At 47.6% G+C, this 286,000-nt stretch overlaps 4 protein-coding genes, 1 long non-coding RNA gene and 1 pseudogene across 9 annotated transcripts; 2 read left to right on the top strand and 4 right to left on the bottom strand.

Moving 5' to 3' along the window:
• Nucleotides 1-585: 585 nt before the first annotated feature.
• LOC140710598 (putative oncomodulin-2) lies at nt 586-6,560 on the bottom strand. Of its 2 annotated transcripts, none has more exons than XM_073012628.1 (4): nt 6,410-6,560; nt 4,707-4,839; nt 2,967-3,076; nt 586-880 (listed from the first exon to the last, which is right to left on the bottom strand). In XM_073012628.1, the coding sequence occupies exons 1-4, from the start codon at nt 6,468-6,470 to the stop codon at nt 855-857; spliced, it is 330 nt and encodes a 109-aa protein (XP_072868729.1). In that variant the 5' UTR covers nt 6,471-6,560; the 3' UTR covers nt 586-854. The 2 variants fall into 2 exon arrangements, with proteins under 2 accessions (XP_072868729.1, XP_072868730.1); XM_073012629.1 differs by having other exon boundaries at nt 4,707-4,804; nt 6,410-6,539.
• A 114,485-nt stretch (nt 6,561-121,045) lies between these two features.
• Nucleotides 121,046-229,702, top strand: LMTK2 (lemur tyrosine kinase 2). Of its 2 annotated transcripts, none has more exons than XM_008018705.3 (14): nt 121,046-121,454; nt 155,768-155,895; nt 159,720-159,864; nt 170,001-170,074; nt 173,385-173,503; nt 177,697-177,784; nt 190,440-190,573; nt 204,246-204,330; nt 206,676-206,797; nt 211,261-211,410; nt 212,145-215,103; nt 223,632-223,764; nt 224,003-224,245; nt 225,521-229,702. In XM_008018705.3, the coding sequence occupies exons 1-14, from the start codon at nt 121,361-121,363 to the stop codon at nt 225,547-225,549; spliced, it is 4,503 nt and encodes a 1,500-aa protein (XP_008016896.1). In that variant the 5' UTR covers nt 121,046-121,360; the 3' UTR covers nt 225,550-229,702. The 2 variants fall into 2 exon arrangements, with proteins under 2 accessions (XP_008016896.1, XP_008016895.1); XM_008018704.3 differs by having other exon boundaries at nt 121,046-121,460.
• On the bottom strand, nt 131,184-135,504 carry LOC140710618 (uncharacterized). The gene is made up of 2 exons (XR_012091721.1): nt 135,416-135,504; nt 131,184-132,369 (listed from the first exon to the last, which is right to left on the bottom strand). It is a non-coding gene; the product is annotated as an uncharacterized lncRNA (long non-coding RNA).
• LOC103246922 (heparan-sulfate 6-O-sulfotransferase 1 pseudogene) lies at nt 147,665-148,527 on the bottom strand (annotated as a pseudogene).
• Nucleotides 229,703-231,425: 1,723 nt separating the features above from the next.
• Nucleotides 231,426-234,012, top strand: BHLHA15 (basic helix-loop-helix family member a15). The gene is made up of 2 exons (XM_008018700.3): nt 231,426-231,518; nt 232,242-234,012. Exon 2 carries the CDS (start codon nt 232,296-232,298, stop codon nt 232,875-232,877), a length of 582 nt encoding a protein of 193 aa, XP_008016891.2. The 5' UTR covers nt 231,426-231,518; nt 232,242-232,295; the 3' UTR covers nt 232,878-234,012.
• Nucleotides 234,013-235,546: 1,534 nt separating this feature from the next.
• TECPR1 (tectonin beta-propeller repeat containing 1) lies at nt 235,547-276,864 on the bottom strand. 3 transcript variants are annotated; one of them, XM_008018702.3, is made up of 26 exons: nt 276,753-276,850; nt 275,806-275,916; nt 269,381-269,624; nt 268,374-268,556; nt 268,057-268,179; nt 266,456-266,581; nt 262,547-262,721; nt 262,334-262,434; nt 260,046-260,147; nt 257,284-257,429; nt 253,778-254,268; nt 253,184-253,329; nt 252,144-252,299; nt 251,740-251,889; nt 251,482-251,639; nt 249,562-249,689; nt 248,543-248,645; nt 245,537-245,633; nt 245,332-245,411; nt 244,200-244,256; nt 243,555-243,735; nt 242,956-243,091; nt 242,253-242,345; nt 237,929-238,035; nt 237,685-237,804; nt 235,547-237,525 (listed from the first exon to the last, which is right to left on the bottom strand). In XM_008018702.3, exons 3-26 carry the CDS (start codon nt 269,603-269,605, stop codon nt 237,412-237,414), a joined length of 3,498 nt encoding a protein of 1,165 aa, XP_008016893.3. In that variant the 5' UTR covers nt 269,606-269,624; nt 275,806-275,916; nt 276,753-276,850; the 3' UTR covers nt 235,547-237,411. The 3 variants fall into 3 exon arrangements, with proteins under 3 accessions (XP_008016893.3, XP_008016892.3, XP_008016894.3); XM_008018701.3 differs by lacking the exon at nt 275,806-275,916 and having other exon boundaries at nt 276,753-276,864; XM_008018703.3 differs by lacking the exons at nt 268,057-268,179; nt 268,374-268,556; nt 275,806-275,916 and having other exon boundaries at nt 276,753-276,864.
• Between the last annotated feature and the right edge of the window lie 9,136 nt (nt 276,865-286,000).

The following is a 286,000-nucleotide window of genomic DNA, read 5'->3' as shown; positions in this document are numbered from 1 at the left end:
ACACACTGGTAAGAGTGATTGGCTGGGCGCAGTGACTTGCCTGTAATCCCAGCACTTTGGGAGGCCAAGGTGGGCGGATCACTTGAGGTCAGGAGTTTGAGACCAGCATGGCCAACATGGTGAAACCCCATCTCTACTAAAAATACAAAAATTAGCCGGGCGTGGTGGTGTGCACCTGTAATCCCAGCTACTTGGGAGGCTGAGGCAGGACAACAGCTTGAACTCGGAAGGCAGAGGTTGCAGTGAGCCAAGATTGAACCACTGCACTCCAGCCTGGGTGACAGAGTAAGACTCTGTCTCAAAAAAAAAAAAAAGAGTGATTTTATGCTGGCTAAAATCCCTTTCTATTAATTTCAGTGTCAGAAGATTTGCTGAGAAAAATCCTAGCATGACAATGGCATTTATTTGTAACTTTGAAGAAACAACCAAAAAAATCCTCCAAAACCTGATTTCCTTGTTTGCTCAAGCGTAACACCAGCGTGGCCCGCTTCAGGCTTGATGGGACCAGAAATCTGACGAAACGCCCTTGGTCCCAGCTTGCTTGAGTGTCGTGCTGAGAAAAAAACACGCCCACACATCGGCAGATGATGAGAAGCCTGTCTTTATTGGGTGATTTTTAGAGGCATTGCCTGTTGGGGGAAGGGGGCTTACAGCAGTCGTCAGGGCATATCCACCACCGAGAACGTCGTGAGCGACTCTCTCATGACCTGGCTGAAACAATGAGCAAACTGCAGAAGGTTTCCGGGAAATTAACAAATTAGGTAGGGGTAGGATGTGGGGTTCCCCATTCCCAGGGCTTTGGAATCCTTCCAGGTGATCATTCCTTTCTCTCTTTTCTCCAGACACTGGGGCTTTTAAGAGTGCACCATTTCCTGGAATTCTAGAACAGAAGAGGTGAGAACAGGGTCAGTGGAGGTGGCTTGGTTCTTTACAGACATGCCGTGGCCAATGAGAATTCCAAAGAGGGAAGGAAGTGAAGAAAATTGTCAGATGATGGGCATGGCCCCCTTGGAGGGGACAAAAGAAAGGAAAACCAGCTGGGCGCAGTGGCTCACGCCTGTAATCCCAGCACTTTGGGAGGCCGAGGCAGGTGGATCATGAGGTCATGAGATTGAAACCATCCTGGCCAAGATGGAGAAATCCTGTCTCCACTAAAAATACAAAACTTAGCTGGGCGTGGTGGCACGCGCCTGTAATCCGAGCTGCTCGGGAGGCTGAGGCAGGAGAATCGCTTGAACCCGGGAGACGGAGGTTGCAGTGAACTGAGATCATGCCATTGCACTCCAGCCTGGACGACAGAGCCAGACTCCATCTCAAAAAAAGGAGAGGGGAGGGGAGGAGACCTGGGTATCAATGACTATATCTCCAGGGAGTCCACAGGGTTCCCTTTCTCTGAATAATGTTATTTAACAAACATCTTCAGCTTTGCAATAGAGGCCTTTGAATTAGAACTTGTCAAGCCCATCACTTCTGTTCGTTCATTTTGAATGAATGAATGAATGAATTCAGTGTAATTACCTGTGGCCATCTGTGAACATTTAACTTATCGTCTGGTCAATTTCAGACAGCAAGGGGAGGTTTCCTTTCTCTATTCTGTAGCTGGGTATTGCATTTTTAGGATATATTTGATAGGGTGGGACTTTGAACTGACTCTCCTCCATTGAACCTACCTCCAAAAGTTTCTGTTACTAAAAGAAGGATAATAGTAATAATAACAAGGTATGGATGTTACAGATTGATATAAAAACCTGGAGATTTTGCTTTATATTTATTGATAAGCTTTGTTTATTTGGAAATCTTTCATGGTTATGTTTATCTTTTTTTTTTTTTTTTTTTTTTTTGAGACAGAGTTTCACTCTTGTTGCCCAGGCTGGAGTGCAATGGTATGATCTTGGCTCACTGCAACCTCCGTCTCTTGGGTTCAAGTGATTCTCCTGCCTCAGCCTCCTGAGTAGCTAGGATTACAGACGCGCACCACCATGCACAGCTAATTTTTAATATTTTTAATAGAGATGGAGTTTCACCATGTTGGTCTGTCTGGTCTTGAACTCCTGACTTCAGGGGATCTGCCCGCCTTGGCCTCCCAAAGTGCTGGGATTACAGGCTTGAGCCACCACGCCCAGCCCGTGGTTATGTTTAAATAAGTCAATCCCCCCCTTACCTAATCTGTTTTTATGAGCTATCTATCTGCATTAACTCCCATGTAGTAAGTGATAGTGGTGTAATTTTGAACAGGTTTTTTGTTTTTTTTTTAAATAAGCATCTAATGTGGCAATTTTAAATTTCAAATTGGCACCACCAGAAGGACCACCATACGTTCTGCTGAGTTGGCAGGCACAAAGTAGCTAAAAAGCACGCTAGCAATGTGACAAAAGCAAGTGAAAATGGTCCTACAGCTGTGCTAGTGTATACTAAAGCTCAAACCTAGGATTCTGCCTACGGAAGATGCAGTAAATGAGGTTAGCTTATTTGTTCTTTGTTTAATATTATCCACTTGGCGGGCTAATGTCCAATAAAACATATTTGTCTAAACCCTTGAAAACGAAGAGGCCTTCCCACGCACGCCAATGGACTCTGGTCTGAAGATGTAAATTTTCCCCTTATTTTGAGGGGTTCAAACCCCACTGGAGGAAATTCCTTGTGCTATATGCAGGTGCATTACGGCATCTTGCAAATAACTGGCCAGGTGGCTACGTAGTCCCCTAGTCAGGTGAAGGATATTTTGCAGCTCCTAGACAATGACCAGTGTGACCAGCTTCTATAGCACCTGCCGAGCATTATGCCAGGGTTTTTATACACATCATTTGCATCCTTACTTTAGCCCCATTTTACAGATGAGAAGACTGAGGCTCGGTAAGGTTAAGAAAGGGAGATTTTAAGCCACATCGGTTGGATCTCACAGCCCAAGCTCTCACGGATGCTTCCTGAGCTAGAATGTTTTATGCTACGTACAGGCGCGGACGTACCCTCTGCTCCAATTTTTCCATCTCCATCATTATCCGCAGCAGCCATCAAGGACTTGGTTTCTGACTCGGTCAGTTCTCTGGCACCACTCTCAAACTTCTGGAGGAAAAACCTACAGGAGAATAAAGATCCATGGGGATTTTCTGAAAGATCATGCATCTCTGTGTTTATACTTTTGTTCTTCCTTTAAGCAAATCATCTGTTTCCAGCACTTGCAATAATTAGCCAAGGTCTTAGCAAGCAGAAGTTTCCTTAAGCTGTAGAAACCAATGGTGGGCATTTCATTTTTAAGGGTTTTTTTTTGGTTTGGTTTGGTTTTTGGGTTTTTCTTGAGACAGGGTCTTGCTCTGTCACCCAGGCTGGAAGGCAGTGACACCATCATGGCTCACTGCAGCCTCCACTTCCTGGGCTCAATGAATCCTTCTGCCTCAACCTCCCAAGGAGCTGGGATGACAGGTGCTCCCCACCATGCCCCACTAACATTTGTTTTTTTGTTTTTTTTTTTTTGAGACGGAGTCTCGCTCTGTTATCCTGTTATCCAGGCTGGAGTGCAGTGGCCTGATCTCAGCTCACTGCAAGCTCCACCTCCTGGGCTTACGCCATTCTCCTGCCTCAGCCTCCCGAGTAGCTGGGACTACAGGCGCCCGCCACCACGTCTGGCTAGTTTTTTTGTGTGTGGTTTTTTTTTTTTTTTTTTGGTATTTTTTAGTAGAGACGGGGTTTCACCGTGTTAGCCAGGATGGTCTCGATCTCCTAACCTCGTGATCCGCCTGTCTCGGCCTCCCAAAGTGCTGGGATTACAGGCTTGAGCCACCACGCCCGGCCAACATTTGTAATTTTTTGTAGAGACAAGGTTTTGTCATGTTGCCCAGACTGGTCTTGAACTCCTGGGCTCACTCAAGTAATTCCGCCCACCTCAGCCTCCCAAAGGGCTGGGATTGTAAGTGTGAGCCACAGTGCTTGGCCCATTTTTAAGCTTTTAGTGTTTTTAATTTTTATTTATTTATTTATTTGAGACAGAGTCTCTCTCTGTCACCCAGGCTGGAGTGCAGCTGCACGATCTCGGCTCACTGTAACCTCTTCCTCCTGATTTCAAGCGATTCTTGTGCTTCAGTCTTCTGAGTAGCTGGAATTACAGGCGTGAGCCACCAAGTTTAGCCAAAGTTTTAGTTTTTAAAAGTCCATTTGCCAAGGGAAATCCCTTACACCAAAGAATTTTTGCGGTGGGGTGTGGTGGCTCACACCTGTAATCCCAGCACTTTGGGAGGCCAAGGCAGGAGGATCACCTGAAGCCAGGAGTTTGAGACCAGCCTGGGCAACATGGTGAAACCCCATCTCTACTCAAAATACGAAAATTAGCTGGACGTGGTGACATGCTCCTGTAATCCCAGCTACTTGAGAGACTGAGGCATGAGAATCACTTGAACTTGGAAGGCAGAGGCTGCAGGGAGCTGAGATCATCCCACTGCACTCCAGCCTGGGTGACAGAGCGAGACCCTGTCTCAAAAAAAAAAAAAAAAAAAAAAAGAATCTTTGCACCTGCAGTCTTCACTGCCCATGTTGAGGGCTTTGCCTGGGTAGATGTGTGGTCAACTGACTCATGTCCTTTGCTTTAATGATGCTTGGTTGAATGACCAACACTGAGGCTGGCCATTGAAGAAATACCGAGCATCCTGGCCCCCATTGCACCCCAGGGCCACCCAGCAGTGCCGGGTACCAGACAGACTCAGGACAAAGCTTACTTAAGCTCTTCTTCATCCAGGTACCCGCTCTGGTCGTTGTCTATGAACCGGAAAACGTCCTTCACCTGACTGGCTGACATCTTGGAGAGGCCTGACGTCTGGAAGAATTTTTGGGGTTCAAAAGTGTCTGGGTCTGAAGAACAGAGAATGAGTTATTCTGACACTCATTGGATCACATTCTATATTGGGGCCAAGGTACTGAAAACACAGATGATTAAAAATACTTCAACAATATCCCTGAGCTACGGGGATGCTCAACTGGTCCAAGATTTTGGGACAGCTGAGACTTGATGGCTCTGTGATGGCATCCCATGTCCCCTCTGCCCCAGCCTTCCCTCCTCCACTTGGTTTTGTCCATTTCCCTTTTCCCTTGTCCTCTCCTCTGTGCCTCCCCCTCCCCCTGGCCCACTTTACAGGCTGTGTAGCTGAGCCCCCAACATCCCTGGTCTAATTGGTAGGGGGAAATGCAATCACTGGATTTCAACAGGCTAAACGGCCTTTGGCGATTTCTTTCTCTTTTTTTTTTCTTTTCTTTCTTTCTTTTTTTATTTTTGAGACAGTCTCACTCTGTCACCCAGGCTGGAGTGCAGTGGCATGATCTCGGCTCACTGCAATCTCTGCCTCCCAAGTTCAAGTGATTCTCCTGCCTCAGCCTCCCGAGTAGCTGGGATTACAGGCGTGCACCCCCGTGCCCAGATCATTTTTGTATTTTTAATAGAGACAGGGTTTTGCCATGCTGGCCAGGTTGGTCTTGAACTCCTGACCTCAAGTGATCCACTGGCCTTGGCCTCTGGAAGTGCTGGGATTACAGGCGTGAGCACCACACCTGGCCCTTCAGTGATTTCTTGCTTTCATGTTTTGTAGGTTTCTTTTGTCTTACAGAAGTGTACTTGTGTGCTCAGATCCCAGATCTCTATAATTTTAGTTATCTGATAAATAGTAGTTTTCTTCTCCAATTCCACGAACTTTCCAGCCAAGCTCTTATTTATTTATTTATTTATTTATTTATTTATTTAGAGACAGAGTTTCACTCTGTCGTCCAGGCTAGAGTGCAGTGTAGTGATCATAGCTCACCACAGCCTCAACCTCCTGGGCTTGAGTGATCCTCCTACCTCAGTCTCCCTAGCAGCTGGGACCACGGGCGTATGCCACAATGCCATGCTAGTTTTTGTTTTTATTTTTATTTTGTAGAGATGGAGCCTTGCTGTGTTGCCCAGGCTGGTCTCAAACTCCTGGGCCCAAACAGTCCTCTCACCTTGGCCTCCAAAATGTGTTGGGATTACAGATGTGAGCCACCATGCCTGGTCTACATTTTTTTTTTTTTTTTTTTTTTTTTTGGAGACAGAGTCTTGCTCTGTCTCCCAGGCTGGAGGGCAGTGGTGTAATCTCAGCTCACTGCAACCTCCGCCTCCCGGGTTCAAGCAATTCTCTGCCTCAGCCTTCCAAGTAGCTGGGATTACAGGTACCCACCACCATGCCCAGCTAATTTTTTTGTATTTTTAGTAGAGATGGGGTTTCACCATCTTGGCCAGGCTGGTCTCGAACTCCTGACTTGTGATCCACCCGCCTCGGCATCCCAAAGTGCTGGGATTACGGGTGTGAGCCACTGCATCTGGCTGCGTGGCCTACATTTTGATTTTGTGTTGCTTCGCTGAAGGTGCAAAGCTGTGAAGAAATCCCATCCCGCCCCACGTCCCCTCTACCTTGGCATTCCTGGAGGGCTGCTGCAATGTCGTCAGCACTGAGCACGTCCGTGATGCTCATTTTCTACCTACTCACACAGAACAAACGAGATGTGATAAGCCAGAAGCAGGGACGTGCACATCCAGGGGAAACACATCTCAGGCCCACTGAAACTGCCTGTGTGTCTAGATTTTTTTTTTCAATTGAAATGGAGTCTGACTCTGTTGCCCAGGCTGGAGTGCAGTGGCACCATCTCGGCTCACTGCAAACTCCGCCTCCTGGGCTCAAGTGATTCTCCTGCCTCAGCCTTCCGAGTAGCTGGGATGACAGGTGTGCACTATCACGCCTGGCTAATTTTTGTGTTTTTAGTAGAGACGGGGTTCCGCCATGTTTGCCAGGCTGGTCTCGAGCTCCTGACCTCAGGTGATCTGCCTACCTTGGCCTCACAAGTTGCTGGGATTACAAGCGTAAGCCACCGAGCCAGGCCTGTCTAGAATTTTTAAAATGTGATAAGCATGGTTTTGTATTAAGTGACGGGACAAAATATCCAAATTAAAACCAGATACCAAAAAGACCCCAGCCCTTTTTATCTCAGAGACTTCTTTTGAATATATGCCAGAAATGAAAAAAAAAAAAAATACATGACCTAAAGAAGGATTCAGTTGTTTTCTTATAAAAATTATACTGACATAATCAGTCATTTCCACAGGCAGCTACAAACCATGCTACAAATGCACTGGCATTTTCCTACACCAGCCCGAGAGATGCAATGTTGCAATTTCTACGGGGGAAGGATACAGTTTGGCCGCTTGCAGACATTCTGTGGAAGAAGGCCTGCTATCTGTCCTGAAAGGCAGAAGCAGATGGAGGAAAAGCCCATCTCCCAGAGACTAAAATCCTTCCAGGTGTCAAAGCCATGGGAAAAGAGGAGTCTAAGCACCTAAGCCTAATACGAATGCACGCAGTGAAGAAGAGTCTGGGGTCTGGTGGGCCCACCAGTTACTCACCGCACGCAGTGAAGAAGAGTCTGGGGTCTGGTGGGCCCACCAGTTACTCACCGCACGCAGTGAAGAAGAGTCTGGGGTCTGGTGGGCCCACCAGTTACTCACCGCACGCAGTGAAGAAGAGTCTGGGGTCTCGTGGGCCCACCAGTTACTCACCGCACGCAGTGAAGAAGACTCTGGGGTCTGGTGGGCCCACAGGTTACTCACCGTTTTAGGTTCCCCCCAAGAAGAATCAGGAAAAAGAGCTGAAGGAGCAAAACAACAGATGGGCTTTTGCTACCTTGCTGACCTACCTTATATAGGCTAGAAAAAGTGATAGTTACAACCTCTTAGATTTCCTTTTCAAGGATCAAGTGGATGTAGCTCAAATGTCTTGTCTTACTCATGAAACCTCCTTTTTTTTTTTTTCTATTTATATCTCAAGGGAATGTGGGTGGGAACAAACAACAAACCTCAACAAACCTTAACTAAGGCCTCAATTCTGCAAACGAACTCTGTTGGCAAAGTGTGGAGAAGGTTCTGGATGCCTGATAAGGTGGAGATGGTGGCCTGAACTAAGACAAACACATACAGGGGTGCTCCGTAAGCTGAAAAGGCTCCCCAGATGTTAGCGGGTACCATTTGAGGCAGGCCTGTTTTCAGCTTTGGGAGCTATGGGTGTGTAAGGCTGACCTCAATCTAGAGTTGACAGACTCAAAGCCATTGTCACCAAGCGCACACACAGGACTCGTCCGGCACAGGAGATGGGGCTAAGTGATGTGATTTTCCTACAAATGTCTTGACTTGGACATTTCCCAGCTATACCATAAATTGCACACACTCAAAAGGCAAAAAGGAGGAAATCAAGCCAGCATTCCCAACCCACAAAACTAACATGTTCGGAAAAGAAAATTCTGAGGCTGAGGCCAGGACTAGACAACTCAAGATTTTGTTTCTGTTGTGACAGGGTCTTGCTCTGTTGCCGAGGCTGGAGTGCAGTGGCACGATCTCAGCTCACTGCAGCCTTGACCTCCCAGGCTCAAGCGATCCTCCCACCTCAGTCTCCCAACTAGCTGGTACTACAGGCACACACCACCATGCCAGGCTAATTTTTTTAATATACTTTTTTTTTGAGAGACAGGGTTTTGCCACATTGCCCAGGCTGGTCTCGAACTCCTGGGCTCAAGTAATTCTCCCACCTCAGCCCTGCAAAGTGCTGGGGTTACAGGTACCTGTGAACCACCGCGCCTGGCCTTTTTTTTTTCTTTTTAAATTTTCAGCAAACATTTATTGAGCCTTTATATGGCCAGCACTGTGCTAGGCTCTTCTTTTTCATTATTGTGGTAAAAAATTCCATAAAATATATAATCTTAACCATTTGTAAGTGTATGTATAGTACAATAGTGTTAACTCTTGGTGCATTATTGAACGAGAGATCTCTATAATTTATTCAGCCAGAAAAACGGAAACTCTGTATCCACTGAGCTTCCACCACTCCCCTGTTCCCCCACCTCCCAGCTCCTGGTAAGCATCATTGTATTTTCTACTTCTAAGAGTTTGACTACTGGCCCACACCTGTAATCCCAGCAGTTTGAGAGGCTGAGGCAGGCAAATCACGAGGTCAAGAGTTCGAGACCAGTCTGACCAATATGGTGAAACCCCCATCTCTACTAAAAATACAAAAATTAGCTGAGTGCGGTAGCCTGTCATCCCAGCTACTCAGGAGGCTGAGGCAGGAGAAGCACTTGAATCTGGGAGGCGGAGGTTGCAGTGAGCTGAGATCGCGCCACTGCACTCCAGCCTGGGTGACAAAGCGAGACTTTGCCTCAAAAAAAAAAAAAAAAAAAAAAAAAAAAAAGAGTTTGACTGCTTTACCTAGGGACATCATGTAAGTGGAATCATATAGTATTTGTCTTTTTCAGACTGGCTTATTTCGCTGAGTATAATGTCCTCAAGGTTCATCCATGTTGTGGCATGTGTCAGGATCTCCTTTTTTTTTTGAGACGGAGTCTTCCTCTGTCACCCAGGCTGGAGTGCAGAGGCGTGATCTCGGCTCACTACAACCTCCACCTCCCGGGTTCAAGCGATTCTCCTGCCTCAGCCTCCCGAGTAGCTGGGATTAGAGGCACATGCTACCACATCCGGCTAAATGTATTTTTAGTAGAGATGGGGGTTTCACCACTTTGACCAGGCTGATGTCGAACTCCTGACCTCAAGTGATCCACCTGCCTCGGCCTCCCAAAGTGCTGGGATTACAGGTGTGAGCCGTCACGCCTGGCCTAGGATCTCCTTTTTAAAAGCTGATTCATGTTTTTTGTTTGTTTGTTTTTCATTTTTATTTTTATTTGTTTTTGAGACGGAGTTTCGCTCTTCGGGCTGGAGTGCAGTAGTGTGATCTCAGCTCACTGCATCCTTGACCTCCTGGGCTCAGGCAATCCTCCCAGCTCAGCCTCCCGGGAGGCTGGGACTACAGGCACACACCACCACACCTGGCTAATTTTTTGTATTTTTTTTGGTAGAAATGGGGGCCTCACGATGTTGCCCAGGCTGGTCTCAAACTCCTCGACTCAAGCGATCCGCCCTGCTCAGCTTCTCAAAGTGCTGGGATTACAGGCGTGAGCCACTGTGCCCAGCCTCAAGTTTTTAAAAAGTGCAAAAATAGATCCCATGTCGCAATCAGAAACATACAGTGGCTTAGAAGCAGACAATTGAGGCCAGGTGCGGTGGCTCACGCCTGTAATCCCAGCACTTTGGGAGGCCAAGGCAGGTGGATCACCTGAGGTTGGGAGTTTGAGACCAGCCTGACCAACATGGAGAAACCCCGTCTCTACTAAAAATATAAAATTAGCCAAGTGTGGTGGCGCATGCCTGTAATCTCGGCTACTCGAGAGGCTGAGGCAGGAGAATGGCTTGAACCGGGGAGGTGGAGGTTGCAGCGAGCCGAGATCGTGCCACTGCACTCCAGCCTGGGCAACAAGAGTGAAACTCCATATCAAAAAAAAAAAAAGAAGTAGACAGTTCAGGATACCTAGATCAGGACCTCAGACTGTTTCCTGGGTAAAACAGTGGGCATCTTCACTTTGCCCCAAATACATCCTCCTACCAGGACGGTGTGCACCCTAGTGTCATCAGTGAACAGCTTCTCTCAGGGATAGCTGCAGCCTCTCTTAAATGACCAAACCTCCAGCCGGCACCCTATCTCTCTTGTCCACATTTTATTCCCCAGTGCCTAGCCCAGGACTGACCTAGATTTAGGCGCTCAGCAGTTATTTGATGAATGAATACATAAAAATAGCAAAAATAAGTTGAAAATATGATTTCCAACCAGCATCACCTCGCCCAGACCCTTAAAGAAGTTTCTGAAGATTGGGTGGTGGCTCATGCCTGTAATCTCAGCCCTTTGGGAGATCAAGGTGGGAGGATTGCTTGAGCCCAGGAGTTCAAGACTAGCCTGGACAACATGACAAGGCCCTGTCTCTACAATAAAATAATAATCATAAACCAGCCCTGGCTGGGTGTGGTGGCTCACGCCTGTAATCCTAGCACTTTGGGAGGCCAAGGCTGCTGGATTACCTGGGGTCAGGAGTTCGAGACCAGCCTGGCCAACATGGTGAAACCCCGTCTCTACTAAAAATACAAAATTAGCCGGGCATGGTGGTGCACGCCTGTAATACCAGCTACTCCAGAGGCTGAGGCAGGAGGACCGCTTAGAACCCGGGAGGCGGAGGTTGCACTGAGCTGAGATCATGCCACTGCCCTCCAGCCTGGGTGACAGAGTGAGACTCTGTCTCAGAAAAAAAAAAAAAAAAAAAATCAGCTAGGCATGGTGGCGCATGCCTGTGGTGCCGGCTGCTCAGGAGGCTGAGGTGGGAAGGTGGATTGAGGCCGGGAAGTAAAGGCTGCTGCAAGTTACAATTGCACCACTGCACGCCAGCCTGGGCGACACAGCGAGAACTTGTCTCAAAAATAAATAAATAAATAAAAAGAAAGTTTCTGAAAATAAGTCTTCAGAGTTTTGAATTAGGTTTCTGACATTAAGTTGCCATAGAAACTAGCTAAGCCCTTTCTTTTTCTTGGGAGTGTTTACAATTGTCCACAGAGATACAACATTTTTTAAAAATCTCCTCGTTTAAATCAAAGTAGCATATGGGTTAAAACAAGATACTTTTTCTGTTCATGCTATTTTTCTGATAGAAAATAAAGATACCAGAGACCAGGCCAGGAGTGGTGGCTCACGCCTGTAATCCCAGCACTCTGGGAGGTCGAGATGGGAAGATTGCTCGGGCCCAGGAATTCGAGACCAGCCAGGGTGATGTATTGAGACTCCCATCTCTATAGAAAAATACTGTATTTATTTAAATTTTAAAAAGATAACATATTCAGTGAATGTTTTCTGAATCAATGAGGCACTTAAGATGATAACTTGAATTCTAGTATGTGCAATCTGAGCATCAAATATTGATTCAGGCCAGGCACAGTGGCTCACGCCTGTAATCCCAGCACTTTGGGAGGCTGAGGTGGGCGGATCACCTTAGGTCAGGAGTTCAAGCCCAGTCTGGCCAACACGGCAAAACCCCGTTTCTACTAAAAATACAAAAAAATTATCTGGGAATGGAAGCAGGCAATCCAAACTACTTGGGAGGCTGGGGCAGGAGAATCGCTTGAACCCGGGAGGTGGAGGTTGCAGTGAGCCAAGATCGCACCACTACATTCCAGCCTGGGTGACAGAGCGAGACTCCATCTCAAAAAAAAAAAAAAAAAAAAAAATTTATTCACACAAACAGACAATATTGTACAATTCCACTAATACAAGGTACCTAGAATATTCAAATTGACACAGACAGACAGAACGGTGGTTAGCTGGGCTGGGGGGAGGGGTAATGGGAGTGAGTGTTTAATGGGGACAGAGTCTCAGACTGGGAAGATGAGAAAGTTCTGGAGACTGATGGTGGTGACGGTTGCACAATGTGAATATATTTAATGCCACAGAACTTCAAAAGGGTTAAGATGGGTCGGGTGCGGTGGCGCACGTCTGCAATCCCAGCGCTTTGGAAGGCCGAGGCGGGAGAATTGTTTGAAGCCAGGAGTTTGAAACCAGCCTGGGTTACAAAGCAAGACCCCATCTCTACAAAAAAATAATAAAAAAATTAGCCAGGCACTGTTGTGTGCACCTATGGTCCCAGCTACTTGGGAGGCTGAGGTGAGAGGATCGCTTAAGCCCAGGAGTTTGAGGCTGCAGTGAGCTGTGATCACACCACTGCACTCCAGCCTGGTTAACAGAGTGAAACCCTATCTCTCCAAAGAGAAAAAAGGAAAATGATTAAGAAGGTAAATTTCATATTATGTATTTTATGTTGCGTCATGTGATGTATATGTATATCGTATACATATATATAAACAATTTTTAAACGTTGATTCAGTAGTCTTCATTATTTTGGCCACCAATTCCTCATTGCTCCCAGGAAAGAATAGGAGGAAGATGTGGAAATAGATCGGTTTTTTCTTTTGAGACAGAGTCTCACTCTGTCACCCAGGCTGGAATGCAGTGACATGATCTCAGCTCACTGCAACCTCCACCTCCCAGGTTCAAGAGATGCTCTTGCCTCAGCCTCCTGAGTAGCTGGGATTACAGGTGCCTGCCACCATGCCCGGCTAATATATATATATATATATTTTTTTAGTAGAGGTGGGGTTTCGCTGTGTTGGCCAGGTTGTTCTCCAGCTCCTGACCTCAAGTAATCCGCCCCCCTCAGCCTCACAAAGTGTTGTGATTACAGGCGTGAGCCACCATGCCCAGCTTGGCTGCCACTGTGGGGATGAAACTGTTGAATGCATGGGAGACCCTCCTTCCATCATGTATGATGGGCTGGTTGAGAGCACAGTGGACCCACTTCCATGTTCTCCCAACAGATGTCACTTCCCAAATATCTCTCAACTTCATCTTCTCTTCACGGACCACTGTCACTACCCGAGCCCAAGCCTCCAGCATCTCTTTTGGGAAAGGAAACAACAATGGTGGACTCCTAACCTTTATCCACTCAGGGTCACCTCCAACCTAGCCAGGTGGGTTTTCAAAAAACCCAAGCATGGCTGGACTCGGTGGCTCATGCCTGAAATCCCAACATTTTGGGAGGCCGAGGCAGGAGCATTGCTTGAGCCCAGAAGTTTGAGACCAGCCTGCGTTACACAGCAAGAACCCATCTCTACAAAAAATGGAAATAACTAAATAATTATCCAGGCTCCCGGGCTTGAGCGGTCCTCCTGCCTCAATCTCCTGAGTAGCTGGGACTAGAGGCACCTGCCACCACGCCAGGCTAATTTCTAAATTAAATTAAATTTAATTTAATTAAAAAAAATTTTTTTTTGAGATGGAGTTTTTGCTTTCCATCTGGAGTGCAATGGCAAGATTTTGTTTCTCTTCGCAATCGGAAATCACCTCAATGTCCAATGTGCGGGGATTTGTTAATTGATGGGCCATTAAAAAGGATAGTCTACAAGTCTGTTTAATGATATGAAAAAATATCCACCATATATAGTAAAGTGAAACAGGCACTATGTTCAATGTATTTTGTAAATTGGAAAATATATATTTATATATTTTCAATTTATATATTTGCAATTATGAATCGTTAGTAAAAGCTCAACTTTTTTAAGAAGCAAAACCAGCAAGAAAATTCAGCATGTCCCGGTTTTCTAGACAGCATGCTCGAAGACCACACCCATGCGCTTAATAATTTAGCCTTTTGGGCAAGGTTCTCATTAGCATAGATCAAAAACATGAATAATGCAGGCATTTGTGAATCACACTGCTCGGCGGTGACCCTACCGGCCAGGAAACACCTGAAGCAGTTGCAGAGGGGCTCAGGGTGACCAGATCCGGTGACTGGGTCATGATGACACCAAATTTGGTTAATGGGAATCCCAGGTCATGTCCGATGGTATCAAACCACAGCCGCTGCCTGCTGCCTTCTGCAGGTCTTTCAAGTCAAATGTCTCATGCCAGTCAAAATGCCTGCCAGGAAATCAGACTCTATTTCCCTAGTTCTCTCTCTCTCTCTTTTTTTTTTTGAGAGGGAGTTTCGCTCTTGTTACCCAGGCTGGAATGCAACGGCACGATGTCGGCTCACCACAACCTCCGCCTCCCGGGTTCAAGCGATTCTCCTGCCTCAGCCTCTCGAGTAGCTGGGATCACAGTCATGCGCCACCACGCCTGGCTAATTTTGTATTTTTAGTGGAGATGGGGTTTCTCCATGTTGGTCAGGCTGGTCTCAAACTCCTGACCTCAGGTGATCCGCCTGGCTCGGCCTCCCAAAGTGCTGGGATTACAGGCGTGAGCCACCGTGCCCAGCCTATTTCCTTAGTTCATTTTTCCTCCTTTTTCTTTTTTTTTCTTTTTTTTCTTTTCTTTTTTGTTGAGACAAGGTCTCCCTCTGTCACCCAGGCTGGAGTGCAGTGGTGTAATCACAGCTCACTGCAGCCTCAGCCTCCTGGGCTCAAGTGATTTCCCCCACCATAGCATCCCCCGTCACCAGTAGCTGGGACCGCAGGTGCACACCACCATGCCTGGCTAATGTTTTATTTTTTGTAGAGATGGGGATCTCATCATGTTGCCCAGGCTGGTCTTGAACTCACGGGCTCAAGTGACCCTCCTGCCTCGGCCTCCCAAAGTGCTGGGATTTCAGGCGTAAGCCACAGCACCTGGCCCCCTCTTTTCCCCCCTTGTTCCCCAGATCATTCTTGCATTCCTAATCTCCTCAAACCCCAACACGTCTTCATCCTCAGCCGATGACCTTGCCTTCTTCTTAACTAAGAAACTAGTAATGACCGGAGGAGAGTGTCCCCAAGTTCCCTAGATGACATCGTCCCTCTCCCAGCCTCTGCATCCACTCACTCTGCCTTCCTGCCTTAGCTATAAAATGAATCAGCAGGTCGGGTGTGGTGGCTTATGCCTGTAATTCCAGCACTTTGGGAGGATGAGGCAGGCAGATCATGAGGTCAGGAGTTTGAGACCAGCATGGCCAACATGGTGAAACCCCGTCTCACTAAAAATACAAAAAATTAGCTGGGCATGGTGGTGCATGCCTGCAATCCCAGCTACTCAAAAGGCTGATGCAGGAGAATAGCTTGAACCCAGGAGGTGGAGGTTGCAGTGAGCTGAGATTGTGCCATTGCACTCCAGCGTGGGTGACAGAGTGAGACTCCGTCACGAGGAAAAAAAAAAAAAAGAACCATCCACATCCTATCTAAAGCCAGCCCCTCCACCATCTAAACTGGATGCCGTTCCTGCCACCCTCTCAAGCACATCTCTCCATGTACTCTCCCCTCCCTCTCCCGTGCCATCAATTTCTCTCTCCCTAATAGGTCTTTCCCATTAACATAATATAACCGAAAAAGGGACTAAGGCAGGAGTCCCCATTGACTGAGGTTGATGCAGCAGTTTGAGGACACGCCAGGGAGGAACACCAGCCACAGAAGCATCTGTGACCTGTGCGTTTTCAAAGAGGGTTTGGGAACTTCACCCTATTTAAAGGGGAAAGAGCAAGCAGGAGGGATAAAGGAAGGGAGGGTAGGCAGAGAGGCAAATGGTCACATTCTCTCAAGGCTCTGATTGGCAATCAATAAATCTACATTGTACATGTCAACAAGGCATTCGTCTCCAGCTCAGGAAATCTACATTTTACATAAAGTAAAGTAAACACGTGAAAAAAAGGAGTAAAAAGTCAATGACACATTCATCTTGAGGTCAGTAAATCTACCTTTTACATAAGGTAAACAAGTGAAAAGAGGGAGTGAGGAGTCCATGGTGCTTTCATCTCAAGCCCAGTAAATCTACATTTTACATAAGATAAAGTAAACATGAAAAGAGGGAGTGAGGAGTCCATGATGCATTCATCTTAAGCTCAGTAAATCTACGTAGGATAAACATGGGAAAAGAGGGAGTAGAAGAGTCCATGATACACTCATCTTGAGCTCAGTAAATCTACATTTTATGCAAGATAAAGTAAACTTGAAAAGAAGGAATAAAGAGTCTGTGATGCCTTCATTGTAAGCCCAGTGAGTCTACATTTTACGTAAGATAAACATGTGAAAAGAGGGAGTAAAGCGTTTATGCTGCATTCATCTTCAGCTCAGTAAATGTGCATTTTATGTAAGATAAAGTAAACATGTGCAAAGGGGGAGTAGGGGAAAGGGGCCATGCTGCATTTATCTCAGGGTAGGTGGAAGGATGATTTCTGGTCCTGTCTTTGTCCTATCTATGTGAAAATAAGCTGGTAATCGACATCGTCCGTGTAAGATTTAACAGAACTTGCTTTCAGGGCTAGTTTATAGGGGCAGATGTATCCTGAAAGAATTAGGGGCTCACTTTGTGAGCAACTTGTAAGGGAGAACATCTGGGAAGATACGTAACCTTCTATCATGGTGGGCACCTGGCTTACGCATGAGGCTAGAACATGGGGTTATGAAAATATAGCTCTCTGCTTGGGAACAAAAGGGAAGGCAGTATTGCATGACTGTTTCCAAGCTTGACTTTCTCTTTGGCAGAGTGAGTTTGGGGTCCTGAGACTTTATCTTCTTTCATAATACAAACATGCTGGCGTATGGATCCTATCTTTAAAACAAATTTTCAATATGGGTGGCAAACACAGGAAAAGATGCTTAACGTTATTCATCATTAGAGAACGCAGATTCAAGCCACCGTGAGGGCCCAGTGGCACATGCCTGTAGTTCCACCCACTCAGGAGGCTGAGGCAGGAGGATCACGTGAGCTCAGGAGTTTGAGGCTGTAGTGTGCAATGTTCGTGCTTGTGAATAGCCACTGTACTCTAATCTAGCCTGGGCAACATAGCAAGACCCTGCCTCTAAAATTTTCTTTTAATTAAAAAAATAGGCCGAGTGTGGTGGCTGATTCTTGCAACTTCAATGCTTTGGGAGGCCGAAGCAGGACGATCACTTGAGCCCAGGAGTTTGAGACCAGCCTGGGCAACATAGTAAGACCCCAACAACAATAAATTACAAATAAATAAATAAAACCACAATGAGATGCCAATACCCATTAATGAAAATGCCCAGAATGAGGAAGGCTGACCCATGCCAGGCATTGGCGAGGGCATGGGAGGAACTGGAACCCTCCTTCCCCGCTAAACGCACTTTCCTCGGAATAACAAATGCATTGCTCAAGTACTGAGCAACTCTCTTGGCTCTCCTTCCACTCTTCAACATGTTTTCCTTCCTGAATGTAAATTTCCTTTGGAAAACACAGTGGAAGTGTCGATCACATGACCCAGATGGTTCTATGCCAACCTCCTCCCCAAGAACTTGGGTTTTTTTTTCCTTCTTTTTTTTGAGACAGAGTTTCGTTCTTGTTGCCCAGGCTGGAGGGCAATGGTGCAATCTTGGCTCACTGCAACCTCTGCCTCCTGGGTTCAAGCCATTCTCCCACCTCAGCCTCCCGAGTAGCTGGGATTACAGTTATGCGGCACCAAGCCTGGCTAATTTTGTGTTTTTAGTAGAGACGGGGTTTCACCACGTTGGTCAGGCTGGTCTTGAACTCCTGACCTCAGGTGATCCGCCCTCCTCGGCCTCCCAAAGTGCTGGGATTACAGGCGTGAGCCACCATGCCCAGCCAGAACAGGGATTCTTAAAGCCCACCTGCGTCCCATCCTACTAAAAACCAGCCACAACTATAACCACCACCACCTGTGGCGCACACATTTGGTGTCTCCATTAGTGAGCCACCTCCAGGCTACCACATTTGAGGACTTCTTGCCAAGAAGTTCTCCAGCAGTTTTCACTCAAAACCTGTTCTTGCTGTTTTTGCTATCTGGCCAACCCTGTGGTCACTAAATCAATGTTTCAGTTTTTGAGCAGGGACAAAAAAAACAAAAAACAAAAACAAAATCGGGAGAGCCCCAAACTGCTTAGGCACATGTGAAATGCTATAGCAGAAAAGAAACAAAATGCTGTAGGACGCTGATTTTTTCATGAACAAGAAATGTGAGCGGCTCCGTCTCAACTTACGGATGAGCTGGAGGCAACATTTAATGAAGACTTAAGTGAGTTAATTAAGGAGAAACTGCAACTAAACTGCACATAATAGGAGAACCAGCATCTCTGGCTCCAGGGCCCCGTATTTTTCTCTGTCTGCACTTGTCCATGATGTGGGTTCTCTGGTGGGGTGGGGGTCTCCCTGTATTGGTCAGACGTCCCCATGAGATTCAGACCCCAGGAAAAACCATCCAATAAAAAAAAACACTGGCCGGGCGCTGTGGCTCAGACTGTAATCCCAGCACTTTGGGAGGCCGAGGCGGGCGGATCATGAGGTCAGAGACCATCCTGGCTAACACGGTGAAACCCCGTCTCTACTAAAAAATACAAAAAATTAGCCGGGCGTGGTGGCGGGCGCCTGTAGTCCCAGCTACTCGGGAGGCTGAGGCAGGAGAATGGCGTGAACCCGGGAGGCGAAGCTTGCAGTGAGCCAATATTGCGCCACTGCACTCCAGCCTGGGAGACAGAGCGAGAACCTGTCTCTAAAAAATAATAATTAAAAAAAACCCTCATGTTCTTATCTCGATATGACCTTGAATGGACAGAAAGAAGCTCAAGAGACAGGAGATCCCGTTCTATCTTTGGCTTTTCTAGCTGTCTGCCCTTGGGATATTTGCTTAATCTCTTAGAACATCAGTTTTCTTATTTTTATTTTATTATTTTTTGAGAGACAGAGAGTCTGGCTTTGTGCCCCAGGCTGGAGTACAGTGGTGCAATCTTGGCTCACTGCAACCTCCACCTCCTGGGTTCAAGCAATTCTCGTGCCTCAGCCCCCCGAGTAGGTGGGATTACAGGCCCATACCACCATGCCCAGCTAATTTTTGTATTTTTAGTAGTGATGGGGTTACACCATCGCTACATTTCACCTGGCCATCGTTAGCCAGGCTGGTCTTGAACTGCTGACCTCAAGGGATCCACCCACCTTGGCCTCTCCAAGTGCTGGGATTACAGATGTGAGCCACCATGCCCAGCCTGATGTCAGTAAATTCTTTTTACCAACCCTGCAATCGACCACTTCCTGGTGCTGGGGCTCTGAGACCTTGCTCACCTCAAGTGATCCACCTGCCTCGGCCTCAGGAAGTGCTGAGATTACAGGTGTGAGCCACCATACCCAGCGAGTTTTCTTTTTCCTTTCTTTATTTTTTTTCTTTTGAGACAGAGTTTCGCTCTTGTTGCCCAGGCTGGAGTGCCATTGGCTCACTGCAACCTCCGCCCTCCAGGTTCAAGTGATTCTCCTGCCTCAGCCTCCTGAGTAGCTGGGATTACAGGCATGTGCCACCATGCCTGGCTAATTTTTGTATTTTTAGTAGATATGGGGTTTTACCTTGTTGGTCAGGATGGTCTCGAACTCCTGACCTCGTGATTCACCTGCCTCAGCCTCCCGAAGTGCTGGGATGACAGGTGTGAGCTATCATACTTACCCGTAACGTGCTCATATTTTCATTTACCTTCTTGAACATATCAAACAGTTCTAGTAGCTGTTTTAATCTCTTTATTAATTCTATCTTTGTCATTTCATTTCATTGGTTTTTCTCCTCTTCCTGGGGTACAATCCTTGCTTCTTGGCATACCTGGTGATTATTGTTTTTTAGAGACAGGATCTTGCTGTGTTGCCCAGGCTGGAGTGCAGTGGCATCACCATAGCTCCCTGCAGCCTCAACCTCCCGGGCTTCAGCGATCCTCCCACCTCAGCCTCTCAACTGGCTGGGCCTATACGTGTGCACCACCACCCCTGGCTAATTTTGTAGTTTTACTTTTGTAGAGGTGATGTTGTCCAGTCTGGTCTTGAACTCCTGGCCTCAAGCTGTCCTCATGCCTCAGCCTCCCAAAGTGCTGGGATTATAAGTATGAGCCAATACTTCCTGCCACGCCTGGTAGTATTTTACTGGACACCAGATATTGTGAATTTTACCTGGTTGGGCGCTGAATATTCTTCTGTTTAAAAAATATATTCTTGAGCTTTGTTCTGGGACATGGTTAAGTGACTTGGAAATAGCATAATCCTTTTTCTTTCCTTTTTATTTTTGAGAGGGAGTCTCGGTCTGTCACCCAGGCTGGACTGCAGTGGCACAATCTCGACTCACTGCAACCTCTGCCTCGCGGGTTCAAGCGATGCACCCACCTCAGCCTCCCGAGTAGCTTGGACTACAGGTGCGCACAACCACGCCTTACTAATTTCTGTATTTACAGTAGAGAGGGGGTTTCACCATGTTGGCCAAGCTGGTCTCAAACTCCTGACCTCAGGTGATCCACCCACCTCAGCCTCTCAAAGTGCTGGGATTCCAGGCATGAGCTGCCGTGCCCAGACGCGTGACCCTTTTGAGACTTGCAAAACTAGAGCAACCCTTAGTCTGGGGCCAATTCTGCCGCCCCACGAAGGCAATGCCCCTCTGAACGCGTGACTCAATGCCCCAGGTATTATGAGGTTTTTCACTTTGCCTGCTGGGAACACAAACGGTTCCCAGCTTTTTGTGGACTTTGGAATTATTCTGCCTATTTCTATTTTTTGATTCTTTCCCCTGGTCTTGCTTGGGTAATTTCCTCCTGTGCGTGAGCTGATCCAACTCAGCTCCAGAGTCAAGAGGTATCCTTCGCAAAGCGCCAGACTTTGTTTTTTTGCACATCTCTCCCGCGGGATTCCATCCTGCAAATTCCAGCTGCTTTGGCCTGCTCCAACTTTTTCATTTTTTTTGGAGACGGAGTCTCGCTTTGTGGCCCAGGCTGGAGGGCCGTGGCGCAATCTCAGCTCACTGCAACCTCCACCTCCCAGGTTCAAGTGATTCTCGTGCTTCAGCCTCCTGAGTATCTGGGATTACAGGCATGCACCACCATGCCCAGCTAAATTTTCTATATTTTTAGTAGAGACAGGGTTTCACCATGTTGGCCAGGCTGGTCTCGAACTCCTGACCTCTAATGATCCACCCACCTCAGCCTCCCAAAGTGCTGGGATGACAGGTGTGAGCCACCGTACCTGGCCAGGCCTGCTCACACTTTCAGCTCTGTCTCCTGCACTCAGGGAGACCACTGGGCTCTGCCCGGCTGCCCTCCTCCTGCGGCACCTGGAAAATTTGCCTCATTGGTTTCTCCTGTGCCAGAGATCACGGTCTTTAGTGCTGTCTATTGACTGGTGTCTAAAAACTCCTTTTCGTATGTATTGTACAGTTTTGTAGGTATTTAAAGCCAGAGGGTTAATCCATCTTGGCCATAAGTTGGGGAAGTCTCCACAATTTTTAAAACAGTTTGGGAGGCTGAGGTGGGAAGATTGCTTGAGGCCAGGAGTTTGAGACCAGCTTGAGCAACTCAGCAAGACCACCCCCGCCCCCCGCCATCTCTACAAGGAAATAAAAATACTAAAATTAGCCGGGCGTGACAATGTACGCCTATAGTCTCAGCTACTTGGGAGGCTGAGGTGGGAGGATTATAGTCTCAGCTTCTTGGGAGGCTGAGGTGGGAGGATCACTTGAGCCCAGGAGATCAAGGCTGCAGTGAGCCATGTTCACACCCCTGCACTCCAGCCTGGGTGACAGACTGAGACCTTGTCTCAAGAAAAAAGTAAAACATTTTAAATTCCTGGAAGGGTGAGTTAAAGTCTATATAAAGAATTAAAGCTTTTTAAAAGTCATATTCCCAAATTATTGGTCAAAAGGGAGCAGTGGGCCGGGTGTGGTGGCTCACGCCTGTAATCCCAGCACTTTGGGAGGCCGAGGCGGGCAGATCACCTGAGGTCAGGAGTTTGAGACCAGCCTGGCCAACATGGCAAAACCCCATCTCTACTAAAAATACAAAAATTAGCCGGGCGTGGTGGTGCACACCTGCAGTACCAGCTACTTGGGAGGCTGAAGCAGGAGAATCACTTGAACTGGGGAGGCAGAGGTTGCAGTGAGCCGAGACGGTGCCTCTGCACTCCAGCCTGGGTGACAGAGCAAGACTCCATCTCAAAAAAAAAATAATAAAATAATAATAATAATAATAATTAAATCTTTTGGTGGCTCACGCCTGTAATCCCAGCACTTTGGGAGGCTGAGGTGGGCAGATTGCTTGAACTCAGAAGTTCAAGACCATCCTGGGCAATGTGGTGAAACCCCATCTCTACAAAAAATATAAAAATTAGCCAACCATGGTGGCTCACACCTGTAATCCCAGCTACTCAGGAGGCCGAGGAGGGAGGATTGTGTAAGCCTGGAAGGTTGAGGCTGCAAAGAGCCCTGATTGTGCCACAGTACTCCAGCCTATACAGCAGAGCAAGACCCTTCCCAAAAACGAAAACAAACTGCTGTTTCACGTGTTTTGTACAGTTGTAGGTATTTAAGGCAAGAAGGGGAGATGTCCACAATTTCTGTAAACGTTTCAAGTTCCTGGAAGGGGAAGTGTGGGTGAGAGGCTGTACAAAGTATTAGGGACCGGGTGCGGTGGCTCAAGCCTGTAATCCCAGCACTTTGGGAGGCCAAGACGGGAGGATCACAAGGTCAGGAGATCGAGACCATCCTGGCTAACACGGTGAAACCCCGTCTCTACTAAAAAAAAAATACAAAAAACTAGCTGGGCGAGGTGGCGGGCGCCTGTAGTCCCAGCTACTCGGGAGGCTGAGGCAGGAGAATGGCGTAAACCCGGAAGGCGGAGCTTGCAGTGAGCTGAGATCCGGCTCACTGGAGGATCTGCACTCCAGCCTGGGCGACAGAGCGAGACTCCGTCTCAAAAAAAAAAAAAAAGTATTAGGGTTTTTGATAACAAGAAAATATGGGCTAAGCATCGTGGCTGTAATCCCAGCCCTTTGGGAGGCTGAGGTGGATGCATCACTTGAGGTCAGGAGTTTGAGATCAGCCTGGCCAACATGATGAAACCCCATCTCTACTAAAAATACAAAAGAAATTAGCCAGGCGTGGTAGTGGGTGCCTGTAATCCCAGCTACTCAGTAGACTGAGGCAGGAGAATCGCTTGAACCCAGGAGGAGGGGGTTACAGTGAGCCAAGATCATGCCATTGCACTCCAGCCTGGGCAACAAGAGCAAAACTCCATCTCAAAAAAAAAAAAAAAAAAAATGTGCATATATGTGTGCATGCAACAGAATACAGAATATTTATTTCCAGAGGAACCCTGGCTGCTCCAGGCTCCTCGGTTTGTCCTGTTTTGTGGGCATGAATTACGCAGCTGCCTATAGATGTCACCAGAGGAAGGCACGTTGGAGGGAATAAAAATCCCAGAATGAGAACCACAGCACCACGGCAGAGGGCCAGAGCATGAGTGAAAAGCCCCGTGTCAAACGCAGAAGCGGGTTTTGTTTTAAATCACGACATCTAATGGCTCACACCTGCAATCCCAGCATTTTGGGAGTCTGAGGTGGGAAGATGGTTTGAGTCCAGGAGTTGGAGACCAGCCTAGGCAACATAGCGAGACCCTGTCTCTACCAAAAAAAAAAAAAAAAAGTCGGGTGTGTGGCATGCATCCACGGTTCCAGCTACTCGGGAGGCTGAGGCAAGAGGATCGCTTGATCCCAGGAGTTTGAGGCTCCAGTGAGCTCTGATCACACCACTGCACTCCAGCCTGGGTAACAGAGACCCTGTCTCAAGTAAAAAATAAAATATAATAAAAAATAAAATTAAAATAAATAAATAAAATGAAATAATAAAATAAAATTACATCAACCCACAGAACCCAAATCTTCCCCCAGGGTAGAGTGACACCGTCACTGAAACAAACATGACCATCAGCAGCCAAATTAAACGTGGGCCAAGGGACGAGTGTATGAGGAAAGATTCGGTTATGCTCGGGGATTTGGACCCATTTAGTTGAGGTCAATTTTTTCAGATTTTTCTTTTCCAAAGCTGGTTCTGGAGCGGAGTTCAGGAGCACGCTCTTCACAAAGAGGCTCTCTGTGGGTCAGCCCTGCTGGGTGGGATTTCATTAACGTCACCAACCTCATTCTCCAAGATGCTGAATGTGCAGAGTCCATCAGTGAACGAGATCCAAGGTCTCGTGAAGTCAGCTTTCTGGTGAAGGAGAAAAGAAACACAAATAAACAAATAAACGCCTGAGGCGGAAACAAGATGGCGTGAGGGTCCGGTTCCTTGAACTCACGTTTTTTTTTTTTCCTTTTATTTTCTGAGACAGAGTGTCATGCTGTCGCCCAGACTGGAGTACAATGGCACGATCTCAGCTCACTGCAAGCTCCGTCCCCCAGGTTCAAGCGATTCTCCTGCCTCAGCCTCCTGAGTAGCTGGGATTACAGGCACCTGCCACCATGCCTGGCTAATTTTTATATTTTTAGTAGAGATGGGGTTTTACCATGTTGGTCAGGTTGGTCTCGAACTCCTGACCTCAAGTGACCCACCCGCCTTGGCCTCCCAAAGTGCTGAGATTAGAGGCGTGAGCCACCACACCCGGCCAAGTTCACATTCTTGAGTCACCGTCTGTCCTTTATAGAGAAGCAGTTTGGAGATTTCATCATATGTGTCTGAGGCCGGGTGCTATGGCTCACGCCTGTAATCCCAGTAATCCCAGCACTTTGGGAGGCTGAGACGGGAGCATTGCTTGAGCCCAATAGTTCGAGACCAGCCTGGGCAACATAGTGAGGCTCTATCTTCTCAAAAAATAAAAATTAGCCAGGTGTGGTGGTGCATGCCTGTGGTCCCAGCTACTTGGGAGTCTGAGGCAGGAGGATCACTTGAGCCCAGGAGGTCGAGGCTGCAGTGAGCCATGATTGCATCGCTGCATTCAGCCTGGGTGACAGAGCAAGAACTTGTCTCAAAATAAAATAAAATAAAGTAAATTATCTGAATCTCTTTTTGGCAAAGCAATCTGACAATGTTCCTTGTTTCAGAGAATCAAGAATATTCTCTGAAAGAATCAAGCTTATTTTCAACCTAAAAGCCAACTAACTCTCTCTCACAGGGGAATACTGTGTGTGGTGATTCCTGCAGTGTGTGTGTGTGTGTGTGTGTGTGTATGTGTATATGTGTGTGTGTGTGTGTGTGTTAAAGACTGCTTTGTCATGCAGACTACAGCTCCAGCCTCACCTCACTGTAATTTACTGTGGATATTTTGCATTATGTAGGCAGCACCTTGTACAAAACAGGAGATTTGCAGCGGGGGGGGGGGGGGGGGGGGGGGGGGGAAATTCCAGTCCCAACTCAGGTGTGCTATAAACTGGCTGACCTCAGATGAACCTTGTTATCTTGCTGACCTCAGGTTTTCTCAACTACAACCATAATAATAAGACTTTGCCTCTAAGTTCAGCATGGGGAATAATGACCGTATGAAAATACAGACTCAGCCTGGGCAACATCGTGCGACACCTGTCTCTGCCACAAATTTAAAGATTAGCCAGGCACAGCGGCTCACGCCTGTAATCCCACTGCTTTGGGAGGTAGAGGCAGGAGGAATGCTGGAGGCAAGGAGTTTGAGACTAGCCTGGGTAACACAGCGAGACCCCATCTCTGCGAAAAAGTCAAAAAGTTAGTGGGGCGTGATAGCGTGCGCCCGTAGTCCCAGCTACTTGGGAGGCTAAGGCAGGAGGATCACTGGAGCCCAGAAGTTCGAGCCTGCAGTGAGCTATAATTGCACCACTGCACTCCAGCCTGGGTGACAGAGCACGACTATGTTGCCTCTGCTGGTCTCGAGACACCCTTGTAGTCTGCTGTCCACTCCATGTAGGATGCAGTTACATTGATAATCTTCATCGTTTTACAGATGGGGAAACTGAGGCTTGAATGATTTACCCAAAGTTAGCAAATGTAGAGCTGAGACTTGAAGCAAGCTGACTCTGGCATGTTCATCTTAACTCCCTGGAGACAAGGAGCTCAGAACCCAGTGGCCTGGCTGCCGCCAGGAGTGAGGAATGGGGAGAAAAAAAAATTGCAACCTGGCTTACTCTTTTGTCTCCAGTGGGAAGAAAGAGGCAGAAATGGATATTTCAAGATGTTGTTGTTGTTATTATTATTACTGAGGCAGCGTCTCACTCTGTCTCCCAGGCTGGAGTGCTGTGGTGCAATCTTGGCTCACTGCAACCTCCACTTCCCAGGCTCAAGCAACCCTCGCACCTCAGCCTCCCGAGTAGCTGGGACTGCAGGCACGTGCCAGCATGTCCGGCTAATTTGTTTTGTAGAGATGGGGTTTCCCCATGTTGCCCAGGCTGGTCTCGAACTCCTGAGCTCAAGTGATCTGCCTGTCTCGGCCTCCCAAAGTGCTGGGATTATAGGCATGAACCACTGTGCCCAGCCAAGACATTACTCTTTTGTAAAGTAAACATAGTTAGTTGCTCTTAGCATATGGTTCTCAATTGATGGGCCTGTGTGTGTGTGAAGTTCCCTCTGGAAAACTTATCTCTGGGAGAAAATTCTAGATTTCACTGTTTTACATTTCAAAGTTGCCAGTTCGTTAAAAAATCAGGCTGAGAAGGAACACATTAGGACAAAAATGTGACAGACTGTCATTAAAGCAAGCAAGACCAAGGATGGAATTTTACAGACTTTGCAGAGAATTCTTGGATCAACCTATGGACGCGGCGGCTGATTTTAACAGGAGCTGCAAAAAGAGTCTAATCCTTTTTGTCACAAATGCATCTGGGGCCAGAGCCCGATTTCCTGCTGCCCTTGGGGGACTTTTTAATCATTTTTTTTTCTCCAAGCTTAGAGTATGCATCAAATCCCAGGTCCACGCTGACCCCCACTCTGGGCTGGAAGGGCCTGACCTCTCCCAAGAGAGTGGGGGTGGAAGAGAAGCTGAGAAATACAACGTCATTTGATGGGTGTGACACTGGGCACATCAAGCCAGGGAGGAGGCCTTTATGCCTGAAAGTCCCCGAGCCTGTTCCAGGGATGGGGTGAACCACTCCTGTACCCACCCAGGCTTGCCTAGGTGTGCTGTGTGCCGAGGAAGCTTCAGGGAAGAGAGAGGGAGGACAGAGGGAGCTTGGATGCCCAGGAGTTGTTCAGTAAAGCGAACGGAAAGCGAATATTCCAGTCTGGGACAGTCAAATCACATGAGAGAGGAAAGCCGATTGTCACGGAAGGTTGAGGGCCAGGGCTAGGGAACGGAAAACCACACGCTCAAAATCCTGGTCAGTGCGTGTCCACCTTAATGGGTGCATGTCCACCTTCCTCCACTGTGGGGCCAGCGCAGGGCCAGAGCCCCGGCTGGGAGGGGATCCTACACTTGCTTTTTTTTTAAATTGTGGTAAAATATGCGTAACCTGAAATTTGCCATTTTAGCTATTTTTGAGGGTACAATTCAGTGGCATTTACTACAGCAAAAATATTGTACAACCGGGCTGGGCATGGTGGCTCATGCCTGTAACACCAGCACTTGCCTCGACCTCCCAAATTGCTAGGATTATGGTGTGAGCCACCACACCCGGCCATATTTGCCTCTTTGTGACAGACTTGTTTCCTTCCCTCCCCTCCCTCCCTTCCTTCCCTTACTTTCTTTTCTTCTTCTTTTTTTTTTTTCTTTTTTTTTGTTCTTTTTTTTGAGACAGGGTTACCTTTGTCCCCCAGGCTGGAGTGCAGTGGCATGATCTCTGCTCACTGCAACCTCCGCCTCCCTGACTCAAGCAGTCCTCCCACCTCTGCCTCTCTAGTAGCTGGGACTACAGGAACACACCACCACACTTGGCTTTTAAATTTTTTGGTAGAGACGAGGTCTCACTTTATTGCTCAGGCTGGTCTTGAATTCTTGGGCTCAAGTGATCCTCCTACCTCAGCCTCCCAAAGTGCTGGGATTACAGGTGTGAGCCACTGCGCCCAGCTGTGACTGTCTGATTTCACTGAGCATGATGTCCTCAAGGCTCATCCACACAGCAGCAGGTGTCAGCATTTATTTCCTTTTTAGGGCTGCATAATATTTCACTGTGTGGATAGACCACATTTTGTTTATCTATTCATTGGTAGGTGGACTCCCGGGTTACTTCTACCTCTTGGCTATTGTGAATAATGCTGCTATGAACATGGGTGTACAAATATCTGTTAAGGACGGGTACAGTGGCTCATGCCTGTAATCCCAGCACTTTAGGAGGGCGAGGTGGGAGGATTGCTGGAAGCCAGGAGTTTGAGACCAGCCTGGCCAACATAGCAAGACCCCATCTCTATAAAAAATAAAAAAACTTAGCTGGGCATGGTGAGGAATGCCTGTAGTCCCAGCTACTTCAGAGGCTGAGGTAAGAGGATTGCTTTAGCCTGGGAGGTTGAGGCTGCAGTGAGCTATGATCTAGCCACTGCACTCCAGCCTGGGGGACACAGTGAGATCCCATCTCAAAAACAAACAAAAAAAAAGGTTAAAAAAAATCCCACAAATATCAGCTGGAATCCCTGCTTTCAATTCTTCAGAGCGTCTACCCAGAAGTGAAACTGCTGGATCTACTTTTTTTTTTTGAGACAGTCTTGCTCTGTCACCCAGGCTGGAGTGCAGTGGTATGATCTCAGCTCACTGCAACCTCCGTCTCCCAGGTTCAAGCAATTCTCATGCCTCAGCCTCCCGAATAGCTGGGGCTACAGGCGCTCACCACCACGCTTGGCTCATTTTTGTATTTTTAGTAGAGACAGGGTTTCACCATGTTGGCCAGGCTGGTCTCGAACTCCTCATCTCAAGTGATCCACCCAGTTCAGCCTCCCAAAGCGCTGGGATTACAGGCATGAGCCACTGCGCCCGGCCTACTTTTGTTTTTGAAGTGGGTTGGGCTGGGTCTGGGTTGCTCAAATCCCAGTATAGCACTGGCATAGGATATATCACTGTCCTCAGTTCCCAGCACTTGAGTCTCCTCAGCTGTGAAGAGGGATAGTGATAATAGTGGCAATCACAGGGTTGTTGTGAGAGATACGATTTTGTAGAAACACCCACGCAGGCTGGGCGTGGCGGCTCACATCTGTAATCCCAGCACTTTGGGAGGCCGAGGCGGGAGGATCACTTGAGCACAGGAGTTCAAGACCAGATAGGCCAACACAGTGAGATCTCGTCACTGCAAAAAAGTATAAATTGGGCCGACATGGTGGTGTGCACCTGTAGTCCAAGCTACTCGGGAGGCTGAGGTGGGAGGACTGCTTGAGCCTGGGAGGCAGGAGGTTGAGGCTGCAGTGAGCTGTGATTGCGCCACTGCCTTCTAGCCTGGGCGACAGAATGAGACTCTGTCTCAGAAAACAAGAAAAAAAGAAAAAGAAATTATGATTTCAAGACCCAAGGAAATTGCCTGTTAATTTTTTAAAATAATCTTTTAAATAAACAATTAAAAAATGAAACACCCACCTATTATGTACATTGAACGGTGCCTGGCACCTGCTCAGCTTTGAATTATTTCTGCCATGATGGTGCCATCAAATCCCCAGGGAAGGGGAAGCAGGCACCCTCATGGCCACCAGGGGGCGCCGCTACCACGGCTCTGAGTCCCGACTGGGCCAGGCTGGCATCTCCACTGCCCATCACCTCCCACCATTGTCCCCCTCCGTCTTCAGGCCGGGCCTCCACTTTCTCCTCTCTGCTGTTACTTCACCACTCTGCTGTTACTTCATGCTCTCATCCTTCCTATGTCCTTACTTTCACCCAGGATCAGAAAGTGCCCCACAGTGTCCAGGCCACATCACCTTGTCCCATGACCTATGTCCCTTCCCTCCCAAGGGAAGCTTCAGCCCATACCTTGCGCCATTTATCCGGCCCAAGGGCTCTCCCTCTGCAGGTAATGACCTTGTCCCTTCTATCTCTGGATGGTTTCTCTGAGGGTCAGGTGAGGTCATGTGTGGGGAAGTCACTCATAGAGACACACCAGGGTCTGGTGCAACGGCTCACACCTGTAATCCCAACACTTTAGGAGGCCAAGGCAGGAGGATCACTGGAGGCCAGGAGTTCAAGACCACCCTGGGAACAATGGCAAGATCCCATCTCTACAAATAACTTAAAAATGAGCCAGGTGTTGAGGCATGAACTTGTAATCCCAGCCACTCAGGAGGCTGAAGTGGGAGGGTCGTTTGAGGCCAGGAGTTTGAGGCTGCAGTGAGCTATGCTTGTGCCACTGCACTCCAGCCTGGGTGACGGAATGAGACCCTGTCTCAAAAATAAATAAATAAATAGGCAAATAAAAATTAGCCAGGTGGGGTGACACAAGCCTATAATTCCAGCACTTTGGGAGGCTGAGGCAGGAGGATTGCTCGGGGTCAGGAGTTCGAGACCAGCCTGGGCAACATCTCTATAAAAAAATTTAAAACTGAACCAGATGTGGTGGGGGGCACCTATAGTCCCAGCTACTCAGGAAGCTGAGGCGGGAGGATCACTTGAGGCCAGGAGTTCAAGGCTGCAGTGAGCTATGATTGCACCACTGCACTCCAGCCTGGATCACAGAGTGTAACTGTGTCTCTAAAACAAAACAAAACAAAACAGAACAAAACAAAACAAAACCACAGCCCGGAGGTGGTGGCAGGGTTGGGGCAGCTGCAGTGAGCCTCAGGCCAGAGGTCCATGCCTTCCTCAGGAGCTCTGAGGAGTCCTTCCTGGTCAGAACGCACTCCGGGAATTGCACTTTTCCAGCAGGGCTGGTGAGGTGTCCACAGGCCTGAGCAGACCTGGCCCCTGGGAGAGAGGCCTGTGGGCATCGAGGCCAACTCTAAAGGGGTAGCTGCATTTGTAGCCCAGCTCCTGGGCACTTACTAGGCCCGAATGTGGGCTCCGCGTGGCCAGAGAATTGGAAAATGCAGATTGTTTTTTCACAGGAAATCTCCAAATGTTTGAATATTGGCAGTTAGTTACAATTATTTTCAAACTCTTCATGGGCCAATCGAGGCAATCTACAGCCGAGCTTGGCCTGTGGGTACCATTTTGCAGCCTCTGATGGAAGCTTCTTGAAGACACTGGTCAATGCTAATGGTCAATGCCTTGCAGCACTGGCTACAGAGATAACCTGAGTTTTAAGCTGCCCAGTGATATTTATTTTTATTATTAATGTTTTAATTTTTTTTTTAGGGGCAGGGTCTTGCTCTGTTGCCCAGGCTGCAGTGCAGTGATGTTATCATAGCTCACTGCAGCCTTGACCTCCTGGGCTCAAGCAATCCTCCCGACTCAGCCTTCTGAGTAGCTGGGACCACAGGAACTTGCAAACATGCTAGGCTAATTTTTTAATTTTTGGGGGGTGTGGGGGGGGGTTGGTTCTCACTGTGTTGCTCAGGCTAGCCTCAAACTCCTGGCCTCAAGCAATCCTCCCTCCTCTGCCTCCCAAAGTGCTGGGATTATAGAGCTGAGCCACTGTGCCTGGCTGAGCCTCACTCCTTCTCATGGAAGACTTTTTGTCCGAGCACTGATAGACACTTGGTAACCCCACTATAGCGTGGGCACTGGGCTCTTGTAAACAGGGGGCATCACATTCTCCCCTTGGTCACCAGGATGACATTTCTGGGTGCACACAAGAAATGTCAACTGTGCTGGGTGTGGTGGCTCATGCCTGTAGTCCCAGCTCCTTGGGAGGCTGAGGTGAGGGGACCGCTCGATCCCAGGAGTTTGGCATTCATTGGTGACCTCCCAGGAGCAGGGGACCACCAGATTGCCTAAGGAGAGGTGAACCGGCCCAGGCCAGACACGGAGCAGGTCAAAACTCGAGAGCTGATCAGCAGTGGGATGACACCTGTGAAGAGCCACCGCCCTCCAGCCTGAGCCACACAGTCTCTATTGAAATTCAATTAATACAATTATGCTTTAATATAATCTAATAATGTCAACTCGCACAGATTCTTCAGCCACCCAGGAAAGGCTGACCTCACACTGCACGTGGATGGCGTGACATCTCCTGAATGCGGGGAGAGCGAGCTTGTCCTCGCAGCCACATCAACAGAAGCCAGAGACTGGGGCCAAGAAGAAAGACCCTGCGGGGCTGGGCTGGAAAGCCCTGGACGCCCAGCTCTTCACACCCACTCAGTGCGTGTGATCACAGCTGTAGGATCTCGAACAGATGCGCTTGGCAGATGGCCTCTGAAGGTGGTGAAATGGGGCTTCACGTGGCCAGCTGGTATCTGCATGCAATAAGAAGCCGGGTGCTGCCACCGCCCTCCCTCTGTTTGTATCCAGGGGACGGGACTTCTTGTGGAGGTCCCAGTTAATCTTTACTTCTGACCCCAAGCAGGCAGCTGGATCAAGTTGTCCTGAGCAGGTGATCCATTTCCCTAGTTGGGGGTGTGCAGTGCTGAATGCAGCTCTCCCAGACACATTTATTCCATATACACCCCCTTCCCAAATTCCATGGAATGAATGAAGTCAGATTCCAACAAGGATGACTACAGCCAGGGCGAAATAACTCTGGTATCCCCTCTCTGTAGCTTCCCAAAGTCTTTCTTTTATTTTCTTTTTTCTTTCTTTTCTTGTTTTAGATGGAGTCTTGCTCTGTTGCCCAGGCTGGAGTGCAGTGGTGTGATCTCGGCTCACTGCAAACTCTGCCACCTGGGTTCAAGCGATTCTCCTGCTCAGCCTCCCAAGTAGCTGGGATGACGGGCGTGCATCACTATGCCCGGCTAATTTTTTGTATTTTTAGTATAGATGGGGTTTGACCATGCTGGCCAGGCTGGTCTCAAATTTCCGACCTCAAGTGATCCACTTGCCTCAGCCTCACGAAGTGCTGGGATTACAGGTGTCAGTCACTGTGTCTGGCTGCCAAACTCAATCTCTCTCTCTCTCTTTCTCACACACACACACACACACACACCCCCCCATGATATACACACAACCCTCCTTTTTCACCATTTGGAAGTTCGATGTCCAATGGAGAGCAGTGACTCCCCTTGCCAATTCCAGGAAATAAAGCTAAGCACGGATTGCCAGCTCACTGCCTGTCAATGGCCTCATATCTTTTTGGGAAGTGGCCTCTGTCTCTGGAGCAGGGAGAGCATATTAAGTGCTTTGCTTCACTGGGCATGGTGGCTCGTGCCTGTTATCCCAGCCCGTTGGGAGGCCAAGGTGGGTGGACTGCTTAAGGCCAAGAGTCTGCGATCCACCTGGGCAACATAGTGAGACCCCCATCTCTACAAAAAAAAAAAAAAAAAAATTAGCTGATCATGGTGGCACATGCTTGTTGTCCCAGCTACTCGGGAGGCTGAGGCGGGAGGACTGCTTGAGGTTGCAGTGGGCTATGATGGCACCGCTGCACTCCAGCCTGGGCAACAGAGAAAGACTCTGTTTCAAAACACAGACAAAAACAACCCCAAAGTACAAAAGGACATCCATACTGGGAAAAAGATATAATAAAGACGCTTGGATTGGGAAAAGCCCATACCCCTCAGCTTCACCGGAATATCAAGTGAGTGCAAACTTCACGGAGTGTAGACTTGAAAGTGCTTAAATGTTTGAGGCTGGGAGTGGTGGCTGACGCCTGTAATCCTAGCACTTTGGGAGGCCGAGGCGGGTGGATCACTTGAGGTCAGGAGTTTGAGACCAGCCTGGCCAACATGGTGAAACCCCATCTCTTACCAAAAACACAAAAATTGGGCCGGGCGCCGTGGCTCACACCTGTGATCCCAGCTCTTTGGGAGGCCGAGGTGGGCGGATCACAAGGTCAAGAGATGAGATCATCCTGGCTAACACGGTGAAACCCCGTCTCTACTAAAAATACAAAAAATTAGACGGGCGCGGTGGCGGGCGCCTGTAGTCCCAGCTACTGGGGAGGCTGAGGCAGGAGAATGGTGTGAACCCGGGAGGCGGAGCTTGCAGTGAGCTGAGATGGCACCACTGCACTCCAGCCTGGGCGACAGAGCGAGACTCCATCTCAAAAAAAAAAAAAAAAAAAAAAAAAAAAAAAAAAAAATTCAGCCAGGTGTGGTGGTACATGTCTGCAGTCCCAGCTGCTCGGGAGGTTGAGGTGGGAGAATCACTTGAACCTTAGGAGGCAGAGGTTGCAGTGAGCTGAGATTGTGCCACTGCACTCCAGCCCGGGCAACAGAGCAAGACTCTATCTCAAAAAAAAAAAAAAAAAAAATTCCATAAATAAAAATGCTTAAACATTTGAGAAGAATCAAGCCCTGAAGGGACCATAAGGACTCCCTACACAGGAGGACATGTGCCTCAGGGCACTGCAGAATCAGTACTGCAGTGACGTCTGAATCTGTGGTCAGGAAGCAAGTCCGTCCGAACACCAGAACAGCTTCGGGTTAAAAAGTACAAATCAAATGAGCGTGGTGGCTCACATTTGTAATCCCAGCACTTTGGGAGGCAGAGGTGAGATGGCTGCTTGAGCTCAGGAGTTTGACACCAGCCTGGGCATCATAGTGAGCCTCCATCTCTCTGAAAAGAAAAAAATAAAATAAAATAAAAGAACCAAATGTGGTCCCAGCCACTCAGGAGGCTGAAGTGGGAGGATCACTTGTGCCCAGAAGTTGGAGACTGCAGAGAGCTATGATTGCGCCACTGCACTCCAGCCTGGGTGACCGAGCAAGACCCTGTCTCTAAAAAAGTAAGAAAGAATAGGGTGGGCACGGTGGCTCACACCTGTAACCCCAGCACTTTGGAAGGCCGAGGTGGGCAGATCATAAGGTCAGGAGTTCGAGACCAACCTAGCCAATATGGTGAAACCCCGTCTCTACCAAAAATATAAAAAAATCAGCCAGGCATGGTGTCGGGTGCCTGTAGTCCCAGCTATGCAGGAGGCTGAGGCAGGAGAATTGTTGGAACCCGGGAGGCAGAGGTTGCAGTGAGCTGAGATCGCGCCACTTCACTCCAGCCTGGGTGACAGCGAGACTCTGTCTCCAAAAAAAAAAAAAAAAAAAAAAAAATCTTTCTTGTGGAAATGCAGAAGCATTCGAAGAAATCATAAGAAAACATAAAAAGAAAAATAATTATCCATAATTCCTTCAACTGGGTAAAACCACTATAAATATTTTCCTAGCGCCTTCCAGTGTTTTTCTGTACACACACAAATATGCACAGACCAAAAAATGGTATACTTTTAAAATGTAAAGACTTTGACTATATTTGCCAGGTAGGGTTTTAGAAAGTTGATACTAATTCATTCTCGAACCGTGTATGAGAGAATGTTCCTCCTGCACCTTCAAATATTCTTGTTCCTTTTGTTAAATTATGCATATATTTTCCTAGTGCAATTTCCCTTTTCTAGCATTAAGTGGCAGTTCTCTAACACTTTTTTTTTTTAAGAGACAGGGTCTTGCTGTGTCACCCAGGCTGAAATGCAGTGGTGAGATCATAGCTCACTGCAGCCTTGAACTCCCCGGCTCAAGCCATCCTCTAGCGGCAGTCTCCTGAGTAGCTGTAGTGTGTGTCACCAGGCCTGGCTTCCTGATGCTTTCTCTGCTTTCCTGCCCCAGATTTGCCATCCAGGCAGAAAGAAAATCTCCACTGGATCCCACGGATAAAGACGCTCCATCGTGGGGAGCTGGAGTCATAAACATCAGCATACACACACACACACACACACACATACACACACAGAGAGAGAAAGCAAGAAAGAGAGAGAAGTAAGGAAGGAAGGAGAGAGCCAGAAAGAGGAGAAAGACAAAAGAGAGAAAGAGACAAAAGAAAAAGGAAGAGAAAGGGACAGAAAGGAAGAAAGGAAAGAAAAAAGAAAAGAGGGGGCAGAAGGAAGAAAGGGGAAAGAAGAAAGAAAGGAAGAGAAAGAGAAAGAAAGAAAGAGAGAGAGAGAAAGAAAGAAAGAAAGAAAGAAAGAAAGAAAGAAAGAAAGAAAGAAAGAAAGAAAAAGAAAGAAAGAAAGAAAGAAAGAAAGAAAGAAAGAAAGAAAGAAAGAAAGAAAGAAAGAAAGAAAGAAAGAAAGAAAGAAGAAAGGAAGGAAGGAAGGAAGGAAGGAAGGAAGGAAGGAAGGAAGGAAGGAAGGAAGGAAGGAAGGAAGGAAAGAAGGCAAGTAAGCAAGGCGTGGTGGTTCATGCCTGTAATCCCAGCACTTTGAGAGGCCGAGGCAGGCAGATCACAAGGTTAGGAGATTGAGACCATCCTGGCTAACACAGTAAAACCCCATCTCTACTAAAAATACAAAAAATTAGCCAGGCGTGGTGGTGGGCGCCTGTAGTCCCAGCTTCTCGGGAGCCTGAGGCAGGAGAATCACTTGAACCTGGTAGGCAGAGGTTGCAGTGAGCTATCATGCCACTGCACTCCAGCCTGGGTGACAGAGCAAGACTCTGTCTCAAAAACAAAACAAAACGAAACAAAACAAAACAAAAAACAAAACAAAAAAACCGAGTCTCAGAGGGATTAGATTGCCTGCCCTGGGCCACAGAACTAGCTGTAACCATGGTCCCTTGTCTTTGTGTTGGGAGAAATATTGCTTTGGAAGTTCAGTTCCCCCTCTGCTCCCCAGGTGGACCTGACCTGGCTCAAGTGTGCAAATGAAGGCATCTCCCTGGGTGCCCACATTTGTCTGGCCCTTTCGTTCCCTCCCCCTTCCTTTTAAAGATGTTTTTTCTTGGGCTGGGTGCAGTGGCTCACGCCTGTAATCTCAGCACTTTGGGAGGCCGAGGCGGGTGGATCACTTGAGGTCAGGAGTTCGAGACCAGCCTGGCCAAAAGGGTGAAACCCCATTTCTACTAAAAATACAAAAATTAGCCAGGCATGATGGCGCATGCCTGTTATTTCATCTACTCAAGAGACTGAGACAAGAGAATCACTTGAACCCAGCAGGTGGAGATTGCAGTGAGCTGAGATCACGTCACTGCACCCCAGCCTGGACAACAGAGCAAGACTCCATCTCAAAAAAAAAAAAAAAGCTATTTTTGAGGAAATGCAGAAGCCTTGGAAGAAATTATAAGCAAACATAAAAAGAAAAATAATTATCCATAATTTCTTCAACTGGGTAAAACCACTACAAATGTTTGCCTAGTGCCTTCCAGTGTTTTTCTGTACACACACAAATAGGCACAGACTAAAAACAATATACTTTTAAAATGTAAAGACTTTGACTATATTTGCCAGGTAGGGTTTTAGAAAGTTGATACTAATTCATTCTCCAACCATGTATGAGAGAATATTCCTTCTGCACCTTCATCAAATATTCTTGTTCCTTTTGTTAAATTATGCATATGTTTTCCTAGTGCAATTTCCCTTTTCTAGCATTAAGTGGCAGTTCTCTAATCCTTTTTTTTTTTTTTTTTAACAGACAGGATCTTGCTGTGTCACCCAGGCTGAAATGCAGTGGTGAGATCATAGCTCACTGCAGCCTTGAACTCCCCGGCTCAAGCCATCCTCTAGCGGCAGTCTCCTGAGTAGCTGTAGTGTGTGTCACCAGGCCTGGCTTCCTGATGCTTTCTCTGCTTTCCTGCCCCAGATTTGCCATCCAGGCAGGAAGAAAATCTCCACTGAATCTCACAGTCAAAGATGCTGCATCGTGGGGAGCTGGAGTCACGAATGTCAGCACGCGCGCGCACACACACACACACACACACACACACACAGAAAGCAAGAAAGAGGGAGAAGGAAGGAAGGAGAGAGAAAGAAAGAGGAGAAAGACAAAAGAGAGAAAGAGACAAAAGAAAAAGAAAGAGAAAGAAAGGAAAGAAAAAAGGAAAGAGAGGGGGCAGAAGGAAAGAAGGGGAAAGAAAGAAAAAGAAAGAGGAAGAAACGAAGAAAGGAAAAAAGGAAGAAAAGAAAGAAGGAAGAAAAGAAAGAAGGAAAGAAAAGAAAGAAAAGGAAAGGAAAGAAAAGAAAAGGAAAGAAAAGGAAAAGAAAAGAAAAGAAAAGAAAGAAAAGCAAGAAAGCAAGCCAGGTACAGTGGCTCACGCTTGTGATACCTGAAATCCCAGCACTTTGGGAGGCTGAGGTGGGCGGATCACGAGGTCAGGAGATCGAGACCATCCTGGCTAACACGGTGAAACCCCGTCTCTACTAAAAATACAAACAATTAGCCAGGCGTGGTGGCAGGCGCCTGTAGTCCCAGCTACTCAGGAGGCTGAGACAGGAGAATGGCGTGAACCCAGGAGGCGGAGCTTGCAGTGAGCGGAGATGGCACCACTGCACTCCAGCCTGAGAGACAGAGCAAGACTCTGTGTAAAAAAAACAAAAAGAGAGAATGAAAGGAGGGAATGAGGGAGGCAGGGAGGCAAGCATCTTCTTGTGGACTGTTTTTTTACTTGGTTTTTTTCCACCAGAATACTACATTGTGAGTTGCCACAGTTACTCACCTTTGGCTCTGCCTCAGTGGCGACCCCATGGCGTGATGTCCCAGATGCCTACTTGGCAAGCAGTCCTGATTGTGCAGTGAGCAGCACTACAACAACATCAGTGTCGTTGATTGACGGATGTCGTTTAAAGACAAACGTTTGCAGAGGTGAGTGCAGAGGGGTGAAAAGGACTTCCAGGGACAAAACCTTGAGATCCATCCTAATCTTTGACCAAGGCCTCGAATTTTTTTGTTTTTTTATTTTTGTGAGTGCATAGTAGGTGTATACATTTATGGGGCATATAAGATATTTTGATACAGGCATGCAATGTATAATAATCATATCAGGGGACCAGGTGTGGTGGTTCACACCTGTAATCCCAGCACTTTGGGAGGCCGAGGCGGGTGGATCATGAGGTCAGGGGTTAGAGACCAGCCTGACCAACATGGTGAAACCCTGTCTCTACTAAAAATACAAAAATGAACCGAGTGTGGTGGCACATGCCTGTAATCCCAGCTACTCGGGAGGCTGAGGCAGGAGAATTCCTTGAACCTGGGAGGTGGAAGTTGCAGTGAGCTGAGATAGTGGCACTGCACTCCAGCCTGGGCGACAGAGCGAGACTGTCTCAAAAAGAAACCACGTCAGGATAAATGGGGTATCCATCTCCTCAAGCATTTATCCTTTGTGTTATAAACAATCAATTTATACTCTTTTCGTTATTTTAAAATGCACAATTAAATTCCTATTGCCTATAGTCACCCTGTGGTACTATCAAATACAAGGCCTTTTTTTTTTTTTTTTTTTTTTTTTTTTTTGAGACAGAGTCTCACTCTGTCGCCCAGGCTGGGGTGCAGTGGCCACATCTCAGCTCACTGCAAGCTCCACCTCCTGGGTTTACGCCATTCTCCTGCCTCAGCCTCCCGAGTAGCTGGGACTACAGGCGCCCGCCACCTTGCCCGGCTAGTTTTTTGTATTTTTTTAGTAGAGATGTGGTTTCACCGTGTTAGCCAGGATGGTCTCGATCTCCTGACCTCGCAATCCGCCCGTCTCGGCCTCCCAAAGTGCTGGGATTACAGGCATGAGCCACCGCGCCCGGCCTACAAGGTCTTATTCATTCTTTCTAACTATCTTTTGTACCCGTTAACCATCCCCTTTCTCCCACCCCCTGCCACCTACCCTTCCCAGCCTCTGGTAATTATCCTTTTATTCTCTGTCTCTATGAGTTCAATTATTTTATTTTGTTTTAATTAATTAATTAATTATTTAGATGGAGACTTGCTCTGTCACCCAGGCTGGAGTGCAGTGGCATGATCTCGGCTCACTGCATCCTTCACCTCCCAGGCTCAGGCCATTCTCCTGCCTCAGCCTCCCAAGTAGCTGGGATTACAGGCTCCAGCTACCATGGTCGGCTAATTTTTGTATTTTTAGGAGAGATGGGGTTTCACCATGTTGGCCAGGCTGGTCTTGAACTCCTGACCTTAAGCGATCCACCTGCCTCAGCCTCCCAAAGTGCTGGGATTACAGGTTTGAGCCAACACATGTGGCCTGAGTTCAATTATTTTAATTTTTAGCTCCCACAAATAAGGAAGAACATGCAAACTTTGTCTTCCTGTGCCTGGGTTATTTCACTTAACAGAAAGAACTTCGGTTCCATCCATGTTGTTGCCAACGACAGAATCTCATTCTTTTTTATGGCTGAATAGTACTCCATTGTGTATAACTACCACATATCCTTTATCCGTTCATCTGTCGATGGACACTTAAGTTGCTTCCAAATCTTGGCTACTGTGAACAGTGGTGCAATAAACATGAAATGCAGAGATTTCTTTGATAGACTGATTTCCTTTCTTTTGGGGATAAATCTAGCAGTGGGATTGCTGGATCGTGTCATAGCTCTATTTTTAGTTTTTTGAGGAACCTCCAAACTGTTCTCTATAGTAGATGTACTAATTTACATTCCTACCAAGAGTGTATGAGGGTTCCCCCTTCACATCCTTGCCAGCATTTGTTATATTGCCTGTTTTTTGGATAGAGCTGGAATTTTTTTTTTTTTTTTTTTTTTTTTTTTTTTTTTTTTTTTTTTTGAGGTGGAGTCTCACTCTGTTGCCCAGGCTGGAGTGCAGCGACACGATCTCGGCTTACTGCAACCGCCACCTCCCGGGTTCAAGCAATTCTCATGCCTCAGCCTCCTAAGTAGCTGGGATTACAGGCGTGTTCCACCACGCCTGGCTAATTTTTGTATTTTTAGTAGAGACAGGGTTTCACAATTTTGGTCAGGCTGGTCTCGAACTACTGACCTCGTGATCCACCTGCCTTGGCCTCCCAAAGTGCTGGGATTACAAGCGTAAGATACTGCACCTGGCTGGGATTAGGGCGGGCTGGCTGGCTTTCTTTCTTTCTTTCTTTCTTTCTTTCTTTCTTTCTCCTTCTTTCTTTCTTTCTTTTTTTCTGAGACAGAGTCTCACTCTGTTGCCCAGGCTGGAGTGCAGTGGCACAATCTTGGCTCACTGCAAGCTCCACCTCCCGGGTTCACACCATTCTCCTGCCTCAGCCTCCTGAGTAGCTGGGACTACAGCTACCCACCACCATACCCGGCTAACTTTTTTGTATTTTTAATAGAGACCGGGTTTCACTGTGTTAGCCAGGATGGTCTCGATCTCCTGACCTCATGATCCGCCTGCTTCACCCACCCAAAGTGCTGGGATTACAGGCGTGAACCACAGCACCTGGCCGGGTTTTTTTTTTTTTTTTTTCCATAGGATAGTTTATGTATATTTATTCAGGAAGATATAATATCAAATATCCTCTTCCATTGAAGTAAAGTATGTCTAGAATAGTCATCACAAACAGGCTTTTTTAAAAAGAAAGAAAGAAGAAAAGAAAAGAAAAAGAAAGAAAGAAGGAAAGAAGGAAAGAAAGAAAGAAAGAAAGAAAGAAAGAAAGAAAGAAAGAAAGAAAGAAAGAAAGAAAGAAGGAAGGAAGGAAGGAGGGAGAATTAAAGAAAAGAAAGAGAGAAAGAAAGAAAAGAAAAAGAAACAGGGTCTCACTATGTTGTCCAGGCTGGTCTCAAACTCCTGGACTCAAGTTGTCTTCCCACCTCGGCCTCCTAAAATGTTGAAATTACAGGCATAAGCCACGACACCTGGCATAAACAGGCTTTTAAAAATTTATGCAGTATCTCTAGGAGCAACTGAATGCTGATAGCAAACCAAAGCAACCCTTCAGATTTACAAGCCTGGCCACAAAGAGCAAAGAAGTGCTCTCAATTTCTCCCCCAGCCTAGAAGCTTGCTGTAATTCACAAAGAGAATCCAATGAAAGATGTCAACATTAATAACAATAATATCTAGAATTTATTGAGTGCTTCACTGCATGTCAGATATCGGGCATCTATTGTATGAAACAGCTTCTATTTTTATCTATTTTATGAATGGACTCTCTGAAGCTCAATAGCTGTTAAAGAGGAGTTAAATGTATTTTTAGTAGACACTGTATTTGGTGTCCTGGGGTTGGTAAGTGGCTGAGCAGAGGCTGAGCCTGGGCAGTGTGAGCCCCGGGCCTGCGCTTTTAACCACGTCCCTGTGCTGTCTGTTGAGGTCATCCGTTCCCAGGTATCCTGTGGTCTTTGCACCAGGGAGGAGGACGTGGGAGTGTGGAAGCCCCGCTGTGGCCCCGGATAGGCTTACCTGCCTTCTCAGCCTCAGTTTCCTCATCTGAAAGGAAGAGGGTGGGTCAGAGTGACCTTAGAACACATCAGCCCTGACCCCCCAGGACCCTCCAATTTTTTGCCCTTTTTTTTTTTTTTTTAAAGATGTGGGGTCTGACTGTATTGCCCAGGATGGCCTCAAACTCTTGGCCTCAAGCGATCCTCCTGCTTTGGCCTCCCAAAGTGCTGGGATTACAGGAATGAGCCACTGCGTCCAGCCAACCCTCCACATTTTGGGGTGAGAACCAGCCCCTCACTTTGCAGCTGGGTAGCCTTCATACATTTTGGGGAGACAACAGGGGTCATGGCCATGGCTGGGCTGAAATGTAACTAAGGAAGAGGGAGTCTCTGTCCTGGAGTCCCCACTCTGCCTCTGGTGACACTTAAAACTCAAACCAGGCTGGGCGTGGTGGCTCACGCCTGTAATCTCAGCACATTGGGAGGTTGAGGTGGGCAGATCATCTGAGGTCAGGAGTTCGAGACCAGCCTGGCCAACATGGTGAAACCTCGTCTCTACTAAAAATACAAAATTTAGCTGGGCGTGGTGGCGTGAGCCTGTAATCCCAGCTACTCAGGAGGTTGAGGCAGGAGAATCGCTTGAACCTGGGAGGTAGAGGTTGCAGTGAGCTGAGATCACACTACTGCACTCCTGCCTGGGCAACAGGGCGAGACTCTGTCTCAAAAAACAAACAAACAAACAAACAAAAAACCCAAAACACCAAAAACCCAAACCCAGCTGGAGAGGCATCCTTGGGGTCTGGGGATGAGGGAAGCATCCTTAGAAACAAGCCAGGGAAAGAGGGAAGGAAGCCCCGCAGTCACGGTGTGGAACGATTTGCCAGCCTGTGTATCCATGCACTGGACCTGGGGACGGGAAATGTAATCTTGGCCCCACACCAGGTGCTGACTTGCACTGCTGCCCTGCCCTGCCCAGGAGGCCCCCCAAGCCTGAATCGAGCCCACACCCCGTCTGGAATTGTACCTTCTGGAAGGCAAAGACATTCTTGGTTTAATCAAGAAAAGTGGATACCTGGACCTCACTGCCACCTCATTGAGCTAATGCTTTAAAAATAGGAGTGAGGTTCATGGCCAGCCCTTGGGGAGGGTTGGGCAAAGGCTTCTTGCCTCATCATTATAGCTCTTTTCAAATGAAGCTTGGGATATTCACTCCAGGAAGGAGTCCTGCCTGGAAATAGGAGGAGTGCTCCAGAAAGCAGTTCTCAGGGTCAACGGGGGCCCCTTCTGTGGAACTCAGAAAGAATGCATCTGGTTGGGCGTGGTGGCTCATGCCACCTGTAATTTCAGCACTTTGTGAGGCCGAGGCAGGTGGATCTCTTGAGGCCAGGCGTTTGAGAGCAGCCTGGGTAACATGGTGAAACCCCGTCTCTACTAAAATACAAAAATTAGCTGGGCGTGGTGGTGCGTACCTGTAATCCTGGGTTCTTGGAAGGTTGTGGCACAAGAATCACTTGAACCAGGGAGGTGGAGGTTGCAGTGAGCCAAGACCATGCCACTACACTCCAGCCTGGGTGACAGAGTGAGACCCTGTCCTGAAAAAAAAAAAATGCTTCTAATCATCTAATCAATAGGACGGAGAACTTACAGAGAACCCTCATTTCTGATGTTTCACATTTTGTTCAAAAATTTTTAATCAATTATATGTTTTTTTGAGATGGGGTCTCACCATGTTGCCTAGTATGGCCTCAAACTCCTGGGCTCAAGTGATCCTCCTGCCTCAGCCTCCCAAAGTGCTGGGATTACAGGCATAAGCCAGTGTGCCTGGCCACATGTATCATTTCTTCATGTTACAAACATTCCAGTTATACTCTTTTAGTTATTTTTATTTTTATTTTTTTGATGGAGTCTTGTTCTGTCATCCAGGCTGGAGTGTAGTGGCGCAATCCTGGCTCACTGCCACCTCCACCTCCTGGGTTCAAGCGATTCTCCTGACTCAGCCTCCCCAGTGGCCGGGATGACAGGCACACACCACCACACCTGGCTCATTTTTGTATTTTTAGTAGAGATGGGGTTTTGCCATGTTGGTCAGGCTGGTCTTGAACTCCTGACCTCAGGTGATCCACCCACCTCGGCCTCCCAAAGTGCTGGGATTACAGGAGTGAACCACCGTGCCCAGCCTCTTTTAGTTATTTTAAAATGTATAGTAATTAATGTTGACTGTAGTTACCCTGTTGTGTTACCAAATAGTAGATCTTATTCATCCTACCTAGCTATATTTTTGTACCCATGTTGCTTAAAGAAATCATTGTCTCCCCCTCCATGTTTCTGGAACACTTGAACTTCAGTCTCCCTTTTAATTTTTTTTTTTTTAAATTTTTTTTTTTAAGAGAGACAAGGTCTTGCTCTGTTGCCCAGGCTGGAGTGCAGTGGTGTGATCATGGCTCACTGCAGCCTCGAACTCCTGGGCTCAAGCGATTCTCCTACCTCAGCCTCCTGAGTAGCTGGGACTACAGGCATGTGCCACCATACTCAGCTAATTTTCAAACTTTTTTTGTAGAGATGGGGTCTCACTATGTTGCCCAGGCTGGTCTTGAACTCTTGGGCTCAAGCAATCCTTCCACCTCAGCCTCTCAAAGTGTTGGAATTACAAGCGTGAGCCACTGCACTCGGCCTAGGCTCCCTCTTGAGATAGGCAGTTGGAGCTCCAAGCTTAGCTTTGGGAGCCAAGTGGGTCCCTGAGGGTGGCCAGGAAGTAAGTACTGCCTCCTGGGGGACATGCCCGCTTTTATCTACCCCATGTTTTGTCCACACACAGCACCCCAGACTCAGCATCTCAATGGATCTGTTGTCAGATGAACCCACCAAATCATCCCTTCGTGCTGTTTATATCTCGAGAGAATAGATAAGATATTTGCAATCGAAACAAGAAAAGTGGCTAAATCTGGGGAAAGTGCTTGGCCAGATCCAGTTTCTTAGGATTTAAGCAGAAAGTGTAAACGTTTCCTGGAGCCCAGGGCCAAGGGCAAAGACAAGCGCTGGGCTCTGCCGAGGACGCAGGATGAGCCAAGCCGACACACGGGCAGCGCCGGGGAGCAGCATTTGCATGTGCTAACTCGTTCCTGCTGTGTGCAGACAGCACCCGCAGACAGACCAGGCCCATCCAGCCAGCATGTTGGCGAGAGATGAATCCTGCAGAATGAAGATGATGTTTCGAACGAATAGGAACAGTGTATTGTGTCAGGGTTCTTTAGAGAAATCGAATCAACAGGAGATTAGATAGACAGACAGATGATAGATAGATGATAGCTAGCTAGATAGATGATAGATAGAAGATAGATAGATAGATAGATAGATAGATAGATAGATAGATAGATAGACAGACAGATGATAGATAGATGACAGATAGATAGATGATAGATGACAGATAGATAGATAGGCAGATAGATAAATAGATGATAGATAGATAGATGATAGATAGATGATAGATGATAGATAGATAGGTGATAGATGATAGATAGGTGATAGATAGATGATAGATAGATAGGTGATAGATGATAGCTAGATAGGTGATAGATGATAGATGATAGATAGATAGATAGGTGATAAATGATAGATAGATAGATAGATGATAGATAGATAGGTGATAGATGACAGATAGGTGATAGATAGATAGAGGATGAATAGATAGATGATAGATAGATAGATAGGTGATAGATGATAGATAATAGATAGATGATAGATAGGTGATAGATGATAGATAGATGATAGATAATAGATAGATGATAGACATAGATAGATGATAGATAATAGATGATAGATATAGATAGATGATAGATAGATGATAGATGGATAGATGATAGGTGACAGATAGATGATGGATAGATAGATGATAGATATAGATAGATGATAGATAGATGATAGATAATAGATAGATGACAGATATGGATAGATGATAGATAGGTGATAGATGATGGACAGATAGATGATAGATATAGATAGATGATAGATAGGTGATAGATGATAGATAGATAATAGATAGATGATAGATATAGATAGATGATAGATAGATAGGTGATAGATAAATGATAGATAGATGATAGATAGATAGATGATAAATGATAGATAGGTGATAGATAGATGATGGATAGATAGATGATATAGATAGATGACAGATAGATACATGATAGATAGATAATGATATAGATAAATGAGAAGAGGATTACGATAGAAATTGGCTCACGAGATTATCAAGGCTGACACTCTCACCCACCCTGTGCCATCTATAAGCTGGAGAACTGGTGAAGCCAGCAGCATGGCTCAGTCCAAGTCCGAAAGACCAGACAGCCTGGAATTCTGATGTCCTAGGGCGGGAGAAGATGGGTGTCCTAGGGCGGGAGAAGATGGGTGTCCTAGGTCCAGGAGAGAGAGAGAATTCACCTTTTCTCTGCTCTTTTACCCTCTCCAGCCCCACTGACAATTGGATGGTGCCTGCCCAGATTGGGAGAGGGCAGGACTCCCTTACACAATTAACTGATTCAAATGCCAGTGTCGGCTGGGTGCGGTGGCACACACCTGTAATCCCAGCACTTTGGGAGGCTGGGGTGGGCAGATTGCTTAAACCCAAGAGTTCGAGACCAGCCTGCGCAACATGTCGATACCCTGTCACGACAAAAAATCCAAATTAGACAGGTGTGGTGGCGTGTGTCTGTAACCCCAGCTATTGAGAGGGCTGAGGTGGGAGGATCACTGGAGCCCAGGAGGTCGAGGCTAAAGTGAGCCCTGTTCATTCACACCACTGCACTCCAGCCTGGGTGTCAGAGTGAGACCCGGTCTCAAAAAACAACAAAAACAAAACCCACAAATGCCAGTCTCTTCTGAGATGACTCTCACAAGCACACCCAGAAATAATGCCTTCACAGCTATCTGGACATCTCTTAACCTCAAATCAACACCTGAAACAGGCTGACTCCGATGTGTAAAAGAGAAGGGAGCCTGGTGCGGTGGCTCACACCTGTGGATCACCTGAGGTCAGGAGTTCGAGACCAGCCTGGCTAACATGGTGAAACCCTGCCTGTACTAAAAATACAAAAAAGTAGCCGGGCATGGTGGCACGCGCCTGTAATCCCAGCTACTTGGGAAGCTGAGGCAGGAGAATTGCTGGAACCTGGGAGGCGGAGGTTGCAATGAACCGAGATCGCACCACTGTACTCCAGCCTGGGCAACAAGAGCAAAACTCCGTCTCAAAAAAAAGAAAAGAAAGAAAGAGAAGGGGGCTGGATTGGATTTCCATTGTTTGTTCCTCCTTATGAGCTCAGGGAGCCTGGATTCTGGGCAATTGGGGATGACTTGTGGATGTCTGACCCTGAAGTTGCTCACTCAACCATAGATTGGCAGATTTCTAGATGTTTCCTGAATTATGGAAGGGAATCTTGTGCTTTTAAAAAAATTTTTAGTTCAGTAGTTATTAAAACATGTTTATTTTATTTATTTAGCAATTATTTATTTTACTTATTTGTTTTTTTGAGACGGAGTTTCACTCTGTCACCCAGGCTGGAGTGCAGTGGCATGATCTTGGCTCACCGCAACGTCTGCCTCCTGGTTCAAGCGATTCTCCTGCCTCAGCCTCCCCTGTAGCTGGGATTACAGATGTGTGCCATAATGCCTGGCTAATTTTTGTAATTTTAGTACAGACAGGGTTTCACCATATTGACCAGATTGGTTTTGAACTCCTGACCTCAGTTGATCCATCCCCCTCAGCCTCCCAAAGTGCTGGGATTAGAGGCGTGAGCCACCGCACCCAGCCTTAAAACCTTTTCAAAAATAGTTTTAAAATGTCCATAACATAAACCATGCCATGTTAACCATGTTGAGGCGTACGGTTCAATGACATTCAATACTTTCACACTGTGACATAACCGTCATCCACCTCCATCTTCAGAACTTTTTCATCTTTCCATACTGAAGCTCTGTCCCCGTTAAACACTCACTCTCCATCCGCCTCCCCCCACCTCCTGGCACCCGCTGTTCTACTTTCTGCCTTTATAATTTTGAGACTTTGGGTAACTCATATCAGTGGAGTCAGGCAGTATTTGCCCTTTTGTGATTGACTTATTTCACTTAACGCAATGTCCTCAAGGTTGATCCATGTTGTAGCGTGTGCCAGGTTGATTTGTTTCCTCTGTAAGCTGAATCATCTTCCGTTGTAATGGATAGACCACATTTGGTTTACCCATCCATCTGCTGGTGGACAGTTGGGCTGCATTTGTCTTTTTTTTTTTTTTCCGAAACAGAGCATCGCTCTGTCGCCCAGGCTGGAGTGCAGTGGCACGATCTCAGCTCACTGCAACCTCCGCCTCCTAAGTTCAAGTGCTTCTCCTGCCTCAGCCTCCTGAGTAGCTGGGACTACAGGCGCCGGCCACCATGCCCAGCTAATTTTTTTGTATTTTTAGTAGAGACGGGATGTTTCACCGTGTTAGCCAGCATCTCTTGATCTCGTGATCCGCCCGCCTCGGCCTCCCAAAGTGCTGAGATTACAGGCATGAGCCACTGTACCCGGCCAGGTTGTATTTATCTTTTAGCTATTGTGAATAATGCTGCTGTGAATGTGGGTGTGCAAATATGTTTGAGTTCCTGCTTTCAGTTCTTTGGAATGCTAGCTCATAAGGTAATTCTGTGTCACCCAGGCTGGAGTGCAATGGCACAATCTTGGCTCACTGCAAACTCCACCTCTGGGTTCAAGTGATCCCCCTGTCTCAGCCTCCTGAGTAGCTGGGATTACAGGCACGTGCCACCAGGCTCGACTAATTTTGTATTTTTAGTAGAGATGGGGGTTTCACCATGTTGGCAAGGCTGGTCTTGAACTCCTGACCTCAGGTGATCCACCTGCCTCAGTCTCGCAAAGTGCTGGGATTACAGGTGTGAACCACCACACCCGGCCCAAAAAGTTGTTTTTTAGAGACAGGACCTCGCTATGTTGCCTAGGCTTGAGTGCAGCTCCCTGCAGCCTCCAGCTCCTGGGCGCTAACGATCCTTCTGCTGCAGCCTCCCAGTAGCTGAGACTACAGGTACACACAACCAATTTTTGTATGTTTGTATTTTTTTTTTGTAGAGATGGGGTCTCACTATGTTGCCCAAGCTTGTCTCAAACTCCTCGGCTCAAGCGATCCTCCTGCCTCAGCCTCCCAATGCGTTGGCATTATAGGCATGAGCCACTACACCTGGCCCTATGTTTTACTTAATTTTTTGAGGAGCCGTCAAACTGTTTTTAACAATAGCTGTGCTATTTCCCATTCCCACCAGCAGTGGGAAGAGTTCCAATTTCTCCACATCCTCACCAACACTCATTTTCAATTTTTTCTTGAGTGACCATCCTAAAGGGTAGAGTGCTATCTTATTGTGGTTTTGATTTGCATTTTCTTAATGATCATTGAAGGTGAACATAGTTTCATGTGCTTATTGGCCATTTGTATACTTTTGGACAAATGTCTGCTCAAATCCATTTTTATCAGATTTCAGAAAAATTATTGAATTGTAGGTGTTCTTTATGTACAATATGGATATTAACCTCTTATCAGACATATGACTTGCAGGCCAGGCTCGGTGGCTCACACCTGTAATTGCAGCACTTTGGGATCACTTGAGGTCAGGAGTTCAAGGTCAGCCTGGCCAACATGGTGAAACCCCTCTCTCTATTAAAAATACAAAAATTAGCTGAGGATGGTGATGGGTGCCTGTCATTCCAGCTACTTGGGAGGCTGAGGCATGAGAATCACTTGAACCCTGGTGGCAGAGGTTGCAGTGAGCCGAGATCTCACCACTGCACTCCAGCCTGGGTGACAGAGCGAGACCCTGTCTCAAAGAAAGAAAAGAATATATATATATATGACTTATAAATATTGTCTCCCGTTCTCCTGGGTTGCCTTTTCGCTGTGACAATAGTATCCTTTGATGCACAAAAGTTTTAAATTTTGATGTAATCCAATTTATCTATTTTTTGCTTCTGTTGTCTGTAGCTGTGCTTAATTTGTAAAAAGCCGTTTACTTGGAAACCACCATGGCTTTGCTCCCACGAGCCTTAGAAACATCCTGCTATGCAGATCACTGTGTTTCTGCAGTCAGATCTTCCTTCCAAGTAATTGCTCTGGCTTCTGCCTCCAGTTCATCCCAGGAGATGGGTTTTTTTTTAAAAAGCCAGGCCATAGCAGTGGGCTTCTGAATGAAGGGGGAGGTTCGTCTGCATCCCCCAAGGGGCCCACACGATCCTGAAGTCCTCCAGGTACCCCCTGTTGCAGATCGAATGCTGGTGTGCACCCTAGAAAGCTTCGAAACTGGCTCGTTTTGGCCACTTTTCTCCATTCTGGCACCAGGTCATTTTCTGCTGTAGACAGAATCTATTTTGAGCTCCTTTTTTTTTTTTTTTTTGGTCTCCTGCTTCATACGTGTGGGTCTCCCGTGGGCTTCACATCTGAGAAGCTTCTTTCTCTTGCCGAAATAGAGCCAGCCACGTGGAGAGAGCGGTTCTTGGGCACAGATGGTACCGTGGGGGAGAGGAGCCTGCTCTGGTTCTCCCACCCGTGCCCGAGGAATGAAGCCAGCTTCTTGCCCACCCTTTGGAATCAGAAAGATCTGGCTACAGAGTCCCTTTTATTTTATTTATTTATTTATTTTTGAGATGGAGTCTTGCTCTGTCGCCCAGACTGGAGTGAAATGGTGTGATCTCGGCTCACTGCAACCTCCGCCTCCTGGGTTCAAGCAATTCTCCTGCTTCAGCCTCTGGAGTAGATGGGATTACAGGCGCCTGCCACCATGCCTGCCTAATTTTTGTATTTTTAGTAGAGATAGGGTTTCACCATGTTGGCCAGGCTGGTCTCTGACTCCTGACCTCAAGTGATCCACCTGCCTTGGCCTCCCAAAGTGCTAGGATTACAGGCCACTGCACCTGGCCCCTTTTATTTTTTTAATTAAATTTTTTTCTTTTTTCTTTTTTTTTTGAGACAGAGTCTAACTCTGTCGTCCAGTGGTGTAATCACAGCTCACTGTAGCCTCGACCTCCTGGGCTCAAGCAATCCTCTTCCTCAGCCTCCCAAATAGCTGGGACTATAGGAGCACACCACATGCCCTGCTATTTTTTTTTTTTTTTTTTTTGAGACAGAGTCTTGCTCTGTTCCCTAGGCTAGAGTGCAGTGATGTGATCTCAGCTCACCACAACCTCCGCCTCCTGGGTTCAAGTGATTCTCCTGCCTCAGCCTCCCAGGTAGCTGGGACTACAGGCGCATGCCACCATGCCTAGCTAATCTTTATATTTTTAGTAGAGATGGAGTTTCAGTATGTTGGCCAGGCTTGTCTCGATCTCCTGACCTCGTGATCTGCCTGCCTTGGCCTCCCAAAGTGCTGGGATTACAGGCGTGAGCCACCACATCTGGCCCAATTTTTAATTATTATTATTATTATTTTTTTTTTTGTAGAGATTGGGTCTTGCTATGTTGGTCTTGAATCCCTGGGCTCAAGCAATCCTCCTGCCTCAGCCTCCCAGAGTATTGGGATTACAGGTGTGAGTCACTGTGTCTGGCCCCAAAGTTCCTTTTAATGCCCATTGCTGGGAGCCCTGCACCTTGTCAATATGTCATACACTTGCTGTCTGTTCCCTGGGCTGAGATTTTGATTGTTTATGGACAGAAGGCTCTATAAATTTGGATTTCTACAGATGTACGTTCTTCTTAACTAGTATCACTTAGTGATCCTGCTCAGTGGTCAATTGACTTGGCGGGAGTTTCAGAAGCAAAAGTAATTTGCTCTGTCTGGGGTGAGGATTTGGGGGAAGTCAAGGGGTAGTTGAGCTCGAGATTGTCGGGCACTCATGTGAATTTACCATGGCTCTCTTTAAGGGGCTACCACCCTCCCAGGGACCTTGGGGCTCCATGACTCCTCCTCACTCTGCAGTCATTGTTTTATTTTATTTTATTCTACTGTTTGTTTGTTTGTTTGTTTGTTTGTTTTGAGACAGGGTCTCACTCTTGGCCCAGGCTGGAGTGCAGTGGGGCTGTCATGGCTCTCTGCCACCTCAACCTCCTGAGCTCAAGCCATCCTCCCACCTCCGCCTCCCGAGTAGCTGGGACTACAGGTGTGCGCCACCATGCCCAGCTAATTTTTGTATTTTTTTATAGAGTTAGGGGCTTGCCAGGTTGCCCAGGCTGGTCTCGAACTCCTGGGCTCAAGTGATCCACCTGCCTCGGCCTCCCAAAGTGCCGGAATTACAGGCTTGAGCCACTGCACCTGGCTTATAGTAACTGTTTTAAACTCCCTTCCCTTCTCTCTTCACACCTGTGATCCCTGACCCTTCCCTTTCCTCTCAGTCAGATGGTGGCCTCACCTCCCCCTCACGAGGGTCCTCAAAGCTAGAAACTCCAATACCCATTGGCCAGGGACAGTGGCTCATGCCTGTAATCCCAGCACTTTGCGAGGTTGAAGTAGGAGGATCACTTGAGGTCAGGGGTTCGCGACCAGCCTGGCCAACATGGTGAAACCCTGTTTCTACTAAAAATACAAAAATTAGCCAGGTGTGGTGGCACACAACTACAATCCCAGCTGCTCCGGAGGCTAGGGCAGGAGAATCACTTGAACCTGGGAGGCGGCGGAGGCTGCAGTGAGCTGAGATTCCGAGATTGCACCACTGCACTCCAGCCTGGGCGACAGAGCAGACTCTGTCTCAAAAAACAAAAAACAACAAGAAAGAAACTCCAAACCCCTCTTCCAAACACACAGACCTGACCTCCCCATCATCCCTTCCTCTCTGCAAGCCTGCTCCCCATCCGGGACACGGAACCCTCCCCACCTCCCTCCCACCACCTCTCCTAGTCCACTGGGCTCTCCCCATCACTTTTCAACAGGCTTTTAAGGCCTCTTGTTAGAAACAGAACAAAACACTCAAAAGCCTTCAGGATGCCTCACCCCCCTCCAGCTATCCTCCCTCTTTCTCTCTTCTCCTTTTACAGCCAAACCTCCTCCAGTGATTTCTGTAAACTCACTGCCTCCCGTCTGATCCTCTCTCTGGAACCCTGTTCTCTCTCCACCCCCAATTCAGGTTACGGATTCAGGGGGCTTGTCAGTCTTCTTCTCATCTGTCCTCTTGGCAGGAGAGGTGCTGGAAGGTTCTTTTCTTTTCTTTTCTTTTCTTTTTTTTTTTTTTTTTTTTTTGAGATAGTGTCTCATTCTGTTGCCTAGGCGGGAGTGCAGCGATCACAGTTCACTTCAGCTTTGACCACCTGGGCTCAAGCGGTCCTCCCACCTCAGCCTCCCGAGTAGCTGGGACTGCAGGTGCACAGCACCACACCCAGCTAATTTTGGTATTTTTTGTAGAGTCAAGGTCTTGTCATGTTGCCCAGGCTGACCTCGAACTCCTGGCCTCAAGCGATCCTCCTGCCTTGGCCTCCCAAAGTGCTGGGATTAAGACATGCACCCAGCCTCTTCTCTCTCTCTCTCTTTTTTTTTTTTTTTTGAGACAGAATCTTACTCTGTTGCCCAGGCTGGAGTGCAGTGGCATGATCTTGGCTCACTGCAACCTCCACTTCCTGGGTTCAAGCAATTCTCCTGCCTCAGCCTCCTGAGTAGCTAGGGTTACAGGCACGTGCCACCACACCCAGCTAACTTTTATATTTGTAGTAGAGACAGGGTTTCACCATGTTGGTCAGGCTGGTCTCGAACTCCTGACCTCATGATCCACCCACCTCGGCCTCCCAAAATGCTGGGATGACAGGCGTGAACCACTGCGCCTGGCCCTCTTCTCTTCTTATAAAGGACATCAGTCACTTGATTTAGGGCCCTCCCTTGTCCAGTCTGACTTCATCTTAACTTACATCTTAATGACAGCTAACAAGACTGTTTCCAAATAAGGTCACACTCACGGTACCAGGGTTGGGTCTTCACCTTATCTTTTTGCGGACACGCAACTCAACTCACAGCAGATAAAGAGCACCCATCTCCCCTAAGAAATCCCCACTGGCACAAACCCATCTTTCCACGTCTTGTGACGCCAAGCTATCCTACGACCACGTCCTCATAATTTCTCTATAGGTCAAGCGTGTGTTCCTGTGCACAATCACGACAACAGCTTCCGTTGGTGAGGACCCCTTGACTGCCAGGCACTGGGCTCTAGGTACAGTGGTCTGTCTCCAAAAGAACCTTTATCAGCCAGGTGTGGTGGTGCACATATGTGGTCCCAGCTACGTGGAAGGCTCAGGCGGGAGGATCACTTGAGCCTAGGAGGTTGAGGCTGCAGTGAGCTGTGATCCCACCACTGCATTCCAGCCTGGGCCACAGAGCGAGACTCTGGAGACCCTGTGTAAAAAGAACCTTTATCCATGTTGGATGGTTGAGAAAGCAGAGTGAGTCACAGGTGACAGGCGCTGCCTTACCTGAGGCTACCTGGCCGCCAAGGGGCAGGACTGCAGGCTACAGAGTCCTGTTATTCTGTTATGGGGGGTCTGCTTGTTGGGCATTGAGGGAGCAGAGAGAGAGAGAGAGAAGGCAAGTGGTAGTGAGTGTAGCCATGTGCAAGGGACTCCTTGCCTGATCAAAGGCAGATCCAGGTTGGGTGACTTCTGATACCCACTTCCTTGAGTCCATCCCAAGATTCGAACCCCAGATCTCCCAGGGAAAGGAGGATGGTGGAGGAGGGAGGACTGCCTGGTCAGATGATGTCCTGGGAGGACTTAGTCTTTCCCTGTACCTACTCTCCCAAGGAGTGCAGCCCAATGGCAGCCATAGTAACCCTATGATGGCAACCCCGAGACTCCCGATAGGAGGGAAGGATTGACTCCTGTCACTGCTGGGAGCCCCACCCTCCCCCACTGGCCCTCTGCAGGTGTTACCTTGACTGCAGAGAGTCCTCAGGTTACACAGAGCCCTGTCCTTTTCCAGGGCAACTGCATTCAACGCTTGATAGCAAAGGGGTCTGAAGACCCAGTTTCCTGTCTCAACTCAAGCCTACTTGGAAGGGCCCTCCCAGTTCCGGCGCCCCCTATGGAGTCGGCTGAGGCCTTCGCCGAGACTGCATCGCAGTTCAGCTTTCCCCGCTGTTCATTCCTGATTCCTTCCCAGTCCACCTTCCTCAGCCTCTTCCCCTGATCACTGCTCTGCAGACTCATCCCCATCTGCCACGCATCCTCGACTGGAACAATCTGCAGAGCATCTTCTCCTGGCGGGGACGGGCATAGAGGAGGGCAGCTGTGAACACCTCCCTGTCAGCACCGGGTGCTCACTCAGAAGGATGTACATTTTCACTCTGCACCCCTCGCTTTGGGTGCTGCTAACATGCCATCCCCGTCTAACGTGATGCATTTTATCTTATTTTTGAGACGGAGTCTTGCTCTGTCGCCCAGGCTGGAGTGCAGTGGCCTGATCTCAGCTCGCTGCAACCTCCATCTCCAGAGTTCACGCGATTCTCCAGCCTCAGCCTCCCGAGTAGCTGGGACTACAGGTGTGCGCCACCACATCTGGCTAATTTTTGTATTTTTAGTAGAGAAGGGGTTTCACCATGTTGGCCAGGCTGGTCTTGAACTCCTCACCTCTGGTGATCCGCCTGCCTTGGCCTCCCAAAGTGCTGGGATTACAGGTGTGAGCCACTGTGCCTGGCCTGAAATTGTGCACTTTCAATGAGTGAATTATATGTTATGTGAATTATATTTCAATAAAGATATTCTTTAAAAAAAAAATTGAAATCTTATCTCAGGTCAGTGACCTCCAGGGCTGAAATCTTAACCTGACTAGGCCTTCAGGGATCTGCCACCCCCCATACCTCGGTGAGCTCCTCCCCCTACTCGTCACTCACTCCTTAAACCACTCGGGCCACTTTGCTATTCCTCCAGTGTGCCAAGGACACCCTGACCTCAGGGCCTTTGTATGAGCTGTTCCCTCTGCCTGGAACTCTTTTCCTGATACGCGCATTTCAGTTCCTTCAGCTTTCTCCCCATATGTGCTCTGAGACCCCTTGCTTGACCCATAGAATTGCACACACTCAGTCCCAGTGCTTTTTCTTCCTTACCCAGACTTATTTTTCTATCTAGTGCATTTCACCACTTGACTATTACAAACAGTTAGAACAATTTTCTGTTTTCTCCAACTGGAATCTTAGCATGGTGAGAGGAGAGACTGTTTTAGTTCTCGGCCCCTCAAATAATGCCTAGTTATGGTAGGCTTAAGTCATATTTGTTGAGAGGATGCAGAGCTGCATGTTTTTTTGTTATTGTTTTTGTTTTTGTTTTTGTTTTTTTGAGTGCATCTTGCTCTGTGGCCCAGGCTAGAGTGCAGTGGCAACATCTCGGCTGACTGCAACCTCCGCTTCCTGAGTTCAAGCGATTCTTGTGCCTCAGCCTCTCGAGTAGCTGGGATTACAGGCACGTGATATCACGCCTTGCTCATTTTTGTATTTTTAGTAGAGACAGGGTTTCACCATGTTGGCCAGGGTGGTCTTGAACTCCTGACCTCAAGTGATCTGTTCGCCTCAGCCTTCCTAAGTGCTGGGATTATAGGCGTGAGCCACTGCCCCTGGCCCTGTCATATAATATATTTAACCAGCCTTAAATATATTAGTTAGTAGTAACTAATGTATTAATAACTTACTACTATGTAACTTACTACTTAGTAACTTACTGCTAAGTAACTTACTACTTACTGTATTAGTAACTGATTACTTAGTAACTACTACTAAAGCGTGTGGCAATTAATATCTTTGTATTTAGATCTTTCAGTCTATGCTAGAGCATATACAGATTCTCAGTAATGGAACTGATGTATCAAAGAGCTTATGCATTTGGTGGTTAATAGACGTTGCCAAATTGTCCTGCAAATATAGGATCAACTACCCTATAGTTGACCGTCCATCAGCTACATAAACTTTCCCCAACACCCTAAGTAATAATTTGCTACCTTCTTTATCTTTGCCAGTCTGAGATGTGAAACCTACTATTTCCTTATGGTTTTAATTTATATTTCTTATTTTGAGTGAGGTTGATCATGTTGTACAGTGATTTGTATGATCTGTAGATTCAACACAATCCCAATGAACTATTGAACCAATCCCTTTCCTATTAATGAACATGCCTGTTGTTACCAGCATTTCAATATTTAAAATTAAACAAGTAAACTTTTTTCTTTTTTTCTTTTTTTTTTTTTTGAGATGGAGTCTTGCTCTGTCGTCCGGGCTGGAGTGCAGTGGCATGATCTCAGCTCACTGCAACCTCTACCTCCCGGGTTCAAGCGATTCTCCTGCCTCAGCCTCCCGAGTAGTTGGGATTACAGGCGCCTGCCACGACGCTTAGCTAATTTTTTGTATTTTTAGTACAGGTAGGATTTCACCATGTTGGCCAGGCTGGCCTCGAACTCCTGACCTCAGATGATCTACCCGCCTTGGCCTCCTAAAGTGCTGGGATTACAGGTGTGAGCCGCTGCGCCCAGCCGAAATTAAACTTCAATGCGCAAATCGTATGGCTTTGCACTCTTGTCTAATGATCTCCTTCAGGAAAAGTGGAAATGCTGTTTCAAAGAATACTCTCATTTACATTGTGGGTGGTTAAATAAGCCTTCCAAGTAGTCTTCCAAAGTCTGTTCCAGTTTATTCCCACCAATGAAGTATGAGAACATCGATCTGCCTTCTGGAAAGATGATAATCATTGACACCCCCAAAACAGAGCATGAGAAGTCCTGTCTCCTTGTTCTCTCACTACTCTGGATTTTGTTAGTCTTTTTGGTTTCCCAGAAGTATAATTCATTGTGCAGTAAAGAATTTTATCTCAGGCTGGGAGCAGTGTCTCACGCCTGTAATCCCAGCACTTTGGGAGGCCAAGGCAGGAGGATCGCTTGAGCCCAGGAGGTTGAGACCACCCTGGGCAACATGGCGAAACTTTGTCTCTACAAAAAATACAAAAATTAGCCAGGTGAGGCCAGGCACAGTGGCTCAAGCCTGTAATCCCAGCACTTTGGGAGGCCGAGACAGGCGGATCACGAGGTCAGGAGATCGAGACCATCCTGGCGAACACGGTGAAACCCCGTCTCTACTGAAAAATACAAAAAACTAGCTGGGCGAGGTGGCGGGCGCCTTTAGTCCCAGCTACTCGGGAGGCTGAGGCAGGAGAATGGTGTAAACCCGGGAGGCGGAGCTTGCAGTGAGGGGAGATCCAGCCACTGCATTCTAGCCTGGGCGACAGAGCGAGACTCTGTCTCAAAAAAAAAAAAAAAAAAAAAATTAGCCAGATGTGATAGTGCATGCCTGTAGTTCCAGCTACTTAGGAGACTGAGGCCAGAAGATCGCTTGAGCCTGGAACTTGGAGGTTGCAGTGAGCCGTGATTGTACCAGTGCACTCCAGCCTGGGAGACAGAGCAAGACCCTGTCTCAAAAACAAACAAACAAAAAATTATGGTACATCTTCTAGGCAGAATGTTATACAGTTCTTCAAAGTAACAACCAGGCCGGGTGCAATGGCTCACACCTGTAATCCCAGCACTTTGGGAGGCCAAGGTGGGATAATTGCTTGAGTCTAGGAGTTTGAAACCAGCCTGGGCAACATGGTGAAATCCCGTTTCTAAAAAAAAAACCCCACAAAAATTAGCTGGGTATGGTGGCGTGTGCCTGTGGTCCCAGTCACTTGGGAGGCTGAGGTGGGAGAATCACTGTAGCCTGGGATTTGGAGGCTGCAGTGAGCCGTGATTGCATCACTGTACTCCAGCCTGACAACTGAGCAAGACCCTGTCTCCCCTGAACCCCTAACACACACACACACACACACACACACACACACACACACACACACACGACTACAAAGACTGCAGACTACAAAGACTGTAGCAATACAGAAAAACTGTCCACATAATTTTCTTTTTTTCTTTTTTTTTTGAGACGGAGTCTTGCTCTGTTGACAGACTGGAGTGCAGTGGTGCGATCACAACTCACTGCAACCTCCACCTCCCGGGTTCAAGCGATTCTCCTCTCTCAGCCTCCCAAGTAGCCGGGACAACAGGCATGCACCACCATGCCCAGCTAATTTTTGTATTTTTAGTAGAGATAGGGTTTCACCTTGTTGGCCAGGATGGTCTCGATCTCCTGACCTCGTGATCTGCCCGCCTTGGCCTCCCAAAGTGCTGGGATTACAGGCGTGAGAAACTGCGCCTGGCCAATGTCCACATAATTTTAAGCAAAACAAGCAGAATCCAAAATCGTATCTGTGCTGACTAGAACTGTGTGAAAATATATCTGCAGGTGAACGGAGACTGGACAGAAGGTAGAAAAGTGTGAAGACGGCCGGGCGCGGTGGCTCACGCCTGTAATCCCAGCACTCTGGGAGGCCGAGGCGGGTGGATCACAAGGTCAGGAGATCGAGACCATCCTGGCTAACAGGGTGAAACCCCGTCTCTACTAAAAATACAAAAAAGCCAGGCGTGGTGGCGGGCACCTGTAGTCCCAGCTACTCGGGAGGCTGAGGCAGGAGAATGGCGTGAACCCGGAAGGCGGAGCTTGCAGTGAGCCAAGATCCGGCCTCTGCACTCCAGCCTGGGCGACACAGCGAGACTCCGTCTCAAAAAAAAAAAATTAAAAAAAAAAAAAGTGTGAAGATTGCTATGAATGGTTTTTCTTGGTTTTGTCCTTGGCATGTGGTGGATTGATGGGTATAGATTGGGAGGGGGAATGAGCTAGAAGCCTCACAATGAGAGAGACAGGCATACACCTCTTGCCTCTGCATTGAAGCGTGGTATGGTCAGGGAAGATATGCCTGTCCTTCCTGCAGCACTCCGCACACAAGGGCTGCGGGGCAGTTTGCAGGCGGTCATCTCAAGGTGCTCGCAGGACCACAGACACTCAGGGCTGCCGTGTGGACCTGCTAGCTCCCAGAGCTGTGAGAGCAAAGAGAATGCCTGTTGTTTGAAGCCAGGCTTTGGAGAAAAGTTTGTGGCACCTTTTCTTTGTTTGTTTGGAGATGGAGTCTCGCTCTGTTTCGCAGGCTGTAGTGGTGTGATCTTGGCTCACTACAACCTCTGCCTCCTGCGTTCAAGCGATTCTCCTGCCTCAGCCTCCCAAGCAGCTGAGTTACAGGCGCGCACCATCACATGCAGCTAATTTTTGTATTTTTAGTAGAGACGGGGTTTTGCCACGTTGGCCAGGCTGGTCTCGAACTCCTGACCTCAGGTGATCCACCTGCCTCAGCCTCCCAAAGTGCTGGGATTACAGGTGTGAGCCACCATGCCCCGGCCAGCACTTCGTTATAGCAGCTGCAGTGTTACGGGCTGAACTGTTACCTCCCACATTCCTACATTGAAGTCCTATTTATTTATTTACTTTCTTATTTAAAGATAGAGTCTCACTCTGTTGCCCAGGCTGGAGTTCAGTGGCACCATCTCGGCTCACTGCAACCTCCGCCTCTTGGGTTCAAGCAATTCTCTTGCCTCAGCCTCCCAAGTCACTGGGATAACAGGCATGCACCACCATGCCTGGGTAATTTTTGAATTTTTAGTGGAGATGGGATTTGTCCATGTTGCCCAGGCTGATCTCGAACTCCTGGCCTCAAGAAATGTGGCTAGCTCAGTGTCTCAAAGTGATGGGATCACAGGCATGAGCCACTGTGCCTGGCCCATATGTTGAAGTCCTAACCTCCAGTACCTCAGAATGGGACTGTGCTTGGAAACAGGACCTTTAAAAGGATAATTAAGTTAAAAAATGAAGTCATGAGGGTGGGCCCTGATCCCATCTGCCTCGTGCCCTTATAAGAAGAGGAACGAGGGACCAGGTACGGTGGCTCACACCTGTAATCCCAGCACTTTGGGAGGCTGAGGTGGGCAGATCACAAGTTCAGGAGTTCGAGATGAGCCTGGCCAACATAGTGAAACCCCATCTTTACTAAAAATACAAAAAATTAGCTGGGTGTGGTGGTGCGTGCCTGTAATCCCAGCTTTTTGGGAGGCTGAGGCTGGAGAATTGCTTGAACCCGGGAGGTAGAGGTTGCAGTGAGCCAAGATCGCACCACTGTACTCCAGCCCCAGTGACAGCATGAGACTCTGTTTCAAAAAAAAAAAAAAAAAAAAAAAAGAGGAGCGAGGGACACACGGGGCACACCATGATGTTTGTGTACAGAGGCAATGTCATTTGAAGACACAGTGACGAGATGACCATCTGTAAGCCAGGGAGAGAGGCCTCGGGAGAAACCAAGCCTGTCTATAGCTTGCTCTTGCTCTTCCAGCCTCCAGAGCTGTGAGAAAGTCCATTTCTTTTGTTTAAGCCGCCCGGTCTGTGGTATTGAGAGATGGTCGCCCTCTAATACACAGGAGAAAACCAATACCGGAAGAACCTTTTGTTACTAGTGACGGAAAACATCATCGAATTTCTGCAGAAAGAAAATGTTTCACAGAAAGAGAAACTATAGTGACTCACATTTCAAACGTACATGTATTTATTTTAAAAATAAACTGTCTATCACTACCATAAATAGAATCCCGGAACCATATCCGTGAAATCCCGTGAACACACAGCAGTCATTTGGCTTCAGGTGGGGCGTGGTGAAACATACACCCAACTTTACCACCATCATGTCGCAGCTCTGCATCCCAGGATTCTGGCCAAAGAAAAAAATGCTTTTTTTTTTTTTTTTTGTGATCACAGACAAATGCAGCAAGCAGTTCATGAAGCTACACTCTCCTGGGTCTTCAGTCAGCAAGAAGGAGAGTGCCCTTGACCGCCAAACAAATCCAAGGCTTTGCTCCAGTTGCACCCTCTGAGGTCACAGGCTGTCTCTGAACCAATTCCTGTTGCCAGAAAACGTGACGTCCCAATGAGCTTAGTCCGTAATCACATGTTCCTCCCCTGGTATGGAGGGGTCATGAGAATGAGAAGGAGGTTGTTTTCCTTGAACACATTGGCCTGATACCTCTGGGTAAATATCTTCGGAAAAGTTTGGGTATTTGTTTTTTAAAAAAATTTATATATACGGCCAGGCACGGTGGCTCACGCCTGTAATCCCAGCACTTTGGGAAGCCGAGGTAGGTGGATCATCTGAGGTCAGGAGTTCAAGACCAGCCTGACCAACATGGAGAAAGCCCATCTCCACTAAAAATACAAAATTAACCGGGTGTGGTGGTGCGTGCCTGCAATCCCAGCTACTTGGGTGACTGAGGCGGGAGAATCGCTTGAACCCGGGAGGCGGAGGTTGCGGTGAGCTGAGATCGTGCCATTGCACTCCAGCCTGGGCAACAAGAGTGAAAGAAACTCCGTCTCAAAAAAAAAATTTGTACACACACATATTATATATATTAGACATATATGTTATATATATTAGACATATATACACATATGTATTTATATATACACATATTTAAATAGACATACACATATATGTATATATATCATATATGTATATAAATATATATGTGTATATACATAATATATCTCATACATATATTGGACAGGGTCTTGCTCTGTTACCCAGGCTCTGGAGTACAGTGGCGTGAGCATAGTTTTTAAATCTTTTGCAGAGATGGGGTCTTGCTATGCTGTCCAAGCTGGTCTTGAATTCCTGGCCTCCAGCAGTCCTCCCACCTCAGCTTCCTAGAGTGCTGGGACTACAGGCATGAATCACTGCACCCAGCCAGGATAGTGTTAAGAAGAAGAAATTGATATGAGGTGGTCAATTGCCAACTGCTATTGCAACTGCCCCAAATTTCATCCCCATAGAGATCCAACAAAGTAGACATTGTTAGTGTCCCTGTTTTCTTTTTGAGACAGAGTCTCGCTTTGTCACCCAGGCTGGAGTGCAGTGGTGCAATCTTGGCTCACTGCAGCCTCCGCCTCCCACATTCAAGCGATTCTCCTGCCTCAGCCTTCTGAGTAGCTGGGATTACAGGTGCCCGCCAACACACCCGGCTAATTTTTGTGTTATTAGTAGAGATGGGGTTTCACCATGTTGGCCAGGCTGGTCTCAAACTCCCGGCCTCAAGTAATCCGCCCGCCTCAGCCTCCCAAATTGCTGAGATTGCAGGTGTGAGTCACCAAGCCCAGCTAATTTTTGTATTATCAGTAGAGATGGAATTTTGCCATGTTGGCCAGGCTGCTCTTGAGCTCCTGAACTGAAGTGATCTGCCCGCCTTGGCCTCTCAAAGTGCTGGGATGACAGGTGTGAGCCACTGTGCCTGGCCAAGTGCCCCTGTTTTCTGTAGGAGAAAGCTGAACCTTTGGAGGAAGAAATGAGTTGTCTGAGCTGGCAAGTGGGAGAGTTCGGATGCAAACTTGAGTCTCTGGGTCTGTCCCCAAAGTCTCTCTCTTTTCCCCCACGTTCACTCTCTTCCCCTCCAACTTCTCACAAAGAACCTGTGCCTGATTCCTGTCCGACTGGTTATCTACTTGAAATTGGCCACCGTGAGAGTATTTACACTGTGGAAATTAGCAACTGCTACAGATCAGGGCTTTTCCCCACAAAGAGCCAGTGAGCCTCAAGACACAACAGCTCTCACTGCTACTCCAATAGGGTTCACCACTGGGAACCCCCATCTCAAATCTCACAAGCGGATCCCTGATGCTTTCATTTGGTCTGAAGAGATTTCAGTGTAGTGTGAGATAGAGAGGCCTAGAAAATCCCCTGGCTGTGGCAGAGTTAGTGTGAAAACAGCAGCCACTTCCTGAGACGGTGGAAATTCACATCCGCAAGAAAGATTTTGGCATCTCACAGCAGCTGAGTCCTCTGGCAACCTGCATTCCTGGCCAGTTACTCACTTCTGAGGCTGGGCAGGTGTTGATGGGGCTCTGCCCCTCCTAGCGTGGCTAGGACTGCCCTGGCCTGCCCGTTCCCTTCCTTGGCACATCACCTACTTGCTAAGTTACTCTCCTCTATCCGTATCCTGCACTTGCAAGACGGGAATAGACAGGATGGGATGGGGTGCTGAGCCGCAGCCTAGATTTGGGCAGGAGCTGAGGATCAAACCTATTCCTGGGGCCATGCAGTGGCTCACACCTGTAATCCCAGCACTTTGGGAGGCCGAGGCGGGCGGATCACTTGAGGTTAGGAGTTCAGGACCAGCCTGGCCAACATGGCAAAACCCCGTCTCTACTAAAAATACAACCCAAAATTGTCTGGGTCCTTGCCTGGCCTGTTTGTTTGTTTTTAATTAAAGATGGGACCTCCAGATTCCACAGAGACAGGTCACTTGGAGACTCCAAGAGAGGAGAGAGCTTCATAAGCTGCCCATGTGTCTCACTCTGTCACCCAGGCTGAAGTCCAGTGGCATTATCTCTGCTCACTGCAACCTCTGCCTCCCGGGTTCAAGCGATTCTCCTGCCTCAGCCTCCCAAGTAGCTGGGATTACAGGTGTGCGCCACCATGCCCGGCTAATTTTTGTATTTTTGGTAGAGACGGGATTTTTCCATGTTGCTCAGGCTGCTGTCAAACTCCTGTGCTCAAGTGATCCACCTGCCTCAGCCTCCTAAAGCGCCCGGCCCACAACTAACATTTAGATCTCCGTATCCTTCCAGTATCCCCTTTCCTTCCCCATTCACTTTGAGAGTTGGCGTCTTGCAACATTGGAAATTCATAGCCTCAAAGGGATCTTTTCCCAGGGCTCTGGAAACTAGTAGACATGAGTTACAATCACAGCTGCTTTGCTTACCTGATACATTTGGCAAATGAATTAATTTTTCTATACCTCAGTCTTCTGACCTATAATATGGGAATAATAGTAACACTATCTACCGCATATTCTTTTTTTTTTTTTTTTTGACACAAGGCCTTGCTGTCACCCAGGTAGTGGTGCAAACACGACTCACTGCGCCTTGACCTCCTAGGCTCAAGAGATCCTTCTACCTCAGCCTCCTGAGTACCTTTGGTGTGCACCACCCCCAATTTTTTTTTTTTAATTTTTTGTAGAGACTGGGTCTCTTTTTTTTCTTTCTTTTTTTTTTTTTTGTGATACGGAGTCTCGCTCTGTCGCCCAGGCTGGAGTGCAGTGGCCGGATCTCAGCTCACTGCAAGCTCTGCCTCCTGGGTTTACGCCATTCCCCTGCCTCAGTCTCCCGAGTAGCTGGGACTACAGGCGCCCGCCACCTCACCCAGCTAGTTTTTTGTATCTTTTTAGTAGAGACGGGGTTTCACCGCGTTGGCTAGGATGGTCTCGATCTCCTGACCTCATGATCCGCCCGTCTCGGCCTCCCAAAGTCCTGGGATTACAGGCTTGAGCCACCGCGCCCGGCCGAGACTGGGTGTCTCTCTGTTGCCCAGGCTGGTCTTGAACTCCTGAGCTCAAGTAATCTTCCAGCCTTGCTCTCTCAAAGTGCTGGGATTACAGGTGTGAGCCACCTCACCTGGCCAGGGAAATGGTCAAAGGCATGTAAAATGCTTAGCACGGTCCTAAATACCCAGTAAGCAGTCAGTAGAATCACACCCCTTTCTTCAATTACAGCAGCAAAGTATAGTGTGGTATAATTATAACATTCTGCAACATAATTAAAAAAAAAATGTAACATAGCACAAGCATTTTCCTTATATCCTTAAATATTACCTAAGTATGATTCTTAATTATCACACGACTATTCAACATACAGATGTATCCAATAATTTATTTAGCCAATTCTCCATCGTTGGACCCAGGGAAGGCGAGGTTTCCCTTTTCTTTTCCTTTTATAGACAATATTGCAGAGGAAATCCCTTACTGAATGTATAATGCTACTTTAATGTCTTTATGTTCAAGAAAGCCTTCCTCTGTCTAGGATCAGATCAACATTCTCCTAAATATGATTAGTTCTTTTATGGCCTCGTTAAATTTTTAAAAAATTTTTATTTTGTTTTTTCAAGAAACAAGGTCTTGCTCTATTGCCCAGACTGGAGTGTAGTGGTGCAATCATGGTCCACTGTAGCCTCCAGCTCCCTGGGCTCAAGTAATCCTCCTGCTTCAGCCTCCTGAGTAACTGATACTACAGACACACATCGCCATGCCTGGGTAATTTTTAACTTTCTTGTAGACACAGAGTCTTGCTACGTTGCCCAGGCTGGTCTTGGACTCCCGGCCTCAATATGTTCTCCCACTTAGGCCTTCCAAAGCACTAGGATTACAGGCATGAGTCACTGCGCCTAGCCTGGAACTTATTTCGATACCATAAAGTGAGAGTTAAGAAGTCTAATTTGGCCGGGTGCGGTGGCTCAAGCCTGTAATCCCAGCACTTTAGGAGGCTAAGACGGGTGGATCACGAGGTCAAGAGATCGAGACCATCCTGGCGAACACGGTGAAACCCTGTCTCTACTAAAAAATACAAAAAACTAGCTGGGTGAGGTGGCAGGCGCCTGTAGTCCCAGTTACTCGGGAGGCTGAGGCAGGAGAATGGCATAAACCCAGGAGGCGGAGCTTGCAGTGAGCTGAGATCTGGCCACTGCACTCCAGCCTGGGCGACAGAGCGAGACTCCGTCTCAAAAAAAAAAAAAAAAAGAAGTCAAATTTTATTTGTGTTCATAATAAGCTAACCAATTGTCCCAGCATCATTTATTGAAGCCACCAATCTTTCCTCCTTGGTTTTCTTTTTCTTTCTTTCTTTTTTTGAGACAGTTTCGCTCTTATTGCCCAAGCTGGAGTGCAACAGCACGATCTCAATTCACTGCAACCTCTGCCTCCCGGGTTCAAGCAATTCTCCTGCCTCAGCCTCCCAAGCAGCTGGCATTATAGACGTGTGTGACTACGCCTGGCTAATTTTTGCATTTTTAGTAGAGATGGTGTTTCACCATGTTGGCCAGGCTGGTCTCGAACTGCTGGCCTCAAGTGAGCCTCGGGGCTCAGCCTTCCAAAGAGCTGGGATTAGAGGGAAGAGCTACTAGGCTGCCTTTATTGGATTCTAAACTCGTCTGTGTAACTGGTTCTTTGTTGGGCTCTTGGCTCTGGCTCCCAAAGACATGTGCTGGATGTATATGCGGCAGTGTTGGTCACAAGCCGTCAGTTTGTAGAGTCCCATGGAAACTCAGCCTCGCAGCGCTGGCCACACGTGTCAAAAAGGAGTTGCCAAGTCTTAGGCTTTTCTCCAGCCGGTGTTGGCTGTCTTCGCTTCCTTTTTCCCACCATGTAAAATCCTATATTCTTGCCAAACCCCAATTCACGTCGTCCATGATCAACCACCTCTACCCTTGGCCATTGCTATGACTGGGAAATGTCTCAGCACTTATGTACTCAGCCTCCTCATCTGTAGCAGATTGTATTTTTCAAAGATGTCCTCATCAATACATTTATCTATCCTATGTGCTCTTTTGACAAATGGACTGATAGACCTCTCCTGAAAAGTGGAGTCTGTGTGCCCTCCGAACCCTTAATGGGCCCAGACTTCTTATTTGGGATGATGAAAGAGTTATGGAATTGGATCACGGCGATGGCTACACAAATTATTTTTCTTATTTTTTAAATTTTTGTTGACAGATAGGATCTTGCTCTGTTGCCCGGGCTGGAGTGCAGTGGTGCCATCAGAGCTCACTGTAGCCTCCAACTCCTGGGCTCAAGCAATCCTCCTGCCTCAGCCTCCCAGAATGCTGGGATTATAGGCACAAGCCACCACACCTGGCTGGTTGCACAAATTGTGAAGGTACTGAATGTCACTGAACACTATACACTTAAAATGGTTAAAATTTTGTGTTAGGTACATTTTACCACAATAAGAAATACTAAAAAAAAAAGTAAACAAAAAGCAAGTTATCTCTGCTTTATTCTCTCTAAATGCCTGAGCCACAGACATCACCCCTACTGTTTTTGGCAAATTTCTTTTTTTTTTTTTTGAGATGGAGTCTCGCTCTGCCACCCAGGCTGGAGTGCAGTGGCACGATCTCGGCTCACTGCAAGCTCCGCCTCCCAGGTTCATGCCATTCTCCTGCCTCAGCCTCCTGAGTAGCTGGGACTACAGGCGCCTGCCACCACACCTGGCTCATTTTTTGTGTTTTTAGTAGAGACGGAGTTTCACCATGGTAGCCAGGATGCTCTCGATCTCCTGATCTCGTGATCTGCCTGCCTTGGCCTCCCAAAGTGCTGGGATTACAGGCGTGAGCCACTGCGCCCGGCCTGTTTTTGGGAAATTTCTTATGCAGCAATAGCTAATTTATAGGACATGCTCCCCTGTCTTGCAAGAAACTCTAGGGAATAATACGTGTATCTTCCAGAAATAAATGATAAATTTTAAGGAGAGGCATAACCTCTCCTTAAAGCACCTAAAATACTGCTAAAAATACAGTAGGTGCTCAATAAATGTTTATAGGCTTAAATTGAGGATGTTCTAAGCTACAGATGTGATTTTCACTTTTTAAGTTATTTATTTACTTATTTATTTTTAGAGACAGAGGTTTGCTCTGTTGCACAGGCTGGAGTGCAGTGGCGCTATCATAGCTCACTGCAGCCTCGACCTCCTAGGCTCAAGTGATCCTCCCCCCTCAGCCTCCTGAGTAGCTGGGACCACAGGCATGCGCCACCATGCCTGGCTAATTTTTAAAAATCTTTAGTAGAGATAGGATCCCACGCTGGTCTTGTACTCCTGCCCTCAAGCAATTCCCTTATCTCAGCCTCTCAAAGTGTTGGGATTATAGGTGTGAGCCACTGTGCCTGGCTTTCAATTTTTTTTTTTTAGTGGTGAATGGTAACATACTAGTGTATGGTAAATAACAGAACTAATAAGCGCAGGACTCTCCTGTACATCAGAGCACCGTATGCCTACCTTGTGGTTAAAGACCTGGGTTTTGGAGTTAGGCACACTTGCATTCACATTCAGTGCCGTACCTATGCTGGTCTTGGTGTGCTCTTGAGCAAGTTCCTAGATCTCTCTGGGCCTTAGTTTGCTGAACTGTAAAATGGATAAAACAGAACCCCTTGCCAAGAGTTGCTGGAGAATTGAACAAGAGAGGTGCGTACTAGCATACTCAATCACGCACAAAAGCTCGGGGCATATTTGGTGCTCTCAAGAAGGGTTGGCTCAGCTGGGCATGGTGGCTCATGCCTATAATCCCAGCGCTTTGGGAGGCTGAGGCAGGAGGATTGCTTGAGCTCAGGAGTCCAGGACCAGCCTGGGCAACATAGCGAGACCTCGTCTCTACAAAAACAAAAAACAAAAAACAAAAAAACAACAAAAAAACTTTTTAAGTTATCCAGGTGTAGTGGCATGCACCTATAGTCCTAACTACTCAGGAGGCTGATGTGGGAGGATTGCTTGAGCCCAGGAATTTGAGGCTGCAGTGAGCCAGGATTGCATCCCTGCAATCCAGCCTGGATGACAGAGCAAGACTCTGTGGAAAGAAGGAAAGAAAGGAAAGAAAGGAAGAAAGGAAAAAAGGAAGAAAGAAAGAAGGCAAGAAAGGAAGGAAGGAAGGAAGGAGAAAGAAAGAAAAAAAGAAAGAAAAGAAAGAAAGAAAGAAAGAAAAAAAGAGGGAGGGAGGGAGGAGAAAGAAAGAAAGAAAGAAAGAAAGAAAGAAAGAAAGAAAGAAAGAAAGAAAGAAAGAAAGAAAGGAGGGAGGGAGGGAGGGAGGAAGGAGAGAGAGTGAGAGAGACAGAAAGAAAGAAAGAAAGAAAGAAAGAAAGAAAGAAAGAAAGAAAGAAAGAAAGAAAGGAGGAGGAAAGAAAGAGGAGGAGGAAAGAGGAGGAGGAAAGAAAGAGGAGGAGGAAAGAAAGGAAAGGAAAAAGAAAGAAAAGAAGGAATGAAGGAAGGAGAGAAAGAGAAGGAAACAAACAAACATCAGATCTATCTCATTTGCTCTTCATAGCAGCTCAATAAAGTAGAAGCATCTTACCATCTCCTTGTTACAAAGGGAGAATAGTACTCTGGGGAGATGAGGCTGCCTTCCTAACAGTGCTTGAGGAGTGAGGGGTTAGAACCTAGGCTGGCCCCTGTGTTAGTTCTCTGGGGCCACCATCACAATATACCACAGCCCGGGTGGCTTCAGCAACAGAAATGTGTTGTCTCACAATTGTTGAGGCCAGAAGCCCACAATCAAGGTGTTGGCAAGGTTGGCGCCCTTTGGAGCTCTCTCCCCTTGGCTTGTAGATGGCTGTCTTCCTCCTGGGTCTTCCTATGTCATCCCTCTGTGTGTATGCTTGTGTGCTAATCACTTCTCCTTCTCCTTCTCCTTCTCCTTCTCCTCCTCCTCCTCCTCCTCCTCTTCCTCCTCCTCCTCCTCCTCCTCCTCCTTTTTTGAGACAGGATCTCTCTCTGTCATCCAGGCTGGAGTGCAGTAGCGCCATCTCAGCTCACTGCAACCTCCATTTCTCAGGTTCAAGCAATCCTCCTGCCCTGGCCTCCCAAGTAGCTGTGACTACAGGTGTGCGCCACCATGCTTGGCTAATTTTTGTATTTTTAGTAGAGACAGGGTTTCATCAAGTTGGCCAGGCTCATCTTGAACTCCTGGGCTCAAGTGATCCTCCCGCCTTGGCCTCCCAAATTGCTGGGATTATAGGTGTGAGCTACCGTGCCTGGCCACTAATTTATTCTCATAAGGACACCGGTCGTATTGGACTAAAGCCCACCCTGACTGGCTCATTTTTACCTAAAGACCCTGTCTCCAGATAGAGTCCCATTCTGAGGTACGGGGGTTAGGGCTTCAACGTATGAATTTTGGAGGAACACGATCAGCCCATAACAGCTCCCCTTCTCCTGTTATCTTGGGGTTCTAATTCTGAAATAAGTGGAGGTTTAGATTTACTGAGACCTTGGCCTCAGTTCTGGTTCCAGGGCTATGTCTAGACCACAGGGAAACACCCAGTCAATGAGGCGTGTTCAGAAGGAACGGCACAGCCTCAATAGCTTGTTCCAACGCAAAGCTAGGCCGACCGTCTTTACAGCCACCCTCACAGCCTTGGCAAGACTAGAAAGCGCCAGTAAAACTGCATAAAGTGATGCTTGCTCAGACAGCTCCAAGCCAGCAGCGCTCACCTTCAGAAGGAGATCTAGGAGAAGGGGAAAAATAGCTGTTGGCTACAAGGAAAGAACAAACCTTCAATTAATGACTCCCTGGGGGTGGTGGGGGTGATGATGGGGGCGGGGATGGCTAGACAGCAATAATTTCCACCCACAGAGGCTGTGAAAATCTGCTGGGATGTCTTGGGGAGGGCTGGGAGCGGGGAGACAGACAAAAACAACAAAAAATAAATAAGCAGGATGGCTTCAAATGATGATGAGGTCATGAAGAAAATGAAGTCAGGCCGGGCGTTGTGGTTCACACCTGGAATCCCAGCACTTTGGGAGGCCGAGGTGGGAAGATTACTTGAGCCCAGGAACTTGAGACCAGCCTGGGCAACATAGTGAGATCCTGTCTCTTAAAACAATAATAGTAATGATAGATGAAAATGAAGCTTGGCTGGGCATGGTGGCTCACACCTATAATCCTAGCACTTTGGGAGGCAGAGGCAGTAGGATTGCTTGAGTCCAAGAGTTCAAGACCAGCCTGGGCAACATAGTGAGACCCCTCCATCTCTTAATAATAATAATAATAATAATAATAATGGTAGATGAAAATGAAGCTTGGCTGGGCATGGTGGCACCTGCTTATAATCCCAGCACTTAGGGAGGCAGAGGTGGGAGGATCTCCTGAGCCCAGGAGCTTGAGACCAACCTGGGCAACCTAGTGAGACCTCATCTCTTAAAATAACAATAGTAATAATGGTAGGTGAAAATGAAGCTTCACTGGGCATGGTGGCTCCTGCTTATAATCCCAGCACTTAGGGAGGCCGAGGTGGGAGGATCGCCTAAGCCCAGGAGTTCTAACCAGCCTGGGCAACATAGTGAGACCCCATTCTCACAAAACAAGAAAATGAAGGCAGGTGATGGGGACGAGTGCTGCTTTACAATGGATAGTGAGAGAGTGTCTCTTGGAGAAAGAGATGGCTTTTTTTTTTTTTTTTTTTTTTTGAGACGGAGTCTCGCTCTGTTGCCAGGCTGGAGTGCAGTGGTGCCATCTCGGCTCACTGCAACCTCTGCCTCCCAAGTTCAAGCAATTCTCCTGCCTTGGCCTCCCAAGTAGCTGGGATTACAGGCATGCACCACCACGCGCAGCTAATTTTTGCATTTTTAGTAGAGACGGGGTTTCACCATATTGGCCAGGATGGTGTCGATCTCTTGACCTCATGATCCTCCCGCCTCGGCCTCCCGAAGTGTTGGGATTTAGAGGTGTGAGCCACTGCGAAAGGTGGTTTTGGAGCTGAATCCTGAAAGACAAAAAGGACTGAGTTAAGGAATGAGTTATGGAAAAATGTGAAACTGGATTTCTCCACCTGGGCACTATGGATGTTTTGAGCCAGATAGTTCTTTGAAGTTGGGGGAACTGGGCTATCCTGTGCTCCCTGTGCTCAATAGGATGTTGAGTGGCATTCATGGCCTCTGCCCACTGGATGCCAGTAGCCCCCTTTTCATCCCCTGGGCCCGAAGTCTCCACAACCAAAATGTCGCCAGACCACGTGTCCCAGAGGATGTCCCGCAACAGAGAACAATAACCGCGTAGGACCCAATGTGGGAACGAGCTCAGCAGGTTTTCTTGGAACTGAAGTTTCCAGAAACAAAAGACTTCAGGCAGATGACAGCTGATGGGTGGAGTCCAGTGTGGGAGGAGAGGAGGGGAATGGGAAGAGATGTATGGCCGGGGTGCTGGCGGGGAGCCTGGTGCTGTGGGAGGGAGGTGGATTTCATTCTGCATGACAGGGGAGAACGCTGGAGGGACGTGACCTAAAAGATCCCTCCAGCTGCTGGGGTAGGAGCCGGGGGACAGATTGGGGTTTACAAGAGCGTTAGTTTCCTGTGGCTGCGGTAGCCAGTTACCACAGAGGTGGTGGTTTAAAACAGTAGAAATGCAGCCGGGCGCGGTGGCTCACCCTTGTCATCCCAGCACTTTGGGAGGCCGAGGCGGGCGGATCACCTGAGGTCAGCAGGTCGAGACCAGCCTGGCCAACATGGCGAAACCCAGACTTTACTAAAAATACAAAAATTAGCTGGGCGTGGTAGTGGGCACCTGTAATTCCAGCTACTCTGGAGGCTGAGGCAGGAGAATCACTTGAACCAGGGAGGCAGAGGTTGTGGTGAGCCAAGATCTCGCCACTGCACTCCAGCCTGGGCGACAGAGGGAGACTCTGCCTCAGAAAAGGAAGGAAGGAAAGAAGGAAGGAAGGAAGGAAGGAAGGAAGGAAGGAAGGAAGGAAGGAAGGAAGGAAGGAAGGAAGGTTGGTTTGTGGCACCTCCCCTTCTCTTTCTTGCTCCCGCTCCTGCTGTGTAAGATTGCCTGCTCCCGCTTTGCCTTGCACCATGATTGGAAGCTTCTTGAGGCCTCCCCCAAAAGCAGAAGCCTCCATGCTTCCTGTACAGCCTGCAGAAGAACTTGAGCCAATTAAAACCTCTTTTCTTTCTCAATTATCCAGTCTCAGGTATTTCTTTACAGCAGGGCAAGAACAGACTCATACAGGGATAGAGCAGGGATTGTGTGTGTTTAACCAGCCCGGGCTCTGCCTTATCGCAGCCCAGATGATGGAATAACAAGGCTGAGATGAAGAGTGTTCCATCCGAGCTGGCAGCCTCTCCATGGCTTGTGGAAATCTGAGCAGCAGAAATCAAAAGGGAAACGGTGGGCACTGCTTGCCTGTGAGTGAACGAGTGCAGAGCCGTATGTTCAAAATGCCTAAAACATCCTTTCCAACACATCCACGACCCTGCCCTGGGTTACACTGTGAATGCAGTGAAAGTTGTCTTTTTCTTTTTCTTTTTCTTTTTTTTTTTTTTTGAGATGGAGTCTCACTCTGTCCCCCAGGCTGGAGTGCAATGACTGATCTCGGCTCACTGCAAGCTCCGCCTCCCGAGTTCATGCCATTCTCCTGCCTCAGCCTCCTGAGTAGCTGGGACTACAGGCGCCCGCCACCACGTCCAGCTAATTTTTTGCATTTTTAGGAGAGACGGGGTTTCACCATGTTAGGATGGTCTTGTTCTCCTGACCTCGTGATCCGCCCACCTTGGCCTCCCAAAATGCTGGGATTACAGGCGTGAGCCACAGCACCCTGCCAAGTTGTTGTTTTCTTTGTTTTTTTGAGACGGAGTCTCGCTCTGTTGCCCAGGCTGGAGTGCAGTGGCGCGATCTCAGCTCACTGCAACCTCCGCCTCTCCAGGTTTAAGCAATTCTGTGCCTCAGCCTCTGGAGTAGCTGGGATTACAGGCGCATGCCACCATGCCCAGCTAATTTTTTTGTATTTTTAGTAGAGACAGGGTTTCACCATCTTGGCCAGGCTGGTCTTGAACTCCTGACCTCGTGATCTACCTGCCTCGGTCTCCCAAAGTGTAGGGATTACAGGCGTGAGCCACCGCGCCTGGCCTAAGTTGTCTTTTTTTTTTTTTTTTTTTTTTTTTTTGAGACGGAGTCTCACTCTGTCGCCCAGGCTGGAGTGCAGTGGCACGATCTCAGCTCACTGCAAGCTCCCCCTCCCGGGTTCATGCCATTCTCCTGCCTCAGCCTCCCGAGTACCTGGGACTAAAGGCGCCCACCACCTCGCCCGGCTAATTTTTTTTGTATTTTTAGTAGAGACGGGGTTTCACCGAGTTAGCCAGGATGGTCTCGATCCCCTGACCTTGTGATCCGCCCACCTCGGCCTCCCAAAGTGCTGGGATTACAGGCGTGAGCCACTGCGCCCGGCCCTAAGTTGTCTTTTTTTAAGAGTCCCTGAACAAGGTGCGTTGTTGCCTCTTCTGCAGAGCTCTGGCCCACTCCCAAGCCACAGCCAACCTTGAAGCACTAAAGGAGAATCCCGCAGGAGACACATCAAACCCTCGTAATGTGGAACATAAAACTTCCAAATACTGCCTGTTTCCGCTGCTTTAAAATCCCAGGCCTTTTCCTTTTTTCTTTCTTTTTTTTTTTTTTGAGACAGAGTCTTGCTCTGTTGCCCAGGCTAGAGTGCAGTGGCGCAATCATAGTTCACTGCAGCCTCCAACTCCTGGGTGCAATCGATCCTCCCATCTCAGCCTCCCGGGTAGCTGGGACCACTAGTGCACACCACCATGCCCACTTAACTTTTTGTATTTTTTGTAGAGATGGATTCCACTATGTTGCCCAGGTTGGTCTCGAAACTCCTGGATTCAAGCGATCTGTGAGCCGAGCCACTGCACCCAGTCAGTTTTTTTTGGGGTTTTTTTTGCATTTGTTATTGCTTTTTTTTTTTTAACTGACAGCTAAACTTGTATATGTTTATTGTTTACAACATGATGTTCTGAAACACATATTCACTGCAGAATGGCCAAACCACGCCAACCAACAGGCATACGCATCACCTCACATTTGTAATTTTTGCAGTTATAATTTTTGCAGTGGAAACATTTAAAACCTACTGTCTTAGCATTTTTCGAGAAAACAACATATTGCTATTTTATTTTTATTTTTGTTTTTGCTTTTTTGAGACAGGGTATCTCTCTGTCACCCAGGCCAGAGTGCAATGGCACAATCACAGCTCACTTCAGCCTCAGACTCCTGGGCTCAAGTGATCCTCTCTCCTCAGCCTCCCGAGTAGCTGAGATTACAGGTGTGCACCACCATGCCTGGCTGATTTTTAAAGTTTTTGTAGAGATGGGGTCTCGTTATTTTGCCCTGGCTGGTCTTGAACTCCTGGGCTCAAGCAATCCTCTGGCTGCGGCCTGCCAAAGTGCTGGGATTACAGGCTTGAGCTACCTTGCCCAGCCAATATATTGGTCACCATGTTGTACAATCAATCTCTTGAACTTATTTCTCTTATCTAACTGAAATTTTGTAACCTTTGACCAACATCTCCCCAGCTTCCTCCCCCATCACCCCCCCAAGCCCCCTGGTAACCTGGACTTTGCCATATCACAGAGCAGACGATGGAGTAACAGGCCATTCTACTCTCTACCTCTCTGAGATGAACTTTTTTAGATGCCCTTTGTAAGTGAGATCACACAGTATTTGTCCTTATGTGCCTGGCTTATTTCAGTTAACATAACTTCCTCCAGGTTCACTCATGTTGCTGCGAATGACAGGATTTCCTCCTTTTGCGGCTGAACAGTATTCCACATTTCCTTTATCCATTCGTCCATTGATGGATAGTTAGGTCGATTTCACAACTTGGTGACTGTGAATAACGCTGTCAATCAGGAGCGCAAAAGACTTATAAAAGGAAAAATTTGGCCCGGGGTGGTGGCTCATGTCTGTAATCCCAGCACTTTGGGAGGCCAAGACGGGCAGATCATGAGGTCAAGAGATCAAGACCATCCTGGCTAACATGGTGAAATCCCCTCTCTACTAAAAATACAAAAAATTAATCAGGCATGGTGGCACGTGCCTGTAGTCCTCCCCAAAAAAAATTTTTTTTAAAGATAATGCTATCATTAACATGAGTGTGCAGATATTTATTTGATGTACTAATTCTACATGGTTTTTTTGTTTTTTTTTTTTTGGAGACAGAGTCTCACTCTGTCACCCAGGCTGGAGTGCTGTGGCACCATCTCAGCTCACCACAACCTCTCCTGCATTCAAACAATTATCCTACCTCAGCCTCCTAACTAGCTGGGATTACAGGCACGCACCACTGCACCTGGCTAATTTTTGTATTTTTAGTAGAGATAGGATTTCACCATGTTGGCCAGGCTGGTCTTGAATTCCTGACCTCAGGCCTCCTAAAGTGCTGGGATTACAGACGTGAGCCACAGCGCCCGGCCTGATTCTACTTCTTTTGGATGTATGTCCAGTAGTGGGATTGCTAGATCATATGATAGGTCATATGTTAAAATTTTTAATTTTTTGAAGAATCTCCATACTGTTTTCCACAGTGGTTTCCATGACGGCTGTACTGATTTACATTCCCAGCAACAGTGTGTGAATGGTCCCTTTTCCCCACATCCTCACCATCACTTAATCTTGCATCATTTTTCCAATAGCCATTCTGACAGGTATGAAGTGGTATCTCATTGTCAATTTTTTTGAGACAAGGTCTCGCTCTGGAGTGCAGTGGCTCAGTCATAGCTCATTGCAGCCTCGGCCTTCTGAGCTCAAGCAATTCACCTGCCTCAGTCTCCTGAGTAGCTGGGACTACAGGTGCACACCATCATGCCTGGCTATTTTTTTTTTATTATTAATTTTTCATAGAGACGGGGTCTCACTTTGTTGCCCAGGCTGGTCTCAAACACCTGGGCTCAAACGATCCTCCCTCCTATGCCTCCTTCCATAGGGCTTTGTAAGGGCTGCCAAGCAAGCTATCTCATGTGCCTTTCTGCTTTGTGCCTGTCACAAGGGCAATTTCACATTTGTTTGTGCTGTTATTTATTTATTTTTATATATATTTTTGAGATGGAGTCTCACTGTCACCCAGGCTGAAGTGCAATGGCGTGATCTCAGCTCACTACAACCTCTGCCTCCTGGGTTCAAGCAATTCTTCTTCCTCAGCCGTCTGAATAGCTGGGATTACAGGAGTGTGCCACCACCCCCGGCTAATTTTTTTTTGTATTTAGTAGAGACAGGGTTTCACCATGTTGGCCAAACTAGTCTCATACTCCTGACTTCAAGTGATCTGCCTACTTCAGCCTCCCAAAGTGCTGGGATTACAGACGTGAGTCACCGTGCCCAGCCTTGTGCTGTTATTTTATCAGCATCTGTATCAGGGATCTTTGGGTGACAGAAAGCTGAACACAAGCTGACTTAAGCAAGAAGGGGATATCTTGGGTTATTCGCTGAACTTGAGGTCAGGGCCGTGATAAGATGGAGCAGCTTACTGACTGTATGCAACCTCTCCCAAGCCTGAGTTCAACCAGCCTGGTGAGAATATTTACACTATGGAAATTGGCAGATGCTACGAATCAGGGCTCCCTTACCCTTCACCCCAGAGCTGATTGTTAAACATTTACCAGCACACCACTGGATGTTTATTTCAGGTATGGCTGCATACAGAGGCCAAATGATGTCACCAGCCTCTGACCTCGCTTTATCTCTGTTTGGCTTTCCTCTGCTGGCTACTCTCAGGCAGGCTTTCTCTTTATGATATGTGACAGTGGTGACAATTCTAGCCTGCAAGCTTCTAGGGCAAGAGAAAGGACCCCTTTCTCCCGTGTCAAAGTCTCATTTTGTCTCTCTAACTCAAAGTGGATTACGTATCTGTTTCTTTTCTTTAAAAACATTGTTTTGGGGCTGGACGCAGTGGCTCAAGCCTGTAATCCCAGCACTTTGGGAGGCTGAGGGGGGCGGATCACGAGGTCAAGAGATCGAGACCATCCTGGCCAACAGGATGAAACCCCATCTCTACTAAAAATACAAAAATCAGCTGGGCATGGTGGTGTGCGCCTGTAGTCCCAGATACTCGGGAGGCTGGGTAGGAGAATCGCTTAAACCCAGGAGGCAGAGGTTGCAGTGAGCCAAGATTGCACGACTACACTCCAGCCTGGGTGACAGAGCGAGACTTCATCTCAACAACAACACAAAATTGTTTTCATTTTTTTTTTTTTTTTTTTTTTTTTTTTAAGAGATGGGTGTCGCTCTGTCACCCAGGCTGGAATGCAGTGGTGCAATCATAGCTCATTGCAGACTCAAACTCCTGGGCTCAAGCAATCTTCCTGCCTCAGCCTCCTGAGCAGCTGGGGCTACAGGCATGCACCACCACACTCAGCTAATTTTTTAAAAAAATGTTGTTGTAGAGACAGAGTCTCACTATGTTGTCCAGGCTAGTCTCAAACTTCTGGGCTCAAGCAATCCTCCTGCCTTGGCCTCCCAAAGTCCTGAAATTATATGCCTGAGCCATCATGACTGGCAGATTACATGTCTGTTTCTAAACCAATCACTGTAGCCATCTAAAACTGAGCCGAAAAAAATATATATAGCCAGGTATGGTGGCTCACATCTGTTGTCCCAGCTACTCAGGAGGCTGAGGTGGGAGGATCACTTGAGCCCAGAAGTTGGAGGCTGCAGTGAGCCATGATTGTGCCACTGCATACCAGCCTGGGCAACAGAACAAGACCCCATCTCATAAAAAAGGCCAGTGGCAGTTGAAAATTATTTATTGTGTGCCTACTATGTGCCAGGCACTGTTCCAGGCTCTCGAGTTTCAAGATAATCAACACAGGAAAAATCCCCTCTGCCTCCAGAACTTATGTTCTAATGAAGGAAGACAGATCAAAACCAAGAATGATAAAAGTCAGGGGTTAAGAAGTGCAATAGAGAGGCCTGGCACGGTGGCTCATGCCTGTAATTCTAGCACTTTGAGAGGCCGACGCTGGTGGATCATTTGAGGTCTGGAATTCGAGACCAGCCTGGCAAACATGATGAAACCCTGTCTCTACTAAAAATACAAAAATTAGCCAGGTGTGGCAGTACATGCCTGTAATCCCAGATACTCAGGAGGCTGAAGCAGGAGAATTGCTAGAACCGGGGAGGTGGAGGTTGCAGTGAGCCGAGATCGTGCCACCGCACTCCAGCCTGGGTGACAGAAGGAGACTCTGTCTCAAAAAAAAAAAAAAAAAAAAAAAAAAAAAAAAAACTACAATAGAGAAATGAAATGGTGGGGAGAGGTAAATGGAGAGTGTGGGGAAAAGGCTACAAGTAGGGGGCGGCCGGGGAAGGCTTCACTGAGCAGGTGACATTTGAGGAAATACCTGTACAAACTGAAGAAACCAGGCAGGCAGATGTCAGCATGGGGGGAAAGTGTGTTCGGGGCACAGGCAACAGCAACTGTAAAGGCTCTGAGATGAGATGTTGGAGAAAAATCCAGCTCTTGTTTTTTGTTTGTTTGCTTTTTGTTTTGTTTTGTTTTGTTTTTGAGACAGTCTAGCTCTGTCGCCCAGGCTGGAGTGCAATGGCACGATCTTGGCTCACTGCAACGTCCACCTCCCGGGTTCAAGGGATTCTCCTGCCTCAGCCTCCTGAGTAGTTGGGATTACAGGCGCCCGCCACCACACCCAGCTAACTTTTTTGTATTTTTAGTAGAGACGGGGTTTCACCATGTTGGCCAGGCTGGTCTCGAACTCCTGACCTCAAGTGATCTGCTCACCTTGGCCTCCCAAAGTGCTGGGATTACAGGCATGAGTCACCGTGCTTGGGTTCAAATAAGCATTTTTGAGTGCTATTTATAACATTTATATTTAATATCAACATCCCTGAAATTAAAAACATTTTATTAATTTTTTTTTTAACTTTTAGAGATAGGGTCTCACTCTGTCACCCAGGCTGGAGTGCAGTGGTGTGATCATAGTTCATTGTACCCTGGAACTCCTAGGCTCATGTGATCCTCCTGCCTCAGCCTCCTGAGTAGCTAGGACTACAGATAAGCACCTCCACACCTGGCTAATTTTTTAAAAATTTTTATAGAGACAGGGTCTTGTTATGTTGCCCAGGCTGATCTTGAACTCCAGAGCTCAAGCAATCCTCCCACCTCAGCCTTCCAAAGCACTGGGATTACAGGCCACCGTGCCTGGTCTAAACACATTTTAAGAAAAGCATGCCAGTGATGGTCCAAGTACATTTGGTAGCACATTAGAGCCTTGCCACCCTTTGGAAGGATGTGTAACCTGGAAGATGTTGGTGTAGAGAGAGGACAGAACCAAGGGAGCCATTCTCAGCAACACAGCATTTTTCATAATGCCTTTCTGTATGGTTCTTTTTTTTGCTTAGCCTTACATACAATGAGTCCCCCTCCCAAAATTGAGAAAATGATGAAAAAATCACACAAAATGTCAACTGAAGAATCATGAGGTTCACAAATTTGGAAAGGAGAGCTTTATTTCTTACAAAGGGTTGCTGCCTACAGGCTGCCATCCCACAGGCTGGGAAGCGTAGCCTCAGGGAGAAGCCAGAAGCAGGTACATGGAGGGAGGAAAGAAGGAGACATGAATTTACACAGAACTATAAATATTGAACTATACATATTCAACAGGTGACTATACATATTGAACAGGTTGTGGGAGGAGCTATGAATATTCATGAAGGGAGAACATGCACATGCCTTGTAAGCAAACAGCATGTTACATACATCCTATGTTCACTTTGGGCAGAGACTTAACTTTTAAATGTATTACAATGAAGCCCCACATATCAAAAAGTGAAGCAGAGGACACGAAGGCGCTTGGTGTACAGCATCTGTAGACTGGTCAGAACCACTCCAAGATCTGTGGTCTCTTTTTTTGTTTTGTTTTGAGATGGAGTCTCAATCTGTTGCCCAGGCTGGAGTGCAGTGGTGCAATCTCGGCTCACTGCAAGCTCCGCCTCCCGGGTTCACGCCATTCTCCTGCCTCAGCCTCCCGAGTAGCCGGCACTACAGGCACACGCCACCACACCCAGCTAATTTTTTGTAGTTTTAGTAGAGACGGGGTTTCGCCATGTTAGCCAGGATCGTCTCGATCTCCTGACCTCGTGATCTGCCCGCCTTGGCCTCCCAAAGTGCTGGGATTACAGGCATGAGCCACTGCGCCCAGCTTCTCTTTTTTTTTGAGATGGTGGTCTCACTCTGTCGCCCAAGCTGGAGTGCAGTGACTCGATTGAAGCTCACAGCAGTCTCAACTCCTAGGCTCAAGTGATCCTCCCACCTCAGCTTCCCAAGTAGCTGAGACCACAGGTGTGCAGTACCACGACTGGTGAATATTTTGTATTTTTTGTAGAGATGGGGGTCTTGCTATATTGCCCAGGCTGGTCTTGAACTCCTGGGCTCAAGTGATCCTCTTGCCTCAGCTTCCCAATGTGCTGGGATTTACAGGCAGGAGGCACCACATGGGACCTCAGTAATCTCTTATGGGGAAAGAATGCTGGGCAGTTGCTGTGTTGAAACTGCAGACAGGGAGGCGAATCTTTCAAAAGCACTGGTTTCTGTTTAACCCTTAGGAAAGCAAATCTAATTGCAGTTAGCAAGGGAGAGGACACGGGGAGCTTGTCTAACCCCCCATTTCATTATGGCTGGGAACTCCATGTGTAAACTATCTCTGTGGTCCCCCCTCACCAAGAGGAAGCCTGTTCAGTTGGTTGAGGAACTTAGGACTTTAGTTTTGTTTTTCAGAATGAAGTAAGGAGAGCGAGAAACGTGATGGCAATGGAAAAGAACATATTGAATACAGGCTGGGCACGGTGGCTCACGCCCTGTGATCCCAGCACTTTGGGAGGCTGAGGCAGGCGGATCACCTGAGGTCGGGAGTTCAAGACCAGCCTGACCAACATAGAGAAACCCTGTCTCTATTAAAACTACAAAAAATTAGCTAGACGTGGTGGCGCATGCCTGTAATCCCAGCTACTTGGGAGACTGAGGCAGGAGAATCACTTGAACCCAGGAGGTGGAGGTTGCAGTGAGCCAAGATCGCGCCATTGCACTCCAGCCTGGGCAACAAGAGCAAAACTCCATCTCAAAACAAAAAGAAAGGGAAGTATTGAATACAAAGCAACTGCACATTAACAACCATCTTGTTTTATGATGCAAACCCCATGCTTGAAGCATTTTACTTAAGCATTTATGAACATGATGGTTTGTTGTTACATACAGGAGATGAATGTATGATAAAACTGAGTATTTTCACTTCTCCATTTCCAGCCTTTAACCTCCTAGCCTAGGAATCTGCAAACATTTGCTTTTTAAAATTTTTTTGAAATGTTTATGTTTTGGGACAGGGTCTCGCCCTGTCACCTAGGCTGGAATGTAATGGCATGATCACCAGCTCACTGCAGCCTCAACCTCTCAGGCTCAAGTCACCTCAGCCTCCCAAGTAGCTGAGAACCACAGGTGTGCACCACCATGCCCGGCTAATATTTTTTATTTTTTGTAGAGATGACATCTTACTATGTTGCCCAGGCTGATCTCAAACTCCTGGGCTCAAGAGATCCTCCTGCCTCGGCCTCCCAAAGTACTGAGATTACAGACATGAGCCACCGTGCCTGGCCTTTTTTTTTTTCCCCCAATGAAGAAGGGGTCTCGCTATGTTGCCCAGGGTGGTCTCGAACTCATAGCCTCAAGCAATCCTCTCATCACCTTGGCCTTCCTGCGGTGACAAAAGGCAGAGCAGTGGTTACCTAGAGGAGAGAATGACAGGGACAGGTCCCCAAGGAGCCTGGCCAGTGCTGGAAGGTGCTCTCTCTCTGCCGTCCAGTATGTAGCCACTAGCCACATGTTGCTATTTGAATTTAAATGTGAAATTTAATTCCTTGGTGTAATGATTCCTGAAAAACAATCAAACATCGAATTACGCCATGATTCAGTAATTCCACATCTGGTGCTGTCACCATCCCCCCGACCCCAGACAGTGAAAGCAGAGTCTGGAACAGGTATTTGTGCACCTGTGTTCATAGCAAGCAGCATTATTCACAATAGCCAAGAGGTAGCAGCAACTGAATGTCCATCAGTGGATGAACAAATGTGATGTTTCCATACAGTGGAATATTATTCAGCCTTGAAAAGGAAGGGAATTCTGACTCCTGCTGTAACATTGATGGGCCTTGAAGACATTATGCTTAGTGAAATAAACCAGTCACAAAAGGACATATACTGTATAATTCCACATTTGTAAGGCATTTAGAGTATCAAATTCAAAGACACAAGTCTGGGCGTGGTGGCTCACACCTAAAGTCCCAGCACTTTGGGATGCTGAGGCTGGTTAGCTGGCATGGTGGTGCATGCCTGTAGTCCCAGCTACTCAGGAGGCTGGGCAGGAAGGATCGCTTGAGCCCAGGAGGTCTAGGCTGCAGTGAGCCATGACCACACCACTGCACTCCAGGCTGGGTGACAGAGCAATACCTGTTCGCTCTTAAAAAAAAAAAAAAAAAAAAAAAATCATAGTGGGAGAAAGTAGACTGGTAGCTGCCAGGGGTTTGGGGGAAGGAGATGAAGACAGTTCATGGGTAGTTTCAGTGGGGGAAGATGAGAAGTTCTGGGGATGCATGGTGGTGATAATTGCACAATAAGGCGAATGTGCTTAATGCTACCGAACTGTACACTTACAAATGGTTAACACGGGCCAGGTGCACTGGCTCACGCCTGTAATCCCAGCGCTTTGGGAGGCCGAGGTGGGTGGATCACCTGAGGTCGGGAGTTTGAGATCAGCCTGGCTAACATGGTGAAACTCCATCTCTGCTAAAAATACAAAAAGTAGCTGGGTGCGGTGGCACACCTGTAATCCCAGCTACTTGGGAGGCTGAGGCAGAAGAATCACTTGAACTCAGGAGGTTGTTCTGTCTTGTTCTGTCGCCCAGGCTGGAGTGCAGAGGCGCAATCTCAGCTCACTATAACCTCTGCCTCCCAGATTCAAGCGATTCTCCCGCCTCGGCCTCCCAAGTACCTGGGATTACAGGGGCACACCACTCCGCCTGGCTAATTTTTGTATTTTTAGTAGGGACGGGGTTTCACCATGTTGGACAGGCTGGTCTCGAACTGCTGACCTTAGGTGACCCGCCCACCTCAGCCTCCCAAAGTGCTGAGATTACAGGTATGAGCCACCACGCCCAGACCTGCTGCTTCTCATTGATGTAATTCTCAAGCATGAGACTTATAGACAAGGAGAGGGAGCTGCAAGCATTTCTACGCCCCTCATGCTGAGGGAGGTTTACTGTCATCTTCTCTGATGGTTAGAAGACCTGGACTTGATGGAACAAGCAAAGCCCCAAGTCCTATGCTCACCTTCGGCAGCCAGAAAGACGAGGAGTCTTACCCAACTTCAGAGAGACTGCAGCACGTCCTTCTTCCTCCAGATGGCGTCAGTCTTTCCGCTCCCTCATCATGGCGTCTCCACATTCTTGTGAAGACAAGAATGAATGAACTCCCACGCCTCACTGTGTACTCTGGGGTCTCGTTGAGGACAGAAGCTGCATCTCACCTATTTTTCTACATCCCGTAGCACCTATTACAGTATCTGGCACAGGGTAGCCATTTGCTGTTTTATTTTTAATTATTATTACTATTTTTTGAGATGGAGTCTTGCTCTGTCACCAGGCTGGAGTGCAGTGGCGCAATCTCGGCTCACTGCAACCTCCGCCTCCCGGATTCAAGCAATTCTCCTGCCTCAGCCTCCCAAGTAGCTGGGACTACAGGCACGCACCACCAGGCCCAGCTAATTTTTGTATTTTCAGTAAAGATGGGGTTTCACCATGTTGGCCAGAATGGTCTCGATCTCCTGACCTCGTGATCTACCCACCTCGGCCTCCCAAAGTGCTGGGATTACAGCGTAAGCCACCGTTCCTGGCCTTATTTTTAATTTTAAAAATGTATATAAGTGCCAGGATTCCTGCCACCAAGGTTGAGATGGCTTACAAAAAGAAAATATGCCACAAAGTAATCTTAACTCAGATAGGAAGAAGGAATCAGGGCCAGTTCAGTGGAAAAGAAGTGATGAGGGACAGAAGAATTCAAAAGGCAAGTCAAAGGCTGACATAGTTGCTCTAGGCAAGCCTCTTATTTGGCTCAGAGCTTCCTGGAAGGCAAAGTGAAAAGAGAGATGTGACCAATGAGTTGCATTCTTCTTATTGTCAGGGAAAGGAACACATCTATGCTAGGTATCTCTCCTTTGCCAATTCAGGCCTGCTCTCAACCCTTCTCCAAGCCATCCTCTATCCCACAAAGCTCAGCTGTAGAGACTTTATCAACAGGTTCTTGTACTCTCCAGCTTCTAGCTGGGTTGAGCTCTGGCATGAGATCAGAGGGAGGGAGAACAGCGAAGTCTGGCTGTTCATCTCCTCCCTACCCCATCTTCTTAATCCTTCATGGTCAAGTGGCCTTGGGCTGGTTATGGCCCTTAACTGAAGGTCATCCTTCTGCACCTAGCTGTCTTCCCTCCTGGGTTCTGGCGGCCCCTCCTTTCCCACTTCTTCCAGCCAGGGGTGATAATGACTTGTTGCTGTTATCTGCACCTTTGTAAATAACTTCATTGTAAATAGCCCCTTCTAAAATGATCCTATTTTGAGTGTGTCATCAGGATCCTAATGGTGATGCAGGGCAGGTGAGCCCCAAACTGGGGCTTAGCCTGGGAGGGCTCTTGGGTTCACCCAAGAAAGAATTCAAGGGCAAGCTGGTGGTGTCTTTATTATTATTATTATTATTATTATTATTATTACTGTTGCCCATGCTAGAGTGCAGTGGCATGATCTTGGCTCACTGCAACCTCCACCTCCTGGGTTCAAGCGATTCTCCCGTCTCAGCCTCCCGAGTAGCTGGGATTACAGGCATGTGCTACCATTCCTGGATAATTTTTGTATTTTTAGTAGAGACAGGGTTTCACCATGTTGGCCAGGCTGGTCTCAAACTCTGAACCTCAGGTGATCCACCCACCTCAGCCTCCCAAAGTGCTAGGGTTACAAGCATGAGCCATGGCACGGGGCCAAGCCAGTGGTGTTAAACAGCAACTGGTTTTTTTTGGTTGTTTGTTTTGAGACGGAGTCTTGCTCTGTCACCAAGGCTGGAGTGCAGTAGCGCGACCTCGGCTCACTGCAACCTCCACCTCCCACGCTCAAGCAATTCTCCTGCCTCAGCCTCCCAAGTAGCTGGGACTACAAGTGTGAACCACCATATCCAGCTAATTTTTTTTTTTTTTTTTTTGTATTTTTGTTGTTGTTGTTGTTGAGACAGAGTCTTGCTCTGTTACCCAGATTGGAGTACAGTGGTGCCATCTTGGCTCACTGCAACCTCCACCTCCCGGGTTCAAGCAATTCTCCTGCCTCATCCTCCTGAGTAGCTGGGATTACAGGTTCCCACCACCACACCCGCTAATTTTTGTATTTTTAGAAGAGCTGGGCTTTCGCCATGTTGCCCAGGCTGGTCTTGAAATCCTAACCTCGTGATCCACCCACCTCAGCCTCCCAAAGTGCTGGGATTACAGGCATGAGCTACCGTGACCAGCCTAAACTGGTATTTATACCTACTTTTACCTATATGCAAATAAAGGGGTGGTTTATGCAGACATTTCTGGGATGAGGGTGGTAACTTTCAGGTTGTGGGATCATCGTCATGGAAAGGGGTGATAACTTCCAAGTGTTGACATGGCAATGGTAAACTGAAATGCTACACTGGTGGGTGTCTTATCGAAAGCTACTTCCACCAGTCCCTGTTTTAGCTGGTCTTCAATTAGGTCCAGTATCTGGGCCCCACCTCTGGAATTGAGTCCTGCCTGCTCCCTCACTGGGACCCTAACTGGTACCTTTTCCATTTCCCTGCCTAGCCCTAAGTCCTAAAATAAACTTCTGGCTGGGCCTGATGGATGGCTCACACCTGTAATCCTAGCACTTTGGGAGGCCGAGGTGGGTGGATCACTGGAAGTCAGGAGTTCGAGACCAGCCTGGGCAACATGGACAAGCCCTGTCTCTACCAAAAATTTAAAAATTAGCCTGGCGTGGTGGCGCATGTCTGTAATCCCAGCTATTCGGGAGGCTGAGACAGGAGAATTGCTTGAACCCAGGAGGCACAGGTTGCAGTGAGTTGAGATTGCATCACTGCACTCTGGCCTGGGCTACAGAGTGAGACTCCATCTCAAAATAAATAAATAAATAATAAAATAGAATAAGATAAAATACACTTCTCGTGTGGTGATATGAGACCTAGTAATGAGGGGCGATGAACAAGTTCCCCACAGCAAAGGCGAAAGCAGCAATGAATTTTAATGGACTGCTTCCTTCAATGAGAGCCAAGAATGTCTCATTCACTTATTTGCCAAATAATTGTTAAGCACCTGCTATGGTGACCTGCCGTCATTCCTAGTTGCTGAGAATTACAGTAGCAAACAAAAAAAAAGCCAGTGAAGGCCGGGCACAGTGGCTTATGCCTGTAATCCCAGTACTTTGGGAGGCTGAGATGGGTGGATCATTTAAAGTTAGGAGTTCAAGACCAGCCTGGCCAACATGGCGAAACTCCGCCTCTACTAAAAATACAAAAATTAGCCAGGCGTGGTGGTGTGCACTTGTAGTCCCAGTTACTCGGGAGGCTGAGGCAGCAGCATCACTTGAACCTGGGAGGTGGAGGCTGCAGTAAGCTGAGATCGCGCCACTGCACTCCAGCCCGGGTGACAGAGTGAGACTCCATCATCTCAAAACAAAACAAAACAAAACAACCCAGTGAAGACAGCTCTGTGAGAGGCAGAACTCATGTGGCCCAGGTATGTGGACTTTGGGAAGTGATTCTCAAACTTCAGCACCAGAAACTCCAAGGAGGCTTGCAGGTAATAGATGCAGATCACTGGTCCTGGCCGCAGCCTCTGTTTCAGGAGCTCAAGGCTAGGACCGGAGAATGTACATTTCTAACAAGTTTCCAGGTAATACAGACGCTGCTGGTTTAGGGACTACCCTAACCTCTTTTTAAGAAAAAATTTTTTAAAGAGACAGGATCTCGCTCTGTCACCCAGGCTGGAAGTACAGTGGTGTGATCATAGCTCACTGCAGCCTCACTGCTGCCCAGGCTGGTCTTGAACTCCTGGGATCAAGTGATACTCCCACCTCGGCTTCCCAACGTGCTGGGATTACAGGGATGACGCACCATGCCTGGCCTCCTACTCTGACTTCTGATGCTCAGATCTTGAGGGTGGCACATAGAAGCCTTCTATTAGTAGACTTTTGTAGGCCGTTTGGGTATGTGTACTGCAGCCAGGGCCTGGTGCTAAAATAATCTGCCATTAGTTAACTGGGTCTTGGTCATTAGAAACCAGGAGGACATCCCTTTATGAAAACAAAGTCACCAAGACCAAGCACAGGGGCTCATGTGTATAATCCCAGCACTTTGGGAAGCCAAGGCAGGAGGAACACTTGAGGCCAGGAGTTCAAGACCAGCCTGGGCAACATAGTGAGATCCTATTTCTAAAAAAAATTTTTTTTAATTTGCTGGGTATGGTGGCACACACCTGCAGTCTCAGTTACTTGGGAGGCTGAGATGGGAGGATCACTAGAGCATAGGAGTTTGAGGCTGCAGCGAGCTATGATTGCAACACTGCATTCGAGCCTAGATGACAAAGGGAGACCCTGTCTCCAACAAAAACAAAAACAAAGGCACTAATTCCAGGACCGTGGTTGGCAATGGTAGAGCTGAGGAGTAAGACCTATCTTTCAAACGTTTGGGCACTGTTTTCTGTGTTCACTTACTGTGGTGGACACTGCTGACTGCCCCCATCTGTTGTTTCTTTCTTCTCGAGTAAACGAAAGCCACAATTCTTTTTGTTGTCATTTTTTTTTTTTCCACTGTGGGATCCTACTATGTTGCCCAGGCTAGAAAAGCTACAGTTCTTAGCTGGCCATGTAACCACCTAAAATAAAGCCTTCATTTCCCAGCCTCCCTTGCAGCTAGGTATGTCTATATATCTAAGTCCTGGTCAATGAGTGTGTTTTTTAAATTAACATAAAATTTGCATATCATAAAATTCACCTTATCAAAGTATATAATTCAGGGCTGGGCACGGTGGCTCATGCCTGTAATTCCAGCACTTTGAGAAGCCAAGGCAGGTGGATCACTTGAGCTCAGGAGTTTGAGATCAGCCTGGCCAACATGGTGAAAGCCCGTCTCTACTAAAAATACAAAAATTAGCCGGGTATGATGACACGCTTCTGTAGTCCTCCAGCCACTCAGGAGGCTGAGGCGGGAGGATCACTTGAGCCCGAGAGATCAAGGCTGCAGTGAGCCATGATCATGCCTGCACTCCAGCCTGGGTGACAGAGTGAGACCCTGTCTCAAAAAAAAACAAAAAACAAAACAAAAACAAAAAACATATGCAATCAGGGGTAATTTGCTATGTTGTACAATCATCACCACTATCTACCTGCATAATGACCAATGAGTTTTAGGCTTTCAGGAACCTTCCTTAAAAGGTGGCTGTTACAAATTGTCTGCTCCTCCTCCTTTGTCTTCTATTTTTCTTAAACCTGGAATGCGAATGTGGTGACTGGAGTTTCAGCTGCCATGTGGGACCACGAGGATGAGGTCACACCTCAGGGATGGCAAAATGAGAAGCTTGAAGGAGCCAAAATACCAGAGGCCTTTGTGCTGTCATACCAGCCAAGACTGTCCTCCCAGACTTCTAAATGAAAGAGGAATAAACTTTTGTCTTGCTTAAAGCGCTCTTGGCCAGGTACAGTGGCTAACAGCTGTAATCCTAGCACTTTGCGAGGCTGAGGCAAGAGGATCCTTTGAGGCCAGGAGTTTAAGGCCAGCCTGGGCAACATAGTGAGAAGACCCTGTCTCTTACAAAAAAAAAAAAAAAAAAAAAAAAAAAAAAGCCAGGCATGGTGGTGTATGCCTGTAGCTACTTGGGAAGGAGGCTGATGTAGGAGGATCGCTTGAGCCCAGGAGTCTGAGGTTGCAGTAAGCTGTGATTGTACCACTGCATTCAGTCTGGGTGAGAGTGAGAATCAGTTTGTTTTTTTTTTTTTTTTTTTTTTGAGATGGGGGTCTCACCTTGTTGCCTAGGCTGGAGTGAAGTGGTGCCATCATAGCACACGGCAGCCTCAACCTCCTGGGCTCAAGGGCTCAAGGGATCCTCCCACCTCAGCCTCCCGAGTAGCCGGGACTACACGTGCGCACCTCCATGCCTGGCTGATTTTTGTATTTTTTCTTTTTATAGAGATGGGGTTTCATTCACCATGTCGCCAGGCTGATTTCAAACTCCTGAGCTCAAGCCATCCTCCCGCCTTGGCCTCTGAAAATACTGGGATTACGGGTGTGTTCCATCATGCCTGGCCAGAGAATTGGTCTCTTAAAGGAAGAAAAGGGCACTCTTAATTGCTGAGGGGGGGGAAAAATCAATGTTTACAGCTGAATCTAATGCTAACTGATAGCAAGCAATCTGATGAATCAGTCTGGGTTCTTAGTCATAACCACAGAAACTAATTGTAATGGGTCTGAGCAGAAAAGAAATATAATTAAAGAATACTGGTTCACGCCTGTAATCACAGCACTTTGGGAGGCTGAAGTGGGAGATTGTTTGAGCATAGGTGTTCAAGACCAGCCTGGCAACAGAGTGAGACTCCATCTCTATTTTTTAAAAAAGCCAAAAATTAGTTAGGCATAGTATAGTTAGTGGTGTGCACCTGTAGTGCCGGCTACTTGGGAGGCTGAGGTGGGAGGACAGCTTGAGCCTGGGAGGTCAAGGCTGCAGTGAGCTGTGATTGTGCCACTACCCTCCAGGCTGGGCAAAAGAGCAAGATCTTGTCTCAAAAAGAGTGAAGAAAAGAAGCAGAAGGAGGAGGAAGAGCAGGAGAAGGGGAAGGGGAGGAGGAAGAAGAAGAAAAGGAAGAAGAAGGAGAAGAAGAAAGAAGGAAAAGGGAGAAGAAGAAAGAAGGGGCCAGGTGCAGTGGTTCACGCCTGTAGTCCTAGCACTTTGGGAGGCCAAGGCGGGCAGATCGCCTGAGGTCAGGAGTTCGAGACCAGCCTGGGCAACATTGTGAAACCCCGTCTCTACTAAAAATACAAAAATTAGGCCAGGTGTGGTGGCGGGTGCCTGTAGTCCCAGCTACTTGGGAGGCTGAGGCAGGAGAATCGCTTGAAACCGGGAGGCAGAGGTTGCAGTGAGCTAAGATGGTGCCACTGCACTCCAGCCTGGGCAACAGAGTCAGACCCCATCTCAAAAAAATTAAAAATAAAAATAAAAATAATGAAAGAAAGAAGGGAGAAGAAGAAGGGGAAGAAGGGGAGGGGAATACTGGGTAACTCGGATCTCTAGGAAGGCTGGAGATCCTAGCTTGGAGTCTATAGAGTCAGGAACAAGCCTCAAGTCACAGAACAGAACTGGTTCAATGCAGCTATCACAGCTCATGCTGTTAGAAGCAAAAAGCAACCTGGCTGATTCCCTCCCTCCAGGCATTAGATGTAGCTGTAGCTACTCAGTTTCAAAGTGAACATGCCTGGTACTTGCTCCTCTTTCTCCCTAGCCTCTGATTGGTGGTGCAGAGGTCACATGGCAGGATCCTAGCTTTAAGGGAGGCTGGGAAAATGATCATCAGTCTCCAGTGGCCAGTGCTGGACCACCAGGAAGAATAATCAATGGCTACAGCATCCACCCCAGCGTTCCTTACAGCTGTTGCTGAATCAGAACCTCAGATGACGTTTGCTGCACAGAACCTCTGATTTATAATGTCTGCATGTAGGAAATCCCTGATGGACAGCGGCTCATCTCCCTGACTTAATCAGCGGCACCACTGAACGCTTTACATTGCCTGTCACTTTGAATTGAATGAGGCTGTGTGGTGCCTCTTGAAATTCCCTGGCCCACCTTGAGGAGAAATTGTCCATGCACCAGGCAGTTCGTGGGCAGCAGATAGTTCCTGACCCAGCAGAAAATTTCCCCTACCACTCCTTGTCCAGATTTGCTGTTCCCTTCTGCTTTATCCTTGAGAGGCTCCATTAAGCAGCTGTTCCCTGGGCCCAGCCATTACCACCAGGACAGAGGAACTGTTTTGCTGCATAACTTGGACTCAATGCAGATTCTTCATAAAGCGAGGGCTTTGGACTCCGAGACTTCTGAAGACCCCTCCAGCTCAGACTGATGTTTCAGGGTTTGATACTGCTGTGGTTTCTAAATTTCCCGGGGGCCCCTCCTGGACGTCGGTGTCGACACCATGGCTCAGGACGCAGAGAGCTTTCCAAATGGCCTAGTTTCTATTAAAATGTCTGCTTGTTCAGCAACTCCACTTCTGGGCATATACCCAAAAGAAAAGTGAAAGGAGACACATGAACAGGTATTTGCACACCTGCGTTCATAGCAGCCTTCTTCACAACAGCCCAGAGTAGAAACAAAACCCAAGGGGCCATCGACGAACGTATGGATAAACAAAATGTGGCAAATACATCTGGTCACAAAAAGACAACACACCTTATGATTGCAGTTATATGAGGTTCCAAGATTGGTCCAGTTTATAGAGACGGAAAGTAGAATGGTGATTACCAGGGGCTAGGGGATGGGGTAAAACGGGCGTGAGAATTCCATGGGAAACAGTCTCAGTTTGGGAAGATGAAAAAGTTCTGAAGCTAGATGGTGGTGGTGGTTGCACCACCATGTGAATGTGCTTAATGCCACTAAACTGTACGCTTAATATTGTTGAAATGGGCCAGGCGCGGTGGCTTACGCCTCTAATCCCAGTATTTTGGGCAACCTAGATGGGGAGGATTGCTTGAGCCCAGGAGTTTGAAACCAGCCTGGGCAGGCAACATAGCGAGACTCCATCTCTTGTAAAAAAATTTTGGGGTCGGGCACGCGGCTCATGCCTATAATCCTAACACTTTGGGAGGCCGAGGTGGGTGGATCATGAGGTCAAGAGTTCGAGACCAGGCTGGCCAATATGATGAAACCCTGTCTCTACGAAGCATACAAAAATTAGCTGGGCATGGTGGTGCGTGCCTGTAATCCCAGCTACTCGGGAGACTGAGGCAGGAGAATCGCTTGAACCCTGGAAGTGGAGGTGCAGTGAGCCGAGATCATGCCACTGCACTCCAGCCTGGTGACAGAATAAGACGACATCTTGGAAGAAAGAAAAAAAAAAAAGGTGGCCGGGCACAGTGGCTCATGCCTGTAATCCCAGCACTTTGGGTGGCTGAGGCGGGCGAATCACCTGAGGTCGGGAGTTTAAAACCAGCCTGGCCAACACGGAGACACCCTGTCTCTACTAAAAATACAAAATTAGCCAGGCATGGTGGCACATGCCTGTAATCTCAGCTACGGAGGAGGCTGAGGCAAGAGAATCACTTGAACCTGGGAGGCAGAGGTTGCGGTGAGCCGAGATCACGCCATTGCAGTCCAGCCTGGGCAACAAGAGGGAAATTCTATCTCAAAAAAAAAAAAAAAAGAAGAAAAAGAAAAAAATTAATAAAAAAATGGTTTAAATGGTAAATTGCATGTTATGCATATTTTACCATAATAACAATTTTTAAAGTCTGTTCCTTCTGAGCTGAGTGTCTTCAAAAGCTCTCTTCTGGGTCCTATTAGCAGGACTAAAGGCAAGTAACACAGTGCCAAAATATCTCATCGATTCAGTCGATTCATTAATAATTGTAATCAATACAGAGGAAACCAACCAGCCGACCCTTTCTGCACCTGTTCTCCTAGGACAGCGCCGCCTGACTCCCTAACCGGCATGAACTGATGGCCTGGAGACAGGGCTCCCCTGAGCCAGCAAAACCTGACTTGTGGAAAGGTGCAACTCCTCTTACCTAGTCCGAAATTGCATAGGATTTTTTGCTGGCTAATGACCCCAGCTGCCGTCTGAACACAGAAGTGCACACCCAGATTGGAATAAAGACACGACAAATAGAATTTTATCTCCATGCATCTATACCTTGCTCAGAAACAAGGCAGAATAGCAAAATTGAAAAGCTATAAGCCATCACCAGACAGCAACAATCCCTCACGTAAGATTTTTAAAAAGAATACATGGAAGGTAGCCAACCATCCCCACCAAAAATAAAACACTCCACTTCCCTCAGCCGATTCAATTATCTCTCTAAAAAAGGGCTTTTTTTAACACCTCCCAGCAGGCAGCAGATTCAGTGAGTTGGTGAGGATAACAGTGAATAATTAAGCAACCAGTGCCCAAGGTGTAAAGGAAAACATGGACTGGCTCGACTAGGAGCAGCAGTGTCTAAGCTCCATGAATATAAATGTTTAGAAATGAATATTATTGCCTAGTGCCATCTGGAATATTTTTCATTATGTAGAGCATGTTTTGGAAAACTCTTAATGATTTCCTTTTGTGTGTGTGTGAGACAGGGTTTCGCTCTGTCGCCCAGGCTGGACTGCAGTGGCGTGATCACAGCTCACTGCAGCCTTGACCTCCTGGGCTCAAGCAATCCTCCCACCTCGGCCTCCCGCATAGCTGGGACTACAGGTATGTGCCACCACGCCCGGCTAACTTTTTACTTTTTTGTAGATATGGAGTCTTGCTGTGTTGTCCAGGCTGGTCTTGAACTCCTGAGCTCAAGTCATCCTCCCACCTCAGCCTCCCAAAGTGCTGGGATTACAGCTGTGAGCCACCGCGTCCCACCAATGATTTTCTGTGAAGCCATCCCTGTGACTAAGTCTCTGTCCTTGACATGATAGCACTCTGGGTTGAAATTATCATCTGGAAAATCCGCCAACATAGGCCGGGCACGGTGGCTCACGCCTGTAATCCCAGCACTTTGGGAGGCTGAGACGGGTGGATCACCTGAGGTTGGGAGTTCAAGACCGGCCTGACCAACATGGAGAAACCCCATCTCTACTAAAAAAAAAATACAAAATTAGCCGGATGCATGGTGGTGGCACACGCCTATAATCCCAGCTACTCAGAAGGCTGAGGCAGGAGAATTGCTTGAATCTGGGAGGCGGAGGTTGCGGTGAGCTGAGATCGTGCCATTGAACTCTAGCCTGGGCGACCAGAGCGAAACTCTGTCTCAAAAAAAAAAAAAAGAAAAGAAAAAAAGAAAATCCGCTAAAGTAAACATAAAAACAGACACACAAACAACAGTCCTCCCTTTTGCTTATTAAATAATTGAGGCTCATTACAGAAAAATGAGAACCTTTGTAAAAAAGAAAAGACGAAACATCCACGGTGCTATCATTCAGAGACAATCACCGTCAATATTCTAATATTTTGGTGATTTCCTTCCAGTTTATGAATATGCATGAGTATAAATATGCATATGAGTATGAGATCACGCGACCTCCTTTTACTAATACGGTCACATGAGCTTTCTCTCTTGTTCACACGGTCTCTCCTGGTTGAGTCACGTTTGCATGGTTCCTGCTTTCCTACTTTTTACAGCCTTTGCCTCTGTCCTCCGGCTGGAATACCGTCACCTTCCTTATTCTTTCCAGCCTTGTCCGACCTCACCAGGATGTGATTCTCTGCTATTTGCGCCTCTCTGAAATTTACATTTTGCATTATTTTTTTTTTTTTTTTTTTTTTTTGAGATGGAGTCTCTCTGTCGCCCAGGCTAGAGTGTTTTGACGCAATCTCGGCTCACTGCAACCTCTGCATCCTGGGTTCAATTGATTCTTCTGCCTCAGCCTCCAGAGTAGCTGGGATTACAGGCACGCACCACCATGCCTGGCTAATTTTTGTATTTTTAGTAGAGACGGGGTTTCACTATGTTAACCAGGCTGGTCTCAAACCCCTGACCTCAAGTGATCCGCCAACATTGGCCTCCTAAAGTGCTAGGATTATAGGCGTGAGCCACTGTGCCTGGCTCATTTTACATGGTCTTGACCTCATGGCTGCATTGGAGTTTCCATGCTCAGGGCCTGTACTGGGCAACCAGGCCTTTCTGGGGACCCAGCAGCTGACACTGCCGGACCCCAGCTTTCTGGCCAGGTCTCTGGCCCCCATGGGCAGCCTCTTCAGACAGTCACCATTCACACCTGTCCTCCCACCAGACAGAGATCAAATGTACACCAAATGTAGTTCACAATATTGTATTGTATTTGGGATTTTTGCTAGAAGAATAGATTTTAGGTTGCTCTTGCCACACACACAAATGGGTAACTATGTACGATGATGAATATGTTCATTTACTTGGGTATAGTCCATTTGACCATATGTATATCAAAACATCATGTTGTACACCTTAAATATATATAATAAAAAATAATAAAATAGGCCGGGCACAGTGGCTCACGCCTGTAATCCCAGCGCTTTGGGAGGCTGAGGCAGTGGGATCACAAGGTCAGGAGATCGAGACCATCCTGGCTAACACGGTGAAACCCCATCTCTACTAAAAATACAAAACTTTAGCCAGGCATGGTGGCGGGTGCCTCTAATTCCAGCTACTCGGGAGGCTGAGGCAGGAGAATGGCGTGAACCCGGGAGGCGGAGCTTGCAGTGAGCCGAGATGGCGCCACTACTATACTCCAGCCTGGGCTACAGAGCGAGATTCCATCTCAAATAATAATAATAATAATAATAATAATAATAATAATAAATAAATAAAATAGAAAAAAAAGCCCAAGGCCCCCATTTTTTTTATTTTTCTTTTCTTTTTTTTTTTTTTGAGACAGGCTCTCAGTCTGTCACCCAGGCTGGAGTGCAGTAGCATGAGATCAGGGTTCACTGCAGCCTCAAACTCCTGGGCTCAAGCAATCCTCCCATCTCAGCCTCCCGAGTAGCTGGGACTACAGGTGCACACCACCATGACCGGCTAATTTTTTAATTTTTTGTAGAGATGGGTCTTTCTATATTGTTCAGGCTGGTCTCAAACTTCTGGGCTCAAGCGATCCTCCTGCCTCAGCCTCCCAAAATGCTGGGATTACGGATGTGAACCTCCACACCCGGTCCCATTCTTTTATTTGAATCCCCCCTCTGTTTTTTTTTTTTTTTTTTGTAGTGTGAAAGAGTTCGCAATCATTTTTCTCTGTGAGATTTATTAGCTCACGAATTTTCCATTTCTTCGCCACCTCAGTAAGAAGAAAATCACAAATGGTTGTTCTCCAAGGAATCTAGGGGTCATCGAGCAAGACCCACATAAATGCCACTAGCAAAGGAGAACAGAGGCTGTTTCCAGGACTACCAGAGATGTCCCACACGCTTTTTGTCACCTGACACCTCCTAGGGGCAAGGAAGTCCCCATTTTCCAGCTGAGAGATAGCTGAGTTGTTTTATCTTCTGGTGTTGGCCTCTGTGCCCAAGCCCCCTCTGGCCTGTCCTTCCCCTGGATCTCCATCCACCTGCCTGAGCTGGACGGAGCCTCAGCCCTTCTAGAAGAGAGGTTGTAACCAAACCACAGGTTCACTCACTCACCACTTGCAAGTTCCATTAACAAGCGCGAGGTCTCGTGCTTTTTTATTTTAAAGGTAGCTTGTGGGAAGAAGTACAGGCTTCCTGCCTTAAAGGTACCACTTCGCTTTTGGAGCAGAAAGTGTGAACTTCTAAAGGGGGTGGGTCTGGCATGAATGGCATGCAGGGGAGAAAGGGAGCAGGTGGGGGTTTGCCCAAATGTGTTTGGTGCCTTATTTACTGGGCAGTCAAGCTAGCACCTTCATGGGCAGAACTAGATTGTAAACTCTCATGTGGGAGAGAGTTTCAGTCTTCAGAATGGGTGAAACTATCCGGGTAGGACAGAGTTTCATCACGGGCATACTTAGGGCTGTAAATGGACCGTTGTCTCTCAAGGCAGTCTCCTGATGGGAGTGAGTTCCACTCTGGAGCTTCAAAGCAGGTAGTTAGATAAGCTTGCCCTGCAGGGAGTGTCTGGTGAAGGGGAGGTAAAAGGTTATCATTTCATTCTTTTGTGTGTGTGGCGGGAGAGGGACAAGGTCTTGCTCTGTCTCCCAGGCTGGAGCGCAGTGGTGCCATCTTGGCTCACTGCAACCTTTGCCTCCTGGGTTCAAGCCATTCGGTGCCTCAGCCTTCCCAGTAGCTGGGATTACAGGCATGTGCCACCACGCCTGGCTGATTTTTGTATTTTTAGTAGAGACGGGGTCTCGCCATGTTGGCCAGGCTGGCCTCAAACTCCTGGCCTCAAGTGTTCCACCCGCCTCGGCCTCCCAAAGTGCTGGGATTACAGGTGTGAGCCATCGTGCCTGGTCAAGTTATAATTGCATTTCTAAAGGGCTAAGTAGGAAATGAGGAACGGGGGGAAACAGAGAAAAGAAGAGGAAAAAAATAATAATAAATAGTAACTCATTCTCTTTTTCTTAGAAAAGTAGGGGTACTCGGTTACTAGGTGAGCAGGTGGGGTTGGTCAATTTCCCTCAAGAGGAAACAGATGCAGAGAGAGAAACTAACAACCTCAAGGCCCAAATGAAGTCAGCAGCAGCAGGTCGGCTTCCCCAAGAGCCCTTCCTTCCTACTGATGATCAAATACCGCCCTAGTCTTCTTAGGCATCACCCACAGGAAAACAGAGGTGCTCTGATTCCTGCATCGGTAAAATGGGCACAGCTCCATCCTCAGAAGACTTATTCCGGGAAGGGATGACATACCTCAGAGGAGACTCCTCACAGGACTCCCAGGTGACTGCGTGTCACCTGGGACACAGCTGTCTAGGCATCCTGAACAGAATCTGAAATCGTGTGTGGCTTATTCGTGGGGAATCAGAGAAGGGCAAACACGCTTGCCCTCTTAGCAGATGAGCTGTGGTTTGTGATTACAACCTGGGTGTACAAGGGGCAGTGAAAAGCCCAATTTGTTTTTCTTTTTTTTTTTTTGAGGAGGAGTCTCACTCTGTCACCCAGGCTGGAGTACAGTGGTGCGATCTCAGCTCACTGCAACCTCCACCTCTCGGGTTCAAGTGATTCTCCTGCCTCAGCCTCCTGAGTAGCTGGGATGACGGATGCCTGCCAACACGCCTGGCTAATTTTTGTATTTTTAGTAGAGACAAGGTTTCACCATGTTGGACAGGCTGGTCTTGAACTCCTGACCTCAGGTGATCCACCTGCCTTGGCCTCCCAAAGTGCTGGGACTACAGGCGTGAGCCACCACGCCCAGCGAAAAGCCCCATTTCTAATAAGGTCTGGCAATTAAATAAGTAGCCACAACTCCTTCTGCTGTTAAATAATAAAGCCATTGAGTGTTACACAGAAACAATCACATATTCCAGCTGAGCCTGTTGGCGGCTGTTGGAACCGCCCTAATAAACAATTTCAGGTACAAACAGGTATTGCAGAGGGAGGGTGCAGGAAGTTCCCTGGGGCCTCCCAGCCTAGGCCCCTGGCAGCGGGAGTGGGGGCCTGCTGGTGAGGCCTGGCTTCCTGCTGGGCTCTGAGCCCAAAAAGAAGCCAAAGGCAGACCCAGAGAGCAACTGCAAACGTGATGAGATGGTTGATTTGGGTGACCTCGGACCCGGGATTCCGGACTGCTGGATTACAGGGGAGTCACGTCCTCACTTCTCATCTTATGGGTTCACATGGAGTGTTTGCTCCCCAGCGATTTGGGGAAGATAGAAGTGACCCCTTGGAGTATCCTGAAGTAGGGGCTCACAATCAGACAGACACAGAAAAAGTCGCCCACGCCCATTCCTGTTTCCCGCTGCCTCTCACTGAGATACGTGGATGAGACAGGGCGGCATTGCTTGGGGTGGTGGAGAGTCCCAAGGTGGGTCTTGCTGGAGGAGCGCCCCAAGGACTCCCTTTGCTGGAAGACTCCAATCCCCGTTCTGGTGCAATGCTGAGGAACGGACAGAGGATGACGCTGCATCAGCTGATTGGTCCCTGGGAAGACAACGGGCCCTGCCCTACCTGCCCATGTGCCGGTCTGGCACCAATTCGCCCTGCCTGTTCCAGCTGGCCTGGCGGAAACTGACGCAGCAGGTGACGCCCTCGGTTTTATGGGCTTGGGGCAAAGGTCCTGTGGCCAGCAGAGTGGCTGAGGCAGGTGGGATTTTCTGCAGCTGCCCGGGCTCTCCTTGTCCTAGAAGTCTGACACGTCATCTTCTTGTTTACCTGGTGCCTCCCTGGAACATAACCTGACACATCACAGTCACTTCTTTTGTGTGTTGAAATCATTGTCAAAGGATTGGTAAGGAGCAGATGTGAGCAGAACACGTGCCCTGCACAAGAGAAGCCCACAGTCCCCAGAAACTTAGAATTCTTTTCTTTTTTAAATTTTTTGTTTTGTTTTTGAGATGGAGTCTCGCTCTGTCACCCAGGCTGGAGTGCAGTGGTGCGATCTCAGCTCATTGCAAGCTCTGCCTCCTGGGTTCACCCCATTCTCCTGTCTTAGCCTCCCGAGTAGCTGGGACTACAGGCACCCGCCACCACACTCGGCTAATTTTTTGTATTTTAGTAGAGACGGGGTTTCACGTGTTAGCCAGGATGGTCTCGATCTCCTGAGCTCATAATCTGCCCACCTCGGCCTCCCAAAGCACTGGGGTACAGGTGTGAGCCACCACACCCGGGCTGTTTTTGTTTTTAAGACAGGGTCTTGCTCTGTCACCCAGGTTGGAGTGCAGTGGTGTGATCACGGCTCACTGCAGCCTCTACTGATGAGGCTCAAGGGATCGTCCCACCTCGGCCTCCCAAGTAGCTGGGACCACAGGCATGTGCCACCATGCCCAGCTAATTTTTAATATTACTATTTTAAAATACATGTAATTGTATTGAGTCTGTCTTCTCGAAGGACAAAGGTTTATTCAGCAACTATTAACTTCAGGGTAGAGCTTGTTCCCCACCTCTGCTCTTCACCCTATTCCCCAACCCCAGTCCCACCAGAAAGCAACTCTTAATATAGTCTCTCACCTGAGGGGTATCCAGGAGCAATTTGGTCCACACCTCATCTTCACAAAAAGCTTTTAATGTATACTTTGTTGTTTATGTTGAGACAGGATCTTGCTCTGTTGCCTAGGCTAGAGTGCAGTGGTTCAATCATGGCTCACTGCAGCCTTGACCTCTTAGACTCAAGTAATCACAATCCTCCTGCTTCAGCCTCCTGAGTAGCTGGGACTACAGGCGTGCGCCGCCATGCCTGGCTAATTTTTTTTTTTTTTCTGTAGAGACGGGGCCTTGCTATGTTGCTCAGGGCAGTCTTGAACTCGTGGTCTCAAGTGATCTTCCCACCTCAACCTCCCAAAGTGCAGGGATTACAGACATGAGCCACCGAGGCGTGCGCCGGGCCTCAAGGTACACTTTTGACATTATTCAGTTTTGATTCTGATACTTAGCAAGGATGCCGGAGCCAGGCTACCTGAGTGTGAACCCTGCTTCTGTCACTTACTAGCTATGTGACCTTGGCCAAGATCCTTATCTTCTCTGTTTCTGTCTCCTCATCCACAAAATGGGAACAGGGATAGATTAAGTCAGTTACCAAAAGCAACATATTGTATGATTTCATTTATATAAAATGTCCAGAATCAGCTGAATGCAGTGGCTCCTGCCTGTAATCCCAGCATTTTGGGAGACCAAGAAGGGAGGATGACTTGAGGCCAGGAGTTCAAGACTAGCCTGGGCAACATAGCATGACTCTGTCTCTACCAAAAATAAAAAGAAAAAAGCCCAGAACAGGCAAATCCATAGAAGCAGGAAGTAGATTAGTGGTTACCGGGGGAATGGATGGGGAATGACAGCTAATGGGTAGAGTTTCTTTTGTGGGTGATAAAAATATTCTAAAATTAGGTAAAGCTTAAAGAGTTATTACTTATAAAGTGCTTACAGCAGTGTCTGACACATCAGAAGTGATCTGCAAGTCATTGTCGAATAAAACTTACCTCGAAAGGAAGGCATGCATACTAATGAGCTTGGAAAAAAATATGTTCATGATACAATTTTAAAATGGTATTTCATTCCCGAATCTCACTGTCCGTTGTGCACTTTTTATAAATCCTGCTGTAATTATTTTGTGCATAGCATCGTTATATAGCTGTATAAATTATGTATATTAAAAGTGTTAATTTGTTAGACTTAAACGTGTTAGGATGTTTTTACCATATTGGGTGGTTTCCGTACCCTCTCCAAAAATGGGAGGTGGCTCAAGGCTCTGGTAGGCAGCTGGTGAGCTGTCCCTGAGTCAGACAGGTTTAGAGGCAACGACAGGTAAGGACTTGGCACAAAAGCATTTGGAAAGACAGCCAATTGTCCGTCATGGTATCTCATCAGTGCCCAGCATGGTAATTGATGTATCATTTGCATTAATGATATACCACACATCATGATGCAGATAAAGTCGGCCATCATCCAGAATGAGGCACACAGCCTTTGATTGGCAGAGAACTAGGGAGAGTCAAATGACTTTTAACCTACTTGGTCTCTTTATTTGCCTAATGCTAAATTAAAGTCACGCAACCACCACAGGGATTCAAGTCAAGCAAAGGTGATCGTAAAGACCCAGAGGAGGGTATCCTATGGCGAGACCACTGATGCGCTGGCTAGGGGTTAACAAGTGGCCCTCAGCTGGGTGCGGTGGCTCATTCCTGTAATCCCAGCACCTTGGGAGGCTGAGGTGGGAGGATCGCCTGAGCCCAGGAGTTGGAGAGCAGCCTGGGCAACACAGCGAAAACCCATCTCTACAAAAAAAATTTAAAAAAACAAAAACAAAAACAAAAAAAAGCCTTAGCCAGGCGTGGTGGTGCATGACTGTAATCCCAGCTACCTGGGAGGCTGAGGTGGAAGGATTACTGAGGAGGCTGAGGCTTCATTGAGCTATGGTCACACCATTGCGTACTCCAACCGAGGCGACAGAGCAAGACCCTGTCTCAAAAAATAATAATAATAAATAATAAATAAATAATAGAAAAAAAGACAGGAAAAGACACCAGGTATGCATGTGGCCAGAGGAAAGACCATGTGAAGACACAGAGAGAACGCAGCCAAATACAAGTCAAGGAGAAAGACCCAGGAAAAACCAACCTGGTCAACACTTTGATCTTGGACTTCCAGCCCCTAGAGCTATGGGACAATACATTTCTGTTGTGTAAGCTGCCCAGTCTATGGTATTTTTTTATGGCAGTCCATGTAAACTAATACACTCAGAGAGCAGTTTGTCCTTAGAATAGGCAGGGAGGGTTGCCTAGGGTTCTTGTGCTGGAGATGCCCATGTATCAGAGGCACAAACAGAAACGTATCAAAGAACACATGGGCCCCCTGTCATTTGGGCAGTGCACCCTGTAACCAAAATCCATGCATCCATTGTCCTTTTTTTAAATATATATATAAAAAGCCTTTTATTTTTATTTTATTTTATTTTATTTTTAGGCTGGGCACGGTGACTCAAGCCTGTAATCCCAGCACTTTGGGGGGCCAAGGAGGGCAGATCACAAGGTCATGAGTTTGAGACCTGCTGGACCAACATGGTGAAACCCCGTCTCTACTAAAAATACAAAAATTAGCCAGGTGTGGTGGTGCATGCCTGTAATCCCAGCTACCAGGGAGGCTGAAGCAGAAGAATTGCTGGAACCTGGGAGGTGGAGGTTGCGGTGAGCTGAGATTGTGCCATTGCACTCCAGTCTGGGCGACAGAGCAAGACTCCGTCTCAAAAAAAAAAAAGGGTTTTTTTTGTTTGTTTGTTTTTTGTTTTTTTAAACAGAGACATGGTCTCCCTATGTTGCTAGACAGAATTGAACTCCTAGGCTCAAGTGATCTCCCACTTTGGTCTCCCAAGGCACTGAGGCCAGGAGTTCCAGACCAGCCTGGGCAATATAGTCAGATTCCCATCTCTACAAAAGAAATTTAAAAATGAGCTGGGCATGGTGAGGCACACTTGTGCCCCAGCTACTCAGGAAGCTGAGGTGGGAGGATCACTTGATCCCAGGAGTTTGAGGCTGCAGCGAGCTATGATCATGCCACTGCGCTCCAGCCTGGGCAACAGAATGAGACTCTGTTTCAAAAAAAATAATAATAATCATAAAAGTAAACAACAAAACAATTTAAAAAATGACTTTCTGGGGAAAAAGAGCCCCAACTAACAGCGTTTGCCAATTAAATACTCATATCATGGCTTATTCAAGCTATAGATGTGATGTCACTGAACTTGAAGGTGAGAAGAGGTACATATTATAATTCCCACCATAAAAAAAAAAAAAAAGGATGGCCTGGGCACAGTGGCTCATGCCTGTAATTCCGGTACTTTGGGAGATGGAGGCGGCAGATCACCTGAGGTCAGGAGTTCGGGACCAGCCTGACAAATATGATGAAACCGTATCTCTACTAAAAATACAAAAATTAGCTGGGTGTGGTGGCATGCACCTGTAATCCCAGTTACTCGGGAGACTGAGACAGGAGAATCGCTTGAACCCGGGAGGGGGAGGTTGCAGTGAGCCGAAATTGCACCACAGCACTCTAGTCTGGGCAACAAGAGTGAAACTCCATCTCAAAAAAAAAAAAAAAAAGAAAGTCAGTAACCTTAAGAGCATAGGTAACATAATTAGGCCTCAATAACTTTTAGGCATTTATTATCTTTTTTTTTTTAAATAACAACTTTATTGACAGATAATTCAGACTGTAAAATTCACCCCTTGACAGAGGTGAATTTTGTAGTATAGTCACCAAATTGTGCAACCATCACCATCATTTAACTTTAGAATATTTTCACCACTCTAAAGCAAACCAAACCCCTACGGTGAAACCCCGTCTCTATTAAAAATACAAAAATTAGGTGGGTGTGGTGGCGGGCGCCTGTAATCCCAGCTATTCAGGAGGCTGAGGCAGGAGAATCGCTTGAGCCCAGGAGGCGGAGGTTGCAGTGAGCCAAGATCGCACTACTGCACTCCAGCCTGGGCAACAGAGTGAGACTGTCTCAAAAAAAGAAAAAAAAATCCTTTGCCCATTTTAAACACAAGTCTTTAATCAGATACATGGTTTGAAAATATTTTCTCACATTCTGTGTGTTGCATTTTCACTTGTGGTCTTTCAAATACAGAAGTCTTTAATTTTGATGAAGGCTAATTTTGATGAAGTCCAATCATTTTCTTTTGCTTGAGCTTTTGATGTACTTTCTACAAAAACATTGCTTAATGTAAGGTGATGAAGATGTATACATAGGTTTTCTCCTAAGAGATTTATCATTTTAGCGCTTACATTTAGGACATTTTGAGTTAATTTTTTAAACTGCTTCTTGCAGAGCAGGGCTAACCCATAAGCAGTGTGCCTAGAATAGCTGAGTTAATTTTTTATATGATGTAAAGTAGGAATTCATCTCCATTCTTTCATGTGAATTGTCCCAGCACTATTTATTGAAAAACTATTATTTCTATTAAATTGTCTTGCCGGGCGCGGTGGCTCACGCCTGTAATCCCAGCACTTTGGGAGGCCGAGACGGGCGGATCATGAGGTCAGGAGATCGAGACCATCCTGGCTAACACGGTGAAACCCCGTCTCTACTAAAAATACAAAAAACTAGCCGGGCGAGGTGGCGGCGCCTGTGGTCCCAGCTACTCGGGAGGCTGAGGCAGGAGAATGGCGTGAACCCGGGAGGCGGAGCTTGCAGTGAGCCAAGATCGTGCCACTGCACTCCAACCTGGGCGACAGAGCGAGACTCCGTCTCCAAAAAAAAAAAAAAAAAAAAAAAAATTGTCTTGACAACCTTGCATAAAATGAATTGACAGTAAATGTGAGGGTTTATTTCTGGACTCTCAGTTTTATTCCATTGATATCTATGTCTATTGTAACTCTTCTTATGCAGTACCACACTGTTTTCATTACTGTAGCTTTGTAGTAAGTTTTGAAATCAGACCGTGTGAGTCCTCCAACTTTGTTATTTTTCAATATTGTTTTGTCCATAGTGGAACTTTTGGAATTCAGAATGAATTTTAGAATCAGGTTCTCAATCTCTGCCAAAAAGGCAGCTTTTTGGGGATTTTGATAGGATTTTAATAGGAACTGCATTCAATCTGCAAATCAGTTTGGGAGTATTGCTGTCTTAACAATATTACATTTTCTAATCCATGTGAAGTCTTTCCATTTATTTAGATCTTTAATTACTTCCAGTAATGTTTTATAGTGTTCAGAGTATAAATTATTCCTAAGTATTTTGTTAAATGTGTTCCTAAATACTTAATTCTTTGACACTATTGTAAATGAATTGTCTTAATTTCTTTTGTGATTTCTCATTGCAAGTATACAGACACAATTGATTTTGTATTGAGCTGTATCTTCCAACCTTGTTGAACTCATTTCTTAGTTCAAATAGTATTTTAATGGAGTCCTTAGGATTTTCTACATACAAAAGGATGTTGTTATCTGTCAATAGAGATAGTCTTATTTTTTTCTTTTATGTCTGAATACCTTTCATTTTTTTTCATGACTAATTGCCTGGCTATAATCTCCAATATAATATGAAATAGAAGTAACAAGAGTAGACATCCTTGTCTTGTTCCTGATCTTAGGAGGAAATATTCAGTCATAAAGCAATTATGATGTTTGCTATAGGGTTTTCATAGATGTGCTTTACTATGTTAAAGAAGTTACCTTCCATACCTATTTTGTTGAGTGTTTTTATCATCAAAGGGATTTTTGTCATATGCTTTTTGCATGCTTATTGAGATGATCATGTGTTTTTTGTCCTTTATTCTACTAATATGGTATATGTTGACATTGATTGATTTTCATATGTTAAACCAAGTTTGCATTCATGGGATAAATCTCACTTGGTCATGGTGTATAATTCTTTTTATATGCTTTTAGATCCTGTTTCCAAGTGTATTGTTAAGGATGTCCACATCTGTATCCATAAGGGATATCAGTAAATAGTTTTCTTGGGCAATGTTGGCTTCATAGAATGAAACAGGATTCCTTTTCCATTATTTGGAAAAGTTTGTAAAGGACTGGTGTCATTCCTTTCTATTAATATATGTTTTGTAGTATTTAGTAATAAAGCTGTCTGGGCCTGGGATTTTCTTTATGGAAAATGTTATGATTACTAATTCTGTCTTTACTGTTTATAGGTTTATTCAGACTTTCTATTTCTTTTTAAGTCAGTTTCAGTAGTTGTGTCTTTCTAGGAATTTGTCTATTTCATTTAGGTTACCTAATTTGTTGGCATATAGTTGTTAATAATATTCCCTTATAATAATTTTTTATTTCTGTAAGTTTGGTAGTGGTATCCTGTATTTCATTTCTGATTTTAGTAATTTGAGGTTTATCTCCTTTTTTTCTTGGTCAGTCTAGCTAAAAGTTTCATTTTTGTCAATCATTTCAAAGGATAAACATTTGATCTTGTTGTCTTTTCTCTATTACTTCATTTATTTCTGCTTTAATCTTATTTCCTCCTTCTCCTAGCTGTTGGTTTAGTTTCATCTTCTTTTCCTAGTTTCTTTTTTTATTTGTTTGTTTTTGAGATGGGATCTCACGTTGCCCAGGCTGGTCTTGAACTTCTGGGCTCAAGTGATCCTCTTGCCTCAGCCTGCCAAGTAGCTTGGATTACAAGCTATAGGTGCATACCACCACACCTGGCTCCACATTTTTCTAGTTTCTTAGGTGGAACACTAGGTTATTAATTTGAGATCTTTCTTCTTTTATAATTTAGGTGATGAAAGCTATACATTTCTCTGTAAGCACTACTTTACATCCTATAAATTTTTGTATGTTGTGTTTTCATTTTCATTTATCTCAAATTATTTCCTAATTTCCTTTGTGATTCCCTCCTTCCTTCCTTCCTCTTTCTTTTTTCTTTCTTTCTCCCTCCCTCCCTCCCTCTCTCCCTCTTTCTTTTCTTTTACTTTTCTTTCTTTCTTTTTTCTTTCTTCCTTCCTTCCTTCCTTCCTTCCTTCCTTTCTTTTCTTCCTTTCTTTCTTTTTCTTTCTTTTCTCCTTCCTTCCTTCCTTCCTTCCTTCCTTCCTTCCTTCCTTCCCTCCCTCTCTCTCTCTCTCTCTCTCTCTCTTTCTTTCTGCAACCTCCACCTCCCAGGTTCAAGCGATTCTCCTGCCTCAGCTTCCCAACTAGGGGGGATTACAGGCGCCTACCACCACGCCTGGGTAAATTTTGTATTTTTACTAGAGATGGGGTTTCACCGTGTTGGCCAGGTTGCTCTCGAACTTCTGACCTCATGATCCGCCCACCTCAGCCTCTCAAAGGGCTGGAATAATAGGTGTGAGCCACCGCACTCCACCCCTTTGTGAGTTCCTGACTCGTTATGTAAGTGTGTGTTGCTTAATTTCCACATATTTGTGAATTCCCCAAATTTCCTTTTATTATTGATTTCTAATTTCATTCTACTCTTGTCAGAGAACATACACTTTATTAGATTTTAATCCTTCTAAATTTATTGAGCCTTTAAAAGTGGCCCCAAATATGGTCTATTCTGAAAAATGTTCCATATGCATTTGAGAAGAATATATATTCTTCTGTTCTTGAATGGAGTGTACTATAGATGTCTGTTGGTCTAGCTGATTTATGGTGTTGTTCAAGTCTGCTCTGTCCTTGGCTTTCTACCCAGTTGTTCTATTACCAAAAAGTGGGGTATTGAAGTCTAAAGTATTATTCTTCTTGAATTGCATATTTCTTTCTTCAATTCCATCAGTTTTTGCTTCATGTATTTTGAAACCATGTAGTTAGGTGCATGTTTCTACATAATTGTAATATCTTCTTGATAGATTGACCATCATTATAAAATGTCTTTCTTTTTCTTGTTGTTGTTTCAAATTCTATTGTCTGATATTAGTATAGCCACTCCACCTCTCTTTTCAATGCTTTTTGTGTGGTTTTCTCTTATCTCACTTTACATTTATTTTGCTTTGAATCTAAAATGTGTCTCTAGTTGACAGCATATAGTTGAATGATGTTTTCCTATTCGTTCTGCCAATCTCTACCTTTTGATTAGAGTGATAAGTCAATTTCCATCTAATGTAATTATCAATAAGATAGAATGAAGATGATGATGATAATTTATAAATTTTTTTAAAGTAAAGTTCTCACTCTGTCACTCAGGCTGGAGTGCAGTTGTGCAATTATAGCTCATTGCAGCCTCAAACTCCTGGACTCAAACAATCCTTTCACCTCAGCCTCCTGAGAAGCTAGGATTACATTTACGTGCTACCACACCCAGCTAATTTAAACAATTTTTGTAGAGATGGAGCCTCACTATGTTGTCCAGGGTGATCTCAAACTCTGGGCTCAAGTGATCCTCCTGCCTTGGCCTCCCAGATCCCGAGGAGTACAGGTGTGAGTCACTCTGCTGGTCATCAGCAAAATAGGATTATGTCTGTCATTTTGCTATGTGTTTTCTATATGTCTTATGTGCTTTTTATTCCTCTATTCCTCCATTACTGCCCACTTTTGTGTAAAGTAGATATTTTCTAGTATACAATTTTAATTCACTTGTTACTTATTTTTAAATATATGTTTTGAGTTTTCTTAGTGGTTGCCCTGGAGATTACAATTAACATAATACCCTAAACAAGCTAGATATGATTAATACCAGCTTAATTTCAATAGTATTTCAAACTTTGCTCCAGTGTAGCTCTCTTCCTATATCCATCTTTTGTGCTATTATTGTCATACAAATTACAACAAGTCTGCCAGTTTTATCATTGTTGCTTTATGTAGTAGTCTTTTAAATCCGATAGGAGAAAAGAGTTATAAATATATAAAGAATATTTATGTTCTTATATTTAGTGATATAGTTTCCTTCTCCTTGTGTTTTTTATTTCTTTATGTGAATTCAAGTTTCTGAATCGTGACTTTTTATTTCTGCTTAAAGGACTCCCTTTAGTATCTCTTGTAGTAAAAGTTATTAGCAACAATTTCACTCTGTTTTTGTGTATTTGAAAATGTCTTGATATTTATTTTATTTTTCAAGTTTTACTGGACATACAATTCTTGTTTGACAGTCTTTGTCTTCCAGCTCTTTAACACGTCAGTACCTTGAATTTGTTGTCCCACAGCCTTCTGGCCTCCATGGTTTCTGACGAAAAGTCAACTGTTAATCTCATTGTGGAACTTCTATACATAATGAGGTTCTTTTTCATGTTGCTTTCTAGATTTTCTCTTTGTTTTTGTCTTTGAACAGTTGACTATGATGTACCCAGATGTCGATCTCTTTAAGTTAATCCTACTTGGAGTTATTTGAGCTTCTCGGATGTGTAGCCCAACACTTACGACATTTGGGCGATTTTCACTCATTATTTCTTCAAATGTACACATTTTTTCCCTTTCTTTCTATTCTCTCCTTCTGGGATTCCCCCACTTCGTGTATTTTGGTATGCTCAATGGCATCCCACAGAGCTTTGAGGCTTTGTCATTTTTTTTCTTTTAAAATAAGCTTTTGGGCTGGACATGGTGGCTTATGCCTGTAATCCCAGCACTTTGGGAGGCTGAAACAGGTGGATCACAAGGTCAGGAATTCAAAACCAGCCTGGCCAAGATGGTGAAACCCTGTTTCTACTAAAAATACAAACATTAGCTGGGCACAGTGGCAGGTGCCTGTAATCTCAGCTACTCAGGAGGCTGAGGCAGGAGAATTGCTTGAACTTGGGCTTCAGAGGTTGCAGTGAGCCAAGATCATGCCACTGCACTCCAACCTAGGTGAAAGAGTGAGACTCCATCTCAAAAAAAAAAACAAATAAAAATAAGTTTTTGATAGTTTCAGATTTATAGAAACGTGTGAAGCTAGTACAGAGAATTCCTATATACCCCACACCCAATTTTTCCTGTTATTACTTTACATTAATGTGGTATATTTGTTATCATTAATGAATAGCTATGGATATATTATTCTAACTAAAGCCCATATCTTATTCAGGTTTCCCTAGTTTTCACCTAACATCATTTTTCTGTTCTAAGATCCTATTTTGGATACCACATTATATTTAGTTATCACGTCTCCTTAGACTCCTCTTGGCCATGACAATTTCTCAGACTTTCTTTGTTTTTCATGACCCTGACATTAAAAAATTTTTTTTTAAATAACCAAATACTTGCAACAAATGACCTTGGCATTTTTGAAGACTACTGGTCAGGTACTTTGTAGAATGTCCCTTAATTGGGATTTGTCTGATGCAACTAATGATGTATATTGAGAATGAAGACCACAGTTCATCACATATCAAAAATACACAGTATCAACATGACTTAACATTGTTGATGCAGACCTTGATCATCTACCTGAGGTAGAGTTTGTCAGGTTTCTCTACACTTAGGTAAAGCTACTCCCCCCAACCCCAACCATACTTTGTTCATTTTTATTCATTTGGCTTTCTTTCTACTCCTCAGATTGGATGATCTCAATTTGCCTATTTTCAAGTTCATTGATGCTTTCTTCTGTCAGCTCAAATCTGCTATTGAGTCCTTCTAGTGAGTTTTAAATCTCAGTTATTGTACTTTTCAACTCCAGAATTTGTATTTGGTTCTTTTTAAAGTAACTGCTCTCTTTGTCAATATTCTCTTTTTTTAAGTAGTGGTGTGCACACGTAATGAACTCCCTTTTTTTGAAGTACAATTCAATAGTTTTAAATATATTTACAGATATGTGGAACCATCATTACAATAAATTTTAGAACATTTTCATTATCCCCCAAAGAAATTCCATACCCATTAGCAGTCATTCCTCATTTCTTCCCCATCCTGTCAGCCCTAGGTAATCACTAATCTATTCCCTTCCCTCTTCAGTGTCTGTCAAACACTAACTTACTTTCTGTCTGTATGGATTTGCCTATGCTAGACATTTCATAAAATTTGAATCATACAGTATTTAGTCTTTTCTGACTGGCTTTGTTCACTAAGCATGATATATTTAAACTTTACCATAGTGTACCACATATCAGTACTTCATTCCCTTTTTTGTTGGTGACTAATAGTCTATTTTAAGGATATACCATATTTTGCTGATCCATTCATCAGTTGATGGACATCTGGGTTATTCCTACCTTTGGGCTATTATAAATAATTCTGCTATGAACATTTGTGGAAAAGGTTTTATATAGACATATATCTTCAATACTATTAGGTATACACCAGGAATAGAACTGCTGGGTAATATTGTACCTCTGTGTTTAACATTTTAAGGAACTACTAGACTATTTTCCAAAGCAGCCATACCATGTTACATTCTCATTTGTAATGCATGAGAGTTCCAACTTTTCTACATTCTCACCAATCTTGTGTCTTATATTTTAAAAATTAGACCTGTCTTTTTATAAACTAAAACCATTCTATTGTGCATGAAGTGGCATTGATTTGCATTTTCCTGATGCCTAATGATGTTGAGCATCTTTTCATTTGTTTATTGTTCATCTGTATATCTTCTCTGAAGAAATGAGTATTCATACCCTTTTGCCTAGTTCTTAATTGGGCTGGCTGGGTACAGTGGCTCATGCCTGTAATCCTGGCACTTTGGGAGGCTGAGGCAGGTGGATCATTTGAGGTCAGGGGTTCAAGACCAGCCTGGCCAACGTGGTGAAACCCTGTCTCTACCAAAAATACAAAAATTAGCTGAGTGCTGTGGCACACACCTGTGGTCCCAGCCTCTCGGGAGGCTAAGGCAGGAGAATCACTCGAACCCAGAAGGCAGAGGTTGCAGTGAGCCAAGATTGTGCCACTGCACTCCAGCCTGGGTGACAAAGTCAGACTCTGTCTCAAAGAAAAAAAAAGTAATTGGGCTATTTGTCTTCTCATCACTGAGTTGTTAAGAGTTCTTTTTGTTCTTTTTATTTTTTATTTTTGGTATTTGTTTTATTTGGGAGGTATTTTGTTTGTTTTCTTATTTTTTATTTATTTTATTTTCTGAGATGGGGTTTTGCTATTTGCCCAGGCTGGTCTTGAACTCTCAGGCTCAAGTAATCCTCCTGCCTCAGCCTCCCAAGTAGCTGGAATTATAGGCACGTGCTGCTGTGCCTACTTGTAAGAGTTCTTTCTGTATTCTAGATGCAAGTATCTTATCATATACCTGAATTCACATATTTCCTTTCATTTTGGGGGTTATCTTTTTACTTTCTTGGTTGTACTCTTTGAATCACAAAAGTTTTAAATTTTGAAGCCAAATTTATTTATTTTTTTTTGTTTGCTTGTGCTTATAGTATCCTATCTCTGAAACAAACCTAATCCAAAGTAATAAGGATCTATGCCTACATTTTCTTGTAAGATTTTCATAGTTTTAGCTTTTGCATTAGGTTTTTGATCTATTTTTAGTTAATTTTTGTACATGATGTTAGGTAGGGGCCTATCATCATCATTCTTTAGAATGTGGATATCCACTGTTCTCACAGTATTTTGTAAGAAACTATGCTTTTCCATTGAATTGTCCTACACCCTGGTTGAAAATCAATTGACTGTCAATCTTAAGATTTATTTGTAGACTCATAATTCTATTGTTTGATGTATATATGCTAGTGCCACACTGTTTTGATTACTATAGTTTTGGAATATATTTTGAAGCCAGAAAATGTGAATCCTCCAACTTTGTCTCCTGAACCCTGCCCAAGATTGTTTTGACTATTCTGGGGCCCTTACATTTCCATATGAATCTTAGGATCAGCTTCTCAATTTCTGAAAAGAATCCAGATGGAATGGATAGGAAACACATTAGATCTATAGATCAATTTGGAGAGTATTGCCTTAACAATATTGTCTTTTGATCCAGAAACATGGGATGTCTTTCCATTTATTGAGGTCTTCTTTACTGTTTTTCAACCTTTAATTCTTTAGACATATTTATAATAATTATTATTATTTAATTATAATAATTATAATTTAAAGTATTTGTCTATTAAGTCCAACTTCTCAGCATCTGATATGATTTGGCTTTGTGTCCCCACTGAAATCTCATCTTGAATTGTACTTCCCATGTGTTGTGGGAGGGACCTGGTGGAGGATAATTGAATCATGGGGGCAGTTTCCCCCATACTGTTCTTGTGGTAGTGAATAAGTCTCACAAGATCTGATGGTTTTATTGGGGTGGTTCCGCTTTTGTGTCTTCCTCATTCCCTCTTTGCCTGCTGCCATCCATGTAAGATAGGATTTGCTCCTCCTTGCCTTCTGCCATGATGGTGAGGCTTCCCCAGCCACACGGAACCGTAAGTCCAATTAAATCTCTTTCTTTCTTTTCTTTTCTTTCTTTCTTTTTTTTTTTTTTTTTTTTTTTTTTTTTTTTCTTGAGACAGACTCTTGCTCTGTTGCCCAGGCTGGAGTGCAGTGGCGCCATCTCGGTTCACTGCAAGCTCTACCTCCTGGGTTCACGTCATACTCTCACCTCAGCCTCCTGAGTAGCTGAGACTACAGGCGCCTGCCACCATGCCTGGTTAATTTTGGTTTTGTATTTTTAGTAGATATGGGGTTTCACTGTGTTAGCCAGGATGGTCTCCTTGATCTCCTGACCTCATGATCCGCCCGCCTCAGCCTCCCAAAGTGCTGGGATTACAGGCAGAACCACCGCGCCAGGCCATTAAATCTCTTTCTTTTGTAAATTGCCCAGTATCTCTTTAGGAGCAGCATGAAAATGGACTAATACAGAATCCTCAGGAAAAGTTTCTGTTGTCTAATTTTTCATCCTGTGTATGAAGCATGTTTTCTTGTTTCTTTTTCTGTCTTGTAACCATGTTTTGAAAACTGGACATTTAAAATTGCATAATGTGGTAACTCTGGAAATCAGTTTTCCCTGATATTCCCCTTCCCCAGGGTTTGCATTGTTGTTGCTGTTTGTTATTGCTGCTGCTGCCATCATTCATTTTTAAAGGGGCTTTCCTGGTCTAATTCTGTATTTTGAAAAATTTGTGAATGGCCACCAAAGTCTCTGTTTCGTTAGCTTAGTGGTCAGCCAATGACTACAGAGATTTCCTTAAATTCTTTTTTTTTCTCTTTGATATAGAGTTTTGCTCTCGTTGCCCAGGCTGCATTGCAATGGTGTGATCTTGGCTCACTGCAACCTCTGCCTCCTGGGTCCAAGTGATTCTCCTCCCTCAGCCTCCCGAGTAGCTGGGATTACAGGCGCGTGCCACCATGCCCAGCTAATTTTTATATTTTTAGTAGAGATGGGTTTTGACCATGTTGGACAGGCTGGTCTCAAACTCCTGACCTCTGGTGGTCCGCCCACCTTGGCCTCCCAAAGTGCTGGGATTACAGGCATGTGCCACACTGCACCTGTCCTTCTTAAATTCTTTGAGCCAATATGTCTCCCTGGTTTTGCTAAGTGTCTCTGTGTGTTGGAGCATGCATTTGATGCTCTGGCAGTTTAAAACTCTCCCCCAGTCCTCACTTTCTGCTTGCATAGCCTCATGATCAGCTAGGAATGAGAAACGAGGGCTTTCTCATGTATTTCTTAGCCACGTTCATAGCCTTGTACATGCACATGGCTTTCTAGATTTCCAAGAATATGGTGGATCTTTTCAAAGCTCCCACTGACATATTATTCCCTAGAGTTTTAAGTTTCTCATCAGCCAACTGGTATCACTGGCTCAGGCAATTGCAATGTTAAGCAGTTGTCACTGATTATTTTCAACAAACAGGATAGGACTGTTTGCACTGAGGCATTTCTGAGTCATATAAAATGAAGAAAAGCCCTGAAAATAGTGCCTTTCCAGGGAGCTGCCAGACAGCTTAGATAGTCACAACTCTTTGGGGATACAGGTTTTGGAGGCACTCCACACCTATTCTGCCCCATCTGGTAGCTGCTGGGCTGCTTATTTCCACAGTTCCCATGGTCGTGAAGCTGCTGGTTTTCAAGGCTATCACAGAGGTGGGGAGAGAAGAATGGAAATAGGGCAAGTAAAAATTCCATGAAGCTCATTGTTCTTATGAGATTTGGCCATTTTTCTTTTCTTAAGGGACAGGGTTTCACTATGTAGCACAGGCTGGAGTGCAGTGGTGCAATCACAGTTCATGCAGCCTCAAATTTCTGGGCTCAAGCAATCCTCCCACCTGAGCCTGCCAAAGTGCTGGGACTACAGGCATGTGCCACTGTGCCTGGCTAATTATTTATTTTTAGTAGTGATGGGGGTCTCACTCTGTTGCCCAGGCTGATCTCAAACTCCCAGACTCAGGTGATCCTCCTACCTCGGCCTCCCAAAGTGTTGGTATTACAGGTGTGAGCCACCACACCTGGCCTCAGCCATTTTTCTTTAACAAATTGACTCATGATATTGCAAACCTTTGGCAAATTCCTAGAGTTCTAAAGAAGTTTATGTGGACAATTTTGCCAGGGTTCTTCTTGCCTTCCATTCTTCAACTATCAGTCCATTCTTCCATTGCTATAAGGAAATACCCAAGATTGGGTAAAGTATAAAGAAAATAGGTTTAATTGGCATATGATTCTGTAAGTTGTACAGGAAGCATGATGCTGGAATCCGCTTGGCTTGCTTCAGAAAACTTACTATGATGGCAGTAGGCAAAGGGGGAGCAAGGCATCTCACATGGTGGGAGCAGCAGCGAGAGAGAGAGAGAGAGGGAGGAGGTGCTACACACTTTTTTTTTTTTTTTTTTTTTGAGACGGAGTCTCGTTCTGTCGCCCAGGCTGGAGTGCAGTGGCCGGATCTCAGCTCACTGCAAGCTCCGCCTCCTGGGTTTACGCCATTCTCCCGCCTCAGCCTCCCGAGTAGCTGGGATTACAGACGCCTGTCACCTCGCCCGGCTAGTTTTTTGTATTTTTTAGTGGAGACGGGGTTTCACCGTGTTAGTCAGGATGGCCTCGATCTCCTGACCTCGTGATCCGCCCGTCTCGGCCTCCCAAAGTGCTGGGATTACAGGCTTGAGCCACCGTGCCCGGCCGGTGCTACACACTTTTTAAACAACTAGATCTCGTCAAAGCTCACTCACTATCACAAGAACGGCACCAAGAGGATGGTGCTGAACCATTCATGAGAAACCTCTCCCATGATCCGATCACCTCCTACCAGGCCCCACCTCCAACACTGGGGATTACATCTCCACACATGAGACTGGGTGGGGACACAAATCCAAATCATATCAAAATGCTTCCCTCATGACCTTTGTTTTTAATATAATTTCATTATACATTTGCATAATTTATTTATTTATTTATTTTTGAGATGGAGTCTCACTCTGTTGTCCAGGCTGGAGTGCAACGGCGTGATCTCAGCTCACTGCAACCTCCGCCTCCCGGATTCAAGTGATTCTCCTGCCTCTGCCTCCTGAGTAGCTAGGATTACAGGAGTCTGCCACCATGCTCGGCTAATTTTTGTATTCTTAGTAGAAATGGGGTTTCACCATTTTGGCCTGGCTGGCCTTGAACTCCTGACCTCAAATGATCCACCCATCTAGGCCTCCCAAAGTGCTGGGATTACAGGCGTAAGCCACTGCCTATAACTTAAATTTTTTTTTTTTTGAGACGGAGTCTCGCTCTGTCGCCCAGGCTGGAGTGCAGTGGCGCGATCCTGGCTCACTGAAAGCTCCGCCTCCTGGGTTCACACCATTCTCCTGCCTCAGCCTCCCGAGTAGCTGGGACTACAGGCGCCCGCCACTGCGCCCGGCTCATTTTTGTATTTTTAGTAGAGACGGGGTTTCACCGTGGTCTTGATCTCCTGACCTTGTGATCCACCCACCTCGGCCTCCTAAAGTGCTGGGATTACAGGCGTGAGCCACCGCGCCAGGCCTATAACTTAAATTTTAACAATGGCTGTGTTGAACAACCAGTGTGCAAAATTCCTGAACATTTAACAATTGGCTTTCATGAGTGGGCACCAGCAGCTCCAGGACCCCACCAACAGGGCCTCCTGGGTGCCCCATTTGATCCAGCTGAGCTCTGTGAACCTTTAGAGTATCTGCTAGGTGCCAGAGCTCCAGAAGTGCTCATCCAATACTAAGCTGACTCCACATCCTTCAGCATCCAGGCCTCAACCGGAGCTTGTTGGCAGGACAGACACTGGTAGGAGGGTCTTCCAAGTGATGGCTTAGCATGAAGGAAAACTTGAAAGAGGCTGGGCACATGCAAGAATGGCTGTAAAGGGCTGGGCGCGGTGGCTCACGTCTGTAATCTCAACACTTTGAGAAGCCGAAGTGGGCAGATCACTTGAGGTCAGAAGTTCGAGATCAGCCTGGTCAACATGGTGAAACCCCGTCTCTCCTAAAAATACAAAAATTAGCCAGGTGTGTTGGTGGGCGCCTATAACCCCAGCTACTCAGGAGGCAGAGGCGGGAAAATCACTTGAACCCGTGAGGCAGAGGTTTCAGTAAGCCAAGATCACACCACTGCATTCCAGCCTGGGTGACAGAGCGACACTCTGTTTCAAAAAAGAAAAAAATAGCGGTTGGGTGTGGTGGCTCGCACCTGTAATTCCAGCACTTTGGGAGGCCGAGGCGGGTGGATCACAAGGTCAAGAGATCGAGATCATCCTGGCTAATATGATGAAACTGCGTCACTACTAAAAATAAAAAAATAATAAAAAAATAATAAAAATAAAATAAAAAAATAAAAAATTAGCCAGGCGTAGCAGCAGGCACTAAAGGCTGTTTTCTGACTTCTAGGTGAAACTAAACAAGCCAACAGGTTTTTGTTTGTTTAATAACATCTTTAACTGGAAGTCTTCAAGTATTGGATAAAGGCATAGATGGTGAGGTGGGTGGTGGGGCAAAGGCTGCCTTTAGACATCCTCTGTGGGATGTGTACTATAACCCTGTTCTGTGAAAGAGGCAAAGAAGTTTTGTGTGTGTGTGTTTTTTTTTTTTTTTTAACTTTTGGGCTTGCTCAAATAATAGCGAAATCTACTTTGGGATTGTGGTCCGACGTGCTGTTGGAGTGCACGTTAGTTGTAAATAACCACTCCCAGGATTATCAGGCAAGGCCTTCCTTAGGCCAGCACCGTGGCAGGCAGCCACGAGTCTCCTCACAGTACACAGTGTGGGTGTCCCTGGCTTCTTTGAACTCAAAGGGAGAAGCTTCCTGATAGAAGTAGAAGTATAGGCCGGGCGTGGTGGCTCATGCCTGTAATCCCAGCACTTTGGGAGGCCGAAGTGGGCGGATCACGAGGTCAAGAGATCAAGACCATCCTGGCCAACATGGTGAAATTCCGTCTCTACTAAAAATACAAAAATTAGCTGGGCATGGTGGTGGGCGCCTGTAGTCCCAGTTGCTCCGGAGGCTGAGGCAGGAGAATCGCTTGAACCCAGGAGGCAGAGGTTGCAGTGAGCTGAGATCGCACCACTGCATTCTAACCTGGTGACAGAGCGAGACTCTGTCTCAAAAAAAAAAAAAAAAAAGTAGTAGAAGTACAACAGGGTGGTTGTGTCTCTTTCCTAGACCTTTGCCTTCCTTACTGATTCCACAAAGAATCAGCAGAAAGCCGTGAACTTTTTTTTTTAAGACAGAGTCTCGCTGTGTCGCCTAGGCTGGAGTGCAGTAGTGCGATCTCAGGTCACTGCAACCTCTACCTCCTGGGTTTGAGCAATTCTCCTGCCTCAGCCTCCCAAGCAGCTGGGATTACAGGCGCACGCCACCATGCCCGGCTAATATTTTTTGTATTTTTAGTAGAGACGGGGTTTAACCATGTTGGTCAGGCTGGTCTCAAACTCCTGGCCTTAAGTGATTCACCCACCTTGGCCTCCCAAAGTGCTGAGATTACAGGCGTGAGCCACCATGCCCGGCCAAGCCATGGACTTTTAAATTCAATGTTTCTCGTTCCAGCTGTTTGTCTCATTAGATATTTATTGGCTTGCTTCAATCATCCAACAAATATTCCCTGGGCATCATCTGTGTGTCCAGTGCTGTGTTAACATCACCGACAGCTGTCATTTAGGATGGACATTTGGGGAATTTGGAGAATTGGGGAGGTTACCCTGTTGCCAGGTAGCCAAGTCCCATCTGATAAGATTGAAATCGCTCCTCTCATGCACACACTGAACCACAGCGCCTCTCCAGAAAAGCTTGGCATTTTCCCAACCCCCGTGTCTCTGACCACTATATGACTTGTGTTTGGAGAGTGCTTTCTCTATCCTCTCTGCAGGACTGTGTTCTCACCTCAACTCTTGGTGGGGAGAAGGCCACCCCTGGGAGCCGCTCTGTCCTGGTACCTGGGACCAGGACTATGCACCATTGCTTTAGAGAACACCTGCTCCAACCCAGGTCCTGCGCCAGGGATTTCCCCCCAGCTGAATCAGGGAGCTTACAACCACGGGTCAATAGGACACAGCAGCTGGGATAGCAGTCCACACAGGGCCAGGGCGGGGCATTAAGGAGATGACAGTCATTTCTCCTAGAGAGTCATGGATGAAGTCATATGTCAGTTGAGTCTCGACAGATGAAAGGAAGAGTGTGTGCCAGGTGGACAAGAGGCAACAGCTTGAGCTCAGGAGGTGAGTCAGTGGGTGACGCTGGGAGAGGCATTCTCTTCTTGATCAATTCAAGTGAAAAGCCCAAAGCTGTTGGATGGCTGAGAGGATGTGTAGGTCAACTTAAGGAGAAGAGCCTAAAACAGCTCTGACAAGTAAAAAAAAAAAAAAAAAAAAGGCAGAAGACGGGCCTATTTTTGCATGTTATAAAACACTTAGAAAAAAATATCAGGATGATTGTCATGGTTTTCTTTACATTTTCCTGTATTTTTCAATTTAAAATAATTGTTGGTGTTACCTGCTGCCCACGCACTCTTCCGTCTGCAGGGGGCGCACCGGCCGCCACCGCTCACTCCTTCGGGGTGATGGGCGGGGCCTCCTGGGCCGGTGTGGACTGACGAGTGGCTGGCCGCCCTGTCCATCTCGACGTCCCGCCCCCGCGCTACGTCACATGACGCAGCCCATCATGGCGGCGGGAGCGCGGCTGCCCGGGCCCGCCGCTCCGCAGGGCTGCTGCCGTTGCTGCTGTTGAGAGGCGGCGGCGGCGGCGCAGGTGGGAAGGATGGTGTTTCTGCGACTGGAGCGGCAGGTGCGGACCGGGAGCCGGACCGAGGTTTGGCAGAAGCAACGCGCGCTCAGGAGCAGCCGGCGCGGGTGCCGCTGAGGCAGCGGAGGGAGGCAGTACCGACTGACGGGCGAACGGACGGACGGACGGAAGGCGACTAGAGAGCCGGCCCCGGAGCCGCGCCGTGGGCGAGATGCCGGGGCCGCCGGCGTTGCGGCGGCGGCTGTTGCTGCTGCTGGTCCTCCTGTTCGCTGGCAGTGCCGGGGCCGCGCCACTTCCGCAAACAGGTGCAGGTGAGCGGGCCCGCGGTGGGGACTGGGCTGCGGGAACGGGGCTGCGGGGTCCTCTGCGTGAGGGGGAGGGGACGGCAGGGCCGGGCCGGCCTGGGCGCCGAGGGATCGGAGGGCCTGCCCAGGGCGGGAAGCCCAGGGAGGTGAGTGATTAGGGAGATTTCTGCCGCAGGGGCGTGGGATGGGGGGGCGGGGGCGAGGCAACGTCGTTGGGGCTGGGGGGGGCGGCGGGCGAGGTGGCAGCCACCGACCCCTCCCGGGATAGGCTGCGGTACCGGCCCTGGACCTGTTGCCTTAAGGTTCTCAGCTTATATCGCTTCCTGGCAGTTCAGCTTCCCTTTCCAGATGTCACCTGCCTCTTGTGCGTTTTTCTCGCATCTCATAATAAGAACCGTTTCTTAGCCCTAATCGTACTTAAATGCGAATGACTTGGCGAGCTGTGCGGAGTTTGTTTCGCTCCTTGCAACTTATTCTGAAGTTGTAAATTGATTTTAGACTCTGTGCTTTTTTTTCGGAATGTATCTCCGGGGATGAGAAGGAAACAACCGTAAATATTTCTATTTTAGGAAGCCAGTGATTAGAGTAGCAGGCGTTGAATAACTATTGACAAACTGGCTTAAGGGTGATGGAAGTTTCTATTTTGGCTAACGTCAGTGTATGATTTTCTTCCCCCCCCCCCCCCCCGCATTTTCTCAACATCGTTTTTATTTGGGGTTTATTTTCATAAATAAAACTTCAACCCAAGAAGACATCCAAAGTTGTGTCATTTTTCTAAAAAGGAAAAAAAAAATGTAGGCTAACTTGGCATTATTGCCTGCCGCCATTATCTTTGAAATGGGGAAAGATTGAACTTTCATACATTCGTAGAATATTAGAGTTAGAAGAGACCTTAAAGAAAATTTAGACTAATTTCTTCGTTATGTAGTAGGAAATACTGGGGGTGTTGGGTCAAATGACCTACCCAAGGTGACACAGCTTCATTGTAGGCAGAGCCCCAAACCCAGGTCTTAGCTACCTCTAGTTGTATGATTTTTTTTTTCCATTTCATTTCAAGTCTTGTAACTGTTTTGGAATACTCTTGAGGTCAAAAGTTATTTTGGAATAATGTTAATTGGGTACAGAATGTGGATATACTGTCTCCAGTAAAGACATATTTTTCAAACAAATCTGCGATGAAAGCTACATGTAATTGCTTCCAGAGCTACATCAGGGTTTGTCATTGAGTGCCCTTTAGTTGAACGTTGAATGTCCTCATTGTACCGTATAATGTAGCACTAAATTTCTGTCACTGCCTTAGATCAAATACTTGTGAGGTGAATTCTGTTTTCTGGTCTGATAGATAAGAAGAGTGAATGTTATCAGATGTATATAGGCAACACCGGTAAGAGTCACCGAAGGTACCTGGGAAATAATGAAAGATTATGTGGAAGGATGATAATGTTGATATTTAAAGATACTGAAAATTAGCACTAGTATAGGGTTGTAGGTAAAGAGTATGTGATGGGGATTCAAGAGAAGTTTCCAGATGACTTTACGCTTAATTGAATTTTTTGTATTTTGAAATATCGATTCTTTGTAGGAACCTGTGTCTTCCGGTACACTTTTGTTTTTGTTTTTGTGTTTTTTTTTTTTTGAGACGGAGTCTTGCTCTGTCGCCCAGCCTGGAGTGCATCCGCACGATCTTGGCTGACTGCAACCTCAGCCTCCTGGGTTCAAGCAATTCTCTGCCTCAGCCTCCCGTGTAGCTGGGACTACAGGCCCCTGCCACTACACCTGGCTAATTTTTGTATTTTTAGTAAATACGGGGTTTCACCATCTTGGCCAGGCTGGTCTTGAACTCCTGACCTCGTGATTCACCTGCCTTGGCCTCCCAAAGTGCTGGGATTAGAGGCGTGAGCCTGGCCGCCTGTACACTTCTTACATGGTTTTTATTCCATTCTTTTACAATTCTATGGTGTCATGAATTATAAAAAACCGAGTGTTGTTGGGGTGTTGTAGAACAAAGCAATCAGAAAAGTTAATCTGTAAATAGAGGTATCAAATCTTGACATAGATAAAGCGTAAGGAAATATTTGGTAATATGTAGCAACTTTTGCTACGAATTTTCCTTTCGTATTCTGATCTTTGTAGGATAGGTGTATATGTTTTGATGTGTTGCATATGAATAGTGGGTACCTAGGGTTAAAGTCTGTGGAAAAGATGCACAGTCAGACTGGGCGCAGTGGATCACGCCTGTAATCCTAGCACTTTGGGAGGCCGAGGTGGGTGGATTGCTTGAAGTCAGGAGTTCGGGACCAGCCTGGCCAAGATGGTGAAACTCCCTCTCTACTAAAAATACAAAAATTAGCCAGGCGTGGTGGCGGGAGCCTGTAATCCCAACTATTTGGGAGGCTGAGGCAGTAAAATTGCTTGCACCCAGGGAGCGGAGCTTACAGTGAGCCGAGATCGCACCACTGCCCTCTAGCCTGGGCAACAGAGTGAGACTCCGTCTCAAAAAAAAAAAAAAAAAGAAAGAAAGAAAGAAAGAAAAATGCACAATCAGTCGTAGATTCAGGGGCTTGTCTCTCCATCCAAAAGAGTTTATTGATCCTCGTTAACTGAGGTGTGTTCTTGATCAAGATACATTAGACCAAGATTTTAAAAAAACCTTGGAGCTAATCCTGACTAGTGAGCTCGCTGGTTAAAAAAGAGGAATCCCACTTGACCATGTATGGTAGATAAAAGAGCAGTTACACGCCGAAAACAGAACTAAAGCTTCTGCTGATCCAGGAACCTGTACTCCTTATGAAGATAGAGCTAGACACTTTCAAATAAGTATAGACCTATTTTATAGGGTCTTTCACCTGCTTCTTGTTCTTTCTACTTGAGGCCTGATCAGTCTATCCAGCTTAATGGTGCCTTAGAGAAATTATGCAGTTAACTGAAATTCAGCTTTTAAACTGAAGATCATTTATCTGTGGTGTCTTCATCATCTGGATTCATTGCTAGGCTCAGAAGTTGAAAAAGGTATTTTCTCATTCAGTCATAATAAAGCTATGTAAATATATGGATTGTACTTGCCCATCAGGCAAGAAGACATTTCTTGGGTGAACTTTATTTTGGGCCTTTTCTTTGGGCTGGGATGCCCTTATGCCCCCACCCCCGCCCTGTCTGGGAGCCTCTTTTCCTAAGAATCTGTGTTTCTGCAAGAGCCCTTGTTGGTTACGTAGACTAAGACTTGCTGGTCCTCTCTAGGAAGCTTTTATGTAAAGGGAGAAAGTTCACTGTTTTCACACCCAGTGAAATTGCCAAACTAAGATTACAGTTCAGTTCTTTTCCCCAGATCGTAGTTATCAGATCATTCTTCTCTTAGAAAACATGGACGTGCCTTTTCCAAGATTCTCAAGATTCACATCCTAAACGGGGACTACAAGTAAAGAAAGATCTCGTGTATGTGAACGAATTTCTCTAAGTTCACACTTTCTTATTAATATTAGGATAGTGGTGAGACAAGGAAACCCAGTTCTATTGTTCTGCAGCATATTAGGTCACAGAGTACAGAGGAAGCTTTTAGCAGCTCCAGATAAAGGACCTCACGGAAACCCGTGAAGCCAGTGGGACTCAGCTACTGATTAAATGGCAGCTTGTGAAACCGAGCCTCTCGTTTTAGATTAAACAAACAGACTTGTATCTTGAAAAAGATTTCTAAAGTAAAGGAAATACTTTCTAAAGTATGAATTACTGTGTTTAGCAGCCTCTGAGAAAATTATTTTCAACAGGCTTTCTATGCAAATTATTTTAAGATTTATAGCTATAAGTCTTGAAATTTGACTTTGGTTGGGATTGCTGTAATTACTTTTACTTGGTGATATTTTGGGGTTAACTAAATATGCTCATTTAAACAGTAATAGGAAGTCTGTCCAACAGTTTTGTAGCTGATTAGCACTGAAGTTACCAAATCGTTACAGTTTTGATGATAATCGGTGTGCTGAGTGTTCCTGCAAATACTCTTAAAAATGTAGAGTCCTTGGGCCCTCTCTGGCCCCTGTGTATTGTGTCACTTAGATAACCGCTGTAGATATAATTTTAAAAAGACACTGTCATGTAAATAAGGGACGTCCAGTGTTCTGAAACAGTAAACAAATGAGTCCTCAAAAAAGTTCTTGTAAATGGACATACAGAAATAATCCAACTTTTTCGTTCGAGGGTAAAATTCATCAGCCAATCCTAGTTGGAACACAGTGTTGTAGGAAGAACTTGGGCTTTGTAGTGAGATCTGGGTGTGAAGCCTTGGCTGCCACTGGAATAGCTTAAGGACCCTGGGTCAGTTACTCGACCTCTGGGCTTAGAACTCCATCGTTACAAAGGGTGGTGGTGATAATATTTACCCAAAGGGATGTGAGGGGTCACAGTGGTGTGCCCTCTCACACTGAATTGCTTCTTTGTTTCAGATTTCTTTGTAAATTTGGTTATCATCAAATTGACTGATGGTAGGTGGTAAGGCTTCAAAGCAGGAGCTCAAAGTGGTGGCTGCTTAACATGGCATGTCTAGAATTTACTGGATTTAAAAAATCTTTGTTGCTCAAAATAACTTTTTTATGGTGGATGGAGATGCTTTAGAGAGAAATCTGGTTTATTTAAGTCTAAGCTGGTATTGTTACTACTTGAAATTCGTAGTGTTGGAGAACTATGCTGGAAATTTTTAGGATGATCTGGGTTAGTCTGCTTTTATGTAATAAACCTGTTTTTAAACTGGAAGATGACTAAAGCTCTTGCATGTGAACAGTTGCTGGTTTTAATTTATTTAAAAGACTCATGAGCGCTTGAAAGTTTTTCTTTATCTTAAACATAATTGTGTATTGTCATGAGGCATCCCTGATTAACCCAGGCTGTAGTAGAACAAGCCCAGAGCTGATGCTTCCTCTTAGAAGCTGGAGAGATGAATGTGACTGACATTTTTCTTTCTCCCTCTCATTTTTCTTTTTTTTTTAAGAGACAAGACCTTGCTCTGCTGCCCAGGCTAGAGTGCAGTGGTGCCAGCATAGCTCACTGCAACCTCCAACTTCTGGCCTCAAGAGATCCTCCCATTTCAGCCTCCCAAAGTGCTGGGGTTATAGGCATAAGTCACTGTACCAGGCAAGACTTGGTTTGTTTATCTGTAAAATGGGGAGAATAGCTGCAGTCTTGTGAGGGTCCAAACTTGTGCCATCTAGTACAGTAGCCACTAGCTCCCTGTGGCTGCTCAGATGTAAATGTTTTAGAACGAGAGCTTCCATTCTTCAGTGGCACTGGCCATATGTTAAGGGCTTGATAACTACAGGTGGCTGGTGGCTATGGCATTGGACAGCGCAGAAGAGAACTTCCCGTTATGGAGAAAGGTTCTGTGGGACAGTGCTGGTGTGAGGCAGATACAGTGCTTAGTCCTTGGTTAGGACACGCAAGGCCAGCTGGGATTATAATTATGATCGTGATCCTGATTCTTTGTGAACTCCCAAATCTAGGCCCACTACAAGGGTGAGGGAAGTGAGAAGAGGTCTTTGGTGAGAACGTAGAAAAAAGAAGAGACAAAACAATTGTGGAGTTTTTGCTGGTGAGATGAGAACAGAGGTAGCACAGCCTCAACTCCCTCCTGCAGAACAGGAGAAAGAGACTTCAGGGAAAAACAGAGTCTTGCTCTGTCACCCAGGCTGGAGTGCAGTGGTGCGATCATAGCTCAAACTGTAGCCTCAAACTTCCAGGCTCAAGCAGTCCTCCCACCTCAGCCTCCTGAGTAGGTGTGTGCCTACTACACGCACTTACCTGTAGATGTGTGACTACAGGTGTGTACCACCATGCCCACTTTAGTTTTTTTGTAGAGATGGTGATATGGTTTGGCTGTTTCCTTACCCAATTCTTATCTTGAATTGTAGTTCCGGTTATCCCCATGTGTCGTGTGAGGGACCTGGTGGGAGATAGTTGAGTCATGGGGGTGGTTACTCCCAAGCCATTCTTGTGATATTGAGTGAGTTCTCACGAGATCTGATGTTTTATAAGGGACTTTCCCGCCTTTGCTTGGCACTTCTTTCTCCTGCTTCTGTGTGAAGGAGGACGTGTTTGCTTCCCCTTCTGCCATGTTTATAAGTTTCCTGAGACCTCCCCAGCCATGTGGAACTGTGAGTCAATTAAACCTCTTTCCTTTGTAAATTACCCAGTCTTGAGCAGTTCTTTATAGCATGGTGAGAATGGACTAATACAGTTGGGGTCTCACTGTATTGCCTAGGCTGGTCTCAAATTCCTGGCCTCAAGTGATCCTCCTGGCTCAGTCTCCAAAAGTGGTAGGATTATGGGTGTGAGCCACCACACCCGGCCCTTTCTCATTTAAAATCACGTGCTTTTATAGTCGACTAGTTGTGCTTTATTACTGTTTTAAAACTTTGTATTTACTAAAATGAGGGAAGGAATATTCTAGGAGGAGATGGTGGATAACCATCTCTGATCTAGAAAGACTGCGCCCTCTAGGGTTTTTAGATTCCATTATTAGCTTTTCTTTGAATCTTCTTACGAAGATACTGTTGTAGAAAACTGGGGAACTGGCCGGGCGCGGTGGCTCACGCCTGTAATCCCAGCACTTTGGGAGGCCGAGGCAGGTGGATCACGAGGTCAGGAGGTCGAGACCATCCTGGCTAACACGGTGAAACCCCGTCTCTACTAAAAATACAAAAAATTAGCCGGGTGTGGTGGCGGGTGCCTGTAGTCTCAGCTACTTGGGAGGCTGAGGCAGGAAAATGGCGTGAACCCGGGAGGTGGAGCCCGCAGTGAGCTGAGATCACGCCACTGCACTCCAGTCTGGGTAACAGAGTGAGACTCCGTCTTTAAAAAAAAACAAAAAAAAAAAAACTGGGGAACTTTGATAAAATTAGCATGTCTGCAGAGCAAAATATTGGATTGATATATTTTAAAATTGCAGCAAGTGGCTAATTCGGAGCCCTGCCTTGGCATTACAATTATTTGTCATAATGAGCAGGCATATCAGAAAAATAATCTCATTATTAATTTTTTTTTTGCAGTAGTTAGCTCAGTGCAGTGATTCCAAATGTCATTTATTGTATTGTGATTCAGGTGGGAAAAGTGAGCACTATTTATGTCAGATGTCTCAGGTGCCCACAGCCACAACATTGATTAGTAGCTTTCATTTTCTCTGCTGTTTTTTCCTTCCGCAACCACAAAAGAGTGACTCTTTACTCCTCTGCCCACTTGGGCCTTTGGTGGGAGGGGGTGCTGGTGGTAAACCTCCTGTTCAGTTTTTGACAGTTTGGTAGGTTTTGCATTTATATGTTTTTTTAAAGTTTTTTCTGTTTTTTTTTTTTTTTTTTAACAAAGACAAGGTCTTGCTCTGTCACTCAGGCTGGAATCCAGTGGTGCAGTCATAGCTCACTGCAGTCTCAGCCTCTTGAGCTAAAACGATCCTCCCACCTCAGCCTCCCGGATAGCTGGGACTACAGGTGCACACCACCATGCCTGACTGATGTAAAATATTTTTTTCTGTAGAGATGGGATCTGACTGTATTGTCCAGGCTGGTCTCAAACTCCTGGACGTAAGTGATCCTTCTGCCTCAGCCTCCCAAAGTGCTGGGATTACAGGCATGAGCCACTGCACCTGGGCAGTTTTAGTATTTTAAAGGCTTGAGTTACCATCAGGTCAAATTAGGTATGCAGGACCATGTGCTGTGGCTAAAGTAGCCCCTGGCTCCCTGCATCTGGCCCCAGTTTGGTGAAGGGAGACCGTTGCATCTGGGTGTCTGCTGCAGCACATCTGTTGTTCCTGCCTCCACCCTCCACAGCATTTTCTTCAGAGCTAACTTGATCTGCCTATAGCTTGCAAAATATTACGTGCAAATTCCCATCTTCTGGCTCTCCATGTATTCTCACTATTTGCCATTGGCTCTTCTCCTGCTTCTGTAAGTGCTGCCGTCTTTTTAATTTTTTGAAACCTCTTTGCGGACCCACTTTCCCTACTGAGTTATTGATCCTGGCCTAGCTGTTAGAGTTCCTTCCCTTGGTGAAGTTGAGAGTGTGTATCTGTGGAGCAGAGTGTTTTGTGGGGTGCCGGACAGAAGCATTGGAACTAACGTTTATTTTCATTTCATCCTTTTAAAAGGTCAACTTACATGCCTTTTTAAGGTATAGAATGTGTGGTACACTAACACATTTTTGATTTGTAAATGACATGGGATGGAAAGAATTTAAAATTTACTGGCTGGGCGCAGTGACTCATGCCTGTAATCCCAGCGCGTTGGGAGGTCAAGGTGGGTAGATCACGTGAGGTCAGGAGTTCAAGACCAGCCTGGTCAACATGGAGAAACCTCGTCTGTATTAAAAATACAAAAATTAGCTGGGCGTGGTGGCATACGCCTACAGCCCCAGCTACTCAGGAAGCTGAGGCTGGGGAATCGCTTGAACCCAGGAGGCAGAGGTTGCAGTGAGCCGAGATCATGCCATTGCACTCCAGCCTGGGTGACAGAGTGAGACTCTCAAAAAAAAAAAAAGACTTGGTTTCAGGCTGGGTGTGGTGGCTCACGCCTGTAATCTCAGCACTTTGGGAGGCCAAGGCAGGCAAATCACGAGGTCAAGAGATTGAGACCATCCTGGCCAACATGGTGAAACCCTGTCTCTACTAAAAAATTAGCTGGGGATGGTGGTGTGCACCTGTAGTCCCAGCTACTCGGGAGGGGAGGCTGAGGTTGAACCCGGGAGGTGGAGGTTGCAGTGAGCTGAGATCACGCCACTGTGCTCCAGCCTGGCGACAGAGCAAGACTCTGTCTCAAAAAAAAAAGGAAGGTTTGGTTTCATCATGCCAGTCTACCACTTGCACTTAACAAATACCAAATACCATTTCATATCTTCATATCATTGGTTTTTTGTTTGTTTGTTTAAGAGACGAAGTCTTGCTCTGTTGCCTGGGCTGGAGTGCAGAGGTACAGTCATGGCTTACTGCATCCCTGAACTCCTAGGCTCAAGCACTCCTCCCACCTCAGCTCCTGAGTAGCTGGGACTATAGGCGCATGCAACCATGCTTGGCTAATTTTTACTTTTTGTAGAGATGGTCTACAAAAGTGAAGTTGCCGTGTTGCCCAGGCTGGTCTTAAACTATGGGCCTCAAGCAGTCCTTTGGCCTCTGCCTCCCACAGTGTTGGGATTATAGGTGTGAGCCGCCATGCCCGGCCTACATCATTGTTTAAGTCCTCTTTACCTAGTTTGCAAGGACCTTGGGATGGCACACACATTTTTGGGATTGGTGTTTGGATGGTATTTCACAGGTTGTAGATGTTCCATCAGCATTTGTAACTGAGGATGATGAAGATGATACTAGAGAACTAAGTTCACCAAACCAGTACCCCTGTGTGTATGTGTGTGCACACGTGTGTGTGTGCATGTGTGTGTGTGCGTGTGTGTGTTTTATGCATGCATGTGTGTGTACGTGCGTGTGTGTGTGAAGGAGAGGGTATGAGCTGGAGCCTCTCATTCTCTTGCAGACTTGACTTTCCATGCAGACACAGACCTTCATCAGGAATGAAGCCTTTTTTTTTTTTTTTAATTAAAACCTTTTTCTTTTAGAACAATTTTAGATTTGCAGAAACATTGCAAAGATATTACAGAGTGTTCCTGTGTATCTTTCTCCCAGCTCCCCTGTTGTTAACATCCTACATTAATGTAGTAAATTTGTCACAACTAAGGAACCAGTATTAATAGGTTATTAAATGAGTCCACACTTTATTCAGTTTCTTTAATATTTCTCCAGTGTCTTTTTTTTTCTCTTCCAGGAAAGCACATTACATTTAGTAGTTATGCCCCTTGGGCTCCCCCAATCCATTGCTTGTTTGGAATAACCTTGACGTCTTTGAGGAGTACTGGTCAGATATTTTGTAGAACGTCCCTCAACTGGGATTTGTCTGATGTTTTTCTCACGATTAGACTGGGGGTGTGGGTTTTTGGGAGGAAGATCACAGAGTTGAAGTGCCGTTCTCATCATATCACATCGAGGGCATGTGCACACAACATGACTTGTTACTTGGTCACCTGACTGAGTAGTGTTGGTCAGGCTTTCACTCTGTAAAGTTGCTGTGTCCTCCCCTCCCCATGGTGTATGAGGGCAGGGTCAACTCTTAATGGGTGGCAAGCTGTGCTCCACCTCTTTGCAAGGAAGTGTCTGTAGACATTCTTTGGAATTCTTCTGTTTAGGAGACTTGACTGTTCTCTTCTTTTTTTTTCTTCCTCTTGCCCTTCCCTTTCCTTGACAGGTCTTGCTCTGTAGTCCAAACTGGAGTGCAGTAGCACAGTCATGGCTCACTGCAGCCTTGAACTCCTGGGCCTAAGCAACCCTCTGTTTATTTCTTTATTCAAGCATTTACTTATGTCAGTGTGGATGCATGGATATTTATTTTATACTTTGGATTGATTCCACGGTGTTGTTTATTTGTTCTTAAATGTTGTACCAGCTTTGGCCATCAGGAGCTCTTTCCCTTAGCTCCTGAGTACCCCGCTGGCATATCCCCATTTTTTTTTTAAAGCATTTCCTTATTTTCTGGCATTTCAAGAAGCTACAGTTTCATCTTATATATTCTCTGCCCCAGTCCTAGAATCAGCCTTTTCTTCAGGGAGCTCTGGTTCTTCTGATTGGAGAGTGATATGAGAAACCAAGATCTGGACCGGGTGCGGTGGCTCATGCCTGTAATCCCAGCACTTTGGGAGGCCGAGGTAGGCAGATCACTTGAGGTCAGGAGATCGAGACCAGCCTGGCCAACATGGTGAAACCTCATCTCTACTAACAATACAAAAATTAGCCAGGTGTGATGGTGTGTGCCTGTAATTGCAGCTACTTGGGAGGTTGAGACAGGAGAATCACTTGAATCCAGGAGATGGAAGTTGCAGTGAGCTGAGATCGGACCACTGCACTCTGTCTCAAAAAAAGAAAAAACAAAAAGATCTGGGTGTGGGGTTTGTTCATTGCTTCTGGGCTTCTGGATATTTTTAATAGATTTTTGATCCTCTGCTTCCTGTACCTAATCTTTGGGGTTGTGGGGAGGGGAGGAGAGAGCAGCTGCAGCTTTGGGGCCTCTTAGAGACAGATGAGCTGAAAGAGCTCTGTCCATGTTTTCTCTCTGTCACTTAAACTATTAAATAGTACCATAAACATTCTAAATACCGTGTTTGTGGTACTAACTGCATTATAATGATATTGGCAGAATCTAATTTTTCTTTGTAGAGTAATAGATATATGAAAAATAGATTTGGTTTACTTCCTCCAAGAGCAGCTTAATCTCTAAGAACATGAACGAAACTTCTTTGGCTTAAGAATTTAGTTAGAGAGGATTATTTTGGGGGGTCTTTCAGTGTTGGAATTGCTGAAAGGGATTGTAGGCAACTCCTTGAATTGGTAAAAGTTCAGATGAAATTTCTACTGGGCAAGTCTCTTGAAGAGCATGGGGCTATCAACTTACTTTGATCTGTTTACTGAGCTTTGCTTTGCTTTTTTTTTTAATTCTTTTTATTATGGAAAATTTCAAACATACAGAAAAGTAGAGTGAAGTAGTATAGTGGACCCTCATGTTCCCGTCACCCAGCATCCACAGTATTTTCATTCATGGTTCATCTTGTTTCACCTTTACCCTTCCCTCTGCCCTGGCGCTTGTTGTTTTGATGTAAATCTCAGCGACGGATCAGTGCAGCTGAATGTGCTTCAGGAAGAAGCAAGGGCGTTTTTATACAACAGGATGGCGGGCATGAAGATCACCTAGGTATCTGTAGAAATGCAGATTTCAGCCGGGCACGGTGGCCCATGCTTGTAATCCCAGCACTTTGGGAGGCTGAGGCGGGCGGATCACGAGGTCAGGAGATCGAGACCATCCTGGCTAATATGGTGAAACCCCATCTCTACTAAAACTACAAAATATTAGCCTGGTGTGGTGGTGGACACCTGTAGTCCCAGCTACTTGGAAGGCTGAGACAAGACAATCACTTGAACCTGGGAGGCAGAGGTTGCAGTGAGCCAAGATCACGCCACTGCACTCCAGCCTGGGTGACAGAGCGAGACTCCATCTCAAAAAAAAAAAAAAAAGAAAAAGAAATAGAGGCCGGGTGCAGTGGCTCACACCTGTAATCCCAGCACTTTGGGAGGCTGAGGCAGGTGGATCACGAGGTCAGGAGATCGAGACCATCCTGGCTAACACGGTGAAGTGCCATCTCTAGTAAAAGTACAAAATATTAGCCGGGCGTGGTGGCAGGCGCCTGTAGTCCCAGCTACTCAGAGGCTGAGGCAGGAGGATGACGTGAACCCTGGAGGCGGAGCTTGCAGTGAGCTGAGATCGCACCACTGCACTCCAGCCTGGGTGACACAGCGAGACTCCGTCTCAAAAGAAATAGAGATTTCTGGGTCCCAAACTAACTGAATCAAAATGCTGAAGGCTGGGCTGGAACTCTGCATTTATAATAGTTTTCTGATTATTTCTCCCCTCGTCCCCTCACTGCTACAACACACATATTTTATCTTGTACTGCATAGAAAATAATATCAGTTATTTACTGGAATTCTGTTGACTTGTATAACTAGTGAGAATCAAGGAAAGAAGGAAAACATTACATTTAATTAAAAACTTGAGATTTTAAAATGAATGCGAATACCTGAAATCTGAAGAGCTCACTCATCCTGAGCACCGCATGTAAATATCGTTCTGAAGAATCTTCCTGTGGGTATATATGCTATCACCACAAAGGAATTCAGGCACTCCAGGGCAGAACACAGTTGGAGCTCGAAATAAGGGTTTTTTTTTTTTTTTTTTTTTTTTACAACTTCACCTCCTTCTCTAGATGTCTGTATGAATAATGGCCTCTTTACATTTTATGAATATCCTGTATAAATATCAGGAAAAACAGCAGGTCGTCCGACAGTCAGATGCTGGCACTGTGAGCTGAGAATCTGGGTGCCAGTCTTGGACCACCAGGCCTCAGCTCGCTGCAACTAGAGTCAGGGTGGCAGGTGACTTGCAGGGAAATTTCGAGAGCAGGTATAAAACCGTGACATTCTTAATTCCCCGGGTGATAAATGTGTGCGCTGTAACATGAGAACCCCTGATTCATGATCTATATAGTAACTTGCGGAGGGTTTTGTTTTGCTAGGATAATACGTTGTTAGCATCTTGCTTTTAAAAAGTTTACTTTTCTAAGCTGACTTAGTTAGGTATTGCCTAGGATTTGTAGCCTATTTCATATTTTTTGATAGGTACTTTTTTTTTAAAGTTGTTTGTTGTTATATTTTGATATATTTGCTGTGGATGATTGATTCTGTACAAAATTTTCTTATGATGAGCTAAAAAAAGTAAACTGTCTCTGAAGCTGCTACGTTATGGTGATTGTGTGATCATCAGTCGGGTTTGATGAAGAACACCATAGGCTCTTGTACTAGTACAGACTATTTTTTGGCAACATGTATGCCTTGGGTGGGAGAAAAGAATTTAGTTGCAAACATCTATGATAGTGATTTTTGAGAGAGGAGCTGCTCCTATTTAAAAGTGAAACTACTGTAATTTTAAAAGGCTCATGTCTTTTTCCCCCTTCAGGCTCATATTCACAGTCCATCCCCAAACTTCGTTCTCCCCGTTTTTGCCAGACTGAAGAAGGAACTTGAGTTTGACATGGTATAATTGCAATCTTTAATTATAGGAAGTAAATCTCTAAGACATCTTGGACTTAGAAGATAGAGGAGGAAAAGTTTGCAATCATTTTGCACGTTAAAATATCTGTTTTAACCAACTAGTAATTATAAAATTTTGTCGTTTCAGCTTTTTACTGCAAAACTAAAGTGTTGTGATCTGTTGGTGGCCTCTCAGATTAGCCACTAAATTTAAGTTTTGAGTATTTTTATCATCGCGGATTCTTCTCAGAACCCTCAATAAATTAAACTTGTGCCCCTTTCAAGAGGAAAGAATATCCCGTCCCCATTCCTACCTGGCAGTTTGCCCCTGTAGAAGGGTTCCCTATCTGGGCAGCAGCGGTTGCTTCCCTGGATCCAGCCTGTCGGTTCCCGAGCAGAGCCCCACTTGACTCTTACCTCAGACTGTGATTAAAATGCAACACCCGGACACTGATTGCTGGTAAGGCACTGAAAAATAACCAACTTACCAAAATAGCCCCCTGGGAACACAGTCCCAGAGGCCTGCCACAGCAGTACAGTCTAGGAATCTGTCACCTAACTTAGTTTTCTGTGTTGAAAAGAAAATCAACTTTAATAAAGATCTGATCACTAATATTAACTGTATAGGCACTCGGTAGACTTAGAAAATGTTGGTACCATAAATCCTTGTCTGTAGAATTTTAGAGTTGAAATGCCGGTTTTACAGATGAAGGAACTGAGGCCCAGAGAAGTTGATCAGCAAAGTCAGTCCCTCACCGCCAGTTAGGGGCAGATCCGAGTCAAGAGTGAGGGTCCTAAGGTCCAGGCCACCCATTCACCCCAGTCAACCACATCGTGCTTTAAAGAACCTCTGCAGTGCGATGCACAGGTGCACACACGGAGGCTAACTCAGCCCCTTCTCTGGATATTGATTTCTGTTTATTCTCTGAAAGTACTGGGGTGAAATGTTAAACTACATATCATAAGGTTGACTCTTGAAGTACTAAAGAAAATTCCATATTGAAAATTAGGAAACCAAACGGGGCATGGTGGTTCACGCCTGTAATCCCAGCACTTGGGAGGCCAAGGTGGGTGGATCACGGGGTTAGGAGATCGAGACCATCCTGGCCAACATGATGAAACCCTGTTTCTACTAAAATACCAAAAAAAAAAAAAAAAATGCCGGGCATGGTGGTGCATACCTTTAGTCCTAGCTACTTGGGAGGCTGAGGCAGGGGAATCGCTTGAACCCGGGAGGTAGAGGTTACAGTAAGCCGAGATTGTGCCACTGCATTCCAGCCTGGCAACAGAGCCAGACTCCATCTCAAAAGAAAAGAAAAGAAAAGAAAATTAGGAAACCAAAGTGCTAGCTTCCATAATTAGGCTGAAAAAATTCACCTTCATACTGTTTTTAAATTTATGCCGGGCATGGTGGCTCAGGGCTGTAATCCCAGCACTTTGTGAGGCTGAGACGACTGGATTGCTTGAGTCCAGGAGTTTGAGACCAGCCTGGGCAACATGGCAAGACCCCAACGCTACAAAAAATTTTTAAAACATTAGCTGGACATAGTGGTGTGCACCTGTGGTTACAGCTACTCAGGAGGCTGAGGTGGGAGGATTGCTTGAGACGGGGAGATCGAGGCTGCGGTGAGCTGTGATCGCACCACTGCACTCCAGCCTGGGTGGCAGAGCCAGACAGACTCTGTCGAGACCCTGTCTCGGGAAAAAAAAAAAATTGTAAGAACAACCATTATTTTCCACCTATGAGATGACATTATACCATTGAATTAAAAGTGATAAAAATGTTTCTGAGTTTTAGGAAATGTAAACTTGTAAGCATTCATTTGTAAACATAGAAGATACTTTAAACACTACCATTGATTTATGTGCTTTTGTGGAGGTCTAGACTCCTTTTTTTTTCTTTCCAACTTTTGTTTTAGTTTCGGGGGGTACATGTGCAGGTTTGTCACGTGGGTAAATTGCATGTCGTGGGGGTTTGGTGTACAGATAATTTTGTCACCCAGGCAATCAGCATAGTACCCCATAGGCATTTTCCCAGTTCTCACCCTCCTCCAACCCTGGACGGTTTTAGGAATCCGCCGACTGCTGTAGATCCCAAGAATAATGCTCATTGGCGGATATTTTGTATATCCTTTCAAGAGTCACGGGCAGGTATTTTAAAAAGCGTGTGGAACATTCAACAAATGTCATTTTTCTCCTCCTCTTCTCAGCTCTTTAAAACAAGTTTTGTGACCCATGCCTCTCATCCCAGCCTTTTCTGGCAGCTGCAGCTTCCCTCACTTACGTCCTCTTTGCCTCCTGCTCCTCGACCCTTGCTCTCCGCTTATATAATACACAACATTTCAGTGAATGTCTTTACGCGCGCGTGTGTGTGTGTGTGTGTGTGTGTGTGTGTGTGTGTATAACTGGATCTCACTCTGTCCCCTAGGCTGGAGTGTTGTGGTGTAGTCATGACTCCCTGCAACCTCAACCTCCTGGGCTCAGGCAGTTCTCCTGCCTCAGCCTCCCAAGTAGTTAGGACTACAAGTGTATGCCACCATGCCTGGCTAATTTATTTTTTATTTTTTTGTAGCGATGGGGTCTGGCTATGTTGCTCAGGCTGGTCTTGAACTCCTGACCTCAAGTAATCCTCCCACTTCGCCTTCCAAAGTGCTGGGATTACAGGCTGAGCCACTGTGCCTGGCCTCCGTAACACATTGGAACATGCTTTTCTCCTCTGCCTTCCATGGTAATGTGCCTGCCTGTGGCCTCCAAAACATCCTCTTTCCTGTTTGCTATCAGCTGTGTTTCTTTGTCCCCTCCCTTAAATGTTGTTTCTTATCTCCTTGGTTCTTTTTTTTCCTTCCCCCTTGATCTATTTTGTAAATTATATTTGTCAAATGATGCATGTAAATAGTTTTAAAAAATTAAATAGTTTTTCAGGGTTTATCATAAAAATAGTGAATCCCTGTCCTGTCCCATTCCTCCCTATCCCTGCTGCTGGCTCCCAGTGGCAACGCCCTGCAGCTCTTTTAGCCGCATCGTGGGCTAATGTGCTTGTAGCACTGTTTGTTGGTTTAATCAGATACTGAGTTTCTACTATGCACGACAAGGATTTATATATTGACACACACATGTGCATTCACCCTTCTTCTCAACACACTGAAACTTTTCGATTAAATCACAATTCATTATTTATATTTTTATGGCTGCAAACATTATTTACGACTGACCCTATAGTGTTTGTGATGATTACAGTTCTTTTACTTTTGTTAGTTTTTTATGAACACATCATTAATCCATCCCATGTGCCTCGTCAGGAGCTTAAATCTCCTCTCCATGTGTTTGGCTGTTGTGTCTTGGAACCCTTGTGTCCCATGCCAGTCTTGCGGTGGTGTCTCTGCGGCCGCTGTCCAGCCTCTTGGGAGGTCTGAAGCTTTTAAGACTTCCTCTGTGTCTAGATTCTGACCAGTTGTAAAGCTGTGCCTTGGCATGAGTCTCTTTTCATCCATTTCATTCATCAGCATGGATGCACAGTGGGCCCTTTGAATCTTGAAAGTTGTGTGCTTTAGTTCTGGAAAATTTTCGTGTATATAGATATATATATATACACACACACACAGACACACGTATGTGTAAATATGCACACACTTTTTGGGAAGAATGATCTTCTCTTCCTTCTCTTTGTTCTTTTTATCTAAAGCTTCTATCAGCAGATTGTTGGATGTTTTGGAATGAGCTTCTACTTTACTTCTGTTGATCTTTTTGTCTGTGTTCTACTGCTATGTGCAAGTATTTTTCTCAATTCCGTTTGATTTCCAGGAGGCCTCATCTCCCCACTTTTTAAATAGCCTCTTTCTTCTCATGAGTATACTGTCTCCTGTTATTTCTGAGAATATTATAGTTGGGTTTTTTTTATTATTTTTTAGCCCCTGCATTGTCTGTTTCCCTCAGGTTCCTTTGTATCTGTTTGGGTTGGGCACTGTCTTTTACTTAAGAGGTTTTTCACATGTCAGGTGTTACTTGGAAGTCTGTTCCTGTTTCAGAGCAGGGAGTTAATAAATGGATTGGAGGTGTGCTCCATGCCCCTTTTCCCTCCAGCTTCACCTCGCATCTGCCAGCACGTCCTGGCTGCTTCGCCTGCTTTCGTCCCCTGCGCTGCCATGGAGTGGGAAGAGCTTGCACTCTGAGCCTCACCGAGTATTGTCTGACCTGGAGAAGTTACTTTGCCTCTTCAGTGCTCCGTTTCTTCATTTTAAAATGGGGCTTATCAGGCACGGTGGCTCGTGACCGTATCCCAGCACTTTGGGAGGCCAAGGCGGGGAGAATCACTTGAGGCCAGGAGTTCAAGACAAGCCTGGGCAACATAGTGAGACTCCATCTCTGCAAAAAATTTTAAAAAATTAGGCAAGGGCGGTGGCCCATGCCTGTCATCTCGGCACTTTGGGAGCCCAAGGTGGGAGGATCACTTGAGGCCAAGAGGTGGAGACCTGGGCAATATAGTGAGCCGCCGTCTTTACAAAAAATTAAAACATTATCTGGGCATGGTGATGCACACCTGTAGTCCCAGCTACTCGGGAGGCTGAGGTGGGAGGATGGCTTGAGCCCAGGAGTACAAAGCTGTAGTGACCTTGATCATACCACTGACTCCAGCCTGGGTGACAGAGCAAGACTCTGTCTCTAAGAAAAATAAAAAATAACAAAGAATGGGGCTAATGACACTACCTACCTCAAAGAGTTGTTATGGAATTGGAAGAGTTTAGAATACTGCCTGGAACATTGTAAGCAACATGTAAATATTGACTATTTTTATAACCCTCCTGGGACCAAATCACTGTCATTTCTTGCATGAGTTAGTTATAGTATCAGAAATGTGTTCCCTGGTCATTCCTTGTAAAATAACAATCTCCCCAGTCCTTTGTTCTCTATTCTCAGAACCTATAGTGGCACCTGTCTTATAAGATGCTTAGTAAATGTTTGTTGAATGAATGAATGTGTTGGTGAGCTTCGCAGTAGGATGACTGTGCGGCCGTTTCAGTAGGTGACACCCCTGTCCCATAACCCTCTTAACTGTCTGGAGGTCTTTAATCTTGGGCTGGATACCTGAGTATTTGTAAGCACCTAATTAGATACTGAATTGTCTTTGGGCTTATTTTTCTGGATAACATAAAGACATCAGTTGAAGCATTATCAAATAAGAAACCCTAGATGATCTTGCCTTTGTGTGCTGTAGAACCTTGTCAAGGTCACTGTTGTAACCAGTTTCTGGCTTGGTTTCGAAGATAGTACTTAAAAATTAAAACTTCATTGTAGAGAATTTTGAACATATGCAGAAGTAGACTGAAGAGTATAATGAATTCTCTCTGCTCATACCCAGGCCCAGCCATCTCTCACCGCCAGTCCTACTGCAGTAGTACCACTAAGTACTTCCTCTCTGAAGAGAGAGCTTGGAAGGACACATTGCCTAAGATTGCATTTCAGTTATATTTGCAAGAACTTAAGTTAGGCTTTAGGAAGCCAGAAGGGCTCTGAGAACATAGACTCCATCGAGGGACTGTAAGAGATTTGAAAGAAAAAGTAGACATGTTTTTCTAGGCTATTTAGGGTCTGCCCTACATGGGAAGTAAGGAGCAGACATTTAGCGCACCTCTCCCATCCTTTCGGCTGTATTGTGCAGAAGTTGGATTGTGAATCCAGTACTGCCACTGACTTGCCTGCACATCTCTGCAGACGTACATGGGAAGTTGTGTGGCAAAACAGAATATCCTTCCCCTAGACGGTGGTGGTCCACTGCAGGGATGGTTGTGGGGGTGAGCCCTGCGAATCTGGCTCTGAGTCTCTCCTTCTGGGACTAGATGCTTCCTGTTCCTGCATCGGCTTCCTGGAGTGTGGAACCACCATTCAAAGCTGTTAAAGACATGGAAGCGCTGTGGATGACGCCATAGCTCAGCTATGCCAGCAACTTAACCAAGGTTCCAGTTCCCGGAATATCCAGCCCTTCATTTCTTGGGGCGTGGGGGCCCAGTCGTCTGGCAGAAGTCATTCAAGCCCGACATTCTTTTGGCCACACCGTGCTGCCTTAGATGAGCTTTTCTGTAGTAGTCTCCATCCTAGTTAGTGTTTTAAAATGGGAATGAAATGGTTCTTTGGTAACAAATTTTAGTGAAATAGTCTGAGAGAAACCAGCAGCTTCGTATAAAATGATCTCATTCGCAGGTATTTAATTAGCACTCAAATTATATAACCTTTCTGCAAGTGTCAGGGAGCAGTTGGGCTGGCTGACCTTGAAAATCACTTTTGAACAGAGGAACATTTGCCTGTCTGTGATTAGCACACAGAGCGATCTGGTTTTCTAGGCTGTTGAGATTCTGGCTTAGGGTCTTTGTGGAATCTCTGCTTCATGAACGGGATCATCAGTGCACTCTTTACTGTTTTGTGTGACTGAGTATATTTACTGCCATACTTCATTTCCCTTTTCCTTTCCAGTATTAGAATACCTGAGGGAGATTCTAGGTTATTTAATGTTCTTATAAATAGATATATTGTTATATTATGGCAAGGAAAACATTTTGTGACTTAAAATTCTAAATACAGGAAACCTTGATGATAGATGGGTTTGTAAGTTTGAGGCATTAAATAAAAATGTGTGATCTGCAATAATTGTTCAGTTTTTTTCCCCCAAGTAGTGTGATGATGATTCATTTTACTAAGTCTCTGGGCTGCAATGCTACTTGTCAGGGTGTTAGAAGAGGAGGACAGGCTTAGTGGTCCTAATGTACTAAGAGAAAAAGGCCCACACGATGTGTTTTAGAGATGGGCTGTATGTTGGGACCATTTGGAAGGTTGCTGGCCCTTAGTTTCCCTCGGTTCCATGAGTTTTCTTTGTCTAATCCTTTGTCTAAGTAGCCACCATTGTCCATTTTCAAGTAGGCGCAGAATTCTCCTATGCAAATTCCCTGAGGTGAGAGGGTCTGGGCAAAACAGAAAACAGGCAACATATGTAAGGACCTGGCCCTTGCTTTACACTTGCTTTTCCAGTTAGAAGGCAGGATGCCCTCATGCCCATGCCTGTGCTGTCAAGGATGGACCCCTGCCAGTGGGATTGGCTTTCTTCAATTAATACATTGACCAATTCATTGTATATGTTAAAATAACTAAAGGAGTGGAATTGGAGTGTTCCTAACACAAAGAAATGATGCATGCCAGAGGTGACGGACACCCCAAATACCCTGATGTAGTATTATACTTCATATGCCTGTATCAGAGTGTCACACATATGCCATAAATATATACACTTATTTGTACACTTAAAAATAAGAAATTAAGGCTGGGCGTGGTGGTTCATGCCTGTAATCCCAGCACTTTGGGAGGCCAAGGTGGGTGGATCACCTGAGGTGAGGAGTTTGAGATCAGCCTGGCTAACATGGCGAAACCCAGTGTCGACTAAAAAATACAAAAATTAGTTGGGTGCGGTGGCATGTGCCTGTAATACCAGCTACTCAGGATGCTGAGGCAGAAAAATCACTTGAACCTGGGAGGTGGAGGTTGCAGTAAGCCGAGATCACGTCACTGCACTCCAGCCTGGGAGACAGAGCAAGTCTCCATCTCTAAATAAATAAATAAGTGAGTAAGTAAATAAATAATTAAAAAGGTGAAAAGGTTAGTAAATTGACACAGTGCTAGGGGCTGAGTTGTACCCCTCCAGGTGCCTCAAACTATAACTGTATTTGGAGATAGGGCTTTTAAACAGGTGAGCCCTGAGGGTGGGCTGTAGTCCATTCTCACTGGTGTCCTTCTAAAATGGGGAAATTTAGACACACACAGAGACACCAGGGATGCACATGGAAGAAAGCCCCTTCGAGAATGCAGGGAGAAGGTCACTGTCCACAGGCCAAGGAGCAAGGCCTCAGGAGAAACCAGCCCTGCTGACACCTAGTCCTCTAGGACTGTGAGAGAGTCAAGTTCTGCTGTTGAAGCCCCCAGTCTGTAGTATTTTGTTTTAGCAGCCCTAGCAAACTAATACACGCAGTGTTCAGACTAAAACAAATTTAAATCACATCTTAGATGGCACCAATTAAGATTCCTGTTTTGTTCCTAAACACATACTGGCCTAGAGGTCCAGGGGCTGTGGCTCTGCCTGTGTGGGCGGCTTTCTTCTCAGTCCTGTGCTCCAAGGGCTCCCTGGGGAAGAGGGTGCCTTTGGATTCTCGCTTTGCCCCCACTGAGTAGAATGCTCTGAAGGCCTCCAGTGAGACAAGGCTGTGCGAGAACGTGGTGCGTGTGGGTAAACACCTGTTTTTGAGGGAGACTATAAATGGAGGGAAATCCACTTTTTGAGATAATGTATTTATTAATGAAATACCTTAGCTATGCGGCTTAAGCAAAATGGGTACATGTTTGTGTGAGTTCTTGGAGACCTGGGGAATAAGCGTCGTGCTACCCCAATACAGTGTATGTTAACAGTGGGAAAATGTTCCCGAGTAAGAGTGTAACATTACTGAAGAATGCTTCTCTTATAATCCTATTTGACCCTGAAAATTTAAGTTTATTATTATTATTATTATTTTTGAGACAGTCTCACTCTCACCCAGGCTGTCACCCAGGCCGTAGTGCAGTGGCACGATCACGGACCACTGCAGCCTTAACATCCCAGGCTCAAGCCATCCTCCCACATCAGCCTTTCGAGTAGCTGGGACTACAGACTCATGCCACCACGCACAGCTAAGTTTTTGTATTTTTTTGTAGAGACCCAGGCTGGTTTTGAACTCCTGAGCTCAAGCACTGGGATTATAGGCATGAGCCACCATACCTGGCCCATAAGTTTATTCAGTTTTGTTTTGTTTTGTTTGGAGATAGAGTCTCACTTTGTTGTCCAGGCTGGAGTGCAGTGGTGTGATTGTAGCTTACTTCAGCCTTGACCTCCTGGGCTCAGGTGAGCCGCCCACCTCAGCCTCCTAAGTAGCTGGGACTACAGGCGTGTGCCAGCACGCCTGGCTAATTTTTCACACTTTTTGTAGCGATGACCTCTCACTATGTTGCCCAGGCTGGTCTTGAACTCCTGTGCTCAAGTGATCCTCCTACCTCAGCCTCCCAAAGCACTGGGATTACAGGTGTGAGCCACTGTACCTAGCTTGTAAGTTTATTCTGTGATCCAGTGGGTTGGTTATGGTTTCTTTCTGTTGTTTTTTTTTTCTTTCCTGTTTTGTTCCCTTGCTTGCTTATTTTCACTTGCTTGCTTATGCCCCTTCATCGCTGTCTCTCTCACTGTTTTCTCTTTTTCTTACCCCTGACTTCTACCTGAATCCTAGGCGCTGGGCCAGGCTCTGGGGAGTCATTGGTGGATTATACAAGCCTGGCCCATGACCCCATTCAGCTTGCAGCCTAATGGGGAAGGCATATGGGCATTTACAACATGGAGTGACAGATTCCAGATGCAGGGTAATTGGGAGTGCACAGGCAGGGAGTGCAACCATGGGCCTCAAGGATGGTTTCCGAGTTGAGCTCTGATGGGCATGGATGAATGGGGGTGGGGGTGCGTGTCATGGTAGCGTCTCTGGGTAGGAGAATATATGAGAATGAAGTGGCAGAAGATCATCTGGAAGGATGGAGAGAGGGTCATCGTAGATCATAGTAGAGAGCTGGGGCGGAGTGATGGAGTTGGGGCTGGCAGGTCAGGAGTAGCCAGGCAACGATGGATGCTGAAGCCTTGTTAAGGAGTTTTGCCATTAGATTGAAAATGGCGAGAAGCTGGGGGTACAAAATTCAACAAATAGGAAAGGATATAGCACACTTTGTCCCCCAGCCACTCCATTTCTATCTCTGCAGGTAACTGCTGTTGGTATGTGCACCTACTGGTCTCTAGCTCTTCTTTGTTTTTCCTTGTTTTTATTTATTTATTTATTTATTATTTATATTTTCTTTCCTTGTCGGGATTTATTTCATTGGCTAACATTTATTCTTGACCTAGACAAAAACAATTAGATGGTTATGACTTGCTTTTCCATCATCAACTTATTTTTTTTTTGTATGAATAACCAAAAAATTTCTTCTTAACACTTTTTTTTTGAGAAGAAGCTATAAATAAATAAAGCTTTAAACGATCCTGGGTTGAAGTTAAACAGTTCCAAAAAGTTCACAGCCTTGTTTCGTGGGCAGTTCTGTTGTTCCTGGCTTCCCCCTCCAGGAGGGGGCGTTTGCAGGTTTGGGGGTCCTGGTGACTAAGCTGTTAGCTCCACTGCCTGCCTGCTTCCGTCCTCGCAGCCCTGGGAGGGCCCTGGGTGGAGAGAGTCCTTACAATTTAGGAGATGCTGCTGGCAAAGGAACCGTTGACCCAAAGCAGGTGGCCTGAACGGGAAGTGCCAGGCTGGACACTCGGGGGCTGAGGGCACCACCAGCTGCCGCCGCCTCTGGACACCTCAGCCTGGCACTGGCCCGAGAGGAGACTGCTTTCCAAATGCAGCCAAAGAGACTGAGACGAGACCCGTGCTTCCGTGTGAGTTGGGATGCAGGGCATAAGTTAACACATACTCCAATATGTACAAAACAGCCTGCGCTTGGGCCTGTGTACCCAGAAAGCCCATGGCCAGGTGAGGCCACCTTGAGCCAGGGCCTCTGGCTGGGTGTCCACCTCCTGCCGGGAGGCCAAGGTGCCCCACGTGGCTTGTGCAAGACCCCATACTGCCCTGAACATGTTCCTTCTCCTCCCAGGTGTGCACCCACCCTAGTGTCGAGTGTCCCAGCAGATGCCCATTGACCCTGACCTCCCTTTGAAAGAACCACACCACTGCATCCCCTTGGCACTCACTTCCTTAGTGTGATGCATCCACCCAGGGAGGTGGCACTGCGCTGGGCTGGCATGCTGCCCACCCTGCCCAGTTGATCGCCCTGTCCTTGGACCCCAAAGTAAAATGGGGCCAGTGTAGGAGGCCTGAGGGTGGGGCCCTTATGCCAGACCTCCAGGGGTAGCAACCTCATCTGACCACACCTTCGCCTTCCTGTGCTGCAGAAGACACTTGCTCCCAAGCCCGTGGTGACCCACATCTCCACCCCACGGTGGGGCAGCTGAGGTGGCTGAGTGAAAGCTGGGGCAGGAGAGAGGACCCCCGCCAACCCCAGCCAAGTGACCTGCAGAGCCCACTGCCCTGCCTCTGAGCAGCCTGCAGCCTGAGCACACCAGTCTGCTCTCTGGGGGACCCAGGGCGCCTGTGGGGGCCCTCGTAGAGACACCAGCCTGGCCTCCTAGGCATAAGGGATGGGGACAGGGCACAGGGCACGTGCTTACAATGGATATGCAACATGGCTTTTAGTAGGGCCATTGCAGCCAGTGGGGAAACCTGCAGGGCTGCTGGGAACAGAGAGCATGGCCAGCCTTTTGCCAGGGGGTGGGCAGCATGGGGAAATGCAAGGAGAGCCAGGGTGGAGAGGGCTGAGTATCTGGTGTCAGGGAGGCCACCTACAGCTGTTTTGTCAAGGCTAGTTGAGAATCTGAAAGCTCGAGTCCCTGTTCCTGGCCATCCAGAGCCACTGTGGTCTGAGGGTATGGCTCCTGGGCAGGGACTATGGTCCCACACTCCAGCTGATGGAAGCCTGATGAACTTAATCCACACACTGGTGGCAGCAGTGGTATTTGAGCTCTTGAGTACGTGTCTTGGTGATGGGGCTGGAGCAGCCTGCTAGCAAATGCCAGTGGGTCAGAAAGGAGAACAGGGGCAGGGGAGCGCTCAGTCCCCAGCCCTTCCTGTCTGATCCAGGTCTGCCTGGGTGGTCACCTCCAAAGGCCAGTCAGGGACTCAGGCACAAGTGGCAGCATCCCTGGCCAAAGCCTCCCCACTCCTGGGCTGCCAGTCGGTCCATGGAAGGCCGGCAATGCCGCTTGGGCCTACTCCCCAAACCCCTCCTTGGTTTGAGGACTGTGGGGGGTGGGTGGGGCCTGAACATCAGCTTTGGCTTCCTGACCCAAAGCATGAAGCAGGACTATGGGCCAGAGAGGGGAGTGGGCTTCCTGGGGGCTGGACTCAAGTCTTTTGTGCCTCAGATGGGGTGGGCCCTGACACTGAGGGAGCTACAGATGGGTGAGCTGGGGGCTCCCCAGGCCTTGGGGCATTGGGGGCAGCCAGAAGGGGAGGGCCTATGGGATGGCCTGGAGCTGGGGCAGTTGCCAGAAGCTGGTCTCACTCCTAGTAGCCTGGACAGAGGAGCTAAGAGCAAGTGCTGTGTGAATAGTTGGTGAGGGAGACACTCCTGGCCTGACAGGTCCACTTTCCACCGTCCTCGTCTCTTGTGCAAACCTTCAGTTTTCGTGATAAATCCAAGTGGGCCAGGAGAGCAGGCGCAACACCTGCTCTGGAGGCCATGCCCTGCCCTGCCCATGGCATCCTTCAAGCGTGCTTTCCTCTGACCCACTGGCTGCAGCTGTTGATTCCTCAAGCCCCCATCCCCGCCCAGCCCCACTGCATCCCTGCTCTTTTTTTTTTTTCCCAGGATGCAGCTACCTCTGAAGCAGATTTGGGATGCTCTTCCCGTGACAGTCTTGGGTGGACCTGTTGTCTGTCCTGTTTTACCCCCCACATCCCCAAGAGGCCTCCCCGTGGCCACCACCGCCACTACCACTTCTCGATGTGGCTCGCGTAGTTCTCGGTGGGCACGCGGCCCGGCTGGTGAGCGTCCTCCCGCGGCAGCGCCTCCTTGGCCCAGTGCAGCAGGCGCTCCTGGCGGCTCCTCAGGTGCTGCTCCCTGCGCTCCAGCTGCTGCTTGTACTGGTAGGGCTGCTGGGAGAGGTCCTTGGCATAGGCATACAGCTGCATGTCTAGGTCGTTGAGCTCCTCGATGCGGCGGATGGTGTCCTCGTCCACCTCCACGCTGCCCGTCCGCGTGCTGTTGTACTGCATGAAGGGCCGGGTGAACTTCAGGTTGAACATCTGATCGAACCGGTACTGCGTCTTGCGCTGCAACTCAGTCAGGCCCAAGAAGGCCATGCCCCACAGGTTCTTCTTGACGCTCTCAAGCAGCAGCTGGGCACGCTTGCCCTCGGGGATGAAGGACAGGTTGTAGTAGGCCACCAGGCTCAGGTCGGCCAGCATGCGAACCTGGTGGTTGTTGGCCAGGTTGTACAGGCAGTCCATGAACTCATGCAGTGTGCAGCCCGACCAGTCCATGCCCTCGTAGTAGGGCGGCAGCTCCTCGGGCGTGGGCGTGCGCCAGTCACACATATGCAACGACATCTTCCACGTGGCACCCCTCTGCACATGCCGCCACTTGCTCAGGTAGCGGGACATGGGGTCTTCTAGTGGGGTGATGTAGTAGAACTTCCTGGGTGTGCGCAGCGCGGCGGAGTTGCGGCGGTCCAGCATGCCGGGCACGCAGTTGGTGAGCTCGGTCCAGTCGGCGTGCAGCTGGCAGCTCCAGCCAGTGGAGAAGCGGGAGAAGAGCCAAGTCTCGCGGCGGTTGGGCCGGTAGCAGGTGCACTTCTGGCTGGGTCGGTAGTCGCAGGGCACCTCGAGGCCTACGTTCTGCATGAGGTGATGTCCGAAGGTGGTGCCACCGCCTCATGTGTCACCATCGCCTGGGCCCGGGTGCGGGGCGCGGGCGCAGCTGCCTCTGCCGCAGCCTGCGCTCCAGCCCCGCCCGGCTACTGGGCGCCCAGGCCACCCGCAGCGGCACGGGCCCCGACCCTCCGTGGCGCTATGGCTGCACCCCGCCCGGCCCGGCTCCCCAGGACCGACTCTGCTCCAGCTGGGCCCGGCTCCTGGCCCCGGCCTGCACAGCGCGCCCCTTGCCCCCTGCACTCGCCCGCTCCGCGCCCAGAACGCTCCGCCCTTGTTTTCATTTAAAGATCTATGCTAGAGATGGGTTCGATTGTGTTCCCCCTAAATTCATACGTAGAAACCCTAACCCTAGTGCCTCAGAACGTGACTTTATTTGTAGAGAGGGTCTTTACGGGGATGATCAAGTGAAAATGCGGTCATGAGGGTGGGCCTCATCCAGTGTGACTGCTGTCCTTGTATATAACAAGAGGAAATTCGGACACAGACACATGTAGAGGGGAGATGGTGGGAAGGGACTTAGGGAAAAGGCAGCCAGCTACCAGAAGCAAGGAGAGGCCTAGAACAAACTCTGCCACCACAGCCCTCAGAAGGAGCCCTTCCTGCTGCCACCTTGATCTTGGACTTGGAGCTTCCAAAACTTAGAGAATGCATTTTGGTTATTTGAGTCACCCAGTTTGTGATACTTGGTTATGACAGCCCTAGCACGTTAATGCCCGTATCAGAAGTAAGCAAGAATACAGATTATAAATTATGATATCTGCTTGTTTTCCATTTAAACTTTTTAATTCATTTAATAAATGAAAGCTTCAAGTATGCAAGACATAGGCACTGTAATGAATTCCCACGCAGCTTCCACCCAGCCTGAATTAGCTGCGGCCCATCTTCCTTCATGCTGCCCCCGTCTACTTCCTCCACGCCCTGGTGCTGTTTCGAAGCAAATTCCAGACATCATTAAGTAGGTCACTATCTCCAAAAGATAAGGACTACATTTAAAAACAAGCACATGACCATTATCACTCCAAGGAGAAATGAATTACATTTTCTTAATATGGTCAGTTAGTGTTCAGATTTCCAATAGCCTGAAATGTCATAATTTTAAAAATAGGTTGAATCACGATTCAAATAACATCCATATGTTGGAATTGGTGGGTAGGTCTTTTTAGTCTTTTAATGTTCGCCACTCTCCCTCTCTTCATCTTTCTTTTTTTACAGTTTCCTAGGCTTTTCTCCCCAAGTGTTTTTCACAACCTGTATTTTGCCGATTACATTCTTGCGGTGGTATTTAACATGTTTCACTATTCACAGTGTTTCCTACATATTGACATTTGGATCTAGGTGGTTGGTTAGATTCAGGTTTGATATTGTTTTTGTTTGCTTGTTTTGGGCAGTACTGTTTAATAGGTGGTGATGTGTTTTTCCATCAGGAGATACATAATGTCTTTCTGTGTTATCAGCTATTGATATAAATTTCATGTGTCATAAAATGTTATTTTATGTCAAATAAAATGTTATTTTGGATTAAAAATACGATTTAAAAACGAGAATTCTTAATTATTCTTAGCTTTCAGGCCATACCAAAACAAAAACTATGGGCAGGATTTCACCCAGTGGCCATAGTTTCCTGATCCCTGAAGAGGGCAACTGCTTAGACCACAGGGGTGCCAAAGTTCAATGTTACAAAACATTGTTTTCAAGGTAGTTGTGACACCGGCAGTGAATAAGCAGCTCTACTTCCTGAAACTGGGGTCTTTACATTAGCAGTTCACTTTAAAAGAAACCAAGGCTATTTGGGGAAATGATTAATAGGAGGTCTGAAGCAGAAACTATACAAGATATGCCTGGAACATCCCAGGGAGCAAGAACTCCACCCAGGCCTGCTGGGACCTTGTGGGAGGGCTTGGGAGCAAACCCCTTTAGAGGCCCTGCCTCCTAGAGACAGGACAATGGGAATGTCAGTCAGAACAACCACAACAGTTGGAAGCCTGTGGGTGCTTTAAATTCATTAGCTCATAAGGATATCACAAAACAGTGATAGCAACTCTTCGAACTGGTCGCTGCCAGAGGGTGCTAGTGAACCAACTCTTTTTTATTTTATTTTATTTTATTTTATTTTTTTGAGACAGTCTTGCTCTGTTGCCAGGCTGGAGTGCAGTGGTGCAATCTCGGCTCACTGCAACCTCTGCCTCCCGGGTTCAAGCGATTCCCTTGCCTCAGCCTCCTGAGTAGCTGAAACTACAAGTATGCGCCACCACGCCTGGCTAATTTTTTGTATTTTAGTAGAGACGGGGTTTCACCATGTTGCTCAGCATGGTCTCGATCTCCTGACCTCACGGTCCCCCCACCTCGGCCTCCCAAAGTGCTGGGATTATAGGCATGAGTCACTGCGCCCAACCACCAACTCATTTTTTTAAAACTGGCAAAGAAAGAGAAAGATTTAAGTATCTAGTCTGCCTTTTCCTTATAACTTGAACCACTGGGTGACCAAATAGTAAGTGTGAGGAAATTTCTCTTTATGAAAGCATATCCACTAGTGACTGAACAAGGGATGACAGCATTAGAATATGTAGCATTTTGTAATCCCTAATGGAGCTAGACGTTGATCATCATTTGTTTTTATCTGTGGTCTTTAATTTTTTTTTTTATTGAATCCAAAAATGGCCTCACAGACAACTCTTTAGTTAATTACGTATGGGTCCAGTTTCATCTGAGGTTCTAGAGATCATGAATCAGACAATTAGGCTGGAGTTGTAATGGTTGAATTAATAGGTGGTATTCCTGGCTTACCCTGAGTCATTACTGAGAAATTGCATTCTCCAAATTACCTGTCTCTAAAACAGATAATTTGTACCTACCTCTTAGAGTTTCTCAGGTTTTCTGCTTGTTAAATCAAGTTCTAGATAGCTATTAAAATGCTTTGAAAACTATTAAATGAAAACTCACAGAATGTGCTGTAGAGATGCTGGGTATTTTTTAATCGGTGTCTTGGGTGAAGCATATGTAGTCCCCCAGACCTCAAGTGGTGCTTGCTCTCAATTTGTGATGGGAAAAGCTGCCTAAATGTATGGTGACGCCTGTTCTTGATGTTCTGTAGTAGGTGACTGGATCATTTACGCTCTTCTCAATGCTGTAGGCTGCACGTTAAAGAAAGCTGTCTGTCTTCATCAGGTTCTAACAGCTGCAGTCAGGAACTGTGTCAGGGCCTGGTTTCTAGTTTGACCACGGCGGTATGGGGATTTTATTTGTGGTTCCGCAAGTCTAGAATTTACTTCCTCTCTGTGGTTTCTGCAAACCAGTCTCACCTTCCAGGCTATGTTTGATTTCCTCATTTTATGGAAGTTTGGTTTTTTTTTTCATTGCTAGAGTTTTTTTTTTTTTTTTTTCTTTTTCTTTTTTTTTAAAGTGCAGTGCTTTTGGACTCATCAAAATAAAAATACTTTAAAGTTTTAAAAAGGGGTAACTAAAAATGTCTACTTGAAGCTACCTAGTCAGTTTCTCAGGCTTTAGTTTTAATGGGACTGTTAAATACTGGGGTTGAATAAGTGTGGTTCACACTGAGGAAATCTAAGGGAGAGTAGGTGCCCTGCAGCCCCTAGCAGAAGTAAGTGTGGCAGAGAGCTAGGGCAAAGCTTGGCATAGTTCATTGTTCTTAACCTGGTTATACTCTTCATGCCTATCTAGTGACTCACAGAGAACGCTTTCATGAATCAGATAATCGGACTGGCATTCATACAGTCCTTATCCAGTTGTATAATAAATGGGTAGTTTGTGATGATTTAAAAAAAAAAAAAAAAGAAAGAAACAAAAACTCTGGGTGCAAGAGAGGAAAAAGTAACTCCAGATCAGCTTTGCGGAGTTTGAAGAAGGATAAACTACCCTAATTAATGACAGACTTGGGTTCAAAGGACAGTGGGCTGTTTTTAAGTGTTAAAAGTCAACCACGTTGAGGCGGAGCAGTGTGGTTTCGAGGAGAGAGGAGCTCGCACCCGGCACACCTAAACTCAGCCTGGCCTGCCACTGTCCCACCTGGGTTCATGGTTTCTTCATCTGCGATGTGGAGCTGGTCGTATTACCTCAGAGGTGTTGCGATGACCAAATGAAATAATACTGTATTTTATCAAATGTCAGATGAGGTTGATAAGTCACACCCTTATTTTTGTACCACTAAAAAGAAGAAATGCTGCCAGTTAAACTAATCTGAGGTGTGAGATGCACCTGAACTTCAGAGATGCAGTGGACAAACTACGTCGTCTTTTTCTTTTTCTTCTCCCTTAACCATCCAAAAATCAGTAAAAAACAATGTGAAAGTGCTTTGCTATGTAATTCTCAGGAGTCACAGTTAATTTTTATTTTGTGAATCAGGGGAGTGAAGCACAGTTCTTCAGAAATAATTCCAGCAGTCTGGCGCAGCGGCTCATGCCTGTAATCCCAGCGCTTTGGGAGGCTGAGGTGGGAGGCACACTTGAGCCCAGGAGTTCAAAACCAGTCTGGACAACATAGTGAGGCCCCCATCTCTTAATAGAAAAAAAAAAAAAAGAAATTCCAGTGCTTCCACAGGCTTCACTTGTCTGGATGAGTGAACAGCTCACTGCAAGGAGGAAGAGAAGAAAATTGTCCCTCTTGGTCTTCATTCATAAGAATTGGCTCTCAGTGGCTCAAGCTCCTTACTTAGTTTAGGTTTTCCAGATAGACACAAGTGTGTCTGTAGTTAGGGAATTCTTGTTCTCAGTGAAAGCTGACTTCCTCCAGATTGGTTTTAAGAGGAATCACCTAGTTACCGCCTGTGTTAAATGTATGGGCTTTCCTCTGTTTTAGACTTTGTTGATTTATAACTTGGAGGTTCTCGACACTCCTTGGTTAACTGTATTATTCTTAAGCACAGACTGAGCCCGCTTGTAACAATGGTGTTTCAGCATTGCTTTCCCAAAGGGACCTTTTGTTATTGAAAAAGAACTGATTTCTGTTTGCAGTTCATTTTAGACTTCCCTGATTCACTGAAGCTTATTTTGGATTCAAGAATGTGTTTTGCTCACCTAGGAGTTTGGGTTAGTTTTTCTTTTCTTCCAGTACCCTAGCTTCATTTAAGAAAAAAATAGCCTCATTAATTTATCTCTCTGCCTTCCTTTTGGTGCATTTGAACACTTAATTAGCCATAGATGAGGATTTATTTATTTATTTATTTATTTTTTCATTTTTATTTTTTGAGACAGGGTCTTGCTCTGTCACCCAGACTGGAGTGCAGTGATGTGCTTATGGCTCACTGTAGCCTTCTCCTCCAGGTTCAAGCGATCCTCCCACCTCAGGCTTCTGAGTAGCTGGGACTTCAGGCATGTGTCACCATGCCCAGCTCATTTTTATTTTTATTTTTTGTAGAGATGGAGTCTCACTTTGTTGCCCAGGCTGGTCTCGAACTCCTGGGCTCAAGCGATCCTCCCTCCTTGGCCTCCCAAAGTGCTGGGATTACAGGCATGCTCACTGTGCTTGTCATAGATGAGGATTTTAAGGAAAAGTTTATTTCTCAGTAAAACTCCAGTAGCTGAGACTTTAACAGTTTGCTCTGACAAAGAAAAGTTTCACAAGTACCCTAGTTGAATAAGATGTTTTCCGGATAACGAAGAACTTGCTAAACATAAGATGTAAAAATCTTTATGCTCTAGATAGGGATGAGAAAAGGCCAGGCAGTAAAATATTTTAGGCTTTGTGGCTCACAGGCAGTATCCTTGGCGTATTCTTTTTTTTTTTCCAACAGCCCCTTGAAGATGTAGAAATCATTCTTCTCCGGGGAGTCTGGGGAGGCCCCCCACGCAACAGCAGGCTGCAGGCTGTAGTCTGCAGACCGCCTCCCTCCCTGCTTATCGTGACCAGGACTCCTTGGAGCAATGGCTGGTTCTCAAGCAGAGTAGGGAAAATATGAGGAGTGCCCGGAAGTAAGGAAGAGTTGGAGAAAAAGGGAAGAATGGGGCGTGCCGAAAAGATCCGGGAGTCCCCTTAACAGAGCTCCCAGTGGACAAGGCTGGAACCATTGGAGCCACAAAATAAGTGCTGATGACTTTGGATTACAGCCCGGAGAATAAATATCCATGAGTCCATAAGTATATACGTGACTGAATAAAATAAATAAGGGGAGGAGAGGGGACCAATCTTCCTTACAAAATTCTAAATAACGAATGTAGAAGAAACGAGGGAAATAGAAAATCACCCTCCAAACATCACAGTAGTAATTGCTGTCGGCAAGATGTGTTGACAGATGCAGAAAACTGGTGTGCAAGACCTGAAGGAGAAACAGGCAGTTGCATAGCCTCAAAGTTTCTTCCCCCTGATATTACTAATTACTGGAGGGTTTTTAACCTGTGTCTGCAGACTCTCTACCACTCCTCCCTCCAGGAAGTACAGCTTATGTCCCTGTGGGCCGGCATTGCTTTCGAGGAATAGAGTATGAGAAGGGAAAGGTAGGCCTGCAGTGGTTTGGTGATGCCTGGTGGGAGCCACCTGGCCCACGGGATCAAAGGTCACCTCACCAGGCGGAGGTCATGCGCCCTGCTGTGCAAGCAGGACAGTTCACCCCACTGGAGTTCTCTGACTACCTTGGTCTTATCCTGAGAAGACATTGGGTGGCCCCGGTTGAGAGACATTCCACAAAATAACTGACCGGCACTCTTCAGAAGTGTCAAGGGTTATGAAATGCAAGGAAAGACGAGAACCTGTCAGAGACTGGAGGAGCTGAGGGACACGTGGTGATTAAATGCAACATTGGTAGTTTGGATTGAATCCTGAAAAGAAAAAAGGACTAAAGTGGAGAAAACAGTAAAATCTGAATAAAGCCTGAAGTTCACTTCATAACATTTGTTACCAGCGTTACTGTCCTAGTTTTGATCAGCGTATTGTGGTAACGTACGATGTTAGCATTAGTGGAAGCTGGGTGAAGGGTGTATGTGAACTCTCTGTATTATCTCTATAACTCCTCTGTAAATCTAAATTATTTCAAAGAAACAACAACTTCTTATCCTGGATGGATCATCAGTTTTTTCTCAAGCATTATTTTATTAATCCTTGCACCCATTTGTATGTAGAGGAAACTATTGTTTCACTAATTAAAGTTGATTTTGGAATGTACATGTTTTTAATATTATTTATCTCTCTTTCCAGGGGAGGCACCACCTGCTGCAGAAGTTTCCTCATCTTTTGTGATCCTGTGTGTGTGCAGTTTAATAATATTAATAGCGTTAATTGCAAACTGTGTATCCTGCTGTAAGGACCCAGAAATAGACTTTAAGGTGAGCACAGAGGGTAGGAACATTTAAAATGGTCTTCCAGTGTGTTTTTCAGTAGAATAACTGGATAGCACAGTCCTTTGGGAGCAGAGATCAGCAGATTTTTTTCCCCCTAATGGCCAAATAGTAAATATTTTCTACCTTAGTGAATATGTGGGCCATACAGTCTCTAAAACAGCAACTCAGCTCTGCCAGGATAGACACTGTTAACAAATGGTCATGGCTTTGTGCCAATAAAACTTTATTTACACAAGTAGGAGGTTTGGATTTGGTGCACCAGCTGTAGTTTGCTGCGCCTCCATTATTGACAGTAAGCACTTGCCTGTAGTGAGTTGAGGTTTTTGCCGAGTGAAGAGTGAAGCGTGGTGATTGAATTTACTGTCCATAAGGCCTATGAGGAAGAGCAAGATGGTTGTTCCCCTCCACCCCCAAACTTCTGTAGGCTGGTGAATTTGTGGTCATCAAGATTACTGAGGCAAAGGGATCCCTCAGTGTGTTTTGTGAGAGAGGAAGATCATCGAAACCTCGAGTTCCCTAACAGGGAGGAGGAGGCTGCGATTGTAAAGTCCTGGCCAGGGAGGGTAATAGAGAAGATCTGGTTGTAGCAGCAGACAGTGGAATCAACCAGTGAAGCAGCTGGGAAGGCCTCTAGAACTTACTGCATGCCTGCTGGAGTGCATTCGACCTGTGTAAATACTTGTCATAAAGGAATACATGGGGAGAAAGAAGGAAGAAATGCAGGTGTGCGGAGAAAATAGTCCTTAATATTGCTCCCTGTTGACCGCACAGGACTGACCCAGGAGTCTGGAGGGCCAGTGGTTCAAATTGAGGGGAAAAAAAAGGTCGTCTTCTGGCTAAAGCCTTGTTTTCCCTGGACATGGGGCCCTGGTCTTTAGAACCTCATGGCTGTTTGTGTGTGCTGTCTTTACCCCGAGCCTTCTGGTAGCCCTGAGGAGAAACAGAGATATGCTGTTTTCTTGGGTCAGCACTGGCCATATACACACAGAGGGCTGAGAACACAGGAGGGCAGTCGGAAAACACTGGTGGAGATCAGTTCCTTTAGAAGATTTTGCCCCAGACCTATAGAGTTTTACTCACAGCAATCAGTCCCTAGGCCGTAGAACCCCTACAGATACTGCTGTGGCCCCTGCTGACTGCACTAGTAGTAGGGGCTCAGTTGTAGGTGGACAGTTTGTGTCCCTTGCTTGTTAGTCTTGCTGCGGGGCTTTGCACAGAAACCTGGCCATTTCAGGACACAGATAAAGCCTGATCAGTGTTGCTGATACCAAAATCCAGTCTCCATCTCACATTTCATGATGCCTTGTTCTTGCCTCAGATCATGCAAAGCTTTTTGAATCTCAGGATTGAATGCGGGAGTTCATCTGAGAGCCAGGAATCTGTGTTGTTACTGAGCTTCCCTGGTAATGCTGGCACAGGGGCCGCAGTGTCTTAGAGCACTCTCCAGCTCTAGAGTCTGTGCGACTGTATAAGAGTATTTCCATCTGTGATTTGTTGGCTTTCTCTAGATGTAAAGCTATGCAGTTTTAGAGCTGATGGTCCATGGAAGTCATTCTACAGACCAGGAGGCTACAGTCTGGTAACACAGGTGACTTGCCCACATTCATCCAGACAGCCAGCGGCAAAACTTTAAAAGTGACCCAGGCTTATCTCATTTTTCTTCGTTTCTTTTCTCAGACAGGGTCTCTCTCTGTCACCCAGGCTGGATCACACTTCACTGCAGCCTCAACCTCCCAGGCTCAATCAGTCCTCCCACCTTAGCTTCCTGAGTAGCTGAGGTTACTGCAGGCACACGCCATCATGCCCAGCTAAGTTTTATATTTTTTGTAGAGACAGGGTTTCACCATGTTGCCCAGGCTGGTCTTGAACTCCTGGGCTCAAGTGATCCTCCCACCCCTGCCTCCCAAAGTACTAGGATTACAGGCGTGAGCCACCGTGCCTGGCCATTTTTCTTATTTTTATACGTTACCTGGTCCGAATCTTGAGAATCATCTGTTGGTATATCTAGTGGTACATCATGCTGCTGCCAAATTTTGAATGGCATTATTTTAAGGTAGGAGCGATGGACAAAATCATTTTACAGAGAGAGCCCTATTTAGGAATGTCCAAAAGAAAAATTGAAGGATTTCCTCTTGTTCAAAAATACCCTCCCAGACTGAAGTTACAGTACCTCATTTTTCTTGCTTCCAACTCCATCAATACAAATAGCAATAATGTCCTTTAATGCATTGGAGAACATATAGAGAATAATGTCTTCTCACATGCATATGGAGACTCCAGTGTTAGAGAAATCTACTATTGTAACTTTTAGTTTCTTTCTTGTATTGGATTGCAGGGCTAGGAGAGGTGATAGAAAAAATGAAAATAAAAGTTCATAGACCGTTCAGTGGAGAACAGTCTTGTTCCCTGAACTGTTCCCAGCTTCTGTTGTGGTGCCTGGAGGGGTGGTACATGTTAATTATCTGAACAAATGATTTGATGAATGACTTGATAATTGGCCGTGTCTATAGTAAATTGACATGGATATCAAGGTATACCAGTTCACCAGAATGGTGACAGGAAGAGTTGTGATAGCTTCCCACCAAACGTCATGTAAAAGGTTTCCACAACTTTATTTATTTATTTATTTATTGAGACAGGGTCTTGCTCTGTCACCCAGCCTTGACCTCCCAGGCTCAGGCAATCCTCCCTCAGCCTCCTGAGTAGCTAGGACTACTCCAGTAGTCCCACACCACCACACCTGGTTAATTTTTAAAAATTATTATTTGTAGAAACAGGGTCTTGCCATGTTGCCCAGGCTGGTCTAGAGCTCTTGGGCTCAAGTGATCCACCTGCCTCAGCCTCCCAAAGTGCTGGGATTACAGGCATGAGCCACTTCACCTGGCTGCATCCAGAGTTGTAAAGTTGTCATCTTTAGAAAGCCAGTTTTTTTTAGTGACCTTGGTGGGTCAGATCCTGGTGGTTTTTTTAGCTAGTTTAGTAATGTTTCCATTGTTACTCTTTTCAGAGAAATAGAACTCACTTAAAAATATCTTTTCTGAGTCTTTCAACATTTATTTTAATAGAAATCACATTTCAATTAGAAATGCATATACAACTTTAAAATAAAATGATTTATTTTGATTCAGTAGGCAAGGAATCGTCACAAAAGTAGTAATTTTAAAATAATTGCTTGGCCAGGCACGGTGGCTAACACCTATAATCCTAACACTTTGGGAGACTTAGACAGGAGGGTTGCTTGAGCTCAGGAGTTTGAGACCAGCCTGGGCAACAAAGACTCTGCCACTACAGGAAAAAAAAAAATCAAAAAATTAGCTGAGCGTGGTGATGCATGCCTATGGCCCCAGCTACTCAGGAGGCTGAGGTAGGAGACTCGCTTGGGCCCTGGAGGTTCAGGCTGCAGTGAGCCATGATCATGCCGCTGTGCTCCAGCCACTGTCCAGCCAGGCAATAGACCAAAACCTTGCCTCAAAAAAAAAAAAAAAAAAAAAAAAAAGAATTGCTTAAACTGTAGGGTCATTTAAAAGTAAATTTTTAAGCCTAGAAGAGTATATTCGTGTGAATTCCATTGCATTTAACTTCAAACTAACAGTTTTAAAAGTTACATGAAATATGTATACTTTATTTTCCTGTCTTACGTATTCTGCTGTTTGGAGTCAGAGAACACAATTACATTTGCTTTTTACTTAACATTAAGTACAAACTGGAAAAAAAAAATTGTGGCAGCAAGTTCCAAATGAGTGCATAAGTATGTTCCTATTTTAAGTGTTAGCCAATGGTTTTTTAATGCTTGCTCTCTTTCGTTTTAGGAATTTGAAGATAATTTTGATGATGAGATAGATTTCACACCACCAGCAGAAGATACCCCCTCTGTTCAGTCCCCAGCAGAGGTCTTCACACTTTCAGTACCAAATATTTCACTCCCAGCTCCCTCGCAATTCCAGCCTTCTGTAGGTAAGACCATACAGCCTAATGCCACGTTGTCATGAGTTGTTTCTGAGATGTGAGAGTGGGAGCCTAGCTATCATAAATATTGGACTGCCCATCTCCTCTTTGGTTTATTTCTCTTCCTTCTGCTCCCAGTGAAGCTGAATTCTAGTGGTCAGGCCCATTGTATTCAATACCTGCAGTAGCGCTGTCTTCTCCTTTCTGGACCCTGGGTCTGGTATGAGAATAAAACGCATCTCTTTGATTCATTGACGTTGAACACCTGGACAGAACTCCCGGGCTCTGTTCTGGAGCTGGTTTCTCTGCTAGTTCTGGCTACGGCTCACCTTGCTGAGTAGGAGGACACTGCTGGCTTCCACTTGGATGCCCTGTGTTTGGGTAGGAGAGGAATGTTTGGGTATGTTAATCAGGTTGACTTTTCTCAGCTTCTTCAGATAGAGGTTTGATTCTATGTTAATTGATGTCTTGTGAAAAAATAGAATGTGACTAGTTTTTTTTAGAGTTTGAAATTTAAGCCCTTTTTAGAGTTAGAACTTTTTGTGGTCTTAAGAAATTCTTATTCTGCGATTAAAATAATACCATTTAAAAAATATTTTAAGCTTTTGCTTTGACAAAAGAAGTAGGTTCAAGAAGTAGGGTTTTCTGAGATTGCCGCAAGAAGGCTGTGTAAGTCTGTAGGTGCTAGGACTACCTTTGCCGGTGTGACACACATTGTGGGCTCTGCTTAGGGCAGAATAAACCCCTGAACTGATACCACTGCAGGCAGGCGTGACTACAGGGAAAAACCAGATGAAACGTGACATAGCTGGTGCAATTCATTTAAATATTTGTAAAGTAAGAATATATTTAAATTTATAGATTTTGCAACATTAAAAAAAAAAACAACCTGAAGTGTTTAGCTTTAATTGCTGTAAATAACAATACCCTTACTCCAACCAAAATAATGAAGTTTAGGAGGAGGTCTAATATATTCTTGGGATAACTTAAGTATACTTACTCTAAATGGAAATATTTTATTGTTGCTTGTTTGATAATTTGCTTTCCTTTATACTTAAGAAAAACCTTTAGAGCCTTCTCAGAGCTTTTACAGGCCCACAGTTGATCACCCGTGGATTCATTTCAAGTAGCTGAATTCCAATTCAGATCAGATTAAGTGGAAAAGGGAATTTTCTGACACATGGACCCAGAGCGTAGGAAGAACAGGGGTTCAGCTGACCTTGGAGACAGCTAGAACCAGGGCCTGGCACACCATCAGCATTTTAATTGATTTCTGATTCTCTCTTCTCTTTGCATATCTGCTGAATCTCTCAGGCAGCTTCTCTGCTCAGTAGGGAAGTTGGCTGCCAGCAGCTCCACACTCATTCCCTTGTAGTTTGATAACCATAGAGGAAAGGAGCTTCTTTCTCTCTGTCCTCAGACCAGAAAGAAAACCCTTTGGAGGGACATTCTGGTTGTCTTCACCTAAGTCACAGGATGCAGAGCCATCACTGGTCAGGAAGGTGGGGACAGACAGACAGCTTCTCTTCAGGATCTACTGGGGATGGATGGGAGCACAGTCAGATGTGGGCAGAAAAGAAATGATGGTGACCTGGGCAGCCATTGTAATTTTGTTTATATATACACCCCTTTTGTTTTACTGAAGCCCTGTACCCTAATATCCCTCTTCATAGGAAGAAATTTTAAATTTCTCTGCATAGAATACCCTCAGAATATTTTTATCATCTTGGGATATGAGAGGCCTTTCCAAGCATGCATCAAATCCAGAATCCATAAAGGAACATACTGCCAAATCTGATTTACAAAAATGAAATATTCTGTATAGAAAAAGACACCACACACAGATTGACAGAGTCGCAAAAAATATTTGTAAACTACAAACAGGATTAAAAGCGGTTACATATTAAGAGTACAAACAAATCTGGGAGAAAAAGTAACACGCTACTGGAATAAATAAGCTGAGGACATGAAAGGAGAATCTCAAATGGTCAATAATTGTAGTAACCTCGTTACTAATTAAAGAAGTGCAGACTTAAGCTGATAGCAGATAAGTAAAGACGAAAAGAAATGATACCAGATAGTGATGGGCGAGCATGTGGAGGGCAGCAGGCAGTCTCATCCACTATGATTAGTGCAGCTATAAATTACTGAAGATGTTCTTTCTGGAGGGGTAGTCTGGCAACATGTATCAAAATATGAGATATGTTGACTCTTGATCGAGCAGTTCTACTTTTAGTAATTTATCTTTAGGAAATAATTGGGCAAGTGTGCAAATATGCATGTACAAAGGAATTTATTGCAGCGTTGTTTGGCAGGGTAAGATGGAAACAGATTAAATGTCTGTCAGTATGTGATTTGCTAAATTACAGTCAATCGATACAGTGGAGATTTATGTGTTCCTATAAAAGGATCAAGGTGAACTGTATTTGACTATGAAAGATATTTGTGATATATTACATGAAAAAGATATACCACATACTCACAAGCAAGTCTATAAGCTCTACCATTTTTTTTCTTTTTTTAAGTGTATTTTATTTTTTGCATAGATAATATATTCACTTGGTTCAAAAACCATAACATTACAAAAAGTATATATTGAGGCCGGGCACGGTTGTTCATGCCTGTAATCCCAACACTTTGGGAGGCCGAGGCAGGTGAATCATGAGGTCAGGAGATTGAGACCATCCTGGCTAACACGGTGAAACCCCGTCTCTACTAAAAATACAAAAAAAAAATTAGCCCGGTGTGGTGGCGGGCACCTGTAGTCCCAGCTACTCGGGAGGCTGAGGCAGGAGAATGGTGTGAACCTGGGAGGCGGAGCTTGCAGTGAGCCAAGATCAGGCCACTGCACTCCCTCCTGGGGGACAGAGGGAGACTCCATCTCAAAAAGAAAAAGAAAGAAAAAAGAGTATATATATTGGAAGGCCTCCCTATGGTATTTAAATCTGACCTATTTTCCACCGCTGCCTTCCCTAAGTAACAGCTGCACTTTTGGTTCTTGTTTTTTCATACACCTTTCCAGAATTTGTTGATGCAGGTATCTCCCCTCACTCCCATTTACATTTACTTTAATTTTTTTTGTTTTTTAAAAGACTTTTTGTAGAGAAGTTTGAGGTTCACAGGAAAATTTAGAGGAAGGTAGGTACAGACATATCTATATGCCCTCACCCACACACGTGCATAGTCCTACTTTTTTTTGTTTTTTAACTCAAAGGTGTCATGGTAAATTCATTATTCTGCATCTTGCTTTTTTTCACTTATCAATGTACCTTGGAGATCTTTCCATATCATTAAAGCCTATGTATTCTTGCTTCTAGGTTCGTACTATGTAGATTGTATAGTTTAGCACAGTTTATTTAAACAGCCCCCTGTTGATGGATATTTGGCTTGTTTCTAATGTGAAAACAAACAAAGCTTGTATCTGTGTTGTTTTGCAGGTGGTGGTTGTACTGGTATCTGTAGAATACATTTCTTAAAGTGGGTCAAAGAGTGCATGTGTTTATAATTTTGATGGGTCTTGCCAGCTTACCCTCTGCAGGAGTTGTACCAATTTATATTCCTGCCAGTTGAGTATCTAATGGATAATGCCTTTGCTTTTGAAGCTAAATTGGTATCAATTCAAACTAGATTGTTATAAATTTAGGATGCTGACTGTAATCCCCATGGTAACCACTAAAAAATTTGCAGAAAAGGAAATGAAGAGGGGGAATCAAAATGGTACACTAAAAAAAAAAAAAAAAAAAAAAAAAAAAAAAAAATCACACATATACAAAAAAGGATTTTTTGATGAACAGGGTTCCTGATTTTAATATAGTAAATTTTATAGTTTTTTTAGAGTTTGAAATTTAAGCCCTTTTTAGAGTTAGAACTTTTTGTGGTCTTAAGAAATTCTTTCTTATTCTGTGATTAAAATAATACCTTTTAAAAAATATTTTAAGCCTTTGCTTTGAGATTTAGATATAAAACCCGTCTTGAGTTGATTTTTGAGGATGGTGTTAGGAAGAAATCCAACTTTAGCTTTCCTTATAGATTGCTGTGGTTTTTCAGCTTCATTCATTCACTGATCCTTCCTTTTCTCTCTGCCTCCATGTGTGTATGGTTCTATTTTAGGCTTTCTATTCTCTGTCATTAATTTGTGTATTTCTTGTCCCAATACCATTCTCTTAATCATAATCATGTCATAATAACGTGAATTGCAAATATGTCTCAAATTCTGTATATTCTCTTTCACTTTCTTGATAGTGTCCTTTGATGCATAAAAGTTTTCCAATTTAATTTTGATGAAGTCCAGTTTATCTGTTTTTTACTTTTACTGCTTGTGCTTTTGGTGTCATGTTTAAGAAACTATTGCCAAATCCCTGGTCATGAAGATTTGTCTCTCTGTTGTCTTCTATGAGTTTTACAGTTTTAGCTCTTGCTCTTTGATCAATTTTGGTTTAATTCTTTTATATGGTGTGAGGTAAGGATCCACCTTAATTCTTTTATACGTACATATCCAGTTGTCTCAGTTAACAGTGTTTGAGAGACTGCTCTTTTCCTATTGCATTGTATTGGAACCCGTTTTGAAAATCAATTTACCATATTTGGGTTTATTTCTGGACTCTCGGCTGTATGTCCAGCTTGAAACAGACTCTTGATCTGTATATCCATCCCTATGCCAATACCACACCATTTTGATTACTGTAGCTTTTGTTTTATAGTAAGTTTTGAAATCAAGATATATGAGTCGTCTTTGTTTTTCTTTTTCAAAATCCTTTTGCTTATTTGGGATTTCTTAAAATTCCAACTGAATGTAAGGATCAGCCTTCCTATTTCTGTAAAACAGGCCACTGGGATTCTGAGAGTTTTTTTTTTTTTTTTTTTTTTTTTTTTTAAGTCTAGTCTAGTGAACCAGTGGGAGTGGGAGAAGGAACAAAATAATCTGTAGTGGTTGTAATCAAGGAAAAATTTTTTGATGTACATTTTGATTCCTTTCTCATTCCCTTTGGATTGTATTTTTAGATGTTTTCTTAGGGATTACAATGATTACAATTAACATCCCAAATTGATAACACTTCTGAATTGATAACAGCTTAGGTTCAACAGCACACAAACTCTGGTCCTATACAGCTCAGTCCCATACCTTTATGTTGTTGTCACAAATTGTATCTTTATACATTTTGTGCCTATTAACACAGTTATAATTTTTTAATGCATTCATATTTTAAATTGTGTAGGAAATAAAAAGAGGAGTTAGACACCAATAATGCAGTAATAATGGCTTTTGTATTTACCTATATAGTTACCTTTACTGGAGATCTTTATTTCTTCAGATGACTTTGAGTTACTGTTTAGTGTCCTTTTATTTCAGCCTGGAGGACTCCCATTAGCTTTTTTTGTATGGCAGGTATACTGGCAGCAAACTCCCTAAACATTTGTTTATCTCAGAACGTCTTAATTTCTCCTTCAGTTTTAAAAGATAGTTTGGCCAGATATAGAATTCACAGGTATTTGCTTTCAGCACTTTCTCTGTGTCATCCCACTGCCTTCTAGCCCCCACGGATTCTTTTGAGTAATTGGTTGTTAATCTTATTGAGGATCCCTTGTATGTGATGAATTGCTTTTCTCTTGCTGCTTTCAGGATTCTCTCTTCGATTTTCTATAGTTTGTCTCTCAGTGTGAATCTCTTTGAGTTTATCTTACTTTTTTTTTTTTTTAAGTCTCGCTTTGTCACCCAGGCTAGATTGCAGTGGTGCAATCACGGTTTACTGCAGCCTCAATTTCTGGGCTCGAGTGATCCTCCCACCTCAGCCTCCCAAGTAGCTGGGACTACAAGTGCCTGCTACCACACCTGACTAATTTATTTTTAATTTCTTATAGAGACAGAATCTCACTGTGTTGCCTAAGCTGGTCTCAAACTTCTGGGCTCAAGCAGTCCTCCCACCGCAGCCTCCCAAAGTGTTGGGATTACAGGCATGAGCCACTCTGCCTGACCAAGTTTATCTTACTTGGAGTTTTTTGAATGTGTAGATTCATGCCCTGTTTCCTTTTCTCTCTCACCTCCTTCTGGGACTCTAATGGATAATATGTCTCTTGGTTTATTTGACGGTGTCCCACAAGTTCCTTGGGCTCTGTTCCTTTTTCTTCATCCTTTTTCCTTTCTGCTTTTCAGACTAGATAACTTCATTTGATCCATCTTTAAGTTCACTGATTCTGTCTGCCCAAATTTGTTGTTGAAACACTTAACTGTGCTTTTCAAGTCAAGCTTCTTCTAGAATTTCTAGAGAAATTCTTCTCTATTTGGGGGAAACTCATTCTCCTGGTTTCCTTTGGTTCTTTGTCCATCATTTCCTTTAACTCTCTGAACATACTCACTACAGTTGATGTAAAGTCTTGTCTAGGCCGGGCATGGTGGCTCACGCCTGTAATTCTAGCACTTTGAGAGGCCAAGGTCAGGAGTTTGAGACCAGCCTCGACAACATAGTGAAACCCCATCTCTGCAAAAAAATATAAAAATTAGCCAGGTGTGGTAGCTTGTGCCTGTAGTCCCAGCTACTCAGGAGGTTGAGGTAGGAGAATCACTTCAACCCGAGAGGCAGAGGTTGCATTTAGAGACTGCACCATTGCAGCCTGAGTGACAGAGTGAGACCCTGTCTCAAAGAAAAAAAATTAGGCCAGGTGTGATGGCTTATGCCTGTAATCCCAGCACTTTGTGAGGCCGATGTGGGTGAATCCCATGAGGTCAGGAGTTCGAGACCAGCCTGCCCAACATGGGGAAGCCTATCTCTACGAAAAATACAAAAAAAGTTAGCCAGGCATGCTGATGCTTGCCTGTAGTCCCAGCCACTTGGGAGGCTGAGGCAGGAGAATCACTTGAGCCCGGCAGGCAGAGGTTGCAGTGAGCCAAGATTGTGCCGCTGCACTCCAGCCTGGGTGACAGAGCGAGACTGAATCTCAAAAAAAAAAAGAAAAAAAAATTAATTAAAAAAATAAAGTCTTGGGCCAGGCGCAGTGGCTAATGCCTGTAATCCCAGCACTTTGGGAGGCCGAGGCAGGCAGATCGATCACAAGGTCAAGAGATTGAGACCATCCTGGCTAACACGGTGAAACCTTGTCTCTACTAAAAATACAAAAAATTACTGGCCGGGCGCAGTGGCTCACGCCTGTAATCCCAGCACTTTAGGAGGCCGAGGTGGGCGGATCACAAGGTCAGGAGATCAAGACCACGGTGAAACCCCGTCTCTACTAAAACTACAAAAAATTAGCCGGGCATGGTGGCGGGCGCCTGTAGTCCCAGCTACTCAGGAGGCTGAGGCAGGAGAATGGCGTGAACCTGGGAGGCAGAGCTTGCAGTGAGCCAAGATCGCGCCACTGCACTCCAGCCTGGGGGACAGAGCGAGACTCCGTCTCAAAAAAAAAAAAAAAAAAAAAATTAACTGTGCGTGGTGGCGGGTACCTGTAGTCCCAGCTACTCGGGAGGCTGAGACAGGAGAATGGTGTGAATACGGGAGGTGGAGCTTGCAGTAAGCTGAGATTGTGCCACTGCACTCTGGCCAGGGCGACAGAGAGAGACTCCATCTCAAAAAATAATAATAATAAATAAAAATAAAAAATAAAGTCATATCTAATAATTAGTCCAATATCTGTTTTCTCAGTGACAGTTTCCGTTCGTTCATTTTTACCTGTGAATGGGCCACATTTTTGTTTCTTTGCATGTTCATAATTTTTTTGTTGGAAACTGGACATTTTGAATAATGTGATGTGCAAAAGAGTAGTAGTAGTAAAGAAGGAAAACAAAAAATATTGTCTAGGTCTTTGCAGATTGGCTCTGTTAGGGCACTCCTTCAACACCTAGCCAGGCCGTTTATAGCCCTGCCTTAGCCTTCACTTCCTTCTTGTGTTGGGCCTGGAGACCAGCCCCGGCTGAAAGCCTGTGTTCTTCTTAGCCTTTCTGAGCACGCATCCTGCCCTGAGCATACACGTGGCTATCTAGGTTCCCTTCTACACAGGAGCTTTCCAAAGCCCCCTTTCTCCTCCGAAATCTCACTCTCCAGCTCTTCTGCCAAAGCTTTCAGCATGTGTACTGTTGGCCTTAACTGTTACTTTTTGCCCTAGGTGGCAGTAGCTTGTTCTCATTTGCCTTTTGCTGTTTCGAGGAATATGTGACCACTCTATCCTGATAGAATTGTGAGTTTTGTGAAACCAAGAGAAACTACTTGTGGCAGTTCCTCAGGGCAACCCTAGTTAGCTCAAGACAAACATAGTTCCTTGGGAATAAGGTCCACTGTGCTTCCTGTGGACCCTGTTATCCACCGGGGAACACAGGTCATCTTTTAGACTGAGGCTACACTGAGGAGGGAGATTGGGGAAGTAGGGTAAGTTAAAGCTACAAAGATATTCTACCCTGTGTCAGTGGACTTTCTCCTGGCTCGCTTTGGTTGCTGTAAATCTTTGACCATCTTCTCGAGTTTTTATAAGGTTGACACTGGCAGTTTAAAAAAAGTCTTTCAGTGTTTCTTGGAAGGGACGGCTGCCAGAGGAGATGTCTCTGCTCCACCATTCCCACTGCTGTCAGTTAATTCGACAGGTGCAGTTAAATGGTGCTGGAGCGATTGGATATTCATTGGCAAACAAATGAACTTTGATCCCTACCTTGCACCATATGTAAAAATTAACTCAGAATGTGTCATAAACCTAGATGTAGAACCTAAAATTATAAAACTTCTAGAATAAACTCTTTATAATCTTTAGTTAGACAAAGATTTATTAGATAGGACACTAAAAGCACCATTCACAAAAAGAAATACTTATAAATTGGACCTTATCAAAATTAAAAGCTTTTTGGAAATTCAAATTCAGATTTTAAAATTTAAAATGTTTTGGAAAACAGTGTTAAGAGAATGAAAAGTCAAGTCATGGACATTTGCAAATTACATATTTGTGAAAGGACTTGGTTTCAGAAGATAGAAAGAACTTTCAAAACTCAATAATAAGAAACAGCCCAATAAAAATGAGGCAAAGGTTTGCATAGATATGTCACCTCTGAAGATATACAGATGGCAGATAGGCAAATGAGAAGGGACTTGACATCATTAGGCATTAGGAAAATAAAAATGAAAAGTAAGATTGCATACCCTTTAGAATGGCTAAGATGAAAAACACTTGACTACACCAAGTGGTGGCAAAGAGACAGAGCAGCTGGAACCCTCATGTGCTGGTCATCTTTTAGGAAGCAGCTGGCAGCTTCTTGAAAAGTTAGAGACACCTCCCGTATGATCTCACCATTCCTCTCCTTCGTATTTATTCAAGAGAAACGAAAGCATTTGTCCCTACAAAGATTTGCGTGCATGTATTTATACCACCGTGATTTGTGATAGCCTCAACCTGTAAACGACATGAATGTTCATCCCCTTGTGAATGAATAAACAAACTGTGGTAGATTCATTCAGGGGAAATCTCTATGTCATAAAAGTAAGAATAAACTCTTGATATACTCCAGATCTTGATTGCATCTTAAAATAATTTATATAAGCCATACCATCGAAAAAAGAGTACATACCGTATGATTCTGGTTGCATAACATTTAGAAAATGCAAATTATAGTGCAGAAAGCACGTGAATGGTTGTGCAGAGATGGGGGCAGGTAGAAGGGATTAGTAGTGGGTATGAGAAGACTTAGGGGTAATGGAGATGTTCCATATTTTATTTAGGTGATGGTTCCACTGGTGCGTACAAATATTAATGTGTATCAAAGTGTATACTTTAAATATGTGGACTTTACTGATTATACTTCAGTAAAACTTTTAAAAAAATAAGGAGAGTAATTTAAGAGGGTTAATCATATGTCTAGGTGAGCTGTTCAAGAGAAATGAAAATAAGGACTAAGTAAAGGCCATTGGTGTGGTGATTGGTGGTTACATGAGAGTAGTTGGATCAGAAAAAACAATGTGAATTATTAAATAATTGGCAGGAAACTCATTTAAAAAATTGTCAGTTTTAAAGCCTAAAGCTGTTTTGGCATGATTCGTTTAAAAGAGGTGTTTTATGTATATATTCCTACCTTTATTTGCACAAGCCTTTATGTGTTTCTACTTTATAGATTGTATATTTAATATTTATTTTAGTTAGATACTTACATTTCATTTTTAATGTTTTTTTCTCTACAGAGGGATTGAAGTCTCAGGTTGCCCGCCACAGTCTGAACTACATACAGGAGATTGGAAATGGGTGGTTTGGAAAGGTAAGATGCTCTTCACTTCCGTTTGTTTCCCTCTGAATGATACTGTGTTCAATGCAGGGCTGATGAAGAATTGTGTTGTGTGGAGTTCCACGTGCCCTGTGGCCCTGCAGTACTAATTGAGTTTCCCCATTCCCCCTGTGGCAGCGTGGGGGCGTGAGAATCAGCCTTGCTGTGTGTCGAGCCTTTTCCAGGAAGGTTGTCTTATGGCTTACAGGCTGTTATAATAAAATATCATAAACTGGGTGGCTTATAAACAACAGAAATTTATTTCTCACAGTCCTGGAGGCTGGGAAGTCGGAGGTGCTGGCTGACTCAGCATCAGGTGAAGGTGGCGCCTTCCTGCTGCGTCCTCCCATGGTTGAAGGGCAGGGCAGCTCTCTGGAACCTCTTTTGGAAGGATGCGAATCCCATTTGCTCTCAAAGGCCCTCCTCCTCTCCATCACGTTGGTCATTAGGTTTCAGCTTACCAGTTTGGAGAAGACACAGGACACAAACATTTCGACCATAACAAAGGCCTTTAAAAAAAATGTATCAGAGACTTTTCTAATTGTTGACATAAGAAAGTAAGAAGGGAAAAGAAACCTGGAATTTTAGCAGCTTCAGCTTTGTATCCTCCTCAGGTTAGATTGTTTTTTTAATCCCTTCCCCTTATAGCACTTAAGCCACTTTAGAACTGTAAATACAGTCTTACAACGAAGACCATGATGAAGAACTAGCCTTCTCTCATAGCCTGTCAAGTGGCCTGTAGTAACAATGCTTTGTTAATCTTTTTATCGTAGATGGCTCAGAAGGAGTAATCTACACCCATTTCCACAGTACCACAGTTGTGCTCTGCAAGAGGTTCCTAATAGAGTAGGGATTACATTGTAAGCAGGGTGCTTATGATGGGAGGATGCACTTCCCAGTAGTCAGCCATCTGCTGCTGCTTCTCCTTCCCTTCAACATTGTCTGTATCTTTCATGTCCTCCCAACTGTATGAGTTCTCTTCCACACCATTCAGCAAAACCTGTTACATAGCAGCCATTGTTACTGGTGCTAGGGGCACGATGTGGAGGAAGATGAGTCAAACCGTGACCTGGGTGGGGTCCTGTATGAGAGATAAAACAACACCCTGTCTTCACAAGGCTTAGATAGCTAGTTGGGAGGGTCACACAGCAAACAAGTTGTGGGAGGTGGGCTCAGAGAGGTAGAGGGCAGGCAGGTGATCTGGGATATTGTGTGCCTAAAGACTGCCTTACTCAGAATGAAACAGGGAAATACTCTGGTGCTTGAGAGATCATCATGTAATTGAGTGGCCTTTTTAAAAGGATCACTCTGGAAGTCATAGAGGGGAAAGGTAAAAGCAGGGAGGAGATGGACTAGAAGGCTCCTACAGGCATCCAGGGAGAGGCCCAGGCAGCTTGAACCTGGATTGTAGCGGTGAGGCAGCAAGAAGTGGTGGGACCCAAGACAGATGTTCAGAGCATGCGGGTGCAGACTTAGGGGGGATGAGACTTGGACTGTGGAGGAAAGGCAGTCAGGTTGACTGCTGAGGACCTGATGAATTGGAAGAACAGAGTTACTGTCAACTGAAATGCAACAGACACTGCAGGAGAGGCAGGAGGAGGAGGAAATCGGGAGTTCACCTTTGCTATGTCAGATGTGAGTCGGCTGTTAGACAACTCAGTGGGGGCACCAAGTAGCTGGACTGGAAATGCAGGGCAAGAGTTGAGGAGAGAGGGTGCAGGCTGGAGATGTAAATCTGAGCGATCTCACTGTTAGAATGTATTCAAAGCTAGGAGACTAGGTGAAGTCATGGAGAATTTCAAAGTGGAAACCAGCGGGAGGCCCTGTAGCAGGGAGAGGCCAGTGCAGTCAGGGAGAAGCAGTGAGGAGGGAGAAGCCCAGGAGACAGGAGTCTTCTGAAAGTTCCAAGAAGATTAATTGCAGTAATGCTGCAGCTTACAAATGGAGGAAGATGAAGCCTGGGAGAATGAGGATTCAGCAGCGTGAGTTCCTTGGCGTCCTTGAAAGAAGCTGTTCAGGGGGAAATGGTGATGGCACATCCTTGTGTGGAATGGATTCAAGAGAGAAAGAGGAGACAGTGCTTTTAGACAACTCTCTTGGTTATATTCCGCAAGGAGCAATAGGCCGGACACGGTGGCTCACGCCTGTCATTCCAGTGCTTTTGGAGGCCCAGGTGGGGAGGATCATTTGAGGCGAGGAGTTTGAGACCAGCCTGGGCAACATAACACAACCCCATCTCTTAAAAAAAATTAGCTGAGTGGGGTGGCACATGCCTGTGGTTCCAGCTACACGGGAGGCTGAGGCAAGAGGAACACCAGGGCCCAGGAGTTGGAGGCTGCAGTGAGCCATATTTGCACCACTGTGCTCCATACTGGGTGACAGAGCAAGACTGTCTCAAAAAAAAAAAAAAAAAAAAAAAAGGAATGATTTAGTTAATTATCAGAATTTCTTGTTCTCCATTTTTCTTTCCTTATATTTCTAGTAAACACATTGAGTTCTGTTCAGGTTCTTACTCTATTTTCAGGACATTAAAATTAATCTATTTTAAAAGGAACTATTTTAAAAGAAGTCTTTTTGATCATTCTCTCTCTTTTTGATCATTCTCTAGAGTTAAATAAAAACCTTTATTCTCATTTTCATCTTAAATATTGCACTTTGAAATACCTTGGCATTGTCCTGTTTTATAAATTATTTAGCATTTCCCTTGTAGCTAGTTCTTATGTGAGGCGGCACATTCTCGTTTCATGTTCTGTGGATTTCAGTGGGATGTTTTGAAGGGAGTTTTGGTAGGAGATCAAGGCCGGGTATCATTGGATGGAGTGCGATAGGTTTTTAAGTTTCAGGGCAATGATTGATTGTAATTAACATCTGTCAGTTTACTTCTCATATGTGTAGCAGACGAAATAACAAAACTTAGTGGAAGTGTTTTTGAGGAACATTTGAGTTATGTTGGAACTGAACATATAAATTGCACTTCTGTGAAGTAATAATGTCCCTGAAGTAGAATACATTTTTAAATAAATCAAATACAAATAAGTATAAATACATTTTTAAATAAATGTAAAAGAAATATACATAAATATGTGAATATTGTCAATATCTGGTGAATGGTTTAAAATGATCCTTTTACTGAAGAAAAATATTTTGAGTTTTCCAAGCTTTTGGTGAGTTAGTATGTAAAAGAATAGAAGGTCACCTGCTTATTGCTTAACTTGTTCACCTGTATTCCATTTCCTGGTAAATACGACAGACTCCTTTATTGTTTTGATGGAAATGACACAAAAAAACTGTTCTTTGATTTTAGGTTCTCTTGGGAGAGATTTACACAGGCACTAGCGTAGCGAGAGTCATCGTGAAGGAGTTAAAAGCAAGTGCCAGCCCAAAGGAACAAGACACTTTTTTGAAAAATGGAGAACCTTACTAGTAAGTAAACCTTGTCATGTGTTCTGTAAGGCTGGTCTGTGGTCTGTTGAAAGTCAGGTGTTTAAAACTACTGTGGGATTTCTGCCTGCAACGTACATGATTAAATAAGTTCCAGGGTCTCATAAGACCCAAAATGTCCAGGCATCATCTGAAAATCACTTAGCATTCCAAGAACCAGGAGAACTCAGCCTAAACCAGAAAAGACAACAGATTCCAACACAGAAGACAGAGATGTTAGAATTACCCAACAAGAATTTTAAAGCTCTCATCATAAAAATGCTTTGTGAGCAATTGCGTCACATTTAAAACAAAAAAAATACAGTCTCAGCAGGGAAATAGAAAACATAAAGAAGACCTAAATGGAAACCTCAGGACTGAGAAATACAGGAACTCATCGTTTCAGTTACAGCCTCAGGGACATGGGGAAATATAACAAAAGATCCAGCATTATTCATGTCATAGATGTCTCAGAAGGAAAGGAGGTAGAGGATGGGGCTGAAAAAGGATTCAAAGCAATAGTGGCTAAAATTTTCTACATTTGGAAAAGAAAAAGCCTACCGATTTAAAAAATTGAGAGAATGCCAAACAGGATCAACCCAAGGAAATCCGTGCCAAGACACATAGTCAAACTTCTGAAAATGAAAGACAAAAAATCTTTAAAGCAGGGAGACAGAAACGGCACTTGACCTATAGGGGAAAGCAATGTGAAGGACAGCCGATTTCTCATCAGAAACCTGGAGGCCAGAAGGAGTCGGCACATTTTTCACTTTTCTAAAGAAAAGAACTCTGAAATTCTTTCTCCAGAGAAAATATCCTTCAGGAATGAAGGGGGAATGTCAAGACATTCCCAGACGAAAGAAGACTAAGAGAATTTATTACCAGCAAAACTACCTTAAAAGAATGACAGTTTTCTAAATAGAAATGATAAAAGGAGGCACGTTGGAACATCAGAAAAGAAGGAGCAACAAAAAGAACGAAAATACGGCTAAACTTCCTTTAAAAAACTGATAAATTGTATCATCAAAATTAAAAACATTTGCTTTGTGAAAGACCTTGGTAACAGTGAAAAGACAAGCCACAGACTGGGGGAAAATAGCTGGAAACCACATAGCTGACATGGGACTCATATCTAGAATGTATAAGAAACTCTCAAAACTCACAGAGAAAAAATAACCTAATTTGAAAATTGTCAGAAGACATTGAGACATTTCACCAAAGAGGAGATAACATGGATAGCAAATAAGCACATGAAAAGATGTTCAGTGTCACTAGCCACTAAAGAAATGAATTAAGATCCCTTCATACCTATTAGAAAAGCTGTAATGAAAAAAGTGACAATACCAAATGTTGGCAAGAATGTGGAGAAACTAGATCCCTCATACATTGCTGGTGGAAGTGTAAAGTGATAGAGCCACTGTAGAAAATAGCTTGGCAGTTGCTTAAAAAAACAAAACATACGTTTAGTTATATATTAGCATTAGTTATACATTAGCATTCTCCAGAGGGACAGAACCAATAGGATGTGGATGTACGTGTATATCTAGAAAGAGACTTTTTAAAGGAATTGGCTCATGAAGTTATGGAAGCTGGAAAGTCTAGAGTCTGCAGGGTGAACCAGGAGGCTGGAGACCCAGGGAACAGTCGATGTTGTAGTTCAAGGCTGAAGGCCCTCTGCTGGCAGAATTCCTCCTTCTGTGGGGGAGTTCCGTCTTTGTTCTGTTAGGGTCTTCAGCTGATAGATGAGGCCCACCATTGTTGCAGGATCTGCTTTACTCCCAGTCTGCCGATTTAAATAATGATCCGCTGGGCACGGTACCTCAGGTCTATAATCCTAGCCTTTTGGGAAGCTGAAGCTGAAGGATTGCTTGAGCCCGGGAGTTTGAGACCAGCCTGGGCAATGAGGTGAGACCCTGTCTGTACAAAAAAATAAAAAAAATTAGTTGGGCATGGTGGCACCACGCACCTGTAGTCTCAGCTTCTCAGGAAGCTGAGGCAGGAAGATCACTTGAGCCCAGGTGTTCAAGGGTGCAGCGAGCCATGATCACACCACTGTACCCTAACTTGAATGACAGAGTGAGACCCTGTCTCGGTCGGTCGGTAGGTAGGTAGGTAGGTAGGTAGGTAGGTAGATTGATTGAGACAGACAGACAGTAATTTCATGAATAAACACCCTCACCGAAATGTAATAAGGATAATATTTGACCAAATACCTGGGCACTATGGTCCAACCAAGGTGACACAAAATTAACCGTCACATCATACAACGCAGCAGTTGCACTCCGTGACATTTATTCCAGAGCAGTGAAAACTTACTTCTGTACAAAAACCCTTGCATGATTGTTCATAGCAGCTTTGTTTGTAATAGCCAGCAGTTAGAAAAACTGACATGTCCGTCAGTAGGTGAGTGGTTCAGCAAAGCGGTACATTCCTGGAGTACTGCTCCCACATTAAAAAAAAAAAAAAAAAAATGAACCATTGACACATGGAACACCTTGGATGATCTCAGGGGGATTATGTTGAGTGAAAAAATCAATCGCAGAAGGTTACGTACTATACCGATTCCATTTATATAATATTCTTAGAATTAGAACATTCTGGAAATGGAGAACAGGTTAGTGGTTGCCAGCGGTACACATGGGTGGGGTGGGAAGATCTTCGTGGTGATGGGATAGTTCTGAGTCTCCGTCGAGGTGACGGTTACACACATCTGTGCACGGGCAGACCCGGCAAGGAGCCCCGCACACACTTTATCACAGTGGCAGGTCCCGAGTTTGGGTTGTACTGTACGTCATTGTATCAGATGTAACCAGCAGGGGAAACTGGGTGAAGGGTAAACCAGACCTCTCTCTGCTGTCTTTGCAACTCCTGTAAATTCATAATTGTATCCAAATAAAAGGTTTTGTTTTTGTTTTTGTTTTTTAAAAAAACAAAAAACAAAAAAACCCTATTTTAGCATACCTTTTATTTAACTATATTTTCTTTTGGACACAATATTTTCCAAAAGGAGTTTGCATATACTGTGGAAATGTATGGAAAAGAATGTATAAGCTAGATAGCCTAAAGGAGAAACTGAGTTATTGAATATCTGGATTGAAATACATATTGAAGTTGTCTTCTTGTTGTCGCCGTTTTGAGACAGGGTCTTGTTTTGTCCCCCAGGCTGGAGTGCAGTGGTGTAGTCATGGCTCACTGCAGCCTCCACCTGCTGGGCTCATGTGATACTCCCAGCTCAGCCTCCTGAGGAGCTGGGACCACAGTTGCGCATCCCCACACCCAACTAGTTTTTCCGTCTTTTGTACAGATCAGCTCTCCTTTTTTTGTCCTGGCTGAAATACTTACTGAATTTGTATATACAGTTGGCCCTCTGTATCCACGGGTTCTGTATTCATGGATTCAACCAATGGTGATTGAAATTATTTTTTAAAAATATTAAAAATATTGAAAATATTTAAAAATGGAAAGAATTCAGTAGTAAAAAATATATATAAACAATACAGTATAACAGTTTTTTACTTAGCATTTACATTGTATTAGGTATTACAAGTAATCGAGATGATTTATATGGGCGGATGTGCGAAGGTTATGTGTTGATATGACACCATTTTATGTTAGAGACTTAAGCATCTTTGGTTTGGATTTAGGTATCTTCAGGGATTTATGGAACCAGTCTCCTGGAGGTACTAAGGGATGACTGTATAGTCTGCCCTCTTTTAAATGCTGCTTTAAAATATTATCTCTAAACTTAAATTACTAAAGATAAAAATTCTTGAGGCCAGGCATGGTGGCATGTGCCTGTAATGGCAGCTATTTGGCCAGCTGAGGTGGGAGGATCCCTTGAGCCCAGGAGTTGGAGGCTGCAATGAGCTATGATTCCACCACTGCACTCCAGCCTGGGTGACAGAACGAGACCCTGTCTCTTGAAAAAAATTTTTTAAGTTTCTTATGTTAAGATTTCTTTTTTAATTTGTGAAAATATTCACTGGATTGGCTTTGAATTACTTACTAGATAACTTAGAATACACCTTTTAAGTATAATCTTCATGATCTTTTCAGCCTGTCATTTATTTAAATATTATATAAATTATGAAAAAATTTGGATTACTGTGTGAATAAATTTGTTACTATGCCTTTGTTTGAATAATGTTATTATCATGCTTCCTGATGAACAATATTATGGCTTTTATTTTTCCCAGTATTCTTCAGCATCCAAATATTCTTCAGTGTGTTGGACAGTGTGTAGAAGCGATCCCCTACCTCCTGGTGTTTGAGTTCTGTGACTTGGTAAGTTATTAGAAGGAATTCAAGTTTGAGCATTCCAAAGGTTGTACTCAAGCGTTTTTGACAGATGGACGTGCTGGACAAGGGGTTGCTTTCATATCTGTCCCCCACTTGAAGAACTTTATGATGTGTTACTTTTATTACCTTTGGTAATAGTGACAGTGTTGACTGACACTTACATAGTGGTTTGTTACACTCCAGTCCCTGTGCTAACCTATTTAGTTGCCTTACCACACTTAATGATAACAAACTCCAGAGTTAGGTGCCAGTATTTGTCCATACTTTACATGTGATGGCCATGTTGTGGATCAAGTGTGTAGCAGAGCCAGAGCCAGAGCTTGGATCTAGATGTGCCTCTTCTGAGAGCTTGAACTGGGCTTGAAACATCTTGAAACACTTTAACCTCCTGAGAGAGCCGAATCTCTTTACCTCAAGTACTCCTGATCCGTCAGCATCTGAAAATAGCAAATGTATGTGACATTTATATGTTTAAAGAACTAGATTTATTTTCTTAAAAACCTTATTTCTTAGCATGATAATATTATTTATTGAGACAGTTGGAAAGATTGTTCTTTGTGCAGTTTTATGAATAATTTCAATAGTAATTTCTATGTGAAATTTCCTCTGAACATCTTTTCCCGCATGCAGAAGATTTCGTCTTTTTTAAAAGCCCATTTTTAGCATGTAATTGTTATCTTCCAAAAACAGTGGTGAGCTGTTAATTGGATGAGTCAGGTTTTAATTGATTTCTTTGCATCATCTCAGTTTTCAGAACATTAAAACTTCCGTGGCTGTGCATAGAAAAATAGGAGTACCCCAAAACAAATTCCCAGTTAAGTCAAATAACATTTTCATCTGTTTAAATAAAGAACAGTAAGCATCGTGATTTTTTTGTTTTAATTCCTAAGTGTGATTCGAATATTTCTCTCATTGGCAGAGGTGGTTGATTAATAAACTTGGTAACATTAGCTTTCGTTGGATTATGTAATAGTGACTCTCAAATATCTGTGGCTTATAGCAACTAAGTAGTTCTTGCTCGTCTTAGGTGTTGGCTTTGAGTAAGCTGTGGCTCTCTTCTGGGCTGCGTTCATCTTCACTCCAGGATCAGTGTTTTTTCGTGCCTGTAGATGCTGGAAAAGAAAAAAGAAAAAGTGTATTCTGATGTCGTTCCTTAAAGTATTGTTTCTGGGTCCTCTGGGTCAAGTTTGTGAGGTTGTTTAAGTCTCTCGTATCTTCTGATTTGGGGGAAGGAGTGTGGAGGGGGTTTGAGTCAGTTTTCTATCGGTTACTGAGAGAAGCTCTGGTTATAGATTTTCCTTATAATTCTGGCTGTTTTTACATTTTGGTGCCCTGTTATGTAGGCATGAACATTTAAGGTTGGTATAATTTCCTGTAATTTGAATCTTCTGTCATTATGAAGGGGCTCTCTTTAAGGTTAAAAGCATTAATAAAAATAAAATCTGCTTTTATTGATACTGATATAGTTAGACCAACTTTCTTTTGGTTAGAATTTGCCTGTCAAATTATATTTTTGTCAATCCTTTTCTTCTCTGGTTTGCATCTGTTGTAAATAGTTTGTTGTTAAAAATTTTTTAAATCTTGCAATCTTGGTCACTTAAAATGGAATATGTAGTTCATTTACATTTCTTGTAATTAGTGCGATATTTGTAATTTTATCTACCTATTTGGTATTCTTTTTTGTACCGTTTTACAATTTTTCTTCTTTGCTTTTTTTCTATTCTTCTTTGGGATTCTCAATTGTTTTTGTTTGTTTCAGTTTTCCCCATCTACAAGTTTGGACTTGAGATATTTGTTTCTTAATTTTTTGTGTGGTCACACTAGAAATTACAACATGCACATTTTTTAACCTAACAAAGTCTAAAATTAATATGTTAATCCTGCCCCAAAGGAGCTGGAACCTCCTAGAGCTCTGTCTCCATGTAAGGAAAACTGGAATTACACCTACTTTTCTGGGCCACCCCATATTGTCTGTGATTGTGGAGGGTGCTTATTCATTGGACACTTAACTGGAGTAAGGCAGCTGCACCTGGAGGTGCTGAGACTCAGTGTGCTTGTCCTCCAGGTCCCCCAGTGAGAGGTGACACATCATCAATTATTTAGTAGAGGCGTGAGAGCTAAGAGGAAGGAGTTCGCACTGGGATTTCTCAGGGGTTTATTGCATATTATTATATAATTGGTTTTGATAATCTCAGTATGATCAGAGTTATAAAATGTATGATCCTAGGTTATTGTGATATAAAAATGGCTTCCTTTTAGTCTAGCTCTGTGTGACCCATGGTAGGTGATTTTGGCACTGACACAGAATCAACAAAAAAAAGTTAGGACACGGAGACGCGCCCTTAGGTGACGAGGCAAGTCTGCTTGTCAGAGGCCCACTATTCTGAGATGTTTCATGTTGCCTTTTTTGGTCCCTAAGCTCCTTATATTAATTATAAATAACAGTTGAGGCATATTCTTTGTGAGTGACCATCACAGAAATAGAGCCGGAGTCAGCGTCTGTTTGACAGTCGCCTGTTTCCCGGCTGATGGAAGTGGCTTGGAAAACTATCTCATATGTTTTAGCATTTTCCAGTTCTTCTTTGCCTGTCTGCATCTGTCCCTGAAAGTTCCAGTAGACAGTGTTAGTTTTTTCATACAGTGGTCAAAGACCTTGGCCACTCTGCTTCATGTTTTTTTCTGAATGGATTCAGAAGACGGGCTTTGTTTTAATGCTATTTTAATTTATTTTTTATAGCAGCTGTCCTTTTTGGGAGTAGTAATTTAACCTGTTTTATAAAGAAACACAAAAACATAGTGAAATAACTCCTTTATGTTACCACAAATGACCCAGTATTGACAAAATTCTAGAGTATTTTTTGTATCTTTATCATTGTACAGACATCATTTTTATGAAAATATAAGAAATACATCTGTTCTTTAACTCAGCATCCTTATAATTTTTCCCCAGCCATTTTAGAGCTCAGACTTAAATACATGTTATCCAAATACTTAGACTAAGTATTCAAAGCATAGTAACTTACCTAGATTTGATTGGCTCTTATACTTTGGGGTGAATATTATACATACAGCCTTCTAGAATGAACAGATGTGACTTCATGAAATACATTTTATGTGACCCTCATAAGTCACTCGGGGACATTGACTTATGAACATCCCGAGGAGCTCTGGACCCCACCAAAAACTTCCACTGGCAGTGCAGAGCTAATAGCTATGTTTAATTTAAGCATCCCACCCAGTGGTACATTGATCAATACAATTTTTTAAACAATCATTGTCCTCAAATAATTAAAAATACAATTACTATATGATCCAACCAATTCCACTTCTGGGGATATATACAAAAGAAGTGAAAGCAGGCCCTTAGGCAGATATTTGCACACGTTATTCACAATAATGGATTATTATCGAAACCACTATTCACAGTAGCTGGGAGGTGGAAGTGGCCAAGTGTCCATCGATGGGTGAATGGATAAACCAAATCTGCTCTGTGCAATAGAGGATTATTAAAAGGAAGGAAATTCCAACACAGGCTACAGCGTGAATGAACCTTGAGGCCATTATGCGAAGTGAAACAAGCCAGTCACAAAAAGACAAGTTCTGTGTAATTCTACTTACAGGAGGTACCTAGAGTAGTCAGATTCTTAGAGACAGAAAGTGGAAAGGTGGGTGCTAGGGGCAGGCTGGGGCTGGGAAATGGGGAGTTGTTTAATGGGTGCAAAGCTTCAGTTTTGTGAGTTGAACAAGTTCCGGAGGGGGCTGGCGGTAATGGTTGTGCAGCAAGGAGAATGTTCTTAACTCTGGAATTGTAAACTTAGACATGGTTACAATGCCAAGCGGTATTTTATGCATTTTTTTTTTTTTTTTTTTTACCCCAGTAGAAAAAAAATGGATAAGTACCTCCCACAATTTAAGGCACCGTGTCAGGTGTTCCTGTGTTAAGAGGAGGCTAGGATGCCCTTTGGAAATCTTTGGTTATCACTTGGCATGGCCAGTCTTATGTCAGAGTCAAGGTCATAAACACAGGGTGCCACCAACTTGTCCAGCGGTGAGAGGTCACATTGTTTCCTTGGTCAATTTCATACATATCACTTCTGGGCCCTCGTAAACTTGAAAAGGAACAGATTTTCCAGCAGCAAGGACTAGGGGCCTGACAGGGTTCTTGGCACTGAAGTCCAGTTTCTCTGGGCTCCCACTGTGTGGCAAGAGCGGTCAGGTAGCACCAGCCCAGGGAGCCAGAGAGGGTATCCACCTGAAGGGACCAAGGGCTGTCCCATGGGACACACCAAAGTCTCACTTTGACACTGAGCCTGGATGACCCAAAACCTGCCCAGGAACAGGCCTTTCTGATCAGAGGGGCATAACCCAAGGCAGGACCTGCCCCCTGGCCACAGTCCAAGGGACACAGAGGGCAGCGGACTGGGCTCTGTAAAAAGCCGCCATGGCCATGGTGAAGGACCGGCTATCTCTGCCTGTCTTAGCAGGTCAAGAGCGATTGAATGAACAGTGGCCTTTTCAGTCGTCATCCTGCAGTCATCGTGCCCAGTGATAACATCTCCCAAGTAGAAAGGAGAAAATATTTTTGCACTTACTTAATTCCTTGTAAGATGGAATTAACCAGCCTGTTTTTAAAAGGCACTTAATCATGGAATTTTTATGAAAGTAAATGAAAACTCTTCTGAGTGCTTTTGGTAGCTGGCCTGCAGCCACAGATTTGCATTGCTGACGGCGGCAGTGTTGATGAGAGGGGCCAAGAGATGACTGGAGGGTGTTTTATAGAGCTTGTTGCCGTGGCAGGTACACACCGCTCTCACGTGAATATCAAGGCAATGAGACTTTTGATTAAGGATCACTCACTCAACAAAAATGGATTGAGCAAATTCGAAGTGCCAGAAGCTGCCTGGTGCTTTAAGGAACACAGAAGTGAATAAGCCCCTGACTTGCCTGCTCCGATGTTCGTTCTGCCACTCACTGGTTTATCACCTTGGAAAATTCCTTAACCTCTTCTGTAAAATGGCAGTAATACTGTCCCCCCTTAGAACTGCCCTGACCATTAAGTAAGATGATGGATGAGATTACCGAGCACAAGGAAAATGCTCAGTAAGTCGTGGCCATTTTTAGTTATTAAAGTTGATTGATTCTAATTATTAAATAAATAGAAGTACGGGAGTCCTAACCAGGATCACTGGGGAAGGCTTTGCAAAGGAAGTGTGGTGACGGACACTGTGCCCTGGTGGCGAGGCCGGCTGGGTCTGTTGGGAAGGCTCAAGAGGAAGGGGTAAGGACAGGGAACAAAGCACGCTAGAGACCAGGCTGCCAGCAGGGGGAGAAAGAGGAGGATGTAGACTAACCTTCGCCACATCCTAATCTTTCTTATTGGTCAGCAATTTCTTCAGCGCCATCACCTGGCTCCGGAGCAGATGATACTGTGTTCTTGAGTGTTGTATACTGAGCTCTTTTACTAAATTCAGCCAGTAAAACACAGAGTCAGTTTCTGAAGGCAGTTCGCAGTGGAGAAGGGGAGGGCGTCCACTGGCCTGTCTTTGACAGCAGCGCGTTGCTCTGTGGGACTGCACTCTTCCGTCTCTCATGAAGAGCGGTGACTTGGGGGCAGAATCAGAGGAGCTTAGACTCGTGGGCTCTTAGACCTGGAAGGAACCTTGGCCACAACGGGGAGTATGATGGGGAAGGTCTGAGCTCTCTGGGTCAGGCCTGGTGCTGGGCGTTTGATGTGTGTTCCGATCTAGTGAGTTGTCTTGACAACGCTGTGAGACGCGTAGGAGTAGCGTCAGTCTACAGATGAGGAAACCGAGGCTGAGAGAGGGGAAGGGACTGACTGAAGAGTTACCCAGGCTGCTGTGTCAGGGTTGGTGCTGGACTAGCCTGAGGGCGCAGAGTTACTAGTGCCAAAGCGAGTGTGTTTCTGGGTGGCTTGATTTTATTCTAGTTTTATTGTATTGTTTTAAAATTAGAGATGGGGTCTCACTCTATTGCCCGGGCTGGTCTCAAGCGATCTTCCCACCTCAGCCTCCCAAAGTGCTGGAATGACCCGGCCCTGTGTGCTTTTATACCAGGTGGTTTAATGCCACCACCAGCGGGAGGCCTCCATTTTAGAATTGGCCTTTGGTGCAGAAATGCCTAATTAATGGGCAGCTCTTCTTTATGATTGTAGTTATTAATAAGCCCATACACCAGGGCACCTCAGGTCAGCAGTTTCTCCTCAGGCACCAGGCACACCAAGATGGATGATGTGTCATTGCCCCTAAGGAGCTCATGTAGAGAAGAGGGAACACGGAGTCACGGTGGAACAGGCATGAGGAGGGCCAGGGGCACAGGTGGACGGGGTCCCTGACCAGAGCCAGCAGAGGGGAGGCCTGTGCTGGACAACCACATGGGTTGAGGTGTGCGGGTGACTGGGTGGGGGGTATGTTCCCAGTCCCTGGGTCTGCCCTGTTCCGGTGCCTGGCCCTGTGCTGGGGCCCTGCCAGTGGCCTTGGCCCTCCCCATACGTGGCTGCAGCCCGGGCACTACGGCCTTGGCCCTTGCTGACAGTCTGCTCCAGCTGCCTCTAGCCAGGCCCTTCCTGTCTTCCCTGGTGCCTGCTCCCCCTCCCCTGCATTTCGTCCATCGGCACTGCTTCCCCATGTGTGTGGCCAGCCTGCTTCTAGGTGCTGTCTTCTCCCCGTCACTGCAGTGACAGATCATTGCTGCTTATAACCAAGGTGTGCACCTGTAGCTGAAGCACCAGTGACACGGGGTGGCCGCTGTGATCTCAGCAGAGGTTCTCTGGCGCCCTCCTATGGTGCTGGGGCAGGCTGATGGGGGCCTCACTGTTGTCTGTAAAAGTCTAAAAAGAAAAACACTTTTAATAGAAAAAAAACTTACAGAAATAAAAATATTTTTGTACAACTGTACAATGTGTTTTTGTTTTAAGCTAAGTGTTATTACAAAAAGACTCAAAAGTTTAAAAAAAATAAAAAGTAAAAAAGTTACAGTAAGCCAAGGTTTATTATTGAGAAAGAACAATTTTTTATATAAATTTAGTGTGGCCTAAGTGTCTCTTGAGCCCAGGAGGTCAAGGCTGCATACAGAAATACTTGCCATCATGTTACAGTGGCTTACACTATTCGGTGCAGTAACATGCTCTATAGGCTTGAAGCCTAGGCTGTAGCAAGAAACCACCCTACGTAGCCTTGGGGCACAGTAGGCTGACCATCTAGGTTCGTGTGACGTTTGCGCTCTGTGACGCTTGCACGATGGTGAAATTGCCTAACACATTTCTCAGAAGGCGTCCCCAGTGTTAAGTGACACATGGCTGTATTTTAACTGAGTTTTAGAATAATCTAGACTCTCTGTTCTCAAAGTAACATTTACTATACAAAGATAAACTTTCAAAGAGAATCAGATTTTACTTGCTTAAAGAATATTATTTTTGGCCGGGCGCGGTGGCTCACGCCTGTAATCCCAGCACTTTGGGAGGCCGAGGTGGGCGGATCACGAGATCAGGAGATCAAGACCATCCTGGCTAACACGGTGAAACCCTGTCTCTACCGAAAATACAAAAAATTAGCCAGGTGCGGTGGCGGGCGCCTGTAGTCCCAGCTACTCGGGAGGCTGAGGCAGGAGAATGGCGTGAACCCGGGAGGCGGAGCTTGCAGTGAGCCGAGATCGCGCCACTGTACTCTAGCCTGGGCGACAGAGCGAGACTCCGTCTCGGAAAAAAAAAAAAAAAAAAGAATATTATTTTCCCAAATTAAGTGTCTTTGGCTAGCTTTAATGTACAGAGTAATGAAGTAATAAATTTAAAAGCCCAGTAAAAATGTGAAATTTCAGATTTACTCCTAAATTCATTCTTCTTAGATTATTACATAGAAATGATAGGATGGGGCTGCCTTGGGAAAACAGTTGTCCCGGCTTTAACCTGTAGGGCATCATTTAGAATGTCTGTATAAGTGTTTTTTCTTTTTTCTCCCATTCATTAAGCAAATATTAAACACATGCTGTGTGCCCAGCACTGTTCTAGGTTCTAGAGACATAATAGGGAATAGACGGAGTCCTAGCCATGTCTAGCTTGGTTTCTAGTGGTAGAGACAGACAAAGAAAACAGCAGGGAGGAACCCAGGCTATCACGGTTGGATTTATGTTTTCAGGGACTGGCTTTGGCTGCTCAGGCCAATGAGTGCAGGGAGGCCGCAGGGGGACTGGCGCAGGCGTGTCCTCAAGGTGGGGGCGTGCAGGGACCAGCACCATAGAAGCGGAGGCATGAGAGGTAGTTTGAAAACAGACCCAGAACTTGGTGACGGATTGGATGTGGCCCCCTAGAGGCAGAACTCACCAATGACATCCTCACTTTTTGTCTGACCCACTGGGAAAACGGCGATGCCGCTTACTGAGATTGGCGGAGGTTTGTGCCGGAGGACTCTTAGACAGCAGTGAGGGAAGTCGAGTCAGGAGATGAGGGGCTGGGCCAGAGAGGCGTACGTGAGGCGTAGACTTTCAAGCTATGGGGTGACTGAAACCCCTGGGCAGGGAGCGTCCCCAGGGCTGAGGACCAGGATGGAGCTCCAGGGTCCTTACGGATCAGCAAGAGGAGGGAGAGCCAGTCGGGAGGCCGAAGAAGGAGCGGCCAGTGGGATAGGAAGAAACGCAGGAGGTTGCGGTGCCCAAAGGCTGGTGAAGAAGGACGTGTTGAAGGAAGGAAGGAATGGACCCGTCTCCATTAACGCTGGTGAGATGAGACCCAGCCAGCTCTGCTTGGGGAGAAGCGGGCAGGTCACTCCTTGATAGGCCTGGCCAGAGCAGCTGCCACTGAATGGTGGATGAAGGTGCTTCTGATGGGGGCCAGGGGTTCCTGAGCGAGGAGCCAGGACCGACCAGGCTTCTGAGGAGTTTAACCACAGAGAGGAGAGAGAACTGGAGGGCTGGGGAGGGGAGGGCTGGGTTTACCTGGGAGGTGTTTGGGCGCCAGAGCAGAGAGAAGAGATGGACTCTCAAGAAGATTGAGCTTAGAAAGGCACAAGGACGAAGAATCCATGGCAACCAGAGAGGAGATGATGTATAAGGTTATGGATGCCAGTGGGTGGGGGGACCAGTGGGGCTGAGAAAAAATAGACGCAGGCAGGAGAGCTGCTGGGAGGGAAGAGACGCCCCGGGCGGCGCGGAGGCGTGGCGGCGTCAGCGGCCCCAGTCTGCAGGTCTTCTGTTTCATTAGCAGAAGCGGGGGTGTTGCGCTGTCTGTATCATTCTTTCATCCTTTCAATAAAATTATTGAAAATTATGTTTTTTCCCCAGAATCATCCTGTTAAACATACAAATGACTTTAATTTTTCAGTTCTAAAGCTATTTACTTGTTAACTTTTTGCACTGTTTTGAAATTAATTCATTGCTCCCAGTGTCCTGCAGAAAAGCTATATAAAGCCCGTCCTGGCCATTCATGTCAGCATTGAGGAGGGGACTTGCAAGGAACCCATTTACAGGTGTTTGAATGACTCATTCCACGAAGGCATTGCAGGTCACTTGCTCTGTTGCTGGAGTGCTTGTTGTAGCGCTCTGCTGCCATCTAGTGTCATAAGTTTTCTTTCAGGAGTTTTTTGTGGGGTTTTGGGAAGCTGAGAAATTTATAAAACGTGGATGAAGGAATGTTCATTTTAATTCAGAATACTTTGCTGTTCTTGGTGAGCTTTTTTTCTTTAAACAATGGACCATAATAATCACCATTATTATCATCATTGTATCACTAAGCACCATTAAAATACAAATGAATCAGATATCTAAATATAGGTTTGTCCGTTTTGGATAGAATGAATCAAATTTTAGTACTTGCTTAACATAAACATCTTGACTCTAATTAAAGATTTTATGTTGATTTTTCCTTTTAAACTGCGGTACCAGGGGAGCTCTACTGACCTTCCTGGAACATAGAAGTGACCCTGGATTTTACACAATGCATCACAAGTCTCATCCATGAGAACTATGACCAGGGGCCTCCAGTAATCTTTGATGTTATTCCCTATTCCTGGGTTAAAGATATTTTTGCCTGGAAGGTACTGATTTTATCTATTCTTAAGGAAAACCCCCTTCTGTTGATTATATTCTGTCCTTGAGTGAAATTTGGGAAGTGAACTATTATGGAGAGAAGACATTTTAAGAACAGCAAGTGGTGGTGAATATACTTTAGTATCCTTGAGAAGCAGCCACGCCCAGTCTGTGCTTCCTCTGCCTTCATGGCCGGAGTCGCAGTTCACTGCCTGCCAGCAGCCGCTGTTGGTGTTGAAGGCTGGCCAGATTCGGTCCAGCATAACCATGTTTTCGTGTGAGAGCAAGTTTTTCCTTAGATGGGTGCTGGTGGCGGAGGGGTTAGGCAGAAGAATTTGATTGCCATTTCATTGGTAATGTAGGTAGACTTAGGCTTTGTTCATGTTTACTTTCTGTACGGGCTACCTTATGAAACTCCCATCCGCCTGTAGTCCTGGAGTTTTCTGCTGGAATTTTTCTGGGTGAATTTAATTGTCTTCTGAATCATTTGTTATCCTTCCAGCTCCCAAGCTCCACAGAGCCTAACCTGGATGGAAGGTCATATTCATGTGTTTTTACAAGGAAAAAAAAGAATGTCTCTTTCTCCACTGGAGTGGCTCCTAATTTCGTTGGGAACAAAGGAGAGGGCACCATGTTTGGAAGGAATGTGTGAAGGACAGTGATACCAGGTGCACGGCACCGAGGGAAGGCCACTGCTCCCCTAGCAGAGCAGTCACGTGATGCTTGGGAGACCCCTGCAGATTGATGGGATTGACCTTCAGTTGTTTTATATTCATTCTTACAAAATACATTGATGTTGTCTGCATACTGATTTAATTCACTTGCTAAATAGAACTTTCTTGACTAGCTGGTAAACCAAAAAGTAGAAGCACAGCCCTACCATTTATTAGCTCTGTGGCCTTGGGCAAATTTCTTACCCTCCCTAAGCCTGAGTTCCATATCTGGTAAACATCTCAAATTGTATTTGCAGTAACAAGTGCAAAAACTCCTAACACATCGCTTGGCTCAGGGCTCAAAGCACAAATGGTGGCGACTATTAATATCAACATTATCACTCATGTAAAGATCTTGGAAACTGGGAATGGAAACAAATTTAGATTCTTGGAGTGGACCTAGAAGTTACCTCAGAATGTACTCAGTATTAAATATGGGCAAATGTTTGTAAAGGAATACTGTGTTTTAAGGTTTTATTCTGGGAGGTATTTGATAAATTGGCTATCTTCAGTAACAGTTACAAGACATGTACTCTTTAGTTGGTCAAGGAAAATGTCCTTCCTCGGGAATCTTTTATTTTTTCTTTTTTTTTCCTGCTCTCTGCCTCCAGGAGTCTTTTCTTGACTCAGATTTAAAGAACACTGAAAGCGACTGGCTTGCTTTCTAAATTTTATTAACTGACTCAAGGAAGCTTTAATTTGGAATGAAATTGTATCAATAAATATTTAATCACGTGGTAAGGAGAATATGGAAGATTTTATTCCCTCAAAAGGGTATTCCCCATAACAGCTATACTGTAAACTCCCCAAAACATAATGTCCTAAATGAAAATCATGAAATAAAGGCCAGGCGCGGTGGCTCAAGCCTGTAATCCCAGCACTTTGGGAGGCCGAGACGGGTGGATCACGAGGTCAGGAGATCGAGACCATCTTGGCTAACACAGTGAAACCCCGTCTCTACTAAAAAATACAAAAAACTAGCCGGGCGAAATGGCAGACGCCTGTAGTCCCAGCTACTCGGGAGGCTGAGGCAGGAGAATGGTGTGAACCTGGGAGGCGGAGCTTGCAGTGAGCTGAGATCTGGCCACTGCACTCCAGCCTGGGCCACAGAGCGAGACTCCGTCTCCAAAAAAAAAGAAGGAAGAAAATCATGAAATAAAGACAGCATAACAGAGGGAAGTCTTGGAGGAGGCCTGGGGAGCCCCGCAGTATCATGGCCATGTGCTGGGTGTCTGACTGTAAGTTTGTTTATTTTCCTGCTCAGGTTGCTCCCCTTTGAAGAGTAGGCTTGTTAATGTAGTGAGTTCTTCTGGAGTGGGTGGAATGTTCTTTCTCTTCACCGTCTCAGGACAGCACAGGGTCCTGGGAAAGGTGGGGGAGACCTGAAGCAATTGTTGCTGTACTACCTGGACTTCTCCTTTCCCGCCCATTTTTCTTTCCTTCTCTCCCACTCCATTGCTCCTCCAAGCTTTGGCAGTAGCCACAGTGCCTTCTTGATGAAGCGCTCACTGCCCAGGGGCTGCCTGGAATCCATAGAACAAGCAGTGTGAGTGGCACCATTTCTTATACTCTCCGTGTCATCTCTTAGGTAACCTGGGAGTTTCTCTCCTTCTGCACAGCATTTAGTTTAAATGTGCATCATTGCAAAACTATCTTTTTTAAAACTGTTTTGTTTTCCATGTGTTTATATGACAAAAATGTTTACCAGTTAGAATGTTCCTAAAAGCATAATAGTGGTCTATACTTTTGCAGTGTTGGATTGGAACTTCTTTAAATATGAACAAAAGAAGTTTCTAATAATCTTAACAGTTAGTGTTCACTGAGGCACGTATTTAAGTGCTCGCTTTGTTCCTGTGGTTCGTTTTGAAACTCAAGCGGGCTGACTTTTGCAGGGCGACCTGAAGGCGTATCTGCGCACCGAGCAGGAGCACATGCGCGGGGACTCACAGACCATGCTGCTGCAGAGGATGGCGTGTGAGATTGCCGCGGGGCTGGCCGCCATGCACAAGCTGCACTTCCTGCACAGGTGGGTCCCTGCGCCAGAGGTGCACGCCCCACACAGCGCCGGCGGGACAGTCCAGAGAGGCTGCCGGGTTTGTGAAACTTAAGGAGGACAGGTGGCAGGATGAACCCAGCTCATGCAGGTAGAAGCAACCTCGTTCTTGCCCATGTCCGGATGAGGGTTGAGTTGGGCTTCATTGAAACCAGTACCAGGGAATAAGATGTCTTAATACAGTTATTATTTCCAGAATTTCAAAGAATGTGAACGGTTGTACCTGCCTCAGAGTTGGGAGTAAACAGTCCCGATCCACCACGTGGCACCTCGCGTGTTTCATCCTTGCCACACCAGCTTTAGGCTTCTGGTGCTACCCGCCCGGTTTTGCAGTGTGTCCCAGCTCACATTCCTGAGAGAGGAAGAGAGAATCTCTGGGCCAGCAGCCTCTGTGTGCACAAGGTCATAGCACTGAAGGGTGGGCTCTAGGTGCCCATTCAGAAGCAGAGGTGTCATGGAGTCCGATCTGAAGAGGCCCCCCTGGGTGTGGGGTCGGGCCGCTTGTGGGCAGCACAGCGATCTGTGTAGCACATTTCTGTGGCAACCTTTCAGGCCCCACTTGAATGACCATAGTTCTTTGGAGCACGTTGTATTTTGTTCAGATCATCGATGGTGATCTTCGTAATTAAAACACCAAAGGACTTGGAGTCCTATCTCAAATGATGAGTCTGTTCTCTGAACCCAAAAGGAGATTTCTGCTTACTCTCCTCTAGGCTCTTGAGCTGTGCTTTATGTTTAAAAACAACACAATATGTTTAAAATTATTTCTTAGGTCTCCAGGGAAACCAGGCAGTATTTCTTTAATAGACTTTAAGTAAATCATTTAACTCTTAGTAATCCATTGACCTAAAAAGGAACACCTGTGTGTCTTGACTTGAAGGGAGTGTATGAAGTATTCTATTTTTTATTTATGTATTATTTTTTTGAGACGGAGTCTCTCTCTCTCTTTTTTTTTTGGGGGGGGGGAAAGAGAGTCTTGCTCTGTCACCCAGGCTGGGGTGCAGTGGCATGATCTTGGCTCACTGCAAGCTCCACCTCCCGGGTTCACGCCATTCTCCTGCCTCAGCTTCCCGAGTAGCTGGGACTATAGTCGCCCACCACCACACCCGGCTAATTTTTTGTATTTTTAGTAGAGACAGGGTTTCGCTGTGTTAGCCAGGATGGTCTCGAACTCTTGACCTCGTGATCCACCCGCCTCGGCCTCCCAAAGTGCTGGGATTACAGGTGTGAGCCACCGCACCCAGCCGAGACAGTCTCTCTCTTATCACCCAGGCTGGAGTGCAGTGGTGTGACTCAGCTCACTATAACCTCCACCCCTGGGGTTCAAGTGATTCTCCTGCCTCAGCCTCCCGAGTAGCTGGAACTGTAGGCACATGCCACCAGGCCTGGCTGATTTTTGTATTTTCAGTAGAGATGGGGTTTCACCATGTTGGCCAGGCTGGTCTCAAACTGCTGACCTCTGATGATCCGCCCACCTCGGCCTCCCAAAGTGCTGGGATTACAGGTGTGAGCCACCGTGCCTGGCTTGAAGTATTCTATTTTGTAAAAAGCAGGTTTCACAGTAATATATTTGTAGTGTGATTCCATTTTTTTTTTTTTTTTTTTTTAAGTATGAAAACACCTGGTTGTATTTCTAGAGGTGTGTGTGTATAAACAGGCATGGAAAAGTACTGTGCCTATCAGACTCTCAGCATTACTTCAAGGGGGCAAGGAGGAAAATTATTAACCTTCTTACACATTTATATCTTATTTGATTTATAATAGTACACAAATCATTCTGGTAAAGTGGTTTTTTTTTTTTTTTTTTTTTTTAAAGACTCAAAAAGTTACCAATTTCTTAAGACCCAAAGCAGAATCCCTTACATGAAACTTTATAAAGATTTCATAATGGAGAAAGCCTGTATTTAGTTTTTGATGTATTTTATAACAGTTTATTGTCTAGCATAATTTATATTGTTAATATGTTACAAAATGCAGATAATTACTGATACTGGCTTAGGAATTCTTAAATTTTAAAGAAGGGGGTTTAATTTTAAAAGCGCATCATATTGGAATCAGCAATGTAAAATTATCAAAGACAGCTAGAATCTGTGTGTTTTTTAAATTGGCAAAGATGTCAGAGTAAATAGTATTTTCCTATGAGTTTCAAGTTAAAGTTTTACTTAATTTCAAATCTTGTGGACTTTAGAACAAGTAAAGATGATGAGTAAATCACATAGTTTGTGTTTTATTCAAGTTCTAAAACTCAGGTTAAAGAAAATCCTTGAGGCCGGGCGCGGTGGCTCACTCCTGTAATCCCAGCACTTTGGGAGGCTGAAGTGGGCGGATCACCAGGTCAGGAGATCGAGACCATCCTGGCTAACACAGTGAAACCCCATCTCTACTAAAAATAAAAAAATTAGGCGGGCGTGGTGGCGGGTGCCTGTAGTCCCAGCTACTCTGGAGGCTGAGGCAGGAGAATGGCATGAACCCAGGAGGCAGAGCTTGCAGTGAGCCGAGATCGCGCCACTGCACTCCAGCCTGGGTGACAGAGCGAGACTCCATCTCAAAAAAAAAAAAGAAAAGAAAATCCTTGAAGCCATTGACAGCTGTTTCATTTTGTTGTAAAAAAAAAAGTAATCATATCTATATTAAATTTCCATTTGGGGCAAAGTTTTGTGTTTTAAGATCTTTTTTGTCAGTAGCATATCATATAGTATATTTTTAAGTTGGAATTTAGAATATTTATTGGTTGACTTAAATTAGGACTTCCTCTGTTGGTTGAAAACAGAACAACCTACACGTCCAAGTAAAGTTCTTAGCTCCGTTTGGAAACTAATCTAATAAGGCACCCGTGGTGAAGTTGTATTTCTACCTATTCTTTAAGAAGAGCCTTAACCCGGAATCTCAGGAGCCTGCGTCTCTGAAGTCGTGCATGTGACTTTTGGAAGGCCATGTAAACAGCAGGCGCTGCCAGCTTGCTGCTGTGCCATTCCACTCGCCTTGCTGGCCTGGAGCCCAGGACTTGCTGTCCCCTGCCTGCCAGTCTCCTGAGCAGCCTGTCTGTGAGATGCCACCAGGTCACTGTGATGAGCTGGGTTCCCACAGGCGGCCTGTCTCCTCGCAGCAGCTCATGGAACTGGAGACCTGGAGTGGGTAGCCTCACGGAGTACCTGGGTGACCATTGTGTACAAAAGAGCCTCTGTAGGATTTGCCTGGTTGTAGCATTACAGTTACTTTCTGCTGAGCAACACTGGGGTTAGCGTGCAGTGAACTTCCCCTGCCTGCAGAGTTCAATGAGAAGGTGAGAGGCAGAGAAATACATTTAAAATCCAGTGACAAGGTGAGAGGCAGAGAAATACATTTAAAATCCAGTGACAAGGTGAGAGGCAGAGAAATACATTTAAAATCCAGTGACAAGGTGAGAGGCAGAGAAATACATTTAAAATCAAAGCAAAATGCACACCTGTTGCTCACTACCGCCCCAGCAGGAGAGTGGAAATGTGCGTTCTCATTTGGCACGGTGTTTGCCGTGTTCCATGCATTTGCAGAACATTCCGTGAGGAGTGATTTGATCGTCAGGGCCACCCCAAGCAGCACGAGGCAGGTGCCATTATTAATGCCACTCACAGAGGAGAATACCGAGGCTCGGGGTGCTGAGCGGTTGGTCTGTCTCAGCCACTCATTTGATCGTTTGATGAGCAGTTTGTACCCAGGCACACACACCATGTGTGGTCATTTCTGCAGAAGGAGGAAGAGTTACTTTTGTCTGGGAAGAGTCCAGGTCAGTTTTTGGAAGGAAGTGGCGTTTTAGTGATCCTTGAAGAATGGGCATCAGTTGGAGGCTGGAGGACGTTCAGAATTGCTGGAGAAGGGAGTAGCAAGATGATGTATGTGGTAGGAGGAAGAGAAGGAAAGGGAGTTTAGGGAAATGTCAGATAGTCCAGTGTAACTAGAACAGAAGACGCAGGAGAGAAGATAGTGGGAGATAAGAATAGAGATGCAGCTTGAAACCACATTACAGAGGGCCTGAGTGCCAGAATAAGGCCTTCAGGCTGTGTTCTGTAGGCAGTAGGATGGCATGCCCAGAACTTTGTGTGTGTACGTGCGTGCGTGTTTAATCATTATTGCACTACAGCTTAGGCTGGTTTAGAAAGAGAAGACACTACCGAAAAGAGAACCGGACAGGAATTCATATGTGATGCGTTTCCATGAAGGTTCCTTATTTCCTTTTCTACATGGAATACTTGCTGAAGGCAGGTATTGGATCTTCCTGACCTTTGTATCTCCCATGATGTATGTCACATAGAAATGAGGAAAGGCTTCAAGGGAAAGGAACCGATTTGACTGCAGCTGCAACCCAAGCAGAGATGGAAAGACTGTAATCAGCTGAGTAGCTACACTGGGAGGGTGGTTAAAGAGCTTTCATTTTAAAAGGCTCTAGGTCCAGAGGGCTTCATGGGTGTCCTCTGTCTGACCTTTAGTGAACAGGTGGCTCCAGTGTATTTAAACTATTCCAGACCACGAAGAAGACGGAAATTTCTGTAATTCATACCATGAATCCATCACAACCTTAATGTAGCAAAAGATGGCGTAAAGAAATTTTTGATGATTCTCATGAATGAACATAGACACAAATACTAGCAAACTGCATCCAGCAGTGTGTGAACAAAACAATTAAGACTGATTCTAGGACTCTAAGGGTAGATGTATATTATAAAAATATGTCTACATAATTCATTCCATTGACAGAATAAAAGAGGAGAAATACATTATAGCAATAGATTGTAGAAACATCATTTAGTATAATTCAGCAGCTATTCTGTGTTTACATAGACTATGTAAACATATTCTCCTCTGATGGGAAACCTTTCTTCCAATAGGAAAGGAAAGGTACAACTTAAATATCATATGGACTAAGACTCAAAACTTGACCAAAACTCAATAGCAATATCATGCTATTGCTAAGTGGCAGAATAATAAAGCCCTTTCAATTTCAAACGAGGCAGAGATGCCCACTGTTTATTTTACTTTCCAACATTTCTTTGGAGGTACTAGCAAATACAAACACAAACTATAAAATTATCAGTTTAAAAATAATAGGCCCAAGAAGTAAGGGGGAAACAAAGGAAAAAAAAATAATAGGCCGGGCACAGTGGCTTACACCTGTAATCTCAGCACTTTGGGAGGCCGAGGTGGGTGGATTGCTTGAGGTCAGGAGTTTGAGACCAGCCTGGCCAACAGGGTGAAACCCCATCTCTACTAAAAATGCAAAAAAATTAGCCAGGCTTGGTGGAGCACGCCTGTAATCTCAGCTAGTCGGGAGGATGAGGCAGGAGAATTGCTTGAACCCAGGAGACAGAGGTTGCAGCGAGCTGAGATCGCGCCACTGCACTGCAGCCTGGGTGACAGAGTGAGACTCCGTCTCAATAATAATAATACTAGACTCCGTCTCAATAATAATAATAATAATAATAATAATAGTGAGACTCTGGCTCAATGATGATGATAAGGATAATAATAATAATAGTTTCCGTCTCAGTAATAATAGTTAAGATTTACCAAATGCTTCCCGCATGCCAGCTACTTTACACCAACTCCTAGGCGGTAGTGCTGGTTTTCCTGTGTTACAGGTCAGGAGACACAGGCACACACAGGTATACTGACTTGTTCAGGGTCATGCAGCGGGAAGCCAGCAGAGCTGGGATTCAAGGCTGCACCCTCTGCCTCCAGATTTATACTCTTAACCACCGAACTACACCACACTTCTTTACTGGTGCCATGGTGTTGTATGTTTAGGAAAACCAAGAAACTATGCTTTTAAAAAATAAGAATTCACAAAAGAACTTGTTGTGGCTTTTTATAAGACAGTATACATAAGTCAGTAGTTTTTGTCTGTACAGGTATAATTATGTACCCAGCAGTGAAGGTGAACAAAAACCATTTTATTCTCAATAATGCCAAAATTATAAGTTATCTGGGTATACGTTATGTGAGAAAGACACAGGACTGTATGAAGGAAACTATGAAATCTTATTGAAGAATGTAAAATAACGTGTGGACACATGGAAAGATGCACCATGGTTTTTGGTGGGAGGCCACACAGAAATGCCGATTCACTCAAAGAATTCCCATTAGAATCTGAACAGGGTTTTATTTATTTTATTTATCTACTTATTTATTGTTTTGAGACAGGGTCTCTCTCTGTCACCCAGGCTGGAGTGCAGTGGCGCGATCATGGCTCACTTGCTTGGCCTTGACTTCCCAGGCTCAAGCAATCCTCTCGTCTCAGCCTCCCAGGTAGCTGGGACTGTACATAGGCACCATCGGTGGCGGACCCCATTCCAGCCAGGTCGTTTTCCCTAGGGTATAATAAGAATTTCACACCCTGTGGAAGAATTTGTACCCAAATGCTAGCAGGTGCCTGAGATACACACAGAAAGCACTCAGTAAATGTACCATTGCCCAGCTAGCAAAGACTGACCTGATAAGCAGGGCAAACACTGTCAAAGCTCTAGTATAAAGTTGCCGCCTTGTGCTTTATCGGAATCCTCTTGGTTTAATCCTCTCCTGGTACGTCTCCATCCCATCTTAGGGTGTTAAGTGCAGAGTCCCTTTGGAAGCTTAAGTCTTTGTGGCTGCCAGAGTCAGAACGGCCTGGTGAACAGAGAGAGGCTTTGGAGTCGAAGTTTTCATTCACCTCTCATCAGCTTTACCAGTATAAGCCTGGTTATTTCATCCTTTGGAGCTATATCTCTTCTATAAAATGGGGATCGTCTTTAAAGCCCTGGAGTGCTGTTGTCAAGATGCAGATAAAGTATGCCAAGCTGCTAGAAGAGTATTCAGTAACTTGCTGGTATTTTGCTTCCTGTCTGTGAACTCTTCTTATCAGGAATCCAGGCTACTCGGGAAGGCATAGGTAGTTCACATAATAGAGGTGTGGATTATTTTGAAAGTGCCTCCTGCATGTTGAGTTTGCATTGGAGAACCCTGAAGACCCACAAACTAGTCCTATCGTGAGTGAGCAGCAAACTGGTACTTCCTTGTGAATCGGGGTGGGAACCCTTCAGAATCGTGGGCTCCCACTTTCTGTCCATCACTCTGCTCATGCGGCCCTGAGTCTCGCGGTTACTGTGGTCTCAGTCACAGCAAGTGCTGCCGAGCACAGGCGACCTTGCCAGAGCCTTCTGAGAGCCGGGCGGGGCTGGTGCCACTGGCAGCCTCATCCCTGGACCTGTTTTTCAACTTGAAGGGAGAGTAGACTGGCCGTGTGTTTGCGTTTCCTGACAAAAACAGTCATTGACCTTAAGAGTTCCCTCTGTTGTTAAGAAATGACACCTGTATGTTTTTCTTTAGCTTTGCACGTTATTGGGCTTCAAATAATATTTATTTTTACCAACCTTGACCTAAATTGTATCATTACTTTGCATCCGTACAGCACTTTTATGTTTTCAAAACATTTCATATATTTTTCAATTTTACCCTTGCAACAGCCTTGTGAGTTAACCATTTCAAGTGCATCCTGTTGTTTTGTGAGGAAACTGAGGCTCCTCTGCTATGCACGTGACCAGCCCAGCATCACATGGTCTTGGAGCAGTGGAGCTGAGATGAGCTCCTGGCCTCCTGACTGCCCAGGGCTCCCTCCCACTGCACTGTGGAGCCTGGGCACTTGGAGAAGAGTCAGGGGCAGGACCCAGTCTTGGCACTGTTTGCTTCCTCACCACCTCTGGTTTTCAGGTCATGAGAAGCATTGCCTTTTCCCCTGGGAACACCAGTTGCTTGCTTTCGAGTTTTATAATGAGAGCCAAGGACCTTCTGCAAGCGTAATTGTTCATCTTTTACCAAGCCTTCACATTTCAAGTATCCAAAGACCTAGGTGGAACGTTCGTATGGAGAGAGAAGAAGAGGGAGGGAGTGGGACAGTCGCCTTGCTGCCCAGGAGGTGCCTGAGCTCGACATCGCCCAAGCTAGTCTCAGGCTGCTTCCCCCAGCCTAGCAGGACACGTGCTTGCCCTTGTTGGAATGCTGGCATCCAGCTCCTTGTTCTGGTCTCAGGAGGGAGATGTCGGGAAGGTTCACAGGGTCTGTTTATACACCCTAGAGGCAGTCGTTGGTGGTTCCTAGTGACGGAGCCTCTATTGGCAAAACCTGTATCTCTGCAGTCGCAACTGTTGGCCCAATGAATAGAGCAGCCTTACTTAAAGCATTTTCACCTTTCTCTCCTCAAATGGCATGTTCCTTCTCCCTCTCTCCCTCCCTGCCTTCTTCCCTTGCTTAATTCCAAGAAAAGGGGACCACCTTTCTTCTTACAATTAGAAGATTCTATGTTGTTCATAACAGTGGAGTCACAGGTGTCCCAAGATTTTTCCCAGGCACTTCGGCAGGCCTGAAGGCTTCTGGATGGAGCGCAGAAAATCACTTGTAAGCGCAAAGAGTGTGGCAAGTGATGTGATGTAGCTAACTGGAGTTCACATTGAGGACCAGCTGCGTGCTTGGAACAGCAGTTGCGAGTATCACTGCACCATCGTTGAGAGTTACTGATGGTGAAAGCGCAAACATGTTACTGAACACTACCTTGCTAGCTTTGTGGCCCTGGCGAAGTCACTTCAATTCTCTGCTTCAGTGTCCGTTATTTGTTAATGAGGAAAATAATAGTACCCACCTCACAGGTCTGTTGTGAAGATTAAACACTTAGAGAAAATGTAAAATGCCTCTTGTGAAGTAAGGACTTTGTGAATATTAGCCATGATTATGTTATTGAATCAGTGTTATGTACCAAGCTGTTACCGAATTATATCAGTGTTAGCCGTTGCCCTCATCATCTCCATTATCGCTGTATTTCAGATGTGTGAACTTTGGAAATTAAAATCTTTGAAAATATGAATTTAATAGTTTAAGTTTTTGGTCTTTTGCCGTTCTGTAATGACATACATTTTGGACTATGGAAATTCAGCTTTGAAATCTTCAGTTTACAGCTTAAAACTATAAATTAGGCTTCCTTTTCTATTTTAATTTAATGGCTTTTCTATTCATATACCAGTTGGTGATTATAAAGACTCTAAGGGTTAAAGCCAAAAGCCAGAAAACTTAATCTGTTGTCAGTATGGGAAGTTCCTTTAGAAAAAGTAGTTTTTGCTTGTCAAATTGTATATTTTTGAAAATTAACTTTTTCTTAAAATAAATTATATAATTGTTCTAAGTAAGTCTTGAAATACGCTCTTTCCCTCCCTTGTGGAGAAGTAGAGTTTGGAAGACGTGAAAGTAATTTGGAAAGGGCCTGACTACAACGCTTGCGTATCTTTTAAAAAGGGAACAAATAAATGTTTTTAATAATGTGGATTATTTTTGGGTGCTTGAAGTTATAAATTCGTTATAAATTCATTATAAAGTTATAAATTCACTATATATTTACTTAGATTCTTACTAGACTATTAAGTAATACAAGCTGAAAAAAAAAAAAATTCAGGCAATTTTGCTAATAGCATTTTAGAGTTCTTTCTTAGTCACTCTGAAAATACAAGGAAACGCTCTTTCAGGTTGGGCCAGGCCCGGCCGGCTCCGCCAGCACCCGGCAGACTGAGGGAGAGAGAGACAGAAAGAGGAGGGGAGGAGGATTCAGGGAATAGGAGCTGGGAAGCCCTTCTGTGGAGCCCTTCTGCGCCACGGTGATACCAGTATCAAGATAGAAGTGTGGAATGGGAGAAAAATTCTCAAAGCCTGAAAGAAAATCTGGAGATGCTGTTTTTCCAGCAGCGCAGTTGAGGGAGAACTTACCTTGTCTCTGTTTCTTGACTCCTCTTCAATTTCTGTTTGCAAACCAAGACTTGGGTTTGGAGAACTCTATTGTACTGAGCCTAAGTCATTTTTTATCTATAATAAGAACATGCATTTTCACATGTCAACTAGATTTGTGGACCAGTAAAGCTCTCCCCAAAGAGATAGGCTCTCACCCTGTCATCCAGGCTGGAATAGTGGCGCAATCATGGCCCATTGTAGCCTCCATCTCAAGGACTCAAGGCATCCTCCCTCCTAGGCCTCCCAAGTAGCTAGGATTACAGATATAGAAAAGCATATCCTAAAATTCATATGGAATCTGAAGGGACCTCAAATAGTCAATACGATACAGTCTTGAAACAGAAGAACAAAGCTAGAAGACTCACCTTTTCTGATTTTAAAACTTACTACAAAGCTGCAGTAATCAAAACTGTTGTACTAGCATAAGGAAGACATATAGACCAATGAAATAGAAGAGAGAGCCCAGACCCAAAACCTCATATATATGGTCAAATGATTTTTTTCTTTTTTCTTCTCTTTTCTTTCTTTTTTTTTTTTTTTTTGAGATGGGGCCTCACTCTGTTGCCAGGCTGGAGTGCTGTGGCACGATCTCAGCTCACTGCAGCCTCCACCTCCCGAGTTTAAGAGATTCTCCTGCCTCAGCCTCCCCAGTAGCTGGGATTACAGGCATCTACCATCATGCCCAGCTAAGTTTTGTATTTTTAATAGAGACGGGGTTTCACTGTGTTGACCAGGATGGTCTCGATCTCTTGACCTCGTGATCTGCCCGCCTTGGCCTCCCAAAGTGCTGAGATTACAGGTGTGAGCCACTGCACCCAGCCAGTCAAATGATTTTTTAACAAGAGTACCAGGACTATTCAATGGAGAAAGGATAGTCTTTTCAACAAACGCTGCTGGGAAAACGGGATATCCACATGCAAAAAAATGAAGTTGAACCCTTAACTAACACCATATACAAAAATTAAAGGGGATCAAAGACATAAATGTAAGACCCAAAAGTATAAAAGTCTTAGAAGAAAATAAGGAAAATACTTTATGACAGTGATTTATTCAGCAGTTATTTATTGGGTAATGACATCAGAGGCACAAGCAACAACAGTGAAGACTACATGAAAAATTTTAAACTTTGTTAATCAAAAGACACTATTAACTATTAATAGGGTGAAAAGACAACCACAGAATGGAGAAAGTATTTGCAAATTATGTATCTGAAAAGGACTTTATAAAGCATATATGGAGAATTCCTACAACTCAACAGCAAACAGCTTGATTGGAAAATGGATGAACATTTCTCCAAAGAAAATATACAATGGCAATAGGTACACCAAAAGATGCCCAGCATCACTGATCATTAGGAAAATCCAAGTCAAAACCATAATGAAATGCCACCTTACATCCATTAGGATGGCTACTATCAACATCAAACAGTAATATGTTTTGGCGAGGACATGGAAGAAATTGGAACCCTTGTGCACTGTTGGTGGGAAGGTAAAATGGTACAGTCACAGTGGGAAGCAGTGTGGTGGCTCCTTATAAATATTGAAAATGGAATTTCCATATGATGCAGTGATACCACTTCTGGGTGTATCCCCAAAATGGTTGAAAACAGGGTCTTAAAGAGATAATTTGTACCCCCATGTTCATACCAGCATTATTCACAACAGCTGAAATATGGAAGTGTAAACTAAAAATAAAACTTTAAGCTTCCTAATTGTCTGAATGAACTTGTCGTCTCAGCCAAGGGCATCCCACAGTTCAGGACATGATGGGGAGGGGGCGATCAGGCATGCCACATTATACTCTCCCTTTGGCATTCAGGCACAGCTGACCAGCATTAACATTAAAACAGAGATCTTAGGGCTTTTTGTAGCAACAAGACTCTATATTCCAGCCTGACTAAAGTAAAGCATCACATGACAGATAGCAGGCCCTGGAAGAAATTGAAGTATTTTGCCCCAAAATATATTCCTTTGACATATTTAAAAATGGCTGTGCAAAACTGTCTCTTACAGGCAAAATCTACGTTCTGTAGAAAATACCTTTCCCTTTCTAAGTCTTTTCTCCAATCCTGGAGAGAATTATCTGAGTCTTTCATCATTTTAAGTCTCATAAGAAATATTTACGATCTATTCTTTCTGAAGCCTGCTGTCTGGAGTCTTCATCTGCATAATAAGAACCATGGTCTCTACAACCCCTTATCTTAATCCAGACACTCCCTTATATGGAATTTCAGGTATTTATTTTTTATTTATTTTTATTTTTTATTTTTTGAGCACCCAGGCTGGATTGCAGTCATGCGATCTCGGCTTATTGCAGCCTCCGCCTCTGGAGTTCACACGATTCTCGTGCCTCAGCCTCCTGAGTAGCTGGGATTACAGGCATGCACGACCATGCCTGGCTAATTTTTTGTATTTTTAGTAGAGATGGGTTTTGGCTATGTTGGCCAGGCTGTTCTTGAACTTATGATCTCAAGTGTTCCACCTGCCTTGGCCTCCCAGAGTATTGGGATTACAAGTGTGATCCACCATGATCCAGCCTCACTCCAGCTTTTTGTATTTTCAGTAGAGACAGGATTTTGCCATGTTGGCCAGGCTGGTCTTGAACTCCTGGCCTCAAGTGATCTGCCTGCCTTAGCCTCCCAAGATGCTGGGATTACAAGCATGAGCCACCTTGCCCGACTGGGTTTCTGGTCTTTAGGTGAACTCTTTTGACAAGTTGCCAATCAGAAAATCTGAGTCCACCTCTTAGCAGTGGTGAATCTATGTGGGTCTGCAACAACTTGATTGTTGCCTCCTTAGAGGAAAGAGTTTTGCTGAGGGGCAGTAGTTGGTTTAAGGCAGAGGGAGAGACTGAGACAAGTCTTAGAACAGGAGTGAGAATTTGTTAAAAAGTTTTAGAGCAGGAGTGAAAGGAAGCAATACACTTGGAAGGGCCAAGCAGGTGACTTGCAAGATCCAGGTGCCCTGTTCGTCCCCTGACTTGGGGTTTTATACATTGTCATGGTTCTGGGGTTTGCTGAAGTTGTACACCTGTTCACTTGAGGAGTTTTTCCCTTCCCTTTGAGCGTTCCCAGTGGAAGCTTGTATAAGAGGCCACTTTGCTTCTTAGTGTGCCTGTTTGAGATCTTACTGAGAAGGGGATAACACCAGCTCTGAGTGTTTTCTATCTATTAGGAGACTCTTTTCCTGGTGCTGACTGTGACCACTTACCATTTTAGAGAGCCAGTTTAACAACCACCTGAGCATCACCTTATGGTCGCCTGACAGTCCTGGGGGCAATAGGGGGTGGGGGTGTGTGTGTGGGGGGTGCGTTCCTGCCCTGTCCATATCTAACCACCTACTCTAACATACCTATGAGCTGGAAGCCTCCACTTTTTTGAGTTCTGCCTTTCCTGACTGAACCACTGTGTATCTTACATGTGTTGAGTGATGTGTTGTATCTTCCTAAAATGTATAAAACTGAGCTGTAGCCTGACCACCTTGGTCACATGTCGTCAGGACCTCCTGAGGCTGTGTCACAGGCATGGTCCTCAGCCTTGGCAAAATAAACTTCTAAATTGAATGAGAAGAAAAAAAGAAAATACAGGGAAACAAGCCGTAAATCCGGGTTTAATGCAGAACATGGTACAGATATGGTCAGTGTTTAACCTGAGCTAATTACTTGCCCAAAAATGTGATCATCTTTATTATTTAAGTGATTGATGACATATATAATATTTATATGAAAAAGAACTTTAAGACATTAATTATTAAGCAGAGAGCTCAATATTCTTACTCAGATCCCGAGAGAAAGCCCATTTCTGTGGCATTTCCATATGGCATGATCCTGGTTGTTGATTCTTCTTGCCGTGTTCACTTCCCTCTGTTTTCAGTGATTTAGCCCTGCGGAATTGTTTTCTCACCTCCGACTTAAATGTGAAAGTGGGAGATTACGGAATAGGATTCAGCAGGTACAAGGTAAGCCAAAGGTTTAACTGTTTTCAGTCTGATTTAATTTGTATTGTGAAGTTGTAATGTCACCAAATGCCCCACTGTTATTTATAAGAATCTTAGTCTGAGGCTTTCTAGAGAGGGATTTGCAGCAGTCATTTTAATGGTGGTCTGGGCTTCTGGTGTGTATAAGTCTGCGGCTTTATGTCCGAGGTTTTGCGACAGCTTTCCAAAAGTTTGTTTTAAAAAAAAAAATTTTTTTTTTTTTTTTTTTTTTTGAGACGGAGTCTCGCTCTGTCACCCAGACTGGAGTGCGTTGGCATGATCTCGGCTCACTGCAAGCTCCGCCTCCTGGGTTCACACCATTCTCCTGCCTCAGCCTCTCGAGCAGCTGGGATCACAGGTGCACGCCACCAAGCCCAGCTAATTTTTTGTGTTTTTAGTAGAGATGGAGTTTCTTTTTTTTTTGTTTTTTTGAGACAGAGTCTTGCTCAGTCGCCCAGGCTGGAGTGCAGTGGCACGATCTCGGCTCACTACAAGCTCTGCCTCCCGGGTTCACGCCATTCTCCTGCCTCAGCCTCCCGAGTAGCTGGGACTACAGGTGCACGCCACTACGCCCCGCTAATTTTTTTTGTATTTTTAGTAGAGACGGGGTTTCACCATGTTGACCAGGATGGTCTCGATCTCCTGACCTCATGATCCGCCCGTCTTGGCCTCCCAAAGTGCTGGGATTATAGGCGTGAGCTACCGCGCCCGGCCAAGATGGGGTTTCACCATGTCAGCCGGGATGGTCTTGATCTCCTGACCTTGTGATCTGCCTGCCTCGGCCTCCCAAAGTGCTGGGATTACAGGAGCGAGCCACCGCGCCCAGCCTAAAAATATTTATAAACAACGTAGTCTGATGGTGCATAATAAATTTTGGAGTGAACACATGAGCAACAGTAATTATTACCTGTTAATGATAAAATATACATATCATATAAATGTTTCTCCATTACATGGTTAGTAAAATTTCAGCTCACGTTCAGTAACCTGGGAATTTAGGTTTTTTTTTTTTTACTCTGTCACAAATATATCCTAAAGGAAAAAAGTGAAGAAATCAATGAAATTTCCATTTGTGTGTGTTTGTGTAGCCCCAGTGAATGAGGTAGAGCGCTGTGGGGCAGAGAATGGGACTGTCCCAGCTCTGGGCTGTCAGGAGACCGCAGAGAAGCCACTTGACCTCCATTTTCTTTTCTTTTCTTTTCTTTTTTTTAAATGGAGTCTTGCCATATTGCCCAGGCTGTTCTCAAACTCCTGGGCTCAAGCAACTTGCCTGCCTTGGCCTCCCAGAGTACTAGGATTACAGGTGTGAGTCACCCCACCCAGCCTTGACCGCCACTTTCTAAGCAGCAACATACAGATAAGATCTGTTCTATTTTTCGGAGTTCTTCTGAGGACTAAATGGGTAATATTTTCAAAGAATATTATGCAAATAGAGGTTGGTTATTTGTCTACATAGTAGCTCTAGTGTCTCAAGCACTTGTTAGATGCCAGGCACTTAGCAGCACCTGCCTGCATCCTGCATCATCTCTTTTTTTCTTTTTCTGAGATGGAGTCTCGCTCTGTCACCTAGGCTGGAGTGCAGTGGCATGATCTCGGCTCACTGAAACCTCCACCTCCTGGGTTCAAGCGATTCTCCTGCCTTAACCTTCCGAGTAGTTGGGACTACAGGCTCCCTCCACCATGCCCGGCTGCTTTTTGTATTTTTAGTAGAGATGGGGTTTCACCCTGTTGGCCAGGCTGGTCTCGAACTCCTGACCTTGTGATCCACCTGCCTCAGCCTTCCAAAGTGCTGGGATTACAGGCATGAGCCACCGCGCCCGGCCTACATCATCTCATTTAATCCTCACCACAAAGAGTGGGTTTTCCTCATTTCACTGATCCGGAAAAAACTTCACAAAGTTGTTGCTTGCCTAGAATCACATGCTGTTAAATGGTAGAATGAGGACTTCAAATCCCTGTCAGAGTCTAAAGGCTGCAGTCTTACTAACTGGCTTCACTATTCAGCACATAAGGCCCAGTATATATTATTTTAATGTTTTGCTCAAAGCCTATGTTATATGCATCAGACACAGCGTACTTTCCTTTTCCAGGAAAGATGACTTAGCAAGTGTTCATGGCTTGCAGATGAGCCCATGAAGCCCAGGAGGCTTCAGAGAAACTCCTTACCCACTTTCTGCCCAGAAAGTCGCTCTTCATGCCTGCTTTTTTTTCTGACCTGGTTTTTTTGGACTGGGTATATGTTTTCTGAGAATACTATGGATTTAAATTCTTGAACTCACCAAAAGTATAATTCTATTCAAAATTCTGTGTGCTTTCTAACAAAACAGGAGGATTATATTGAAACAGATGATAAAAAAGTTTTCCCTCTGCGATGGACTGCTCCAGAATTAGTAACCAGCTTTCAAGACAGACTGCTCACTGCAGATCAGACTAAGTATAGTAATATCTGGTATGTATTGGCTTACCGTTTTATTAAGCATTTCTTTAGCAAAGTCCTAACTTCTTCCTCTTTGAGTACTTTCTTAAAGGAAAGTAATTGTATAAGATGTAGGAACAAAAGAGTGCCTGATGGTGTGAAAATGACGGTTTAAGAAACGTAATAGCAATTATCACAATTGTAGTGATGTAGTTGACATTTTGAATACTGCCTCTGCTACCCATTTTCCTTTATAAAAGCAGGAACCAAGTCGTTTCATGTTCTGTGCCTCCCACAGGAGCTGATATATAATAGATATTTAATACGTATTTATTGAAGTCAAAGAAAAAACTGAAAGGGGTGTGGACTGTCATGTTTATACTATAATTTATTGGAGTCCGTTTAATGAAAGCTAAAAAGATGCACCTAAAACTTTGACTAACAATTTCTGTCACAGCCTTCTTAATTTATAGCTATGTTTTATGTGCTGTTGTCCTGCTTTTTGATTTTTGGGTTTTTTTTTCCTCTTCTTGCCTTCTTTTGGATTTCTTTAAAACAATATTTTTTGCTTTTATTATTTTTTTCATTGACGAGTGTAATTGGACATATTTATGGGGTACAGTGAGATATATATATATATATATATATATATGTAGTTTTTTTTAGAGTCTCACTGTTGCCCTGGCTGGAGTACAGTGGTGCAGTCTCGGCTCATGGCTCACTGCAATGTCCGCCTCCCTGGTTCAAGTAATTCTTGTGCCTCAGCCTCCCGAGTATTTGGGATTACCGATATATACCACACCTGGCTAATTTTTGTATTTTTAGTAAAGATGGGATTTCGCCATGCTGGCCAGGCTGGTCTTGAACTCCTGACCTCAGATGATCCGCCTGCCTCGGCCTCCCAAAGTACTGGGATTACAGGTGTGAGCCACCGCACCTGGCCTAGTGTGATATTTTGATACCTATATACAGTGTGTGATGATCAAATCAGTGTAACTAGTATCCCCTTCACCTCAAGCGTGTCATTTTTTTTTTTGTTTTGGGGAACATTCAAAAGCTGCTCTTCTAGTTGTTTGAAAATATTCAAAAATTTGGCCGGGCGCGGTGGCTCAAGCCTATAATCCCAGCACTTTGAGAGGCCGAGGTGGGTGGATCATGAGGTCAGGAGATCGAGACCATCCTGGCTAACACGGTGAAACCCTGTCTCTACTAAAAAAATACAAAAATCTAGCCGGGCGAGGTGGCGGGTGCCTGTAGTCCGAGCTACTCAGGAGACTGAGGCAGTAGAATGGCGTAAACCTGGGAGGCAGAGTTTGCAGTGAGCTGAGATCCGGTCACTGCACTCCAGCCTGGGCGACAGAGTGAGATTCCGTCTCAAAAAATAAAAGTTAAAAAAAAGAAAATATACAAAAATTTGTTGTTAATTATAGTCACCCTTCAGTGCTGCAGAACACTAGATCTTACTCCTTCTGTCCAGCTGAAATTTTGTGTTTGTTAGCCAGCCTCTCACTATTCCTCCCCTCCCTCCCCTTCCCAGCCTCAAGTAACCACTCTTCTACTCTCTACTTCTATGAGATCAACCTTTTTAACTTCCACATGAGTGAGGAGGTTTTCTTCCTTTTTCTTTCTCCCTTGTGTATCTGCTCTACCTTGTGTATTGTGAATTTGATACTTTTGTGTTTTTTCATGATGGTGGTTATCCTCCTTTAGCTTCCAGATACAGGACTCCTGGACCATTTCTCTTAAGGCTGGTCTCATAGTGATGAATTCCCTCAGTTTCTGCTTGTCTGGGAAAGACTTTATTTCTCCATTCTTTATTTTAAAAAGTTGTTATTATATGTATTTACTTTTAGTAGAGATGAGGTCATGTTGTGTTGCCCAGGCCGGTCTTGAACCCCTGGCCTCAAGCGATCCTCACGTCTTAGTCTCCCAAAGTGCTGGGATTATAGGCATGAGCCATTGCGCCCAGCCCTCGTTCATTTCTGAAGCATATCTTTGCGGGGCATAGTGTTCTTAGCTGCCAATTTCAGTACTTTGAATGTACCATCCCATTCTCTCCTTTCCTCCTATGTGACTTAATGCTTTTCTCTGGCTGTTTTTAGAATTTTATCTTTATCTTTGTTTTTGACTTTTGACAGTTTGACCATAATGTGCCTCTGAAATGACCTTTTGGGGTTGATTATATTTTGAGGGCCTTTGATTTTCCTGGATCTGGATGTCTATATCTCTCCCAAGACTTGGGACGTTTTTAGCTGTTCTTTCCTTATAGAGCCTTTCTCTGCCTTCTCCTAGCTCTTTTATTCCTGTAACTCCCATAATGTGTGTATTTGTTTGCTCTGTAGTCTCCCATATGCCCTGAAGCTTTTCTTCACTCCTTTTCATTCTTCTCTCTTTTTCCCTCTGACTGAGTAATTTCAAACAACCTTTCTTCAAGTGGAGAGATTCTTCTGCTTGAGTCTGTTGTTGAAGTTCTGTATTTCTTTTTATTTCATTTATTGAATTCTTTTTTTTTTTTTTTTTTTTTTTTTTTTTTGAGACGGAGTCTCGCTCTGCCGCCCAGGCTGGAGTGCAGTGGCCGGATCTCAGCTCACTGCAAGCTCCGCCTCCCGGGTTCACGCCATTCTCCTGCCTCCGCCTCCCGAGTAGCTGGGACTACAGGCGCCCGCCACCTCGCCCGGCTAGTTTTTTGTATTTTTTTTTTAGTAGAGACGGGGTTTCACCATGTTAACCAGGATGGTCTCGATCTCCTGACCTCGTGATCCGCCCGTCTCGGCCTCCCAAAGTGCTGGGATTACAGGCTTGAGCCACCGCGCCCGGCCTCATTTATTGAATTCTTTAGCTGGGCTTACTGTCTGTGAGGACCGTAGGTGTGCCCAGTGAGCAGTGTGAGGACCGTAGGTGTGCACAGTGAGCAGTGTGAGGACCGTAGGTGTGCCCAGTGAGCAGTGTGAGGACCGTAGGTGTGCACAGTGAGCAGTGTGAGGACCGTAGGTGTGCACAGTGAGCAGTGTGAGGACCGTAGGTGTGCACAGTGAGGTCCTCTTTCTTGCCCTTACCTGGAAGAGAAAATTGCTCCTGGTTCCTGGCTGCCCCTTCCAGGGATGGGGTGGCGGAGGCCAGGCGTTTCCTTCCGCTCTCGCTGTGGCCGTCCTGAGTTTCCTGAGTCCCTGTTACTCCTTGGACGTGCTCTGGTGCTCTCCTTTAGTGACTTTTGTCAAAATGTAGTTGTTTCTTCGTTGTTTGGGGTGTGTCGTGCAGGGTTGGCTGGACATCACAATCACTGGGGAGCTTTTTAAAAAGAGAGTTTTCTAGGCCACTCCTGGATCTGCCCACTCAGCATCCTTAGGGGTGGACCTGACCTACCAGTGTGTGTGTTCATGGCTTCCCAGAGGACACAGATGAGAGTCAGGTTCGGGAACATGGCAGTAAATAGGAGACACACGTGCAGGACGGAGGCAGTGCGTGGTGGGGAGGAGATGCAGAGACTTCGTGGAGGAAACGAGAGGCAGCTCATCTGACCCAGGAAGCCAGCAGAGGCTGTTTCCATGGGGACAGAGCACCGGGGTGTGAGAGAGGTTTGGGCTGGGACTGCGACACAGACAGCTGCCAGCGTGTTGGGGGATCCCTTCAGAATGGCAGCAAAACCCACGATACTGAGGAGTAACTCAAACCAAAGTTGTGGGTCTCAGACATTGTCTTGCCCGTGTAAAGATTCTTTTTAGATGCTTTCTGGTGTTTACTACTGTTGTTAATAGGTGTATTTTTCTACCAAAAAAAAATCAGAATTCAGGGTATTTATCTTGTTTCCAGCCATTCTGCCAAATTTTTAGAACATGCTGATGGTCTTTCCAATAATTTGTTGAGTACTTAAAAGTTGATAGTCATCTCATCCACATAATTACACCTATTATCTCTGTTTTGTACATTTTTCGTTGGCCAAAACGTCTAGGGTAGTATTCAGTAGCATAAATAGGAGGCATGGGCTTCCTCATTTTAACAGAAATACTTTTTTTTTTTTTTTGCTATTGTGCTGATAATTGGTTTGAGATTAAAGAACGATCTTGGCTGGTTGTGGTGGCTCACGCCTGTAATCTCAGCACTTTGGGAGGCCAAGGAGGGTGGATCACCTGAGGTCAGGAGTTTGAGAGCAGCCTGGCCAACATGGTGAAACCCTGTCTCTACTAAAATTACAATAATTAGCAGGGCATGATGGCTGGTGCCTGTAATCCCAGTTACTTGGGTGACTGAGGCAGGAGAATCGCTCGAACCCGGGAGTCAGGGGTTGCAGTGAGTGGAGACCGCACCGTTGCACTCCAGCCTGGGTGACAGAGTGAGACTCTGTCTCAAAAAAACAAAACAAAACAAAAGAATGATTGTATTACTAATCTTTTCAATACACACCTTGTCCTTAAAATTACTGGCTATATAACAAATGTGAGTGTTAAGAATTTAACATCTAAAAGGAGAGAGAAACAGCCGTTTTCTTTTTCCAACAGGTCCCTGGGTGTGACACTTTGGGAGCTTTTTGACAATGCTGCACAGCCGTATTCAAACCTTTCCAACTTAGACGTCCTCAACCAAGTCATTAGAGAGAGGGAGACAAAGCTCCCGAAGCCCCAGCTGGAGCAGCCCTACTCTGATAGATGGTTGGTAGCCTCACATTATACCTGTTCTGTTTCATCTTCACTGTGAAGTGTCCCCAAAACACAAACTTTGTGGGCCAAATATTGTATTTCTTCATTTCCTCTTTCACCATGACCTCACCATGAGCTGAACTACTTAATGTGGTTGGCAGTGACGAAGGTGTAGAAACGTTTAGGGTGTTGACTTGGCTTTTAGGGTCCTTGTAAAGTCTTTTCATATTGTTTATTTATTTATTTGTATTAAAAAAAAAAAAAAGTAGAGACGAGGTCTCACTATGTTGTCCAGGCTGTTCTCGAACTCCTGGCTCAAGTGATCCTCCTGCCTCAGCCTCCCATAGCCCCAGAATTACAAGCGTGAGCCAGGGTGCCTGGCCTCTTTTGATATTTTTAACTGATTCGGCCAGGCACAGTGGCTCATGCCTGTAATCCCAGCACTTTGGGAGGCCAAGGCAGGCAGATCACGAGGTCAGGAGTTCAAGAACAGCCTGGCCAACATGGTGAAACCCCGTCTGAACCAAAAATACAAAAATTAGCCAGTCGCGGTGGCAGGCGCCTGTAACCCCAGCTACTTGGGAGGCAGAGGCAAGAGAATTGCCTGAACCCAGGAGGTGGAGGTTGCAGTGAGCCGAGATCATGCCACTGCACTCCAGCCTGGGTGACAGAGCAAGACTCCGTCTCGAAAACAAAACAAAAAGATTCGTGATGGTTCCACTGATTGCTTGTCATGTGCTGCTCAGGTATGAAGTCTTACAGTTCTGTTGGCTGTCACCAGAAAAGAGACCCGCGGCAGAAGATGTGCACAGGCTGCTGACTTACCTGCGGCTGCAGAGCCAGCGGGACTCAGAGGTCGACTTTGAACAGCAGTGGAACGCTCTGAAGCCGAACACAAATAGCAGAGACTCCTCCAACAATGCTGCATTCCCAATTCTCGACCACTTTGCCAGGGACCGGCTGGGTCGTGAAATGGAGGAAGTCCTCACTGTGACCGAAACGAGCCAGGGCCTGAGCTTTGAGTATGTCTGGGAGGCTGCTAAGCACGACCACTTTGATGAGCGCAGCCGGGGCCACCTGGACGAAGCCTTGTCCTACACGAGTATCTTCTATCCAGTTGAAGTTTTTGAGAGTTCGCTTTCAGATCCCGGGCCCGGAAAGCAAGATGACAGCGGCCAGGATGTCCCCCTGAGGGCCCCTGGAGTGGTTCCTGTTTTTGATGCCCACAACCTTTCTGTTGGAAGTGACTATTATATCCAGTTAGAAGAAAAAAGTGGCAGTAACTTGGAGCTTGATTACCCGCCAGCGCTGCTCACAACTGACATGGATAATCCAGAAAGGACTGGCCCTGAACCATCCCAGCTCACGGCACTTAGGAACGTTGAACTTGAGGAGTCCAGTACAGATGAGGACTTCTTCCAAAGCAGTACAGACCCCAAAGACTCTAGCTTACCGGGGGACTTACACGTGACCAGTGGCCCCGAGAGCCCTTTCAACAATATATTTAATGATCTGGACAAATCGGAAGATTTGCCCAGTCACCAGAAAATATTCGACTTAATGGAACTAAACGGAGTTCAAGCCGACTTTAAACCTGCCACTTTAAGTTCCAGTTTGGATAACCCCAAAGAGTCAGTCATAATGGGCCACTTTGAGAAAGAAAAGCCCCGTAAACTTTTTGACAGTGAGCCTCTCTGCCTGTCAGATAATCTTCTACACCAAGATAATTTTGATCCATTGAATGTTCAAGAATTGTCAGAAAACTTTTTATTTCTTCAAGAGAAAAACTTACTAAAAGGCTCATTGTCCAGCAAAGAACACATAAATGATCTTCAGACAGAACTTAAGAATGCTGGTTTTACCGAAGCTATGTTAGAAACGTCACGTAGAAACTCTTTAGATACTGAGCTTCAGCTTGCGGAAAATCAGCCAGGCTTGTCTTTGTTGCAGGAAAGCATAAGCACGAAGGGTGACGACACAGATGTCATGTTCACAGGTGACACTTTGAGCACCTCGTTGCAGTCTTCCCCGGAAGTGCAGGTACCTCCTACCTCCCTCGAAACAGAAGAAACGCCCCATCGGGTATCCCCAGACTCACTCCCGACACAGGGAGAAACCCAGCCCACGTGTTTAGATGTTATAGTCCCAGAGGACTGTCTCTGCCAGGACATCAGTCCAGACGCTGTGACTGGCCCGGTTGAAATTCTCTCGGCCGATGCCAAAACTCGCAACATGGACGGCAGGTCCCAGGACTCTCCTGGCCAGAGTGAGGAGATCCTGCGACTCACCGAAAGTGACTCTGTTCTTGCTGATGACATCCTTTCCAGCAGGGTGAGTGTGGGGAGTAGTCTCCCGGAACTGGGACAGGAATTACACAATGAACCGTTTTTGGAAGACCATCACAGTCATCGCCAGCTAGAGAAAAACTTGGAGGCTGTGGAGACTTTAAATCAGCTCAATTCTAAAGACACAGCGAAAGAAGCAGGCTTGGTGTCCGCCCTCTCCTCAGACTCAACCAGTCAGGACAGCCTCCTGGAAGACAGCTTGTCAGCACCCTTCCCAGCCTCGGAGCCGTCCCTGGAAACCCCGGACTCCCTGGAGTCAGTGGACGTCCACGAAGCGCTGCTGGACTCTTTAGGATCTCACTCTCCTCAGAAACTCATGCCGCCTGATAAGCCGGCAGACAGCGGCTACGAAACAGAGAACTTGGAGTCTCCCGAGTGGACCTTGCATCCCGCCCCTGAGGGCACCTCAGACTCAGAACCAGCCACCGCGGGCGATGGCGGCCACAGCGGTCTGCCTCCCAACCCAGTCATTGTCATCTCAGATGCCGGCGATGGTCACAGAGGCACAGAAGTGACCCCTCAGACATTCACAGCTGGCTCCCAGGGTTCATACCGAGACTCTGCATACTTCTCAGACAATGACTCTGAGCCCGAGAAAAGGTCCGAGGAGGTCCCGGGAACCTCCCCATCCGCCTTGGTGTTGGTACAGGAGCAGCCCCTGCCTGAGCCTGTCCTCCCAGAGCAAAGTCCTGGTGCCCAGGATAGCTGCCTGGAAGTCAGAAAGAGCCAGCCAGATGAAAGTTGTCGGTCTGCTTTGCACAACTCCGGTGACCTGGAATTAAGAGCCACACCGGAGCCAGCACAGACTGATGTTCCCCAGCAGGTCCATCCCACGGAAGACGAGGCCAGCAGTCCCTGGAGTGTGCTGAACTCAGAACTTAGCAGTGGCGATGACTTCGAGACACAGGAAGATCGCCCCTGCACCCTTGCTTCCACGGGGACCAACACGAACGAACTCCTTGCCTACACCAGTTCTGCGGTGGACAAGTCCCTGTCCAGCCACTCCGAGGGCCCCAAGTTGAAGGAGCCGGACATCGAAGGGAAGTACCTGGGGAAACTTGGGGTGTCGGGGATGCTCGACCTCTCGGAGGACGGGATGGATGCGGACGAGGAGGACGAAAACAGCGACGACTCGGACGAGGACCTGCGGGCCTTCAACCTGCACAGCCTCAGCTCTGAGTCGGAGGACGAGACGGAGCACCCCGTGCCCATCATCCTCAGCAACGAGGACGGGAGGCACCTGCGGAGTCTGTTGAAGCCCACGGCGGCCGGAGCCGCCGACCCGCTGCCCGAGGACTGGAAGAAGGAAAAGAAGGCAGTCACGTTTTTCAATGATGTCACAGTCTACCTGTTTGACCAGGTATCTGTTCCCTCTAAATCATTTTCTCTATATATCCATATAAGATTCCAAAATGTGCTAGGAAATTGAGTGTGGTCTGTTTTCTAGTTGCCGTTTTGAGGCAGCAGATTGTGATTATTCATAAAAAGTCATTTGGGGTTGGTTACAGTTCTAAGAATATGCAGAAATGTCATTTGTGCAGGGAATTCGTATTAAATTAAGGGAAAGAGCAAATGTTCTTCTGGGTCTTCTACTGGAGTCTTCCTGAAATTAGTCACCCTTTACACACCAAATTTTTATTGTTTTGCTTTTTATTTTTCTTTTGAGACAGCCTTGCTCTGTGGTCCAGGCTGGAATGCAGTGGTGCGATTGCAGCTCACTGCAGCCTTGAACTCCTGGGCTCAAGCCATCCTCCCACCTCAGCCTCCCAAAGTTTTGGGATCACAGGCACGAGCCACTGCGCTCAGCCTCCAATTTTTAGAGCCTGACAATTGGCAGTAGGACCCACCACTTGGGTGCAAGCCTGGAACCGTGGCTGGCGTGCCTGGAGACAGCTCAGGAGAGGGGCTGACTGGAAGCCCTGCGGTGGGTGTCTGGAGGGTGGGACATGCAGCAGGAGCGTCTGTGGTCCTTCTGCTCTGCCCCCTGACCTGTCCTCTTTCCCTGCTTTGGAGCAGGCGGCTTAGTGTGCACTGCTGAGTGGGCATGGATTTAGGCTCCTTTAAAAATGTAACAGCTTATAATTCAAGTATGCTTAAAAAAAAAAAAGTCCTTTTCATACTAGTCTTTGTAGCGCTTGAATTTGCTGCTTGAATCAGCTGGATTGTCGGGAGAGCTCAGTGGTGGGACATGAGAATGGGGTCCCCTCACCTTCTAGAAGGTGCAGGAGTCTTCGCCGTCTCCTTCACATTGCTTGCCTTCCCTTTCGCCCCGTTCTGGGAACCCAGACCTTGGTCTCAGCCCCTGCGTGGCACCATCCCGCATGGGTCCATGGCTATGGCGGATCCGAGCACTGTTCCACCTCCTCCCCCGGGAGCCGCGTCTGTTGAATGTCACTTTATGCCTTGTTCCTCTGTGTTCTGTTCACTTTAGTTTTTATGATGTTTCTTTAAAAATTGTTAAATCACCCGCATTTGAGCTATAGCATATACTGTGGGGAGGTGGATGTTTAAAAAATGAAAAGTAAGGCCGGGTGCGTGGTTCATGCCTGTAATGCCAGCACTTTGGGAGACCAGGGTGGGTGGATCACCTGACATCGGGAATTCAAGACCAGCCTGGGCGACATGGTGAAACCCCATCTCTATTAAAAATAACAAAAATTAGCCAGTCACGGTAGGCAAGACTGCAGTCCCAGCTGCTTGGGAGGCTGAGGCATGAGAATTGCTTGAACCTGGGAGGCAGAGGTTGCAGTGAGCCGGGATTGTACCACTGCACTCCAGCCTGGGTGACAGAGCGAGACCTTGTCTCAAAAAAAAAAAACAAAAGAAAAGTAGCCTCCTGAGCTCAGCCTGACCTCTTGAGCCTGAATCTGTGAGAGGGGCCAAGAGGCCGCCTTTCTCTTTTCATTCCCCAGGTGGTTCCTAGGCAGATCTCGAACTCAGGAGCCTCTGAGCTCAGCGAGCCTGGGAAAACAAGCTGCCATTTTCTAGTAAGAGTGGAAGGGAGAAGCGATCACCTGGCCCCTCGGGTTTGTGTTTTGTTTTCAATGCATCCACATAGCCCTTTCTTCCCCATCTCTGTGAACTGGGATTATCGCTGCATTTCTCTGTGGATGGGGTAATGTATAGGTGGGATGGAACTGTCAACTGTGCTCGGTGAGCAGTGCGGGTAGGAGCTAGGGAGCATGCTGTCCCCACTTCCTGAAAGCCTGGGGTTAACTGGAGTAGTGAGAGGGACGTGGCCCCAGTGGAAGCAGCGTGCGGAGAAAGCTCCCTGGGGCCACAGAGCGTGGGCCTCTTGCACAAGTCTGTGGAGGATGTTATGTTTTTCTGGCTTTAGAAGACAGGGCAGAATTGCAAAAGATGAAGACTTGTGACAAGGGCACACTAGTTACAGGATGGAAGGTACAGAGATCAAATACTAGACACGCTTAATGGACGCGAGGCTTTGACAAGGAAGTTAGTGTCAGAGAGAAAGTTGGAAGGTGGGTCAGGGCCAGAAGAAAATGAGGAAAATCTTTCTGATGATCTGAAATGTGTTTGCTTATGCGTCTCGTGCAGCATGCCTTGAAGTGACAGCCACCAAGCGTTCAGGCTGAGGATTGAGGGTTTCCTCCCGCTCCTGCTTTCGTTCTTCATGAGCTGGTTTTGAAGTTGTATCGATTTTAAGCAGTTGAAGTATCCTGGCTCCAAAGTTTTAACTGAGTGTTCATGGGATTGGGCAGCATTGTTTCTTGGTTTATCACTATTTGTTAGTTCCGCAAATACTTAACCAGCGCTTACTGTGTAAAGTAGAAAGGTTGGTGAACAATCTGTCAGTGTCGGCAGCTTATTCTACATTGAGTCTTGTTTTGCTTCCCCATGTGGGGGTGTTTGTCACTATCTTCATGGGGAGGACCCTGAGGCTCAGAGTAGGTAGACTTTGCACAGGGTCTGGCCCCAGTGAGTAGCAGCGCTAGTGCTTGACTCGAGTCCTGGACTGAGCACCGAGCTTTTCACCACTGAGCCCTGCCGCCTCTTGCATGCACCTTTAAAATCTACAGCCTGGCATCGCATTCAGCTGTTGGCGCTTGTGATGTCTTTCCTCAGTTGCACAGTGTTCTTGAGACAAAAGTAGCGGGTAATGATACTTACTTGCAATTAGCGCGACAGGGTTCCCTCCAGCCTCATCAGTCATACTGTAAACAAGCCCTGAAGACCGGGCACAGTAGCTCACTCCTGTCATCGTAACATTTTGAGAGGCTGAGGCAGGAGGGTCGCTTAAGGCCAGGAGGTGAGACTGGTCTAGGCAGCGTAACAACCCATTTTTTAAAAATTGGCCAGGTGTGGTGGCACGCACCTGTAGTCCCACCTACTCAGGAGACTGAGGCCGGAGGATTGCTGAAACCCAGGAGTTTGAGGGTGCAGTGAGCTATGATTGCATCACTGCACTCCAGCCTGGGCGGCAGAGTGAGAGCCTGTCTGAGAGGCTCCTGCCCTCCACCTTTGAGGAGTAACATTCGAGGGCTCCACCTAGGTTTTTCTGGTTGGTTTGTGTTTTGTTTGTTTGCTGGCACTGTCCTTGGTTTTGTTATCAGTAATTAATGGTGGTCTCACAAAATGAGTTGGGAAGTATTTCCTTCTCTGATAGTGTTTGGAAGACATTATGTAGATTTGTTGATGTTGATCTTTCCAAAAATTTGCTTTTGTTTTCATGGATTTTTTTTTTCTTTTGTATTTCATTGGTTTCTGCTTTGTCTATTATTTCCTTCCTTCTCCTTGCTTTGAATTTATTTTACTTTTTCTAGACTCTTAAGGGAAAAGCTTAGGATTCGAGACCTTCTTTTCCCTTTTTTTTTTTTTTTGAGGCGAAGTCTCACTCTGTCGCCAGGCTGGAGGGCAGTGAGTGGCGTGATCTCGGCTCACTGCAACCTCCGCCTCCCAGGCTGAAGGGATTCTCCTGCTTCAGCCTCCGGAAGTAACTGGGACCACAGGCGCCCACCACCATGCCTGGCTAATTTTTGTATTTTGTGTTTCGTCATGTTGCCCAGGCTGGTCTCGAATTCCTGAGCTCGGGTGAATCTGCCTGCCTTGGCTTCCTGAAGTGCTAGGATTACAGACATGAGCCACTGCACCCGGCCTCTTCTTTTCTAATAATTTAATGCTCTAAATTTCCCTTTATGTACTACTGTAGCTGCACCCAGCCAATTTTAATGTGTGAATTTTTGTTTTCATTCAGATCAAAAAGTTTTTTGTAAGACTTCCTCTTGGGAGCATAGATTAATAATATAGTTTAATATATTGTTAATAATTACTAATAATCGGTTAATATATTGTTGAATAAGTATATTGTTTAATTTCTGAGAGTTGGAGATTTTATCGTATCTTTTCATTATTAAGTTTCAGTCTAATTCAATTATGGGCAGAGAACATATTTAATATGGTTTCAATGCTTTTAAATTTGGTTAAGGTTTATCTTAGAACCAGGATATGGTCCTTTTTTTTTGGTGAATTATTCCACATGTACCTGAAAGAGTGTGTGTTTTGGTTTTGGTGGGTGGATTGTTCTATAAATGTCAGAGTTAATTTGTTGATGGTATTAGTTCTTCTCTATCATTGTCGATTTGTGTGCATACTTGAGAGGTTGTTGAAGGCTCCAGCTGTGATTTTAGATTTGTCTGTTTCTCTTTTCATTTCTGTTCATTTTTGCTTCCTGTATTTTGCAGCTCTGTTGGTGCATATACATTTAGAATGATGATATCTTCTTGCTGAATTGACCTTTTTATTCTTTCGTAATGTCCTTCCGTATTCCTTTGTCTTACATTCACAGAGCTGCTCCAGCTTTCTTTCTTTTTTCAGAGACAGAGTCTCACTTTGTCACCTAGGCTGGAGTGCAGTGGTATGATCTTGGCTCACTGCAGCCTTGACCTCCTGGGCTCAAGCAGTCCCCCTGCCTCAGCCCTGCAAGTAACTGGGACTGTGGGCACACACCAGGAAACACAGATAATTTTTGTATTTTTTGTAGAGATGGGGTTTCACCATGTTGGCCAGGCTGGTCTTGAACTCCTGAGCTCAAGCGATCCACCCGCCTCCGTCTTCGAAAGTGTTGGGATTACAGGTGTGAGCCACTCGCTCCTGGCCACATTGTTTTGGTTAATGTTTGTGTGGTGTATCTTTTGCATCCTTTTACTTTTAATCTACCTGTATCATTATATTTATGAGTTTCTTATAATTACGTGGGGTTTTTAAGACTCTTCTGAAAAATCTGCCTTTTAATGGTATGTTTAGCTCATTTACATTTAATAAAATTATTTATATTTTGGATTTATGTATACCATTTTATTTGTTCTATTTTTATTTCTATTCCTCTTTTTAATAAATTGAACATTTTTAGTGTTACATTTTAATTTTTCTATTTTTTTTTTTATACACTGTTCTCTGTGTAGTTTTGGTAGTGGTTGTTCTGGGGGTTACAATGTATGTATTAAACTTCTCACAATCTACTTAGAATCTATATTTGCATATTTCAGAGGGAATGTGGAAACCCTTCTGTCACTCAGACCTTTTGCCTCTGTCCCCATCTTGACATGCTCTTCTGTGTTGCATACATGTACACTGATAACCCCTCAGACATGCAACACATTTGACTTTCTGTCATCAAACACTTTCTAAGAAACTCAAGAGGAAATGAATAGTATTATACAGTTGGCCCTGGAGCAACATGGGTTTGAACTGTGTGGGTGCACTTAAATATGGCTTCTTTTCAACCCAAAACAGATCGAAAACACAGTATTCTCGGGATGTAGAACCTGTGTATAGATACGGAGGGCTGATTTTGGTATATGTGGGTTCCACAAGGCTAACCGCAGGACTTAGTATGCACAGGTGTGGCTATGCACGGGCGGTCTTGTCACTGATCTCTATTGAGATCGTTTCTGGGGTTGTCCCTTGGTTTCCAAGAAGTGGTGGTTCCATAATTTGGATACCATAATTAGAGGATGCCCAAGTGCTTTATATGAAATGGTGTCATATTTGCATATAACCTACACGCATCCTCCTGCAGACTTTAAGTCATCTCTAGATTACTTGTAATACCTCATACACTGTAAATGCTGTGAAAATAGTTGTTATACTATATTATTTATTTTGTTGTTGTTGTACTGTTACGTCTTATTTGTCTTTTCTGAATGTTTTCTGTCCTCATTGGTTGACTCTGAGGAGGTGGAACTCTCTGAATCTGGAGGGCTTCCTGTCCTTCTGTTGTTGTTTTTCATTATTGATGTTCCAGGTTTCCTTCTGGGACCCTTTCCCTTCTAATTAAAGAAATTTAACTAGCTTTTCTTTTCTCTCTTTTTTATAAAAAAAAATTTTTTTTGTAGGATTCCTTTTATTTTTAAATAAATTATCTTAGTGTTTTTTTCCATCTAAGACTGTCTTTATTTCACACTCATTCCCAAAGCCTATTTTCTCTGAGCATAGAATTCTGAGTTGATAATTGTTTTCTTTCAGCATTTCAAAAATGTATCACTTCCTTCCACCCTCCATGGTCTCTCATGAGAAATTTGCAGTCACTCAGATCATTCTCCTAGAAGTACAAGCGGAGCGTCCCTTATCTGAAATGCTTGGGACCAGAAGCATTTTAGATTTCTGGTTTTTTCAGATTTTGGAATATTTGTATTATACTCACCAGTTCAGCATCCTAAATCTGAAAATTCGAAATTGCAAGTGCTCCAGTGAGCACTGTGGGCGCCATATCAGTGCTCAAAAGGTTTTGGATTTTGGAGCATTTTGGATTTTTGGTCTTCAGATTTGGGATGCTCGAACTGTAACACATCTTTCATCCCTGGCTGCTTTCAGATCTTTAGCTTTAGCTTTCAGCAGTTTGACTATGGTGCATCTGAGGGTGGACTTCTTTGTGTGTGTGTCTTGTTTTGTTTTGTTTGAGACAGAGTCTTGCTCTGTCACCCAGCTGGAGTACAGTGGCGTGATCATAGGTCACTGCACCCTTGAACTCCTGGGCTCCAGTAATCCTCCCTCCTCAGCCTCCTGAGTAGCTGGGGCTACAGGCGTGCACCACCACACCTAGCTAATTTTTAAATTGTCTGTAGAGACAGCATCTCACTATGTTGCCCAGGCTGGTTTTGAACTCCTGGCCTCAAGGGATCCTCCTGCTTCAGCTACCCAAAGTGCTGGAATCACAGATGTGAGCCACCCCCTCCCCCTGGCCTAATTTCTTTGTATTTATCCCATTTTTGTTTTGTTAAACTTCTTAAATCTGTAGTTTTGTATCTTTCACCAAATCTGAGTTTTCAGGCATTATTTTCTTCTAGTACTTTTTCTGCCCCACCTCCTGTCTCCTCTCCTCCTGGGACTTCAGGGTTAGGCCCTGAGGCTCTGGTCCTGTCTCACAGGCTCTGAGGCTCTGGTCCTGTCTTCCTCCAGGTTTTTTTTTTTTCTTGCTCTTGTTTGAATTGGGTGATTTCTGTTACTCTGTCTTCAAGGTCCCTGATGATTTCCTTCGTCACCTCCATTCCGCTGTTGAACCCATCCATTGAGTTGCTAGATTTTGGTTATTGTACTTTTCTCTTCTGAATTTGGCTTTTTGTCATTCTTCTTATCATCTGTTCCTTTGCTAAGATTTTCTCTATTTCTATTCATGGCAAGAGTGTCTCCCCTTAGCTGTAGGAGCATTTTTATAGTAGTCCCTTTTCAGGTAATTCCAACATTGGTGGCACCGTGACACTGGCACTTGTTGATTGTCTTTTCCCAGGGAAATTGAGGTGTTCCTGGTTTTTGGAATGCAAGATAAGTTTAGCTTTTGGATCCTCCTATCATGTTAGGCAGTCTGTGCCGTGTTTAAATGCTGTGAATAATGTTGATATTTTTATCTTAGGAGGCCTTGACCCCGTGGGCGCAGGCCACAAGTTCCAAGTAGCCTTCTGTGGGCTGTGGTTTCAGTGTCAGTTCCCAGTTCCCCTTTCAAAGCCTTCGCTGTGCTGTTTGAACCTGCCCCATGTGTGTGCCCCGCACTCCACCCCAGTCTCCCCTGAGGTTCATTTTCAAAGCTTTGGTGTGTTCAGAGTCAGATCTACCACGCACAGCTCAGGGGTAAGCACAGGAGCCCCCCCAACAGCCTCATAGGGTCACCTTTTTGAGCTCCTCCCTCTTCTGTTATGTCCCTGATACTTGCAGTTCTTTGGGCCTCTCCTTTCTGGTCCCCTAGCTAGAAGTTTGAGGCTTTAGTTACTCGATGCGCCATACTTCCTGCAACCGCACGCACATCTGGAGCCAAGCAGTGGGAGGACAGAAGGGGGAAAACCCAGCGAGGGTCCCCTCCCACTCGGGATCACAGTCCTCCAGTGGAGCAGAGGCTTTAAGGCCCTCAGGATTATAGACAGCTGTTGCCCCGGGATTGCTTGGGACTGGAGAGCAAGAGAAGAGAGAAAAGAAGAAAGCTGGAATTCCCCCCTTCTCTTTCTGAGCATCAGAAGACCCCCTTCCTGCTCCGAAGGCAGAACTAAGGGCTTCTCCCGCAGCACTTTGTCCAGGGTGGTGCCCACTTTGGATCCTGGGCTGCGCTGAGTCCGGGCAGGGGATTGTGGAGGAGAAGCCGACACGCTTGGTGCTGGCAGGTGGCATCTTGAGCGCTGCCGCTCGTCCCTGCCTGCCTGCTGCTCTGCGCTTCTCCGGAGCCTCAGAGAGCTGCTTCGTGCCTCTGCCGAGGTCAGAGCTGCAGGACGAGGGAGAGACGGGGCCTCGTGTGTGTCTGTCCTCCCAGGCCCGGAGCCGCCCTTGTCTTGAGACGCTCACTTCTCAGTCTGTCAGTCCGATGCGCCTGTCAGTGGGGAAGCGGTCACGTGGGGTTCCCGTGAGCAGGCCTTTGCTGACGGGAGTTTCTGTTTGGCTTTTCAGGAGACCCCAACCAAAGAGCTGGGGCCCTGTGGAGGAGAGGCGTGCGGCCCCGACCTGAGTGGCCCAGCCCCGGCCTCAGGCTCTCCCTACCTGAGCAGGTGCATCAACTCCGAAAGCTCCACCGACGAAGAAGGTATTTCACGTCATTGACTAGTTTTAAGGGAAACTGAAAAATTGAGTCATGTAAAGGTTTTTTGAGGGTAACTTACCATGTTGCTTTAATGACACCCCCCTGACATGGGCACAGCGCTGCCATCTGCCAGTCGGGCCGGGCTGTCTTCCGACCCGCAGGGTGCACCTGCCCAGAGCCTCCCCCTCTGCCTCATCGCGCAGTGATAAAGGGTGGGGTTTTGTTTTTTTTTTATTTCTAGGTGGCGGCTTTGAGTGGGATGATGACTTCTCCCCAGATCCTTTTATGTCAAAGACAACAAGTAACCTGCTCAGCTCCAAGCCTTCTCTCCAAACATCCAAGTACTTTTCCCCACCACCACCGGCCCGGAGCACGGAGCAGAGCTGGCCGCACTCGGCGCCTTATTCCCGGTTCTCCATCTCTCCCGCCAACATTGCCAGCTTTTCCCTCACACACCTGACCGACTCGGACATCGAGCAGGGCGGTGAGAGGCGCCACGTGCTGGGGGTTGGGGGTGTGGGGTTGGGGGTGGGGTGCTGCAGCTGGGCAGACGGTGGTCTTGCAGGCTTGATAATCTCATGTGTTCTTCACATTTGCTGAGTCGATTACAAACTCGTTTTTTTTTTAAACTCCCATCATCAGCTGGGTGCAGTGATGTCTGCCTGTAATCCCAGCTACTCAGGAGGCTGAGGTGGGAGGATCAGTTGAGCCTGGGAGTGTGAGACCAGCCTGGGCAACATAGTGAGACCCCATCTCTACAAAAAATAAAAACTAAGAAATTAAGCGGGTGTGGTGGTGTGCACCCTCACTTCCAGCTGCTCAGGAGACGAGGTGGGAGGAATGCTGGAGCCCAGGAGTTCAAGGCTACAGTGACCTGTAACTGCACCACTGCCCTCCAGCATGGTGACAGGGCAAGACCCTGTCTCTAAAGTAAATAAAACTGCCAGCATCCTGAGCGTGCTCTCGGGGCCACGCCCCTGCCTGTTTGTCGTGGTCACGCCCAGGCTCGTTACTGTCCACCCTGTGGGGCCAGGCTGAGGCAGAGGGGCTCTGGTCCCAGAAACGCCCAGGCTGTGCACCGTCTCCTCTTTTTCTCCTGTGGCTGCATAGTCCCCCTCCACACTCTTCTCCTTTCCCAGAGAGAACCCACTCTTCTGCAGGCTCGTAAGAGCACTTGACCCCTGGCCTTGGGACCAGCCCACACGCCCGCTGGTGCTGCCCGTGGAACGCTGGTTTTGCTACTGAGTCTTGGTCCTGGTGTGGCTCGCAGGGGTAGGGTGGGGTGAATGGGCAGGGGCCGTTTGAAGTGGAGGTATCTGAACATAGGGAGCCTTCTTTCCCTGTCACTAGATTGAAAGATAAAGGTTAATAAGCTCATTTTTTGATTGGAAGTTTACAGATCAAATAATAAATATGGAATACAAAGAGGCTTTGTTTGCATCGGCGCTAGGCTTCATTTGTGACGATTAGATAACACCTGCTACCTGCCAGTGTGTTGGGGCAGATGTGTGGATCCCAGCTGACTTCTGCACCCTGACCCTTAGCGCCCAGCTGGCATTTGAGCCTAGCAGATGTGTTGGTGGGAGCGTCGGGCAGCTGCTGCTTCTGAAGGAAAGGACAGGAAGGGCGGCTCAGGCGGTGCTGAGCTCAAAGCACCCGCTTCTGTTCCCGTGGTGCAGCGCACACACCGTCCACGCCATTCTTGTCTGATCATTTTAAAACTCCAGCTTTGTCATCTCACTTCCTCTCTCCTCAACAGGAAGCAGCGAAGACGGAGAAAAGGACTAGGTGGCTGCCAACACGCACGCTCGGGTCCGAGGCTGCTCCCCTGGAGCGGCGCCCCTGCGCCCTCAGCCCGAGCAGCGACATCCACTCGCCATTTGCTGATATGAGCTTGGGAGGAAGAATCCAGAGGTGAAGAGGGAGATGGCTCTGAGCTGCGTTCAAGGCGGGGCCCTCGGGAGCCCAGGTAGGGAGTGAGGCTGTGTCCGGGAGCCAGCATCCCTCGGTGCCCCAGGCACCCGCGGCCTCCCAGGCAGTGCTCCCGCGCTGGCCGTCGGGGGAGGCAGGGACGCAGCCTCCGTGTGCATGCGTGTGTGGAGCTGTGCGCGCCGCGTGTGTACTTTCCACAGGGGCGTCTCTGCGTCCACGCCTGCACATCCCAGCCCACGTGTGGTCACCACAGAGGACACGCGAGGGGAATGGTCACCAGTGAGCCATATTTATTATTTCTAGAGAAATCACGAATTGCTTTCTGTAACTGCACTGTGGGTAAATGTTCTGAGAGTCTCCATTGTTGTACAGAATCTTAAATTATTCAAGGAAAATGAGGCAGGTCAAGCTGATGCTATCCACTAGTTTGATTTTTTTTTTCCGTTTTATAGTTGCGCTGCATGGTACTTGTAAAGCTTAAATATTTTGAGTGTTCTACTGTGTCTAGGATTGTTGGGATTGTACATATGGTACTCTTTCATAAATGATAAATGATTCTGAATGTTAGTGTTTTATGTTCATATAGGAAATATTTTCAATGAGTCCAAAATACCACTGTTTTGTTGATGGAATCGAATGCATTTTTGTCTCTTCTTGATGAAGCGGCTTCCCTGCAGCAAATGAGGCTTCTCTCTGAGGAGCTGAGAGGTCTTGCAGCCTCTCCTTGTCATTCTCCCACCCCACGTCCCACTTTTTAAAGCCCTTTTGGTAAAAACCGGCAGGTTGTGGCCCCAGACCTCAGATGGACCTGGCCTATCCCTGGGGACGTGCTGGGTGGCGGGCGGGAGAGCTGCACCCCGCATGGGGCCGCCGCACCGCTTCCCTCCGCGCAGCTCTTCTGCCTGGTTTTCGGAGGCCAGGCTCCTGGGAAGCTTCTGTGGTCCCGTCCTTCCTTCAAGAAGCCGGGGAGCTCAGGCAGACACATGTCCGCAGAGCACGCCAGCTGTGGAGGACGGGTTGAGGTGAAGATGCGTGCACACGTCAGGTGGCGGGGACTTGAGCTTTAAAAAAACTTCACAGCCGAATCTTCTCCGAGCCGCTCCATGTCACGTCCAGCGGGGCCTGGCCAGCCTCAGGTTATCTGCTTGGGATGAGATAACACCACATCCTGCAGCTGTGAAGGGGGACGGACACGGGACGACGGCAGAGCATCAGCAGCTGACACATAGCCCGGATCGGGGACTTGGGTGGTCCTGCGTGGCCCGGGACTCATCTCACGGACCCTCCGTTCTGCATTAAGCCCCAGGTTCTCTTCTGGCTTTGAAAGGGCCCGAGTGCTCCCAATGTAGCTTCGTCACGTCGGCACGAGCCCCAGTGGTCATGGGCGACCTCAGGCCTCCCTCCCTGAGTTCTACTGTGACATAAAAAGTCCCCCGTGGCTGGTGCAGCACAGCCGTGCTGTGCTGGGGAGCCACCCGTTCCTTCGGGGGTCCTCGGGCCTGCAATCCCCTCACACTCACTCTTCACCCCACGTATTTTCCGGTGCTGATACGTTTCCAGACTCCAGCGCAACCTGGGGCACTCTCCAGACCCATGCAGGGGCTGCCTGGGGTACACGGAAGGAAGTGGAGTCCTAGTGGAAAATGCAGGTGGACGTTGCCAGAGCGTGCACAGCAAATGTCCTTCATTGCCAGTTGCGCCCCACTCCTCTCATTTTTTATACTAAGCAATAACTTTCCAAAGCAAGAAGTTCAGGATGGAGAGAGTCCCCTCCTGTCCAGGCATGGGGTAGACGCGGTGCCCACCTGGGCTGTGCGGGGAGCACCGCTGGCTCTCGGGATGCGCGATTTTTTTTTTTTTTTTTTTTTGTAATTAACAGGGCATTAGAAGATGATTTTGCCAAAATTGTCATGACTGAATTCTTGCTGTGGGGACTTCCTGAGTTTTCTCAGTTTTTACATCTAAGATTAGTCTTGGCTGAGGAGAAACGAGACGTGATTATACTACTTTCAATTGCAGGTTTAAGCAGTTCAGATTTAATGACCAAAGTCATGCAGATCCGTGGAATCTGTCGTCGTCTTATACAGTGTCAGCCTCGAGTAAATTTATTGACCTTCTGGGGCTGTCAGTTTTCCACTAGGATTAAGATTTTGGCTGAGCACAGTGGCTCACGCCTGCAATCCCAGCACATTGGGAGGCTGAGGCGGGCGGATCACTTTGAGCCCAGGAGTTCAAGACTAGCCTGGGCAACATGGCAAAAACCACGTCTCTACTAAAAATACAAAAAAAGAAAAGAAAAAAAAAATACTAGCCAGGCACATAGTGGTGTGTACCTGTAGTCCCAGCTACTTGGGAGGCTGAGGTGGGAGGATGGCTAGAGCCCAGGAGATGGACTTTGCAGTGAGCTGAGACCATGCCATTGTACTGTAGCCTGGGTACAGAGCCAGACCCTGTCTCCAAAAAAAAAAAAAAAAAAAAAAAAAAAAAAAAAAAAAAAAAAAAGATTTTCATAATTCCCATTTTTATTTATTTTGAGTCACTCATAATTAATTGCCAAAAAAGCATTTTATACCTTGAGTTTGGGGGGGGGGGGTGGATCTTAGTGTGGTGTTGCATGGAGGGGCGAGATTTTATATTTATAATCAACACGTGGGTTAACATGTTTTTTTGAAATCCAAGCAATACACAGGAAATTTAAGTAGAATAAAAATTCCAGCCCATTTTTGAAATGTCAGCATGTGCTGTGTTCAGGTCAGATTTTTGTTGTTTGTTTTGTTATTTTTTAACTAATAAGTTGGTTATCAGTGGTGGGTTTTCAAAACATACTTGTTCTAATAAGTTGTGCAATGAAATAAATCAGTGGCGTTCTCTGGATGATGTGGGGGAAGGTTAGCATATTTTCTGGCCTTCTATGGGTAGCAACCCAGAATTAATCTGAATTAGACCTATTTTGGTGGAGTTTGTACATTTTAAATCCTATAACAAAAATAATCTAGCTTTCATTTCCTTCCTAGCTAGATGCGAATTTGTCTTTTCAAATGACCCTGTCAATAAGCCAGAAAGGGCAACACAGAAAAAGTGCTCCCCAAATCCCTTCTGAGACTTGGCCCGTGTGTCTGGACGAGAAGCCATTCCCTGTAAGGGTGCAGAAAGCTCGACCAAGCCGAATTGCAAACAGCGTTCGCGCTATTTTTAAATGTACAGGTTCGATCGTTTCTATAGAAATGGGTTTATCTAAGAAAAGTCTTGGTATGTCTTGCTGCTGTAAAAGGCCTTTCGGAACCCCTCCTTTTATTCCTGTTCCCTGTAGGGTGTTTGTAGAGTTAAGGACCTACTGCATGTCTGTCCCCAGGGTCCCGGTGGAAGGAGGGCAGCGCCTGCTCTTCCCCGACTCAGCCCATCATCTGAAAATTCAGAAGTGAACCAAGGGTTAGATGCCAAAGGTTGGGCTTCTGTTAGAGTGGCTTCAACACGTGAGCCTTATGGGAAGTAGCCTTTAAAAAAGAATGGGTGTACGCAGTGACTTCCGATGGAAATCTCCAAAACAATATTCCTAAGTAGCAATGGGGTTGGCTCAAGTCTTTATTAACAAAGAACATTCTCTTTCATCTATAAAAAAATTCTTAAAGCTGCGTCGACAGTATTGAATTACCAGCAACCTGTGAAGATCAGCTGGGCGGGTGCGGACACGTGCTGGTGAAGCACGCAGGCTTAGTGGGCTGAGCGGGATCTTGATCATGGGGCTGGTGTATGGATCCACCGTGGGATTCCGTCTGCAGAGGAGGATGTAGGGGGCCGTCACATCCCCCAGGCCTCCCTGCTGTCTCTTTAACACAGGCAAAAAAGGTCCCCGCAATATAACAGTCAATGAACTTCCAGTTTAAATTGTGTACATTTTTAAATTGTAAGATTTTTACTGTATATTGATGCATAGTGTGATTCAATAAATTGCTTGTAATTTAAAAACTATTTAATATTCAAAATAAATATAGTTATATATTTATAAACTCTGTTGCCGCGTTTCTTCTATGTTTTGTCCATGTGCAAGGACCTGGGTGGGTGGCCTGGCCCTGCCCTGCTGGGAACGCCCACAGCCTGTGCCCAGGGCCCCTGCCCTGGTCCCTCTGGAGCTTGTGTTTAAGCCAGGACAGACTTAAACTCCCCGCACTCCTGAGGACATAAAGCTTTTGTGTCACCACTGGAAAACCAAACCTGTTCAGTGTTCGTGCCCCCTTGAAGCATGTCTATAATCCATGCCTTTGCACTCATGAATTTCGGAAGCATTTTCATTTCCAAAGACCTCGATTGGCCCAGCCTCAAATGAGCTCTAGGCCAAGAGAAGAACTAACCTTGGCTCCAAGCCAGCCTTTCTGTGCCCACCCCCTGGCCCGCCACCCCACCCCACCATGGCCCCTCTGAGTCCCCACCCAGAAGTACTGAGACAGGGCAGCGAAACCCATGAGTGTGGAGCTCCAGCCTGCCAGCCAGCGTGACACTCACAGTCACCACACCCCTAGCAGCCCCGAATGGTCCCTCCCTGAGCAAGATGCTGCTTTGGCTGGGCGTGGTGGCTCACGCCTGTAATCCCAGCACTTTGGGAGGCCGAGGCGGGTGGATCACTTGAGGTCAGGAGTTCAAGACCAGCCTGGCCAACGTGGAGAAACCCCGTCTCTACTAAAAATACAAAAATTAAGTGGGCGTGGTGGTGCACGCCTGTAATCCCAGCTACTCGGGAGGCTGAGGCAGGAGCATCGCTTGAACCCGGGAGGCGGAGGTTGCCATGAGCGGAGATCATCTCGCTCCACTGCACGCCAGCCTGGGCAGCAAGAGCGAAACTCCGTCTTGAAAAAAAAAGGCGTTCCCATGGACAGCCTCCCCACCCCCAACTCGGGGTCCGCCCCCAGCCCGTAGGAGCCCCAGGTTCCCCTAAACATCCCGGGCAGCGGGGCGGGGGAGCCCCTGGGAGATGCCGGCGTTTTCGCGGAGCGGCTAGTCCCGGAGTGCTCCTGGGACTTGGGCTCTGTGCTGAGCCTGAACCGGGGCTGCCCCTCCGTCCGCCTGCTCCCAGGGACCTGTTTCCCCATCCGCGGAATGGGCCCGGGGCCCCGCCAGGAGTGGAGAGGCCGGGGAAGGAGGGCCGCGGGAGGCATGGATGCGGGGGTGCTGTGTCGGGGGAGGGTCGGGGAAAGCGGGTGGGGGGAGGCTGTCTCGGGCACGGATGTGGGGTAGGCGAGTGGGGAAGGTGCGGGTGGAAATTGAGGGGGAGGATGGGGACAAGCAGGTTGTGGGGAGGCTGTCGGGGGACGGGAGTAGGGGAGGTGGGGACGCAGCCTGTCTTGCGAAGGCTGTAGGGGCAGGATGGGGAGAGACGGATGGGGGGAAGCTATCTCGGGGCGGGTAGGGGAGGCTATAGGAGGAGGAGGGGGAGAGGCGGTGGGGGAGGCTGTCTGGGGAAACGAGGGTGGGGGCTGTCGGGGGAGGATGGGAGAGGCGGTGGGGGAGGCTGTCTGGGGGGACGAGGGTGGGGGGACTGTAGGGAGAGGATGGGGAGAGGCGGGCGGGGGAGGTTTTCTGTCCTGGGGGCGGGGCGGGGGCGGGGCTGCGCGGCCACCTGGTCTGGGAGCCCCAGGCGCCGGCCGCCCGCCCGCAGGTGCCGCCACCGCTGCCCGCGCCAGCCCGGGACACCCGGACCTCGGCCCCGCCCCGGCCCCGCCCCCGCCCCGAGGGCTCATTTGCATGCGTCCGCGGCCCCGCCCGGGGCGGCTAAAGCGACGTGTCCTTGTCCCCCGTGGGCAGCCTCAGCGCGTGCGGCCGCGGATCCCCAGGTAACCCGGGAGCTGGGAACTCGGGTGGGGCTGTGGGGAGGGAACCCAGGGGCAGGACCTGGCGGCGGGGTTGTGGGGGTTGGGGGGAAACCCGGGTGGGGGACTTCTGGTCTGTCCGGAGCCCCCACGGGGGCCATCCACGTGGTGGGATTGGGGGCTGCCGCCAGGCCCTGGCCATTGCCGACCTCTGACCTCCACGGCTGCCCCATGTCCGCAGCGGTTCTGGCCCCAGTGCTGTCCCTGCACGTGTCACGTCCAGCGGGGCAGGACAGCGAGAGCCTGGTGGCTGGAGTCACTGCCCACCCACGGGGCGAAGGAGTCAGTGCCGCCTCCGGCAGAGGCGCCCCCTAAGCTAGGGTGGGGGACGCTTCTCAGGGTGGTCTAGGCAAAGTGTCAAAGGTCACCAAGCTCAGGAGGCACTGGGGGGCCGTGAGGGGCATGAGGCCAGAGGAAGATCTAGGGGTCAGGGTGAGTCGCCCAGGGGGAAGGGGGACGCAGGGACAGGGACAGGTTCCAGAGGTCTGTATGAGGTAAAGCAGGGGCATGGGGTGGGGTCAGCCCAGGGCTAAGCGTGTGAACAGAAAGATCTCCAGTCGCGGAGCGCCAACCCCTGCCCCTGGTACCATTGTTGTCAGCAAGTAGGAAGCTGCCGGGGACAGCACCCCAGCGGGTCCCCTGGCCATGTGGGGGTGACCACAGAGTGTCCTGTGTTCTGGATTTCAGCTCCAAGGGCCTCATCTCCCCGCCGCCACCTCCTGGGACAGCCAGTCCAGGGCCATGAAGACCAAGAACCGGCCCCCGCGGCGCCGGGCCCCGGTGCAGCACACAGAGGCCACCCCTGGGGAGGGGACGCCAGAGGGGTCCCTGCCGAACCCGGGGCCAGAGCCGTCCAAGGGTCTGCGGAGCCGGCCGGCCCGGGCTGCAGCAGGGGCGAGGGGCGAGGGCGGGCGCAGGCGTCCAGGCCACTCGGGACCCGGTGGCCGTCGTGACAGCAGCATCCAGCGGCGGCTGGAGAGCAACGAGAGGGAGCGGCAGCGGATGCATAAGCTCAATAACGCCTTCCAGGCCCTCCGTGAAGTCATCCCGCACGTGCGCGCCGATAAGAAGCTCTCCAAGATCGAGACACTCACACTGGCCAAGAACTACATCAAATCACTGACGGCCACCATCCTGACCATGTCCAGCAGCCGCCTCCCGGGCCTGGAGGGGCCGGGCCCCAAGCTCTACCAGCACTACCAGCAGCAGCAGCAGCAGCAGCAGCAGGTGGCCGGGGGCACGTTGGGGGCCACCGAGGCCCAGCCCCAGGGCCACCTGCAGAGGTACTCCACCCAGATCCACAGCTTCCGAGAGGGCACCTAACGCCCAGCCCTGGGTGGGGGTGGCAGTGGCCGCGGCTGCCCGGCCTGCTCCTCCCAGCCCCAGTCCCTCCAAGCCGCGAGCCCCAAATGGGCGGACACACCCCACAAGGACGCGGCCTCAGCGGTTCCATTTTCCCCCGAACATTCAGCCATTTCCCTGGAGCAATTTTTCCTGCCCCGCTGGGGACCAGCAAGTGGCCTAGTTGAGGCCATGGCCCTGGAGAGCGGCGTGAGGCCCAAACCTCTGGGTAGGGCCCAGGCAGATCCAGATTTTTCACTGAGCCAGGCAGTCTCCTTGAAAAGGAGGAAAAGTTGAAAACCCTCCTTAGCCTTGGCACCAACGATTCTTCACCCTGACTTCCTCCAGGGCAAGGGGAGATCCCAGGAAAAGGGTTACCGGCAGGTTTTCTGAGGCCAAGGCCCCGGCAAGGGACCCCTGCCTCCAACCTTCATTATAGGGCTACATGGGGCCTGGGCTCAGCATCCGCATTTGGGGTAAACTGAGGCCCGGGACAAGCCCGGCAGAGCCCAAGGCTGCTCAGGGAGTGGGGCCAATCTGAGATGGTTGGAGCTGGCAGAAAATCTAATCAGATGACCTCAAATTCATCCTCAAAGGTTGAATAGTGGGGAGGGGCTGGAGTGTCTTCCTCCCTCCTCCCAAGTAGGGGCTCCTGGATGTGGTGACCCCAGGCTGTGCCTGGTTGTGGAGGGTCTGGGACAGGGTGTGAGGGGCGCTGTGGAGCTGGAGCAGGAGACAGGGCTAGGTGTTGCTGGTGCAGCCCTTCTGGGCATGGGAGAGAAGCCCCAAGGCCCTTTCTTGCCCCCCAAGAGTGGCTCTGAGGCCTCCTGCTCAGCCCCGGCCCGTGCAGGGACTAAGTGTGCCCCACCCCAGCCCCCGCCACCGCCGTTACTTATTCTCACTGACGTGGGGTTGTCATATAATTGGCACCATGCTGTGTCTGTAGGACATGACGATGTGCTTGGGTCCTGGTCTGAGTTGGCAGCCCGTTGGGCGTCTCTGCCTGGTGGAGCCTCGGGGTGGCAGGTACATCCCTTCCCCCACCCAGGTACTTCATGCTCATGGCTGGGCCTGGTGGCTTGGCACGTCTCTGCCGCCCCAAGCCCAGCTTCCTTCTGCTGGGCGTTCCTGCCCCACTGGCTCTGCCGGACTTGGCCACTTGGCTCTCCCCTCCCTCATGCCTCTGCCCAGAGATGTCCTGAAGGCCCTCAGGGCCAAGCTGGGCCAGGGATGTGGCTGCCACAGCTGAGACTAAGGGCTCTGGTTGGCCCGTCCCCACCAGGTGGCCTTGCCCTTCCCAAGATGGGGGTTGTGGTGCCAAAGGCTGCATGCACCAGCAGGCTTGGGGTCACGCCTAGCCACGTAAGGACACAGGTGATACCCTGAGTATCTGGCATTGGCAGCTTCGGGCCTGATTTTCCTGGTCAGGGCCCCTTAAGGTGGCCCGGGCACGTAGGCCTCATTTCGATGAGACTTTATCAGAGGCCTGGTCTGGTCCTGGCCCTACCGCCCCGGCTGCCCTTCAGCACAGCTCGGGGTGGGGACTCTGGGATGCTGGGTCTGCCCCTTGGGAGGGGGCAGTCTGGAAGGTGAGGGTGATCCACCACCGTGGGCTGAGATTGGATGCAGGTGGAAGCTTGGGACAGAGACAGCTTGGGGCTCCCTTGCTGTGGGACACCTGCCCAGCGGGGACGCAAGATGACAAAGACCTCACCAGCGGGGGTACTCAGGTGCTACAAACCTGGCAGCTCTTGTTTCCGGCTGAGCCATGGCCAGAGCAGGGCTCAGTCCGCCCGTGAACTTGCTGAATGGACCGACAAGCTGAGCCCGAAAGCCCAGAAGAGCCTCGGTCCAGGAGACGAAGACTGGACCCGGTGTCCAGCACAGCCCAGGGCTTCCCGGGGGGCAGCAGGAGGGCCTGGGGGTCACCGCCTTCAGGACAATGGCCTCAGTGGCTCCTTCTGCCCTGAACTGGCACCTGCACCTCCTCCGCTTCCTAAAGGGTGACCTGGGCCGAGCAGCCAGTCCTTCTTCCCCTGAGGCCAGAGGGGACACCCTGTGGCCACATCACACAGGATACTCAGTAGCCATAGTCTCGCTTCGGGGTGTCCAGTGTTTCGAGGAGGAGAGGGGACAGGGGCCAGGCCCACTCCCTTGGCCCTCCTCTTGGACCCCAAGGCCAGGCTGGATCCTTTTATCCTGTGGAGAGCCCCTGCCTCGGCCATTGGGCTGAGTTCCCTTAAGTCCCCGCATAAGCGGGTCAGAGACCCACGTGCCGTCCCTGGGCTACCCCACGCGCTGTCCCCCGGGGCTGTGGACGCACCCACCCTTTGGCAGACAGACGCCCTGAGAGCTCCGGAGGCGCGATCCCCATCCCCACCCGCGGAGAAGCCAGAACCGCGATTGTTGCATCTGGGAAAACCCGGCCGGAGCCGCACGGCCCGCGCCCCCGCTGTAATTGTGCTGAAAATGATTCTCAAATGACCCAAACTGGCTCTTATGTTTTCTAATGGCCCTTTCAAAGTATTCATGAAATTGACGCTGTGTCACACAACAAAAAATAAAAGATTTCACGGCAATGTCTGCTTTAGGTACGTGGGGAACCACACGTTTTAATCAATCAATGTTATCAATAAAAACACCAGGGCATGGACACTCCAGGGGAAATGTTTATTGAGTAAAGCATCTGAGGAAGTGATGCTGGGCAGGTAAACAGTTGGTGCTCAGCAGCGAGAGGACGCGTCGCTCTGCCGTTCTGCAGGGTGACGCCCTCCCCGTACCTCGCTGAGAGCCGCGTGCAGACACAGCAGAATGCACAGGTCACTGTTGTAGGGGAACAAACCGTAATGCCCAGAGAAAACCTGATACAGAAATGTAAACAGACAGGACAGGGTGGCTCCAGGTGGCCGCCACCGTCAGGACCTTCCCGTGATTGATCTGAGAGCTTCCCAGGCGGCGGCACTGCGACCCACTTCCAGAAACACCGGAACACCAGGTCCCTCAGATGCTGGCGGGCGGGGCCCCAGGGAGACCTTTCTCAGCATCTGCTTTTGGGTGACAAACCCCATATTGTACAAATACAACGGACCCCCTGCTGACAGTGAGCCCAGGACCCTAGGAAGGTCAGGTGGTGGCAGGCACAGTCATCCCCTCTCCAACCAGGCAGAGCCTGGGGTTGGGCTCTGATGACCTCCCGGGCAAAGTGTCCAGGTGGAGGAAGCAAACCCCCAAATGGGGCACAGAGGGATAAAAAGCAGCTGAGAGACTGCTGGATGAGTCAGGGCCACTTGGCCGACGCTTTCTGCCTCGCCTGGCCGGGCCAGGCTCTCACCATAGGATGGAGTGTGACTGTGCGCCCTGCTCCATGTGCAGGATGGGCTGAGGGTCCGTGTGCACACCCCATGGCCACCGCTGACGGACACAGTCCTGCTCCCCACAGAAGCCTGCAGTCTGCACCCCCTACAACATGATCTGATCCAACAAGCCCCTGTCCGCCAGCACGTCTGGGGAAGGACCGAAAGGGTGACGGTGACTGTGCACACGGACACTGCCTCCAGCCACGGGGCAGCCTCTCGTCCTCTCCCAGCCTCCTGTCTGGTACCCCGGCCCCCTCAGGGAAGAGAACATCCCATCCAATCCCATCCACTCCAGTGTTACTTCCAATCTGCTGTCTCCTTCCTTCACTTTTTTTTTTTTTTTTTTTTTTTGAGGTGGAGTCTCACTCTGTCGCCCAGGCTGGAGGGCATTGGCACGATCTCAGCTCCCTGTAGCCTCCGCCTCCTGGGTTCAAACGATTCTCCTGCCTCAGCCTTCCAAGTAGCTGGGATTACCAGCGCCCGCCACCATGCCCAGCTAATTTTTTTTTTTTTTTTTGTATTTTTAGTAGAGATGGGGTTTCACCATGTTGGCCAGGCTGGTCTCAAAACTCTTGACCTCAGGCGATCTGCCCACCTCGGCCTCCTAAAGTGCTAGGATTACAGGCGTGAGCCACGGCGCCCGGCCTCCTTCCTTCACTTTTGAAATGAAAGCCTCTTTGCAAGTCCTGCTCTGAGAAATGGTCACTGCATGTGGTAAAGAGGCCCTGAGCCCCACAGCCGTCTCGCTTGGTCAGGGGTGGCGGGGCCCGGGTGCTGTCTGAGATGCCGGCTCAGGCGGGTTCCATCCTGGGCTCTGCTGCCCAGGCCCGGTGTTCCTGGAGGGCTCCAGATTCTGGGTTCTAGTCCTGGAAAGGCAGGAGGGAGAGGGGAAGGGAAGGGTGGGAGGGGCCTCCCAACCCATGCTTCACACCCCCAGGGCTCCTTGCAGACGGGGACATGTGCAGGAGTGTCCGTGGAGCTTCACATTTCGGGGCCGTCTCAACCAGTGCCTGTGAAGTGGCCGCAGCCTTGGGGTCAGGTTCCCTCCAGAGTCCACCAGGGCGACATCGCTCTCACAGTACACACTTCAGCACAAGAATGGCTCAGCCTTGATCCCCCAAACCGGGCACCATCGCTGTATCTAGGTGCGTGGGGGCGCCTCAGCAGCAGACGGGGCCATGGGCCTCTGGCAAGACACTTGGCTCCTGCTCCTGGGACGAGCTCCGGGGGGCCCTGGTGGCATTGGCCCGGACAGAGATATGGTCCCAGCCTCCCTGTTAGGAGAGAGCTGCGTCACCAGGGGACTCAGGGACTCGAGGATCCTGGAGGGGCTCTGCCTGGGGGCCTCCCTCCAACCCAGACCCCGGGTCCCAGGGGACTGTCCCACAGGACACAAGGTGACCACACAGCCCCAGACCATGGCCCCCGCTCACCCCGATGCCGTAGTCCCAGCCATGGCCCTTGGGCTCGTGGGGCTGCACGCCCGTGCGATGACACACCGTCCCCCGGCTCAGGCTGTGGCTGCCCTGCACTTTGTTGGCGATCACCCAGACCTGGAGCACACACCCCATGAAGCTCTCAGCCCCAGCTGCCGTGGGACGGCTGGGCACGGGATGGGGGAGACCAGAGAGGGAACCAGAGCACCCCAAGTGCCCGATACCCCCTGAGCAACCCCACCTGGTCCAGAGGCCCCACGGACACTCGGCACACGTTGTTGGACACGTGCTCCCAGCTGGAGCCCTGCGGGTAGCTGGGTGTGATCCCCTGGCGATACCACAGGTTTCCTGGGGAAAGAAGCAGTGAAGATAAAGGGGAAGACCTTCCTGGCCCCTCCTGCCCGTGCGGCCCAGCAGCCGGTGGCCAGGTCCCGCTCTAACCACTTCGGGGTTTGGGAAGCTGCCGGGGAGGCAGGAGGGTCCTGGCCCCTGAGTCAGGGCCACAGCCTCCTCCACTTCTCCACACTCAGGAGCCTGGGCTGCAGCCAGCTCTGCCTTCTGCACACTCAGGGCGTCCCCCAAGCCTCATAATTGCCCTATTGTGCTGGGCACGGCCGGCGTCCTGATCCTCTTTCTGCTGAGGCAGAAACTGTGGACAAGGGAAGTCCTAGCCAGAGCAATCAGGCAAGAGAAAGAAAGAAAGGGCATCCAAATCGAAAAAGAGGAAGTCACGGTGTTTCTGTTTGCCCACGATAGGATCAAATACCTAGAAAACCCTAAAGACTCCTCCAAAAGACTCCTAAGTTTGACACATGAGTTCGGGAAAGTCTCAGGTTACAAAATCAATGCACACAAATGAGTAGCACTGCTACATGCCGGCAGCAACCAGGCTGAGAATCAAATTAACCCCTTTTACAACAGCTGCAAAAAATAACACAAAATACCTGGGAATGTATATAACCAAGGAGGTGAAAGATCTCCACAAGGAGAACTACAAAATACTGCTGAGAGAAATCAGAGATGATAGAAACAAATGGAAATGCATCCCATGCTCATGGATTGATGAGTATGGGATGAATCAGTGGAAGAATCAATATCATGAAAATGACCATACTGCCCAAAGCAATCTACAGAGTCAATGCAATTTCTTTTAAAATACTGTCATCATTTTTTACAGAATTAGAAAAAAAAAAAAAATCCTAAAATTCATATGGAACCCACAAAGAGCCTGAATGTCCAAAGCAATTCTAACCAAAGAGAATGAATCTGGAGGCATCACAATACTGGACTTTAAATTATACTACAAGCCTACGGTAACGAAAACAGTATGGTGCTGCTATAAAAACAGACACATAGCCTACCCCCGGCCAATGTATTATACACCAGTTGATACCTAAGTAGTTTTTGGGGGATGATATATTACTTACACATTTTCTATGTAGTAAATAGGTATGTGCATGTGCGTGGGTGCGTATCTGATTACTGTGTTGGAGTGATTCGTATGGTTTGGAACTGTTTGGGCCAAGTTTATGCAAAAATCTACATTTTTGAGTAAACTCCCCATGACTAGAGTAAGTTTCCCCAGTATTTGAGAATTCTTCACTTCCCAAAGCTGTACAAACATCAGATAATCAATATTTGTAAGGATCGATAATGTAACTTACAATGAAATTGCTTTCTCAGTTATTAACGTTAACTGGATCGTCTTCATGTAGCCTTATAACTCATTTGTGCTATTCCATTTTCCTCTGTTCCTTTTATTTTCACTTCCCTTATAATGTTAGTCTCTTTGTACTGATTTCTGAAGAGTTCATTTATGATTAAAGAGGATAACATTTTGTCTAGAATTGCAAATATGTTTTTTCTCATTCATGTTACTGTGGTGTTTTATTTTTTTGGTTATACAGAAGTTGTAAATTGAATGTAATCTTGTTCTGTTTTATGAAAAAAAAAAAAAAAAAAATAGACACATAGACCAATGGGATAGAAGAGAGAACCAAGAAATAAAGCCAGATATCTACAACCCACTGATCTTTGAGAAAGCGTACAAAAGCAGAAATTGGGGAAAGGAGAGTTTATCCAGTCAGTGGTGCTGGGAAAACTGGAAGTCGCATGTACAATAATGAAACTGGATCTGTCTGTCTCACCGTGTTAAAAAATCAACTCAAGATGAATCAAGGACTTACATCTAGACCTAAAACCATAAAAATTCGACAAGAAAACCTAGGAAAAGCTATTCAAGGGCTTTGCCTCGGCAAAGAATTTCTGACTAAGATCCCAGAAGCAAAATTTTGAGATGGAGTTTCACTCTTGTTGCCCAAGCTAGAGTGCAGTGGCGTGATCTCGGCTCACTGCAACCTCCACCTCCCAGTTTCAAGACTCCCAGTAGCTGGGATTACAGGTGCCTGCCGACATGCCCAGCTAATTTTTTTGTATTTTTAGTAGAGACGCGGTTTCGCCACGTTGGGCAGGCTGGTCTCTAACTCCTGACCTCAGGTGATCCGCAACAAAAACAAACATAAATAAAGGAATCCTAATTAAACTAAAAAGCTTCTGCAGAGCAAAAGGAGTAATCATCAGAGCAAAGAGACAACCCACAGGATGGGAGAAAATATTTGCAAACTATGCAACTGACAAAGGACTAATAACCAGAATCTAGAAGGATTCAAACACATCAGCACACACACACACACACACACAACCAATAATCCCATCCAAAAGTGGTCAAATGACATGAATAGACATTTCTCAAAAGAAGACAAGCGGCTGGGCGCGGTGGCTCACGTCTTTAATCCCAGCACTTTGGGAGGCTGAGGCGGGCGGATCACCTGAGGTTGAGAGTTTGAGACCAGCCTGACCAACACAGAGAAACCCCGTCTCTACTAAAACACAAAATGAGCCGGGTGTGGTGACATATGGCTGCAATCCCAGCTACTTGGGAGGCTGAGGCAGGAGAATCGCTTGAACCCAGGAGGCAGAGGTTGCAGTGAGCCATCTGAGATTGCATCCACTGCTTTCCAGCCTGGCAACAAGAGCAGAACTCTGTCTCAAAGAAAAAAAAAAAAAAGAAGATATGCAAATGACCAAGAAACATATGAAAAAATGCTCAACACCACTAATCATCCGAGAAATGCAAATCCAAACCACACTGAGATATTAATACCATTCGATTTCTGCAAGACTGGCCATTATTATAAAGTCAAAAAACAACAGAGCCAGGCGCGGTGGCTCATGCCTGTAATCCCAGCACTTAGGGAGGCAGAGGTGGGCAGATCACCTGAGGTCAGGAGTTAGAGACCAGCCTGCCCAACATGGCGAAACCCCGTCTCTACTAAAAATACAAAAAAATTAGCTGGGCATGGTGGCAGGCACCTGTAATCCCAGCGACTTGGGAGTCTGAGGCAGGAGAATCGCTTGAACCTGGGAGGTGGAGGTTGCAGTGAGCCGAGATCACGCCACTGCACTCTAGCTTGGGCAACAAGAGTGAAACTCCATCTCAAAAAAAAAAGATTTTTTTAATGGTACATTTTATTTTTTATTTTTTAATTTTTATTTTATTTTATTTTATTTTTTGAGACAGAGTCTTGCTCTGTCACCCAGGCTGGAGTGCAGTGGTGTGATCTCGGCTCACTGCAATCTCCTCCTCCCAGGTTCAAGTGATTCTCTTGCCTCAGCCTCCTGAGTAGCTGGGACTACAGGCACTTTGGGAGGCTGGCACTTAACGCGCCACCACACTTGGCTAATTTTTGTGTTTTTAGTAGAGATGGGTTTCACTAAGTTGGCCAGGGTGGTCTCAAACTCCTGACCTCAAGTGATCTGCCCACCTCGGGCTCCCAAAGTGCTGGGATTACAGGCATGAGTCACTGTGCCCAGCTAATGGTACATTTTAAAATAACTGAAAGAGGGCCAGGTGTGGTAGCTCACGCCTGTAATCCCAGCACTTTGGGAGACCGAGGTGGGTGGGTCACCTGAGGTCAGGAGTTCAAGTCCAGCCTGGCCAACATGGTGAAACCCCGCCTCTACTAAAAACCTAAAAATTAGCCAGGTGTAGTGGCCTGTGTCTGTAATCCTAGCTACTTGGGAGGCTGAGGCAGGAGAATTGCTTGAACCCAGTAGGTGGGGGTTGCAGTGAGCGGAGATCGCACCACTGCACTCCAGCCTGAGAGACAAGAGCGAAACTCCGTCTCAAAAAATAGTAATAATAATAACTAAAAGAGTATAATTGGATTGTTTGTAACATAAAGGCTTGAGGGGATGGATACTCCCTTTCCCCTGCTGTGATCATGATGTATGGCATGCCATATTATGTATCAAAACATCTCATGTACCCCATAATATACGCACCCACTCTGTACTCACAAAAATTAAAGTGTTTTTTTTGTTTTTTTGTTTTTTTTTTTTGAGACAGAGTCTCACTGTGTCATGCAGACCATGTTGGCCAGGCTGGTCTCGAACTCCTGACCTTAGGCGATCCGCTGGCCTCAGCCTCCCAAAGTGCTGAGATGACAGGTGTGCGCCACCATGCCCAGCCAAAACATTAAAAATTTTAAAAAACAGCAACTTGCCGTTCTCATCCAGGGCGTACACCGACGTCTGCCCCACGGACACCTGCTTCAGCCTCTGTCTCGGCGGGGACGGGATGTGGTACCAGCAGTCACCTGAGAAGGGGAGGCTGACTCAGGCACGCGGCCACCTCCTGCTCATGTGGGCCAGGTGGGGCTGAGGGCCTCAGTCCTCAGCTGCCTCTCGGATGTGTAGCCTGGTGTCAGCTGTGGGCCACACAGAGCTGAGCCGTGCGCTGCCATCCACCCAGCACCATGCCTGGGGCTCTGGAAGCCGCGACGGGCTCTGATGGACTCATCTCACCAGCACAACACAAAGGCTTCCAGGGCAGCTCACGGTGGAGACCCAGCCTCAGGGGCTGCCCCCCAACCCATCCCGGTGTAGAGGGCAGCTGAGTACCAGCATCCCCGTGTTGGACACTGGACATCTGGAAAAAAACAAGCCAGCACAGGCCATCCTCCCAGACGGCCACTAGAGTGGTCACTGTGGAGTAGATCCTGCAGGGCCAAGACACAGGGGCCACCTTGGGAAGGGCCAGGCAGGCCTGGCTCCGGCTGCCCCATCGCCAGGGTGACCACCTCCCAGTCAGTCCCAGAGGGAGGGGGACACGGCTTCTGGGGGACCCTGGCCCAGAGGGGATGTTCAGCAAACGTCAGCTTGGACGGAAGGTGAGCACTGCAGAGGCTCCTGGTGCGCGGCACTCACCAGCCGGCTGCGAGGGGTACACGGAGCCCCGGTAGAAGGCGGAGCCGTCCCTTGCCACAGCCCACACCTGGTAGCAGGCCCCGATGGAGATGGAGGCAAAGGGCTGGTCGGTGCCAACGTGCAGCCAGGAGGAGCCCTGGGGACAGCGAGGAGGGGTGCTGAGATCACCAGGGCCCCCACCCCCAGGGCCCCACCTCCAGGCCCAGCATTAATGGGCCTAGCGGTTGGGCAGCACGGGTGGCTGGGGGACAGCCGGGAGTCACACAGCCCCACCCGGCCTGATCTCGGTGCTTGTTGAAATCCGGGGTGCATCTCATCCTCCTGCGAGCAGGGAAAGCGCCCCTGTGGGCGTGTGCACCTCACCGGGATGCGGACCACCAAGGACCAGGTGCCAAAGAACCACGGTGTCTCTGGGCCCACCTCTGCCACCCCCGCCCCACTGGCCTCATTCCTGGGCCAACTGCCCCAGGGCACAGGGACCCACTCGGACCACAGGCAGCGTCCACTGGTCCTAGGGGCTTGTCCTGAGCAGGGTCCCAGCCCAGCCGGACTCCAGAGGAAGGTCCTCATTGCAGGAAGAATCTGGCCCTGGCACTCACCGCGGGGTTGAGCGCCGACACGCCCAGGCGGCACAGCACATCCCCCTTGTCACTGATGGCCCAGAGGGCAATGCTGTGCCCGCTCCGCTTGGCACCCGGGCTCTCTGGGATGATGGACACGTCCCTGACGGCAATGGGGGGCACCTCCAGCCAGGGCCCGCTGGTCACCAGCTTGCATTTTCTGTACAGTGGAGAGCGGACACAGCCCGGGGACCCCAAGGTGACCGCCAGGCTCCAGGGCCTCTCCCCCTGGAGCCAGGAGGAGGAAAGCAGTCAACCCCGGGGTGGGTGGAAAGAGGGGCCCAGAGGTGGCCTCCTCCCCACCCCCACCCCACCCCACCCCCACCCCCAGCCAGGCGGCGTTCTCTGTCCAGCTTACAGGTGGAGCGTGCCAGTGACATTTCTCTTATTTGTTCATGAAAACAAACTCTTCTGAAACCAGAGAGCACTGCGAGCCTGCGGGCATTTCCTGGGCTGACATTTACTTAGATTCGGCTTCCCTCTTCACCCTGCTCCCCACTGCTTCTTCCCCTGGGACTGAGGTCAGAGGCCAGATGTGGCCCGGGGTGTGGGGAACCAGAGCTCCCTCAGGGCCGGCTCCTCCAGGAGCCTGACCGTGACAGTCACCCCGCAGCCCTGCCTCACCTGGCCCAGCACCTCCTCCTCACAAAATCCTTCATCGTTTTGGACCCATGGTATGAGCTGCAAGGAGGAAGAAGATGAAATCAGGGCCACTTCGTGGAAGTTTCTGGAAAGGGACCGTGCATGTCAACATTCTTGTTCTACCCGTTACAGGGCATGGGGACTGGGTGGAAGCCATGGACGGGGTTCAGAGGAGGAGGTGTCACCACGCGTGGCTCTTGGGAGACGCTTCCTGGCTGCCCCGGCAGGGTCAGGGCTGAGTGCAGCCCCAGGGACCTGCAGGGAGGGCCTCCCAGGGGTTGGGGCCTCTCAGGGGCTGAAGGCTCCCTGGGGAAGGGGGTCCGGTCCTCTCTGGGGCTGGAGCATAGCAGTCACCTGCCAGGGGTCAGGCTAAGGGGACTCAGCCATCCCCTCCCCAGGCCCCATCAGAGCCCTTTTGGGGAGCAAGAGCTCTCGGTCAGGATGAGGCCCGAGGCTGAGGGGACGGTGGTCCAGGAGGCCTGGCTGTGGCCGACGGGATGGTCCTGGTCTGCTCAGAAGCCACCTGGCTCTGGGCCCCAGCTCAGGCTGTCCTGGCGGCATCTTCCAACAGGCTGAGGCTGTGCCATGAAGGGTCTGCCACACCGTGCACCTGTGCCACCAGGGTCCAGGGCCTCGGGACGGGGACTGCATCTCTCCGAGGGGCTCACGCTGCCCCTTCAACTGACATCTCATGATATATCACTCAGGGCCTGGCTCAAAGCCCCCAAGAGCTCACCCTGTGAAGGCTGTCGAGGCCACTCGCCCTCCTCAAGCCCCTCAGTCTGGTGCCCCGGGTGCCACCATCTGACCCTCCCAGAGCCCGTGCCTGGCACAGCAGGGATGAACGTGGCATGGGGGAGCCATGGCACTCCTACCCGTGCCATGTGCAGAGGCCAGAGGTGCCATGTGTGCCGGGAACACTCTCCTGGGCCCCTCCCAGCCCCTCTGCTGGCCCCTCCCCCTCCAGTAGCAGGGCTGGCACCAGGGGTCTGCTCCTTGGCCAGGTCTAGGGGGCAGGGTTCAACCTGGAAGAGCAGTGAGGCCGGAGGCCACACACTCCAGGGCCCTGACACTCAGGACCTGGCCCGAAGGCCCTGTGCAGGGAGAGGCTTACGCAGGGAAGTCGCTGGCGTACTGCCACCCCTCCTGGTCCGTGCCCCCCGGGACGCTGAAATCCACGAACCAGTCGGAAACCTGGGAGGAATGGGTCAGTGAGGAGGGGACCCCCCAAATCCAGAGGGCAGTCAGAACACTCGAGGAGGGGCGAGGAGGGGTGGGAGGGCGGATTCCCAATCCCCCAGGGGGCAGCGGGGCCTCACCCAGGCCCACTGCAGGGACGGGGGCTTCGTGCCAGCCTTGGTGCACTCCTGCAGCCCCGAGGCATCGCTCCACATGTACCGGTCCGTAGGCAGACCCCTGCGACAGGACAACAGGGCGGGTGACGAGGGAGACCGGGGAACCAACCGGCTCACTCAGACACCCCCATAACACCCTTGGTGGCAGCCCCGCAGGGAAGCACCGAGCTCCAGTCTCAGAGCCAGCCGCCTCCAGACGCTCGCACTCCTAAGAGGGGACAGCCCGCTGGGCACGGCGGCTCACGCCTGTAATCCCAGCACTTTGGGAGGCCGAGGTGGGGGAATCACCTGAGGTCAGGAGTTCGACACCAGCCTGGTCAACACGGTGAAACCCCGTCTCCACTAAAATATAAAAAATTAGCCAGGCGTGGTGGTGGACGCCTGTAATCCCAGCTACTTTGGAGGCTGAGGCAGGGGAATCGCTTGAACCCGGGAGGCGGAGGGTGCAGTGAGGCAAGATTGCGCCGCTGCACTCCAGCCTGGCAATAGAGCAAGACTTCGTCTCAAAAAAAAAAAAAAAAAAAAAAAAGGTGGGGGTGGGGGGAAATGCATAGAGAAGAGTTTCTTTCTCCTTCCCCCTCCCCCTCCCCCTCCCCTCCCCTCCCCTCCCCTCCCCTCCCTTCCCTTCCTTCCACAGCTATCGCTCTGTCACCCAGGCTGGAGTGCAGGGGTATGATCATAGCTCATTGCAGACTTGAATTCCTGGGCTCAAGTGATCCTCCCACCTCAGCCTCCTGAGTAGCTGGAACTACAGACACGTGCCACCACACCTGGCTAGTTTATTTTTAAATGTCCTGTAGAGATGGAGTCTTGCTTTGTTGCCCAGGCTGATCTCACCTCCCAAAGGACAGGGATGACAGGTGTGAGTCATCACACATGGCCACATTTCTCTTGTTCAAACCATGTGGTCTGTGGTACTTTGTTAGTGTCACGACAGGACACTCGAGTAGCGGGAAGCAGCACATGGGGCAGTTTTGGGGGGGTGGCTGTGAGGCTGAGATGCCTGGAGAGCACAGCTGGGGCACGCATGTGTGATGACCAGCTGTGGCCCTTTTGGGCCTCTCTGAGACAGATGTGGGCGCAGAGCTCTGCCCTGTCCTCCGTAAGGACTGAGGAGGACGTGAGGAGGGGCTGGAGATCCAAGTGTGTTGGCAGGCTGTGTGGACAATGCCCACGGTCGAGGTGGAGGTGTTCGGGATGGAAATATTTTGGCAATGTGTGTCAACCGCCTTAGAAAATCTCAAATCCCCTGATTTACTGGGGTAAACACACAGACACACAAATATTTACACACAGGGACACCCTTTAAATGGTTCCATAGGATGCTGAAAAGGTCACTTATGGTCGAGACGTCCAAGGCTGAGTCAAGTCAGGTACACTGGGTCCACCCCGGGCACGGAATGGTGAGGCCATGGAGCCACCTCCCTGTGCCTGGCCTCATCTGCCCCCCACACACAGGATGGTCGGAAGGCCACACCCCCCATGCTAATCGAAGTTGCTGTCTTTGGCTGGTGAGATTAGAGTCGTCAGAGAGTTTGTTGTTTCTATGACTGTTGATTTCATCAATTTGGAAAAGGCAGAAGTGGAGGCCGGGTGCGGTGGCTCATGCCTGACGCCTGTAATCTCAACACTTTGGGAGGCTGAGGCGGCTCTCGGGAGTTCAGGAGTTGGAGACCAGCCTGACCAACATGGTGAAATCCTGTCTCTACTAAAAATACAAAAATTAGCCAGGTATGGTGGCGGGCGCCTGTAATCCCAACTACTCGGGAGGCTGAGGTAGGAGAATCGCTTGAACCCGGGAGGCAAGGGCTGCAGTGAGCCAAGATCAAGCCACTGTACTCCAGCCCGGGTGACAGAGTGAGACCGTCTCAAAAAACAAAACGAAACAAAACAAAACCAAAGAAAACCAGGAGAGGAAATGAACTGCATTTCTTTAGACAGCCTCAAAAAGTTAAAAAAAAATGAAATTTAAAACTTGGAATATGCCACTTATAATATTAGTGTCCAAAAATACGAAATACCATCTAATAAAAGCTCCAGTATAGAAAAGTACAGGCCAGGCACAGTGGTGCACGCCTGTAATCCCAGCACTTTGGGAGGCTGAGGCGGGGCAATCATGAGGTCAGGAGTTCGAGACCAGCTGGACCAATATGGTGAAACCCCGTCTCTACTAAAAATACAAAAAATTAGCCTGTCATGGTGGAACACACCTGTAATCTCAGCTATTTGTTAGTCTGAGGCAGGAGAATCGCTTGAACCCGGGAGGCGGAGCTTGCAGTGAGCCAAGATCACGACACTGCACTCCAGTCTGGGCAACAGGGCGAGACTCTGTCTCAGAAAAAAAAAAAGAAAAATTACAAAACCTTTCTTCTATCTCTGGTGCTTGACTCAGGAACAGAATCTTATTAAGAAGGAATTCCATACATGTATTGGAGGTAGAAACTTTGTCAATATAGTTAGAGACTTTTGGCCGGGCGCGGTGGCTCACGCCTGTAACCCCAGCACTCTGGAAGGCTGAGGTGGGCAGATCACTTGAGGTCAAGAGTTCAAGACCAATCTGGCCAACATGGTGAAACCCCATCTCTATTAACAATACAAAAAAATTAACCAGGCGTGGTGCCGGGCGCCTGTAATCGCAGCTATTTGGGAGGCTGAGGCAGGAGAATTGCCTGAACCCAAGAGGCGGAGGCTGCAGTGAGCCGAGATCATGCCACTGCACTCCAGCCTGGGTGACAGAGAGAGACTCTGTCTCAAAACAAACAAACAAACAAACAAACAAACAAAAAAACAAAAAACAAGATTCAAGGAAAAAGAAATCTCAGTGAGCGATAAGATCCGGTTAGTTTTCTGCTGGGGGCCTGACGCCAGGCTCTACTGGACTCCATGCTACGGTGGATGCTGCTGTCCTGGTTTCGCCAGGACTAAGGCCTGTGCCAGGCAGCATCCTGGCTGGGCAGCTGTGCCACTCACCTGCTGGTGTAGCCTGTGACAGGGTTCCAGCGCTGGTTCTCATAGATGTGAACACACTTCACGTCTGACTGTGTGTAGATGTTACTGGTGCTGCTGGCCAGGCCTGCGGGGAGAGGCGGCTGCTGGGACCCAGGCCACATGGGCTCTGCTTGGGACTCTGGCGTTCCGTCTGAAGCACAGATTCCCAGAGAGGCCGGGAGAGAGGGCTGGAGCCAGGTCAGCGGAGAGGGGCAAACAGGCCTGTTGAGCTTATCTCACAGGGCGGCCTGCCTTGGTTTCTTGCCTCTGGGCCTGTGATTATTCTGGGATCTTGCAACCTTGATGAACACAGCCCACTGTGCATCAAACCTCCCATCCACACCCCTGCAGCACCTCTTCCCACCTTGCCCTCCTACTTAGCACCAGGGAGGCCTGAGGTCCACCCCGCTCACTCTGTGTTACCAAAGGCACCTGGGACGGTCAGCGTGAGCCCCGGCTCCCTCACTTGTGACATGAAGACAGAGGCCATTCCTGCCTCACACACAGGGAAGCTGGAAAGCCTGCTCAGATACGGGTTCCTGGCGTGTCAAGGGACCACAGTTCTCTGGGGTTAACTGCTCCCCCATGGGGCATGTGGGCTGTGGCCTGGAATGCCCCATTTCAGTGTCCATTTCTGCCTTCGTTTTCCAGTAAGAACAGAGGGACCCTGGCCTAGAAATCGGGGGTCCACAGAAGTTCAGCGAGTGCCTACCCTGAAGGAAAAGCCCACCTAACACCCTGAAAATGAGGGGCCGGACACGCTGCGGGGCCTTGGCCGCTGCCTCTCTGGAACCTTCGAGGCCCTCAGCTCGGGGGGGTGGTACTGGCAGGGACCATCCTGGGTGGAGGCTGGCAGTGGTGAAGGTCACCTGTCAGCCAGCTGTTAGCCGAGTGTGAACACTGGGACAGTAGCCCTGGCCTTGGGCAGGGAACCCAGGCGGGGACTAGAGGGAAGAATGCCCAGGAAGGCTCCGGGCGGGGGCCCCGCAGGCTGCCCTCACCTTGGAAGCAGCCACCTCCATAGCCACCTGTGTACACCCAGGCCGTGTGGTCGTAGCCGATGCCCCACACCACGCCCTGGCTGTTGGCCTCCACCATCCGCAGGTGGCCTCCCATCTGCCGCCAGAACCTGGAAGGATGGGAGAGGGTAGGAGGAAACCCCTCAGGCCCCACCTTCCAACCCTGCCTGGCCGCCCTTTTGTTCCATGGCCTCCCGTGCTTCTGGGATTTTCCCAGCCCTCCTCGGTCTCCAAGCACAGACCGTCCACCCTGCCTGACCTCCATGTTCATATCAATCAACGCTAAAGAGATTCAGCCCACGAGAGGTGCAGGGTCTTCGCACTGGGGCTGTGCAGGTCAGACCCCTCCACGGGCTGGGACTCTTCTGGAACCCACCCACCTCATCCCCACGGTGACACGGAGGGGATGAGGCCAGCGGCGTGTTTCACAGGGCCCCTTGGGGTCTGGGATCTGGGGGAACGGGCTGGCCACGGTGGCAGGTGCAGCCAGGCTTGAATGTCACAGAGCAGAGCCAGACGTGACGTCTAATCCTCTGCGTGAGTGACAGCACAGCCCTTGGGCTTCCAGGGTGTCGGCAGGAGGCGGCACCACCACAGCATGGCCTCCTGGACGGGCAGAGTGGAGGCTGCAGCTGGTACAGGTCAGCCTCCTATGGCCGAGGCCCCGTCACTGTCACTGTCACCAGAGGCGGTCTGAATCCTCCGACAGGATATTGCTGTCCTCTCCTGCAGCCAGGGCTTCTGGCTCACTATGTCCCCAGCCCCAGTGCCCACAGGTCATGAAGCCCAGGACCTCGTCGGCTTGGGGAGACCCCCTGGCGCAGTCTCTCTGTCCCACAGGGGACAGAATCATAGCCCCCATGTCTGCTGCTGGGTCCTCCTCCTCAGGACTCAGCTCAGATCCCCCCGAGGGAAACTCGTTCCCCCTTTGCGGCTTTTTTTTTTTCTGAGACAGGGTCTCATTGTGTTGCCCAGGCTGGAGTGCCATGGTGTGGGATGTGATCACACCTCACTGCAGCCTAGAACTCCTGGGCTCAAGTGATTCTCTCACCTCAGCCCTGCGAGTAGCTGGGACCACAGGTGCATGACACCGCGACTTGCTAATTTTTTGATTTTTTTTTTTTTTTTTTTGGTAGAGATGAGTCTGGCTATGTTGCCCAGGCTGGTCTTGAACTTCTGACCTCAAGTGATCCTCCTACCTCAGCCTCCCAAAGTGATGAGATTGCAGGTGTGAGCCAACCTGCCTAGCCCCGCCTTGTGGCTGTCAATGTCCCCAACAGAACAATGCCTCCTAGGCTTGTGCGTCCAGCCCTGCCCTCACCCCACTCCAGCCTGGCTACCCCGGGTCCCCCAGGTCCCGTCTCCACTGGCACTTCCCAGTGCCAAACACCAAGTCCTCTCTCTGCCCACGCCCGCTGGACTTCAAACCCCACCAGCTCTGCCTGGACCACACCCCCAAACTCTCCTCCCCCAGCGGTTCTCTCCTCTCTGCCCCCAGGCCCCGGGCGGCCCCTGCAGCAGGGCCTCAGCTGGAGCTGGAGGCGGCTGAGCACCGGGTCTGTGCCCTGGGCAGGTGGAGAGATGTGGCTGCTTTGCCAGGGCCTGAAAGCCCCCTGGGGTGCAGAACTGCGCCCCTCACCCACACTCCACATACCTCCCGAAGCTCAGAGGCTCCTGGGCGGCACTGACCCACCCTGGGCCCGGTGGGGCTTCTGGTTCCCCCTCTTGGGGTCTTTGGACAGGCCCAGGGGACTTGGGGGCCTGGGAACCAGTGGCTGTGCTTCTGGCTGGTCAGCGAGAAGCTTGGCCCTGCATGGACTCGTCTTCTGGACCCCCCTTCTGTAACCACGAGCTCTGGGTGAGGCCAAGCCCCAGGCCCCACCCGGGGTGCAGCCTACTCACATCTGGTCGCAGGGCAGGGGGTGCTCATGGGCCTCCAGGTCCGGGCTGGGCTCGCTCACGAAGATGTCTCCCTTGCAGGTGATGGACCAGATGGCCTGCGGGGATGGGCGGCCCTGCACTTTCCGGCTCTCGCAGCAGGACAGGCTGAGCAGGGCGAGCTGGCGTGGCACAACGTTGGTCACTGCTGAGCAGGCCAGGCCAGGCCGCCCCACCGTGGCTGTCCCTCTCCCCGGCCCGAGGGGACCATCGCCCACTCACCCAGTCATTCATGTCCTGCTCGGTGGTGGCAGCCAGACGCACCGGCCACCTCTGCCGTGTCCGCTCGGGGGTGTACAGGGCAAAGGAGTGCTTGGTCTCGTTCAGCACTGGGACCAGCGCCACCACCTCGTTCAGGAATATATGGGTGTACTGTTCACAGAGCAGGCGCCCGGCAGGGCTGTCACCCAGGGCAGGAGGCCTCTGGAGGGCGATCCTCACGGTGCTTCACCCTGGGACCCTGCCCTCGGACACCCTCTCTCCTGGCACCCCTGGCCCTGCCCCCTCCCCTGGGTACCCCCAGCTCTGCCCCCTCCCTTGGTACTTCATTTCTTTACTCCCTCCCCCGGGCACCCCCATTTCTGTACCCCTCCCCTGGCCCCATCTTCCGTGGGACCTGCGGGCACCTTCTTCTCCTCGTGGACCACGTAGTAGATGAAGAGGATGCTGTCCCGGGCGCCGTCGTGCCCCGTGAACTGCTCCAGGGCCACGCGCACGTCCACCCACTTGTGGGGCTTCCAGTCGCACCACCACTGCAGTGCCCCGGTCTTCACCCACACCGACTGCGCAGGCCGGGGCAGGGGACACCGTCACAGGCAGGCCCGGGGTGCAAGCGGAGGGGGGCGGGGCCGGGGGTGCCCAGAGGAGGAGGCAGGGCTGGGGTAGGGCACAGCCGGTACTCCCAGCTCTCAGCCCAGCTCCCCACAGGCTAATGACCACAGTGACGCTGCCGGACACCCGACAGGTGCAGGTGGAAAGCCAGGGCTGTTCGGTACAACCTCCTCTCTCTCAAACAGCCAGGGAGTGGGCACCACCACCCGCCTTCTGCATGGGGAAACAGGCTCGGGAGGGTCCGTGCCCGGCCTGGTATCACACAGTGAGCCAGCGGCGAGCTAGAACCCAAACCACAGCCTGCTTGTGTCCAGCGGCCCTTGGAATGAGGAGGGTCACATGCTCTGTGTGACTTCCCTGTCACCCCCACACTTGACTGTGAGCCTCTGAGGGCCGGGCTCTGCCACAGGACAGTGGGGCGGAAGCAGGGTCGGTCCAGGGGTGGGGTCTCTCGACGCTCTCTGTGCTAACTCCTTGCAATCACACACTGCACGCCTGGGCACCCGGGGTTCCCTCCAGCAGGGAGAGGATGCTGTGGTTCCCCTCCCTGGCCACCCTCCCCTTCCCACCCACCACCCTCTGAGGTTGCTGTCGTCTCTGGGTCCCCAGGGCCTCCAATGAGCCTGGAACACAGTAGGGCCCGAACTAAAGTCTTCAGGATGGACGAAGGAACCCTGAGCTCCTTTCTCTATGCCTGCCTCTGCGTGGGAGACGGATGGACAGCGGGATGGAGGCATCCATCTGTTTCTCTCAGAGCTGGTACACAGCAGGCGCTCAATGAATGATTGTTGGAAAAAAAAAAAAAAAATGCACGCGTGGCCACCAGGGTGCCCACCTGCTCCACAGCCTGCTCGTAGTGTCTGAAGTTCTCCAGCTCCCGCTTGGTCCTTTCTGTGAGCTGCTGGAAGATCTGCTTCCTCCAGGCAGCGGTCTGGGCCGGCGTGATGGACAGGGACAGCGTCTGCACCGAGGGAGACAGGCCTGTGGGGCAGGCAGAGCCTCAGGGCCGGGGCACCGTCCTGCCCACAGCTGGGCAGGAAGCCACGGCGCTCCCCTCCACCAAATCAGCCCTTTCTAGGTCAAAAGCTACACTCTCTGTTAAGCCTCCTTCCACCCTTCGCCCTGAGGGACAAGTTGCTCTCCCCCAGTAATTCAGCCTGGAAAGCAGCCAGCACTGCTAGCACAGGGGACGGGCTGCAGACAGGGGAGGAGGCATTGGCCACTGTGCTTCCAGGTCCTGACAGCCTCAGGCTGGTCTCTGCAGGCCACAGAGGAGCCCAACGTCTGGCTCAGGGCTGCTGAGCACAGGGAGGCATCCAGGGAGGACAGCAGGCCTGCCCGAGCCCCCCAACCCCGGCCTCCTCCCACACCCCACACCCCCAGGGCACCTGGCCATGTGGGTGCCCCCAGGCCCTGCGGGAGCCCTTACCCGCTTGGACAGTGAACCACCTGGGCATGGCACATGCCTCCACCATGCAGCCGCCTCCCGACACCCAGGCCCACAGCGGGTGGTCGTCCACCCCGTACGGCTCCTCCAAGCCCAGCGGGAGGAGCCCCAGCGAGGAGAGGCTACTGGTCTCGGGGAAGCCAGCGGCCGAGTGGCTGGGCACTTTCTTGGGCTCCTTGAGGTCAATATTGGTCCAGGGCAGCTCGGCCGGCGTGGGGGCCGGGCCGGGGTGTGTGTCGGGTCCGGCTGCCCTGCTGCCCTCGGCTGGGCAGGCATCCTCCGTGGTCTCTTCTGCAGTCCTGCCAGCCCCTGGGCCCGAGGCTGAGCTCCCCGTGGGATTCTTGGAATCGTCTAGAGGCTCTGCAGGGAGAGGCTGGCCAGGCCCCGGTCTCTCAACTTCTGAGGAGGCATCGGTGTCACTGGGGGCAGATTCGCCACTGCCCCTCACCTCGTCACCGAAGAAGCAGCCGGCACTAGGGACAAATCAGGGCAGACCCGTCACTCCCTTGCAGGGGAACAGGTGCTATCAGGCAGGCCCGGTTCCAGCGTGCTCCACCATGACTGCCTGTGGAACCTCGGGCGAGCCAGAACCTCTCTGAACTGTCTCTTCCTCTGTGCAAGACACACATCAGCACCTGCTTCCAGAAAGCTGACACCTGGACCACCCTGCAGACCGATCACATCGACATAGCTGAGGGTGAAGATCTGGAATTAGTATTGCTTTTTTTTTTTTTTTTTTTTTTTGAGACGGAGTCTCACTGTCGCCCAGGCTGCGGTGCGGTGGTGCAAACTTGGCTCACTGCGACCTCTGCCTCCCAGGTTCAAGAGATTCTCCTACCTCTGCCTCCTGAGTAGCTGACAGACTACAGGCATGCACCACCACGCCTGGCTGATTTTTGTATTTTTAGTAGAGACGGGGTTTCACCATGTTGGTGAGGCTGGTCTTGAACTCCTGACCTCAAGTGATCCGCTGACCTCAAGTGATCCGCTGGCCTTAGTCTCTCAAAGTGTTGGGATTACAGGCTTGAGCCACCATGCCTGACCATAAACCTTTTTTCTTTTCTTTTTTTTTTTTTTTGAGACGGAGTCTCGCTGTGTCGCCCAGACTGGAGTGCAGTGGCCGGATCTCAGCTCACTGCAAGCTCCGCCTCCCGGGTTTACGCCATTCTCCTGCCTTAGCCTCCCGGGTAGCTGGGACTACAGGCGCCGGCCACCTCGCCTGGCTAGTTTTTTGTACTTTTTTTAGTAGAGACGGGGTTTCACCGTGTTAGCCAGGATGGTCTCGATCTCCTGACCTCGTGATCCGCCCGTCTCGGCCTCCCAAAGTGCTGGGATTACAGGCTTGAGCCACCGCGCCCGGCCAACCTTTTTTTCTTTAAAAAAGACCCAGCCTCAGGATTCCCTTAGAGCAACACAAAATGGACTCAAACATGTGTTTTCATCCACTGGAAAGCGGCCACTACTGCTAGCACAGGGGACGGGCTGCAGACAGGGGAAGAGGCATTGGCCACTGTGCTTCCAGGTCCTGACAGCCTCAGGCTGGTCTCTGCAGGCCACAGAGGAGCCCAATTTCTGGCTCCAGTGGATGTGCTGGCTCACATGGCAGTTCTGGGTTTCACGTCTTGAGGAATTGCTAAATTGTTCTCCACAGGGGCTGTACCATTTCACATTCCTACCGGCAGTGTAGGATGGTTCCAATTTCTCCATGTTCTCACTAGCATTTGTTATTGTTATTATTATTTTTTTTTGAGACAGAGTCTTTCTCTGTCACCCAGGCTGGAGGGTAGCGAAGTGATCATAGCTCATTGCAGCCTCGACCTCCTGGGCTCATGGGATCCTCCCACTTCTGCCTCGTCTACAGGCACATACCACTACACCCAGATAATTTTTTAAAACAATTCTTGCAGAGATGGGGTCTCACTATGTTGTCTAGGCTGACCTTGAATTCCTGGGCTCAAGCGACCCTCCCGCTTTGGCCTCCCAAAGTGCTGGGATCGCAGGTGTGAGCTACTGCACCCAGCCTTGCCTTTCTTCCACTGACTTTTCACTCTCTTGATAATGTCCTTTGATTCACAAAAGTTTTTAATTTTGATGAAGTCCAATTTATCTGTATTTCCTCATTGCCTGGGCTCTTGGTGTCATGTCTAAGAAGCCACTGCTAACCTCAAAGTTATAAAAATTTGGCATCTGTAGTTTTTGAAGCTTCTCAGCTGATTCTCATGTACTTTCCAGTTTAAGAACTACCAGCTGGGGCCGGGCGCGGTGGCTCATACCCAGCACTTCGGGAGGCCGAGGCGGGCAGATCACAGGGTTAGGAGATCGAGACCATCCTGGCTAACACGGTGAAACCCCATCTCTACTAAAAATACAAAAAATTAGCTGGGCGTGGTGACGGGCGCCTGTAGTCCCAGCTACTCAGGAGGCTGAGGCAGGAGAATGGCGTGAACCCGGGAGGCAGAGCTTGCAGTGAGCTGAGATCACGCCACTGCACTCTAGCCTGGATGACGCAGTGAGATTGTCTCAAAACAAAACAAAACAAAACAAAACAAAACAAAACAAACAAAACGCCACCTACCATCTGAGCAGACTAAACCCTCAGGTGACACATGAGCAAACGCCTGCCCTGGTCATCTTCCCTGACCCTCGGGGCTGACAGCACAGCAGGGTGGTGACCACCAGGCTCAGGGCACAGAGGGGTGTGGACCAGGGGCTGGGGAGGGTCACAGCTACAGGTGGGAACGTGGATAGCTGCAGAGCCCGGGCCCTGAGCGCCATCTCCATCCACGCCCGTGATGTGAACATTCCCACTGCAGAGCTGAGCTGTCCCCAGCTCATCCACAGAGTCGCCTGCCTGTGCTCTCATGGCTGGTGGGCAGAGCTGGGGCTTGTCCACGCTCTTTAGACCCACGGACCCCCAGGTGCGGCCCTGGAACTGCAGTAGCATCACCCAGGGACTGGTGAGAAATACTAAGTCTCAAACAGAAACTCAGGGTGAGACCCGGAGATCAAAGTCTGAACAAACCCTCCAGGCAACCCCGGTGCCTGAGTCTGAGACCACTGCTGCAGGCTAGGCAGAGACCCTCTGTCCCGTCCTTGTTTCCCCTGGACAGAGGGATCTTTACTTCTATCCCAGAGAACTGTTTCTGCCCCAGATCTTCAGCCTTTGGACCCAATGGGGCAACCCAGATCAGGGTCGAGCCTCACCTCCATCACGACGGCCCAGCCTTACCCTACTCCCAGTGCCTCCACCAGCAGCCCAGAGTGCGTCCAACACCTCCAGCGGCCACCCCGGGCTGCCCCCAGGACCCCCTCTCTGTAGGACCGAGGCAGGAGGGCTTCGGCTCTTGTGAGTGAAGACCCATTTTCTCCTGCCTGGGACAAGTCCCGGGACCCAGTGGGGCAGGTGGCAGACTCTTCTGGACGTGACCACCTAGGCTCAGACAGCCCGTCCCAGCCTGGCTCCTGCACAGCCTGCCATCCCTGGTCACCTGAGGAGACTAGACGAGCTGCCGGAGTGTGACCGGTCACACTCTCGGGCCGCAACGATGGCCTTCCAGGTCTTCCCGCTGAGCTCGCTGGGGGTGACGCCCTGCCGGAAGTACACAGCTCGGTCCTCACAGCCAATGCCCCACACCTGGAAGAGAGAGGCTCTGTTCTGAGGAAGCTGAGCACAGGCCCGGGGGCTCCTCTCGCTTCCTGGGGTTGCAAAATGCAGGCAGTGTCCTCCATATGCAGGTGTGTGTGGGCTGGGAAGGTCCATGGTGGGGGTGTGTGGCGGGCACAGAAGTCAAATGCTGGAAGGGGGCTCAGGAGAAGCTGCGACCTGGTCCCATCTCCCTGTCCTCAGGCAGAGCCAGGGTTTCAAGGTGACTAGGTCCAGGCAAAGTGGCGGGGCTGGGGGACACTCTATTAGGAAGTAAGGTTCACCTGCCTCCCTGTCTTTCGTGTGCTCTCTGGTGGGAAGCAGATGCCCCAGTGAACCCAGAGGTGGTCCTGGTTTTGTTGTTTTTGTTTTTGTTGTTGAGACAGAGTCTTGCTCTGTTGCCCAGGATGGAGTGCAATGGCGCAATCTCAGCTCACTGAAACCTCTGCCTCCAGGGCTCAAGTGATTCTCCTGCCTCAGCCTCCCGAGTAGCTGGGATTACAGGCTCCCATCACCACACCCAGCTAAGTTTTTGTTTGTTTGTTTGTTTTTTAGATGGAGTCTTGGTCTGTCGCCAGGCTGGAGTGCAGTGGCGTGATTCGGCTCACTGCAACCTCCGCCTCCCACATTCAAGCAATTCTCCTGCCTCAGCCTCCGGAGTAGCTGGGATTACAGTCACGTGCTACCACACCCAGCTAATTTTTGTTTTTAGTAGACATGAGGTTTCACCGTGTTGGCCAGGCTGGTCTCAAACTCCTGACCTCAGGTGATCCACCCGCTTCGGCCTCCCAAAGTGCTGGGATTACGGGCGTGAGACACTGCGCCCGGAATGTTTTTGGTTTTTTTTAGAGACAGGATCTCACTCTGTCACCCAGGCTGGAGTGCAGTGGTACAATCGTGGCTCACTGCAGCCTTGACCCCCTGGGCTCAAGCAATCCTCCTGCCTTGGCCTCCTGAGTAGTTGGGACTACAGGTGCACACCACCACGCTTGGCCAACTTTTTAATTTTTGTAGAGATGAGGTCTCACTATATTGCCCAGGTTGGTCTGAAACTCCTAGGCTCAAGTGATCCTCCCACCTCAGCCTCCTAAAGTGCTGGGATTTACATGTGTGAGCCACCACACCTGGCCGTGGTGTTTTTTTAAAGATGCAAAGTAACCACCCTAATTCTGACTTCACTTTCCATGGAAAAGGTCTCTGGGTAGGCATCCGACTCTCTGCCTTTGGGTAAGAAGTAAGGTTTGCTAAAGGGCTCAGGTGGCCTGGCTAGGTAGGCTGCAGCGTCTCTGTCCCTTGGCCCTGGCAGGCTTGGCTCAGTCTCAGCTGAGTCGCCGCGGACTCAGCACCCCTGTGCACTAGCAGGTGCCTGTCACCCCCTGGCCTCTGGGTGCTATGCCACCAGGGTGGGTGAGAGGAGGGCGTGGCAGCAGAGGGAAGCCTGGCACCTCAGAAAGAACTCCTTGCTCAGTGTAATGGAGTGGGGGGGCTCTCCTTGACAGCAAGCGGCTGAACCCTTTGAGTGTCTTTTTTTTTTTTTTTTTTTTTGGAGACAGTCTCGCTCTGTTGCTCAGGCTGGAGTGCAGTGGAGCAATCTTGGCTCACTGCAACCTCCGCCTCCTGAGTTCAAGCGATTCTCCTGCCTCAGCCTCCCGAGTAGCTGGGACTGCAGGCATCCGCCACCAAACCTGGCTGATTTTTGTATTTTTAGTAGAGATGGGGTTTCACCATGTTGGTCAGGCTGGTCTTGAACTCCTGACCTCAGGTGATCCACCCGCCTCGGCCTCCCAAAGTTCTGAGATTACAGGTGTGAGCCACGGTGCCCAGCCCACCCTTTGAGTCTTAAAAGTCCCCAATCCTCATTATCTCTGAGAAGGCCACACTGTGAAACTGTGCAGGTGATTCTTAAGAGAGGCTGCACTGACCAGGCGCAGCGGCTCATGCCTGTAATCCCAGCACTTTGGGAGGCCGAGGCGGGCAGATCACTTGAGGTCAGGAGTTCGAGACCAGCCTGGCTAGCAAGGTGAAACCCTGTCTCTACAAAAAAATACAACAATTAGACAGATGTGGTGGTGCGCACCTGTAATCCCAGTTACTTGTTAGGCTGAGGCAGGAGAATCACTTGAACCCAGAAGGCGGAGATTGCAGTGAGCCGTGATTGTGCCACTGCACTCCAGCCTGGGCGATAGAGCGAGATTCTGTCTCAAAACAAACAAAAAAAAAAAAAGAGAGAGAAGCTCCGTCCTTGGAGTCCACATTAGGGGGTGAGCTTCATCCTTCACTTGGTGACCATCGCACCTGATTTCACCTAAACATTTCTCAAGGAAACCTTCCAGTCTCCAGGAACCCCTTCCTGCCACCTGTCAGGCCAGATCCGTGCTCATGACTCTGAGGCCTTAGGAAACTGACCTGAGCGAGGGCCCCAGGACCCTGGCAGAACCAGCCCCTGGGAATCCTCGTGGGCTGAGAGCGTGCAGAGGTGCCAGGACCCCCGCTGTACCGCCATCATGAGCTCCTACAGTGGGAAGGGGCCACCGGGCTATTTTGTGGCATGAGGAGCCCCCATCCGGAGACCCCTGCTGTTCAGGGGCTGCGGACCCCCGTGCACACCTGGTCGTTCATTCCCACGTTCACCATCAGCATCTCACCAACCATCTCAATCCAGCTGGTGCCGCAGGGATTGTGAGAGTTGACGCCTCTTCGGAACCACACCTGGGGGAATCAGAAATACACCTGTTTTCCTGGACGGCCAGGGAAACAGACGGTTCATTCGTTTAAGCCTCAGGGAGAACAAGTGAATAATTTGATCTTTTGGTTCGTGTCACAAATGAGCAGTCGCACATCATTTAGCGAGGAAGCCCCTATCCACGATCCACGTCCCTCTTCCCACACCCCGGCCGCATCTCCTGCGCCCGGCACTGTCCCACGAGGGCTGAGGGTCCCCTGGCCTCAGCCACACGTGTCCTGGCAGCTGCCTGCCCATTCTCCAGCCTAACGCTGGGAAAAGGCTACTTTATTTGAATTGAGTTGGTCCCTGTGAAAGACAACGGCCTTAATAATGTTATTTAGGAAAACTAGTTTTTAAAAAGCTCATTCTTAGAAAACATGAGACCCCTATGTTGGGTCTATTCTTAGTACTTCAAGAAATACTTAAACTTAAAGTGAAGCATTTTCATGTCAACGTGTAAAAATACACACACTCCCACTAGATTTTCCCAGACTACCTGTGGCTCTGTGATTCAGCCGCTGGTCATGCTCCACCCTGCTGCCCAGCATTTCATCTGGGCTGTTCTGATACATTGTCCATGGTGGCCTAGGAGGCCCTGTTAGTCCCAGACCTACTGGAGACCTTGCTTGTACTATTAGAATTCCTGAGATGCCGCCAGGCACGGTGGCTCATGGCTGTAATCCCAGCACTTCGGGAGGCCGAGGCGGGTGGATCACCTGAGGTCAGGAGTTTGAGACCAGCCTGAACACATGGTGAAATCCTGCCTCTACTAAAAAATACTACAAATACTAGTCGGGTGTGGTGGTGCACGCTTGGAATCCCAGCTACTTGGGAGGCCAAGGCAGGAGAATCGCTTGAACCTGGAGGTGGAGGTTACAGTGAGCTGAGATTGCGCCACGCCACCCCAGCCTGGGTGACAGAATGAGACTCTGTCTCAAATTAAAAAATAAAAAAAAGAAATCCAATTTTGCCCATTTAATCCAAAGAAAGTGGCACGTTGCTGTATGAGGGATTTGGAAGTTGTGGTCCCTGGGAAGTGGGGTGACCAGGACCCAATGTGGGGGACAGTCTGGTCTGTATTTTTGTGGGCTGGGAGTGGCCTCAGACTCTGGAAACTTCAGCATTGGAGATACAGATGCAGACATGTGGGCCGTCCATCCCCTTGGCCAGGGAAACCCCTTTGACAAGCAGTTAGAAAAACCCCGTGAGTGGTTGGAAATTGGCTGGTTTTATTGGACTTGCCGCTAAGATGCAAAAGACAAGCACTGACTAGAGGAAGGGGAGGCACTCGGTTAACCGAGGGCTTCAGGAAATTTGCTTCGGATTCTTTGAAATGTCGCAGCCTATTAGGTGACACTCTCAGTTGCTGCCTTTGGGTACCAGGGTGTGGGTGGAGGAGGATTTTACGGCACCAAACGTCCTGGAGATTGGCAACGATTTCAGCAACAAACAATGCATGGTGCTTGGCTGGTGCCAGATTTATTCGAATGGGTTTTTCTTTTTTGAGATGGAGTCTCTCTCTTGTTGCCCAGGCTAGAGTGCTGTAGTGCAGTCTCGGCTCACTGCAACCTCCGCCTCCCAGGTTCAAGCATTTCTCCCGCCTCCCAAGTAGCTGGGATTACAGGTGCCCGCCACCACGCCCGGCTAATTTTCTGTATTTTTAGTCAAGACATGGTTTCGCCATGTTGGCCAGGCTGGTCTCGAACTCCTGACCTCAGGTGATCTGCCCACCTTGGCCTTCCAAAGTGCTGGGATTACAGGTGTAAGCCACTGCACCCGGCCCGGGTTTTTCTTTTTTTTTTTTTTAATCTGAGACAGGGTCTGGCTCTGTCACCCAGGCTGGAGTACAGTGGCGTGATCTCAGCTCACCGTAGTCTCCAACCCCTCGGCTCAAGTGATCCCCCAACCTCAGCCTCCCTTGTCGCTGGGACCACAGGCATGCACCCACCACATCTGGCTAATTTTTACATTTGTATTATTTTTTGTAGAGATGGGGTCTTGCTATGTTGCTCAGGCTGGTCTCAAATTCCTGGGCTCAAGTGATCCTCTGGCCTTGACCTCCCAAGTTGCTGGGATTACAGACGTGAACCACTGTGCCCTGCTGTTTAGGCCACACAGGCAAGAAGAGAAAACAGCCTTCAAGGGACCCGGTGCAGCATCCCCGTCTCACCTTCTGGTCCTTGGTGACAGCCCAGACCACGCTGACTCCCACTGAGACGTGCATGACCCCATTTTCAGATCCAGGAGGCTCCACAACGGACCAGGAACTTCCTACCAGGCCCCCAAGAAACCCCCAGTGGTCCCCATCAGCCTGGACAGCTGGGGAGCAAGTGACCCTTCTCCCCAGTACAGGGTGTGCGGGCGGGATGGCCGGGCTGCCCACCTTTGGGATTGCTCCTGTTGATTCCTTCCCGGACCAGGGCCTGCCCCTCCCAGAGCGTGGCCCACAGGAGGTCGTGGGGCCCACAGCTGATCTGGACCACCTCCCCGGGGGTGTCCAGCAGGGACCAGGAGGACCCTTCGGGGTTGGAGTGGCTGACGTCCTCTCTGTACCACACCTGGGAGGCAAGACAGGGACATGGCACCTGCATCCACTCATTCCCACCAGCCAAGCACGGGGGTCTCGGCGTGGTGGGGGTGGGACCCACGTCCCCTGACCGTCCAAATCTCACTCCCTGCCCTCTACCCCAGCCAAAAAATGCAAACCCTGGATTCTGGCGGTCCTGGGGGATACACTTGTTCCATTCATCTGCTTGGGGTGACGCCCCCAACCCCGCCCACTCATGGACACCCACCCACCACCTGACTCCAGCGTCAGGCACGGGGGTCTCCGGCCACCCCGGCCAGTCCGTGTGTCCTGCGCCCCCTTGTGGCAATGTGCTCTCACGACACCCAGCTCTAGGGGAAGCCAAGGTCCCGATGGATAAACGGGAAAACCTCCAACCCCCATTCATAAAACTGTCTAAGATATCAGTTCTTTCTTCCTTCACTGAAAGGTTAAGACTGGGAGCAACGTGCTCAGAGCATCCGAACTGTTTGGCTCATTTTACCTGGGGGAGACTGCACGTCACTTCGTGATCCAGAAAGGGCAAGTGACCCTCCCCATCGGGCTGTCTTCAGACTGGGGACCCCCGCCTCCCAATCCTGCCACCATCCCCCTACAGCGGACCCTGCAGCACCAGGCCTGGGAGCCTCCCTTCTGCAAGCAGGTGGCTTCGGGGCCCCTCTGTCTCCCCAGCTTCCACAGAAGCCCAGGTCCTGGTGCCGCCTCTCATGGACCACAGGTGTGGTGCAGGCAGCACCGGCTCATGGCCGACATTCCGGGAAACAAACACTGCTCTGCGGCCCCTGTTCTCCCCTCTCTGTCTTTGCACCCAGGTGGGCATGGCCCCCCGAAGGGGGCTCAGTCCCAGGCCAGCTCCCTCACTCTGCCCGGCCCCTTACCATCGCCCTTCAGCAGGGCTGAGGAAGCAACTGTGTTCGCCTTTACCCAGGCCAACGTGGCCGCAGAGGGGGGCTGTGACAAAACTCGTGACTTCTGATAACTGCTAAGCCCACTGGGGAGCTGTGGTCAGTGCGTGGCGAGAGTGACTGAAGAATCCTGATGTGCGACCGAAAGCTGTCACTCGAGTGTCAGCACCCTGAGCTCAGGACCCTTGGGGCCTCTGCTGCCCTCGGGGGCTGCTTCGATTCCTCTGCTTAGTTCACAAACTCCCTGAGACAGGACTGCCTCTCTCGAAAGAGCTACAGATCCACCACCCACTTACCCACCCACGCACCCACCCATCCATCCATTCATCTGCACACTCACCCATCTGTCCATCTGCACACACCTTCCATCCATCCACACATATACCCACCTATCCATCTACCCATACACCTACCCACCCACTCACCCATCCATCCACACACCCACCCACCCACTCACCCATCCATCCATCCACACACCCACCCACTCACCCATCCATCCACACACCCACCCACCCACTCACCCATCCATCCACACACCCAACCATCCATCCATCCACACACCCACCCACTCACCCATCCATCCACACACCCACCCACCCACATACACATCCATCCACACACCCACCCACCCACCTATCCAACAGCACACCCACCCACACACCCACTCACCCACCCATCCATCCACACACATACCCACCCATCCATCCATTCATCTGCACATTCACCCATCTATCCATCTGCACACACCTTCCATCCATCCACACATATACCCACCTATCCATCTACCCATACACCCACCCACCCACTCACCCATCCATCCACACACCCACCCACCCACTCACCCATCCATCCATCCACACACCCACCCACTCACCCATCCATCCATCCACACACCCACCCACCCACTCACCCATCCATCCACACACCCACCCACCCACCCACCCATCCATCCATCCACACACCCACCCACCCACTCACCCATCCATCCACACACCCACCCACCCACTCACCCATCCATCCACACACCCACACACCCACTCACCCATCCATCCACACACCCACACACCCACTCACCCATCCATCCACACACCCACACACCCACTCACCCATCCATCCACACACCCACACACCCACTCACCCATCCATCCACACACCCACACACCCACTCACCCATCCATCCACACACCCACACACCCACTCACCCATCCATCCACACACCCACACACCCACTCACCCATCCATCCACACACCCACACACCCACTCACCCATCCATCCACACACCCACACACCCACTCACCCATCCATCCACACACCCACACACCCACTCACCCATCCATCCACACACCCACACACCCACTCACCCATCCATCCACACACCCACACACCCACTCACCCATCCATCCACACACCCACACACCCACTCACCCATCCATCCATCCACACACCCACTCACCCATCCATCCACACACCCACGCACCCACTCACCCATCCATCCACACACCCACCCATCCACACACCCAACCATCCATCCACACACCCGACCATCCATCCATCCACACACCCACCCACTCACTCACCCATCCATCCACACACCCAACCATCCATCCATCCACACACCCAACCATCCATCCATCCACACACCCACCCACCCACTCACCCATCCATCCACACACCCAACCATCCATCCACACACCCACCCACCCACTCACCCATCCATCCACACACCCAACCATCCATCCATCCACACACCCAACCATCCATCCACACACCCACACACCCAACCATCCATCCACACACCCACACACCCAACCATCCATCCACACACCCAACCATCCATCCATCCACACACCCACCCACTCACCCATGCATCCACACACCCACCCATCCACACACCCAACCATCCATCCACACACCCACCCACCCACTCACCCATCCATCCACACATCCAACCATCCATCCACACACCCACCCACCCACTCACCCATCCATCCACACACCCACCCACCCAACCATCCATCCACACACCCACCCACCCACATACACATCCATCCACACACCCACCCACCCACTCACCCATCCATCCACACACCCACCCACCCACATACACATCCATCCACACACCCACCCACTCACCCATCCATCCACACACCCACCCACCCACTCACCCATCCATCCACACACCCACCCACCCACTCACCCATCCATCCATCCACACACCCACCCACTCACCCATCCATCCACACACCCAACCATCCATCCACACACCCACACACCCAACCATCCACACACCCAACCATCCATCCACACACCCACCTATCCATCCATCCATACACACACCCACCCATCCACACACCCACCCACCCATCCATCCATCCACACACCCACCCACCCATCCATCCATCCACACACCCACCCACTCATCCATCCATCCACACACCCATCCATCCATCCACCCACCCACCTATCTATCCATCCACACACCCACCCATCCATCCATCTGTCCACATACCACCCATCCGTCCACTGGCCCACCTTCTGTCACCCTAACTTCCACCCCCACACTATTCCTGAAGACTGGGAGACACCAGCAGGGAGCTGGCAGGGGGCTCAGAATCTGTCTTGAGGAGGCCACATTGGTGTGCCTGAGCTGAGGCTGGGCACTGATCAGCACGCTGGGGGTCTCGGAGAGAAAGGCCAGGAGCAGGCATGGGGTCGGGGGGCCGGGGCTCCTGGGAGGAGCAAGACCCAGGGGGTGCACAGGACAGGACCCATGGAGGTGGGGTCGTGGGGAACTGGGGCAGCGAGAGGGGTTGGCCTTACCTTGCCCTGCAGAGACACAGCCCACACTGACAGGCGGCCCACGGGCTCCTCTGTGATCTCCCAGCCCCCTACAGAGAGGTCGTTGAAGGGGTCGGGCAGCTCCTTGGGATCGTCCTTCGAGGGGATCTGAAGCAAGGAGGTGAGAAGCAGAAGCAGTCAGCGCCTGGGCGTGCACCCACCTCCCGCCTGCCTGCCATCCAGATGTCCATTCTCCAGCCCAGCCTGCAGCTGCCTGAATTTACAGGGAAGGCAGCATCAGGACTGTGAGGACCCCTGCCCCGTCCTCCGTCAGCCGAGTGGTCACCGCTGCCCCCGTGTGGAAGACGGATGCGCTGCAGGGTCTCGGCTCTGGGCTTTCCAGTGACTCGATCTCGGTGACTTGGTTGCCAGCCCCAAGAACGGGGCTGATGACAGAAGATGGCCCTGCCAGTGTAAGTCTTCAGAAGTCATTGGCCCTCCTAGTGCTTTGGGAGGCCATGGCAGGAGGATTGCTTGAGGTCAGGAGTTCAAGGCCAGCCTGGGCAACAGAGTGAGACCCCATCTCTACAAAAAATTTATTATTATTTTTTTGAGATTGGGTCTCACTCTGTTGCCCAGGTTGCAGTGGTGTGATCTCGGCTCACTGCAACCTCTGCCTCCTGGATTCAAGTGATTCTCCTGCCTCAGCCTCCCGAGTAGCTGGGATTACAGGTGCGTGCCACCACACTCAGCTAATTTTTGTATTTTTAGTCATCCTGAGTAGCTGGGATTACAAGCACGTACCACTGCGCCCAGCTAATTTTTGCATTTTTAGTAGAGACAGGGTTTCACCATGTTGGCCAGGCTGGTCTCAAACTCCCGGCCTCAAGTGATCCACCTGCCTTGGCTTCTCAAGTGCTGGGATTACAGGCGTGAGCCACTGCGCCCAGCCTCTACAAAAAATTTAAAAATTAACGGGGCATGGTGGTGCATGCCTGTAGTCCCAGCTACTAGGGAGGCTGAGGTGGGAGGATTTCTTGAGCTCAGGAGTTCGAGGCTACAGTGAGCTATGACTGCACTGCTGTACTCAACAGGGTGCAACAGAGCACTGTCTGGGCAACAGAGCGAGACCCTATCTCTAAAAAGAAAAAAAAAAATAGGGCCAGCTCCCTGGTCTCCTGGCTTCTCCCAGGCCCAGGGGCAGCCCCACCTCACAGCCCTGGACATCCCAGGGAGGCCTCCACTCATTGGAGGCCACACCAAGACCCGGGTCCAGGGCTGTCCTCCCTAAGCTGGGAGATGCTTCATGGAGCAACGCTAGAGTCAGAGGTGACTCCCTTGGCTGAGGGGGAGGACAAAGTGCCAGATGGAGGCTCGGTCGGGGACACAGCAGCTTGGACACCAGGGTCAGGGCAAATTCTGTGCTGTCCTGGACCCGGCCTGGCTCCCTGTGTAACTATCTCCCAAGCAAAGGGACACGCAGTGCCGTGGTGTTCCCGGGACAGGAAACAGCTCAAAGGCCAGGTCCGAAGGTGGGTGTGGCGTCCCCCGGTGCACACGGGTGGGGAAGGTGGAGAGGAGGCTGCATGTCACGGTCTGTCCTGGCCCTGTCCTGCCCCCAAGCCACATTCAGGAACAGAGACCTTGGCCCAGATGTCCCGGGACTTGTATCTCCTGTACCGAATCCATTTTCGGCGCCGCACACAAGAATTCCACTTCTTGTCTCTCGTGTAGGTGGCGGGAAAGTCGATGGCGTACGTCCACCCCTGAAACACCAAGGAAGGGGCTCTCAGGGTCTGCAGGGAAGGCATATGAAGAGCTGGGGAAGGTTGGGAGGGAGGGTGTGGCCTGAAGCCCGAGCTCAGGCACCACAGGGTGTAGGGGACAGAAGCAGGGACAGGCGGAGCCCTAGGCGGCCCCTCCCAACAAGGCAGTCATGGAGGGTCCTGAGTTCACCTACCCCTTTCTCGGTGGGTTCGCCTCCAAAATTTTCATCCACGTACCAGTCGGACTCCCACTCCCAGTGAGGTGAGGGCAGCGCCACCCCATCCAGCGGCCGGTGCTGGAGCCCAGTCACGTCACTCCACGCCCAGCGGTCACTCAGTAGGAGTTTTTCACAGAAGCCACCCACGGGATTCCAGCGCTGAGGGCCGGGGACACAGAGGTGGCCTTGGACCCAAGCCTGCTGGGTGGGAACCCAGGCGGGCCAGGCATCTCCAGGGCCAGCTGACCCTGCCCAGCCGGCCCCCTCATTGATCTCCAGAATAGGAAGTAGGCAGAGGGCCTGTTCCCCAGCGACTGAGGACCCCCACACCACTTTATCACGAGCCCAAGGGGCAAAGAATCCTCCTGCCAGCCACGGCGCTCTAAGCAGGACAGGCAGTGGAGGGCACACCTTGTCCTGGGCTCCCGGAACCACTAGAGCCTGCCCTCTTGGGGACCTGGCCGGCCTGCTTTGGTGAGGACACAATAGTGGCTTCGGCCTCAAAGACTCTGGATACTATGCAACTTGGAATTTTTTGGGGGGAGTGCAGGGGGACAGGGTCTTGCTCTGTTGCCCAGGCTGGAGTGCAGGGCACGATTATGGCTCACTGCAGCCTTGACCTCCCTGGCTCAAGTGATCCTCCTGCCTCAGCCTCCTGAGTAGCTGGGACTAAAGGTGCGCACCACCACACCCTGCTAATTCTTGTATTTTTTTTGTAGAGACAGTGTTTCGCCATGATGCCCAGGCTGGTCTCAAACTCCTGAGCTCAAGCGATCTGCCTGCCACAGCCTCCCAAAGTGCTGGGATTACTGGCGTGAGCCACCACGCCTGGCAGCAACTTAGATTTTTAAGTACAAGGAAGGAAATGAAGGCAGGAACTGGTGGGGAATCTGGGGCCCCTATTTCCCTTCTGTGGTTCATCATTTTAACCAATAACCCAGCAAACCGACCCACTCAGCAACTCCAACCATGAGGATCGCTACCTGATTCTCATAGGCCTCCTCTCGGCGGCGGATGGGGACATCGCTGGCACACACATACACGTAGACCTGGTTGTCACAGGCAATGCCCCAGCAGCACTGCGTGGTGGCGCTGACGCGCTTGAACTCTAGCTGGGAGTCCTTGCACAGCTCCCAGTACTGGCCGGCTGTGGACAGCGTGTACACTCTCCCGAAGAGGTCCACCGCCCACAGCACGGAGTTGGGCATGGCAGAAGCTGGAGGTAACCTGTGGCAGGAGGACGAGGGTCAGCGTCCAGGCTCCCAGCCCAGGGGACATCAGAGTCAAGTGAAACCTGGGAGACTTCTACTGCGACTATTCTTTTGTTTTTTTTTTTTTTTTTTTGAGATGGAGTATCACTCTGTCACCCAGGCTGGAGTGCAATGGCGCGATCTCAGCTCACTGCAACCTCCACCTCCCAGGCTCAAGCAAGTCTCCTGCCTCAGTCTCCCGAGTAGTGGGGATTACAGGCGCCTGCCAGCACACCCAGCTGGTTTTTGTATTTTTAGTAGAGGCAGGTTTTGTCATGTTGGCCAGGCTGGTCTCGAACTCCTGACCTCGTGATCCGCCCACCTCAGCCTCCCAAAGTGCTGGGATTACAGGCGTGAGCCACTGCGCCTATGTGACTATTTATTCTTTGTTTTTTTGTTTATATTTTTGAGACGGAGTCTCGCTTTGTTGCCCAGGCTGGAGTGCAATGGCACAATCTTGGGATCTTGGCTCACTGCAACCTCCACCTCCCGGGTTTTCTCCTGCCTCAACCTCCCCAGTAGCTGGGACTACAGGTGCACACCACCACGCCAGGCTAATTTTTGTATTTTTAGTAGAGACATGATTTCACCATGTTGGACAGGCTGGTCTTGAACTCCTGACTTCAGGTGATCCGCCTGCCTCTGCTTCCCGAAGTGTTGGGATTACAGGCATGAACCACCATGCCTGGCCTCTTTTTTGTTTTTGAAAGAATTTAAAAATAGATCACTTGAGGCCAGGAGTTCAAGACCAGGCTGGTCAACATGGTGAAACCTCATCTCCACTAAAAATATAAAAACTAGCCAGGCGTGGTGGTGTGTGCCTGTAGTCCCAGCTACTCAGGTGGCTGAGGCAGGATAATGGCTTGAACCTGGGAGATGGAGGCTGCAGTGAGCAGAGACCCTGTCTCAAAAAAAAGAATTTAAAAAGTAGAGACAGGGTCTTGCTCAGTCACCCAGGCTGCAGTGCAGTGGTTCAATTACAGCTCGTTGTGGCCTTGAACTCCTGGGCTCAAGTGATCCTCCTGCCTCAGCCTCCTGAGTAGCATGCCCCACCATACCCAGCTAATGGAAAACTTTTTTTGTAGAGACAGAGTCTCACTATGTTGCCCAAGCTGGTCTCAAACTCCTCGTCTCAAGCAATCCTCCCATCTCGGCCTCCCAAACTGCTAGGATTACAGACTTGAGCCACCACGCCTGGCCAGATCTTTGTTTTCAAAAGAATCAATGAAAGCTTACAGGTTTAGCTGAATCTTGAAAGATATAACTACTCCACTGCCTCCCCAGGGGTCTTTCCCCAGAGTGGACAGGTCTCCCCCCCGATGCTGGCCTCTATCTGGGCATGGTGAGGGCATTTACACATGCCTGGTATTCTAGCCAGAGCCAACGTGACCATGTGAATTCAAGGACATAGGGGTCTTCATGCTCCCTCAGCGACTCCTTCCTCCCCCTCCCCCGGCTCTCTTCTTCTGCTGTTCTCTACTCCTTTCTTTTTCTTTTCTTTTTAATTTTTTAGAGAATATCTTGCTCTGCTGCCCAGACTGGGGTGCAGTGGTGCAATCACAGCTCACTGCAGCCTTGAACTCCTGAACTCAAGCCATCCTCCTGCCTCAGCCTCCTGAGTGGCTGCGACTACAGGCATGTGCCACCATACCTGGCTAATTTTTTTTTTAATTTTTATTTTTTTGTAGAGATGGGGTCTTGCTATGTTGCCCAGGCTGGTCTTGAACTCCTGGCCTCAAGCGATCCTCCCACCTCGGCCTCCCAAAGTGCTGAGATTACAGGCATGAGCCACTGCACCCAGCCCTTTCTCTCCTCTTTCTCTGTGTTTTGTAGGCATACCCAAGGCTATTGCTAAGCTCTGCCACTGAGCACTCCTGGCCCCACCTCCAGGGCCCACAGTGCTGTCACACCCAGGGGTGTCCTTCCTGGAGTCCTGGCTCCTGGTAGGAACAGTCTTTCCACAGTCTTTCCACCACGGCAGGGCCACATGGCCAAACACAAGGCAGCCAAACAAAGGGCTACCGGATGAGGCCACCGGGGCCATCACCTGAGAAGCTCTGCCTGATAGGGCGGCTCCCAGATCCAACCCAGGACACTGCCCCAGGGCCTGAAGAGAGGAAAGAGCCTACAGATGCAGACATGGGCAGTCTGACTTAAAAACCAGAGCAAAAGGAGATACGCCGAGTTTATTTAGGTGCCTGGAGGCTGGGCCTGGTGCTCCTGCAGCATGCCAGAGCCATGCGGGTGCTCCAGATGGCCGGGTGACTGTGGCAATGGCACGAGATAGAAGCACGTCTGAAAATAGGAGTAGCTGCCAACAGCAAAAAAATATAATAATAATAAGCCAGGTGCGGTGGCTCACACCTATAATCCCAGCACTTTGGGAGGCTGAGGCAGACGGACCACCTGAGGCCAGGAGTTTGAGACCAGCCTGACCAACATGGTGAGACTCCATCTTTACTAAAAAAAAAAAAAAATGCAAAAATTAGCCGGGCACAGTGGCATGCACCTGTAATCCCAGCTACTCAGGAGACTGAGGCAAGAGAATCGCTAGAACCAGGAGGTGGAGGCTGCGGTGAGTCGAGATTGCACCACTGCACTCCAGCCTGGATGACAGAGCGAGACTCCGTCTCAAAAAAAAAAAAAAAAAAAAAAAAAGGCTCTTTGGGGTTTTTTTTTTTTTTTTTTGGAGACAATCTTCCTCTATTCCCAGGCTGGAGTACAGTGGCACAATCTCAGCTCACTGTAACCTCCACCTTCTGGGTTCAAGTGATTCTCCTGCCTCAGCCTTCCAAGTAGCTGGGATTACAGACCTGCACTACCACGTCTGGCCCATTTTTGTATTCTTAGTAGAGATGGGGTTTTGCCATGTTGGCCAGGCTGGTCTCGAACTTCTGGCCTCAGGTGATCCGTCCCAGCTAGGATTACAGGCGTGAGCCCCCGGCCATGGCTGGGACAAGGTATATCTTACAAACACCAAGAAGGCAGAATGCAGGTTGAAAAGGAAGTGAGTGAGAGGGTGAGGAACAGGAAGACAGGAAGTTGAACAAAAGCTCAGCTCTGGGAAACTCCCATAACAGGAAGTGGGCGAAAAGAACTGGAGGGAGACTGCCCAGCAGAACGGAGCAAGCCCAGGGAGTAAGAGCCCCTCCAAGAGCGGCCAACCTCCTCCACCCCAGGGCACCAAGTCAAACATACAAGAAAATCAGAACACCAGCCTTCTGGAACCATTTGAAACTGGCATCTGTGTCCAGGGTCCTGAGCTGAGACCCCTGGTGACCTCCAGTGATCTCTTCGTACCTCCCTGATCAGGACTGAGGGCCCCTCTGTCACCTCCACAGTGACTAAGAGAGTCCAGAGCTCCCTGGATCTCAGAATGATACATTCTGGGATCGTCACTTTCTTGTACCACCAAAAGCTAACTAACCTCTCTGTGCCTTAATTTCCTAATCTATAAAAGGCAGAATGGGGCTGGGTGTGGTGGCTCACACCTGTAATCCCAACACTTTGGGAGGCCGAGGCAGGCAGATCGCGTGAGGCCAGAAGTTTGAGACCAGCCTGGCCAACATGGTGAAACCCTGTCTCTACTAAAAATACAAAAATTAGCCGGGTGTGGTGGCAGTCGCCTGTCATCCCAGCTACTCGGGAGGCTGAGGCAGGAGAATCGCTTGAACCTGGAAGGCGGAGGGTGTGGTGAGCCAAGATTGTGCCACTGCACTCCAGCCTGGGCCACAGAGCAAAATTCCATCAAAAAAAAAAAAAAAAAAAAAAGGCAGAATGGGATAGTGACATACATACCTATTTCTTATGAGAATTAAATGAGATAATATTGGCACAGAGTTTTTAATACACAGTTCAGTACCCAGCAAGAATTTGATGTTCCCTGGCATTTTTACTTGGGATTATTTACTTTTTACTTGGCATTGTTAGTGGGTACTTGCTACCACAAACTGTCACTTCTTTTCTATCTCTTAAAAAATAAAAAATTAGGCCAGGTGCGGTGGCTCACGCCTGTAATCCCAGCACTTTGGGAGGCCGAGGCTGGCGGATCACGAGGTCAGGAGAATGAGACCACCGTGGCTAACACGGTGAAACCTTGTCTCTACTAAAAATACAAAAAATTAGCCGGGCATGGTGGCGGGCGCCTGTAGTCTCAGCTACACGGGAGGCTGAGGCAGGAGAAAGGCGTGAACCCAGGAGGCGGAGCTTGTAGTGAGCTGAGATTGCGCCACTGCACTCCAGCCTGGGCGACAGAGCAAGACTCTGTCTTAATAAATAAATTAATTAATTAAATTTAAAAAATTAAAAATCAGCCAGGTGCGGTGGCTCACGCCTATAATCCCAGCACTTCAGGAGGCTGAGGTAGGTGGATCCCTTAAGCCTAGGGGTTCAAGGTCAGCTGGGGCAACATGGCAAAAACCTGTCGCTACAAAAAATGCAAAAATTAGCTGGGTATGATGATGTGCTCTTGTAGTCCCAGCTACTTGGGAGGCTGAGATGGGAGGATCACTTGAGCCTGGGAAGTTGAGGCTACAGAGAGCTGAGATCGAGAGACTATACTCCAGCCTGGGTGAGGGAGCAAGATCCTATCTCAAAAAATAAAAATAAAAAATAAGAAACCAGGGCAGGGCGCAGTGGCTCATGCCTGTAATCCCAGCACTTTGGGAGGCTGAGGTGGATGGATCACCTGAGGTCAGGAGTTCGAGACCAGCATGGTCAACATGGTGAAACCCCGTCTCTACTAAAACTACAAAAATTAGCCAGCTTGGGAGGCTGAGGCAGGAGAATCGCTTGAACCTGGGAGGAGGAGGTTGCAGTAAGCCAAGATCATGTCACCACACTCCAGCCTGGGCAACAGAGCAAGACTCCGTCTCAAAGAAAAAAAAAAAAAGAAAAAAGAAAAAGAAAAAACCAAGTCCCTTTCAGGTCTGAGTCTTCAACCTCTTCATTTCCATAATAGTCTCTGCACACAGTGGGTGCTGAAACAACATTTAAAGATAATCACCACCACCTACCTCCAACACGCTGCCAACTCCCTGATCTAAGACAGAAATACTTCTCCGGGGAAAACAAATGCCACAAATAACTTGAAAAGCAAGGTCATAATCAGTGGACAGATATGTAATAAAGTAAGTAAAGTGTCAGTAGTAGAAGAATCTAGTTGGTGGGGACGGGGATGCTGACTGTATCATTCTTTCAACTTGGCTGTATGTGTGAAAATCTTCAATAAAATGCTAGGGGAAGATGAAGGGTTTTTTTTTTTTTGTTTTTTTTTTTTAAGTTGTCACTTTCTATAGCGTTAAATATAAGTTAGTCTTCAAAGATAGCTCAGAGGCCAGGTGCAGTGGCTCATGCCTGTAATCCCAGCATTTTTCGAGGCTGAGGTGGGAGGATCGCTTGAGCCCAGGAGTTCAAGACCAGCCTAAGCAACACAGGGAGACCCCCATCTCTACAAAAATAAAAAGTTAAAAAAAAAAAATTAGCCGGGTGTGGTGGCACATGCCTGTGATCCTAGCTACTTGGGAGGCTGAGGCAGGAGGATCAATTGAGCCCAGGAGGTTAAGGATACAGTGAGCTATGATTGTGCCACTACACTTCAGCCTGGACAGCAGAGCGAGATCCTGTCTCAAAAAGGAAAACAAACAACAACAACAAACTAAGATAGCTCAGAATTCACTGGATAAGCGAGCAGTTTAGCTAGACTCAGTCTGCAGGTTGAGCTCAATGAAAGGAGATTTTGATTTTCCTTCAGAGAAATGACTAAGCATTAATGTATTCATAGACATCGTTGAACCTTCTGGGCAGTTAATGGGAGGAGACTCTGCTACAGTGAAAGGAAGGGGTGGAGGTTGCTGTATTTACAAACTCCCTTCAGAATGGAGACCCAAGTACCGGTCACTTCCCAGGTACAGTTGACATCCGGTAACCATCCTTGGTCAGCCACATTTCCTTTCTGCTTCTGCCAAGAGGCTCCCCCTACCTCCTCATGGGCCACTTTCTGGCTGTGAGCTGATCAGGCAACTTGTACAGGGTCACGGGGTCAGAGGACTCTTGAAAGAGGGGTGGGAACATGAAGCCCCATGATTCAGGGATCCTGTTTGTTTTGTAGGGTTAGAGGGATGGAGGAAAATCTTCCAAATCAGCAGCCTCGAACTCACCAAGAATTTCTACAAGATGAATTTGAGTTGAACCTTCAGTCGTTCCACGAAGAAGGTCTGCTCGCCACCCTCAAAGCCATCTGCCTTTCTGTCTCAGTTTATTCACAGATCCTTTCAGAGACCAAAAAAAGCACCCAAGAGAAGCGGGGACAGAGATGTGGTAGAGGAAAAGACACAATACCAAGAACGCTCCGCAAGCACTTACTCACTTCCTCTGAGCCTTAGGAGTCCTACCTAAAAGGTTTCTTGCTTATTTTTCTATTACACTGTCACTCCCCTCCGGTATGCAAACAGAGTCGGCAAAGCCTACTACAGTAGCTCGCTGGCTGCAAGGTGCAGGGGCTGTTCAAAAGCGACATCGGGGTACTAAAAGGTGGGGAAAAGCAGCAGAACTTGCATGGCAGTTGATTCTTTCCTGAAGAATAGGGTCCGCCCAGCCCCACCGGGCAGGAGGTGTCCTGAGTCAGCCTGGCGTTCAGCCCAGTTCTGTGCACTTGGGTGACAGGTGGTGCCCCTGCACTGCCACCAGTAGCATATGTGGGAGCTCTGGGCCCTGACCATCTGCCAAAGCTAATCTGACGACAAGCAGATTTGCTCCCATCAATGCCCAAGGAGAGGGCTAGGCAGGCCCCTTGCTGCGTGATTCTCGAAACCAGGATCCCGCGATCCGCTTCTCCTACGGTTCCAGTCCAAAGGCTGGAGTGGGGACGTCACCTGCACCAGGCCACTTCGCCAGACTGTGGGCGTTCCAGGGCAGGGGACAGGGGTGGCACCCTCCAGGCGTGCAAGCGTGAGGACAAGTGCGGTCCCTCCTTGCTCCCTCCCCCCGAGTGTTCGGGCAAACAGCCTGGGGGTGGTGGGGAAGGCGGCGTGCCCAGCCCTTCATCGCCCCAACCTTTCCCATGGCCCTGGCCGCCGCTGCAGCTGGGGCGCCGCGCTACACTCACCTGAGCCCGCGCGGGGCGGGGCGGAGTCGCGGTGGTACCTCCTCGGCGTCCGGGCTCAGCGGACCGGCCCTCCCGGGGCCCGGGCAAGAGGGTGGGCCGGAAGCGGCATCAGGCCCCGTGCCCATTGGCCAGCCTCTCCAGGGCTCTGAGGCCTGGGACGTGCGATTGGCTGCGGTGCGCCGCGTCGGCGCGGGCTTTGAGGTCGCGTGCCCGCCCACTTCCGGGGTCGCGCCAGGTCAAGAGTCCAGAGTCGACTGAAGTGAGTTCCCGCATTCTCTCTGGCGGCGAGACACCGGCCGCCCTCCAGGACTTGGCCAGCAGGAGCGGAGAGGGCGGTGTGGACACCGCCTGCAGGCGAGGAGAAGGGGTGGCGGGGAGGGTACCTGGGTGCGTGGCGCTGCGGCGACAGGAGGAGCAGTGTGTGGGCGCCCGGCGTGGGGCGTGGAGAGGACGCAGGGAACAGGTGTCTTCCTGATCTCCATCGAACTGAAACGTAGCCTTTGAGCACACACTACACTTAAAGCTTTACTATTTCGGGGAGGATTCCTGGAAGCATATGTGATTTTATGACTATAGCATGGCGTGGTGTCAGTAACAGGCCCTGGATTGCTCAAACTCTATTGCCAGTGACAAAACCCAGTGTAAGCTGGCCTAATATATTAATAGTAATATGTGAGTCCTCCCGGGGTGCCGAGCACTGACGTAAGTGCTTTACTTGGGTCTTATTTCATCCTCCAGCAACCCAAAGAGCTGGTGGCCTCATTCCCATTTTACAGATAAGAACACAGGCTCATGGGTGGAGCGACTCACATTGTAAGCGATGGAGCTGGGATTTGAAAACACTGTATCCCGCCTGGCAGAAAACTGGCAAGGTTAGGATGGAGAAAGGAGAAAAAGGAAAGATGTCTGGGCCAGGTGCGGCAGTTCATACCTGTAATCCCAGCACTTTGGGAGGCCGAGGCGGGCGGATCACTTGAGGTCAGGAGTTTGAGACCAGCCTGGCCAAGGTGGTGAAACCCCATCTCTAGTAAAAATGCAAAATTAGCCAGGGGTGGTGGCGCATGCCTGTAATCCCAGCTACTCTGAGGCAGGAGAATCGCTTGAACCCGGGAGGCAGAGGTTGCAGTAAGCCGAGATCCTGCCACTGTGCTACTGCACTACAGCCTGGGCGACAAGAGCAAAACTCCTTCTAAAAAAAAAAAAAAAAAAAGGCATGTGATGAAAGGCTAGATACTACCCGACACTGAGCTAAAACAATGTCACCTGGTTGGACCTAGTGACCTATTCCCATCTGCACCCTCCCCCCCGCCAGGTTCTCTCTCATTTCTGGGGATGCAGACAGTTTTTTCCTGGGCCTTCATGTCTGGGGAAGCCCCACATAGGCCAGCTCCAGTGGAAGAAAAAGCCTCCAGATGCCTCCTGTTCACCCCGGATGGCTCTGCTGAGTCCTGTGTCTGACCTTGACTTTGGCTTGGGCCTGAGGGACTGGCATTTGTGGACTTCATCTGGAGATGTGGGCAGAGCCCACCTCAAGCATAAGGGCTCAGCCTAGCACAGGGGTGGCTCCTCAGAGGAAGATCAGGGTGCTGTTAGCAGAAGGAGGATGAGTGGGCCGGGCACGGTGGCTCATGCCTGTAATCCCAGCTCTTTGGGAGGCCGAGGCAGTGGGATCACGAGGTCAGGAGATCAAGACCATCCTGGCTAACATGGTGAAACCCTATCTCTACTAAAAATACAAAAAATTAGGCAGGCGTGGTGGCGGGCGCCTGTAGTCCCAGCTACTCCGGAGGCTGAGGCAGGAGAATGGCATGAACCTGGGAGGCGGAGCTTGCAGTGAGCTGAGATCGTGCCCTTGCACTCCAGCTTGGGTGACAGAATGAGACTCTGTCTCAAAAAAATAAAAAAGGAGGAGGGTGAGTGGTTGCTAGACTGCTGGAGAAATAGTCTGGAGGCAGGGAGCCCTGGGTTCTGTCCTGCCTATGACACTCTGTAGCCATTTATCTCCTCTTTAGCTTTAGTTTCTACATTAAAAGAGGCATTGGAAAAAGAAATGAAAAAGAGGCATTGAATTAGGAGCTTTCTATGGCCCCTTGCAGTTTTCATGTGTGGTGACAAAGTTCCATACAGTTTTCCTGAATTCAGAGGCTGGGGACCCATGTCCCCCTACCCGAATTCTTTTTTTTTTGTTTTTTTTGAGAGGAAGTCTCACTCTGTCGCCCAGGCTGCAGTGCAGTGGTAAGATCTCAGCTCACTGCCACCTCCACCTCTCAGGTTCAAGCGATTCTTCTTTCTCAGCTTCCTGAGTAGCTGGGACTACAGGTGTGTGCCACCATGCCAGGCTAACTTTTTTATTTTTAGTAGAGACGGGATTTTGCCATGTTAGCCAGGCTGGTCTCGAACCCTTGACCTCAGGTGATCCAACCACCTCAGCCTCCCAAAGTGCTGGGATTATAGGCGTGAGCCAGCATGCCCGACCAGAAGGTTGCATTCTTTTCAGTCTGTGATCAGCCTTTCACTGAATACACAATTTACATGTGAGAGTGGGTAGAGGAATAGTCACATATGCTTTACTCACTATCTGGCTCAGTGAATCTGCATTTTTGCATAAACAATAGGGCAGAGGAAGAAACCACATGTGCATTTGTCTTCAGTGAGCAGAGGGATGACTTGTCTGCGTTGTCCCTGTGAAGAAAAGCTGTGAATTTACATTGCCAGGGTAAAATTCATCAGAACTGTTTTAGGGCAAAGATCTTGAGGCCCAAAAGGAATTTCCTTGTGGAGAAATTGTGAAGGGAGTATGTAGCTCTTTTGAACTTTCTAGCTATCTTGTCGAAGAATAAAATGGGAGGCAGGTTTGTCTGACGCGATCAATAAAATGGGAGGCAGGTTTGTCTGACGCGATCCTCAGCTTGACTTCTCTCTTTGGCTTAGTAATCTTGGGGTCCCGAGGTTTATTTTCCTTTCACAGTAGGATATATTGATCAGGTCAGTGCTATAGTACAAGGGTCAGAAGCATCTGAACCCGAGCGACTCCATCTTGAACAAGGGCTGGGTAAAATGAGGCTGAGAACTGCTGGGCTTTATCCCCAGGATGTTGGGCGTTCCTGGTCACAAGATGAGATAGGAGGTCAGCAGGTTTGGTATCACAAGATACAGGTCACAAAGCCTCTGCTGATAAAAGAGGATGCGGTAAAGAAGCCAGCCAAAACCACAAGGGTGATGAAAGTGACCTCTGGACCAGGCGCTGTGGCTCACGCCTGTAATCCCAGCACTTTGGGAGACCGAGGCGGGCGGATCACGAGGTCAGGAGATCGAGACCACAGTGAAACCCCATCTCTACTGAAAATACAAAAAAAAATTAGCCAGACGCAGTGGAGGGTGCCTGTAGTTCCAGCTACTTGGGACAGAGCGAGACTCAAAAAAAAAAAAAAAAAAGTGACCTCTGGTCTTCCTCACCGCTCATTATATGCTAATTATAATACATTAGTATGCTAAAAGACACTCATACCAGCGCCATGACAGTTTATAGATGCCATGACAACGTCAGGGAATTACCCTATCTGGTCTGAAAAGGGGAGGAAACCTTGGTTCCAGGAATTGCCCTCCGCTTTCCTGGAAAACTCATGAATAATCCACCCCTTGTTTAGCATGGAACCAAGAAGTAACTATAAGTTTACTCAGTCCAGCAGCCCATGCTGCTGCTCTGCCTGTGGAGTAGTCATTCTTTTATTCTTTTAATTTCTTTTAATTTTTGTTTATTATCATTTTATTTGAAATGGAGTCTTTGTTGCCCAGGCTGTAGTACAGTGGCGTGGTCTTGGCTCACTGCAACCTACACCTCCTGGGTTCAAGTGATTCTCCTGCCTCAGCCTCCTGAGTAGCTGGGATTACAGGTGCACGCCAGCATGCCCGGCTAATTTTTATATTTTTAGTAGAGGTGGGGTTTCACCATGTTGGCCAGGCTGGCCTTGAACTCCTGACCGCAGGTGATCCTCTCACCTCAGCCTCCCAAAGTGCTGGGATTACAGGCGTGAGCCATCGCACCTGGCCTGGAGTAGTCATTCTTTTATTCCCTTTGTTATTATTATTATTTTTGAGACAGTGGTTTACAGGCGTAAACCACTGCACCCAGCCTATTTTTGAGATAGAGTCTTGCTGTGTTGCCCAAACTGGAGTGCAGTGGCACTATCCCAGCTCACTGCAACCTCCGCCTCACAGATTCAAGCAATTCTCCTGCCTCAGCCTCCCGAGTAGCTGGGATTACAGGCGCGTGCCACCATACCCAGTTAATTTTTGTATTTTTAGTAGAGATGGGGTTTCACCATGTTGGCCAGGATATTCTTGAACTCCTGACCTCAAGTCATCCACCCACCTTGGCCTCCCAAAGTGCTGGGATTATAGGCGTAAACCACTGCACCCAGCCTATCCCTTTACTTTCTTTTCTTTTTTTTTTTTTTTTGAGACGGAGCCTCGCTCTGTAGCCCAGGCTGGAGTGCAGTGGCCGGATCTCAGCTCACTGCAAGCTCCGCCTCCCGGGTTCACGCCATTCTCCGGCCTCAGCCTCCCGAGTAGCTGGGACTACAGGCACCCGCCACCTCGCCCGGCTAGTTTTTTGTATTTCTTAGTAGAGACGGGGTTTCACCGTGTTCGCCAGGATGGTCTCGATCTCCTGACCTCGTGACCCACCTGTCTCGGCCTCCCAAAGTGCTGGGATTACAGGCTTGAGCCACTGCGCCCGGCCCCCTTTACTTTCTTAATAAGCTTGCTTTCACTTTATGGACTTGCCCCAAACTCTTTTTTACGTGAGGTCCAAGAACCCTCTCTTGGGGTCTGGATCGAGGCCCTTTTCCAGTAGAAAAAGGATCAGGAGTAGACAATGGAAAGTCCAGGTCCCTGGCTTAACAGAAACTACTCTCCAGCAAACAAGATAAAACTTGCCGTCTCCCTTTAATTGAAGTCCCTAATGTTTACGTCCCAGTAGGCATCCATATGGTCTCTGTATTTACCAGTGGGCTGCAAGCTTGCTTTGTACATTACTCGGCACGACACCACATGACTACTCCTGACAGTAATTTGAGGAGCTTCTGATGATGGTAAACTTGCACAGTATGTTCAAAACCAACTTACAATCTGTGTTATGCCTGTATGTTTCACAAGGAACATGGCTGTATATTTTGACTCCAGAAATAGAATTTGTCCAACAAACCAATGATCGTACCTAAGATGTCTCGAGTTGTGTTTTCTCACAATTTACACAGATGAGTTTCATTTCGTGTAATTAACCTATTCCAGTGTGATGTTTCTGGTCCCAACTTTGTCAGCTCTCTTTCCAGCACAGAAACAGAGTTCCACTAACCGTCGCCAAAGGCAGGACCTGTGAACAGCTGAAGCACCTCCCGGTTTCTGCTCTGCTGAGCCTTCCGTAGCAAATCCCAGGCAGACAGGGTCCTGAGGATTGATGGCACCTGGGCAGCAGGTGTGACCTTACACAGCATTCTCTTATGCCTCTCAATCTTCCGGCATGGTGGCTCATGCCTGTAACGTCAGAGCTTTGGAAAGCGGAGATGGGAGGATCACTTCAGGTCAGGGCATCAAAGGGAGCCCCTATCCCTACAGAAAAATTTTTGAAATTAGCCAGGTGTGGTACTGCATGCCTATAGTCCCAGTTACTAGGGAGGCTGAGGCAAGAGGATCACTTAAGCCCAGGAGGTTGAAGCTGCAGCAAGCTGTGATCGCACCACTGCACTGCAGCGTGGGCGATAGAGCAAGACCCTGTCTCAAAAGAAAAAAGAAGAAAGAAGAAAAAGAAACAAATGGTCAATAAACTTATGAAAAAGTGCTCAACTACAGCTGTAAGCAGGAAAATGCAAATTAAACCCACAATGAGTTGCCCACCAGACAGGCTAAGGGAGTAGAAGTAAGAGCCAGTGCCATCACTGGGGAAATCAGTGACATGACCTCATAGAGCTGAAGCTAGGACCGTGCTGTGGCCCAGCGGCGATTTAGGTGCTGTACGTACACACCTTACCAGCATTCTCTATGAAACAACAGCCCCAGGTGTCCATCTATAGTGGAATACATGATTGGTGTGATGGAGTCACATTAGGTTGCTGCAAAACTACCTGCGGTTTTGGCCATTAAAAGTAATGACAGGGCTGGGTGCAGTGGCTCACACCTGTCATCCCAACACTTTGGGAGGCCAAGGTGGGCAGATCGCTTGAGGTCAAGAGTTTGAGACCAGCCTGGCCAAAATGGCAAAACCCTGTTTGTACTAAAAATATAAAAATTAGCTGGGCATGGTGGCACACGCCTGTAATCCCAGCTACCTAGCAGGCTGAGGCAGGAAAATTGCTTGAATCTAGGAGGCGGAGGTTGCAGTGAGCTGAGATCATGCCACTATACTCCAGCCTGGGCAACAGAGCGAGACTCTGTCTCAAAACAAAAACAAAAACAGACCAGGTACGGTGGCTCACACCTGTAATCTTAGTACTTTGGGAGGCTGAGGCAGGTGGATCACCTGAGATCAGTTCGAGACCAGCCTGGCCAACATGGCAAAACCTCATCTCTACTAAAAATACAAAAATTAACAGCATGGTGGCGCATGCCTGTAATCCCAGCTACCCGGGAGGCTGAGGCAGGAAAATCACTTGAACCACGACGGGGGCGGAGGTTGCAGTGAGCCGAGATCGCACCACTGTACCCCAGCCTGGATGACAGAGTGAAATTTCTTCTCAAAAATAAATAAATAAATAAGTAAAAGCAATGACAAAACCACAATTACTTTGGCACCAACCTAAAACAGTATAATATTATTAGCAGCAAAACAATGAAGTACAACTAAATGCAACAACACGAGTGAGTCTTAAACATATGCTAAGAAGAGAAAAGCCAAACACAAAAGAACATATGTGATTCACATTGACATGTGAATTTCAAAAACAGCCAAGAACGTTATTATAGTGTTTGAGAGTATATGTTTGGTAGTAAAAGTATAAAGACGGCCAGGCACGGTGGCTCACCCTTGTAATCCCAGCACTTTGGGAGGCCGAGGTGGGTGGATCACGGTGTCAGGAGTTCAAGAACAGCCTGGCCAACATGGTGCAACCCCATCTCTACTAAAAATACAAAAATTAGCCGGGTGTGGTGGTGTGCACCTGTAATCCCTGCTACTTGGGAGGCTGAGGCAGAAGAATTGCTTAAACCCAGGAAGCAGAGGTTGCCGTGAGCTGAGATAGTGCCACTGTGCTCCAGCCTGGACAACAGAGCGAGACTCCATCTCAAAAAAAAAAAAAAAAGTATAAAGACAAGGAGGTGATTAGCACAATGTTACAACAACCAGGATGTGGATGCCTTTGGGGCAGCAAAGGGACACACAGAGACTTGGCGGTGGCCAGCAAGATTCTCATGCTTGACCGTAGTGGTGTCACGTTTTGCTTTACAATAATTCACGAGGTTTATGTCTGATACGCTTTTCTCTGTGTATTATGTTTTACAATTAAGGAAGGGTTTTACAAAGCACATATGGTCCAGCCTGGCCAACATAGTGAAACCTGTCTCTACTAAAAAATACAAAAATCACGTGGGCATGGTGGTGCGGGCATATAGTCCCAGCTACTCGGGAGGCTGAGGTGGGAGGATCACTTGAGCCTGGGAGGTGGAGCAACTCACTTAATTTTACATGAATGGGATATAACTTATCAAGTGACAGCATCACAATGTGTGTGTGTGAGAGATGGGGTCTCGCTCTATCACCCAAACTGGAGTGCAGTGGCATAATCATAGTTCACAGAAGCCTCAACCTCCTGGGCTCAAGCAGTCCTCCACCCCCAGCCTCTTGAGTCGCTGGGAGTATAGGTCTGCACCACCATGCTGGGTTATTTTTTGTTTTTTGAGATGGAGTTTCGCTCTTTTTGCCCAGCCTAGAGTGCAGTGGCGTGATCTTGGCTCACTGCAAAACTCTGCCTTCTGGTTTCAAGCGATTTTCCTGCCTCAGCCTCCCGAATGGCTGAGATTATAGGCACACATGACCGTGCCTTGCTAATTTTTGTATTTTTAGTAGAGACAGGGTTTCACCATGATGGCCAGACTGGTCTCAAACAACTGACCTTGTGATCTGCCAGCCTCGGCCTCCCAAAGTGCTGGGATTACAGGCGTGAGCCACCGCACCCAGCCACTAATTTTTTTTTTTTTTTTTTTTTTTGAGATGGAGTCTCACTCTGTTGCCAGGCTGGAGTGCAGTGGCGCAATCTCACGATTATTTGAGGGAGCCTTCCTTGGAGCTCACCACATATAAGGGCAGACACAATAGCTGTTATCAACCCCATCGGTCAACAGAGAGATAAAGTAACTTGCCTAAGTTCACACAGCTAGTCAGAATTCTTGGGTTGCTAAGGAAGGATGAACTATCATAGGCTGGAAATGAAATAGGTCACAACTCCTTCAAATAATACGTCTATTTATAATACTTACTAATTTGATTTTCCATGCATTTTTCTTTCTTTTTTTTTTTTTTTGAGATACAGTCTTGCTGTCGCCCAGTCTGCAGTGCAATGGCGTGATCTCGTCTCACTGCAGCCCCTGCCTCCCAGGTTCAAGTGATTTTTGTGCCTCAGCCTCCACAGTAGCTGGGATTACAGGCACCCGCCACCATGCCTGGCTAATTTTTGTATTTTTAGTAGAGACAGGGTTTTGCCATGTTGGCCAGACTGGTCTCGAACTCCTGACCTCAAGTGATCCACCTGCCACAGCCTCCCAAAGTGTTGGGATTACAGGCATGAGCCACCGCACCCAGCCATTATATACATATTTCAAATCACATTTTGTAGAGAGATTATCTTTAGTAGATGCTTTTCTTTTTTTGTTTTTAGAGACACAGTCTCACTATATTGCCCAAGCCAAAGTGCAGGTGTGTTCATTGCACACTACAGCCTCAGACTCCTGGGCTCAAGCAATCTTCCTGCCTCAGCCTCCTGAGTAGCCAGTTGCTCATCTCTAGTGGGACTCTGCTGGTGAATAGCCATTGCAACCTGGGCAATATAGCAAGATCTTGTCTTTAATACTTTGGTTGTAAACCAAAACTTGAAAGAGAATCCATGACCCTCCAGGCGTGGTAGTTCACACCTGTAATCCCAGTACTTTGGGAGGCCTAGGCAGGTGGCTGGATCACTTGAAGTCAGGAGTTTGAGACCAGCCTGTTCAACATGGCAAAACCCCATTTTCACTAAAAATGCAAAAATTGAGCCAGGCAT

The sequence above is a fragment of the Chlorocebus sabaeus genome, chromosome 28 (assembly GCF_047675955.1).
Source record: "Chlorocebus sabaeus isolate Y175 chromosome 28, mChlSab1.0.hap1, whole genome shotgun sequence".
NCBI lineage: Eukaryota > Metazoa > Chordata > Mammalia > Primates > Cercopithecidae > Chlorocebus > Chlorocebus sabaeus.
Note: the sequence above shows the minus strand (reverse complement) of the source record. Positions and strands in the feature narration are given on the sequence as shown.

Bases quoted from the DNA above. Each gene is read 5' to 3' on its own strand.
- BHLHA15 (XM_008018700.3), top strand. From the start codon at position 232,296: ATGAAGACCAAGAACCGGCCCCCGCGGCGCCGGGCCCCGGTGCAGCAC.
- TECPR1 (XM_008018701.3), bottom strand. From the start codon at position 269,605: ATGCCCAACTCCGTGCTGTGGGCGGTGGACCTCTTCGGGAGAGTGTAC. The intron at 268,557-269,380 runs GTAGCGATCCTC...CCCGGCCCTCAG, and splicing joins AGGAGGCCTATGAGAATCAG to CGCTGGAATCCCGTGGGTGG. The intron at 251,640-251,739 runs GTGAGTGGGCGA...GTGCCACGCCAG, and splicing joins AGCAGGACATGAATGACTGG to CTCGCCCTGCTCAGCCTGTC.
- LOC140710598 (XM_073012628.1), bottom strand. From the start codon at position 6,470: ATGAGCATCACGGACGTGCTCAGTGCTGACGACATTGCAGCAGCCCTC. The intron at 3,077-4,706 runs GTAAGCTTTGTC...ATTCTCCTGTAG, and splicing joins CTGGATGAAGAAGAGCTTAA to GTTTTTCCTCCAGAAGTTTG. The intron at 881-2,966 runs GTACGTCCGCGC...CTTCTGTTCTAG, and splicing joins TGGAAAAATTGGAGCAGAGG to AATTCCAGGAAATGGTGCAC.
- LMTK2 (XM_008018704.3), top strand. From the start codon at position 121,361: ATGCCGGGGCCGCCGGCGTTGCGGCGGCGGCTGTTGCTGCTGCTGGTC. The intron at 173,504-177,696 runs GTAAGTAAACCT...TATTTTTCCCAG, and splicing joins AAAAATGGAGAACCTTACTA to TATTCTTCAGCATCCAAATA. The intron at 223,765-224,002 runs GTATTTCACGTC...TTTTATTTCTAG, and splicing joins AAGCTCCACCGACGAAGAAG to GTGGCGGCTTTGAGTGGGAT.